Source organism: Anguilla anguilla, chromosome 13, assembly GCF_013347855.1.
Source record: "Anguilla anguilla isolate fAngAng1 chromosome 13, fAngAng1.pri, whole genome shotgun sequence".
In the NCBI taxonomy this organism is placed as follows: domain Eukaryota; kingdom Metazoa; phylum Chordata; class Actinopteri; order Anguilliformes; family Anguillidae; genus Anguilla; species Anguilla anguilla.
In genome coordinates, this window is record NC_049213.1 from 26,603,057 (window position 1) to 26,891,414 (window position 288,358).

A 288,358-nucleotide genomic window follows, 5' to 3' on the forward strand; every position below is an offset into this window, starting at 1 on the left:
GTATATATACCGTTATCTTAAAAGATTGCGTAAACCTATGTACCTAGTACATACTATTCTAATTTTTGTCTGTGAATATTTTTAAGTTTCATAACGTGGTTTGTAAGAGAATAAATTCACAATTGTTTTGGTTACTTTAGTTTACTGTTCAAGTATTTTTTATTTTATTTTTATACATTTTTTTTTTCGATTTTTCATCCCGCATGATTTTGAGGTGACAGTAGGCCTACTGCCTGGACTTGGCTCTAGTCCTATTAAGTGAAGGTACAATACTTTTAGCTATTTTTTCAAAGTTCAAAGCTAATGTTTCGTTCAGTTTTTGCTTTTAACTGAACTGTTTCGGCATCATTATTTTGAATATTCGAATATTAAGTTGTGGAACTTCCTTCAAGTAAAGGAACGGTGTAAAAAATAATAATATTTGTATCGAAACTAATCGAATACCAATCTTTACCAAAGATAAAATATGAATATAACTGACCTTTATTTTTTTTTTAGTTAGCAGCTTTATCTAAAATGGCACTAACCTCGTGATGGTATTTTTAAAATAAATTGTACCTGTAATGAATTTTCATCCCATTTTCATTTTTTTTTATTAAGGGTTAAAGATTATTTCTCAAATGTTTTCATAAATGTCAACACCTCATGCTCTTAAACATTCATTTGTTTACATATAACTTACGCTTTCACGTAGCCTATAAAACGTCTACGATTCACGTATTACAATAGTTGCTGTGAACAAGTTCTACATTACAAAACATAAAAATGCGTCCATGGAAAACATTTAAATAACATTTTATTAATCATATTATTTACAATGTAGTCCTTAAACTGTCATCAACACTTATTTTGATCGAAAGAAAAATAGATGATCTTAATTCCATAGGAGTGTAGGAGTGTTGTAGCCTAATTATTATCTGTATATAATAAATGTTCGTTAGTTATATACAGCAACACTAGGCATATTTGCGATTGTCCAAATCCAACGGAAAAAGAAATATTGCTCAGCTCTGGAGTCCTCTGGAAGAGTCGTTCGAAGCAGACAAGCAGGAATTGCTGTCGTGCAGTTTCCTTATGTGTTTCTTCAAGTCAAAGTTCCGGCAGAATCCTTTCCCGCAAGTTCCACAAGTGAACGGCTTTTTGTCATTGTGCGTGTGCATGTGGAAGGTCAGGTTGTAAATCTGGTGGAAGGCTTTGTTGCAGATTGAGCATTTGTACTGCTTTTCGCCACTGTGCGTAAGCTTGTGGTTCTTGTAGTTTCCTGAAATTACATAAGCAAATATAAACATGAGCACACAATTAATAATCTGCAACGTGCAAGGAAACAGTCACTTTCTCTTTTTTTCTTAAGGTCAGCGGTTCACAATTAAGTTACTTCAGACAAAGGAGTTCCATCCTCCAGCCTTCATTAATCAGCGCTTTGGATGTCGAAGTCAAGAAGTTGTCAAACTTTGTAAAAATCAAGAACGGCAACAACCCAAAACTGTCGGATTATGCATGAGTGAAAGGTCTGTTTCCTGACCCAGAGAGAATTTAAGAATCTTGTAAGGAGAGTTAGTTAAGGTAAAGTGACACATCATATTTAGAAAGATCTTTAAAACGCTGTCAGTGTATATTGCCAAAAACATATGTAGAAAAATTACATTTAATATATTTCAATAACAGTTTCTGTCACAACAATGCCAACTTTGACAACACTGACTATGACCGATATATAGGCTAGTATGCATTGTACTGCTGAATTATGACATTACAGTCTTTCTCGTTGCATATTTCTGTGTGTGTGTGTTATATATAACTTCAAGATAGTTTTTTTATGATAAAACTGTGACACTTTACCTTTTTGGTGGAAACCTTTTCCACAAAATTCGCAGACGAACGGTTTGTATCCAGCATGAATCCGTATGTGAGTGTTTAGTGTCGAACTCCTGTTGAAGGCCTTTCCACACTGATTACATTTATGAGGCTTTTCCTAATAAGAAAATACATTTCCGTTTGTTTCCAGCTTTTGGAGTGAAATATGAAATATATAACAATATAATAATATATAATAAATTATTTGATGTACACGAAGATGAAAATATGACTTACCTGTGTATGAATGATTTTGTGTCGGCATAACGTGCTGGCTTGACGGAAACCTTTCCCACACACTTTGCACACGAACGGTCTGGCGCCTGTGTGCACCGGCATGTGACGAGTTAAGTTATAATGCGCGTTGAACACCTGCAACAGAGAAACATTTATGCTATTTCCCCTATGTGCCTCTAATGGAGTTTAAAATTAATGGAAGCAAAGCGACCATTTTTGTTGAGTATTTTTGCTTCAAATTAAAATGTTTCGATTGTAAATATATATTTATAAATGATGTAATTGCCTTTAATTGAACCATGACAATATTTAAATAATATACCGCACGAAGATGAACATTAAAATAACTTAACAAACGAATAAATAATAATTTAATTATTTTCTTATTTTACCTTTCCACACACTTCACACGTGAAGTTCTTCGGTTTTCCATCTGTTGCGGTGTTGCTTAATTTATTGTGCGCTTTCACGCCATTTTTCTCCGAAGTTAGGCTGTGATTTTCCTTTACGATCTGGTCCAGTTGTCCGGGAAGATGTTCCTTGTGTGGATATTGCGGTGTAGGAAACTTTTCGGCTGTGGAACTGGCAAGTTTAGCATTTTCGAGCAAAAGTAATCTCTGATGTGCATTGAGGGACGCGTGCGCTTGAGAATTCGCAATGCTCGAAGAAAATAAATGTCCACTGAGTAAATCAGGATGATATGCAGAGTCCAAATAGTTGAAATAATATAGCGAGCCGTTTGTCGGCACCGCCACTGTTTGATGAATTACTTGGGGCTTTATCACTCTCGTTCCTGGCAATAGCGAATGCTTAAACCCGGAGTCCGTTTTCGTGCACACCCCACAATTGGCTTTGCACATCGCCGCAGAAGTACATATTGTCCCCCTAAAATTAGCTTTCCAAAATTCGGAGTAGTTCATCAAGGCTTTCGCTTGAAGGTCGTAGCTGAAAGGTTGAATCGGGATCATGCAAGGAATAGGTGAGCATAAGCTAAGCATCTTCTTGCTGTCTGAAATTTCCACTCCACGGCGGTCCTCAAATGCGTTTTTTGGTTCCGAAGTCTTGGACATGATTCTGTCAATGGAGAAGGCCAGCGCTTTCGGGGCGGCGGGGGTTCCATTCCTGGTCTCGTGTCTTGGGCAGGACATCACTGCTTCCAAAGGAAGAGAACTCGCCATTTTTACCGAACTTGGTGTGAGCAGCAGTTGTCTAGCCGCCCTGTCTTCTCCTGTATTCCAGAAAATGCAGGACACACATCAGTTTAATAAGCACCTTGGTTTTACAATGTCAGGCATTTACATTCAAATTGACATCTCCTTAACAATAGCATCCAGGGGTACCAGATTATTGCTCATTAACTACTACACACAAATTAACAGGACATTACAGAGCTTGTTAGAAAAAGAAAAACCCTCTAAGTTCATTCCTATTCAGCGCGTCTGAATTAAAAATCTGATAGCAAACTTGCAGCCCAAGCTGTTATGGTTTACCTTTTCTAAAGCGAAGACGGATGTATTCAAGGGTAGCTGCGTGACTACACTGTCACATTTTGGTAGCAGGCAACCTAATCAGCGCGAGATCACTGTCTCTTGTATTTAGCTGACATCACATGTACTCACTTGTATCAGGGTGACAAGGAAACGCCATCACCAGTCCAGTCCCTTCTCCCACCGCCCATTTATACGCAGCCACGGGGGTGGTATACATGACAGTTATTACAGATTATTGTTTATGTTTCTCTCCTCGAGTCCGCTTCCTCTCACCAAAGGCCAGGATTTGATCGAATATGTGTGATTTAATCCTTCAAAACATGTTTTGAACAGTATGATATGTATGCGGTATTCAGGTTCCCAAGTCATTAAAAGAAAATGTATAAGCTATAAATATGATACCCGAAAAAAGAAAATATGAAAACATGAACACATATTCAAAAATGTGATTATGATTATTGTTATTATTGTTAATAATACTAATAATAATAATAATAACAATAATAACAATAATAATAATAACTACATAGTTAATAGCTTAATATATTAATTTCGTTGCGCATAGAAGTAACCAGTTTCACTGGAAAAGTTTCAACTCGTTGTGCAGTTTAGTCTACGAAAAGGGAAAACATTGTTTTTCCTTTTGACTGTCGTTGTTATTTCGTTCTTAGGTTTAACACTGATTTAATTTTTTTCCTCCGAAATAATACAACGTTGGGTCCTTCGAAGTGTGTTTGACATTCTTAACGATGCGGATTTGGATCCTCCGGTTTGACTAGTTCCAATTTCCATTGTTAATCCTTAGGGGTGAAAATAGCTTTTCCATCCTGGTTTATACTTACTATTTGTATTATTGAGAAGGTCCAATTTCCACCTGTTTAAGGAGCAGATTGCAAGAGCAGAACCTCCCTCGTATCCTATTAAACGTTTTTCCTCCTTCACCTATTCAGAAGAACCAATTTTCCAGAGCGATTCAGAGAGCTGAGCTCCGAAAAAAAGCAGCTCTTTCACTTTTAGCCACTAAAGCACGGCGTGGAACCTGTTTTTGTGTTTTTCTGAAATAAAGGGCCGGATTAAAAAGGAAAGAAAAGACTTAGCCTGGCCAGAGGTATACCAAGCAATGAAAAGAGCCCTTTTTAAAAGAAGCATAAAAGTTTGTTGGAATCCAGAGTTTTGTGTTCTTGCTACAATGACTAGTCGCCCTCTCGGCTTTCTTCGTTTGGGGCAGCTTGAATTCATTTGTTTGCAGACAATTTCACCTGAGACGCGCAACAATTTATTTCAAAAACATTCTAAAAGATTTTTTTTCTGTCATATATAGCGCACTTCTTCATAATTCGTGTTTCCCAATTGGTTCGTAACGCTTTATGGAAGTCGGTATTCGACTTGCATGTCAATACGAACTTTCATCCCATTTTCCCAGTGGAATTTATTAAATTGAGTGCCTATTCACTTTCGACAAATACCCTACTCAGCTGAATTGAGTGTTATGTTATTAATGTAATCGTGTTGTTAATAAGATAAATCTAAAATGTACAGTGATGTGAACGACTACCCTATTCAGCTTCTTGAGAATGTACTTTTGCTACTTTGTGAGATCTGTTTTATGTAGTCCACTCAAACGAATGTGACTTAAATCAAATTGTGAGAAAAATACTAGCCTACTTGTAAAATGTATTTTTTACTCTTATTGAACTGGCGAGACACATTTTTACATGACTACTTGAATAGGTTTCTCTTTAAATTGTATTTAAAACCTGAATGTGCAATTATATTTAAAATCCCGATACACACCTGCAGTCCTAGCGACGAAGGGTTTAAAAGCCTCTCACTAATTCCACTCATATGTAAATGATCTAACTCTAATTTGAGTTTATTCAAGAATAATTACCGACTCGCCCAGACAATAAACATTGATCCTATTGCTATAACCTCACTATGGTCAGCATTTACACGTACAGCAATTAACTCAAGAAGCGATTTAAGAGTCGAGTCTGTAGTTTCCAAAGACAGGATGCAGACATAACCTGGGGATTTTCTTTTTAGATTTGCATGAAAAATGTGTTTTGTTTACAATGGTGTTTTATTCCGTTATTTTGGCTAGGTTATATACCGCCAGACGGCAATTCGATTTAGGAGTGAGATTAAACCACACTATTAACTTTGTATTTACCTTTCTTTATTTATTTGTGTGTGTGTGTGTGTGAGGGCGTGTGTGGCAACATGTAACCGGTGTATAATAGATTTTTTCTCAGTAGCCTAATATAATAGGCGAAAAACGTATATTTTAAAGCTAAATATGCTAAATGAGGGCAGACTAGTGGTGCACTATTTTCAGTTTATCAATAAATAGTTCCACCAATTTTCAGCCTAGTAGGCTACTTAACCTAAAATTTATACATCGCATTTTCTAGGCTTTCTTAAAATGTAGCCTATCAGGTAATTGAAACGACTAAATGGCCCCCTGATTTCACAGAAAAACGAAACGATACACATGTATTTAAATCATTTGATTATAACTGAAGGTTCCATTCTATCAAGTAGCTTTCTATTAGCATGTGCCTGCGCGACGTTTGTTTTTGTAATTGTTTAATCGTTACAGATGTATAACGGGTATTTGTATACTGTGATTCGGTTAAGTTAATATCAGAATCGATTTCTTAACCCCGTTCACTTAATTAGTCTGGATATGCATACTCTTCTCGTTTTTATCTCTTGCGAAATATGTTTGGGTGTGCAGGCCTGAGGTGTTTACGGTCTTTCAGTTCGTCATCATTAACAAAAACCGAGTACACCGCTAAGATTAACATTCCGTAATTTTACTTTATTAACAATTGTTAATTGATAATAATTGTCTATTAATACCCTATAATTAAACGAGCTTAGAACACACCACAGAAGTCAGAGCAGATCCGTTATAAATCCTGCCAAAATACGAAAATAAAAAAGGGAGAACCACAAACATTCCCTTGGTTTTTGGAGGTCTTTTCGTGAAGTGTGGGTGTGAGAAGCCTGCCTTACAGCTGACTCTACAGGAAGCAGGAAGTAAAGTTAACTGCGTGACCGAAGGATGGCCCTGGTGCCACAAGTGATCGCTGAGCTGTAGATGTCGGCACACCAGCCGGGTCAGACAGGCTACGAACACAGAGATAAACACACACTACAGTAGGCTCCAGATCCTGACAAGTACACCGTGCTGAAGGAAGTGGCGGGACTGCGGCAGCCAGCTGGAAAACAGACAAGAACGTCAAGATGCCATCAAGTCTGTAATCCCCTTAGCTGGTTGTTTCCATCCCTGTTCTCTCATGTATTCATTTTCAGGCAAATGATAATTTGTATTTGTGAGTTTATGAGTTTGCTTAAGGCTGGAGCACAGTGGACGCAGATGCTTTTGCTCTCTAAAGCCCAAGGAAGACATCACCCCAAATGTTCCCTTCAGCTTTGTCAAAGCCTTGAATTATGCCAATGAATGAATCGGTTTTCTTATGAAGTACCAATAAAGTACCTACTGGGGTGGACTTCAGTAAACCTTAGAATTATGAGTAAAGTTAAAGTTTGGGTAATTTGGAGGGAATGTGTCTGGACTCCCTTTAATCCTGCAATAATGGCAAGGTCTCATATCTGGGTATAATGCCACCACAGACTGAGGGAATATGCAATGTAAGTATTATTTGTGGGTTCCTTGCTTCTTTCACTGTGGTATAACAGTAATTGTCCTCTGCATTGCACCGAGTGACAATATTTCTGAATCCAAAGGAATGGCAATAAATTGATACAATTGCGTAAAACGGGAAAGTGTAAGGTACAAAATGTCTTAATGAGGTTATCAAGACAGAGAATGTGGGAAGACACATTCTATGTATCTAACACCTATACTGTAAGAAACAACTGCACACCTTTTGGCACACTTTCTTCCACACTTTGGGGCTGCTTTTCTCCCTGGAGCGTATTTAGGCATAGGTTCAATAAAGACATCAGCCCATCTGCTATCAGGTGACAAAACCAAGGTTATTGGCAGGTACTCATAGAGCAGAGGTTGATTTCTCCTGCAGTGCGTATTGAATTTGCTTACAGTCTCATTCTTATTCTGAATTTGCTAAAATCCCCCATAATTCCCCTCTTCTCCACAGATTTCAAGTTGGAACACATGGGAAAGGATGAAAACAGACTATTGCTGTGCTCTGTTTTTTATGTCTGTGGTATAATTGAAGCAGCTTTCAGGTTATTTAAAGGCAAGACCTCAATTTGGAATGTAATAGTTGAAGTCTGGAGATGAAAAATAGTTTTCCCACACTTTATTCATAATTTCGCTTGAATTTGCTGTGTTTATGTACTTCAGTGTGTGATGTGTCTGCATGGGGGGACGATACTGTGTTTTGTGTAAACAGAACCTTTCGTATTGTTAAAGGACCAGATAATTATCATTTCCGAGGAGGTGGCAACAGCCTCTGTCATAATACAGGGTGAGCCTGGTGGGTTTGTGCGCCGTTCGCTGGTGGAGGCTGAGAGCACGCCAGGCCAGCTTGCTGCAGTTGGCAGTAGCTCTGACAACTTGATATGGACTAATTGTCTTTGTCAATAGGCGTGATGCTGGCCAGCATCTCACGCTGCAGCGATACCAGTCCCCATGCTTTGCATTAGCGGTAAAGCGGCTAGTGGTGGGCTCTCACCGGCATCTGCACACGTGCAGAGGCGAGTGGGGAAGAGAGACCACGAGGGAAGTGTCGCAATTCCACGGTTGCCACTAAAAGCATTCGTCTTATTCTTTGGGGATGTGGCACTTGCTACAGTGAACCAGAGAGGAGCACTGACGGCTGAGGGCTTCTGTGCCACGCTGCCACCTCCTCGCCCCATGTCGCCAGTTGAACCAGTGTTTTGTAGTTGTCCATGACCATGAAATGCACTTTTGTACGTCACTTTGGATAAAAGCGTCTGCTAAATGAATGTAATGTAATGCCAGTTTCTGATGGAGCCAGACTGGGGTTTCTACTGAACAAAAATATGTAAATAACATTTTTGAAATGTTGAGGATGAAACTTTTCTCCTCACTGAACATTGTTTATGCACACACACACACACACACACACACACACACACACACACACACACTCCAAGAAATACATTTAAGCTTTGATTTAATTTTTCATCAGGTTTGCATCATCTGAGGAAAAGAAAAAAGTAGGTTAGAAAAGTTTAGTGGAGTAAATGGCAGTGAGGAGGAAAATCCTCCATGCCAAAGTGATGCAGCATTGCGCTGCTGTGGACAGCAGAGTTGGCTGTTTTAATGTATTCCTGAGTGGACCTTTTTGTCAGCCAGCATTTTCATCCCCAAGCTTTGTCTGAAAAAAACCTTGCTGAATTCCCTTAAACTGTCAGATCCCCTGCCTCTCACCTGTCTCTCATCACCACCTCTGCCATGCAGCCTGTCCCATTATTTCTCTTCACTTTACCTCCCTACAAGCACAGGACTCTTAGACATTTTCCACATTTCCGCATGTGTATATGTGCATTTGAAGATGTTTGTGTGCATCAGTATGTGTGTGTGTGTGTGCATGTGTTTGTGTACATATTCATTTGTGTGTCTGTTTTACGAGTGCATGTTAGAGCACCATTAATTAGTTCTGCCTGGTATGCCATGTCCAGACATGCTATTATCAGGTATTTTCCAACCCTCTTTTTCCATTTTCCCTGCTTTTCTTTGATGTCCTACTGGTGCCATTTTTAGTCCAAGCCTTTTAAACCCCCGTCTATTTTTCTGACCTTCCAAGTGCTGGAGGTTCTCCATACAGTTATTTCTGAATGGATGTGCCTTTTCAAAGAGAGGCCAGACTGTGTCTTTGATGGTGAGAACAGGAGAGTGAATGGCAGAGCGACAATAGTAAGAGGGTTGTGTGAAAGGCATAGTTATGGCGACCTCAAGACTTTTTTCCCATGTTTCCTGCCTTTAGTGCAAACAGCCCACATTTTCACCAAAGCAATGTGATCTACCAAACGGCAAGCGACTCTTCCCTAACCCCCGGTTCAGTCATGAGTCAAGTAGACTTGGGTGCTCAGACACATACATAAGGACTGCCGTTCTGTTTGAATGTGACTGCAGTACAGGTGTATCAAACTGGAACTTTGAACACGTAGACCCAATTATCGCTATGGTTCTGTTAATTCCCATTTGCCATCGTCTATTTTAAACAACCAGCTGTTGCTGTTTATGTGAGTTCTGTGCACACAATTTAAATGGGTTGTAAACTGTAGCTTTTTATAGACTATCTGCTGCTTAATAGTGTCTACTGAATAACTTGCAATAATGATTGAGGCTTTCACTAACCATCCATCCACTGCTTGTAATGTCTAAATGTAACATTTTTGATGAGAGTTAAAACATTATACCACTCAAATCAACACAGGCATCTGTAGGTGTCACTTTATACATCATATTCTATTCCTTGAATGTCCATTGGCTAAAATATATTATTTTTAAATGGCTCACCTTCAACAGTATTTGAGTGAAATCACGTTGAGTGGCCTAATAAAAAAAGATTAGATAGTAGATAGTTTTAGTATGGATACTGCAACATCGTATGGGTGTGATGCAGTGATTCTGATTTCCGAGGCTTTTCAAATAAGAGGTGAAGCTTCTGTGATTTCTCTGTAATGCCAAATAGAGATGTTACAGTCAAATATTTGTGTGAGATTGCTTACAATCGTAAGCTATTCTTTTCATGGAAATGATCTGAAATTAATCAGTCTGGTTGCATTTTGTTCTTAAGGCTAAGATAAGAAGGATGTGGAAAAGCAGAAAAAAAAACATAAGAGGCTTTTGGCTGGCTTTATTAAAAAGGTTTGACATACCTGCTTTGTTAAATAAGAGGTAATTCTGACACTTTTGTCACGCAAAGCAACAAGCTGAAATCTGGAAACCTGAGCTTCTTGTGTTCACTTACGTTTGCTGCATGCACTTAAAAATATGCTTATGTGTTCACCCCATGTTGTGAATGTCATTTTGGAGTTGAAAAGGAGCGATAAACTAGAAGTTTATGATAAATGAATGCACCGACCAGCCGGCCATTGGTATTCTTTATTTGTCCAGTTTTCTGTCTCCTCCTTTGTACACCCGTCTTTAAAGTAGCATGCTGCTTTTGATATGGGAATATAACACTTCCTCACTTTAACCCCTGATTGCATAAATATGAGTGTTAGGCTGAGGCCAGCTCTGGCTGTGTCAGTCAATTGAAGAATCTTCTATTTGGATACTGTTATCATTCCTATTTCCCAGCCTGATTGAGGCTTAAAACCCAAAGCAGCTCAGATCGTGCTAGAATAAATCTCTTCTTCCATTAATCTGTTGCTGTACCCTCTCTCTTGCAAAATTGTTGCATCGTGGCTGGGTTTATAAGGAAATTAAATATATGATATCTGAGCCACACATGTCGGATTGGATGTTGAGATATCCTTATTTTTGATTGTCTATAAATCAGTGAGAAATGCCACCATGGCAGAAAGTACATGCTGACAATTAGGGCCCGATCGTCTTCCTGAGTAACACATTTTCAACTGTGGAGCGCTCTCGTTTGTCTGAACACGGAAGGAAGAAATGGTATCGGGCTTGATTTGAAAATATCTGTAGAAGAAAGTATATCCTTTGCCCTTTATTGTATCTGTCCAGGTCTCAAATACACTTGATGTCTGTAAAAAATAAATAAATAAATCTGTAAATTGTGTGGTGCGACAAGAACCAACTTTCCTTTAATTAATTGCATAAAGGCCTCCTGAAGCCATATTTAATTCATTTATAATTCTTATATCTGAATGTAGCTTCAACTCATAATATAATGCAAATTTCATACCGGAGGGAAATTGATTTGTTCCGACCTACTTCATTGACATTGAATAGCAGAAGGAAAACAGCTTTAGACGTCAGTTAACAATACAATATAACCCTGAATAAGTCCTGGGCGCTGTGACAACGCTATTGTAAGGGGAGCTCCAAACAATACTTGATTGAATTTGATGAATTCAATGGAAAGGATTGATTCTGTGCTGTGAATAAAAATGTTAGATTAGTGTTACAAAGAACTCATCGATACAAGCATAATGCCCGGTAACGTGCTATCTGCATCTGTCCTGCGTTACCCTACCATAAACCCCAACGTGAGTAAGGCATAGGCACCATTACAATAACAACATTTCAGCTCGCCAGAAGCCTTATTCTCATGGAGTCGTCAGCTCATCACAACGCTAACTTTAGTGACCACCCCTTCTCTGAAATTGGATTTAACACTAGAATACCAAATCATCGTTCTTTTCCCACATTTGTGTAAAACAACATTTTTTTTTTTAATTTTCCCCTCTTGAACCAATGTAAAACAACATTTTTTTTTTTAAATTTTCCCCTCTTGAACCAATGAAAATATCCCCTCTTCATATAATTTGTGACTTTATTATATGTAATCCCCTGACATTGCTGGTATCTTTGTCTTAGGCTGATTTGTTTTTGAGATCTTTGAATAATTTTAATCTGCTTGGGGCGTCTCTGGATATCATCTCTAACCATTCTTCCAATCTCCTTCTGTCCTGTAATATAACCTCAAAAGATAAGCTATGTTTTAATCCAGTGCTGTAATCCTTGCTTTTTCTTGAAGAAATGTTTTCTTTTTTTGTTTTCTTTTGGGGTGGGGGGGGTGTGGGGGGTTCACAGTGGGAAAGACATTGTAAAGCAGGAATGATTATTTCTCCTTACACACACACACACACACACACGTATGTATGTATATATATATACATATATATAAGTACAAACATTTTTCACAATTCCTACCTACAATAACACAAAGAGATGAGTTTTACTTAAAAATAATTTTAGACACAACTTTCCTCAAAATAGCCTCCTTTGGCTTTAATTACAATTAAATGATTTCCAAGTCTATCCAATCATTTTGCAAAGTGGAGGGAGATGGAGGGGTATTTAAATTGAATGAAATCTTTTTTTTTTTTAAATTGCAAAGAAGCGTAAGATTTCCAAGTGCAGTGTTTCATACACACTCAAAAGCATCCAGCTGATGGGCAGTAAAGATCAAGAGGCAGAAGACAAATAGCTTGTGTTGTCTAGCAAAAGAAGCCGTCATAAAACTGCACCACAACTATCGTAAGAAATCAGTGCAACTAAAGAGAAGCAGTTTCCCCTAATGACAGTGAAATGGCTATTACGATCTGTTGGTTAAAAGTATGTGTATCTGCCCCTGAAAATCTTAAGCTTCTTTGCAATTTCTTGCTGGGAATAACCTTGCCACAAATATGTTAACTTGGCTTCACATCTAGACTCCTCCTCCTTTGCCATATTTCTATAGTGCATATTTTACACTACAGGCCAATGGTATTTGGCTGTGGTTTAAAAAAACTTAAGCTAGATAACATTTCAGTTAATTTAACTACCCATCCACCTTCCTCCAACCCCTCTACCTCCTGCTTTGCAAAATGATTGGATAGACTTAACAATAATTAGTTTCATTGTAATTAAAGCCAAACAAAGTTTGAGAAAAGTAACGTGTAAGATTATTTTAAAGTAAAACTCGTGTTTGTGTTACTGAAATTGAAAAAAAAAAAAGTTTAAAAAACCATATGGCCTAATAATTTTGGCATGTACAATACCGTGAGCTCCATAATGTTTGGGACAAAAACGTTTTTTCTTCATTTGTCTCTGTACTCCACAATTTTTATTATTTTAATGAAACAGTTCACAGGTAGTTAAAGTGCTCATTCTCAGCTTTTATTTAAGGGTGTTTGGTTTCACAATGTAGAATTTACAGTGCTTTTTATGCATAGCCCCCCCCCCCTCTCCCACATTTCAGGGCATCATATTGTCTGGGTCATATTAATATTATGTAAATTAAACAAGTCATGTTTAATGTTTAGTACTTTATCACATGCAAATGTCCTTTGACTGCTTGAAGTCTATGACCCATAGATATCACCAGGTGTATCTCTGGTGATGCTCTGCCAGGCCTGTATGCAGCAATCTTTAGCTATTGCTTGTTTTGGGGGCTTGTTGCTTTAAGCATATAGGCAGCAGTGTAGCACAGTGGGTAAGGAACTTGGCTTGTGACCGAAAGGTTCGATTTCTGGGTAGGTCACTGCCGTTGTACCCTTGAGCAAGGTAGTTAACCTGAATTGCTTCAGTATACAGTATATCCAGATGTATAAATGGATACAATTTTTAAAAAAATGCTATGTAAATGTTGTGTAAGTCACTCTGGATAAGAGCATCTGCTAAATGCCTGTAATGTAATGTAATGCATATGAAATATCTGTTCATTTGGATTCAGATCGGGTGAATGACTTAGCCAGTTTAGAATTTTCTAGTTTTTAGCTCTGAAAAACTTTATTGCTTTAGCAGTATGTTAGGGGTCGTTGTCTTGCTGTAGGATGAAGTGCCATCCAATGTATTTGGTTGAACTTGAGCAGATAAGAAGCTTCTGTACACTTAAAAAATTAATTCTGCTACTGCCATCAGCATTTACATCATCAATTAAGGCAAGTGAGCCAGTATCTGTGGCAGCCATACGTGCCCAAACCATTATGCCCCCCCACCACCATGTTTTGCAAATGGGGGGGGGGTGTCATTTGGCTCTTAGCCAGTTCCTTTTGGTCTCCACACTTTGCTCTGAAATCACTCTGATACAAGTGAGTCTTCATTTCATCTGTCCAGAAGACCTTTTTCCAGAACTCTGCAGGCTCTTTTAGGTACTTCTTAGCAAATGGTAAGCTGGCCATCCTGTTTTTGTGGCTAACTAGTGGTTTTTCAGTGGCTTTCAGTGTAGCCTCTGCAGTTCTGTTTGTGAAGTCTTCTGTGGACATTAGGCACTGACACATCCTGGCCTGCCTCCTGAAGAGTGTTTCTGATCTGTTGGGCAGGTGTTTGGGGTTTTTCTTCATTATGGTGGGAATTCTTCAGTAGAGGTCATCCTTGGCCCACCAGGTCCTTTGTGATTACTGAACTCACCAGTGTTCTTTCTTTTCAGTGATGTTCCAAACAGTTGATTTTGGCACGCCTGTGTTCCTGACTGTTCATTTTTCTTATTTCTCAGCCTAATGATGGCTCCCCTGACTTTCATTAGCACAGCTCTGGTCCTCATGTTGGAAAATGCCAATAACAGACTCCAAAGGCAATTAAAAGGCTAAAATCAAAACTGAAAGCTCTTATACCTTACCCCAAGGAAGCTACTGAACACACCTGACTAATGAGAAACGACTGTGATGTCATTTGTCCCAAACATTATGATGTCCTGAAATGGGGGGACAATGTATAAAAACTGCTGAAATTTCTACATGCCAAAAGCATGTTGAAATTGTATTTAAAAAAATATGTATGTATAAAAATATTCTTAAATAAAAGTTGAGTATGTGCACTTTACCCATGTGTGAATTGTCTCATTACAAATCTAAAATTGGGAAGTACAGAGCCAAATCAAGAAAAAAAAATGTATTTGTATATAGTAGATTGTGGTTTGTGCAATGATAATGTGCTTTTACCATTTCTATGCTTATTTCCTTTTTCCTTTAGAAATGAAAACTGGCATATTAATTAACTTCCACAGTTATAGTATACAAATTATGTTTCCTTCTTTTATTTGCATCTGATGATCATTTTTCCATTTCCAAAAGCAGTGCTCAATGAAACAATTTGTTTTAGAATTACAGTGAATTTCAGTCTCAAAACAGGAAATGGCACAATCCCATCATGTATCCATAAACAATGCAAACCATCAGAATGTTTTGCGTATGTTAAAATTCAAAAAGTGGTATAATTCTGTTAAATAAATAAATAAATAATCGTCCTTAAACAAAGAACATGCATGCAATGCATTGCTGCTTGTATTGTTTCCTAAAGACCTGATTATGCATTCACTTAGTTAAAGCCAGATTTTATGGATTCTGGGGGTAAAATAATACATATTTGCTCAAATTTAGAGAAACAAGTACAAGGTGATTTTTGGCTATTTTGGCTATGCTTATGGCTAGAGTAGCTATTGAATCCATTATGGCATAATTACTGATTAATTGAATTGAACTTCTGGTAATAATAACCATTTGGCATGCCAGTAGAATCAATCTTGTGGATGAGACTCTTCATAGCAAACAAGACACAAATGGAAAGGTTGATATTTGTACAGTTATTTTTATTCAGAGGCCACAGTTCTTGCATATTACAACTGTAGGCTTTCATAAGGCAGAAGCAAGATGAATCCACCAGCTACTTTAACAGAAAGGAAAGCTTTTAGAGAGGGTGGGGTGTCTGTGACATGCAGATACTTCTCAGAAGGCAATGTACAGCATTGTATGTACAAAACAATAGTGGGACAGACCGGAGTTCCAGACATCGCATACTACCCATATACAAAATAATAATAATTAAAAAAATCAGAAACATACAATAATTTCCAGGAATGGCTAAAACGAGACATAAATAAGATACAGGAACATGTATATATATTTTTTTTGTTTACCTTTGTATAGGTTATGTAAAAGTGCTACTTAACTAAAAAAAAATGTAATAATTTAGAAATTGAAAAAAGTTCTAAACCATAAAAAATGTCACGGATGATGTCCAACGAGATATCACAATGGAGCCATGAATATATTGCATTTCTAAAAATACCAACTCATTTCAATAAAAAAATTGTCTTGACAACGTGTTTGAGAACAGTGATTCCAGAGAATGTCGACTTGAGTAATGACATAAACTGTGAAAGGTACAAGAACGCTCGAAGTGTGCAGGTGATGAACACAGTCATTTTACCATTTCATAAACTTAAGTACAGTGGGTGTTTTGTATTTTCAGCAGGAGGCATCCACTTAAAAACAAATGATACAAACAAAAATGTATACACTTATCTCCACAACAATGTACCATCAACGTATGTACAGTACATTAAAGAAGCGCCATATAGGTTTGCATTTAACAGGGACACACCTAGCAGAATTCCTAAGTATCTCACTCAACATTGTCAAACAAATGGTACTCCATATTGCTTAGGAACATATAGAAACAAATTTCGAAATCACTTATTCAAAGATTGGCGCTAACCTTATAACACCTAAAATGTTGATCTTTTTTGCCATTATTATTATTATTATTATTGTTGTTGTTGTTGTTGTTGTTGCCATTTATTAATTTATTTTTTTACTATTCTTTTATTGTTTATTGTTCCTTCATGGGCATTTAGACCTGACCGAAAAAATAAATAAATGAAAATTCTAGAGTGGCTAACTGAACAACGGAGTTGGTATACATGCATTGGTTACGAGGCTAAGTCGAAGGTGGGCACCGGTAGTGATGCGCTAGTCATCGTCCTCGTCCTCCTCATCGCTGTCCCTCATGGATATCCCTTGCATGCCACCTTCTCTGACCGAGGCGGTGGCCTCCTCAAGCGTCAGGCGGTTTCGCACCGTATCGTACATCTTACTGTTCAGAGTGGAGTCCAGCACACCTTGCAGCCGGAAGTCCCGGTACTTTTTCTGAATGTAAAATTCACATAAAATACAAAGTGTAAAAATGAGCACACTGACATGGAACATAAACCGTATGACACTGTTCATTTAAATGTTCTAATGGGAGATTAGCCGCAGCGTCATTCCCCGTTACCTGTAAAACCAATGGGAACAGTACAGCTGGCTAAAGCTGCATGACCATTCCATGACTGGTTCCGTTTTCATTTACAGCTTTTAGTTTTTTTTTATCAGGAAAACTACTGCGGACTTCGAACCCACGCTTTGCTCCATCCGTTCTGGACTCGGTAGCACCCAGTAATATTTTAATAGCTTTTTAAAGCTACAGGAACCAGTGCAGCGATGTGGATCCAACTCCTCAATCAAATGAACAAAAAATAAACAGATGACGCAATACTTCCCGGGCCTGCTCCAGCTCGCACAACAACAAGATCACACTGAAATATTTATCATGTCGCAGGGTATGAAAACGAGGGTTTTCGGGGCATGTGAAGCCACCTCCCTGACCCTGCTTAGCAAGTGTACGCGGTACTCCTTCCAGGAATAATTTGGATCTGCATCCGGTAAATGATTTTGGAGCATCATGGCACCTTGACAGCTGGGAGGAGACATGTTCATTTTGCAGAGAGAGGCTCCACAGGATCTACGGGGGTATATTCACACCTGGGGGGTGGATGAGCAGTTACAGCAGGGTCTACTCAGTTTCAGCCCAGACTCGCTCTTTACCCGACTGACAAGTCGGCTATTTGAACAGTGTAACGCGGCTATTGTGCTATGCTAGTACCAGACATTATAGTCTGCTTAGTTGTACATGCTTTTTTATTTGTAGTAAATTCACCAGGTGCCTTGACTTATTATAATTATATGGAACAGTCTTACGTTCCCAGATGACTTCATCTACCTCCATTGATCCAGTAAGGCTCACTTTCTTATATGAACCTGGATCCAAATACCAGAGTGCATCTACTGCATCTAAAGGAAATGTATATCTTCTGGGGTCATATCCTTCTAAAGCCCATTTACATAGCAGAGCTGCTAGAATTTAATGAAAGAAACTGAGATTTAAGGCTCATTTGTTCAAGTATGCTAGAGCAGTCCCCACTGAAGATGGGAACATCTCAGGCTCCAGGTTCAGGGTATCAGACCCTGAGACCATTACTCCATTCAGTGGCCCTCATAGGAGGGGCCATCTCTGTGTTACCTTTACAATCCTGATGAGAATTTTCAGCTGGTAGACATGGAGCTGTAGGTCCATGCGGTCAGTGAGCCAGGTGCCCAGTAGATTCATGGTGCTGGTGTACCATTGCTGAAACACAGATAAACAGGGTTCTCCAGAAAAACAAACAGGCACACACAAATGCAGACCGCTTCCGGCAAAGCAGCACATCTGTGGAAAAAGGCAGTAGACCGTGAGGTTTTCTTTGAACAAATTTTTCATGAGGACATAAAAAAACAGACAAACAAACAAAAACATTTAACAACAGAACTGTACCAAGCTGTTTACGGTTTAACATTCTGCAGCAATACAACAGATGGAGAAATTGAGCAAATTATTTTTAAATGTGGTTGTCTGCTTCATAGGCACTGGAGACAAACAGCCATCCAATTTCCACAGAAAATCTGTGTTGTGATTAAACTGATCTTGTGGTGGGGGGGGGGGGGGGGATTATTTTGAGTTTTTGAATTTGCGCTAGACAATATTTGGAAGGGCCGTCATGAGGCAATAGTGATGGGACTTCAAAGGAGAACGCTGTTATGCATTTTATTAACTTTTATTTCCACCAGTGACATTGGTGCACAAGGGAATTGGTTGTGTCCTGTCAGGACTGGTGTGGGAGTTTGGCACAGGAAATGGAGGATAAGGGTCCTCTCCCTCAGCATTGTGCACCTCTCAGGCAGCTTCCTGTCACCAAAACAATCATCTCAACAGTTACCAGGCATCACGGTCCTCCATGGCCCGGTTAATTGTCAGAACTGAATCCGATCAAACACTCTCATGGCTACGAGATGCTGTCCTGTAGAGCTGTTCGCTAGCAGCCTGCAGTACTCCAGGATCAGTCTCCGCAAACATCCCCCAAAGACAGCATGTCTGAGCAGTGGCCCCGCTAAGTTTGGTTGTGTAACTTCACGCTACAGGAAGCGCATTAAATCTGCCCTGCTGATGGCCATGTTGCCTTTGCTGCAGCCTTCATGAGCTTGCAAATGACAGGCGCTTCAGACACTGGCATTTTTAGGTCTGCCTGCTGCACCGTGACACACTCCCAACACAGAATCCTTCAGCTGAAGATATCTGAAGATATGAGGGAGCATCAAAGTCCATATTTAAATCACACGTACAGCCTCCTGTTTTTCATATATTATCCTATTAGAGATGAAGAGGTTTCATGGTACTACTATATATGATGATTTTAATGTAGGGGCCATGGGCCAGCCTGTTTAACCGTTTTATGTAATACTATGATTAATACTGTTATCTACTGATTATTTACGTCATTTATACATGAAAAAGTCATGTCCCTTTGTATATATAGGCTGCGATTGTGTGTAATGAGGCTCCCATACTGTATGTACACAGTATTGCTGGAGACGGGGACGACTGGTGGATATGCCGCTGCCGTAGCGACGGGCTGCAATGCGAGGGCTCTCTGGCGGTACCGACGGGGTGACTCATGATCTGATTTGGAGCGGGCGGGCGGGCGGGGAGGCGAGCGGGTGAGCTCGGCGCTTTCCTCGCCCCCTGTGCCTGTGAAAGTGCCTACAGCAGTGCTGCGAGACCCCCATGGCGAGGCCAGACCTGGAGCGGCTGCACTCTCTCACACATTCTCCCAGATCTCAGGAGAGCACAGCGCAGCGCTAACCTCTAATGGCCTAGTAGCACAAGCCTCTCCAGAGAGGAGGGAAATGACACAGCGGCCTGCTTTGGCCCAAGCACCAACTGACGCCAGTCTGCTTTTTTTCAACACAGTGGTTCAAGCACACACATTTTCGTTTTACTTAATAGTATTTCATACTGGCATATTCTTTTGCAATATTCCAGAATCACAGGTCAACAGTTATTTACAGTAGTAAAATAAAAAAATGCACTGTATCCAAAATAATAATGGTATAAAAATGGTGGCTGTTGTGAATAACCTTTCATTCTCATTAAAATTTTGAATATTCATTACAACATATTTTTCCTTGAATAAAAGTAGGTATTTTATGAATCAAAGAAAAAGATACTATCTGTCTTCAAGTAAAAATGCTATCATTGACAAATCTTTACTTGCTTATACAGTAGTGCTTGTCTTTGTTCAGGTTCTTCTGCAGAAAAGACATCAACATAAGTGTTTAAAAGCAATTTTGCCACATTTGGTTTGCTTAAAAACTTTAAGTTTTAATATTAATTTATATCCTTAATATCCAATTCCTTTCAGTTTTGAGAATTACAATCCTGATTTTGCTTGATTAGTAAGACAGGCCTGTAAATAAACTGAGCACTGAAATTTCTGAGATGTTGAGGTTGATTTCAGGTCTTTGCCTTGGTATTTTGTTTTTGATACTTTGGCGCAATTACATTAGCAAAATTAAAAATGTTCTAGCACACATTAAAGCTTAATTGCACAGCTTTTATCCAGTATTAAAAAAACAAACACTCATTGTCTTCATTGAACTTCTGCAACGCAGGCGGGAGAACTTTTTTTCCATAAAATATTGATAATTTTCCACAACAATTCCCCATTGCCTGTTGTGTATTATCATTCAGCCTATTATTCAGCTTATTATCATTGTCCTATTTCTTGATTTCCTGTGAAAAGTGTGATACAAATTGAATGTAATATTCCCATAAATCTTTATTTTTATTATACATTTCTGAATTCTTAATTTCAATACTTTTATATTTTTATGAACTTTGCCATAATTTAGAAATTACTAGCTAAAATTTGCATTTCAACATTTTGCACATGATATTTGTATCAAAATGCACAGTGTATTTTGCTCAGAAAAATAATGTGTACACATTTTAAACCCTTGTCTAGTGAACACATGCACTTTCCCATGTTAACTTAAGAAATACAAATGTCCACGAGTGTAATACATGCAGTAACACATGTAGCAGCATGTAGTCTGCAAAGCCTATTGGGCCTTGCTGTGTTGCTCTTAATCCACCCCATACATTTCCTTGTACACACAGGAAACAATCCACCAGATGCCACTTCCTCTGTATCAGGAATATTTGACAACTGTGTAAATATGTGGATTTTGGTTAGTTGTATATTAAAAAAGTAGAATACAATCACCAGCATTGAAAACTGCATTAGAAATTGTGAGGGGAAAAAAGATATTGAACAGTCAGAGTATTGTCAACATTTAGCAAAATAAAAAATGTGCATCATAGTCAGAACACCAAATCAAAAAAATTCTTTGTCAGCCAGGAATCGAGAAATAGATTATATTTGGCTTGCTAGCTGGCACTACTAACATTATTGACAGCTAACATTTCAGGACCTCTCCTGAGACTACATTTTTTCTTCTTATCACACGTTGTGGATTTGAGTCTCTCGTTTCAGTGCAACACTCTCCGCTATCACAGCAGCTCCTGAGAGGCATCAAACGGAGCTGGGATCACATCCCTCTGAGGAAAGGTTTACGTGGACGGCAACGTGCGGCTTGTCAAATGAACAGTGGTGGAACCTGAGCTTTGTGTTTTGGAGCAAATTACAAAGTAGGATTACTTGCCAATTGAGTTATTTTTTCTTTTCTTTTTTTTTTTTTGTAATATAGACTAGCAAGAGTCGTGCTGTAGCTGTCAGCCAAACAGGCGTAATATAGCTCTGAATATATAATGCAATAAACCCATGTGAATAATTCTGTGATAATTTAACGAGTTGTGTCTGATATTAGTTGTAAAATGGTTGGGTTCCTGTGTGTGTAGGTGGAGGGAGGCTGCAGTGTCATGACACGCACACACATGAACATCTGCAGCCCACCCCCCTTTGTAGCGAGAGCTGAGAGGCTCTGCGACCTCCTGCCCCCCCGCCTTGAACCCGGTGTTCGCACTCATATCTGACATGTTACAGGAAGCCACAGCGCCTGGCAGGGGGGCAACAAACAGAATTCAGCGCAACTCTGCACCCCCCTCAACACACACACACGCACACACGTACATGCATGCATACATGCGCACGCACAAATACCCACGTTTACACGGACACATGCATGCGCACACACACACAACCACACATGCACGCACACGCGCGCGCACACACACTACTATTCCTTGGCTTTGGAACACCTGAAGGTGTTGCGCTCCTCTTTCAGGAGCTGGGCGGTGAGGGGTCAGCCGTGGGCTTTTGTGTGGGCAAAAAAAAAAACAAAAAAAAAAAACAAAAGCAGGAATGCCGGAGAAGGGGCGGAGCCGTTGGTGGGGGAGACGGGGATTACAAGCAACCTGTGACTCTGCCTCTTTCTGCCCTCGCTGGTAGTTTTTTGTGTGCAAGTCAGCGCTACACAACAGATTGGGACTGGTTGGTAAGGCCTGAGACTGTGCAAGAGTGTCCTGCTGAGACCCAGCTGTGCTTGCAATTAGCAGGAGGCACGGAATGATGATTGTTGTAGAGGCTGATGGAAATGAGAAGTGACAAGCTCTATAAGGGAGGCCACTGTGGCAGGGATCCAGTGCTGCAATACTTTTCCTTTCTTTTTCCTCCTCCCTCTTCTTATTTATTTATTTATCTTTTTAACATCCAGTACTCAGTAACCATTACAGAGTTGGGCCATTTTTTGGCCGGTGACTGAAGGCACTTTTGGTACCTTTCTTGGAAAACCGCAAAGGAGCGGTTTGTGTGTATTTTGTCTTTCTTTGAAAGGCTTTCCCTTTTCTCCCGTCTCCTCGGTTTTTTTTGTTTTTTTTTTTTAGGTGAGAAGGCTCGCCCCGCTATTTAGCAGCAAAACGGGCCCTGCGTGTCCTGCTGGCTGCCGGGCCGCGGTGCAGAGGGGCAGATTAGGCCCCAGCGGGAGTCCCCGCGGAGGACCCAGGGGTTGAGAAGTCTTTAAATCTGAGTACAAGACATTTTACACATCTGACAAAGGGACGGAGTAATCCTACCTGCCAGCTTTTCACTGCTGCTGTTTGTCTATTATTACGTGCTTTATTGCTCATGAGAGGAAGCCCATTGATGACGGAACTCAATTACCATAGTAACTCACACCGGTGACCCTAGTCCTGCGTCCATCTCCGTTCTGCAAGGGACCATCCACGCAGAGGAAATCTTTTAACGGCGAATCAATCCTACACTTGTACCCACACTGCATACCCTCCTGTTTTCTCCCTCTGAACCAGTACTGTTTAGAACAGGGCTTCTGAATAGAGGTACTGAATTAAAGTTTCAGGCCCAGCAAGACTATGGGGCTTCAAACTGCTTTGATTGCACTACTGGGACAAAGGAGGCTTTCACACGGTTCAGTAGGAAAAATCCTCATTTAACTGCCAAATCAACAGCCTTAAAGCGAATGATAAAATCTTAAAATTATTTATCTTGCATTTATGACTATAAAACAAAATAAGCCTATAACACAAACCAAAAAAGACAAATATTCCTTATTTTTGGACAAACTATAAAGATGGTTACATTAAGAATATTGTTTGTGGATATTATTGTGTGCACGTGCATTTGTTGAACTGATCACAGCGTCCCAACTAACACCATACAAAAACACAGACAAAAGACAAAACAAAGACAAAAAAAAAAGAAAAAGGAAAAAAAAAAACTGGTTGTGAGAAACTACACCACAGAAATAGTGGTCAGCACCGTGTCATTGAGGGAACACACAATGACAAAAAAAAGCTTACTAAAAATGAATTAGCGCTCAGCGAAGTGAGCTATTCTCTTCACAATAAAACGCTTGCAGCCGGATTCAGACGCGCAGAATAAGAAATAAAACACTTGTGGGTTAAGGCTATAGAGTGGAGCAAAATGAAATAAGCCAGCGAGCACTTGAGATTCACACTGAGTGCGTGAATGGGGCGACCTCAAAAGGTGAATGGCTTGCCTTTTGGGACCAATTTGTCTCTTTTCACTCTTTCTTCCTGCTTCTCCGCTGACAGATGTACAAAGGCGGAGCCGCGCTGAGTCGCTCATCTACATGCGCCGGCGGCAGCTGTCACTTTTGTCAGACAAGTTAATCAAACAAATGCCACCATACCTCCCTTTCCATAGGGAGAGAAGCACATTACTGGGCGGCCCACAGAGCAGCTAAACTTCACCTCGCCGGGCCCACAGACCTCACCTCTTCCACCGCCAACAGGGGAGGTGCTTAAAATTTGAGTGAGGACTTCATTTAACACAACCACCCCCCCCCCCCCCAAATCCCAAAATTTAGTCATCTGTCTTTTTAGTAATATGTATATATTTTTCCTACAGCACTTATTTCTTTGCCTTGATGTTTGTGTTTTTATATAAATGTCTCAGGTCACTGAGAGGCACGATATAGATTTTTATGTGTTTCTTTTTCCTCAGTAATTATTGAAAACTTAAGCAGCTTAAAATGCCCAGGAGCTTTATTAGAAGAAAACAAAAGCTTTAATATGTACTGAAAGAACGCAGTTGATGTACCTGTTTTTATCTTTAGTCTTTTTTTCTGACCTACTACCAAGCAGATTATTTGTCCAAAGCCTCTTTTGACTATTGGTTTATTTCCACCTAAAGAGATTATTAAATGGCAAGAAAGAAAATAAGAGGGCATCAATGTACACTATTTCAGAAATAATGTGACATATAATGGTTTTATATAGGCTCCTATTTTTGCTTTAGAAAAAAAAATTGATTTTAAAGATTACAATGCCATGCACCAGATGTTATTTTTTTCACTGAGCTAAAAAGTGTTTTACACAAATATTCCCAAAGGTGTTGTCCTTTCAGATTATAATTCCTTCAGACTGGTTTAAAAAATAATTCTTGAAAAGAGATTGTCTTTGAAAACAGGCATATCTATAATGCTTTTGTTATTTACTGCACTTGTAGAATAATGCAAATCAATAAATATATAAAATGAAAATAATTACTTTTTAATACTAATGTTAATGTCCATTCAACAACAAGGTGTGGAGTGAGAGAGAGTAAATAGACATCTTTTTGATGTCCATCTTGTTAGACAAGTGAATCAATAGGAAATGAATGATAATAAAAATGTTTTTGAATTTTAGGATAATTTTATGAAATTAAACTTAATTGCAGGTGGTGAAATGTGGTTTCGTTTTGGTACCAAGAACTTTTTATTCGTTTGATGTCTCTACGGCTCTCCTGACCCAGCACATCCAAACCCAGAGCTGCAGCTCGGATGAGTATATATAGCACCCAGCACAGTACCCTTCTGCTTTAGAGACATATAAATGGGGAATCAAAATCAATTTACTTGTCTAAGCAAGCCAGAGAAACTCGGTCTACAAATCATTCCAACTGAGCAGGGGGACTCTCAAGCCGGGGTTTAAGTTTTAAATGAACAGTCAACCACAGGGAGAAAAGAAGTGAATCGATACTCTTATTCAGTGACTAAAAGGTACGTTCTTGAGCACACTTAGTGAGGATTGAAAATCCGAGGCACAGGGAAAAGCGGTGCATTGATATACAGCCGCGCCTCTGTTCGTGGCAGAGTCTTGGAGAGAGAAGTCTGGGCACGGCGCGATTCAGAGACAAAGGCGTACCTTCAAGTGCTGGTCACTTTAAAACCTCACAGCGGGCGTCCAAAAGCGACCGCGGCGGAAAGAGCAGATATGTATTTACAGCTCCTGCTCGGAGGAGCCTGTGTGGGAGAGCCGGCATTAAAAGCTGAGCGGCTTGCGAGCGAAGCTAACTCCGCGGACGGGCGTTTCAGGCTGACCCGCGGCCGCCGGCCTGCGAGCGTCAACTTTGCATGTGGGCTGAAGTTGATTAAACTGTTCACTTGGGTTTGGCGGCTGCGCGGCTAAGTGTCTGAGACAGTGAAGTGGTATTGCAGGTCTGGGGCTGTGCAGACCCCCTCACACCCCCCCTTCCCCCCCCCCAGATCACGGGAGGGAACCAGCTCGCCGGCGCCCGGCCCGCACCGCCACCCGATTAAACGCTCCCTCCGTCACGAGCGCAATCCCGCCAACCTGATCACCGCCAAGGTCAACGGAAATGCTTCAAATCAATCAATGAGCGCTTAATCCCCGGGAGGCAGATTAAGTGTATAATTGACCCGCGTAATCCCTGCGTCCGCGGCCCGGCGGCTCGCCTTGGCGCACTGCCTCGACAGAAAGCCCTGCGTATCGCCGCCGCGCCGGGTCTGACCGCGGCCACAGAGACGGCTTTTTTAATCACTGATCTCCGGGCTGCCTGCTCTAAGGAGATGAGCCTGTGTTAAGCACAGCTGTTTTAATCCTCATCTCCTCGGCTGTTCTTTCAAGAACTACAAGGGAGGGGAAAAAATAAATTAATTTTGTTCCCCGCCCCCCCCCCCCTTGCCTGCCCTGAACTTAACAAACTTAGTCCCATCTCCGACAGTACAGTTTTGTGTTCTTAAGGCTAGCCAGCGCAGTTCAAATTGGTTGTCCGTAAAACCTACATAACAAAAGCCATCTGCACTTTGGGAGCAGTCTTGTGGCGCTAATAATCGCAGTAACGCGACCCCTCCTCCCCCCGCCCCCTGCCCCGAAAGTGTTATGAGCTTAAAAAAATTAAAAATAGAAAAAGTTAAGTTGAAGGTGTGCTGTGGGGCCCACAGGCAGAACAACTAGAGCAGACTTATTGTATCACCAATGAGTTTCCACTGTGCTGTGAAATAAATACCTATAAAATATCACACATCAAGAGTAAAAATTCCGTTAATTCAAGAGTGAGGAATAAGATCCTTACTGTCACTTAAAGTAGTGGTATAATCTTTTTTTCCCCCTTTGTCACTGCAGTAAACCAAAATAATGTGCACGGTATTATTTCCTTAGTCTGGCTACTTATCTATTCGTACTAGGCCATTTATGTTTATTTATTCAAATGCACTGAAAATAAGTTTAATCCTTAAATGGATGCAGTTTGCAAAACACCCACTTTAGTTTATGACATAGAAAGGGATTATTATTATTTAATATGTCTCATTAAAATTAATCAGCATGTATAATGCCAAGTTTTTCATACCGAGGTCCATATTGGCAGTCTAATTTATTTTAGCACAGTTACACATATAGTGCTCAGACATATTTAAAATTAGTGAACCGTAGAAATGTAATCTTCTTACTGCGGCTGATATGCTGTCTATGATCTTGAGATGAGAAATCTTTCATTTGACCTCTATAAGAGAGGAGTCATTTAAATACTATTATTTTAATACCAATGTTTTTTTAACATCACATCGGTCCCTCCAATTACCTCAGCCTTCGCATTGCCCGTATGGTTTGTTATGATATTACAACATGTCGTAAATTGATATGCATTTGTGCCAAATTGCTGAATTTCATCATGGCAGAGGATTAAAAGACTAGAAATATGATAAAAGGCGATAATCTTCCCGGAGCAATAACATCTATTGTGAGGATAGATATTAAAGCAAAGATGAGGGCTTGTTCTTTGGTCCTGCAGTACCACCTATTTTGTCCCCTCTACATCAGTACACTAAACTCCGCGCAAAAGCAGGAAGAGAAGATATTGAGACATATTAAAATCCACAGGATCATATCCCTCCCTCAACAAAGGCACATTTTGAAGGTGTATCGAAATGGTTATAAGTTTAAATTTTTTTTTCTTTTTTTTCAAATTTAGGAACAAATCAGTGACTCAAATTTGAAATGAGGAAGTGATTCAATGGATTAAGCAAGCGAGGAATAGATGTGCTGTTATCTTAAACCTTTTCATTAACCAAATGTGAATTTTCATTATGTAGTGTAAAAGGAAAATGTATATTTTCAGAATCCCAGAGCTCTGATTGGCTCGATATGTATTTTTTGGTTGCCAGGAGACTCCAGTTTTAAAGATAACAGCACGCATTATGATTAGTGAGGAGAATGTTGCCATCGGTCAAATTATATTAAGGAAGAAACCAACGTGAAATCAAAAGAATGTGCATATCAGATCTGTTCATGTGGAGTGATTAGGCAAGACTGGAAGTGGGTTTTCTAGACCGGACCGGGATTATGGGGGAAGCATTGTTCCACCTCCGGCAGAATCGCGTTTTTGGTTTTTTGGCAGGGTGATCGGGTGCCTGTCCACTTCACACGTCTGAGGTTGGGGGGGGGCGCAGTGCATGCGGTATGAGGGGTGGGGGATGCTGGAGAGCTGTATGCATGTATGAGGCAAATCTCTGAGGAGCTGGGCCATGCTAGTAGATGTACACAGGAAGATTATTTGACTCTAAATCATGCCACTTGACATAATGTGAAAAAACAGCTGGACATGAGAGATAAGTTCCATTTTAATCTGCTCAGGTGGAAGGAGGTGAGAGCAGTGGGGAATTGAAAGTAAGAAAAAAGAAAAAACAGGTGGGTTGGAATGAGAGAGTGAAAGAAAGTGTGAGAGAAAAGAGGAAAGGGGGAACACACACAAGCAAAACCAAGGATAGCTTTTTTTTGCAGTCATTTGTGCGAATGGGAGCAAATGTGCAAAGGACCAGAGAAGAAGCCACACACCTTGGTTTGGAAGGAGAAAATAAAAAGATTGAATGAAAAGAAAAACAAAGGGAGACGAGTAATAATCCCATAGCAAGACTCTTTAACAAGAGACACCACTGTGAGAGGGAGGACAAATGTGAGTGCAGAGTAGTCAAACACCATTAACAAGAGAAACAGTTCCTATTGCTATATAGAAATGCCCTCTGAACAGCGAGAAACACATCGCAAACAGCACTGGGTCAAAAGCAGTACGAGAACAAAACGTGAAATATAGGCTTAAACTGAGGAGAAAGGGACCAGCCAAAGTTGGCCCCAAAGACGCAAGCAAACAGACAAAGCTGTACCCAACAGAATGGAGGACAAATTAGTTGACACGCATCACAAAGGATTATAATCCAGCTGATGTTCCTGGCTGTTACTTAAGACAGTGCTCTCTCTCTCTCTTTATCTGTCTTAAACCCTCATCACTGTAAGCCCCCAGGGCTCAATGTGCTCCACTCTATTTACATTTCCTTAGCAGATTTACTTTAAGAAACCTGCCATCAGTTTCAAAATGGGACAGTTTCCCATGACAATGAAACTAATATATAAATATATAGTCAATATATCAAGTCAATAAATACAATGATATGTTCTTTGTAGAGGCTTGAATTGTCCATGTGAATATAATCAGTTAAAACAAGCCCCATCTACAGACACAACACTGAAATGTTCTAAAAAATTAAATTAAATTAAAAAAATTATATATATATATATATAATTGACATTTGACAGCCTCTTTATAATATTCTTACTTTTCACTTTTCTACATGTTGTTCTAAAAGTGTCCATTTGGTTTACAAGCACTTTACTGGAGAAAACTTAATTAAATTTGTCAAAAATAAAAGTATTTTCTGAGCATTGTTCAAATACAAATTACAAATAAGTTTTAATACACTTTTGATTCTGGTAATGAGATCTCTTTCGGCTGGTAAGGTAAGCTTGTAAAATCATGATGAGTAATTTCTTTGTCACTTTAAATTGTGGATTTTAGCTACTGTGGTTTATGTACATTGATTAAGTCATGTTTACTGACCTGGTGAGAGAACACTGCTTAAGATAATCCTTATTACGAATCCTGAACATGTTGCTTATGAACAAAAACATTGAAACAAAGTTCTGAAATACTGTGGTACACACAGACCAGAGCTGAGTACAGTATACTGCAGCAAGGAGTTCAGAGAGAAGCAAAAGGAGAGATAGAGAGAGAGAAAGGGAGAGTGAGAGAGATAAACTTCTGCAGCAGAAGCAGTAAAAGTGAAGTGGCTGGTCTCAAAATGTGACTTATCCCTCTCTGCTCATTTGTTTTGTCACATTTTGGAAGGCCTCCTCCCTACTCAGGAGGAGAAGACATTTTACTTACATCAAATAACCTTTCTATATACATCTCCTCATTGACCTTATCCCGCAGAATGTCCTGAGAGTGCCGCACAAAGGTCACGTATCCGTCGGCCACGTCCATCCCCGGCTTCTGCAAGATACAAACCGCACACACAGAGGGTTAAAATACCGAGGGTGCGGAGGGCAGTGTGACCGCTGAGCACATAGAGATTAGCCGCGGCGTTGCAGTGCTGCTGAACACGGATACCCCATCGCACTGCGTTCCGATAAATCAAGACTAACGAAACTATAAAGCTGTTCTGACACCTCTGTCTCTTTCACTTTATTGTAGAGGGCAAAAACCCCTAAAACTTTACTGTTTGAAGTATGATCAGATTTCGACAAATATGAGCTTCAAAGATTAAAAAAAATTTAAAAAAACCTGTCCACATAACAGCTATGGAAAAAAAGTGTTTTGTTTTAATGAATTAATTTTTTTATGAAAACAAATTGCTGGTTTTCCTCTATGAAAATAATATTGAGTGAAATTTAATCCTGTACATTTTTATTTTGCAATTTAAACCTTGAAAGGTGTTTAATTTTCAGCATTTCCAGACCTTCATTGCTTTTCTCATGTATGTTGACATGGGAAAAAAAAAATCTATCTGTTTTGACATTTTTCATTTATACCACTCTGTTATGGAGAGAGCGAACAACACTGTCAGAAACTCATTAGCGAACCAGAGAGCAGGTTGTTAAATGTGCTGCCATTTAAACGTCTGAAATATTCACTAAAGACAATGCGTTTGCAAATAAGCCATTTGATTTCCTATTCTCTCAGTAAATTAAACGCATCCTAGACCAACAGATCAGGTCAGGATTCGTAATTGTCAGTCACTGCAAATTGAACTTAGTTAACACATCTGAACAGTTTCAAGGGGTGCAAATGAGCAGGTTTTTGCAAATGGTATTTTATTTTGTGCATTAAGCAAACAATTATTGCAGAAAGGCAGGGTATTTGACCTTCAGGACATAAGATGCACATCACAGATTCATTGACAAGGCATTAATTTAAAACCAATGCATTCAGCAGAGATGTGTTAGCAGTTAAGTGATACCCTTTGAAGTCATTTTGAAGGCAAAATAAATAAATAAATAAATAATGAGGAGCCAGCCTTACCATACGTGGCTTTAAAACTACCGCAGAGAATTTCCCCGCGCGAGCTGGGGGACAGCCACACGTTTGGGCGTTTTTAACATAACCATATGAATGGACATTTGTGAAAAAAGGGCCATCTGTAATTTTCGCATGCAAATTCTGGCCAATTATTTGTGGACTGATGAAAACAAATAGACAAGTGCCACCTGTTATTCATCAGAGCACACGTCTCTGGAATGCTCTGTGGATGTTCGGCTCGATCGATTAAAAAAAAATAACGAGGGAGACCGCGCTCGTCTGCAAATTCTGAGGCGGCGAGTGTAGCCGCCGTCAGATCCAAACAGACATGCCTCTGAATTCTATGGTGCACAGTAGACTGTGAGAGAGATACCACACACACAGACACACGGGAAACACAAAACACAATGATATTAACTGTATTCTCACTTACAGGAACATCCACATACTTTGAGGCTGCTTTCACCTTTGATGAAAGAAATTAGGAGAAAAGGGTAAGACTTAAGCTTGGTTACTGCAGTAACACCCTCTAAACAGTGCCACCCATTAAAGCAATGGCTGCATTATGAAAAAAACAATATAGCACCCTGTTGATATGCTTCATGCAAGTGTTTCATGCTAAGCACAGCAAAAAAACGCAATAAATTAATAAACTGGATCATATTTTACCTGGGCATATATTTAGGATTTGCGAATCCTAAACACAATGGAGTGCGTATAACTATTCACCTGTAGGCACCCCGGGGTCATTGAGCAGTATTGTGACCTAAGGTGTACTGGTTCTAACTGACGGAATGTCATGGCAGCTGTGCTGATTTATGTAGAGTTGCAGAGGTTTGAGGAGCGTGGTTCACCCTTACTGTGAAAGAGAGGAAGGAGGAAAAGAGAGTTCCCTCGTCGTATCGGGACAGCTTGGCTAGGACACTCTCTAGAATGACCACAAACTGTAGGGGTGAGTAAAACAAGCAGCTCGGTTAGCGGACATCCTGCAGACAACCTAATTCGTAATGAAATTTTAATTTCCACCACCAAATACAATCAACCTCTCTGGGCTAGTTTGGTCACAGCTGTCTTTGCTAGGACTGTGGAGACCATGGATTCAACCTTTGACCTTGGAACAAACATGGACATTTACCTTTGCCACCAGGAGAGTGATCATCTCTTTGACGGTTTCTTCAATGAGGCTATCAATTTGGGAATGGTACTGTCTCTACAATGAAAAAAAGCACACATTTATCAGCCAAACAGAGGAAATATATTTTCAAGACTGTGCGGTGCACTGTGACTTCACTTTGTGAAATGATTAGATTATTTTTTTCTCTCTTACCTTGTAGAGGAATTCAGAGCAATTAATTCTTTTTTATATCTACCTCTTGTCTCTAGACACCACAGATATGACATCTCTCACGCTCACCTGGTATATATTCAGTATCTTCTATTATATATGTTAATGAAATCAAAACAAGGGAAGTGTTGGAAGAACAGGGAAAACTGCTACAGATGCTAATTATACATTTGGGATATGGGGGTGAGATTTCAATTGAATTGTTAGCAACACTTACCCATTTTTTAACAAACTTTCACAAGATTGAAAAAAGAAAAGATAGAGGAGACATGGTAATGGTGAAAATTCTTAAGCTCGGCAAAAATGTGACAAACAAAGCATTTTCCAAGCAAAATTAAATGCAAGCAACGTAGCACTTGTGAAAAAAGCAACATCTGACAAACGACTGCATTTGCACACTATTAATGTACACGTGCAAATATAACCCACATGTACATATACAAACAGAAAAAAAAACATCACACTATTAATGAAACATGAATCCGTAAATAATGATTCCTATTAAAAAAAAAAGAAAACAATGCTGGCAAAAATGACGAAAATAGCCGAGAAGTCGCCCAGGATTTTACCAATTCAGAATTGGTACGAGAGCAATCCTGGATGAAGCTGACCTTTCACATGTACCATGTTGTATGAGAAAACAATTATTCACACGTTTTTCCAGTGGCAGTGGAGACAGGCAGCACTGGAGAGAAGCTACGCGATGAGGCGTGGAGCTGAGAAAAGGCGGCTGACTGCGCTACCTCTTGGCCGAGCTCCATGGCACACAGCTTGGCAGTCTGGGCCTTGGCGTCCACCATCACGTTGAACATGGTGCATATTGACTGCGGGACGCGGAAATCTGTTGTCCGACTGCTTTTCTGAAGCTTCGACTCGAAAGCAACCCTGGTTCTGTAAACAAGGGAGGCAGAGAGAGGGGGAAGGAGAGGTGAAAATGGCTCCGTGTGGCACGCCTGTCTGTTCATCAGCGTTTCTGCTGGACGGATATCGTCTGTGGTGCCTGGGCTAACGATAATAAATAAAGTTTATTCCAGCCTTTTCGCGAAGTGTAAATAGCACGTGTAAAAAATAAAATAAATATATTTATAATGTGATTACTACTTATTTTATTTGTGGTGCATATTATGCACTAAGACAACAAGAACAGTAACAACAACAAATACAACAATAAATAAATAAATAATAAGTAACAGGCAATGTATTCAAATAAATACGCAGTAGACTTCACAAATCAATTCACAGCCCAGCTACCGTGAAATATTTGCTGTATTCTTTCCCAGCCAGTGGCTGTGATGGACGTACGGTGCGTGCCCCCTGCCTGAACGGCATCGATACTCCTGCTTTCTCACCGTTTGACACAAGACTCGATCATGTCACTGGACATGAGTTTCAGACGACTCTCCAGGTGCTTGGCGAACTCCTCTTCGGGCCAATGCAGATCCCGGATGAAGGTCTGCAGGGCGTCCAACTTCCAGAAGAGGTCCTCTGAGGTCCCAGAGCCATTACTGGACAGCAGAAGACATGTAGAGGTCAGGGTACAGCGCCCCCCAGTGGCTACTACACCTATATGCCCACATGGAGAGACTATGGGCTTGTTTGTTTTTTTCACTTGGACCAATGCTGTGCAGACACTGCAGATTCACTCATATTTATAGCATGTGAACTGGCTGATAAGCAGGCTGAGACATTCTATGACCCAGAGCTCATAAATATCAGTTCATCTGCACTGCGTCTGCAAAGCGCTTATCCAAAAAAAGTCCTACTGTACGTGAGGTAGGAGAGGGGGTCAGCACGGAGGTGAATGCTGTACCTCTTTCAAATTCAGACCTTAGGGTTTATTTGTTTTTCTTTATTTTTACCATTTACTGATTGCTTATTTTCATGTTTCCCCCCATAAGTATGACTGACCTATACAAGCTCACCACAACCAAAGTGGTGTGATTGGTTATTATAATCAATGTCAACAGATGTCAATCAATCAATGGTAAAAATAACTGGACGCAAGATTGTCCTTAACAAATCAATAACTATGCATAGAGCTGCATAGTTATTGGAACTGGGAAGGAGGGTTGAGGGTCATGCACACTGCAGTTCAGTTGTATATCACAGCACTCGCTGGGAAACAGTCTATAGGTGGGGCTGAGTATGAAGCGGTGAGTGAGACCATTTCTGATTGTGGAACGTCTCCCGACGCCTGCTCTTCCTGCACAGGCTCAATGTCATAGACAGGCCAGAGCAGGGCAGCCATCTTTAGACACTACAAGCCTTCGTCGGCCAAAGAGACGTCTCCTTCATCGTTTCTTAGACAAGGAGGAGAGCTGAACATTTGAAGGACAGAGAGACGTATCCTGTTCGCCGGGGCGGATTTGCGCCCGACACTGTTGGAATATAAAGAAAAAAAAGGCCTAAAAAAATAAAAAAATAAAATGAACAAAAAATAAAAAAGGCTCTCACACCACTCATTCCAGCTGAGTAATCAAGTACTGCAGACGTTAACACACCATGCACCGTCAGAGGGGTACTGCCATCCTCAGAAGTAACAGCGGACACTTCTGCTACTTTGGATGCCAGCTGCACTGAAGGACTGGCCGCTTCAGAGCACAAGGTAATAATGCACAGGTAGCTAATACCAGGAGGGGCCCCGGCCATTGGCATGCTGGTGCCGAACCCAGGCGAGGACTGTCCTACCCTCACCACCGCTCAGAGAGACGGCTACAGTACAGGGAGCACTCAAGGCTTACGTCTGCTCTATGCAGGGACACCGGAGGACGCCAGAAGATGTTGGAAAGATACAAAGTCACCTCCCGTCTATTCAACATTGTTCATGTTTTCCGATTGTTTCGTAAACCTTTCATAAATATTTCAAAAATGAAATTTGCCTGCTTTTCCTTATTTTATTTATTTATTTGTGGTGCTTGATGAAGGCCCACACAGGCAGTGGACTTGACAGGAAATGTATTCAAAATAATAATATGTGTACAAACGCTATATAGGGCAAAGCAGAAGACACACAGTACTTGCATTGTAAGTAAGGATGGAATGGATGATGGAGTTGTAAACCATATTGAACTTTTCTTTTTTTAATATGTTTTTGAAAGAAGTTCTGGATTTGTATCTTTCCACCCTATGGGTCAACAACATGCAAGGAGGAGAAAATGAAAAGCCATAAGGTTCTCCATTTTAAAACACTGTCTAATCCAGCTAATCTTCCAGTGCTGTGAACTTGGCATGAGAATGACTTCAAGGTGAGGAACATTGCATTTGTGGCCCAGCCTCATAATGTTTCTGCCAGCTCTCGACTCAAGATTTCAGCTCTTGGCTGGATACATATTTAATTATTAGGAATTCCATGCTGCTAGGTTTATTTTTTTAGTTTTACAGTAAGCTGTTTTGTTTTGAAAGAAGGGGTTAGCTGTGAGTCCTTTGGCTGCCAGATTTTCTAAAATGCATTTTGAAAATGCATTTCAGTGCCCTTCTAAAATGGCATGTGATCTTGGCATGTGTAATCACCAACGTAAAACTACAGAATCTCACCCAGCATGAGCCTCCACTTCTTAATTTATTTATTTGTTTATTTTTGGTCTATTGTGCTGAAGTTATTTCATTTTCCTTTTGAAAGAGAAATAAAGAAGTGTGGTGGGAAAACTTAATTACATGCTGGAACTCAGTCTAAAAATAATTGCACTTACCTTCCAAAAATGTCTGATATGTCTGATACATGTATTCATATCGGGGAACTGGATGGTGATATTTAAAAAACAGAACTGTATCAAATAGCAGAAATGTTTTAAAATAAAAAGCACTGGCATCATTTGAGAGACAAAAATATACTGTGTTAATGTAGAAACAACAGCCATATGAACAACTCTGTTGCGAATCCAGGATGAGAATGGTGATGTTCGGTCAACATGGCTGTCATTGCCAGATCTTATATCATTACGAGGGGCCAATAGCATTCTGTACCTGGATTAGGAAATTGGTCTCTTTACAAATTGCTGGTCCTTCCTTATTATTATTATTTTATTATATATATTATTATTATGTTTTTTTTTCTTTTTCGATTGAGTCTTGATTAAACCAAGGACAATATTTTTGAGACTTAAAAGACAACAGAAGACATTTTCATGCCAAGGTCACTCATTAACAAGTTAGATCTAATGCGAACTCAATACACACTCAGAGTCATAAATAGCGGCCATCCATGATGGAGTGGAAAAGCTAGGCATTTGTGGGAGGTTAACTGGTACTGGTAGATTTGGTACTTTTGGAATTTGTAGGTTGACATTTGGAAGATTCACATTTGGCAGATTACTTGTTAAACTCCTGTAGAAAAGAAACAGACAGAAAGAAAACACTATAACAGTGATAATGCAGAAATGACAGAAGCAAAATGTAACACTCAGCTAATTAAGGTAAAAATAAGTGAAAGAAAACTTCCAAACTGCAAAAAAGTTGACTGCAGAGAAAGCACATCAATCAGCAGCAGCAGTTAAAAAGGAGCATGTGTCCTTTTCTTAAGAAAGGTGGAGCATGAGAGAGATTAAAAGTTTGACTTATTTAAAAGTCGCACATAAAAACGGGTAAAGACAGAAGTTTGTCACATTCTGAATTGCCAAAATAAAGCAAACGAAAACACGTAGCATGCACTGAGCACTTACAGTATCTGGAGACAATGAAAGCACGATATGAGGGTTAGCCCATAAAACAAAAGGATGGGTCTTACAGTTACGCACTGGCTCATAATGAATGACTGTGCTTGCAAGAAAAACATGTTCACACAGGAGACACAGACCATACTACTGGGCCACACTGTAGCACATATCCCATGGCTATGAATAAGAGACTGTATGAACACTGAAAAATACTTGGGGAACACAATGGGGGAATTGCCCTTTTTTTTTTTTTTTGTTTTTTAGTTGAGACAAATAATGAAACAACAGAATAAAGCTGGACGGACAAAACATAACCCTCTGAGTTACTCACAGTGTTTTTCCTGACAAGACTATCGATAAAAGATATGCATCTTCTTGTCTGCATTTAGTGTAAACACGTGGAGCACACACAAACACATTAATGATGAATAACTGATTGAACAATGGCTTTAGGTATTCAAAATGGCTACATTGAATGAAACAGTTTTTAAAAAAAAATAAATATAACTGCATATTCTGTGTAAACCGAACAGTGTAGCTGTCCTTTTAAAGATGAAAGAGAAACTGGCAATCTAAAAAAGTTCAATATTTCATATTGATCCATTATTATTATAAACCTCAAAAGCATAGATTTGATTTTGCAGTCTGAAAACCAAGCCATCTTTCTTCAGCCATCCAAGGGCAAAGTGAATCAAAAGAAGTCCCCTTACTTTACGGGCTCCCATGACTCCCGTTCAAAGCCCCTATGTATTGACTGCGCGATGGATGACTCCATCAGGTCCACATATCTAACCACGAGTGGAGCATAGAGGTCCTGCAGGTGTTTGTGGAATTTCCCATTACACAGGTTATCTGAAACAGCGAGAGAGAATAGAAAAGAAACGAACATTTATAACTTTTACTCTGTGGGCTGTCGTTCTCCAGTTCTGCCTTTTTCAAGCGGTAGTCCCACGCTTTCTTTATTTTAGTGATTTCACCACCTGCAGACCAGTCACATTCGGCAGCCCAATTCCCACAAAACGCAGTACTCCAATTTTAAAACTCTCCTCACGATTAAAAATGAGTGGGAGGATAACGTTAAGACATGACGGAAGGGATGCTAATGATCTGTCAGCTTGCAAAAGCAGAGAGGGTGTCGTGTTTGCGTGTTTATTAAGTGACTGTACACCACCGTCACGCTCAAGGTCGCTGTGTGCAGTAGGTGAGATGTGTTTTTTTTTGTCCTGTGATTGCTTTGCTCCAATTAGCCACTTCAGCGGCTGTTGTACATTTTGATTTATTTGTCCAGGAGGGTGGACAGGGGGCTTCTTCGACTCGCAGGCATCTCTGCTTTAGACCTCATTAACTGCTTGAATGGTGTCAGAAATTGGTGCCTGTCTAGTGCTAAGGCTATTTCCTGCCAGATACGCTGAGTGCCGCTGAAAGGCAAAGCTAATGACCTTTAGTTTGAAAATGCCCTGTGCTGGCTGGTGTGTGCATGTGGTCTGCCCTACTTCTCCGTGCTTACTCATGCTTTCTTCAACCTGTACATCTGCAGCTGGAATTCTCTGGTTCAGTGTTACCCTTTTTGTCATTTATCTGATACTTATAGCATTGGTTACTTTTACTATCAGGTCACCATTAAGGCAAGCCTATCACTGTGTGACTAGTGAATGAATAACGTTATAATTGCTGAAGCAGCTTACGGCATCTCTGCTAAGTGTTTCTACCCCTTTAATTTAAAAACTCTGATTAGCACTGAAAGGTAACTGCTACTCAGCAAGATCATTAGCCTGAATGGCTCATAACCACTCAGGAAGTATATATGGCATCGGCTATTCTGGTTTTAGAAAACATGGCAGTGGCTGGTCTACAGGAACTCACAGTCGGTCCGGAGGAAGTCATTGAGCAGCTGGAAGAGAGGGAAGCTATCCCAGCTGTCCGGGGGCTGGACCTCAAGTGCGGCATCCATGTCTACGGCGTACAGGGACAGGAAGGTCTCTGCGTGCTCCACCATGAGGTCTGACCACCAGGCAAAGGCCTGGCCATTCATGGAGAAGGAAGGAGAGTGGGTGGAAGAGAGACAGAGGTAGGGGCAGAGGAAGAGGAGAAGAACAGAGGACGGATTGGGAGAGGAAAATTGAATTGAAGTAGAGAGAAAGGAGTGAGATAAGAGGGAGGACGGTAGGCAAAAGGGAGAGAGAAGGGAGAGGAGAAGGGAGGGAGGGAGGATGGAGGAAAGAACGACAGAGGAAGAGGGACAAGGATGAGACAGAAGAGAACGATGTGACAGTCTGATGCTGAATAGGCGGGAAGTGAACTGATAATGTTCATTATAATGGCTGAGTCTTTAAATACTTTAACCCTTTAGGCTGCAGTAAAATTGATGCAGATCAATGCCAGCTTTAAAAGTATTTGCTATTTTGAGCAAAATTTAGAACAATATTTCACATGATTGTATGTTTTGGTTGGTAACAGGTTTTATTGAAAACTCTCAGAAACCTGCAGATATTACGACCATCTAAATAGTTAAAGTATTTCAAATATATTTTAACTCAGGCCTGGTCTAGACTTTTCCAAGTTCAAAAAATGGTCTTTACCCTAAGCAGCAATGGTTCAAAGCAATTGCATTTTGTAAAGAAACATTACAGCACAGTAGACTCTTCCTGAAAGCCTACCATGAAAGAAAAGTATTTATTTTCTTTCATCGACAGATTATGAAGTCTTTTTAAACATTAAAAGTTATAACTGACAATGATACATTCATATTAAATAATACATCCCACGAATCGAGAGAAACAACTGGAATTCTGTATGCATAATATGGCACGTCCACCAACTGCTGCAGGCCAGCAGCGTGTGCCATAAGGCTGGCATACAGAAGGACAGTAGCTATGCATGAGGGGGGGCATGGGCATAGCCAGGGCATTCCGTCTGAAATGTGCCAGGTCGATGGGGGTGGGGGGGGGGGGGGGGGCAGTGTGCGCGCATGCGGTGTCCCGCCACACTCAGCCATTCACATCCCGGACGTCTCCGATGTGAATGATTCATGTGTTCATGCACCCCGGCACCCTTTCATTCCCCATGGACGGGACCGTGGGCATGCGGCAGCAACGCGGGTCTGGCGAACACAGAGCCGCCGGGGGCCTCCTCTCCCCTCGTTAGGGTTCGTTAGGACTCTCCGCGTGCCGCTGTGATGCTCGGCAAAGAAGGAAGCGAGTCACGACTGTTGCTGCTAAATCCCGAAATGCTCGCAGTCCCAGTCACTCAATATTATGACTTTTTAAATTTTATTTTAAAAAAAACATTTTGTCCATGGAGAATTAACAGGAAAAAATATTGGTAAAATGCACGCGTATCAACAAAAGAATGCTGGATCTCCTCAATAAGAAGCATGCCGTTCATACCGAGAGCTCCAAAAAAAAACCTGCATGGACATCCCGGTTCTGCCAGTCCTTACCGGTTCTGCCAGTTCTTACCTCGTCTCACTTACCTGGGCCGGAATAGACAGTACAGGCGCTACATTCGTTATATTTACAGAAAACATACAGCGTACCCTGAAGTTCCCAAATGCAACAACTTTGCAGAGTCGGACAGGTAAGTACAAACAGAGCGGTGAGATTGTAGGGAAGATAAGGGAGTTCAGGGAGGTGGGGGAGGTTAAAAATAAGGGGTAAAAAAAACGAGAGGGTCACTACCCAAGTGCTTGTGCAGTTTGTTTCTCCACTGCTAAAGCACAGTCACATGACCCCAGAGGAGCATGTGGGAGGGTCACAGTGTCTGCAGGTGACATGCACAAACTATGACAGAAGGTGACTCGTCTCATTTAGAGACACGTACCTCTTTCCCCTGCCCGGATCGTCCCGTATTGAGTGAACAGTGAGAAAACAGGAAGATTTCAAGGGGGTGAATCAGGCATTCTTTTGGAAACTGCTGTTCCAAAAACTACATTTTACTATCTTTCCCAGCACAAGAGAGATGGCAATGATGCCAAAATGGATAAAATCAAATGGCAATAACAGAGTTAGCTCTGTATAAAGTAAGCACAATTCAGATGGGCAAATTCTGAATTAATTTTTTTTCTGCTGCAAAAAGAGATGCAGGTTTATTTATATGGCTTTTCTGGTGTTTAATGCCAACACCTTTTTTTAGTGAAAAGAACAAATACAACTACCATGGATTTTTAACAATCTGGTATAGGCTTGTCCAGCCTCAGCACAGGAAGACACTTCCTGTAGAAATCACTACCAGCTGACACACTGGAGAGGTAAAGGCCCAGGTTCCAGAAGAGACTGAGGAGTCAAATCCACATCTTAATCATGCCTGCTTTTTAGGGCAATTTTTACACAGACATTGCAGTGTGGAGTCTCACTTACTGCAGCCATCTAATGTCTACAGATGGCATCTAACATGTGGATATACCACACCAGACACATGCCCACTGTCTCAGTTTTCCATCATGTCAGATAATGGGCCCTGAAACAGTGGTATGAAGATCAGAATGATGTTGCTTGGCTCTGGCAAGGATTGTGCTATTTTTATTTTTTTGTGATGAAACCACAAATAAAAATGTGCACTGCTCAAAGAATGGCATAGAGGTACGAATGTCTGGGGTTCTGGCTCGCCTTGGTCCTTGCAGTCTATTTCAAGGATGAGACCCCTGTACCATAACCTTTGACCTTTCTCCATGACCGCTGCCCACCCCCCACCCCCCACCCCCCACCCCGCCCACCGAAGGAAAGCCCGAACCGCAGCATCGCGCTCGCATGCATTGGAAAAGAGTGTGTGACATGACTAAAGAAAGAGACAGAAACGTATATACTGTACCGCTTGATCTCCTGTACTTGTGACTGCAGCCTGTTGGGCATATTCAAAAACATGATGTAAATCCCCTTTATCGAAGATCGGTTTCGCATCTATAATCTCGATCTGCATGTCTACAAACCCGCGTATGCATTTTGATAGCGCAGTAAGATAGGACTGTATTGGATCAGCATCAAGCTCTTCATGTCTCATGCCATACATTCATTCATGGGCTAAACAGTTAAAATATTTTAAGATGTGCACAATATTTACTGAATATTTTTAAAATAATAATTTTTTAATATTTACATGTAGGATTGACAGGATTCGTTTGGTTCACGTTTTTGCCATATATGCCATATATTGGCATATATTCTCAATATTTTAGAATGGTCATGCAAAATACTGCCATCTGCACAGCTTATTTAGTTAGCTCTGTTAAAATTAATTGGCAAGAGAAAGAAGAGTCACTGTTACTTTGAACCTTTCATCATGCTACCCAGTTAAGCTGGTTGACAATTCAGTATTTAGCTAGCTACATCACTGTTCAGCAATGATCATATTTTTCAGTGCAGTGCTTAGTTTCTCTTTCTATGTTAAATTCATTCTAATCACCTTCCTTTTATATATCTACATGTTAGCTGTCATTTGTTTCTTCTCCTAAATAGGAAATCATAATTGTATTTGTAGGCCCATCCCATCTTTGCAACGTCCTTATTAGTTTCCAGCCACAGATTAACTGAGAACAGCAGTGCCTGCTCCTGCTTGCAAACAGACTGCCAGAAGAGTGTCTCTTGCACAGTGAAGTGGGAGCTACCAGCCGCAGTCTCAGTACAGAAACCATATGATGTGTTTCAGCGCTGAGAAGCAGTAAAATGTCCTCTCTTTGCAAGCTATCGCTTGCTTGTGTCCTGTAGTCCTCAGGACCCTTGTCTGTTACTCAGGGACATTAAATCCAATGATTTTATTTTGATAGAAAAACTTTTAAAAAACTTGATGCAACCAAATTGATTCCAAATTGATTTTATGTTACATGACTAATGTTTAATTGTGATATTCACAGGAACTAAATCACACCAGTTTGTGTGGGCTGTCCTAGTAAAATGTCTGCAGTTTGACCTGTGGTTTACCACACCTCAAGAAAAACAACATAATTTCAGGCATCATATCGCAGTTGCCATTCAAGCTATACTTTATTTTTCTGTCTAGTGAAAATTAAGTTCTGTGAAATACAAGATCATTGTTTAAGGATAAATACAGTATCCTGGCAGGCATATGCATATGTGTGATGTGAAAATAAATAGATCATTCTCACTACAGAGATACTGCTACATGGTGTGTCCACTGAATCAACACCATTACCCACCATTACTATGTTTTTAAAATGTATTTATTTATAGGCATTTATTCATTTGTGTATTGTCCTGTCATAAAGACACTTTCAGGGTAATTTCCTTGAACCGTAAGAGCTTATTCATTGTCCTTTCCCCAAAGTTTATATAAAATAATTATTGCTCTCCATTCTATCTGTAGTTTCAATATATATATTTTTAAAAACTACTAATATCTTTAATTATTATCAAATACTGGACTGCTCAACCTTGTTCCTGGAGAGCTATGTTTTCATTTCAACTCTAATTTGGCACACCTAATTCAATTAATTAGCCGCTCAATGAGCTCTCTAGCTATGGAATGAGGTGTGCTTTGTTAGGGTTGGAGTAAAAACCTACAGGACAGTAGATCTCCAGGAACAGGGTTGGGCGACCCTAATCTATCACATGCCATTCTCGGGTTTTATAAACTATAAATATTTCCATATTACAAAACTGAGGAATCCATATTTTTTATGAATCTCTTGCCTGCTGATGTGGCATGCCATTTACCCATAATATGTAATTGTGTTTCATTTCTTTGAGAACATGCCATTTTTAGGTTTTAAAGAAATGTTGTGATTATCTGAGATCAGTTCCCCCCTACAGTGATTCTTTAGAATCAGTTCCCCTCTACAATGATTCTCTGGGATCAGTTCCCCTCTATACTGATTCTCTGGGATCAGTTCCCCTCTACAGTGATTCCCTGGGATCAGTTCCCCTCTACAATCATTCTCTGGGATCAGTTCCCCTCCACAGTGATTCCCGGGGATCAGTTCCCCTCTACAGTGATTCCCTGGGATCAGTTCCCCTCTTCAGTGATTCCCTGGGATCAGTTCCCCTCTACACTGATTCCCTGGGGTCAGTTCCCCTCTACAGTGATTCTCCAAGCTAGACATATTTAGTGTCCCTCCTGTAGCTTACATAAAAGAGCACAAGACTTTCAGACTGCAGTATTATATGTACATTCCTTGGCAAAAAAGGGGTTTGTGCTAAAATGAATTCCATAATATATACATTGCATATATATTCAAAAGTATTGTAAAATAATATATATAAATACGGTATATATACAAATACAGGCAATTTCCTCATAGTAAAAACAACAGCGCTTTGGTAAGTTTTGATACAGCCAGTGCGTGGAGAGGACAGTGGCAGGAGGGAGCAGTGTGACTCGGGGGGAGAGCTCCCTGCACTCACCTCCGCATGGTGCTCCTCGTTCTGCTGCAGCACCTCGATGACCAGCTCGGCCAGGCGAATCGTGTCCTCCAGCTTTTTGGCAGGGGTGATTAAGCGCCCTACGTTCTCTGAAGCGGAAGGGAAGCGTTAATGAAGCAGAAAGGAGGCCTGCCTGTTCTGTGAACGTCTCAGCAGGTGCTAGTGCTCAGGATGGGGGTCTTGCCATTTTGCATGCACAGAAAACTTATCAAATATATATATGCTTTTAAATGAAAAGGTTAAAGGTGAGTGCTCCAGCTAAAATACAGATCTTTCTTTCCGGAAACAAGCAAGGTGCACATGTATCTTTGCTTGTCAAAGGTATCAAGCAACATTTGGAAGAGCAAAGATAGAGCTCATCCACTAAATGCAATATACAGAGAATATGGCAGGCATTACTATTATGTCTTTATCTGCATAAACTTTTAAAATCTACCCCACAATTAATTTGGCATGGGAAAGTTTTATCAGCATAACTTGCAGCATGCACAGTTTCATTAATCTAAGAGCTGGAGCACAGATTTCAGAAAGGGAATGCCATCTCCAAATCGAAGCGGTCAGTAACAAAGTATAAAGTTAAAGTATGTACAATGGGTCAAATTAAAAAGAAAACAACAAATGTTACAGTTATCATGCGACATGTGTTCAATGTGCAGCATTCATATCATTTTCTGCTGAAATCCGGACTCAGATGTTGCATACAGCATGTGAGACAGTATTAAACATGGTGGTCGCAAAAAAGGCTCTTAAATCTAACACATTTGCAGAAATGCCTCCTAAGTCTAACATATTTCTACCACTATGTGCTATAATTCTGAAAAAAATGATTTTTTTTTTAAAAGACAAGAGTTGTAAAAAGAGGTGGTAAGGATTTTAAACAAAATTAACTGAAATCAATGAGGAAATAAAATACTTTGCAAAAACATACTCTCAAACATCCTTTTCTTTTCTATCTGACTAAACACATGCCATTGGACAAAAGACAGGAACGGGAAACAATCATGTGATCATGTGACCAATGAGGTGCGGATGAGAGTGCAAAGGAAACACACACACCAATGAAATTGGGAAGAGGAACCAGGGGGACATCTTGTCCCCCATACTAAAATATTGACTGAGAAGGTATTTTATTCTCAAAAAAGTTGACAAAAGATGGGAATATAATATTCGCAATCAAACTATTTTCGTTCTTATAAAATATCCTGTCTGATTTATTTACAGGAAAAATTACATTAATTTACACTATATTGAACATTTTGTAAAGAGATTAATTTTGTGAACATACTATGGCTGTAAATCTACAATTTCCTTTCAGATGTATGGATTCAAAACCAATTTATTTGTACAGCACTGAACCACCTGCCTGCAAGATTATAGTGTATTCTACTGAGTTCAGTGCATCTTGCTCTGTGCATTTTGAGGTCAGATTTATCTATCTGTCTGTCTATCTATCTATCTATTTTGTGAACAGTTCCTAGTAATCTGGTGTAGCATCCTTGAGATTTTTACCTCAACCGATTGATTGTTAGGGGTGGGGGCACAAGTGCTGCATTGGGAGAGGATTATAGAAAAGTCCACTTGACACATCATATCAACACACCTTCTCAGCCAATAACACTGTACCACATTCACAGTGAACACCTGCTTTTTAAAAAATTCACATTAACCCTTTATCTTTTTTTAACATACAGATGTGCCCTAATCATCATACCCCAGTAATAAAGTCAAGTCTATGTAGATATTTTATTCAAAATATATAAATATATTTGTGTATTCAAAAAGTTAAAGGGTTAAAAACATGCAGGGCTTATTGCTTGTCTGCAGTATATCTCTAATGGAAAAACAGGTCTCTAATTATGCTTTTTAAAGATTGACAGGAGAAATGTGTGGTTGAGCTAAATCAGGTATTTCCTTAACTCATGACAGATGAGTCCAAAGAGAAGGCACATATTTTCCTGTGCTGCTGTAATTTGCCACATGTGCTGTTGGTATGACAGGCATCAGTGCATGTTTGAAATACCTGATTTAAGGCACATTTCATACACATCTAAGGCATATACATATATAGATTTATATATAATATATATGTGTGTGTGTGTGTGCGTGTATGTATGTATGTGTATATATACAGTGTGTGTGTGTATATATATATATATATATGAATTAATCTAAATATATTTGTGTATATGCACACACACTGTATTTATGTATACATATGTATGTGTGTGTGAGTGAAATTGCATGATAAGCTTTTGCTTGTGGGGGTCTGGGATGTGTGACTGGCTAGCAGCTCCTTAGGGTGGCGCGTAATTGGCGACTGCGTTGCCCTGGGTACGGGAGGGTTCATTCGGTTAGCGGTCAAGGGTTCATTGCTATTGACCGAATGTGAAAGCCGGTTATGAGATGTCTTCCTTTGACTCTACTCTACGCAAGCTCAGCTGTGGGCAGCGGTGCAGAAAGAATCAGGCTGGTGACACGTGTTTCGACTTCACTCTCCGCCATCGCAAGTGGAGATCGTGCGTGAACGCGGCTACAAGTAGTCCATTGGATATTCCATATTAGGGCGGGAACTGGACACGGACATGTTCAGCCCCGCAAATGTATATTTAAAAAAATAAATAAATGACTAAAACTGTTGCTTAAAGCTCATTTTTCTGACTGCAGGTGACTCTGCAGGTGACCCGATAGCGTCTTGGCGGGGTTTTTCAGTGGGGCAGGGGAAGGAGGTGCTCGTTGGCCCTCATTGGCTGTGCCTAGATTAGCATGCTCCTCAATATACTCTATCTGTATACATTTTACTTCCTAATTTTTTTTTTAAAACTTGTGCGCTGCTAACTGCAGCAGGAGTCTAATGGGCTGGGGAAGCGAAGGCCACACAGTAATGCATACCGTCCAATTAAAGCACAGCGTGTCTCTGCAGTACCACACGTATGTGCCGATAGCTTCACTCATTAAAAGGGAAAGTCGCGTTCTGGTAACTGCTCTCTAGAGCCTGCTCCGTTTCGGAGGCTGCCTGACTAGCAGGTCAGCTTTTCCTCCAAAGAGGTGATTTTCCCTAAATCCTTGCTTTATTTTACATTGGTTACAGATATGTGCATCGGATGTGTCCGTAAACTCAGCTGAAGGTATCTACACCAGGAAAACAATGGGGATAGTCAATCGCACTATTTAGTTCAGTTAGATGCCATGGCATTTTATATTGAGCATGGATTGAAGGATATAAAAGTAAATGCCCTGACACTGTCAGTTTATTTTCTATTTGATGGCAGACCAAGCTTGTGAAACAAGTTGTGGCAATGATGATAATAATACCTTATTATCATCGGTGAAGCAATCACACTTCACCTCTTTCCAGTGCATTAAAATGAACAAAATGATATTGCAATACAAATGGGATAATGCCATTGCACAGAATAATTGACTGGTAATAGTGTATTTGGTTCATCAAATAATCCAACAATTCAGTGAAAATTTTACTTATTCTTGTATTGCAATACATATTTGCATTTTAATACATTGGAGTTGTTGTAGGTGTATTCATTGAGAGAGTATCACTTTATTGGCAAACTCAATATATAATCGAGAATGTTTAGTTGCCTGAATATCATAAAACGGATTCTTTAATATGGTATACAAGATTTCATCAGAAACTGAATCCGGTTTGCAATAAAGACATACTACCTCAGCAAATTTATATGATGGGAATATTACAATACTTAAATAATTGATATAATTAAACTGCTGAACACGCCTACACACAGCGTCTGACAGCACAAGCTAACTCACGGCAGGTGCACCTCCATCTCTGGAGTGCAGTGCACGGGGGCAACATAACTTATTCGCAATGTTTATGCAGCGTTGCAGCAGCGGCATACTATACATCACTGCAGCAACATTGTGAACTGGTTATGGGTTAGCTGTGTCAGAGAAAAACACCAGGATGACGGTGCGTTCTAATGAGTTCAGGCTACAAGTCAGGTAGAGGGTATCACCTGGATCCTTCTGATCCTTCTGAGATTTCTCAACTTCAGAGAGAGAGAGAGAAAGAGAGAGGGAGGAGGAGAAAAGAGAGAGAGAGAAACAAGAGATATTCAGTATCCATGAGTGGGGAGAGTGTATGCGCTCTTAATGTGGGTGATGGGCCATCAACAGCCCCCTCCACACCCAGCCCTCCACCCTGCAACGGAATCTCCGCGGGACCCGCACAGAGGCAAAAAAAAGTGTCATTGTAAAGCCAGGCAATGGACATACATCGACAGGTCCGTACAGTCGAACAGATGTTGAGACGGTAGCTTGAACTGGAAAAACACAACGAAAAACAACAAACAAACAGAAAAACGAGCAAAACAAGATATACAGTACAAATAAAGGTTGAAAGGTAACAATCAAGACATATAAATGCTGTAAAGACAATAAGACTTATTCATGACTCGAATTGAAACGAGGACAAGAACTGGAAACACATAAAGACACAATATTCTCCTCCTCACGTCTCGCAGCTCCTGTAGCCTAAAGTCTCACTCCCAGAAAAATAGCACTGTCATATCTGCCGCGTTTTGTGGAGCAGTGACATGTGGTCAAACAACTGAGGGATACACAGAAGCAAAGTAAAAATGCATTCAAGTCACAGACATGAACAGTAACTTAAAAGCTTACAGATATTTCATGTTCGTCACAAACACATGGCCCACTCGTAAATCCTGAGTGTAGTCAACAAGAACTGGCTGAATCTCTCACACTGGGTTTCACAGACAAAAGCAACAGATAAAAGGGGGAAAACATTTTGAAGCAAGAAAGCAATATTTGTTGAGAGCTGTTTGGGGCATGTTTTCTGAAGGATGGGAACAGAAAAAAGTGAGGGAGTGAGAGACGGAGAGGATGAGGTAGGTACTCACGAATGGTTAAATCCATCACTTGAGACGCCAAGCAGAAGACAGGATGTTCATACATTTCTCTCTTTTTCCCTATAAAAGAGGATTTTGGCATGCAAGAGGCTCAGGTCAGAGATTAAAGGTCAGAGGAAAACTGCATGTCAGGTAAGCAGGAGATCTGCAGTGGCAGTATTAGTGTTTGGTGAGGAGCAGGTGAGGAGAGGAGAGCAGTAGGGGAAGTGTTAGTGACTGGTGAGGAGCAGGTAAGGAGAGGAGAGCAGCCGTTGGGGTGTTAGTGAGTGGAGAGGAGCAGGTAAGGAGAGGAGAGCAGCAGTGGGAGTGTTAGTGACAGGAGTGGAGCAGGTAAGGAGAGGAGAGCAGCAGTGGGGGTGTTAGTGACTGGTGAGGAGCAGGTACGCTGAGGAGAACAGCAGTGGGGGTGTTAGTGTTTGGTGAGGAGCAGGTAAGGAGAGGAGAGCAGCAGTGGGGGTGTTAGTGACAGGAGAAGAGCAGGTAAGGAGAAAAGAGCAGCAGTGGGGGTGTTAGTGTTTAGTGAGGAGCAGGTGAGGAGAGGAGAGCAGCAGTGGGGGTGTTAGGGCCTGAGAGGAGCAGGTAAGGAGAGGAGAGCAGTAAGGGAAGTGTTAGTGAGTGGAGAGGAGCAGGTAAGGAGAGGAGCAGGCTAGAGGTGGGGAGGGGTAGGGGTGAGCTGGAGCTGGATAGTTTGCTGGATGTTTGAGTGAAGGTGTCAGGGAGCTTTTGGTCGATTTGATTTAACCATTCAACATGTCCAAGGATCACTTTATGAGCGCTCGCTACAATGACAAACAAACAAAGAAACAAACAAATAAATAAATAAATAAATCCAAGTAAAAATGGTTTATTAGATTTGGCTCCAAGATACAAAAGGAGGAAGCCCTCAGTATTGACGCCCCCTGGTGTTTCTTTATACATACTGAAAGCAACAGGGAGCAGTCTGAGGAAGTACTGAGCATCTGTACCAATGCATGGCCGTGTATACTTATAGGTAAATGTTTATGTAAATATAGACACCCATAAGCCATGTACATGTGGGTGAAGCACAAATATAGATGGCAAACTCTGTCTGCCAGAAATGTCAGATAGTTTGAAACACAATTTGACAGGGCGATGAGAGTCACACTAAGTCTATGCCTATCAAAGCAAAGAGTGCACATGCAGTTGACAGATGCTGGCTAGCTTGAGCAGGCAGGCCCAGCATGTGTGGTGGTGTATTGGCTTGCTGGACACTTTTTGCACAAGGCTATAAATAAGTGAGGAAGCCAGTAAAAAAAAGTAGAGGAGAAAAGAGGAGAGACCAGGAGGAGAGTGTCAGGGATGTGAGAGGATGGAGTAGAAATCTGAACAGGAAAGGACTGGAAACAAAGAAACATAAAAAGAAAGCATTCGTCTCAAAAGTATTCCCACACCTGGAATTCACCAACGTGAAAGACGTCAGATCGGCAGGTGCCCACAGGGACAGAGGCACAGCAGAAACCCACATACAGTGTGAGATTCTTCAGGTTTCGGAATTGAATGCATTTTTACTTACACGTCGTCTACAGAGTGCGAGTCTGTCTGTGCCACGCGACCTACAGTACACTGCATTTAAAACACACCTGGAATAAAAGGCACAGTTTATGTCCAAACCTGACGCAGCGTTGCCTTTGCTTCGCACAGTCAGAGACACAGAGATCCGTTTCCCCACGTACAGTCAGGAGCCTGGCGCTATCTCGACGCAAACTTGAAATTGGCGTCTGCGACACTGGTGCCAATCACGCTGTTGATGGTCGTTAACCGCAGACAGTCGCACTGATTTCAGATTCGAGAGTCTGATGTCAGTACATACAATGTAACATAATTGTTTGTGGACGTTCATTGGTTTGATGACAATGTCTGGATTACTTAGACCTTTTATCACAAAGACTGATTAATTTTGATAGATTTTAGTAATTGAAAGATATCTTTCTGTGTATTTAAATATGCATTTAAATATAATTATATTTAAATGCAGTTATTCACTTTTGGTGCAATGACGGCTTTCTGAACTCTCCCCTACCACCTGGGAGGTGTGCAGTGATTGACCTGCAGGGGGCGCTGCGGTAAAGCACTGATTTTCAGAAGGCAGATTCAAAAGCAGAGTTCACAGGCATCTCCTTGCTGATTTCAAATGTAGTCTAATACTCATCAAGGAAAGCAGGGAAATATGCAGTGAGGAATTCTGGTCTCAAAGAGTTGTCAGACACTGTCACCAGCAACACAAGAATACAAAACACTAATAAACACTGATAAAGACTGGAGATGATTCTGTATCCCTGTAAAAAAAAATGCATTTAGTTATTAAATCAAAAAAGGGTTAATGCATGATAGCCAAAGCAATTTGCGCGTGGGTACATTCTATTTTCCTATGATGAAATGGCACCGAACGGTCCGAGCAATGCACGTGGTTTGTGGGGAAAGAAGTAACAGCTTTTACCTTCCACTTTGGCATACTCAGAGAGCCGCTGGTAGTTGACCAGTGCTGCTTGCTCCAGACATTTGCGGATCACAGCTTTGACGTCCTCTTGCGGAACAGGGGTTACTATATCTTTCATTAGGACCTGCGCACAGATTCACAAAATATGCACACACTTTCCAAGTTACTGTACCTGTTTGACCTGAAGTCCAATGCACTGGAATTCAGTTAGCTGTTTATATGTACAATGTACAACATATTTTATTTTGTCTCAAAAAAGAATAATCCTACGATTATGCAAAGTACAATTTACTGATGTGACCCAAAGAGAATTTAAAGAAATGCATGTGTGCAAAGCTTGTAGCCTTTGGAAAAATTCAGAGTGGGCATCTATGCTTCAGTGGTTTAAATAAAATGTCATCGCATTATATGGCTTTGGGCACATAAAAAAATGACATGAATATTTTATCTATAAATAACTAGAGGTAAGGGACATGAATTAATTCTTTTGAAATCTGAGTTACATGTCACCTACAATGCTCTTTTTTAAATTTGTGGACAAGCTTGTTGCGTACATTGTGGACAAGAACCCAGATATAAAGCAGATACTAAAATATATGGATCTATGCAAAACTGATAACAGCATATTATAGTACGAGTAAAAGTTACTTACCCTTTCTAGTAAAGATAAAGTGGCTTTTAATGCTCCTTCTGGACGACCAAATGGAAAACAGTACCTGGAAATTTAAGCCAAACCAAAACGCCGGGTTTTTATTACTCTTAATATAATGTGACAATATGTAAATTAATTATTATACCACGCGCAGTATTTTAAATAGTATTAACTTCAGAAAAAATTAAATAAATCAAAACCACCTTGCAATTTTTTTAGTTGAAATGTGTAGAAAGGGAAACTAAGCTACACAACTGTGTGACTAAATAACAATATATATAGTATATAAAATATATCCTACTGCGTGGAATAACGTGGCAGGCATAAAACATACGATAATGCAAGCGTTGAGCTGTTATTGTTCGAAGCGGTTATGCGGTGCGGGGGCCAGGACGCACCTGAAGTGCGTGATCTGATTCTCCAGAAGCACACGCAACCGCTCCTTGATCTCTTCGAAGCGCTCTTTCTCCTCCACGGTAACCGTGCCTATTCCGTCCGGCCTGAAAAGGACACGCACGCAACGTCAGCGGCACAGCCCCCCGGAGCACTGAGCAGGTCTGGGAGTAACAGAGGCAACGCAGCCGAGCCCCACGCTTTCAAGGTCAAAATCTGACACAGAGGAGTACATTACCAGTTACTCTTCACCCCAATAAAAATAGCAGACATTAAAGAGGTTTTGGTGGGTTAATGAACACAAATAATATATCTAGTAAATATATAATCAGCGTTTTGTGTCTGTTATATTCTATGTATATGGACACACAAAACTGATGGACAGCAGAACTCTGAAGTACACAGGACTGTAACAGTATTAACCTCCAAATCGATTTAAATGCAGAAATTCAGAAAGGAACATTCCAGGTTGCCTTTATTCTGAAGTACCGTGCCCCTTACAGTTTTATATCTACGATACAATGAAGGCCCATATGGACCAATTAGGCTTCCGGCAATTTCCATTTGTGTGACAGTAAAACCCGAGGGTTTTTTTGTAAAATGGAGGGTTAGAAGGTGAATAAGAATGATTGTCCATACAGCAGCAGAAACATATTGGAAGCCCTGATATATTCACACCTGCCCTCCAGAGGACCACAGACCAGGGAAACTGCAGGGTGGCCAGTGAGACAGGGAGGGGGTCCGGCCATTGAGTTCCTGTCCTTACGGTGTCTCTCTGTGCCATAAGCCCCTCTTTCAGCTGAGCAAACCCTGCCCTTACAACTGGAGCCCCTTCAGAAGGTAACTGCAGCCCCCCCTTTGCACCCTTCATAAAAGCCTGGGTCACAGGAGCACAAAAGCTCAAGCAAAGGGGGTTAATGGGCTGGCTCTACACACCACCCCCACGGTAAGCCAATCTCTACCTGAGGGCAGTCGGGGAGAGGGGGGGGCTGAATAATCAGAAATTACCACTGTGGTGCGTCTGCCACCTTTGTGCAGGAAGAGACGTCTTAAAATGCCAGGGACTGATCCCACTTAAGGAAAACTTGACAAAAAGATGACAACAGATGTATTGCTCTCATTTAATTAGAGAATGTCAGTCACGTACAAGCACCAGCATGTGCTCCACCTCAATGCACAATAGCTATATATGGCTACTTTAATAATGAATAAAAACACACAGTCAAAACATTAAAACTGCGGAGCCAATAAATAATGCTGCCGTCAATAAATAGCACTATGTAGTCAAAAAATAATACTACAGCCAAATGCTCGGCTTGGTAGCTTGGCTTCTATCAGACATCACATACAGCTAATATGAAAAATGAAAAACATTATAACTAATTGGTAAGACATGACATAAATACCCATGAAAAAGGCAGTCGTGGGTTGTGCCTTCATACTGTCAAAACCTCCAATGTTTTCCTTCAACATAATGTTCATAAATATTGTTTTTTTGCAGTTCCTCACAGGAGGTGTATGTGCATGGCACTGTGTGTGTGTGTGTGTGTGTGTGTGCTGAGAGATATCACTATGGCCTGAACAGTCTCTCTCTCTCTCTCTGCCTCTCACTCTCTCACCCAGCTGCAGAATGTGTCTCATCTGACACAACGCGTATCCTTCCCCTCTACCTTTCACGTCCTCACCCTGGCGCCTTCTCACTGTCCTTCACGGAGATGACATGTTCCGCAGCGCGACGAGAAACATGTCAGCTTTTTGTCACCGCGGTTAGCGTCGCTTATGTCAAACGTGCTCTGCTCACATCCGTCCACATTCAGCCATGTCACAAATGATAAAGCTGGATTGGGTTTTTGGTCATGTTCCATATATATGGAGGCGCTGGAGGTTTCAGTGTTTGAAAATTTCCCTTTGTGTGTGTGTGTGTGCGTGTGTGTGTGTGGCTGTGGAGTGTGTCTCGTGGTGGGGGTTAGGGGCCTGCAGAACAGAAATGGAATTTCTTCATTTCTGCTTCTGACACAGTGGTTATAAAAATGAATTTGAACATTTCACACTAATTAAAAACAACCTTTTTTTTCATTGAACACAATCTGTTCCAACTGAGCTTTGTTATTCCCAAACCCATACAACCCATCATGCATATTCATTTAAATTAGGTTTCATTTAATGCGCTGTGCTATGATAAAACATGTATATTTTTAATTTTTTTTTTAGTTTACCCGTGCAATTGAAGTAAGCGTGATTTTAAGGCCTGTAAAATATATATATATTTCTCATAACGTGCACCTTGTACCCGTTTGGTCGTTGGGTTATGGGATGCATCCGAGGTTAAAATTTGGCTAAAGAAGCGTTTTGCACTCGGCAGGGTTGCATTGGGAGCCCGGGCTGGGCTGGTAGCAGCAGGGCCTTGGACAGGGGCGGGAGAGTCCCGTTCCCCGTCCCCGTGACGGACTGTCATCCTGTCATGCCTGGACCTCCGGGCGCGCCCGCGCACCCGGTCCCCGCGTGTCCCCTCGCTGACTCGGAGCTACGCGCCTTCCTGTCTGACCTGATCATAACACGACGCGAGCGGACAGCCCACCTCAGCTCCGTCGCGGGCTGTCAGGGCGACGGGCGGCGGACCGTGACCTTCCTCCGTTCTGACACAGACAGATGGCTTGTTTGTTTCGCGAGGGAGGGGAGACGGCCATGTTTGGCGGAGCCACCAGCGGGAGTGACGTGGGGGGTGGGTGTTGTAACCAGTGCACTGAGGGGCCACATGCTGGGGGGAATCACACAGGTCACAGCGCTGTCTGTGTCTCATTTCCCTTTGTTGCTTCGTAGTGGGAGGGTGGAGGGGGGGGGGGGGGGCAGCTTACACTCTACATCTCAACTACTGTACCTTTTATTTACCATTCAAAACAAATGTGATCCAATTTTCAACAAACCTTTTGTTTGTCTCTGGCCTGACGAACAGAATGTGTCACTAAGCCACACGGCCATCGTTACGTTACAGTACTGTTTTCCCTTCCTTGGGTGTGAGCTGCAGCTATTTGACCGATAGCTCTGTCCTTTGTGTCACGGTGTCCCTTCCAATTACTACACAGCTGCAGTCTCTGGGGTCAGACCCTGGAAGTAAAGCAACAGAGCGGGATGCACCAGGAGCGGGCAGAGGCTCGGGAAGCTCTTACCTTTTGGACTCGGAGGAAGGCTGCGATTTGGAATCCTTTTTTTTTTTGGACTCCTTTTTTAGTTCCTTTTTGGAGAGGGATTGAGGCTCAGGGACTGAGGGGCTGGGGGTTCTGCCCCCCTCAGCCTCTGCCTGCTGCCCCCCAAGTAACTCTGGCAGTTTCTGACTTTTGGTTATGCATGCGGTGAGTGGAATTGACATTATGAGATTAAGCAAAAGAAGAAAAAAAAAAAGAAAAAAGAAAGAAGGAAAAAAGAAACAGAAGAAAAGTAAGGAACAGAACAAAAAAATCACACCTGACAGAAAAACAATGAGAAACAATAACAGATCTTTTTGTTCAACGGATGAGGAACAGAAAAGGTCATAAATTCAACACAATACAAAGCAAGGTTTTAAAGGAAACGATAAAGCGATGGGCGAAGATGAGACAAGCAGATTTCCCTTCTGATCGTACCCGTGCCGCGGCGACGGCTGAGTGGCCCGTTTCGACCGCATGGGGTCCCGTGTGCCGGGGTCTGCCGCGAGCAAGCGGGGGGCGGGGCTTACCTGTTTCCGTGGACGTGAGACGCGCAGAAGGCGAAGCTGTAGTGGAGCAGGGTGGGGTCTATCATGGCTCCGTTCTCCGCTCGCTCCAGCAGGTCGCTGAGGTAGCACAGGTGCCTGTGACAACCCCTCACCCCATTTCGGGCGCAGTACTCGTCCAGGACGAACACCTGGCCGGGACTGAACCAGCCCTGTTCGTACGAAAGGGGAAGGAGAATTAGCATGTGGTGCTTTGCTCTAATACAGGGGACTCTAATCACAATGTGTGCGGTACCGATCGGTTAAAGGGGACAGTTTAGTATAGGTTCACAATTGGCCCAGACATTTTTTGTGCAACCAAGAACATAATGTACGTAAAACTACCTAAGATATTCTTCATCACGCAGAAACTAACTGAGTAAATCCAGAACATACACTAAAAGTGAAATCCTCAGGTACAAAGGATTATAAAGCTAATGTAGAGTAGTGGTAAATTAAGTGGAATTTGGGAGCGGGGCGGGGGGTAGTCAGGCTCGGTCAAATCGCTAACGCGCTCTCCTCACCAAGCACGAGTACGAATCGTTGAGCCTGTGGTCCAGGGTGAGGCGCTGCACCATCTCGAAGAGCGAGGCGTGGTCAAAGCTGCACGGGTTCGCCGAGATGAACTCATCCATCCCATGCTTCTGCGCTCTGTCTGCATCTGTGCGGTCCGTGTGGCACATGGAAAAGGACACGGTGTGGAGAGGACACAGCGTCAGCGCGGGAAAGGGAGGGCTCGTCACAGGCATCTCTAAAAACCCAGCATGGTGGCTCTCAATGGAGAACGGCTGCTCTAACTCTGGCAGATAACGCAGAGTCACGGTTTCATTGTCAACTTGCATCTCAACAGAGACAACGGCGGTGGAACTTGAGTGAGGAACGATTTTGGGGATCCTTGAGTGCAGCACAATCAGCATGGACATGTCATTCCTGCATTCATGCATGAGGCATTGGGGGCATCGCATGTGGCTATTCCTGTCTTTCCTGCCAAAACCGGGCATCGTGTGTAGGTATAAGATATGCCCTGAGACAGAGGCGAGGGGGGTGGGGGGGGGCGGGTGGACAACGTAGTGGAACTCAATGGATTCTCTGTCACACTTGTACAATAGATTCTGCCATTCGCTGTTTGTGAATTTCATTCGTTTCCTGACAAATGATGAATTGCGTGCTGAAAGAAAAGAAAAAAGTTTAATTTTTTATTTTATTTTTTTTTTCCCTCCGACAGAAGGAGAGCAAATTTAGCCAAAAAGAGATGTCCCAGGATTAGGGAAAAAAAAGGATATTAGTTTGACGTTGCGCCTGCCCTGCTAATCATCTCAAAAGAGAAACAGAATTGACACAGTGAGGGTTACATTCTGCCGTTTCTGATGAATTAATAGCCCGAGTGCGTTCTCACTTCCCCATTCAGCGCAGCGCCTGCGGGCAGCGCCTCCTGGGGCCGCACTAATTAAGCCCACCCCGTGTGACTAAAACACGGCTCCCAAGCACTCAATGCGGTCTGGGAGTGGTCAAGAGGAGCCCCCTACCGCCGCACCTTTGTTCATTAAGGGCTAAATAAATTAAACAACAAATTTTCACTTTTCATTACAGTTAGTGGGCTCAGCCTTACATTGAGTCCTGCGCCCATAAGTCTGCACTTAATCCTCGCTGCGGCTACCGCCGGTTCTATTCTCACCCTAATGCCTCTTTCACTCTCCCGGTTTTAAAGCCCATATTGGATACCGGCCTCCATTTGTCTGAGCCATTTTAAGCTGAGGCTAAACAAATACGCATGTATTATGATAAGTGGAATAATCCCAATGAAATCAAGTTAACGAAGCTAAAGCAAACAAGTATTAAAATGTATTTTCTTAAAAGACTAATTGGCATGCTGGTGCTGAAATTCTCTCTCTCTCTCGTTCCCAATGTTGGAATGTTGTAATAAGCGGTCCATACAATAAAAGCTTAAAAATAATCTAAAGCAATTTGCAATGATGTGGCGTGTATGAGATGGAAGCACAAATAAAAAGGTGACCGTGTCCCTTGCACTCAGTTAAACGTGAGCTTGTCATGTCTGTTTGATGTTAGCAGAATGAAAGAGGGGGTTTGGACAGTAACAGACAATGACACTAGTCAGCCCTGTCTACTGAAAGGACGAAAAGAAATGACAATGATTGATGGCTGCTATTCATTTATAGATCTCTTGCTAGGAGAGTCTGGAGTGGAACATTTGGTGCTGTCTCTCTAGCACATGATTTTTTGAAGGACTAGTTTGCCCTCTGTCACAGGGGCGGATGGAGAGAGTGGGAGTCCTGGGCCTTGCTCTGGGCACCACATGCTACAAGCAGGACCTGACACGGCAGGTCTCCTTTCACACAGAGAAAGAGAGGGAGGATGAAACGGGAGGGCAAAAAGAGCGGGAGAGAGGAAATAAATGGAGAGAGACAGGGAGTCCGAGAGTGAAAGAGGGAGAGGAAGGGATAGAGGGAGAAAAAAGAGAGACAGATACAGAAAGGGGGCGGGCAACCCGAGCACCTAAAGCAGTGGAGTTTCCTGTACATGAACCTCAGCTCCACAGTGCACTAAACCTTCCCATTTTGTAATCTGTCGAACCCCCCACCCCTTGTTTCTCAAAAAAGCAATCTGTTCTCTTTTGAGCTCATTAAATACCCCTGCTTTATGGACAAATGATCTGAAGCCATTCTCTGACATTAGATATAGTGCCCAGACCGGATGCACTTGCTTTTGTTTTGCAAATGAGTTTGATTCCACGTGATTTGCTCGTTCACAGCAATGATTTCAATGATGTAGACCTGTCCCCACTCCCATAACATGGCTAAATGATTGATGGAGCCATAAATTCACATGCTTCTCAGAGTAGAGGCTAGAGTGGGGTCACACTGTGCTTTCAAGATGTCATGCAAAACTGAGAGTATTTCCAAAGAATCATCATGTATGGCATTTCTGCATTCCCTTTCAGCATTTGCAAGTTGACAATACTTCAGTATGCTGCAGAGAATTTAGGATTTGCAGGGACACTTGATGCATCCTTCTACTCTATCACAACGTAAATGCATACTGGTGCAAATGAACAGGCTCAGGATGAGCCTAGCCGTATCTTTTCATTGTAATGAATTTGTAAAATAAGTACAATTCTTTTTTCCCCCCACCAACAAATGTAAAACATCACACTAGCAATAGCCTAGTCAGGCAATCAAAAAAGAAAACAAATAAGAAAGCTAAAGAATAAAAACTGAAGAAGATTAAAAAATAAAAATTAAAAAATTAAAAACTCCCTGGTAATACAGGTCTATCTTGTATCCAAAATGTCCATCTCTAGAAGAAAACTGGAGTATCACATGGTAAGGAGGGAAGGCATCACCTACTCCTTGTCATTGGCATTCAGAATACTCCAAGTACATATTTGCCAACTCTCATAAAGAAAGATTAAAAATGAAATAAAATAACAGAGATTGTGCCCTCCAAGTAAAGCATGGATAATAAAGTATTATGAGTACCCGTCACATTCTTAATACTGTTATTTTAGTACATCCCAATCAAATCCCATGAGTATTAGGCTATGTATGGTTCTATACTAGGATTCTATACTGGAATCTGCAGTTACATAACATCTATTTGTTCATCTATTTAATTCTTTCTAACATCTATTTGTTCTTTCAACAAAATTATCTTACCACATAATTGTCCCATCACATGATATTCCTGTTGTAAAACATTTGTTTCTGTTTTAATTTGCATGGTGCATGTTATGCTCAAAAATATGCTACGAATACTTGCTATGTACAATAGAAAAAAACCCTGAAACATACTATTCCCACAATGCGTGCAGGAAAAGTGTGCAGGAACTTGGCATGTAAATAATTTTGTTGCCTGTAACTCAGTGGTAAATTATGGTTGTATCCAGGATCAACCATGCAGCCACCACACTGTTTTATTAATGACATTGCACTTTTAATGTGGTAATTACGAGCTGCTACAAGTAATTACTTCCCGATGATTCATAGTTATTACTTGAAAACAAAATTCAGCTACTATAAAATCATCAATACATCATTAATAAACCAGTACCTTAAGTTATATCATGCTATCCTTACTCTCTAAAACATCAATAACATTTTACATAACGCCTACAACAATTTAGCTTGACTGTGACCTACATAAAAACACTGTATGTTTTCTATTTGCTTTTCTTTTGTCAATACAATCTCGTATTCTATTATTGATGTGCCAGCTTGTACACAGAGGGCCCTGAATGCTGTGGTATGCTAATGTCGCATGGCACACTGCCAGTAAGCTGCTTTACCTAGAGGAGCCTTAAACCCTAATGCAATTGTGGAGAGAGAAGGCAATTATGCAAAAAACATAACTATTCAAAACCCAAAGTAACAAAAATTATAGTCACATGCAGCCTAAACTGGCAAGAATGGAGGCTTGAGTTTTAAACCTAAAACTAAGAAATAAAAGTTTACTACTAAAGGCTAAGATATGAAGAGAGGTTCGAGAAGGAGAAAAAGCACATTGCATTTGTCAGATAATCTTAGGGGATTATCTGAGCTGTGCCAACTATAGGGAAGCACTTACCCTTGAGTCCAGCTAGAAGATAGCAGGGTAAGAAGGAACAAACCAGAATAACATAAAGACTAGCAACAAGGCTGAGGAAAGCAGACAGGAGCCTTAACCTATCAGCTGGAGTAGTAAAGGGTACAAGCAACGCATGGAAAAGAAAAGACAAAAAACACAACCTGGACCAAAGACAGAAAGACACAGAGAGACAGAGTGAGAGAGAAAGAGAGACAGAGAGAGAGAGAGAGTAAGACAGAGAGAAAGAGAGAGGTACACTTTCTTTTCCTCAGCACTGTGCTGCAGATGATTTGCTTAGGGTTCTGGGATTGATTTAATCCTACATGCCAGTGTACAGAAGCTCTGTTGTGCAATGTAAAGCAGTGCCTTTCTCCTTCCTTGACAATGAATAAATGGGAAGCAAGAGAAAATACTGATACTGGTGCACACACTTACCTCAGGAGCCCAATATCATCACTTAATGTAGCTCTAAGCCTGTGCATGCTACACTAAATGTTGCAAGTGTGGCCATGGTTAACTATTTATAACATCTTTACATCAATTCTCAAGCATTCTTTTTTAATGAGTAATAAAGGTTTGCACTTTTTTTAATTAGTGAAGGTGTTACTTCAGCTGAATAATCGTAAAATAGCAAATCCCTTTACAACTGTTTTCTGAGGTAAAATTATGTGTTAGCATTAGCATTGTTTTTTCCCCTCCCCTTCCTGGGATGCAGATTGCCCTGGAAACCCTGTGCTGATGACTGGTGGACAGTACTTTGTTCTTAAGATGTTCTTAAGGAGGGTGCCATTATACCTGTACGTTGATCAACCTGTGCTTAGTTAGTTAGTTAGTTAGGTGGACATGTACTTAGTTCGTTAGGATGACCTGTACTTAGTTCGTCAGTTAGGTGGACCTGTGCCTAGTTAGTTAGTTAGGTGGACCTGTACTTAATTAGTCAGTTAGGTAGACCTGTAATTAGTTAGTTCGGTGGAACCTGACAAATCTTCTGCAGCAGAGGTCTGAGGCAGGTTCCTTCCTCCCTACCCCATATCCTTTAAGACCGCCAGTAACTGGAACCAGACGTGTGTTTTACAAGGGGAGAACAGGGGTGCTGTGTTAGTAAGCTGTGAATGGCATCAGTCAGATTTGGAAATCCATTGATTACCAAAAGTCTGACTTTCAAACACTGTGCACAGAGAAATTAGTGAAAAAAAAAAACATAATACGTTTATAGATTATGTTTATAGATTTGGCACAGCAGTGTATGCTTTGTCCTTTGCGAAGAAACAAATGCAATTAAAGTATTTAATCGAAATGCACCATACATTAGCATGCTGACTTATTTTAAAAGTATATAACCAGTATATAACGTTCTAGTATCCTATGCATGAACTGGGATGAGAATAATGTTGCAAAGGATTGTAGTTGCTGTAGTTGTAGTTGTAGAATTGTAGTCTCTCTTTTTGCCATCTATATTTTGGTGTTCCGGAGAAAAGGGCAATGCAGATATCACTGTGAACATATATTTTCTCTACAACCCATTTATTTTGAACGAAAAGTTTACACAGTAAGTAAGTAGCAAATGAAAACTGCAGTTAATGTGTATAAAATCCAGCACTGGAGGAATGCCCACCAAAAGACATTGATTTGATCATGAATAGCAGGATCTATTATGGCAGTCATGTAATTGTATGCACAGTGATTTCATATGGAAAAGCCTTCCCTAAAGACTCATAAGATGCCATATGGTATTCACTGGAACAGAAATAAAATTCACACTGTTGTCTTTTGTCAAATGTCAAGTAGCAAAACACAACAGAGGGGGTGGTTAGAGAGAGGTTTTTTTTAAAAAAAGACCATTACAAGTGAATGAGCCAGGGGTGTTTGCATTGCTTTAAACAGGCTTACCTTCGCTTGAAAATCAGTTCGGTAGGCTGCTTAAAGGTGCAATGGTAAAACCGGCAGAGGTGATCAGAATAATTTGGACTCTGAAGGGAGGTGGTGGTATGATGTGCTTGCCCATTAGGACATGGGGGAGGGGCTGCAGAGGCGAGGGGGGGGGGGTGGGGGGGTAGTCTGTCTTGTTGTTCGAAGAGTACCAGGCTGTTCTATAGGGGGGGATAGTCTGTCTTGTCGTTCGAAGAGTACCAGGCTGTTCTCTACGTAGCATCAGTGAGGTGAGCATGTTTTAAACTGCTGTTTGAGGGGTGGAGGTTGGGGGTAAGAGCCACACTGCTAACCGGACACAGGTAAACAACGCTGAGGTGACAGCGTGTGACAGCGTGTAACAGCGACCCCCCTGTCGGGAGGCTGGGTGGGTGCAGAGGCGTGGGCCGTGCAGCGGGGGCTACTTACAGAACTGGGAGATGGGCGCGTCCAGCTGGGGTGCGGTCCCTCCCTTGGCGTTGAGCTTCTGGACCTGGGTGGGGGGCACGGGCTTGTGAGACTGACCGGTGGCCCGGTACATGGCCTGCACCCACAGGATGCGGTCCTGCTCGTCATCGCTGGCGAAGATCACAGTGTCCCCCTCCTTCACAGCGTTGAAGAAAGCCCTGCCTCCATCCAGACCTGTGAGGCGTGGGCCACCAAAAATCAACCTCACACAACCACCTCACACTCCATTATGGCCACGTCATTTACGGTGTCTTATATCTCATCCTCACTGTTCATATGCACCAGTGACATATTTACACCAAGGTTTAATTTTAAAAACCAGTTTTGCATGCAGCCTAATTGTGTTCCCCTTGGCAGAAGTTGATCGTTAATTTTCTTGTAATATTGCAGTATGTAAAACAGATAACCAACGAAGCAATAATTGTGACATAGTGACATTGTGACAGATTACCAACTAAGAAATAATTAACATGAAAGGATTTTTCAATTGCCTGTGTTTGTTTTGTGACAATTAGATTTGTCGATTTATTATTTTCGAGGGATTTTGCCTTAGTCAAACACCACCTTGTGGCTATTTGCCTGTCAGCTGGCAGCCAGCATATTTGTCTTTTACAGGCAGTATGTCTATCCTGGACTCATTAAATTGAATCAAGTGTTACTATCGTTCTTCGAAAATATAGTTTGTGAGACCAGCAACCGCCAACAACTGATTATCCAACACTTGCATTTATTTGCAAGTGAAAACAAATGGGATTGCTGGACAAGTGTCGATTGAATCCAGGCCTCAGTCATTATCCCTGCATTACTATTGCCAATTCTAAAAGTTTCAAATAAAACATAATGATCAGATTCATCATTTTTAAAACATATATTCATATATTGAACATTGCTCTTGAAGCCCTGATCACTCATCAGTGTGCTATGGACAGTGGGTGTTGTAGTTCTGCTTGGACTGTACCTGGCTGGGGGTCGGTGTAGTCCACAGTGTACCCGTCCAGCTGTAGCAGCTCCTGTGGCTCCGCCTTCTTCTCCCTGTAACTGCACATGGCAAAGGTGTACTGACTGACCTGTAACAGAGCAGAAGGATGGCCACGTCACTCACTCATCACTGCCCTCACCTGTACCACAGGGCTCAACTTCACAAATCAGCTTGTGCTGGATTCTGCGCACTACGACTTTGATGCTTCTTTATTGGAGTATATTATATTGTATATTTATTACACTAGAATAAAGATAAAAATAAAATAAAAACACAATTGAAACGACTGTCAATACACACAGTATCAAACCAAAAACATCAAAAAAGGAAAAAACAATAAATTAACCCATGTCACAAATAGTCAACACAATTCTTTTGAGAGAGCGAGAGGGAGAGAGAGAGAAAGATAGACAGATAGAGAGCACAACAGAGAAAGGGTGACTAATTATATTTGGCAGAGTGAGAGAGTGGCTTTGTTAAGCTGTGTTTAAGAGACAGTGGCTGTGTTCAGCTGGGAGAGGGGGAAGACTGTTTGACTGTGTTTGAGAGTGGGAGAGGAGGAGACTGTGTTTGACTGTGTTTGAGAGCGGGAGAGGGGAAACTGTGTTTGGCTGGGTTGGGAGTAAGTGAAAGATGTAGACTGTGTTTGGCTGGATTGGGAGTAAGTGAAAGATGTAGACTGTGTTTGACTGGATTGGGAGTAAGTGAAAGATGTAGACTGTGTTTGGCTGGATTGGGAGTAAGTGAAAGATGTAGACTGTGTTTGGCTGGATTGGGAGTAAGTGAAAGATGTAGACTGTGTTTGGCTGGATTGGGAGTAAGTGGAAGATGTAGACTGTGTTTGACTGGGTTGGACAGCAGGAGAGGAGGTCACTGTGCTTGGCTGCTACAGGGAGAAGGGGGGCTTTGGGGCTGTTGCCGGGGCGGCTGCCAGAGTTGGTGCGGTGGACGCGGGACGGGCTCTGTCACTCAGAGCAGACGTGTACGGGAGTGACACTCTGTCACAAACAATGTGAGCCGGATTGCTAGGTGCCAGTCATATCAAGGCAATCCCGAGATCCCAGCGAGCAATGCAATTGTCACCTCTGCTGCAAGTGGCAGCTTTCAGTCGCCGCGCCCCGCCCCTGGATGACACGATAAATTCAATGTCATGCTTCTGATGAGCGTGGGGCCAGCTGCGGGGCGAGAACCCGCCCGCCACCGCCGCCGCGCCGCCGGGATGCCATCGGGGCACGTCACAAGCCCCCCGACAGGACCCGGCGTTAAAGTTCGGGATCGCCGAGGACTAAAAAGCTGTTGTGGTAAATCAGAGGGTTCCATGTCCCACGGGCTGGTGACCCGCTGTCAAACTGACTGTTAAAGGATTTTAAATGACTTTGCTCCTGATTACCCTACATGCTTTGCTCTTTTAAATAACCTTGTTATTGTCGCCAGTCCATAAACTGCGTCGGGGGAGCGGCGGTTTGCGGCGGCGCCAATCGATGCAGCACTCGGCTGCTTTTTTTCCGCGCCCAGTTGTGACTGCTTGCCCCCCACCCCCCCCCCTCCCCAACAAACCCCCCAAACCATGCAGGACATTACCATATTCAGCTGCTTAAGACTTCACCGCAGAGCCAACGAACGAAAGGGAGGGAAAGAGAATCGTGTCTGTGGGCTGCTTTTGAGGCTATCCCCCGGACCCCTGAATAATTACACTTCACTTTGCATCATAAATATTTGGTTTATGGTTCCAAGTTTCTCGGTCCAACGGTGACATGTAGTGGCATCATGCTAGAACTACAGGCTACAGTGCAGTGTTGTGAGCTCGGCGCATGCTGTGGTTTGGGAGGGGGGGGGGGGGGGGGTTAAAATATGAGTCATCAGCACCATTGATTGGAGCACTGTTTCACAGTTTATCAAATTGTCTACTTAACATCTATATGCAATTTGACATTTCAACTTGCCAGGTGTTGCCATTTCTATTTATTATGAAACAGGAGCCTGGGTAACGAGAACTGCGTAAGGATACGTTTACAGCACGGCAGTCATCTGCCCAGGCTTCACGGCTGCTTCTAATAGGCTCATAAGATGAAGCTTAAATTGATGAGTACGTTTATTTATGTATAATGGATAAGTAATTTCAATGTATAAATACCCCCGCAATAATGGAGGATATTTATGTTTAAGAGGTGTCAGCTAAACAAATCAGATGCTCATTACCTATCATAACAGATTTGTCATTTGGTGATATCCCATAGCAGATATTTTATCTTGAATGTCACACATATTCATGCATCAGCAATTTAGAGAAGATTGTGGAGCAGCACAGAAATAGTACGTCATACCAAAAGAGCATATTCTGTGCATATCAAAGAAACTATAACACTATGCAAGTGTTTATTAACCAATTGTGTACGTGGTCAGAAAATCTGTAGACAATTATTTACTTCTATAAAAATTCATATATTACCAATAATATTACTGTTACAGATAAAACAGAGAGACAGCTTCTCTATGGGCATCATAACCAAGTGTAAATACTGCCCATATGAACTGTAATTCTGATACAAAGCAATATATTTCATAAGGGTTTTCAGTCACTCCAAGCAAATAATGTAGACAATGCATGCTGTTATGTTATTTTTTTGTGAATGGCATTCATTCTGAAAGCACATGTAATAGCACCAGCAGTGTCAATAAATTTCAATTGCACAGATCACACACACACACACACACACACACACACAGATATATATATATATATGCAATCTGAAGATCCTTAAATGTACACCATGAGGAAAAAACGTGTGAATATAAGTATTTTAAATACACTGAGTAGGGCAATGCGAGAGCGATTTACAGTGGAATATTTTTAGTCACCTTTCCCACAATTTATCAACACAGACACTAAAATATTTTCCTACTGTTTAGAATGAATAAATACATTTGAAAATACATATTTCTTTTGTGGCTGTTCATCCAGCAGGATAAACAGTACTGGGGAACCTAACACACAGTGAATAAAAGACTTAGCTCACATTTTACATTATTAAAACAGAAGAAAAAGGAAATAGAGCATGAGAAACTAAAATAAACACACATTCACCCACACGAATATACATGCTCGCGCACACACAGTAATCAAAATGGACAGACCACACTGTATTATTAAAACAGAACAGGCAGAAATAGGAAACAAATAGAGCATGTGAAGCAACACACACACACACACACACACACACACACACAGTGGCAGACTATTGACCAGTATTTGTCACTTGCTGTATGTGTAGCTGGAAGCGAGAGTGAATCTGTGGGATCATTTAGCTGGGAGTGCTGAACCACAGTACACTTCGGTTTGTCAGTGCCCTGTCAACTCTTAGCTCTCGGACATATTTTACCCACGACTGAGGATACAGTGTGCAGAGAATTAACTGCAGAGTAAAATGGCTTCTGCAAAGATCCTACGTGGCATTTTAGTACCACATCCTTTTGTTCCTACATCTTTCTTGAGAAGAGAATTATGTAAACACTGCCTCAAGATTGGGAACATGACTTGCTTTGTTTTATGCAGTGATCGATGTGCTAATGACAGCACGACAAGTTAAGTGACATGTTCATCTGCAATGACAGGGACACAGTATAGCATCCAGACATACCTGCACCAAGACAAAGAATCTCTTCTTCCACCTCTTCCATACGTTTTTTCCAATCGCCCACAGATACCTACACAATAAAACAAGCCTTTATTGGATTCTGGACTGATTTACACATCTGAGCTGTTCATGAACAAACATGTCAGTATGTTATTCATCTGCAGATAACGTCATGATTAACTTAGCTGATCTGACTGCTAATTGAGCAGCACTAGGGGTTTGTAATGTTGGCCTCTCAGAGGGGAAAACATATCAGATTTTCTCTGTAGGATTCATTAGTCTTTTACTGTAAAATTGAATTTATTTTAAATGTGTTCAATCCTGTGTGGTTTTGTTTTTGAAAATTAAAACTATTTCAGTAGCTGTAAGACAAAAGACAACGTGAAATGAACACCATGCTTTGTGCAGAAAGTCTTTTCTGCCCCCTAGTGGTCAATATAGAACATTACTCTGAGAGAAGAGGCAATTTTCACGAAGCATTAACAGATGTGTTTATTGAGCCTTTTGGAGATTTTCTCCCACTATTGTACAGGAGAAAATGAATGGACACAAGAGTGCCCCGTTAGTCAAGTTAAAACCTGGACAAGGCTTATATATTTGGCTAATAGGTTGTCAAGCTGAACTTCAAAGGTTAATTGGCCATTAGTCTGAAGGAAAAAGAGTTGGAATTTCTAAGCCATGGAAATGTTGCGTGACAGAGACACAGATTTGAAGTTGCTAAGGAAAATTAAACCAATCTCTCAGATACACGGCCTGCAGCACATTCTGTGTGATAATGAGCTGCCGAGCCCTGTTCAGCAGTGCCGTCCACGCTGGCGGCAAAGCTGTGCGGAGAAAAGCGGTCGAGCAGCAGGCACGGGGGCGACCATTTTACCCAGCGCACGCTAGCCTGACAGAGGAGCCCTAACAGAGCAGCCTGCCAGCGCAGTAAGGTCTGAAGGCAGGGGGCATCTCAAAAGAACAGCGAGGCTCAGGAGCCAGTCTTACAGCTCCGCCTCGTGGTACGGTTTGGGGCGGCGGCCTTGTCGCTCTGAATAAAGCAGAGCCGGGGGAACCCCAGGCCCGGGGAACGCTGGGAGACTGACCCGGCCCTTGTGCCACCCTGGTACAGAGATGTTCCCCCAGCACCAGGGCACCCAGAGCCCGTACACAAAGCATATGTGGGAGTGACAGAGGTCCTTCCCGTCTCCTGGGCAGAAAGGCACTGTGCTCCTGGCACTGCTGCGCTGGGGTTACTGGACCATGGGCAATGACATTAGCAAGTCATTACGCACTTCAGCCCTCACTACTGCACTGCTCATTTATTTCATCTCTTTTACCATACGACGATGATGACAGTGACGATTATTATTATTATTATTATTATTAGAATGCAGTATCTCATCCATCCTTAATCCTGTTTTACCATGAGCCACCTTTGAATTTGTGACGATTCTTGTATATTTCCGTGGCTATAATACGTTCTTGATATCAGCGGAGGTATTTGACAACTGAACTAAACCTGAATTGGCTGGGAAAAGATTTGTAAACCGTCATATACAAGATACCCACAAGATGGAGCTAAATGATTTCCCTGTACATGCCGGGAATGCCTATCGAGCTCGAGACATCTGAATCCAGAGCAATGCGGCTTTCGTAATGTGCCTTTTCAGAAAGTGCAATCGTGTGAAATGTCAGAGTGCACAGAGTGGCAGACTGTGCTTGCCAGGTGGTTCAAATGGAAGTGTATAGCGGTCTGACAAACGACATATTCAACACAGTCACTACTGAATGACCAAATAACAATACGGTGCTCCAAAAACTTTAATATATCTACAAACTTCACTATTCCTGGTGAAATGTCTGGTTTTGTATTGAATATGTAAAAGTTTATCCTCAGATTCGCCTGCTGAAAATTGACATCATAGTAAGGCAGAAGATTTGTTTGTTTGAAAGTGTTCAAACTCGACTGCTGGACATAGTAGTAAAAAATTGCCAGTTGGGAGGCTACTGTGTGGTTCATCTTGTTCATCTACAGGTTGCGATGAGCGTAGCAGTGTGAGCATGACTGGGCTTTCCAAACTGGGGAGACAAGCGGGCAAAAGCATTAAAACAAATTGCCCATCTGTTTCCTTTCTCCACCTCAGTGACAATGCTGTGTATGGTTACTCTCGCTGTGAATTCCATCTGCCGTCGCCCTGTGTGCCTAACAGTAATGCGCAGACTGCAGGGTAACTGAGCTCCGTCCATCAGCATGTAGAGCCACCTGGACAAAGTACGGCGGCTGGAGCTTACCCACAGTGCTTCATGTTTTGCGGCTTGTCCATTCGGATGGCCAGCTTGATCTTCAGGTCGTGGTCAGGGCAGGCTTTGGATACCTGCATCTTGTGCATTTCGGATTGCTTGGGGCTGTTGGGGGTGGGGTGCAGGACAACCTGAGAATGCAACGAAACAGGACAATAGCAGTGAACACACCCAACATTCATTCACAAAAGAGATGGATAAGAAGCAGACAAGCTGTCTCACGCAAGTCCCCTGGTCTATCTGCAGGAATGTTAGTTTCACCACAGGTGTAACTGTCCTGTTTTCAAAGACAGGCTCACACGCTTATTTTACCCTGGGGCAACGACATCACCTCACAGTGTCCTTCATGAGTTGCCTAACAGCTTAGGTTATTCATATCTTTAAATAGACATTTATCTTATTTGCAAGGATTCATTTGTGAGGATTAATACAAACTAATCAGCCATTCATTCATTTACATTTTTTCAGTGTCAATGTAAAGACCTATTCTAGATAGGAGGCGGTTCTTAGTATTGCCCTTCTACAGAAGCTGCAATGAAAGGCAGACAGAAGCCGAAGAGCTTATAGAAACTTGCTCCTATTGAAAGGGATTTATATCCAAGGTCAACACAGCAAGGGGAATTTTGCATATTCAACTGCTTTTCCATTGTGGGCCAGAGGTTGAAGCTTTGGTAAATTTTTTGCTGTATGTGTGCGTGCGTGCTTGTGTGCTTGTGTGCATTTGCATGTGTGTGTGTGTGTGTGTGTGTGTGCGCGCGTGCGTGTGTGCGTTTACGTGTGCGTGTTTGCATGTGCGCCTGTGTGTGTGCATGTGTGTATTTGTGTGTGTGTGTGTGTGTGCGCGTGCGTGTGTGCGTTTGCATGTGCGTGTTTGCATGTGCGTGTGTGTGTGTGTGCATGTGTGCGTTTGCGTGTGTGTGTGTGCATGTGCGCGTGTGTGTGCGTGTGTGTGTGTGTGCATGTGTGCGTGTGTGCGTTTGCGTGTGTGTGTGAGCATGTGCGCGTGTGTGTGCGTTTGCGTGTGTGTGTGTGCATGTGCGTGTGTGTGTGTGCGCGTTTGCGTGTGTGTGTGTGCATGTGCGTGTGTGTGCATGTGTGCATGTGTGCGTGTGTGCGTTTGCATGTGTGCGTGTTTGCATGTGCGCCTGTGTGTGTGTGCATGTGCGTGTGTGTGTGTGCATGTGCGTGTGTGCATTTGCGTGTGTGTGTGCGTTTGCGTGTGTGTGTGTGCATGTGCGTGTGTGTGCGTGTGTGCGTTTGCGTGTGCGTGCACGTGCGTGTGTGCGTGTACTACTTTGAGAGACTCCGAATGTGTGTGCCAGGTCCTACCCTGCCCAGCTCCTTGTCCTCCAGCGCCAGGACGCCTGTGCTCTCAGTGAACAGCTTCACTTTGACAGCAGGAAGGGGGTGAGTCGTGGTGAAATCCCCCTGAGTTCCCCAACTGTAGGACAGACAGCACAGCAGAGTCAGGAACAGCAATGCCTAAAGCCTGCCATTAACCAGCCCACAGTGTGTACCTTCAGCAACTCCCATGTCCTACAATAAAGCCCATACAGTATGTACCATACCCCACTATAAACCAGTCCATACAGTACATACCATACCCCACTATAAACCAGTCCATACAGTACATACCATACCCCACTATAAATCAGTCTATACAGTATGTACCATACCCCATTATAAACCAGTCCATACAGTATGTACCATACCCCACTATAAACCAGTCCATACAGTATGTAAAATGCCCCACTATAAATCAGTCTATACAGTATGTACCATACCCCATTATAAACCAGTCCATACAGTATGTACCATACCCCACTGTAAACCAGTCCATACAGTACATACCATACCCCACTATAAACCAGACCATACAGTATGTACCATACCCCACTATAAACCAGTCCATACAGTATGTACCATACCCCACTATAAACCAGCCCATATAGTATGTACCATACCCCACTATAAACCAGCCCATATAGTATGTACCATACCCCACTATAAACCAGTGCATACAGTGTGCACTATACCCCACTGTAAACCAGTGCAGACAGTGTGCACCATACCCCAGAGTAAACTAGTCCATACAGTATGTACCATACCCCAGAGTAAACTAGTCCATACAGTATGAACCATACCCCAGAGTAAACTAGTCCATACAGTATGAACCATACCCCAGAGTAAACTAGTCCATACAGTATGTACCATACCCCAGAGTAAACTAGTCCATACAGTATGAACCATACCCCAGAGTAAACTAGTCCATACAGTATGTACCATACCCCAGAGTAAACTAGTCCATACAGTATGAACCATACCCCAGAGTAAACTAGTCCATACAGTATGAACCATACCCCAGAGTAAACTAGTCCATACAGTATGAACCATACCCCAGAGTAAACTAGTCCATACAGTATGTACCATACCCCACTATAAACCAGACCATACAGTATGTACCATACCCCACTATAAACCAGTCCATACAGTATGTACCATACCCCACTGTAAACCAGTGCAGACAGTGTGCACCATACCCCAGAGTAAACTAGTCCATACAGTATGAACCATACCCCAGAGTAAACTAGTCCATACAGTATGAACCATACCCCACTGTAAACCAGTCCATACAGTACGCACCATGCAGCTGAGTTCTGGAATGAAACTATTTCACAGTGATTGGACCAGGCAAATCAGGACCATCATGTGCACCTGTCAACTGGCCTTAGTATCAGCAGTTACACAGAATGAAAATTAGAATATCAGTGATACCTCTCGGACTTATCATAGCATTGACCTTTAAAATTGTGACAAATCCTGAAGTAAAAGGTCTCGGAAGAAGCTAAATCAGCACAAAGAAAGCAGCAGCATGAGTCTGACAATCCGCCTGCCCTTTGCAGCCATATTTACTACCCGGTATCAAAATTGCGACTGACATTTCATTTATCGCAGAAGCGGGGAGCGGGCCTCGTGTGGGACTGATATTAAATGTTTGGACCTGTGCCGGATTATGCGGCGCTAACATCTGAAGTTATTATAAAAAACGGAATTGAGTGGAATTTAGAGGGATTGCAGCTCCACAGTCTCAGCCCGGGGGGAGGGGGAGGCTCTAGCTCGAGAGAGAGAGAGAGAGAGAGAGGAACGCTGTAGCCGCTCACTCGTACCATTATCAAACCTCCACAGTCTCTCACTGGTGACAGCTTCAGCCCCGAGCTCTCAGCGTCTACTCACACAAACAATGGCTGGGGAAGCAGAACACGGGCCGCCATTTAAACAGGGAGCGTTCCTGCTCGCCGCAGCCGGAGAATAAAGAGCTATGAATGACACGGCGGGCACCTCCAGTGTTACCGGAGGACAGGGTTTTAGCAGGCAGCGGTTTCGGGGAGGGGTGGAATGGTGCGTGATGTCATCGGCTGCCATGACAACAGCCAGTGCATATCGGTACTAACAGTCAGAGAGGTGATTAATATTCATGTGTGCTGCACGTGGACTAAATACGTGGAGTGAATTTCAGAGGAGTAGGGTGGATAAATTTAGCCACAGGGACCAGCGAGGGACATTAGTCTGCGAGGAGGGGGTGGAGATAATGCAGCCGGAATAAAGAAGCAGATGATTAGAGCTGAAATTCACTGAAGTCCCAGCAGGGGCCGCTCTACCCTCCCAGAAATTATCCAGCCTTTGTGACCAACAGCATCACTGTGGTCTGGGACAACAGAATAGGAAGGTCTGTGAATGGAACATAGATGGTAAACTGCGTGACTGTAACTGGTCGCCCTTCACGAGACCATGTCCTATATTTATGTCCCATGAAATTGGATTTGGATGGTGGCTGAACTGGATGGTGGCTGCAATGAAATTTGTCATGCATTGTTTTCCTAATTTTGTCATTCAGAGTTCGTTGCTCAAAGACACTGTCGTTATGTTGAGCGCAGTTTGGAGGCTCAGACGTACAGTGCGATTGCAATCTGTCAGAGAGCGTAAGAAAAATGGCGTCTGAAGATTCATCTGAGGTACTGCATCTGGTGAGATCTCCCCTGATTGCCGTGGCATCAATCACGGTGACACGCACATCACTTCAGGAATCGCATCAATACAGAAGTGAGTACGCTAGCGAGTGCTCGCTGGCGTTAGCAACGCCGCGCGGTCAATCTGGCCTGACGGTCCTGCTGACAGTGACGAACTGCTAATGTCCACGTCCATACCTTCCCGCGTGCCTGTCTACGTGATGTACAACGCCTCTCGTTTGAAAAAAAGCACAACGGCCTCTTTCTTTCACGGTGTGCGTCTTCCTGCCGTTTTCGCCCTGAGATATCTGTGTTCCTCTGCCGTGGCAGTGGCGAGAGAGCTCGACAGCCTTATCCAGGCCGGCGGTTTGATATTATAAAACCCAGACAGAAACCAACAGAGCGTTAGAAAGAATGACTAACCGCAGTACGTGAGGGGCGAAGGCTGTGTGCTGGATAAACTTTGGGCACCCTTTTGTCTGCCCCTGTGGTCTGGACTGATTACATTTTCTCATTCTCCGTTTTGTTCATGCTCATTTGTACCTTTTCTAAGATGAGGCCTGCTTGGTTTGACGTGTCTGGCCGCAGTGAGGAAGACTCTTATTTAAAGTGAAGCAGAAAAAGAGCAACACTAAAACGCGGTGACCTGGTTTCAGCTGCAGCAGTGGATTTATAGTAATGCAATCAATGCAAAATTTGATGTATTTCTTATGTCACCTTCAGAAGATCCATTGCTTGTATGCATGTGTGCACATGTGACTGCCTGTGTAATTCCATGGAGATGTCTGTACATATCTAGCAGCACGTGCACTCGTCTGAAGATAAATGTATTTAGTTATGTACTGCCCATACACATTCAGAGGATGGCAGAGAACAAGAATTCTCATGTCTTCTTTGCTGCTTGACAAAAAATTCTTATTCTTTTAGTCTTAAATAGCTAATTTTACATTATGTTCACGGGGCTGGAAATGTGCTTTAGCAATTAAAGTTTTATGACCTGCTAAGGGCACAAAAGCAGCTCCTGAATTAGCATGCCCAACGCCAAATCAAGATAGCTGCTACTGGTAAGTCGAGCACTTGGTGTTGTGTAAACCTTGTGTCATTTAGGCAAAGCTGCGAGAGGAATTCGATTAGATGCAGGAATCATAAACCTGAGTGCTCCTGGGCGTGTAAATCAGATTCATACTTTGTCACACCTCTAGATGGCAGTGCAGGAATTTCCTTCCATTTAAACATGTCACTGGCACGAGCCAGACACGTTTACATTATGGAATACGTGAAATCCTTTGAAAGGGTGTGAGCTGAGGAATACGATGGGGCGTGTGACACCTTTTTGGTCACAGTCTCTGGGGTGAGCTGTGTATTTTGGTTGGCACTGAGCCCTGGTGATGTGAGTCCTGTAGGTAGAGTACAGGTAGGTGAAGAAGCTGAAGACAGGAATGTACAGTACCAATAGGGCCCGGTCAATTCAGCCCAATAGTTGCAGGTCTACCCTATCACCTATTTATTCATATATTTATTCAATACTTATCTAATTACATTAGATCTAGCCTCATTCTGAAAAACAAGTTTTTTAAGCCACAAGTAAGTACCATGCCATAGCTTATGTACAGATAAAGCAGACAGATTAAAGAGAATCAGGCTTTAGCTAAGAGATACAGGTATTTATAAAAGCTGATTGTTTATTGCAATATTTTTATTCATTACGAAAGCCTATTTGTCTGAGTGTTTCAATTTTACTTCACATTCAAACCATGGTGAAACCATTTCCTTTCTGGATAATGTTTATACAGCAAGTATCTTTTCTGCCAGCAGGGTTTCTGTAGGAGGAAAATTCAGTGAGGGACAGGAAGAAACAGCGTGGTTGAGTACAACACAGGAAATAAAAATACTGTACGAGTGGGCAGGAGCCATTAGAAACCCAATTGAAGGCTTTGTACTGGGCTCTTTTAGGTCTGCTGGTAACAGAGCTAATGCACTGGATTTCTGTTGCCTATGCAAAGGCCACCATACTGCAGAGAGGTGCTGTCGCAGGCACACCTGGGATGTGCCAAATAACTGTGTAGTTTAACGTCCACAAACCTTCAAACAAAATAAAATGAGCCCTCGTCTGTAGCAAAAGCAAACCAATTGCGCAGCAAGGCTATACAACAGGACCCACTGTGGAATAAAACAGTTAACAAGCTGTGTTATTAAACAACAGGCAGCATTAATTTATGTTTTAATGCAGAGCTTTATCACTGTAGCACTGGTGTTGAATTTGTAATTATTACTGATCACACCTGTATTTTATCAGAAAAATTAGGTTCAGCTGGCAGTGTGGTAATGATGCCATCTATGTGACTGACTGGCAGCTGTATGCAGATCTCTAAAGGACTTGTTTAAAGGATTCAAAAATGTTTTTATTTGGATCGAAACTGGCCTTGGCATTAAAACAGGTCTATTATAATAGATAGGTAGCACTGTATGTGCCTGTGCACTACAAATGTGTATATTCTTAGCACATTTGTGTATGAGAAATTCGAAAAGTTTGCCAAGGAAAGGTAATTACCCTCAATGTACCAAAACAAAATGAGTTTTAACAAGGGAGAGCAGTTGCTGTAAAGACTATCATTTTAAAAATATCCAAAGTGCCTCATCATTCCGAGATGACCTCATCACATGTAGGTCACAAAAAAAAAAGGAAAGGACAAGCAGACAGCCCAGGGGAGCCTGCTCGTACCCGCGGTGGCCATTTGGCATGCACTTAAATTAAAGCAGCAGAGCAGGACTGCCGCTGCGCGCAGTCAGGCGTCTGATCTCACGGAACACGGGGAGCTGCGGCGTTCCGCCCTCCGCCACCCTGCTGCGGATTTACTCTGCACATCACATGCAGCGCGACCCCTGCCGTCTGCAAGGCTGCAGGATTACAACACTGCCGCAGAGGAGCGCACCCCTGTGTGCGCGTGCGTGTGTGTGTGAGTGTGAGTGTGTGTGTGTGAGTGTGTGTGCGTGTGTGTGTGTGTGTGTGTGAGTGTGTGCGTGTGTGAGTGTGTGTGCGTGTGTGCGTGTGTGTGTGTGTGTGTGAGTGTGTGTGCATAAGAGAGAGAGAGAGGGAGAGAGACTGCATATGATTTGTTGCTAAGGGTCCTGGGATTGATTAAATTGCACAATTTTGTGTGAGGAAATGGTTTCTGAAAAACAAGATTAGTGGCTGCACTTTAAGCTGGTGCACTGACTGACTCCATTACCTGTGCAACACATTCCTTTCAAATCATGTTTTGTGCATCATTTCAAAGTGGTGGAAAGAGCCTCTGTTTATCATGTAACAGCATAATATCCTGCTCAGCTAACTGAGAGAGTGGAAAGGCTATGGCCAGGAGTTGACAGTGGCAGGATTAGAATATGTTCTGGTATTCATACAGACGATGGACACTTACGTGGGTTTGGAAGCCTCTGCCTGGTCAGTCTGGAGCTTCTGTCCACCCTCCACCTCCATCGTACAGTAAACTATGCGGTTGGGAGCCAAAGACTTTAATCCTTGCACCTCCATAATCACAACCTGGGACAGAACAAAAAGAACCAAATACCCACCCCAGCTGTCAATCACAGTGTACCATGCCCCAAACACAGCCCTGTTTCTCAGGTCCATTACCAAAGGCCATAACGTAATAGCAATCTCTGCACATCACTTTGTATTCTAGCCAAGCCAGGCTCAAATAGATATATTGGACAGCTTGGGGAGTAAATATCCCTTAAATTCACATAAGGGAAACTGTAAGAAATCCTTTTTGAATCTGTATTCACCAAAGCTATCCATCCTGGGATGGGGTTACACTCTCTTAATGGAATTTGTCAGAAATGATCTATGCATGATTTCAGTAGTACAGGTTCTTTGCAATTTGCAGCTATATAGTCATGTGATACACTTGACTCCAGTGTGAGGTCATTTCTTTTCATCAGCTTTGCAGTTTCGTATGTCAAATCACAGACATATGGAAGTGCGCTGATAATATTAGTTACAGACCAGCTTAGTCCACTAGTGTCATGCTCTAAACAGATAATAAAGAAGCTCTGAATATATAACTAATATATTTATTATTTACTAATTTATTCTTCAGAAAGTCCACCGTAATCATTTAATGTGCAACTTTCATTATACATCAGGTTGATCGGCGCCCCTGCATCTGTGTCTATTGATTGGGTCAAACGTTTAACAAAATTAACATAAAATCTATATTCATTGAATTGCAAATCAGCAGTTGTGGTATGTTAAAACATAAAATGGTTAACAAAATGGCACCAGATAGCACAATAAATTGTGTCCTAAACTGAAGCACATAAACTACACCTCCAGGGACTCTTTTTTACTTTGCGGCTAAAAATATATCCAGACTGCTACGAGCAGAGGAGCGGGGGATAAGACCAGGGAAAGATAATTTAGCAAAGCTTTGGCTGTTTGCACTTCACCTGACAGGGAAAACCATAAGATGAAGTGCTCACTGTTTAAATAAATTCAGTCCAATCCCCGAAATTCAGAGGACACACTATCATCATTGTTATTTATGTCCCTAGCAGATGTCCAGACAAAATAACACTGCTTACATTGAACACATCCTCCATTTATACAGCTTGATATATGGCAAAGAAACATATTAGTAACATTCTATTATCAAGGGTACAAAAATAATGCTCCACCTGGGATTTAAACCTGCAACATTCTGGTGACAAGAAGGACTGCCTAATCACTTTCCATGCTGTCAGCCATGATGAGCAATGAGGTTACCGTACCTCCAGAGTGAAGGAGAGCACGACATCAGACTTTGAGAGCTGGTTCTCGTCCTCCTGTCCCATGTCGATGATGGAGGTGTTGTGGCCTCTCTTCTGCAGCTTCTGCAGTTTGAAGTCTCCACCCTTGGACACTGGCATGCTCTCCAAGTTGGCCATCAGCAGGTTGACTGAGGACTTGAGCTCCTCGATATACATGGCTTCCATTTCTTTGGACACAAATTTAGGAAACTTGCCCCCCTTTGCAAAAAGAAGAAATAAAGGCACATTTGGTACTCAACATAGACAAGACGGTTTATTATACCACAAGTTGCATAACAACTCCAGGAAATCAGGAGGATAATTTAAAATGAATGTGTTTATTTCTTTAGTAAATGTCCTCAGGGCAACTTACAAAGCATATTTTATTATATTTTTTATTTATGCAAATATATTTACTCAAGGAATTCGGGCTTGCCTGGGGGTATAACAGCAGGGTCTAACATAGGAGGCAGACTTTTGACAGCTGAAGGGATCCACAAAAAGACTGTGATGCTTTTGTGTCAGTGAAACCATTGCAAGAAGGTACGAGTAAAAAAAATGTAATGATGTAATGATGTGTTTGATTCATAAAAATGATAGCAAATTACCACTACAAAACGCATGTTTTTTTTTTGGACAACCTGCAATCCGGTCATAATGCAGAACTTCTGAACAAGGGTTGACACATAACACAAGTTATTTGCCATTACACGCAAGACATATTTACTTCATTACATTGATTACTTTATTACAAGAGGACACTGAACTTGTCCCTGTAAGTTTGTACTGCTATAATGTAGTAAGCAGGCTATATAATTATAAGGACACAAACTTGTAAACTGCACTCGCTGTTTGGGTGTGGTTGTGCTGTTACTTAATTTGCATCATTCCTTCAATGAATCAGTGCAATCGTCTGCAGCTGTCCGGATATCAACAGCACAAACCGCATTCAGTTTAAAGTGGATCTTCCTTTTTATTCTTTACCAACAATAGTAGAGCCAAGCTTTGAAAACCTTGCATCTGTGTAATTAAGTAATTAATATGAATACAGTAGGCCTACAGCGGACAATGAAGCAAAAACAAAAGCAAAAAATGTAAATTCATTTAAATATAGAAAAAAACCATCCATGTGGGTTTTAAATAAAAGCCTCTGAAGCCTTTTCACACATTTTAATTCCCCAGTCTATATAATATGCAGTAGCTGCGTTGTTTTTCTAAATTTTTCTATTTAAAAATGGACTAAGAAAAGTGCAGCAGAGACGTCGCCATCAGGCATTGTTTGTGGTGGATGATGAAAATGTGTGGTGGATGATGAAAAACGTACTCTAGCAATCTGTTCGGCCATCTGAAGTCGTCCATCCAGCTCTCTTCTGATCTGGGCTGCCTGTTCGTCTGGGTTATCCAGCTGAAAGTCAACAGGACAGGCATGGCTACACGAGTGTTGCATTTTCCCTGTAAGACGTCGATAATTTTGGCTGATTGACAATCGATAATAATTTGTTGTTTGGGTAGCATCTGTGCATTCCAATATTGCAACCACGTTGATCTAAATCACTGCACGAAATTGCAGTGCACACTAAACACAAATTTGCGAATGTGGTCTCAGATTTATTTTCACCTATTCCGCCAGATCAGGTCAAAGTACCTTTTTATAAAATAAAAAAGCCTCATGGAAGAATTGTGCAATTATACTCCGCAAAACAACAATTTATGAAAAAATGTATATTTGTTGGATTACCTGTACAATAGTTACATATGCGTAGTCTCACTAGGCATCAGATGCATAGCACAAATAACTTTAATTGGGAATCGAGTGGCATTCCGTAATTTGTCAAGATGCTTACAATCAGACAGATGGAGAAAATAGATCTGTTTCCAGGACTGTGGTTGTATAGGAGATTGGAACAATGAAAGCAAATTACAACAGGTATGGATTCAATCATAACTTGCAATATTCAAGCACCACACATACAAGGTCATGCTTTAAGAGTGGCGCTCCATCAAATGTAAAGCCTTTAAGAGGTAAATACTATTGGCTCAAACTGCTAACACTGGTATTTAGAAAGCCAGCTCAATCAGAATTAAACATACGAAACAAGCAGACATTTCACGTAAGTTAATCTTCTTCTTCACTGTTGGAACACATAACTCTAAATTACATCTGTTGAAGCAGGAGTATGTAGGAACCACTCTCTGGCTGTTTAAGGTACCTTATCAAGTAGCTGAAGAAGATTTATGGCAGTCTGTGACATTAAGAGTGGAGGGACTGAGGCTATGAGGCCTGGCTTGAGCTACGTACTTAAACACACATTAAATCACAAGACAATCGCTTTGATTTCTTTCTTAGCTCAAAAGCTGCAAGGCACTGTAAAACCAGGGAAAGCCACAGAAAATGCAATAAATAAGATGAAACGCATCAGTTTAAAGCAATATTATGGAATGATCTGATGAGGTACGAGCACATCTTTTACCCTGTTCCTGTAAATGGGTGGATGAATTCTGTAAGTCACACCCTGTATGCTGACTGTATGCTGCTGCTAAGGGAGCACTAAGATAGCAGGGCTATGGCTTGTTTGATCGCCAGTGAGCATCACGGTTGGTTAGCTCACCATCTGCACTCATGGAAGGCAGTAGTGTCGCAGTGTCCCCTTTCCTGTCACCAGCTGTCCCTGTTAGATCTGACCTAACTATGAACACTTTCTATACCCCCACACACACACACGCACACACACACATGAACAAACACAAGAAAGTCACACTTGTCCTTCAAAATCACAACCAGTGAGCCAAATTGAACCTCCTTTCCCACTCTTAAAAGTCAATTCAGTCCATCAACCAAATATGGCTGACAATCTCATGTTAGCAGGTCTACTCCCCCTGGGACTTTCACTCTGAGTGATGGTTTAATACTGGATTCCTACAGTGGCAGGGATAAGCACACAGAGAAGCAGATTACAGAAGAGAGGTAGAAAAGATGCGAGGAAGAGCCATGTCGAAAACCCTGTTTCTCTTAGTCTTCCTCTCTGTTCACATACAGTTTCCAGTGGTCTTTACACTTTGTTTCCAATAAATTCAGCCTGTACTCTAAAACTAAAACACATATGCTCTCATTTCCACATTTTCACTGTCTATGAACAGGATTATAGAAGGATATCTCTCTGTCTCAAAAACACACACACACACACACACACACACAGTCCCAACGGTATTGCAATCACTTACTCCCATCATACTGTATCTATTCTAGCCAGGAATTCTGGCTAACAGAACTGCAGGTCTCCCCAGCAAATCCTCCAGCTCTAAATCTCATCGAAAGACATTGAGCTGCGGTACATTCCTTGACCATTTTCCACTATAATGACACTCACTGAGAAGCCAGCGAAATTACATCATGAGTGGCCATTATGATTGGCTGTGCTCAAGAGGAGTATTGATAAAACAAGTGAGGCATGCTCATCCTCATCTTGGTTAATCTGCTGAGTGCACGCAGAGACATGTGAGGTGTTGAGCAACTGGGGAAACCTTCTCATTGTTATTTAACACAGTAATGAGAGGGCAACACTATGTCACTGCCACTGCGACAGATACAGTGTAATCAGATTTCGTGTAAGCAAGGCTCAAACTAATTAGATTCATTAAATCTGGCTAATCTCTCCTGGCGAAGGCAGAGCTGTCGGCCTGACGCAGCCCCTGTGAAACCCATCAGTTGCTCAGGGACCCCATCCCCGTGAGTCACATGAGCACCGTGTCACTGTTCATGGCCAGAGCTGTCTGGCCAGCCATTAACACTGTTCAACGAGTCTCCTAATGCGGTAACAGTGGTGCGGTCGCTGTTGCAATGGGCCACAAACCAGCGTTAAGTACCCTTCACTTAGTGAACTTCTGGGCCTGGTTGTGTTTATTGGGACTTAACCACAAGAGGTGGAGAAAGTGGATGCATGCAGAAATCTATTTGCACAATATTTACTCTGTTCAATGAGGTGTCAGAGAGAGCAGAGACACTGCAGAGAATGTAATTGGAGTGGGTGTAGGTGCTGTTTGATACAGGCACAGGAAGTGCCATGCAGTCAAACTAAAAAAAAGATATCCTCGCCTCTCTCTCCCCTCTCTATCATCCACATTGTTAGCTGTAGATTAAAGAAAATGAGTCATTACTGATTTTAATAAATCCTGTTCCAAACCGTCATGCGTATTCGGTCCATTCACAAAAGATGTCCTATGTTTGGCATTAAATGGAACATTCTAGATGTGGGTCATGCTGATTTCCCAGCATGCTATTGTGCAAGCTTTCATCTTCTAGTGATGGTTCCTAATGGTTCCTCCTGAGCATTGCACATCATTGCCACTATGTACTTTCCTCTTTCAGGGAAACAAAGACACTGAGCTTTACCAGTGTGATACAGTTCACTTGTCAACTAATTTGGCAACTTCTGGTCACCCTGCCATTCCTGTCAGCCTGAGCCATGTGATCAAACTCGTCTCCTTCAATGGGAGAATAAGCTCAAAATCCGCCAGTTCAGTCTGCACAAGGTTGGATATGATCTAATGACAGTACCATGACAGAGGCTGGCATACACGTGCCAGTCTGTTGCCAGCTGCCAAACCTCTTTGTGGGCTTTCTCTTTCAGGCAGTATATGACCCATGCAGGGTTTTACCAGGTCAGTAGGACACAGCCTCAGTACACTGAAACCCATTTCATGCCTGCAATAACTACTCGTTCTTTGGGGAGTTCAGCAATCACCAAAATTTGCTTCTCAAACAGTGTTTCTGAAGAAGAAAAGTAGAAATTATTTGCAAGTCAACGGATAAATGTTGATCAAATCTGCATGTCAGTTATAGTCAGGTGGTGCTGTATCACAAAAGACCACAGTTCTCACCCTCACCTGACAGGCGTGTACAATCTGAAACAGAACCCAAAGCTAATACTGAACTCCAGTACAGAATACAGTCAATAACAGACAAGAAGAGATGCAATTAGTCCAGCCTTGTTCCCAGCGTGCATCTAATTGCCTTTTGGCTCTGGAACAAATCAATATCTGAAGAATAAGTAAGATGAAATTAGTCATAATCTGCACTGAAACATTGCCTGGCGACACTGGAGAGAAAAAAAGAAAAGAAAAGAAAAAGGTGCTCTACAGCTCCCAACATCTGTTAGCCTACTTTCTGCCTGGGAGTAACAAAATGCAGAAACTTTTGCGAGTATTCTCACATAAATAATGCATGCAGAGACTAGTGCATGTCAGTAATTTACAGTTGCTGAAATAGCAGAGAGGACAGCAGACAGAAAAATCCCTCTGCACTCATTTATCTTATCGTGGCATTAGAATGTTTCCCGACCCCCCAGACAATAGTACCCCAGAGCAGTGTTGCGTTTAAATTAGGCTCCATCACTGCCACCGTAAGTCCCATAAGGCATGAGGGATGAGGCAAAACAAGAGGACAGTCTTGGAAAGAACTGATGTTGGGTTATGCTGTGGGCCACTCCCTGCATTCAAGAAAGATATGAAGATTTTCCATGCAAAAGCCTGCAGTACAGCATTGCTTATTAAAAAAAAAAAGATAATCTTGTGAAAGCAAAAGCACTGTCAAGTTGAAAAAAGTAAGCTCTCCCAAAGCATGTCTGGCAAATACCAACTGCTGAAAAAAAGCTATAATAGTGTACCTTAGCTGTAAGGCCTGGTCTAGCAGAAAGAAAAGCAGGTTGATTTTGATTGGACAGAGTATTAGAGGTCTGCTATATTGATCTTCCCTGTAGTAGCATAAGGCATCTCCAGTATGGGACTAAGAGAGGCTTCCTGCACTATTTAAAAGAAGGGCAGCAGTTCTGGCAGGCTGAGGGCTGTATCCTAAATAATTAAAAACCCATTTATAGTTCACATAGAGAGGTTGCAGCCACCTGAGATTATCATAAAAAAACAACAACATCAAGAGTAGGGGGTGAATGAATAAATAAAGTGTGTCCAGTGGATGGGCTTCCGGGCTTGAAGTCCAAGGTCAGGGCAGAATGAAAATGACGGGCTTGTGCTGTATAAAACTATATTTTTTATATCTATCTATATATATATAAACTGTTAAAAAAGTTAATAGTATAAAAAGTTAACTTTTTTAACAGTTTTAAAGTTAAAAGTTGAAAGGGACAGTGCACTCTGCACACAGATGTCTTTGTTTCTGACCATAAAGTTTCCTGACAACCCAAGAACAGAGAACCCTGCGTTTCTGACAAGAGAGTTCTGAATCAACCAAAGAATAGAGAACCCAGCATTTCTGACTGTCAAGTTCCATTAGAACCCAAGAATATGGATCTGTACCATGACATCATTGTAGCTGCAGACTGGACAGTGTCCAGGGCTTTGGATTTACTTAAAGGAAAATGAATGAAGGACTGATGACAAAATTGAGCTCACTGAAAGTGCAAGAAAATTACAGTAGAATGAGTTTGTAGTAGTGTGCGAAAACCCTGGCTTTCAAAAGAGTAGTGCAATGTACAGCATGTTCATACAGCACTTTCAAGCAGACACTCAAGGAAGGAATCAGTTACTGCAGTGACAAAATTTATTTGACTTTATATAAATATTCTGAGGCCTCATTTTTATGCTTGCATACTCTCGTCACTTTTCAAGGATTTTTGAAGGCATCCGGGGGAAAATTAAAAATAAAGTTAGGCCGACATTAAAGATGGTCCACCTTTGAGCTAGAGGCAAAGTTTAATTTTATCCCTCCTATCTCCACAAATCAAGAAGAAGCATTAGTGGGTAGCAGTCCTTGAATTATTTAGTTTTAATGTTCGATGATGACTAACTGAGAAATTGTCTGAACCAGAAAAAGGGCTGTCATCTTACTAAATTTACCCATTGAAATGACACCGCGGTGCAATAAAAACAATTGAAGTTTGAAGCTGTGAAGGCATAGCTTTCACTACAGACAGACGGGGCTTTGCATGCAATGAAATATGTGTGTGGGTATGTTTTTTCTGGATATATTCATTTAATTTATAAAATGTTTATATAACAATCAAGACTGGTCTTGAGAATGATGGTGTGCACATTCGCCAACTGGGAAATAGACTGAGAGTTCCTCACATGAGGACTCACAAGCCCGATTCTTAACGTCTTGTCTCAAACTTCCCAAGATCTTGTGGAAACATGACAGTTCAAAAAGGATTGTGGTTTTATAATAATTTTTTATAATATTTTTTATTAATATTTATAATAAAATATCTGAATGTATTGGTAACATATAGAGCAAATAAACAATCTTATGTTTTCTTTCTTAATTGTTGCTTTAAAAAAAAAAGTTAAACTTTAAAAATTGACTATCCAAATCAGAATCGACTATTTTGGCTTCAAAAAAACCATAAGAATTAATGACCGGTGAACCCCTAATAAGTATATAAATACAGTATATACTCTATAATGTTTGGGAGCAGGACAAACCACAACAGTTGATGACTGTGATGAAATAATTCTTACCATGAAGAAAAGCCCCCAAACACATGTCCTATTGGATCTTTGTCAGTTCCACTTAGCCTCCACACTTTGCTCTCTTCTTTGCCATCACTTTGCCATACAAGTGAATCTTGGTCTCATTTGTCCACAATACCTTTTTCCAGAACTCTGCAGGCTCTTTTAGGTACTTCTTAGCAAACTAACTTGGCCATCCTGTTTTTACAGAGAGCTAGTTGTTTGCATCTTGCAGTGCACCCTTTGTAGTCCTGTTCATTAAGCCTACCGCAGACAGTAGTAACTGACACATCCATGCCTGCTTACAGAAGAGTGTTTCTGATCTGTCAGTCAGGTGTTTCTTTATTATGGTGAGAATTTTTCAGTAATAGAGTTCTTCCTTAGCCTACCAGGCCCTTTACGATTACTGAGGTCACCAGTGCTCTTTTTCTTCTTAATGATGTTCCAAATGGTTGATTTTGGTAAGCCACTTCGCCTATGCCTTTGACTGCATATTTCTCAGCCTCATAATGGCCTCCTTGACTTTCATTGGTACAACTCAGGTCCTTATGCTGACAAACACCAATACCAGACTCGAAAGACAATCAAAAGCCTAGAATCAAGATTAGATACTGAGAGCTCTCTTATACTTGCACTAAAGAAGCACTTTGATACACCTGACTATTCAGAAACACCTGCGAAGCCATTTGTCCCAAACATTATGGTGTCCTGAAATGAGGGGGGGGGGGGGGGGGGCTATGTATAAAAAATGTTGTAATTTCTATATGGTGAAACCAAAATGTTTTAAAATACCCTTTAATAAAAATTGAGAATCTGTGGTTTAAGCACACTTTGCTTTGTTAGATTTTTTTTTGTAAATTTAAATTGTGAAGTACAGAGCCAAATCAAGTAAATTGGTCATTTTTAATCCTTTTGGTTTTGGTTTCGTGAGGTTTTAATAAACAGAGAGCAGCCATCTGGTTTCCCCAAAAAAATAAAACGCTGCAAAAGAGATTCTAGGTTCTGCAGGAAACATCAAGCTGAGAACATTTACACTTCAGTGGCCGGTGCCTGCAGCAAGAGAAAGGCATCACAATGGCATCATTGTGAAATCGTTTTGTGTGAGCCGGGGACAGAATGCCCCCCAGCGAGGACAGGGTTGTCGGCTGAGACTGTTTTATAGGGACAGTAACGTGCCGAGTGTCCCGTGCGTCACGTGACCGCTCTCCTGGGTCTGCAACACACGTCCTCGGGCCTCACCACAAGCTGCAACAGACTGTCAGACACAGTTTCATTCATCACACAGTTTCTCCCCTTTCGGTACTGCAGAGCTGCTCAACATACAGATGCAGAAGAAACTTGGTGACGGAAATGTAACTGGCCATTGATGGTAGGATGGTAAGTCATCTAGGTAGCTAGCATGTACTATTAACATAGCAGTAATGCACCAAGTTATGGTATTAAGGAGACAAGTACTGATTTTATGACTTCCCATCCAGCTCATCTGCAGTGTAGGCCTAGTAGTAGGGCACAAGAATGAAATAGCCACTATATTCTTACAACATCCATACTTTTCAGGAGTCAGTACTATACATTAGTATATAAATGAAAAATAGGAAAGCAGCGAGTAAGTACATTTTAAAGAATAGCACGGCTATTGATTGTGCCCAGCATGTCTGATTCAATGCCTCAAACGTGTTTCTGACCATTCTGTTTTAACCCTGTTGGGAAAATTTGCATTCAGAGATCAATTTCAATGCTGCCAGAGACAGGAAATGGTCCATCTCCCTGTGTCTGATGTTGCATTGCTGCAAGAGCCTGTTTTATGTTTCGTAAACATAACAAAATTTTCTCTTTTGTTTTTTTCAATATGCGTAATGGAAAACTCTACATTTTCAGAGAGCAGTTACAGTATAGTCATGCAAGTACTCATAGTGCAGTGTTACTTATACTCTCAGCAGAAGGACCCGTAGTAGCCTAACCCCAGACAAACTGTGTGGAACTTTACTCTTTCACAGTATAAATCATAATCATTAATACTAAATGAGCATTATAACTAATCTAGGACTTTGTACTGTCAATGTAGAAATAAAATGCTGTTTTACTTGAATGTCTTCTGTCAAATAAATGGAATAGAAATGCCACCAAGGGTAAGAACAACAGCAATAATAATAAATTAATCCGGCCTTCCGCCTCGTGAACATGCCGAAGACAGGGAGCCACCTGAACTGAAGAGCTCGGAGCCAAGGAGCAATCTGGTGTTGGGCTATTAATAGTGCGGCCATGTGATGAGTACACCAGGGCACACAGCTGTCTCCCGTAACCTGGCAGGCTTTGCCCGCAGCACAGACTACACACTGGCAGGTCACCCCCCCCCCCCCCCCCCCCCCCCCCGCACCCCCCACCGCCTGGAGGTGCGGCAGAAGTTTCATTAGCCATTCAATCAAATGGCTCTGTATGTGCCAGGAGGGTGGAGTCACATGATGTCACTGCACATTTCACACCTCCTGCTCAGTCAATCAGTCAGATAGTTAGGCATCTACCTCCCCCAGGTCTTTCTCTAGTGTATTCCAAATCTAACCAAGTTCATACACTCACACACTCAATGGTACTCACCAGTATGCTTGGCAGTGTGTACTACTGTAAGTACACGTGGATACAGAATGCTGGGAGTATTCTGAAACAGTCTTCTGCTATCTGAACTCTGCGGCACACAGCAGAATTGTGCTCAGAATGTAAATATTTCAGAGGCCAGTCTGGGCTCACTGAATTTTTAATCCTGTTTTCCCGAATGGAAAGACGCTAATGCCACATCCTTGAGTGCTTTTCTGAGTTATCACGCAAAAAACTGTGACTGATAAAATAAAGACCCTCTGGAAGATTTCCTCCATCCATTATGCTTTTTGAATCCAGGCCATGTGAGTATATATGGAAAAGCAACTAGCGTCTAAGTAGTGTATACAGTACACTGAATAGCTATATTTAACCATTTACATCAACTCTGGGGCTCCAGTTCGCTCCCATGAAAATAATTCTGCTTGCAATCTCCTTTATGAGGTTTCAGCAGAGAAATCTGGATGCAAATTTAAAATAATGCTCGAGTTCAGAAGTATAAATGGTGATTTATCCGTGCTCTTTTAAGAGCTATGCACGTCTGCAATGCAGCAGCTTTGCTTTAATAGCTTCGCTGGTTCAATCCCTATGTTCGTCATGCCTAGTACTTAAAATGGACCCGAGATGGGCTGGGGAAACGGCCGATGACATCATGAGCTGTTCGGTGGGGGGTGGGGGGGGGGGGGGGAGGGGGCGAGCCATAAGCTGCTGATTGCAGGGACCTGCAGAAATGTCCTCAACAATCACTGTCAGAAGTGTTCCTGTCAGCACAGCTTAAAGTGAGAAGGGGGCTCTATCGGTGTGCTTGCTAGTGAGGGGCGAGCACGGCTCCACGAACCCCATAATGGATTAAGCTTGCAAATATCTGCTGTCAACCACTGACTCATAACATCAATGGCTCTTCTGAACCAATCAGAACACCTTCCTGTTCATATTAAGACACTATCATTTGTTTTCAATGAGTCACTGGTAACATATGACGCTCCAGTCATATTATAAAACAGAGTGAGACCAAGAAGGATCATCTGAGGGTGTTAAAATAAAAAGCTAAATATTTATGCTTATGGGATATGATACATACTTTACTTATCTGTATCCATCTGTATTGTTTTTGTATTTGTACGCAGGGGTTATTTGCACCTTTTGATAGGGTGTGACAGTGCTTCAGCCTATGATGGGACCTAATATAGGCATTTTACTAAAACACCTCCAGCAACAGCACCATGTGTTGATTTCAGAAAAAAACAGCGACAGCATATCTAAATTGAATTTACTTCCCGCGATTGATTAGGAGACAAACTGATTTAATTATGTGAATACCAATTACACTGTCTGTCCATAATGTATTCGTAGTGAACTAGCTGATGCAGGAGCAAGCTGGGTTTCTGCAAACTGTTTACAGTTGCCATGGCAGCACAGAACTGATACAGTCAACCAGTGGGGAACATTTGTGACCAACAAGAGGCAGATTTTCTCCATGTTCACTACAAACCCTGTCCATCTTACAGTGTCCAAAGCAAGAAACCATGCAGTTCAATCAGCAAGGTGGCAGCTGCCCTGACGATGAAACTCAGAGTTTAAGAGTGGCTACGAGGCTTTGTGACATTATATGGACATGTATGACAAATTCATGTATGACAGTAAGGCACTTTATGTGACCATTGTCATACTGACTTTAGGAGCATATTCAATAATTATAAAAACATTCTAAAAGTTCTTTTTTTAGGATCAGGTACAAAATGTATATACATATATATATATATATATATATACAGTATATTTCTTCACAAGGATGCATTTTTCATGCATGCCCATGCTAACAGTTAAATTCTTAATTCAGATAGAATAATTTATGGTGGGGAGAGCATGTGGTACAGTTCATAGGACGACCGAATCTAAACCCATATAAAAATCCTGCTGTGCGGCCTGGGGCTTGATCCTTTATCACAGCGCGTTCTGTACTGCGATCCCATCTCTATCTGTGACCCTCTCAGCTCCGCCTGCTCTGAATAAAGTCATAAAAATACAATAAGAAGGACAGACTATCTGGTCTCCTATTTATTTTATTATTTTTTTAAAAAGGAAAGTAATTTATGGTAACACTGTAATCACAACTTTCAATTATGTCATAGACAAGAACTCTTCAACGGCCAATGAATTCAAGCCAAGAAAGAAACTGTGAGCAGTGAGAAGTGCTCAATAGGCATTTACTGGAATTATTATTTTAACAAAAAATACCATTCACAAGAGGCAGGTGCACGCTCAACCATGTTGTGGTTGCTGATGCCAGTTCATCATAAGGAATAAAGGGCTGAGGGAGTAGAAGACAAGTACAATGAGCAGCCAATAAAATCGCAAACAGCTTGGGGAGAAAAATGATTCAAATACCAGGAAAAAGCCTTGACAGCATACCAGAGCACTCAGCAGTTATCCCTGCTGTCTGTTCAAAAATTCCCACAATGCAATGAAAAACACATCGATTTAGATTAAAGAATGTCTGAATGCACAATCATGGAATGGAACACAAGAATGAAACACAGTTTCCTTGTGTTTACAAACTAAGAGTAAAAAAAAATTGAAAGTATACCCCACATTTTAGCCAGTGAATAAATATGGTTTCAATCTTTTTTGGTGTGATTGTAACTTAGCAGTTACACCAGCTGGCTGTGTAATTTGTTAAATTGCTCGGTGTGTATATATGCGTGTGAATATGCATGTGTGCCTGCATTCGGGTGTGTGTGTGTGTGTGTGTGTGTGTGTTGGGAGAATAACAGCCATACACACGGCATGCCTCTACAGCAGGGTAGTCCAGCCCAGTTCCTGATGATCTACTGTCCTCTAGGTTTTCATTACAACCATAATTTGGCACACCTGATTCTACTAATTAGAGGCTAAACAAGATCTCTAGCTGTTGAATGAGGTGTGCTTTAAGGTTGGAGTGAAAACCTACAGGACGGTAGATCTCCAGGAACAGGGTTGGGCAGTCCTGCTCTACAGTGTCCTCCAGGCCTCTCTGTCCATTGCACCAATAACGAGACACAACAAACTACAGTTTACACAGCCCGGATGATGTGCAATATAATATTCTCTCAATCATGCAAGCAAATTTGCATAAAATGTTAAAGTAAAAACATAGTTAAAATATGACCATGATGACACGTTATTAAACATTGAGAGAATGATCCCGGTCAGAATATCAGCCATTTGAAATATAGTGATGAGTCATTAGCTCCTGCTAAATTACACGGTGCGAGGCCTTTGTGTGCTGCAGACCCAAACACAGAGATATTGGCCATGCGGGTGCCCAAGGTCAGGAAGGCATGCTCATTCAAAGTCAGGAACAGCAGGAGCCGGGTTCACACTGTTTCTTTTCAGCACCAGATGCCTCCCAGATAAAGCTGTGAAAGGCAAGGCTAGGCCAAATCCTGACTCTGCTTGGAATCATTTGTCATGGGGAGCTTTGTTTCATTCAATTAATTGCATTTGGGGAGTTTATGGAATTAGAAAAATGGTTTTGACAGTGCATTTTGCATTGCATTATTTTTATGGTGAGCAGCTCTTATCCTGGGTGACCTCACCAGCTGACTTGTTATGTTACAAGTATTCGTTCACAAAGACAGATTTTGACTGAAGCGCTTCCGGTTGAGTACATGGTCCAGGGTACCACAGCGGTACCCATCTGCCAATCGGTTCTGTGACCTTTGGGCTCAGGTCCTGAGCAACTACACCACACTTACACTTAGGGCTACATCTGTTCTGGTTAATCATGAATTACTGCAATTCATTCTGGTTACCAAAGGCATAAACACTGAATTTACATGCTAGTACCAAGCTCGTTAATGCATTAACTGACGAGCAAATGCAATGTCTCTCAGCTCCAGCCTGCGCCATGCCCAGAATTTTAATAAAGCACAAAGTCCTCGAGGAATACATTCCGACAGCTCTCTGTTTGAGCAGCGTAACGTGAAGTCCTCTCATCTCCTTGTGTTAAACACAGGCAAAGTTCTCACTAATTACTACAGACTATCCCACAGTGTGAAAGTCCGCTTAGTTATTTTTCATAACCTAAAATTACGGACTTCTCCAAAAAGGTATCATTTTGTGAAGAAGCAGAACCAGTATTTGTATTGTCTTAAAGTTTATTTTAAAGTTAAAAGCTGAGTTTAAAAGGCTGCTGGGTGGCTAATCTCTTCACACATGCACAGATATAGGTTCATATTGAAACGGCCACAGATTATTTAAGACGCATGATATGCAACCAGTATTAACTTCCTTGACCACAAACAGTTCTGTCCCTGGCAGACTCAAAATGAGTGTGAGATGGGGAGTTCCTGCGCAGTGGTGGTAACCACCCCAGGGGGCCTCACCTGACAGGCATTGTAGAGAAGCTGGTGCTCAAACTTCTTGATGCCCAGGATCTGTTGGAACATCTCGTACAGCTGGTCCTTGCTGAGGATGAGCTCGGAAGCAGCGCTGGCCGTCATCCTCTGCTGGTGCTTGCGCGGGTCCTCCTCGCCCCGGTAGATGGTGTCAAACTTGGCCATCCAGGAGCTGAGGACTGTCTCCTTGCTCAGGCCGTCGATCTCCGGCAGGCTGCGCACTCGCTTCTCAATGTGCTTCTTGAAGACCTCGCGGGAGTCGCTGGCAGAGCAACCCCCACTCTGAACCATCCTAGACACACGGTCGCTCTTCAGGAACACCTGCGCTCACAGAGACCGAAAATGCCTCTTATTCAGTCATACTGTTAAACAGGTTTGTCTAAGAGGGCCACTTGCTCCTCATACATTGCAGAAACACCTGGGGTCACAGAAAGAACTGTGCTTTTTAACACAGAGACCAGTTACACTTCATGTAGAGAAAGCAATTTCACAGATGACATCACTGATACTCCCTGCTCTTGCAGGAAATAAAAATGTTTATGCCTTAAACATGCAGTCATTAGTCCTTAAGCTTATATTTATTATTGTCTTCATTGTCACCAATGGTAGAAAAAGTAAAACAATTACTACTGGGGTGATAACCATGTGATCTTGTGTGATGTCAAGCCAGAGCTATTGTTTCAGAATGATAATGCACAAACACTGGGTCTTCCTGGGCTGGTGCTGAAGTTTCTCTTCCTGGTCCTGTGGCTCCAAGTAAATAAGCAACTTCTGAGTACTAACTTTAATTTATTGAACCTTTAACAACAACACATGCACTTTAGAATGTCATGGAGGAGCTGCTTGTAGGTTACACTGATGACTGGGATGACCATCCATTATGCTGCTTTATTGAAAACTCAAGCCTCATCTTCAATCCAAATAAACCTTACCAATGATCACAACTTGCCAAGGTACATCTACTGAAAGACGCAACTGCTGCGTATGCCAACATGGCAAAGACAGATAGTTTCCCCCCTCCAGCTGAAAGACTGAAATTTGTTCAATCAAAAATTTTAGAATCAGCAGTTGCCGTGCCACCTGCAGATGAAGCAGGTGAGGCACTGAGGCGCTCACATGCAAGCTTGTGACTGTTGAAAAACTGCACGATCCACACAGTGCTACAGGAGAATTCATTCTGAGCCGAGGGGAAATAAATGCTATCGCAGCAACATGAGCAGAACATGAGTGAGTGCAGCAGGGGAACCACACGTTATACATCCCAATTTAAAGCCTGTTAACCTACAGTACATTTAACAAGGGAAAGACAGAAATATCCATAGCGGTACCAGGCACTTCAGTTTATTTCCCATTCTCATTCTCCCTTTAAATTGTTCACGCTCCACCAGGAAGAAATGCGCTCGAAGGTAGCACATTTTACGGGGAGCTTGGCAGAGAACAGGATGGCTATTGGGCAAACGTCAAAACGAAGCAGGAGGCCTCTGAAACACTGACGTTTCCTTCCCCGCATTCCTTTACCGCCGCACTTTTTCACAGAGTTGGGAAAAGTCATTTATGTCGTTTCTGTTCCATCGGAAGTTTTGGCACATTCTATTCAAAGACCTCTCCCCAGCCCAACACTTCCTGTGTCTCTGAGAGACAGGTATTCTCAATACTGCGGTTTGGAACAAATCACAGAAAGTTTCACAGAGGCCTCCTTTATTTTAATGTGACATCCAGCACTGGCACAAACAATCTGTTCCAGGCCAATGACTTCCTCTCAATAAGCCTTATGGCTGGAAGGGAATGCTCTATATGCTTTATATGTTCTTGCTTCAGTAGAAAGAGTGTCATTAAATACTCTGGACTCCTTGCATGGTGCCATTTTATGGATCTATGGATTTTTTTAAATACTTTGTCCATATATATATCCATAACTTTACTGTGGTTCTTACATCGAGTAGAAGGGATGTGTGGTAAATTGGTAACCGTCCAACCCAGAGAAAAGTGTGTTAGGGTTTAATTGAATTGAAAGTCTGGCTTTAGGAGGTATAAATAATGCAACATTTAAATCACCACATTGATTTAGTGCACTGTGCAAAGTTCTCTTTTCATTATTCCTCTTCTCTCTATTTGTATTAATGAGAGTTGAGATTGAGCCATCAGGAACAGTTTTTCTCTCTATCCTTCCCAACTCAGAGTCAGATGAGGAATGAACAGGAAGGGGTTTTACAAAGGGATTGGTCTGCTAATATCAGAGAATATCAAGCATGCCATCCGAATCAGCACATAGAAGGAAAACATGGCAAAATGCAATGGTGTGATTCCTCCAGAATAATGAAGGAAAGTTTAGGAAAATGTTTTGTTTTTTTTGATGGAACATTGCTCATTGAACTCATGATGGTCTGCAAAAAAAAAAACTAGTTTGACAAAGCACACTACACCTTCATTGATTAAGGGCATCAGCTGCAATTCTGCACTTTACTGTGATACAAAATGGGGGAAGGTGCAATACAGAACAAGGCCTCTGTGTGGCGTCTTACTGGATGGATATGGCTTTAATGTCAGTTCTGTGACAGCCATTCTGTATAAACAGAAGGGAGACAATCGTCAGCATGAGCAATCTGGTCTTAATCATCATTCAATTGCCAAACTGTAGCTGGTCTGAAACAAAAGCATAGAGCTCAGGAGATTCCTTCATTATCTGAATCCCATTTTCATTGAATAAAATCTACCCATGACAAATAATAAGAAAAGATGAGGAATCAATCTAAACATAGCATCAGACCAGGTTAGTTCTGTTCTCAACCTATTTTTCTGCCAGTTTATTGTCATCTTTTCACCAATGTCTGATTCCTCATTGAGGCTCTTAAACTCCCTGGAAAGACTGGAAAATTAAAAGGAAAATCATTTGTCTGATGCAACTGTCAGACATTTCACCATTGCTGCCAGATTTAGTATATTTTTCACCTTTATTTTCTATGAGCCAATGTGAACCCTTTGAATTATCAGGCCCTAAATAACCATTCTGAAAAATGAAAGATCAATTAAAAGTCTTATTGCTTTTGTTCATCAGTGTAGTAATGTAGGTGTATAATTAATTGTATGTTAACTGCATATATAATGGCCAGATACATGAATTAACTACAGAATCTATAGATGGATTTAAACTTCTATCATATACCGTAGGTTACTTCATATTGCAGTGTTACGTGTGTTTGTTGTGTGTAGATTTGTCCCGTTGCTTTTTTTGCCATGCTTACTTGCCTGCAATACATATTACCTTTGAAGGAAAATGATTAATACATTTAAAATTATTTTCTTTAATTAATACGAGAATATTACCAAATTGCTGTTCAACAGTCTTCCATAAAGAATTATATTTCAAAGATATTTAAGAAATTCCAAAGACCTGTCAATCAATAACCTGATTTTACTGTACTTTTGTTAGTAACGAAAACATTTTCAGCCACAATGAGAAGACAAAAGTTACCTCGTAGTAGCTCTGGACAGCATTGATGAAGGCCTCATCAGCCACAATCTGGGTTTCTCCATTGAGGAAAGCCTGGAAGCGTTCCTTCACTGTCTGCAGCTGCTGCTTGCTTATCTGCGGAAAAGAGAAAGAAGAACATTTCAGTGATACTGACTGGCATTAGTTTATAGTTTCAATAAAACAATGATTAGAGTGACAATAATGAGGCATGGAATTGGGAGAATGGGTTTGTCTTTTTTTCTACAATGTCATGTGATGTTTTTAAGTCTGAGGTAGGTGGGGGAGGGCAAGCAACCTGAAGCTGGAAGGGGTCACCCACATAAATGTTCAAATGTTAAATGTATCAATACAGTTGACCTCCCAGGTGGGGCTTGGCGGGGAGGGGGGTGGTAGGTTGGTTACTGTTTGATAAAGAGAAAAACAAAGTGGCTAGGTTGCTTTCAAGTGCATCTTTGAAAGAACAGCCGCATAGGAGTATCATGGCTAGTGTGACGGGCCCTGTGGAGCACGCGATTAACTGATGCTCCGTAGAGAGTTGAGAGTATCCACACGATTATTCGCTGCATGCAAAACCCTAAAGTCAGAGCAGAGCAGCCCAGTAGCTTAAAATCCTCTAACTTAAACATACTCTGTCACTTTAACTCAGTAGTTTCCCTTTATGTCCCTGTTGCCAACTAAAACAACAAACTAAAACAAACACCGGACCAGCTCCTCCCACTTGGCAAGGCCTGTTTACATTCTCAGTCATGTTCAAAGAAACAAAACTGACATTAAATGAAACTAAACAAAACCGGTCTCGGCCCTGAGCTGTGGAGAGCAACACACCCTTAAGCACCTGGGCTGATTAGCTAACGCAACCCAGGTGCCATGCTCTCTCCACCAGCTGGTGCAGCCGAGACCAATCTTTGGAAAACCGAAACCGGATGCATATGAACACACCTATTTCACCCTAACAACTCCCACTGGACATTTTGTAACACACTTTTTAGGGGGCCGCTTCCACTTTAGTGGGCACAATTTCCAACACACTAGATAAACAAAATATAGTGTTAAGTTATTTTATTCCATCACATTTCTCCAAACTAATCTGGAGCATAAATATAATATGGAACAGAATAAATGCAGCATGTGGTGCAAGGATCCTTGATAAGGAATTGGGAGTGCAGAACTGTGGAACAGCAATGCCTGCAGTCACAGTGTTGGGTAATGAGTGGATCCAAATGCAGTCAACAAAGCCCTGGCTGAACTGGCCAACAGCCATTTTAATTCCCTTTTTCTAAGGTAAGCAAACAATGTAGAAAAAAGTACTCAGGGAAGGCAACAAATAAGAGCTATTCTAAAACTCATTAAATACTTTTTTCTCTCTCTTCTTGAAGGCTGAAGGCTGGGCCTTTGTGAAGGGCTTGACACTGTAACTAGAAACACCTGAGGCCGAACACCTCATGCACTACCTGGATTACTATTATTATCCCAATACCTGGATTTTCTCTCTGAGCAAACTGCCACAGTATACATGTGTTCTGTTTAGAATGTGAGTTAATGGAAGGCTTTCATTCTTTTTGAATTAATCTTTTTTGGTGTGCCCCATGTATTGATTCCATGTAATTTATGGAGAGAGCTACTTGGAGTAGTTACATTCTACTCTGCCAATACTCAGCCTAAACACAAACAGCTAGCCCGCTATTCTGGCTGTTTTGGTCATTGTCCTTTAAACATGATAAACAATGGCATGAAATAAACTTAATTTGTTGCCATTGAAACACCACACACACCAAACACCCGCAGTATGTATAATCAGACGCAGACAATACTTCTGACTAGTAATAATTCCCCAGTATGCAGATATTTTTGTGCATAACTCTCATAGCTCTACTAAACTCTATACAGTAAGTATACTTATAAGAAAATATACTGATCAGATTAGAAGCAGAAGGAAACAAAAAAAATAAAAAATTAGAAAGAAAAAAGTATTCAATCTGAGAGCTAATGCTTTGGGGATGAGCACACACTGACATCAGTCAGATAGGAAGAGTAGCAGCATTCTCTGCTATTCTCTCAACCCTCTTAGTCTCAAAAGAGTTTTGATGTGTTCTGGCTGAGTTACATGAATTCTGTCAATCATTTAATTTAGAGGCTTGTATTTCAAGGCAAAACTCTTGATAATGGTTCAGCAGATTTGGGGGTGAGGATGTCTGCCATGAAGCTGTAAAGTGGAGAGATTAATCATTATTATAGACCCAGCGTTTGGCACCTTCCCTCTACAGTGATCGATTGGCGGAATGCTCCTAGGATGGATGTGTCCTACCCGCAGTCGCATGTGCTGTGTGTGTCATGCTATAGGCTAAGCAGTGAAAACACAAACATGGCTCTTTTCTCTCAAAATCTGTGAGCATTTCTCACAATAAATAGTCCCAAAAGAAAATTGACACTTTAAAAGTAAAGACGTGTTTCATACAGTATATACACATGTGTGTGCGTGCGCACATGTGCATACCTGTATGTATATGTGTGCATGAATGTGTGTCTGTCCTTGTGGGGGGGGGGGGGGGGGGGGGGGGGGGTTCCTAAATCGGTTAGAACAAAATAAAAAAAATTTGTCCCTTTTCTACCACCTCCAAAACATTAAAGCCAGCCTAGTCTGTCTTAAAACCTATTATGTTTTTGACCATGTTTCATAAAATAATAATAAACAAGGTAAGTGAAGAGTTATGGCTTTTGACTGTTATATTAATCACGAGTGCCTACATGAAGTCCCGCACCCCATCACCACCTGCCCCAGTTAAGAAAAAGAAACGCATCCTATGGATAATGAAAAACATAGAGGGCAGACGATATCAGAAGTGCTTTGATATGATGGGGGAACTCCCATCGGAAGAGATGCAACTCTCAAATCTTACAGCAGCACAAGCAAATAATCAGATCAACTCCAGGCATTTAAAATGCGTAGGGTAGCAGCAGCTACAGAGGTCACTGAAATACAGGCTTTATAAACTGCATAATTCCCATTCAACAATTGACTTGAATATAAATGGATGGTAACTTCAATCCCTGCTGAGAGATACGAATCAACATCATTCAAACAAATCCATTTAGATAACTTTAACAGTATCCTAACGTTAAAAATGGCCTGAACTTATTGCAATAACATGCACTAACTGGCCTATTCATAAAAGTAAACCACATGCATAGTCAAAACATGTGCATAACAATATATTAGTCCATGCAAAATACCACCACCATGATATAAATAAAATGTGTCTCAGCTATCACGATAGGCTATCCTCAAATTCCAGCTTCCTGACAAGGTCTGACTCAGCTATCAATAAACTAATGCGCACCCAGACATTGCTGTCTCATTGTGGGGTGTGTAGAGGCCTACTAGTTGGCAAGCTACTCGCAGAAGTGGTGTAGTGTTAGCAGGTAGCAGCAGTAAATAAAAAAATAACTGATGCAAGGTCTTCTAACCATCTGCAGAAGTGCTGCTGAGCCAAACTTCTCTGTTTCTTAAATTTACACTCTGCAGATCCACTTGGATGAAAACAATCCATTGTGTCCAGCAAGCCAGAAAGTTACTCTCGCCAAATCAAACTGCCTAGCAATCTAGAAATTAAACATTTCTGCCGCCGGCACAATTTTACGCCGCCATGTAGGGAGACATGATGTAAGCATTTGTGAAATTGCATGGAACAAAACAACCTGAATTACCAAAATGTTTAACTTTTTTTAACAGTAATGTTGATTTTGTTTCGGCTTTTGTTTGTTTTGTTTGTTCCTGCAAAAATGCCTTTCGTTTCTGGTTTTCATTTTTGTTTCCATTTTCGGTTTCAAGCCCTGCGTGTAACCGATTGCCTCAGAGAGTCTCGGGCCATCTGGATATTCTTCCATGCGCCCCTGGTCTCCTTCCTCACACAACACATTACTGCGCCTCAGTGTGAGAGAACTCAGCCACCTCATTACCCTCCTTAAGCCTGGGGTCAGAAAGGCACTGTGCAGGAGAGGGGCATGACCTCTCCATCACCTACCACTGATTCACTGCCCACAGCTCGAATGCCCCGTTACAACAGAGCACATTCACAGCAGCGATGGGGCTGAAAGTTACAGTGCCAGCGCAACATATTATGTGACTGGGTGGAATTCATTTTCATAAAACAAATGTTCATTTGAAATGTGCTTCACAGAGACTGCATTGCATTTGGAACATCACTGATGAATCTGCTATTGGGCTTGCAGTTATTTTATCTTTGTTTTAAACTCCGGTAATGGTATCATCACTGGATTTAATTGGTTATCTGTCAGGATTAAATTGAATAATCCACTAATCACAGACCAAATCGACAGCAAACATTGCATAGATGTCTACAATGAACACTGATGAGGAAGAAGCCATACAGGATTTCCTTGATTGCCAAGATGCTGCTGAAGGGCTAAAGGGTCAAAAGGTATGGAGATGTTCATTTTGCTTTAATTAAGGTTCAAATAGCTTTTTTTGCCTGTATCACAATTAAACTTCATTGAAACAGGAGCAAAATCTACCTTTCAAAAAGGCATGTGAAAAGTATGAAAGATGCATACATTTATTTTCTGATGTGGAAAATATACAAAGCTGAATGGTGTTTTTAAAAAAAACAATTAAAATTAGCATTGTGAACCGTTGACATTTAACCTGTGCTATCCATGCCTGGAGGCCTGTAAATCTTAGCCGCGGTAGGAGAACAGCTGGCTTAGCTGGGCAATAAGCTTAATAGTTTAATGGAGACTTAAAGTCAGTCCTGGCCGCGGATGCCGCCATTACGTAATGAGACGCTGAAGCCGCCCTGGCTGCAGCTTCGGAGTGACCTCGCCACTTGAAAGCTGCTGAAGAGCTGCTGAGCATTCCTCATTTCACCACTTCCATCCTGGATCTTTCCTTCAATTTGTCTCTCCTGCCCTGGCCGTACCCACCCTCCTCCCCCCCAAATCCCCATCCATCACTGCATTAACAGGCACACGGGTCCTTCTGCCACACGCGCATGGCGTTCCAGCACAGTTTTATAGCCCATGGGATTAGACTGCATTGCCCAGCACGGTGGGCTACAAATAAATACAAGGTAACGGTTAACAAGGGACTCACTTCACTTCGGCGTCCACGCTAGGCTAAATATTTTTTATTTCACTTTCATTTTTCCTTTTAAATGTAAACTCAGAATTATCTTCATGGGAGAGATTTCAGAATAAAAAAACAACATGCAGGTTTGTAGAAGAGGAATGTTTCCCGGCAGTGCAACAAAACCAGAAACACACATCAGAATAACAACAGATAAGCAATGTGCATTTTTCAAAGTTGACATTTCTTGCTCTCAATGATATAGCGAACAGAAAGGGGTAGTATCTCTGAGACCGGACATAACAATATAATCATATAACTGAAGTGGTGCCCTAAAAAAACTTTTAAAAAACTTTAAGAAATGGCCAGATCCTCAGCTTTGTGTTAAATTATGGTGTCCATACTGATTCTGCTCTGAATGGCTTCCATGCACAGTATATTGTAGCACTATCACGATTCATGAATTCTGCAAAGAAATTCAGACACTTTTTCATGTTCCACACCATCCATTCACTGAGTACACTGCATTCTGCAAGCTCCCAGCCCCCCTAAAGATCCAGCAGACAGTTTATGTAATGCGATAATTTAATAGATTAAACCTAATAATCCCCTGTGCAGGGGGTTGACTATTCCTTCAAATGAGTGTTTTTTTTCACAGCCAGCAGGTTACACACAGCAGTGGGAAGTAAATGTCTGTGTTCTGCTGGTAAAAACAGGCAGATCATAGCTTTGCGTTTTTGATAAAACCTCTCCCTTCTTGGGCTACACAAAGACCATCGCTCAGTGGGCAGTCAGGAGTTGATAGCTGACCAATGGGTGCATCACTGCACTGTGAACTAGTGTTTAGCTGAATGTGCCACTCAGGAGCTTTTTATCCATGTTTAAGGAGTAGAATTATATCGCAGCATTTCTTTTTTGACCATATCCCACAGTCTGACAAGGTGTTAAGTCTCATATTTGCAGCCAATGCTGGGGTTACAGGTGACCAGACTGCAAAGATAGGGCTCTGAATAAACCTGAACAGAAATCCACCATGGATTTATAACATCAGCAAGTCTCTGTGATCCTGATCAAACCCAGTCTCATTTTCTGCACAAATTGATATTTATTCACTGGGCAAAATACCACACTTACTAGGTAATTTGCATTCAGAAGAAGACAAAGGAACCATTGATCTTTTCATTTGGCAAGGATATCACATACACACAAGAACAGAAGTGCACAATCACACACACTCACACACACAATTACATGCCCCCCTTCCCACACACTCACACACACACACGCACACACACACACGTACATTTGTGTGTGTGTGTATGTGGCTCTGGGGAAAAGGGATGTAATTGTGTGCGTGTGTGTGTGTACGCGCATATGTGTGTGTGTGTGTGTGTTTGTTTGTGCTTGAGTGTGTACATGTGTGTGCCTCTTCTGTCCTCACTTACTCACAGCAGTAAGTGGTAAGTGAGGAGACAACAGACCCTGTGTGACTGTTTTGTAACAACACAGAAAGAGAGAGAGAGAGAGAGAGAGAGAGGAGACTATGTGCTGGCTCCCATCTGGTGTCACAGGGTGTGGACTGAGCAGCTGCCATCTGCAAGCTGTCCAGCAAGTGCCAGTGATGATCAAGCCTCATATGCATGTTGCAACTGACCCAGGCAGTTTTGCACAAATGTACATAGAAACAGAGACGGTGTGTGTGTGTGTGCACTCGTGTACATATGTGTGTATGCGTCTGTGTGTGTGTGTGTGTGTGTGTGTGTGTGCATATAAAATTGTCTAATTGTACATTGCACTGATCTACACTGCATTAATCTAAGTATTGTAGAAAAAAACGTATTTAAATCCTTTGTAATTCTGCTTTGCCTCTGCAGCCCCCCATTTTTAATTTTTAAAAAACCAATACTACTGTAAATAGTGCTTATCATGTTGATCTCCAATTTCCAAGGGATAAATTTAACATTATAAATTCAGTTCTTACATAGTAGAACACAGCAAATAAGATCCATCTAAACAGAATTTACAATCACAAATCAGGTATGCTTTCAAACCAAAACATCCAAAAAGTAAATGGAAGCAATATTTTACACTATCTAGCCACAGCTTTACATGGTGAAAAATAAAGGCCTAATGCTTATCTGACAGGATTAATGATCCAGTCTGATGATGCATATGGTTTAGACACACCCACCCCTGGGTGAGTGATGACACAAGCATTCAGAGGGCCAGTGACGTGTGTGCGCTGCCACAGTCCACTGTCCACGCCCAGTCAGGCAGGCAGTCCAGTTTGACTGCGCGGCATGTAATTGCATTTGAGAAGCGGTGGGTACACTCAGAATGGTGAATTTCAGCGGAGGCTGCATGTTTCTTAATCTGCCTAATCGCCTCACAGATGATTTCACTGGGGGAGAGGAAAAAAGCAATTACCAATTCATTTACAAAAGGGTGCCTTTCCCAGGTCTCCAATCATGAAGAATATGGGCCCTGAAATAGAGTTAGGACGCTGCACACAGTCTGTGCCCTTCTTTCTGCCTTCCTCCCTCTCCCTCACTCAAACTGGCACAGGGACTGGCTCTCGCGGGTTGGTTACATAACTGATGAGAAAAAGCAAATGGATGCGTAATCCCAGATTAAAGATGGTTGACAAAGAGAAGAGATAGTGTTCAGCTGCTAGCTGGCATTGTCCACTGCAAACACACAAACACACACACACACACATCTCTCTCTCTCTCTCTCTCTCTCTCTCTCTCTTATCACCAAACAGTCACACAGACTCTCTTCCCTCTTCATTTACTGCTTTGAGCTGTCTGTTAGCACTGATGGGTGTGGGTGTCTGTTTTTCAAAAGAATTGCAGAGAATAAGAGCAGGACCAAGAATGCAATGCAAAATTTCAGCATCACAGCATTATCTGTATTCACAACACACTGTCGCTGCTCGCACATGCAGAAAATACTATTAGTATATAATGTATATGCGAGCAGCGACAGTGTGTTCAGTGCCTGAATTCCTCCTCAGCATACAGCATGCTCAATGCTCTGTGAAGCACTCTCCCCTCAGCTCTTACATAACCACAAGGGAGGAAGACATCACTATCTATTAGCGTGGATGCTTTAATGTGAAAGATAACCTTGACCAAAAGATATACTGTATAGAAAAGTAGGTTGGGTCTCCATTTGTCTGGCTATTTGAAATGCAGGACACCCTGACGCGATCCTTTTATAGATGGTTCCTTGTGTTGATGTGACAGGGCTGTGAAGATGATTCTGATGTCTTGTTCTCAGGATCACAGGGTTTTATATGCAATGGGATTTTTTTAGCAAATGTTGACAGATCCAGATAACAAATATCTGGACTGATCCAGCAGTTTAACCAAAAATTCCAATCAAAACATCACAGATATAGTGCAATAAACACAATCAGCAGGTGTACTGAAACACTGAAACAGCAGGCTGTATTTCTACAGCGAGCTGCAGGTTAAAGCTGTGTACTTTCCAAATAAGAACAAAGCAGCAGAGCCAGGAAGTGCTTTTCAGTTTCAGTCACCATGCAATGTAAATACCGCGAGGTCTATGGTCCCCACACAAAGCACAGTCCGTCGCTCACCGTGACAACGACAGTGGCGCTGCAAGGCAGGTCTGGGTAAACACAGCAACAATGGAGGGCAGCTGCATCTCCTCTCTCTCTGTCATCTAATCCAGCGTCAGTTCACAGACCCTGGGGCACAACCCACCCCCCCAGAGATGAACCAACAGTGACACTGTACCAGGTACCTCCCGTAAAGGGTAACACCGCATCTGTTCTCCACCAAAAGGCACACAATGGCCACAAAGCAGTTGTTCATCACGGCTGTTTTGTTTCAAAGCTCTCTCTCTGCCGGTTTTCAGCATCTGCTCCACTCGCTGGGCAGTACAATGGCCTAGCGCTGGCTCTGTCTGTGTTTATCATACGCTGTGAAATGCCAGAAAGCTGATGAAATCCCAAATGAAGAACCAAGTATTGTAACTTAGTCTCACAAATGGCCAATGCCTTTGAAATAAATAAAAGAAATACAAATAAGAAGTGTGGGGGTAGATTAGAAATATATGAACTGGTTGGGTGGGATTTAGTTCTTGGATGTAGTTGCCGTGCATCACATGTTCATTGTTCCAGAAGTGGGTCTACTGTCCTTTGAGACAAACGCATACTGTTGGAAAACAAAGACTGGCCCATTTATGGGGCTAAATGCAGATAGATTATCTTTCAAAAATATACCCAGTCGTACAGTAAAATAGTGCTATGCTTACCTTTCCCTTTTGGTGGCTAAATATAAATCATGCTCTATATTTCCATTTAGGAAACTTCATACCTTGCCAAATGTGAGACTTTGGTAAATAAAGGCCAGCAAAATGCCTGCTGTTACAGTAGATGTTCAGCTGATAATACGTTGCAATCTAAGCACAGGACCACATTAAAGAGACTGTATCCATGAAGAAGCCAAAATATGCAAGGCTTCATTTGTATGTTTAACAAAAATCGAATGAAAATGGGAGGTTACGTGATAATCTGTGTGTACAAAAGCATTTCTGTGGGATTGTCATAACTGTGTGCAGAAAACAGGGGCAGGTAATCGGCTGCTTTAAAATGGCTCCCTGAGCGAAAACACTGCCCTGAATAATTAATAGCATACGCTCTGGCACGTGGCGTATGTTTTAAATGGAACCTTATTGGCAGTGAACTTTCCATGCACAAAAAAGGGAGATTCATAATATGTTGTCACATACAGCGTCATTTCAGGCATTAGAAAAACAACTCACTCTTGCATCTTGTTACCTGTATATACTAATGCATGTTCCCTTGCTTTGAGAAATAGGGAAATCAATGCATCCACAAATCATTGAACAAAGTGAACAAAAGACACTGCGTTGAAAGTGCTCCACTAATTATGGAGATTTTACTATGCAGTTATGCAATCACAAAGAGATATATTCTAAAGAAAGATCCTGTACCTACTGAGATACAGAGACCATATGGCCAAATAAAAAGGTTGAGATAGCAAAACTCGTGATACTATCTGTTTACTACAGCAAACTGAAAGGTCAAAGGTCAGAGGATGGGAGAGGCTGGTGTCGGTAAAGAGTAAATATAGAGAAGGGATCCTGTTAACACAAACAGTAAGGTGTCAAGGTAACTGCAGACTGATACTGAGGTGAAGGAGGTCCCAGTCATCCCAGGGGTAGTCCAGTTAAGAGTTGTTAATTCCCATGATGCAGTGCTGTTCTTCCAGAGCTGTCAGAGAACAATAATAGTCCCTCTATGGGATTTGTGCTCATACTACAGTGATGTCTCGATGGCTAGTGTTTACTCATGAAAACACATAAGAGCAATTGTTTATCGAGAGTCAATTTTTCAAGCCAGCTTTTATAGCTAAACTAGCCAATATCCACATATGCTTTTATTCTGTCAACCAATCATTTCTCTTTCCACTCTTACAGTCTGACAATAGGAAGTAAATTGCATGTAATCTACCTTATATCTTTATATTAGTTGACCAACTGTCGATGTTACCATAATGAGCTTGCATCGTATGCAAAATCTGTATCGCAGTAGATCTGTAAATGACATTCTAATAAGTTTATCCTCCATATCTTTCATTATCAGCTTTGTCAAATGCATGTGCCTAAGGTCTTTTGTAAGTAGATGGTCAGGTGGACTGCATTTGCATTTAATTAATTAATGAAGTATTTTCCTCTGTATGTGTGTAGTTCCCATTGCTTCTCTAATTGGTCGGGCTTTGTGTTGTGTAGCTGTACTGCATGTGCGCTCAGTGTGATCAAATCACCTGATTGGGATTTTATTTCTGTATGAGTACGCACGCGTGTCTGAAATGACTCATTCCCATGACTGAGCTCTCATTTTCTGTAGGTACCCATTCACAGCTTCGCTGGAGTCCACTGAGAAGCCATAAAAATTCAACCCAAGTCTCCCTCATCGTTTAGCGCGTACACCTTGTTTTCATGAATTATGCAGGCCGGGCTTGGCCCTTTTGTAGCATAAACAGCAGCTGCAGGGACTCCAATGGTGATAGCAGCAACGCGCTCTGGAGCAGAATCCTAATGGATTTGCATATCACAGCATCTCTCTATCGCGTAGGTGCTCACACACTCAGGTTTTCAAAGGCACCTTGGACAGGCTTCCCAGCCACTAGGGTGACCTGACGCTTTGCCTTGGTCCTGATCGTTATCAGTTTATACACTTTATATTTAGAGAGAACAGACCGAAACACCTTTGACAAATGTGTCCCAGGTTGCGTTGCCCGGACAGAGTTTTATTGGTTTGAGGTCACACAGATACAGAACCTATTACTACTGATTTACGACACCATTTCTCATGCCTCTTCCACATTTCCATTGACACAAATAAAAGAGGGGCTTAATGCAGCTCAGCCTGTGTTGGCAGTAAAGTCATTAATAATAAAGCCTTGTGAAGTGGTCCGTTTTGTCTGCCATGAGGAGCTCATGAGAGTTGGGAGATGATGCAGTTCAACATGTGGACACATAATTGAAGATTAGGGTCCAGAACAAGAGTACAGCATGTATTTCACCATCATGTACAGTCATTCACCACTTATAACCATCATTATAATTCAACACCATTTCCTGCTATTCAGCACTGTCCATCATTATTCACATATATGCATTCACCATAATTCACCACCATTTGCCATCATTCAAATTCAGTAGCTAGCATTTGCCATAATTAGTCATTATCCGCCTATTGACAATTCACATCATCATTTACAACTAATCACCATTATTTTCAGTCATGTACACCATTAACCTTCACCCAGCATCATGCGCCACCATTTGAGACCATGCATGACGATGCATAATCCTTCACCATTCACTGTTCTCAACAAGATTAGCCATCATTCACCATCAGTCACCATCTTATCCAGAAAGACGCAGCCCATAAGTGGCATAAAGACTATTGAAATACTGACCCCATCTCCATTGAAAGAATGTTTCTCTTAACGTGGATCAAATGAAGTCAGTGTCCAGCTCACCCTTATGGTTTGATTCCTGGAAGTGGTTGTCCAGACAAAGGAGGGCCACAGAGACGCCTTGGCTAATTTCATCAGGTCAATTGTGAAAGGAACTAGCAAACAGATGGTGTGATTGTTTTACCTCATCACCTCTGCTCAGACATAGAGCAGATCTGGTTTTATACAATAAATATTATAAATTATTAAAGAAAGGCACAAGGCTCTTTCAATTTTTTTTTTTTCGAATTGGAGCACTGCTGCTACTATGAGGTAGGTATACCGTAATACAAAACAATACTCTGAAATATTCTGAGAGGACAATAGCTCTAATCTGCATATATTATGAAAAAAACGCAAAAAGGTTCACTGACAACAAGAGTCTTTCAAAATCAGCTTAGAAAAAAAAAGATTAATTGTGCATCAGGATCAGGATGATTCACATTCATTAATGGATGGGCAATATCACTCAAGAACCCAAAATTTAAATGAGAATTAATTTTGGTCCGGCAGACTAATTGAAACGGTTAAAAGGGACTGCAGACACATGCAGGGAAGCAGCCAGTGCATAAATGACAATTATAAAAAAATAAATAAAAGAATGCCAAACACATTTGCATCCACCCCATTATCAGGCCATTGATTAAGATTTACAGAAAACCAATTTCCCATGCACCACCATGGAATATGAAGCGAGCATTAGCCATTGATCCTAACGGTCACTTTCACTGGAGCCGAACAGGCAAACAACCTTTGATTCTGCTTCATGAGCACAGCTGCAGGGACCCAATGAATATTTTAACATAAAAAAATATGGTGGATGTGACAATGGCAGACAGTCACATGAGCTTGTGGGTTTCGGTGTTTTCAGGGATGCTTGATTAATCATAAGCCAAAGGGATTCACTCTCAAATGCTGGTATTTGTGTCTTTTAATAAATTTGTCTTTAAAAGTTTTTCAGGTCAAACAATGACCCATCATTAAACAGCCATCAAGGCTGAACTCAGTTCTAGTTATCCTGCATGCAGTATTCCCACACTCTGCACCCGTTCTCCACTGACCACAGGCAGCTGCTCTAGTGGCTATGCCCAGCCACAGCCAGCTGTGACACCCTGGACACAGCTGGCCGGAGGCAGACACGTCTGACACTCACACAAACAGCCGCCTGTACATGCTCTCTCTGTCTCTATTCCCTCCCCCCCCCTCTCTCTGTCCCTCTCTTTCTCTAGTGACTGTGAGAATCAAGCTCTCCACTTCTTGTGTTGAGATACAATATTTAAAAGAAAACATCTGCTTACTGATGCATTGAAAGAATTTAGATCAATTTGCAGAGTTGATGTATGACGCTGGCCATTTCTTGTTTAAGTGAAAGAATAGCCACTTTTTGTGCTTTGAGACAGCCATACTTTGTTACAGGGGCAGCACTTAGAGCTTCAAGGAGAAACAGCTAAATTATGTTAAACCTCATTTTACACTATATTATTAGCAAACAACCTGATGCGTATCATGTTTATAGTAAAATATATGAGGACTATTTACCTCAGTAGACAGTACTGAAATTATAACCTGTAACTTTGTTTATAAGTTGAATACACTGATCTTTGCAGCATGCCCACTAAAACATTACACATATATTGTAACGAAAATACAATATAAATGTCTTATATTGCGTGTCATCTATTATTCTTCAATGTTTAATGCAAAGCTTGTGCTTAGTCTCAATGTTGTGCCTGGTCTAGATACAAAACTATTTACTGATGCTGAGTCTTCAGTACTCGATGATGACTCCTTGTCTATTTCATGCGACCTGACAGAGCAGTTAGAAAAGTGACATAGGGCCGATGTAGGTGCTCTGTTGCTTTCCCTCTGTGGGAGGTAGTCTCATAGCGTGAAGGCAGTATGCCGATTGGGAAGGTATCGCGGCTGTGTTGCTTACCATTGCTCTGCTATAGAATCGGATTTCTGTCAGCAGTATCAAACAAAACATTGTATCAGGTACCAAACAAAACAGATAGTTTGCACAGGCATAGAAAAAATTTCTCGCTATATTTTACCTTTTTTTCCGAACTCAAAAGTTTCACTTTTTTTTCATTTTTCTTTGCAATATTTATTTCTTTGCTCTCAATCAGAAATATTTTGCTTGATAATCATAAATCTGATTTCGCAGATGGTAACATAGCTGCGACATTTTCCCAATGGGTAAGCTACGCTGCGGCTACCTCCCATGGACGGAGCATGACAAAGTGCCTACATCAGTCTTACGTCACTGCGCTGTCAGCTTCTCCACCCTAGCTCCCTATCCTTCTACAAACCACTCAGTCACTGCCAATTCTCCGCTGTGGTCTGATGACACATCTGGTCAGACTGTACCTTGACTAACTCTAGCACTACTCGTCCTATCCAGTAGACCCAGTCTCTCTCATGTGACACTTGTATCTAGGTCTTCTAGCACTTTCATGATGCCCCTGGTTCTTCATCTATCACTTTCATGTTACACTACCTTCATCTTGATGTTGTATCTCTTTATCATATCTCTTGTAATCATACCTCACTTCTAGTTTATGACTTACCATAACTTTACTGACTCAGCCAATGCTTACTGTGTGAACTAGCCTTGACTAGAACATGGCAATAGATAACTCATACTTTATGAGAACTGTACCCTATTCCGCCTGTGTTCCGTAGTTGTTCCAACCACCTTCGGTATGCACTTCGGTATGCACTTATTGTAAGTCATTTTGGATAAAATCTGCCAAATAAAATGTAATGTAATCTGGTCACTTATTTGAGCCTAATTAACTAGACATAAACATTTCCTACTATTGACTATTTTTGGTCAATGTACAACTATGGAAGCATGGGGTCATCAGCCTTTTTTCACATCCGTAGACAATCATTGAATATTTTAAACTATATTCAGTACTATGCTCATATAATTAATTGAACAAAAAGGTATATGGTGGTACATATACTGTACATAACATGAAGAGATTCATAGGACTATTTAACACTTGCACCAGCAAAAATGACTTCTGACTTCGCATGGATCAGCTTTATATTACCTTGTGAGTTTTCGTTACAAAGCTCTGACTATGCCATGGTGATATGTGTCTGGAGAAAACCAAGAAATTTATAATAATTATAATTTTATAGACTAAAGACAAAAATAAGTGCCACATATCAATATGTTTCAGTCAGTTCAGCAGTTGTGCAGTCTGTATAAATGGGATGCTTGTCCCCACAATTGAGTGCTACACAGTTCAGGTTAACTCTATGTTTTCTATTGCTTTATTGCAGCAGCAGACAGGATACGTTCAATTTAGATACAGTTTTAGCGATAGAGATGTTTACATTTTAAACATAAACTGGGCTATTGGCTATGTTGCCACTATTCACATTCTAGCTCATATTTTTTTCACGCCCCTTGTTCCAGCCAGTACTGCCCCAGATTGACCCTCCCCCATTTGGTCACGCTGAACAGACTGCAGAGGAGTCAAGGGGCCATTGTTTCTGGCACCCTCAGGGATGTATCTGTGCAAGATTCATCCTTGTACTCCTATTGACCCATCTGGCCATTGCTGGGTCTTCACCCTTCAAGCAGATACTCTTTACATACAATAATGTCATCTCCACTGAATGCATGAACACACAAAATTAATTAAATGTCATTGTTCATGCATGACCTCAACTGTGTATTCATGCTGTGAATATTTGGAGACTTTTTACTTCAACAGGTGAGAACATGGAAATGAAGTGCTCTTTGTTTTACATTTTTTTTACGAAGCTTTCTGCAGGTAAATGTGAAGATTGTGTGACTGCCAGACATAATTCATTGGAGTGTTCCCAGGCATTGCTGTTCCTAAGACAACTTGATGGATGGTGTCCGTAAATTTGCTTATTTTGTTTAATGCACAAGCCATCTGAATGAGATTTGTATTGTATTGACTGGATAGTAACCACCTCTTTGGCTGCGTGTTAAAACACATTTTACAAAACAGTTGTACATTATAACGGACTTACAGATATATATTACACAACTCATAGTACCAAACAACTATCGGCACCCTTTTCTTGGGTCAATCTGAGGGCCTCGAAAAATGCAGTTTCAGATGTATGGAGAAGTGTGGTGAACATGTTGGTAGGCTAAAAATAAAAGTGACCTTGGCAGTTTCCTAAAGCAACATACAGTATACAGCAAGTGGGGACAATGCTTTTATCAGTCCTGCATTTCACCAAATCAAAAGCTGCCACTTCCTCAAATCACTGCTTAAATCCTCCATCCATGACTTTGCATTATGGTGACATATTGATACACAGCTAATGTAAAATGAGTGCATTTGCAAATGTCACACAGCAAGTGCCCTTGTGAATTACATCTGGACATTTGATGACCATTTACCTCCACTGCAGTTGACTATGCATTTCACAGTCACAAACCACATTTCCCATCTACGTTGTTTTGTCAAAATCAGGCTCTGCCTGAAGGAAAGTAAGCATTGTTCAAATTGAAAGCATAGACCAGTCTAAAGTAGTGGTATCATCACATAATAATAAAGCTATAACAACTATTCTATTTATAATGATTATACTAATCACAACAACAAGAATAACGATTAGAAATGTTTCTGCCAGACACACAACTCTCGTCAGGGTGTAAGATGTTCAACTGCCTAATGGAATACTTCAGCAAGCGCCAACAAATGGGTACCACTGCACAGGCTACTAATGAGATGCATGAACATGAAAAAAGATAGGTCTTATACACTTTATTGCAACATAGCATCAGAAATATGAATATACAAAGGGTTTTGTCATATACTGTTCAATGTGCTTCCCCACAATCTGACCTGTAATGAACAAAAATTCACGCGCATTTCACAGCTGCTGTGCTCATTTAGTGAATTATGAAACATACTGCATTATGCCTGGCAGTGAAAGGGTAGAACGGCCTGGTTCTGTCTATTTCACTTGTCAAATTACACTTTAGTATATTAACATTAAAGTCAAGATGCTAAATTCAAATAATCTTGTCATATACATTGCAAAAAGGAATGGGAAATACGGTATTTTGTAACCTGATGCGGTCTGTGTGTGTGCATTTATGCGGTAACAGCACACATTAGATTTCAATCTATAAACCACATGACTTTGGTGAAGTCTACAGTTAACGACGCTCCTTTCTTTTCGTCATTTTTATTCATCGCCCTCCCTGGAACCACCTGCAAATTATCTATAAAAATGCGCGGCGAAAACCACGGGATGTGACAACTGTATATATTTTTCGACTATGTACTTCTGTTTTATGGACATCTGAGCACTGATGTATTACGGTCATCAGCTAGCACAGCTTGGGTCTTTCCAGCAAAAGCTTCTCTTTGCAACTCCTCAAATATGCATGAATCTCTTCTGAACGGAATTACTGCGACCTGATTTCTCCAGTTTTTACTATCCATATAGATTTTTGATACAAGGGAAATAAAACGAAGAGTTGTGTATCCAACATGTAATATTGGCTTTATATATATATATATATATATATATATATATATATATATATATATATATATATATATATATATATATATATAGCTTAAACACAAATATCACAAGTCTGAAATTACAATTCATTTTGCTTTTTTTTGGAGGGAGGGAGGGGGTGGAGGGAGTCTTTCACCTTTTTACAGTGGTCTTACCTTCTGCTGTCGTCTCGCCATATCAGTCGGCTGCTTTGCATTGAACGGATAGGCAATGCATCTCATGACGAATACATAGAGCTGAAGCTTCCTCTTTCGTTCCTCTTCCTCTCGGTGCATTTTTTCCACCTCTTCTTTTTCCTTCTCACTAACTACCGAAGGACTTGGGCTGGACGGACGGGCACTACTGCTCCGGCTACTGGGCTGTAGCCCACCGGAGCTGTCGCTAGTGCGACTCGGAGACAGCCTAGCCCCGGCCTGTGGTGCCATCGCTTCTCTGCTCTCCTCTTCCACAATCTCATCCCCTTCCTCTTCGCTGGACGATGGATCCAACATTTTGTACTAGAAGCTATTCAGGCTGCAATAAAATTATGTCGATGGTTTGCAAATTATAGCCGAAAACACCAGTCTGAATCAAAATAACCAACACGTCCTGCAATGGTGTTATGGTGACGCCCGTAAAATGAGAACAAAAATTCCCGGTACAAATGCAATCCGTGCCTATCCGTTAAGGTGCAGAAATAAGAGGAAGCGATACTGATGCTGGGAGAGCCTGGTAGAGCTGTTCACACAGACACAGCTACCCCCCCTACCGAAAGAGATTGTTGCTGCTGACGTATTTTCTGTGTTTTAACTCTCCAGTCACCGTCAGGGATCTGTTAGGGGAAGATAGTATAGAAAGGGGAGGGTGTAGGAGGAGTGAACGATTTCCAGGACTCTGGCTTGTCCATTGACTTGCTCTCCTTCCTGGCACGATCTGGAAATTGCGAGCGATCGATGGCCGCTTCCTGTTCGCTGGCCTTTTAAATGAAAGGGGCGTCAGGAGCTGGCCATAGTACTGAACCTCCACCCTGCGTTATATCCACGAGATTGAGTTTACGTCGCATGAACAAGTTCTTACTCCACTTGCAGTCATTATAATTCTCAAGTATATTCTGTACATCCCCCACCCCAAATAAATAAACCAATAAATTCAACTCTTAACGGCACCACTGGTCTTTACGGAAAATAAGCAAATTTCAGAACAAGCTTCGTCCTATGGTTTCATTAAGAAGCGCTACGCTGAATGTATTGTTAACCTCTTTTTAGTACAATTCGTGGGTTTCATTATTTCATCTGAAATATATGCGAATAAACCAATCATACCTACGTATAACATAATGCATACTATACATAGGTACATACATACAGCATACATACATAGCCTACCGACAGGCATGCCGCATGCATACATACATACATAAATACAGTGAGCTCCCTGACATATCAGACCCTTTGTGATTACTGAGCTCACCAGTGCTCTTTTGCCTCTTCTTATTAATAATAATAATAATAATAATAATAATAATGATAATAATAATAATGACTTTATCTGTATAGCACCTTTCATACAGATTGCAGCTCAACGTGCTTAACAGGAAAAATAAAAACAAAGTGTTTAAAACATAAAAGAATAAAAACATTGTATATTGAAATGGAAACATGAATAAAATAAAATATTTAATATGAAAGAGTCAATGAGTAATTAGTAAAATAAATTAGTAAAAATGATGTAAATGATGAAGAAATAATGATGTTCCAAACTGTTGTTTTTGGTAAGCCTAAGGTTTGGCTTATGTCTCTGACATTTTTTTCTTATTTGTCAGCCTCACAATGTTATCCTTGACTTTCAAAAGCAACAACTCAGGTCCTGAAGTTGACATACGCCAGTAACAGACTCCAAAGGCATCAAAAGCCTTGAATCAAGATTAAATACTGAAAGCTCTCTTATACCTGTGCTAAGGAAGCAACTGAACACACCTTACTATAATCAGAAACACCTGTGAAGCCATTTGTCCCAAAGATTATGGTGCCCTGAAATGGGGCAACTATGGATAAAAAGTGTCGTTGTTTTTACATGGTGAAACTAAATTAAAATGACCCTTTAATAAAAGCTAAGAATCTGCACTTTAATCACATGTGAATCATTTGATTATAAATCTAAAATCATGCAGCACTGTGCCAAATCAAGAAAAAATATGTATTTGTCCCAAATATTATGGAACTCACTCTACTGTACATACGTACAAACATACATAAATACATACATACATATATACATACCAAATTGTTGAATTGAAAGATAAGGCTAAATTCAGTCTAACAGCAATGTTATTTATACATAGTTTTGAATGAAAACATGAAATAAATAAATAAATAAATATGTCTGTGTTAATTTAAAAAATGAATGAATGAAACACTGCATTATGTAACACTTCAAAGTGCTTTACAGTGATGAGGGGGATCTCACCTCACCCACCACCAATATGTAGCACCCACCTGGATGATGCACAGCAGCCATTTTGCACCAGAACGCTCACCACACATTAACTAAGGTGGAGAGGGAGAGAACAATTTTAGCGTATTAAATCACGGGGTGATTAGGTGGCAGGTTGAGAGAGCTAGGTTGGGAATTTAGCCAGGACACCAGGGAACCCCCTACTCTTTGCGACAAGTTTCGTGGGGTCTTTAATGACCACAGTGAGTCTGGACCTTGGTTTAACGTCTCATCCAAAAGACTGCATCTCCTACAGCACAGCATCCCCATTCCTGCACTGGGGCATTGGGGTTTATTTGACCAGTGGGAAGATTGCCCCCTGCTGGCCCACCAACACCACTTTCAGCAGCAACTTTGCTTTTTCCAGGAGGTCTCCCATCTAAGTGCCCACCAAGCCCACACTTTCTTAACTTCAGCCATATGGCAGGAGCAGGGTGTATGATGGTATGGCTGCTGGCAAAATGAATGGTTGCTTGCAAATCAATATGAAACAAAATTTGAAAATACAGTAAATACTTTCTCAAAAAATAACTTGTGAAACATGAGAGCTATGTTACATTCAAAAAAGACTATCTCAATATTCCACGATTGTACAGACTATATACATTTATAACAGTAAACCAATAGTGTTCTTTCTTAAATATTAAGGTGGAGGATCAGTTGAAGATACTAATATGTAACAAAAATAAATGTGTATCTGATTGTCTGAGAACACATCCTATGTGATGTGTCACTTTTTTTTTAAATATCATAATTTCAGCATTTCTTTTTAAACCAATGTCTTAAAATAAATGAGTAACTGTAAAACAAGTCATTCTTTTTTTTAAATAATGAGATGTAGCTACAGTATATTTGAAGTGTGAATACACAGTGTAGGGTCAACATTGAGCTATAAATCAAGCTTGTTCAAACAAAATATGAAAACAGATTATGCAACCACTATCTTTTCAAAATGATTGACCAAAATGAACCAGAAACTTTTTTTCTTTCGAATTTCTGTGACAATAGACTTATATGAGTTACTGTCATACAGCCAGCAGATGTCACTGTAGCTGCTAGAGCATTGTTTGCAAAAGTACTCAGCATGAATCACAGGGAGGACATGATTTAATCCAGGATTAATTCATTTGATGACTAATTGATAACCTGATTAATGTATTACAGCTGTGATAATTATTATCTACAGGTCAGTAATAAAGGCTTGAGTCCTTGAACCTATGGTCCTGTTTTACATTTTTCATATAAACACCATAAGCCTCATCCTATTAATTTCTTACATGCGCTAGAAACCAATTTGGTTAAAAACAACATGTGTGTGATCATGTTATTAATATAATCAAGCAACAAATGGAATAAAACAAAACCAAAACATGGATAGGCTACATTGCCAGTCCAACAGCTAAAATGCATACAGGGCCATGCTCAGACTATTTGGAGGGCATACACTCAAAATATAATTAGTAATTTTGACAGTTCATGAGATAACTGGCAGTTTACTTATGTTATGAGTATTGTGTAGCCTCCAAAAACTACATGAGATGAAGTAACTTACTCAAATCCATTTTTTAATGAAAGGGTTTGAGTGCAGTTTGGAATGTACATTGTGGGCCTATAGGTCTATAATGGAATCAGGAAAAAACACAGACATTCATCTTCTTAAAAAACATAGTGTTAAACAAAGTATATCACTTGCTGTTAGTTTTCAAAAATAATGTGCCATACCCTTTACTCTGATGCTGTTCTCCAGCTCTGGGTTCCAGTCCTTAAAATATTATATTTTAGCAATAATAACAAAAATGATCCAATGAAAGTCAATTTCATGTCCAATGTATACTTTAATATGGTATCCCATAAGTTACTCGTGACATAAGCTAGAGAGTGCTATGGGAAGGGGAACCTATTGTGCCCACTAACATGATTGGAATGTGATTACACCCATTCATAAGAAAAAGAAAGAAAAACATCATCTTAGTCAATGTAGTAGAATTCTTGCCTAACTTGGATTACAGGCTGTTCTGGTGTCACAATTCAGTAATCATGATTTTTACACCCAGAATTGAATACGTCGGAAATTCATTTATAAATACCTAAAATATTTTTGAAAACCTTTGAACTTATTTTGTAAGCATTATTGGTTCACACACACACACACACACAGACACACACACACTAAGAACGCCAAATGCCACTTGTTTTCCATTAAAAGAGAATGAGTAGCCTAACAAATATGAATCCACTAATGTTGTCACAGTTTGCGAGTGAACAGACTACAATGACAAAAGTGCTTCGTATTCGTCACAACAATTTTACGTTTTCTGGGGCATTGGTTGGTTTTTTCTGCCTCTAAAAATTGTAATCATGCAGAAAATGTTGTCACCATGCGCAAAATATGTATATAATAAACGATAAGGCTTAGACAGGCTTTTACAACGAAGCATAAACTAATTACGTGTCTGGCAATTAATATTATTCAAAGTCATGAGCGTTTTAAAATCCAGGAAAACCCTGCAACAAGACAGGAATCGAAACTTACATGGCAAATCTCCACCCCTAAATGTATTTTACTACGGCATCAACGGCGAACCCCTCCCCCACTCCACCCCTACTCCGTGAACTGAACTAAACCCAACCAGTCGAATATAACAGGGTGGTGGATTACAAGAACTAGATACCGCCCACACTGTGGAATTGACTGTGAATGTATTCAAGGTTGACATTCCCATTCTCCGCCCCTCAAATCACGTTTTCGTTTTGAAAACTATAAATACCAGAGCGGTAAACTGCATTTAGCGTTTGACAAGTTAACAGACAGACATGGCAGCACAGGATTTTAATTTTTTGCTTGCGACAGATTCATACAAGGTAAGCTATCGTACCTAGCCTATCTATTGTTAGCGTGTTGACGCATACGAATGCGAACAGAACCGGTGACTTTGTTGGCTTCGTGTGCTTCATTAGCCTCAAAGTGCAGTTAGATGTCTAGATAGCTACCCAACGTCAATGCAATCTGACAATGTCCGATGTCTTCCAGGGCAGCTAACTAGCTAAGTTAGATAATGTTTGATACCTAAAGTGTCGAGTGCTTTTTGACATTGAGTGATGATGGCTGTTGAATAGATAGGAGCAATCTAGCGAACTTTATTTAGGTTAACTTGTCATTGAAAAAGAAGGATTGTGGGTGGAGCTTCGTTGGGTAATGACAATTCTGAGAAACCGAAATTGAAATTAAGACTACAGCTAACATTAGCTTGTTAGCTAGCTATTTCATTGTAGTGTGCGTTATCATTAAATTGGATAACGTTGGACAGTTGGAGAGTTGCTCAGGTTCTAGTTAGCCAACAAACTCCAGTTAGCCAACAAACTTAGACTATGATTAAACTATGATTGCTAACGTTTGATCTTCATAATAAACAACCGTAGCGTTTCATGTAACTGTTTGGCGTTACCCGGTTGGCTAACATCAGTTAATAGTGACTTCAACAAAGAAATGAGAACAGACGTGACGTTGCTTGGGTGCAAAGTAACTTTGCTAGCTAGTTAGCTGGCTAAATTGGGTAGCTGACTTTAGCTAGCTAGGTCCAACTAGCTAGTTTAGCCACTCGCTGAGATGTAATTCATACGGTCTCAACAGATATTATGAGACAACAAAAATGGAATGCTGCCGTCAGCTAAGATTCGCATGTTTAGGGCAGCTGGACGTTAGAGCACGATGCTATAGCTAGCATGCGTTAACTAGCTAGTTGGTTATGGATGTAATAATGAAATGAATGAGCCAGATGGCTAACGTCCAATTGCATGTTCTCAGACTACACGTATCACTGAGAATGATACACTAACAGTCAGTATCGATTGCTCCATTTGAAACATGGCTAGCTAACTCTCATCATAGTTGTCATAAAGGTTACATGACTGTATGACAGATACAAAGACTGTTCCCCTTTCAACTGTAACGTCACTGTATTACAAAACAACACAGGTGGTGTGTATGGCGCATTGCACGTAGTTAACGTTATTGGCACCAACCATATCTACAGCATCATCTACTTAAGTGTCAAATTGACCTCGTATCATATTTTTTTCCGCGGGATAGCAGCGAATGTTTTTTTTTTTTTTTTTTGCAGAAAATTATCATATGATCTTGTTTCTGACATTTTTTACGTTCACCACATTAGCAAAAACAGTGTTGGACTTAGTAACTTATTTGAGGTGAAATATTGAAGACAGAACTGTGATAAAATGTGTCACTTACCTCCTCGGGACTATTTGTACACACACACACGGGCAGCACGTGCATACATTATATAATTTCTGCATCCAGGATTAGGCTAAGTTTTGTCTGATCTGGATAAGATGACTTAATGCAATGCTGAGCGTACAGGAAAGTTCAGGGAATTCCAGTCTTTGTTCTCTTAATTCCTTTGCCAATCAGCTGTTACTTAAAACCACTAATTGCCACGGCTCTTATGAGAAGATAATGTAATGACGTAGGCTGTTGGAACTGTTTATTTCAGTAATTGATCTATGATCTTGGTTCTTGGCAAATATTGCCTAGTTTCACTTCACATGTTTTGGGAGAGAGTAAAATGGTTGTTAATTAAACCGATGGACGTTTGGATAGTTTAAATATATATATTTTTTATTATTGTAATTATTGTTTATTAGGTGGCAAGGTGCCACTAGTGTGTAGGCAACAGGTGCGATTGTGTTAACCTTTTTTCTTTTTCGCTTCAGTGCTATAGAAAGAAAACCCATACACCTTTTCTGTATTCAGTGGGAGTATTCTGGCAACCTACAATAGTGTGCCACTGATTTGGCTGAATCACTATAATGAGCCCTGTGTACACCGCAGATGTCTTAATCTTAATATTTCCTGGTATCTCCTCATGTTGAGCATTTTGGACATTTGGACTTGCATTTTTTATTTCTATAAAACTTCTACACGTCAAGACTGTTCATTGTACTGACATGAAGTTTTTACGCGAAAAATATTGCCACCACCGGGCACCGGCTTGCCTGTTGAACTTTTAAAAAAGCAAAACTCTGGGGCAACAACAGGGCTGTGACAAGCCATTCCGTCATTCTTCATTATACCTTCAACTGCAAAAAGAAATAAAAATAAATTCCTGTTTTCAGTCGATGGAGCCGGGTTACCTTTTTTACAGTATGTTCCTGGATGGCTTTACAGTGTTCAACTTTTCACTAGGCAGAATGATGTGTGTATGTCATATTTGTTCCTTTAACTTGTATTTATCCTCATTATTTACATTTTGGAGCACCTACATTGTGTTTGTAGGTCCATCCCCAATATCCTCCATCGATGCAGATGAGCCCAGAGTATCGCCAATCAGCCAGTACAAATACAGTCCAGATTAGGTTTTGGACCATGGGTACACATGCTGTCAATTATGAAAAATAGTTTGTATTTAGAGATTTTTCCCTGACTATTGGAAAATTTAAAAAATAATAATTTAACATCCAGTTCTGATCATTGTAAATGTGCATGTTATGTCATTGTACTGATTTAAATGTCAGAGGATTTCCATTGTAACAGATGGCTGAAGCCTACATTTGAGTCTTTACTTTGGATATCATCTCATTTGTCCGCTCTCTTTTGGAGCTGGATGCTATTCCTTCCAGGAAATTGTGCAATTTGAGGAAGAGGGCTTTTGAGTGTCCTTAACATGTTGGTATTGGTCATCAGCTATGAATAAATGGCCAAGGATGGCTGTGTAAAATGAAATATTCCTACATTTCCTAATTTGAGAATAAGAAAGGAGGTTTTGGAACAGATGGTGTTTACCCAGGTGCATGCATGCATTTTCACGTATTCCCAGTAAAATGTGCAGAAGAGATAGTCCAGGCATTGCTTGTATGTTCTTTGCAGGATAGTTGTGAAGAATCAGTTGCCACAATCCTAAAATTGAATGGTACAGCCTGCAGTAACCATAAACATTTAAATACTGTAACATATGGAGCAATGCTCTGGTATTGACATTTCCCACTCCTGATTATAATTTTTTTTTTTTAAGATATGGAGTGGGCTTGCAAATCTGTACTCTACAAAATCCATTATTGGAAAGGGTCATAACTGGGCTAACCTTGGGTGGTGATTCTAATTTGTTATGTGCACAGATATTTCAGTTATTGTCCAAGTCTACATACAGAAACATTCTTGCTTGGACTAGCCTATACCAACTGCAATTAAAAATAACTAAATTAGGCCTAATTAATTTTTTTATGTAGGCTGACTGCTGTTCATGCTTAACTGTATCTTGTCATTGATCTTGGTTAAGTCATAGAAATAGCCTTTGGGCTCTGCACTGTCTAAGCTGCTGATGGATGCGTCTAAGGATTCTACTTCAGTAACAGTTTGTGAGATACTGTGACGTGGAGCAGTATTTATTGCCTTAGTTAACCATAGTATTTTCTGAAAGCTTTTAAAAAAGTTTTGCTTTCCCCATAATTTGGAAGACACATGCTGCTCTGTCCAGTGAGCGATGTGCTTCTCTTCCAGTCAGCCCTAGCCTGTTGTCCTGTGTGGCCTGCTTCTCAGAAAATGTTTACTGGCTCGGGGCCAGTGTAGCGGTTCTATGAATGTGTTTCAGTTGCAGTGGCACCTGCAGGGAATGCAGGGGGCACACGAGTTACCCCAGATGCACCGGTCTGCCAATTCCAGGTCATAATGCATTTACAAAATTTCTCTTAAATGTAGCCTATAGATCCATACCCACATTTGAGCTTGAAGAGCTGCCAGTATCCTCTCAAATTCCATCTCTCTCCTATAACTTGGCCAAGCCTAATACAGTGCCCTGCATGGATAATTGTCTCGGGGACGCTACCAGCAATTTGTACACTTTTACCGCTAACCACAAAGCATTATTATATTTCTGTCTGTAATGCTAATCTTAGGCTATATCCAAGGTAACTCATATTTTGGTGGTTCAAATGGGGTTTATTTTGTAGGCTTATGCCTGAGTTTTGAACTGCGTGTTGTGTGTTGGACAGCAGCGTGTTAGGAACAGCCAGTTTATTTAGCCTTCTTAAATGCTGTAATTTGATACGCTTACATATTGCCCTTGTGTTGTAACAGACAGGGCCTGACCTGGGGGGCCCACAGACAGGGTTTTCACTTTTAATAACCACAAGGCCTCCAGCTTATTTCTTGCAGAGAGACTTGTTCACTCGCATGAAAAAAGTCTGGCCGGTCATCTGTCCAGCCTTGTGGCATTGCTGTTTTTTAATGGCATGGCCGTTGTCAATGTTGATGCTTTTTCGAGTGCTACCTTTTCATAGACCATGGCATTATTTAAACATTCTTTGTGTGTGTATTGAGAGCTCTGTAACATCCGAATGCTTTGGCATTAAGGACAGAGGAGGCCCATGCATTATGTCCACACCGCATATGGCAGGGGAGAAGAGTCATGCTAACGTGCTAGTCTGACAGAATCTTGTTTTCAGAGCTAGCTCTAATTTGCCTGGTTGCTATGGATCCCTTTGCCACCCGTTGTTGATTTGATAAAGGCAAAGTCTAGGATTCCTGATGTTTGCTGCAGGCGCTGTGTGTCACTCATTATCCAGTAGATAGCGACACAATGTCCCCGCACTTTGTGCTGTGCCCTTGAATGTTTGTAAAACATGTGAAATGTTGCTCCACAGAACAGAATTCTTATGACTTCAAGCACAGCTGAAGGGTCCGAGGGGCCAAAGGCAGTTAGAGTAGATGTCTGTTTCAAAAAATGTTTGGGCAGGAGCGCTTCCTGGACTCAATTTGAGTTTGTTTGAGGTGCTCTTTTGATGGGATAAGTATAGACATCAAAATCAAAGAAAACTCCAAGGCACTCTTTTTTTTAACAATTAAAATGCCATTTTGTTGTGGTATGGTCATATTAAACCTTTAAAAACAAGTTCCGATGCGTTTTAGCATCAAGCTTTCGTCAGGGAGTCAAAACATAGGCTAGGCCTACTCCCTGACGAAAGCTTGATGCTGAAACACGTCAGAGTTTGTTTTTAAAGGTTTAATATGACCATGCCACAACAATAAAGGCATTTTAATTGTTAAAGAGTGCCTTGGAGTTTTCTTTGATTTAGATGTCTGTTTCACTTTAATGCAAAGCAGATTGTTGTACATTACCAAATGCAAGGTAGTTGCTCTTTAATTTTTAATTTTTTTTTTCCTGGAAAAGAAAGGAAGGTCTGTACTTATTATGTGACTGATGTGTGTTACCCCCTTCGCCCCCCCCCCCCCCCCCCCCCCCCCCCCCCCCCCCCCCACCCCCAAAAAAATAAAAACATCATGTGGGTCTGTAATCCCTGTACACGTTAACCAGTAAGCTGTTTATGCACTGGTCTGTTAAGATTTATCCTCTAACACAGTGCACCATACGCATTAATGGCACCTCCATGTGGTCAACATTAGAATCAAAGCAATAAAAAAGTACTTTAAGTACTTGATGAAATGTCTTTTGCTGTCTGAACAAGCCTCTGGCAAGCTTTTTATTTGTTTATTTTTATCACAGCAATCCTGGGCACAGGGGCAGGGTGGCGGGGCAGTGTGCTAGTGTCCAGTGGCTAGACTCATCTGTACCAACTGGCTTTCAGTTAAAGTTCCTGCCTGGCCTCTGTATATGTATGTATACATACATTTGTGTGTGTGTATGTGTATATATATTCACCCAAACCTCTCTCTTCAGATCACACACTACAAGCAGTACCCGCCGAACGTGAACAAGGTGTACTCCTACTTCGAATGTCGCCGCAGGAAGGAGGGCCAGTTCAACGAAGTGGTGTTTTTTGGCCTGCAATACCTCCTGAAGAAATACCTGTCAGGTACACTATCCCATCATGCACTTGCTTTGAATGGATCAGAATCAATTGATAATGGTCACAGCATCAGAGCCTGTGATTTATTTAATGTGTGATTTTCTCCATATTATCTGCATCATTGTGCACTGAAATGTGATCTGCATCTTTGTACTGTACGTTTGTAATTACTTTTTTCGAAATGTCTTAAAATGTCTTGAATGTCTTAAAAAAAATCTTTAACATCATCAAAAGTAATGCCACAGTTGTGTAACGTATTTTGTTGTTGGTTTGCTTTCTGCTAAATGGTTAAATAAGGGGTACAGTCATTCATTGTTTAGATTACTTATTTGTGAACCTCTTGCATGAAAATTAGTTTTAAATGATGAATGCTCTGAACATAAATTTATCTATAATGTTCACTACTATGGTGTGTTTTTACTGTTAAGGCACTGTTGTAGTGCATGGTTGGGCCCCGTGGTCTGGTGTCAGATCCAGATCACGCCAGTGCCGTCACGTTCGTAGGAGAGCGCGCGCTAGCCTGCGCTGTCCTGAATCGCTGCAGCGAGCACTGCGACATGAGCGTGATTGGGCTTTACAAACTGCGGAGAAAAAGGAGGAAAGGCATTAACACTTATCTGGGCTGTAAGAGCGCTAGCCAGAATATTCCCTTTCCTTCCTCTTGCAGTGACCTGCTGATCACATGACTCCTGCAAAAAAAAAAAAAAAAAAAACTTAATCGAGTCTCCCACAGGCCTTTGTACACATTGCAAGTGTTTGCAATGTGGAATATTCAAGGTTGTGCAAGAGAATTTTTCTTAAATGTTTATTTAATTATTTATTTTTGCTATTTATTTAGATTGTATAATACTGTCTTTTCTATAGTAATTTAATTTCCATATGGTGTAATGGTGGGTTTAAAATGTATATTTTACAAAGATCTGTTAAGGTCATTGATTTAGAAATGAAGTCCTTGAAAATTACCTTTGCAGGTCCTTGGCAAGTGAATGAATTTAGCTAGACGCTAACTATAATACTCTTATATGGCCCATATAAAGACCTCCCTTCACACAAAATAATGGCCGGGCCCTGCCCTTGTGTTTCCTCTTTGGGGAAAACTGCATGTGGGCCGTGTGTGTGTTTGTAGCACTGACTCCAGACGCGTGTGGAATGTGGGCACGCTAACCTCATCCACACCAGTGTCTGCCTCTGATCTGCTCTGTGACACAGCTGGTTCAGTGGGGGTTTGAGCGTTTCGGTCCGCCACCCTTTGATTGGCTGATTACCCCCAGGCCTGCAGGGATGACCTTTTACGGGCCTGGCCAGCAGCAGCGCTGCTGTTTGTTACTTTGGTGTGCGGCCAGTGTTTCATGGGTTGGGCTGTACACAAGCGCCTGGCCTTCCTGTGGGCACAGGCTGTGTCAACAGCTCAGGTGTTGGGCTGGAGTTAGCTGGCAGGAGGCTGTGGAGGATGTTTGACTGCCCCAGCACTCCCAACAGCTACCGTTCAGCTAAGGTGCATGCTTGTGTGATAATATTGGGATTGGATCAGTATCTGCTGACAATTGCTTGCATTGATCTTATCTGTATCGACCCAGTGATGGCCCAGAATGATGATTCATACACCCGCAATGGCAATGCATTGGATGCGATACTGATTCTTTAAATTAAGTGAAATTGTCGTACTCTAGAATTATCCTGATTCTAGTCATCTGAACCTCTCATTTATTTTTAATACATCATTTTTCGTAACCAACTTCACAAGCAAAGCCATACAGAGACTCCATAGTCTGGCTTTCAATAACCGGGTTGAAATATTTCGTTATACAAATAAAATCTGTTGCATTTTTCCTTCTCTGGTTGATGTCTTTCCTCATCTCCTTCTCTCATTAATGTGTCAACTTGGCTGCTTTGTGCATTTGAGCTCCAATATAGGAGTGTGCTATTTGTATTGACCAGTACAACCAATTAAATATTGGTTTTTGATCCCATATTGTGCTTCCCTAGTTTCTCATGCATTAGCCTACTAAATGTGTCTCTTGCTCTCTCCCTATGTCAATCCCAGGACGAGTCATCACAGAGGAGAAGATTCAAGAGGCAAAATTCTTCTACCAGCTACACTTCAGACAGTCAGTCTTTGATGAGGAGGGATGGAGAAAAGTATTGGAGGTAAACATCTGGAATTCCTCAAAATTAAAGCTGTCCTGTTATATTCTTCTGAAATATGTAGTGCTGTGTACTCTGTGCAAACCTGGTTCATGGTGGATTTCCTGGTTGTCTTTAGAAGTATGATGGTCGACTTCCCATCCGGATCAAAGCAGTTCCAGAAGGGAAGATTATTCCCAGGGGAAACGTTCTCTTCACAGTGGAAAACACGGACCCGGATTTCTTCTGGCTCACAAACTACATTGAGGTAAAAATTTATTTTTAAGGCCTGCTTGTCAAAGATATATTATTTATTTCAAACTGTCTTGCTTTTTATGTATTATGGGGAGAATACAGGCTGTTTTAGTTATGTAAACGGTGTTGTCTGGGGTAATACAGCTGACCTGCTTGGGGACTCTGTAGAATACTCATGCCTGGATGTGTATATGGGGAGAGTGTAGAACACTGATTTATGGAGGGTGTACAACACTGAGGCAGAGAGGGTGTACAACACTGCTTTATGGAGGGTGTGCAACACTGAGGCAGAGAGGGTGTAGAAGACATGAGTATGACCCACGTGTGATTTATTTCTTCCCGCAGACCATGCTGGTCCAGATGTGGTATCCCATCACCGTGGCGACCATCTCTCGGGAGTTCAAAAAGATTCTGGCCAAGCACCTGAAGGCAACGTCAGGGAGCCTAGAGGGGCTGGAATTCAAGCTGCACGACTTTGGCTACAGAGGTGTTTCGTCACAAGAGGTAGGATCCAGCTGTGCCCCTTTCTCCTGGTCTCTGTACTCCCATCCTCTTGGGGGGCCAGCTTTGTATATTATCTGGATGTGACAGTGTGCCACTCCCTCACACTGAGTTAAATCCATTGTGTATAAAATCAAATGGTCATTCCTCGCAAGATTAATTTAATTCTGCGTGACCACTGTCAATACTTTACCATGGAACGTAATTTCAATAATGTGTAATTAATCAATTTGTGTTTTTTTATTTCTTACCTATTCATAATGTAGTACTACATCTAAATCAATATATTTGATTTTTGAATCAATTTGACCAAGAGGGAGGATTTTAACTTTGGTCCAGGTATCACAGATCAAAATGTATTCAAATATAATTGCATTGGTGCTGATATTGCTATCTATGCGAACCTAATCCTCACGCAAGTCAAACAAATATAGTATTTTATCTCATTAATATACCTTGGGTAAATTCTTATATACACTAAGAATTCAGTGGTCTTGCACTATTTTACAAATGAATGGTCTTATCGACCAAAATACCTATTTATTTCACATTAATGCTACTGCATCGCCAAAAAGTACTGGAGTCGAAGGCAGCTGGGGAAAAGCTATAGTATTATTTCCTGGCTTGGGGAGCAGCCAGCTGGCAGAAGCTGATTTCATATGAGGAGTATCAGACGTGTTTGCTCTGATGAGTCTTAAACAGGTGTGAGAAACTGCTGAAAGGACTCCACAAATAAGAGGAGCACGTACTGTAGGTACCGTGGTCCGTTAATCCCCAGGGTGGCAGGGCGGTAGGGCGGTGCTTTTTCTCCCTGCTGGCGATCTGGAAGGGAATCTTATAGCTTCAGTGGTGTTTTTTGAATGGAAAAGGTCAGAACCGCCCCCTGTGACTGCTGCAGGGTGGACGGGCGTGGCTGACCTTAAAGCACCGTAGCACACGAAAGCGGTGAGTTTTGCAAGGTGCAACCCGGCTGGCCCACTCGCAGTGCTGTTCTGCAGCATGTGCAGGAAACCATGCAATGTGGGAGTGACGGTTTTCCCTGGAAGTAGATATGTCAGTTATAGATTTGATTTGTTCTGGGTGACTTCACTGGATTAGTGAAGTGGGCGGGAGACTGTTGCCTTCAGCACATTGTTTCCTGCTCTGGCTTGCAAAGGGTGTGCTGTTATCACAAGGCTTTTCATTGGGGAGAAAGCCCGTAAGTCCTAGTTGACCAACACTTTGATCTTCTAAGGCCACAGCCCTGATCTGTAGAGATTTGGTACCCTGTAATCTGTTTGCAAGCTTTAACTTGGCACACGTGTGCGTGTGTGCATGCGCATGTTGGTTTGTACACACGCATTGTCTGTGTCTGTACAAGCTTTAGTGTTGGTTTATTACCTGGAATGGAGGTAGAGATTATTAGATGTTTATAAAACCTAGCCAATTTTCAATGCTGAGGCCTACTGACCAGAAACATTTATGACAGCGCTGGCCTCATCTCTTGCAACTAAAGTCACAAGAACAGTTCTTAGGCTGTGCCAAGTACATTCAGTACTTTCAGTACTTATCTTAGGGTTTAATGCAATCTGTGCTTAATCCATCAGCAGAGATTTTACATGCAAATTATAAAATCTGTGGGAAAAGCAGATTAGGGTTAAATATTGAAATGGAGACTTGCCGTTTTGATTAACATTCTCCTAATTCACTTTGAAACTGGGTGGCAGTACTGGAGTATGGTAATAAGAGCCTTGTATAAAGGGCAAGCCTGTCCTCGGGCTGTACTAATTTTGGGGTACATCGAGTTCATGCTGGACACGTGGAAGCAGTCATGCACCGGGCAGCAGTAAAATTGCGAAATGTCTTTGAATCCCATTTATGTCTTTATAAACATTTTGCTTGTGATTAAAAATAAAGGAAAGGGAATACCAGTTTTTGGCATACCTCCTATTACACACAGCGTTCATTTCCTGTTGTAACTGGTATTATATTATACACTTACAATAAAAGTGTATAAATGTGCATAAAAGTAGTTTGTGTGTTTACAAAAAAAAAATGAATATGAGGCTTGCATTGAGCTAAGAGTATACATGTAAATGTAGGTTTTAGTTTGTGACAGTGTTCTGCTTTGGGGTCGGAACAAGTTGTAACATAACATCAGTGGACGTGACGGGCAGAGGGACAGCGTTCGCCAGATGGAGCCCTCTGGCTGGCAGAACAGAACAGGTGCCAGAACATCACAACATTGTAGCCTGAGGTACTGCAGTGCATTACGGTAGTGTAGCCTGAGGTACTGCAGCGCATTACGGTAGTGTAGCCTGAGGTACTGCAGCGCATTACGGTAGTGTAGCCTGAGGTACTGCAGCGCATTACGGTAGTGTAGCCTGAGGTACTCCAGTGCATTACGGTAGTGTAGCCTGAGGTACTGCAGCACATTACGGTAGTGTAGCCTGAGGTACTGCAGCGCATTACGGTAGTGTAGCCTGAGGTACTGCAGCGCATTATGGTAGTGTAGCCTGAGGTACTGCAGCGCATTACGGTAGTGTAGCCTGAGATACTCCAGCGCATTACGGTAGTGTAGCCTGAGGTACTGCAGCGCATTACGGTAGTGTAGCCTGAGGTACTGCAGCGCATTACGGTAGTGTAGCCTGAGGTACTCGAGTGCATTACGGTAGTGTAGCCTGAGATACTCCAGCGCATTACGGTAGTGTAGCCTGAGGTACTGCAGCGCATTACGGTAGTGTAGCCTGAGGTACTCCAGTGCATTACGGTAGTGTAGCCTGAGGTACTGCAGCGCATTACGGTAGTGTAGCCTGAGGTACTGCAGCGCATTACGGTAGTGTAGCCTGAGGTACTGCAGCGCATTACGGTAGTGTAGCCTGAGGTACTGCAGCGCATTACGGTAGTGTAGCCTGAGATACTCCAGCGCATTACGGTAGTGTAGCCTGAGGTACTGCAGCGCATTACGGTAGTGTAGCCTGAGGTACTGCAGCGCATTACGGTAGTGTAGCCTGAGATACTCCAGCGCATTATGGTAGTGTAGCCTGAGGTACTGCAGCGCATTACGGTAGTGTAGCCTGAGGTACTGCAGCGCATTACGGTAGTGTAGCCTGAGGTACTCCAGTGCATTACAGTAGTGTAGCCTGAGGTACTGCAGCGCATTACGGTAGTGTAGCCTGAGGTACTGCAGCGCATTACGGTAGTGTAGCCTGAGGTACTGCAGCGCATTACGGTAGTGTAGCCTGAGGTACTGCAGCGCATTACGGTAGTGTAGCCTGAGGTACTCCAGTGCATTACGGTAGTGTAGCCTGAGATACTCCAGCGCATTACGGTAGTGTAGCCTGAGGTACTGCAGCGCATTACGGTAGTGTAGCCTGAGGTACTGCAGCGCATTACGGTAGTGTAGCCTGAGGTACTCCAGTGCATTACGGTAGTGTAGCCTGAGGTACTCCAGCGCATTACGGTAGTGTAGCCTGAGGTACTGCAGCGCATTACGGTAGTGTAGCCTGAGGTACTGCAGCGCATTACGGTAGTGTAGCCTGAGGTACTGCAGCGCATTACGGTAGTGTAGCCTGAGGTACTCCAGTGCATTACGGTAGTGTAGCCTGAGGTACTGCAGCGCATTACGGTAGTGTAGCCTGAGGTACTGCAGCACATTACGGTAGTGTAGCCTGAGGTACTCCAGTGCATTACGGTAGTGTAGCCTGAGGTACTGCAGCGCATTACGGTAGTGTAGCCTGAGATACTCCAGCGCATTACGGTAGTGTAGCCTGAGGTACTGCAGCGCATTACGGTAGTGTAGCCTGAGGTACTGCAGCGCATTACGGTAGTGTAGCCTGAGGTACTGCAGCATGTCATATCAGGGGATGGGGAGTGATGGAAAGGGGGAGGCTTTGTGAGGGAGGGAGTGAGTGAAAGTGAGTGAGAGAGGGTGCATCTGAGTTTTGAGGTGAATAATAGATGAAAATTCTCTCTCCTCTCCCTCTGTCTGTTGAGTGATTCATGCATTTCGATCGCCTGCTGTGATGAATTACTTTGCACTGTGGCTGGGAAGCTTATTCCTGTGCACTGCAAGAGGGGGAGCGGTGGGGATGGGATTTCAGAGACCAAAGGCACAAAGACAACGGGTCTGTCTTTTTTTCTGCGTCTTTTGTAGGGCCATTTTAATGGCTGGGATCCTGCATGTAGACAGAGTGAGCGCTAATCCTTGAGTCTAAAGGGGGAAGCCACACTTGTCTGCAGTAGCTGCTGCCTGGCTAATGACCACGCCCGCTCGCGCTGCGCTGGCTGGAACGCCGTGCTCCGAACGGTGACGACGTTGCTAAAGGTGGGGCGGCGTTTGGTCTTGGCTGCGGTGTGGAGGGGACTCCGGGTTATCAGGTGTTCTTGGGGGGGGGGGGGGGGGCTGCAGCAGATTGAGAAAATAGGTCACCGTGTAGCTGCTAGTGCCAGCTGCAGTGGCTGGGACTCACAGACGCACAGTACACATGGCTTGCGCTGCCAAAGGGCAAGGGGCACTTTGGTGACTGGAAGGCTATTTGTGTGCATTCTAAAGGCGGTAGCCCTTGAAGCTTCATAATGACCTTTATAAATCATTCACAGGGAACGCAGCTCACGATCTCATTCCCTCTCACAAAGTTCTACATTTTGTAATTTATTTTTTTATTTTTTTATATCCATTACCTGATTTGTGTAGGTCCCAAATATCAGTCTCTTCTGAGGTGAAAACTATTTGGTTTTCCCCTTGGTGATGAATGACTAATTTTAGATGTGCGACTTCATATTTATTCCCAAGTGAAACGGGAAATGGTGAAAGGCAACAATACTGTTTCTGGAGACAAATAATGAAAAAATTGAAAGAGATAAATAAGAATTTCATCTCAGTGATCACTTTGTTTTTAAGTAATGCTGTTACTCAAAAAAATGTTTCATGAGAGTAATTTTTATTAGAGTGAGAGTATGTAGTTTCCTCAAATATTTGAGCAGAAAAATTAAAGCATTTTGTGTATTGTTTTGTTATGCAATGAGTTTTTCTCATTTTAAAAAAAGATGCTAATTCTGGAGTTGAGTAGCCTATATACACAACACTGTCAATGAAGTGCACATGACCGACCTGACCAACCACACAAACTGGAAATTGTTCTGTGCAACCTTGCTAACCTCCAAAGCGAAAGTTCTGAGGAAGTGTGATGAACACACTTTGCATGTAATTAGGGGGCTCTGCCCTAACCTGCAGGATACATCTCTTTGAAGTCGAACTTAGCAAAAAGACATCCTAATAAAAGGCATTTGTCTAGGCCTGATAAGTGTAAGTGTGGTGTGAATCCTCCCCAAGTGTGAAGGGCCTCGGGGTTGTGACTGGTAACACACAAATGGCAAAGTGTGCTTAACCCCATAACCGAGTTCTCACAACAGCACGAATGTACCGACCTCGCACTGACAGCAAATTGTCATCAGGCACTAGCTGGACCCTGTGTACAGATTTTTAAATTCATTAAAACGGTGAGCTAAATCATTACAGGGTGGAAAAAATATTTTCGGACGTGCCAGAACTGAACCGTACCGTTCATGTGTACTTTCATAATTGTACACAAATATGCGTTTAACACAAATGGTCTTAACCACAAAAAAAAGAAACAACTTGGAGTGAGTGACATGGCACAGTAGTGACATGGCACAGTTTCAGATTCAGAGTTCCGCTGAGTGAAATTCTACAATAGATTTTTTATTCATTACACAAATTAGTACCTAAATGTTCCAGTCTTTCCAATATTGGCTCAAATGTAGCTTTTTTATTTTTTATTTTTTAAACTCCTTTTGGAAAATTTCCACTGAGAACCAGTGTGACAAGATGATTGTATATGGGAAATGCATAGACTGACTGAATGGCACAGGTACAGGTGAGTTTTTGCTCCAGCAGCACTGTGTCCATGGCGATGTGATGGAGGGGTGCTGTCTGACCCGTGAATGAAGCTCTTGTGTCCTGCTGTTTGCAGTCTGCGGCGCTGGGCGGGGCCGCTCACCTGGTCAACTTCTGCAGCACAGACACTGTGGCGGGCCTTCTGATGGCCCAGCGCTACTACAGCTGCCCCATGGCCGGCTTCTCTATCCCTGCAGCGGAGCACAGGTGAGCTGACCCACCTGAACACTCTGCTTCCTGAACTGAGAGTTCCAACTCAAACACTGCCCTCTCTGTATCAGTAATGCACTGAACTGTGATTTACAACTCAAACACTGCCCTTTCTGTATCAGTAACGTGCTGAGCTGAGACTTCCAACTCAAACACTGCCCTTTCTGTATCAGTAACGCACTGAACTGTGATTTCCAACTCAAACACTGCCCTTTCTGTATCAGTAACGCACTGAACTGTGATTTCCAACTCAAACACTGCCCTTTCTGTATCAGTAACGCACTGAACTGTGATTTCCAACTCAAACACTGCCCTTTCTGTATCAGTAACACACTGAACTGTGATTTCCAACTCAAACACTGCCCTCTCTGTATCAGTAATGCACTGAACTGAGAGTTCCAACTCAAACACTGCCCTTTCTGTATCAGTAACACACTGAACTGTGATTTCCAACTCAAACACTGCCCTCTCTGTATCAGTAATGCACTGAACTGTGATTTCCAACTCAAACACTGCCCTCTCTGTATCAGTAACGCACTGAACTGTGATTTCCAACTCCTCTCTCTCGTGCTTTGGTGTGCAGCACTATCATCTCCTGGGGGCGGAGCCGGGAGAAGGACGCCTTTGAGAGCCTGCTGGACCAGTTCCCCTCAGGGCCCTTGTCCGTGGTGAGTGACAGCTACGACATCTTCAAGGCGTGCAGGCACATCTGGGGGGACAAGCTGAAGGAGCGCGTGATGGAGCGCAGCGAGGACTCCACCCTGGTGATCCGGCCCGACTCCGGAGATCCCGCCGAGACCATCATTGAGGTGAGTCTCTGGGCCTGAATCTGTCCCTTTCCCTGCTCTGCTTCCCCTCTCCCTCATATTTAGGAATTGGTCACTTTCCTCTTCATTTGATGCAATGGAGAAAGTAGTCATCTTCAAAAATGAATTGAATAAATGATTGTTTTTAATGCAAAATAAGAAAATGATTTGTCAATCACAATACGCGTTTGTATTTTCTTGCGTTCCCACTGCACTGCACTTAAGTCACCAGCCCAAGTTTACACTGAGCATGTGCAGTTACTGCTCTAATCATTTTTTATGGGCCTGGCTCATTTCAGGTGATAAAGATTTTGGAGGACTGTTTCGGGAGCTCGGTGAACTCCGCTGGCTACAAACTGCTCCCGTCCTACCTGCGCATCATCCAGGGGGACGGGATCGACCTGCAGTCTGTGGAGGAGGTGAGGAGCTCCCTCCCACTCGCAGCATGGGACAGGCGTGAAGTCACGTGATGTTTCTGCTGGTTACTCTTCCATCTTTGCCTGCGGACATTGCCGTGGAGATGGTTGATGGTCTTCCTCTTTCCTGTTCAGATTCTGATGAAGCTGAGCGATGAAGGGTGGAGCGCGGAGAACGTGTTCTTTGGCTGCGGCAGCGCCCTCCTGCAGAAGCTGAACAGAGACACCCTGAACTGCGCCTTCAAATGCAGCTACGTGGAGACCAACGGCAAGGGGGTAGGTGCATCCATCCCATTCTCTACTCTTTAAAACCTTATCTGCTCTTAGACCCCTATAGCTCCTAAACCAAAACAGGCTGCAAGAAGTGTGCTTGATTGTTAATTATGACATATTGCATCTGTGAGCTTTTAATTGTCTCTAGTCTTTGTTGCAGTTGATTGGGACCTTTTACAAACCCTGAGGTAAAAAAAAAATGCTGAGGCTGCAATTAATCGCTACAAGAATCTCATTTGAATATTCATTGTCTGACCCTCTAAAGAGAATTTTAGGTTCTTAATTTTCATATATGCCTGAAATAAGTATTATACATTTTCCTGAGCTATTTCTCATTTAATTAAGGACCTACTTGAGCTTTATTTAAGTTATGTTTACTATTATTATTTTTATAGAACTACAAAAATCTTATTTTATTGTGCGATTGTTTCATACATTGTTTTTTAATGATGTGATTCATTTTATGCGATCCAATTTAAATTTACGAATACACCTCTCCATACTATAGTTTTACAATTTGTCTTAAGGGGAAATATTTAAATTGAAACCATGAAAGACATACAAGATGTGCTGTTTTAATCTCATACAAATGAGTCAATGTACACTCTTTATTTTAAATTATTATCACAAGGTTATTTTCCTTTTCTGTGGTCTTGCGCTATATACACTGTAGGGGAAGCTATATAAATGGTGCTTTCAAATAGACTTCCCCTTTTAGAATGCTTAGCGTGGGTCCTAGAGTGATAAAGAACATGCTTGGCTGGCCTTGTGGATTTACGTCAAATCATGTGTCCGTATATGGATGTGTGGATATATTATAGATACGAGCTGTAGAAGGGTTTCTGGTCTGCTGATCGCCTGTGTAATGGTTCCTCTGTGACTACAAAGAAAATAAGCGCAGCAGGGTGTGCTCTTCGAGCTCTTGATGTGATTCAGACTGGCCGTCCTGGCTCAGCTCTGATAAACCCGTAATGCCGGCCTTCAACCATTCTGTGTTTCCCCGTTTCTGTAGATGGATGTGTACAAACAGCCCGTTACGGACCCGTCCAAGGGTTCAAAGCGAGGTCGCCTGTCTCTGAGGAGGAACTCCGATGGATTCATTGAGACAGTGGAGCGAGGTGTGGGCAAGCCTGAGGAGGTGAGCTTTCGGGAATGCTTTAACGGTCTGAAGGAGGGGGGGGTTTAGGGGCGGTCCTCCTCCACAAGACGGACAGAATGGGCTTAGTGTCAGCAGGGATCTCGTGCGGTGCTGGCCTGCCCATTAGCCACTGGCAAGTCACCCGTCCATTTCATCCAGCTGATTGGATTTTCACCATGAGTGATGTTCAGTTTTTATTTGTGGGGGCGGGTGGTAGGTGTGTGCGTTGTCTATTTATTTGTTTGTGCCAATTGGATTTTAATCTGTGCGTCATAACTGAAATGACTGTGCACATGATCATCACTGACCAAATACTCGCTCTTTGCTCATTGCTCCCCCTGGAGCACGGAAGAATACTGAAAACTCCAAAGGCTGGGGGCTGATCCTGCAGTCATTCGGTCTGAGCAGGATGTGTTGGTTTCTCCTTACAGGACATGCTGGTGACCGTGTTTGAAAACGGATCCATCCTGCTGGAGTACACTCTGGAGGAGATTCGGAAGAATGCCAGACTGCGCGAGGACGACCTGAGCCCCTCCCAGCACAACCGGGACAGCCCCAATGCAGAGGTGCTTCACCAAAAACACATCATGAACGGAGTGCACTGACCAGCTAGGATTCACATCAACACTAACCGTGGGGGACCAATCAGCAGCCTTTACTTCAGCCTCGCAGAGCTCCAGTCCCCGACACTAATTTATTAAAGCCTTAAAACTGCCTCTTCATCGTAATTATAATGTTGGGAATGTGTAAGGTGAAAGTGAGAATTAAGAGTGGCCGTTGGATGATATTGATGATGGTGCTGCTGATGATGATGATGACGATGACGATGATGCTGGTGGTCCTGGTGATCTTGTTCTTTGGTGTCTGGGATAGGGTGTCTTTTCTTTGTTTCCAGTGTGCAGAGCTGAAGTTCATTTAGTTGTGGTTCTGAACTCTGAACCGAACTAAATCTGCAGCAAGGCATAGCTGTTCACATTTTCACAGGGGCTTATTCAGTCCAAAATGACCTGCCTTAAAAAAGGGTGGGAAATGTTGCCCCACATGCTCCCTGTCCCACCAGCACATGGTCTTCAACATTGCCCATCTATCCAAAAATAAGTCTAGTTTAGTGAAGTCCCTGGCCCATCATAATACCTAGACTGGTATCACCACATATGAGGCAGTTTGATTTTAAGCGGTCAAAAGTGGAAATACAGCAGCTGAAGGTTTCCCAGCATAAACTGGTCAAGTATGGTTGCATTTTTGCATATGCATCACTGCACTGAAAACTGACTGAATTATAAGCTGATTATTATAAGTTTACTGGTGCCTTTCGATCTGACCACCGCCTCAGACCAGAATATTAACACTGGTTGACACACTTTTTTGCTTATTAAAATGCATCCCTAAGGTATTTTGGTTTTAGATTGGCTTTTTATTATGTTTAACCATTCTGTATGTACTGATTTAATTCTATTTTAATCACTCTGCAAGTTTTCTGGTGTTACGTTTGACACTTTGACAAAGTCGCAGACTGCTGCAAATGTACTTCTCATACCCTGGATAGATAGAAATGGTAGTTTTGCAGTATGCAGTATGATGAAATCTTCCTTGATACAAACGACTAATCTTCAATATTTAAATGAAACTTTGGACAAGAAGCAATTAATTCTACCTCTTTTTCTATTATACCTAATACTGTATGTTAATACAATACTAATAATACACAGGCAAAAGTGTTGTATATTATGCTGTTGTGTAAATATTGAAAATATAATCATTTTTAGCATGCCAGTGGCAGAAAATTTGTCTTTGTTTTGTTTTTAAAAAAGAGTGATATTTTGTATGACAACAAAATAAATTGATCTTCAACCGAAACTTCCATATGAACAGTCGCTGAAACTTCCTTCATTCATTTTTACCTTAGTCTTATTCTGTCATAATGGACCCAAGGCTCTATGATTTATCTCTATTTCTACTGCAATTATAGTTGACTTGAGAATCACCGTAATAATTTATTTTTATTTTTTTTAACCTTGCGCTGTTTTTAATTATGCAATGTTAAAAAAAAAAAATTATTTTTAAAATCTGATGAGATCATTGTGGAATGAACAGGCTAATGGCTGAAAATAGCCTGGGGTGCACATTTAGCATGATCAGTCCTCACTACCCTGAACACTTAATTGTGTATAAATAGAAAGTGCCCTTTTGGTTAACCCATCAACACCCCATAGCTGTCATAGCTGAGGGAGCATGGAGAAACAACTGCAGTTCAAATGTCAGACTGGACACTGCTTGAGCCAAGAGACTGCTGCATGGATTTATTTTTCATTTATAAATGTATCGCTGTATAGTGACTCCAGTTAGTTGTGTTCCCTGCTGGATTGCTAATCATTCCATCAGGACACTATCTTGTTATTTTGCTTTGTTATTTTTTTCTTTGTTATGTTTGAAGGCTCCCTAATACTATGTCATTGGTTGGCATAAAACCTAATTGTGCTACATGCAGAGCATATATTAGAAATTGATGAAAACTGGAGACATGCTGTGCTTCTGACATGTTGCCATGCAGGTGGGAATCTGCAGCCGGGCAGAGCAGTAGACCACATGTGTGCAGATTTTCTCCTCTGCTACTGCTCTATCTGTTCTCAGCATCTAATGTTTAAATTGACATGCTACTACATGTCCAAGCATTATATAAAACAACCTGTCAAACCCAAAATATGGCGCATTGAGTACTGCAAGAGTAAAATGCAAGCTCACACCTCGCCTGGTTCTTAGCATTTCCAGCTTAGTAATTCCTAGAGGGCTTGACGCTTTCATATATTTTTTTTGTGTCCAACCAAAATATAGTGTCTTTGTGTGCATGTTGAGAGTTATGAGATGGCTCATTTCTCATATTGGGAAAAGGCTATCTGTAATGGAGTTAATGCTCTGGATCTTGTTAAATAAATTTATATGATAGAAAACTGGCTCGGTCAACATGTGCTCCACATGTTCCAACATTTTAATTTAGGCTAAACAAGGTGTTGTATCTCCCAGAACTCAAGTGTTGTTTCGGAGAGGGTACATACTTCCAGTGTTGTTTAGACACTTGGAGTTGACGTCATGTTCTCTGGGTACATTGCCATAGGAGATCCATCTGTACACACACGTAGGCACACATGCAGTAGGCATACCCACACACACACGCACAAACACATAAACACATGAACAAAGTCATACACACACGGTATATGCTTTCATACAGTACAGCTTTAATGTTCAATAATGTAGCTCATGGTGCTGGCAAATTCCCAGATTTGATTTAATTTTGGACCTGATGATGGAAGTACTTTCAAAAGTCTTCATTTGCTGGAAATGTACATCAGTGTTTTGTTTTGATTCTAGTTTTTTTCTTTTTTAAATAACATCTTGAGGCCAATGACCGCAATAAAAAAAACAATTGTAAATAAATTTGCTGAATTAATACTTTGTCTGACCGTTTTATTGGCAAGGAGTCATGTTTCTGTATTAATTCCATTAGAATTGAGATACTTTATCAGATCTTTCATTTGCCACTGCACCTAGGGACATTTCTAGTGCGCTGTCATTACTATAAATAAGAATTGTATCATACCCAAGGCCCTGCCTCGTCCACTTCACAGATATTAAGGGGAAAGGGACTTGATGCGCACGTCTATCCTTCTTTCTTCGTGATGAGTTCTAGATTTTATTGACTTTTATTGAGCAGATTTCAGGAAAGAGGCTGTGCCTTGATAGTCGGAGCGATACTAAGAGGCAGCACATCAATCATACTAGCTGAGCCAGCTTTTTCACACAAGCACTGTAAAATGCCGTCCCAGGCAGACAGTAAAGTGTGTCCTCTGGGCAGCGTCACTGAAAATCCATATATATTTCTCAGAAAGAATGCCAATTGCGTTCAGTTGCAATGCTGTGGGTGCCTGCTCATTTTGCAGCTGCAGCCACATTGAGGTGAACTAGGAGTGGAAATTGTGCAAGATGGTCAATAGAAAGGTAATACCTCCAGCCTGGTGCTGTGAAGCTGCTTCCATCTTTCAGAAGTCTTCAGTGTTGTCGAATACAGGAAACACCGGGCCTGCTCCCCCTCTCTCACGCTGCTCCACGGAGTTGCAGCAGGTACATGTTGAGTAATGAGATGGAGCCCCCTGCTGGTCTGTTTTCTGACATATCATTGATGGGCTACTTTTTGAGACCAGACCAGATTTGTTCTTGCCCTTGGTGAGCCGGGGTGGTTCCCCACATCCCAAAGTCTAAACTTGGGGGGGTTGGTTAGGCTGTGGGGTGTGGGTGGGCCACAAATTATTTGCAGTGTGCTTCATGCTCACTCAGGGGCCAGTGCATTATTATTTTAGGACACCCAGAATTCCTGGCTACTCCCATGCCTTGAGCCCTGAACACTTCGTTGAAGCACTCACTCACTGATGATTATATGTTTCTGGGTTATTGTCTCCGAATGCACTAGAGCTTCAGTGTGCATCTCTTCAACATTATACTGTAATGGGACAGACTATATGACATCATATAGCAGCTCAACACGCTTTTAAAAACGCGGCAGTGCCGACATCATTGAAATCAAGAAATTTCTCCGTTGTGAGGGGTTATGAGTTATGCTGCACTGTTCTATTTAATGTCCTAGGAAACATTAAACAAAGACATGTTGGGCTAATTGGAGACACTAAATTGCCCTAAATAGGTATGGACATGTGAGTGTCCTGTCCAGGGTGTATTCCTGCCTCTCGCCCAATGTATACTGGGATAGGCTCCGGCCACCAAATACCTTTGATTAATGGTATTCCCCTCAATGATTAAGGTCACTATGTTGCCATTTGATTTAAAACACCATCTGCTATGATATTTTTTTTCAATTAAACATTAGTTAAGCAATCAGTTCTCCCCCTAATTTCACAACTGAGGCTAGTTTTTCTGTTGTCACATAATTATTGTCCTATTAAGTGCATTAGCATATCTGATCTGTGAGAGTGCACCGAAATGAGTACCGTTTTATTACCTAGGTGCTTAATCTGTGGGCCCTGGCCCAGGGGAATTTTTTAAGGTTTGGAACACTAAACGCTTCTGATTCAAGTCTCTGTCTTGTTACGACCATGGGCAGTTCTCGACAGAGAAGAACAGCTTCTGTTAGTCATGCTGTGTGATGTGAGAACCCAGTGACGGCAGGGACAGATAGTTATTGCAGGGAGTAAACAGCAGAGGGCGCTGTATGCTATTTCTCAGCTAAACAAAAGGAGTGCTCTTTTGCCCCCAACGAGCACTGTGTCTTTGGCCATGATTGACCATGATTATATGGTTTTAGTTTATTTGAACACCAACAACATTTTAGACATTTGGACTTGTGGGCACCTCAAAGCCGTTTTCAGGGCATTGCTACAGTAGGCTATATCCTCCAGAAAGAAGTCACAGTCACAGTGGTTTCATGCCTGTACCATGGTGAATGACAGCTTATGGTTATTTTGATTTCAGCAGAGAGACCAATGACTGATGTGTGATCTGAGGTAAATGGTAAATGGTAAATGGACTGCATTTATATAGCGCTTTTATCCAAAGCGCTTTACAATTGATGCCTCTCATTCGCCAGAGCAGTTAGGGATTAGGTGTCTTGCTTAGGTGTCTTGAGGCCACTAACACATGGGGAAGCTGATGTGCTTCAGGTAGAGGTAGAATGTTTTGACTGAGTCCTAAATAGAGATAACTCAAGTAATTACCTAATGAAATCAGTCACAGGGAATTATGGGGTGTTTTTCTTTTAGCTCAAATACTCATTTAAAGAGTACTCAGTCCTTGAACTATGTAAATCATATTTTATATACCCAACGCCCAAGAAAAGCCACTCCACTGTTCCTAATGACTTCAGCACTAACACCTGCTGCTATGAAATCCTTTGAACAGCTAGTACGTTCACATATTCAAAGTTCAGGGCATAGTCGACTTTTTGCAGTTTGCTCAAAAGAAACAGCAAGGTGTTGATGGTGCTGTTGTTTGCCTGTTGAACCAGGTACAATCTAACCAATGTCAGAATGGTGTTTGTGGACTTAACATGTAATGGGTAGGAAATTGTTACGTATGAATGTGTATCCCAATCACATTTTGTGGATCATTTCTTTTTAATCGATAGATTTAAATTGGGCAGATGTAAAGGTCAGTGTAGCACCCTGGCAACTGTTTAAACAGGGGCACACCAAGATTTAATTCTCTGTTTTGTTTACGCTTTATACAGATGACTGCTGGAGTTGATTTCCTGAAATGGTTTCTATTACACATACTCAGATAACACTGTCATTCTGGACACATGCTAGATTCCAGAAGCGCATAGAACACCCTACAGGACATAATATTTGGCAAAGAAATAATGCTGCGGTGGAGCATTAGACATATCTGGGGACTGTAGTTGATTGGCAGCTTAGATTTGGGGCTAACTCTGAAGGTGTTCTCTACAAATGGCAATCATTGCTGTTGATGTGCTGCAGGCCTTGTTACCTGCCCACGGACAGCTGATGAAAGTTTACTCGATTTATAATTCTGGGACAGTCTACTGTCCATGTCAAAGAAATAAATAAATAGCATTCATCATTTATTGTCTTCCATTTCAGTGTTGCGTGCCTGCTTTGAAACTTTGTCCATCTTCCTTAAATGTTTATGGCCATAGTGAATTTGACTGCCCCATAAATGGCTTCCAGCCATTAAATGTACACATAAGTACTGCTATACAATGTCTAGCCCACAGGCTTTTCACCGAAGCTCTTTTTCTCATTATGTCTAAGTGATAGCAATGTCAGAACATATTGGCAGAACAATTGCTTATTTTTCAATGATAAATGGGTCTACATAACCTCATGATGATCTTGGCATAGACCACAGTGACGTATTACACGGAGTACATGCATTGCGCAATTCAGCAGTCTCTGCTGCGCATGAATTATACATATACTGTATGGCCGTAGGATATATGTGTAAACAAGAATGCCCAAAGAGCGTAGAAGATTAAGGATCATAAATTATACAATCAGTTACACAAAGAAAGAAAAAAAAAACATCTTGTCAATATGATAGATATATAAATGTATTATGTTGTGTAAATATTCTGGGTGTTTATAGGATTGTACTGTCATCTCATAGACAGACACACTATGGGGTATCCAGTATTTCAATCTGGGGACATGAGATAATCATCTATTTTTGAGTGACAAATCATTTCAATGAGTCATCATTTGAGGATGGTGAAATACATGGATAGAGATTCATATCATGTGTGGACATGCAGCAATGCCATGGTCTTAAAGGTGTACCTACACAATAACAGTACCACCCTATATGACTGCATTCATTGTGCTCTGTTTGACTGGCTGCATTCGATTCTAATGTTGCCTGATGTAGTTGACAGGTGAAGATACCCACATATCATTCAGAGCTTTGCATCTTCTTCACCACCTTTTGAGATATAATTTCTTTGAGGCACTGGCACAATTATTTGTTGGTCTAATGGGCTGCCAGAAACAGCTGGAATTGATCGAACATGGTCAGGATTCAAACTGTGGGGTGCATTGCGACAAGAAGAACCACCCCTGAGCCCGGAAGTTAATCTTTTGTATTTTTGAGTAATTTCAGCAACAAATAGAAGTAATGTGTAATGAGTATTTTTAAAAATCTTAACCTCAGCTTTCAGTTCAGAGCGTCACGTCTTATTACTTACTTTACTATGAACAGTAAATATGACAACAATAATTTAATTCTCTCAGTTTATCCCTCAATGCTAATGGCGAGTATAAAAATGTTCAAAGCATATTAGTCCTTTTATGTACCAGCATTTTAATAGTCCTCATTAAATGGCAGCAAATGGTTTCCCAAAAACAAATGTCTTTTAAAATATAAGAGGCTGATAATGGCCCACATTGTCACAACACCCTGTCCAATTCTTTGTGGACTGGATTAGTTGCTTAGCAACCCATTGGATAAGCCTGTTGTCATGGTGTTGATTTTCCTGATGCCTATAGAAATGATGTGGATGTAGAAATGTTGCAATAAATGTTAGGGTCCGAAGAATGATTGCTTTGTGTCAGTCAATTTTGAAAATTTTGAGGGTAAATTTATGTATAATCTTCAGCCAAAATACAGGTTTTACTGAATTTCTTCTATTCAGAAGGGCCCTACTGTTGGGGTTTGAACATCTGGATTAATGCGAAGGAGAAAATAAATCCCACAATCCTTTACCATTGGCAGTTACTATGCAAACCTTCACATTTCAATGAGTCAACCAGTCAAAAAAAAATGAAATAAAATAAAAATAAAAAATTTGGACACCTAAATCCATTGAAAAGAAATATGGGTCAGGGATTATGTCTGAAAGAGAGGCCATTTTTGTACATTATTTTTGCACCATGTTTTCATTAGGCTTGCGTGAAAGCTTAGGAGCGCAAGAAACACCATGATTTCTGACTGCGTTTGTTCAGTTTAACAGGCTTGTTTTTAACCATGCTAATTTAATCCTGATTATTTCCGCTGCATTACCGCAGCAGAGGCCCTTAATATTCAGCAAACACATTTCCAAAGGCTTGCCTTTTGTTTCAGTATATAATCATTTTTACTTCTTTGTGTTTGAAAGACATGTGATTATTGATTTTGCAACCAACCATGGAGCGAAAATGTGATATCCCATTTAAACAGAATTCCCTTTACAAATGCTTTTCTTAGAAAGTTGTAGCATTTTGCTTCACAAATTCAGTTGTTCATATGATTGCCCATCATATAAGAAGAACATGTAAAAGAGAAACTCATTGTTGATCGATAAATTCACGCTGTAGTTAGCTTTTTAGGGGTTTTTCAAACAGCATAATGTGGTTTGTTTACACCACTTGTTTTTACTGTTACAACTACACACAGTGTAAATAAGTCTGGGAAAGGGCATCCAGCATTTACTGTACAGTAATGGTTGGGTTGAAGCTGTCCTGTGTTAATACTGTTTAGTGATGAAACAAGCAGTTTCGTTTAGTTCAGAAGACCTTATTTTTACTTTACAGTGGGTGAAGCAATAAGCAATCACACCATAACAAGACGCTTCTGGAATAAAAGTACTTTGGGAATTGTGTTTTACCAATAAATCTGTCCAACAGGGCAATAATGGCTCAACCTGGTGACAAACTGTTGTCCACATCACAAGATAAGCCTTAGGGTCAGGTGAGGATGCAGGTTACAAACAGCACATCAGCCTTTCCTGTTCCCAAGCCCCAGAGAGAATTTGGGGTTATTTCTGCATAAGAGAGAATCTTTGGCTTGAAGTGTGGTATTCACATTTTAATGAGCACCTGCAAAGATTTTGCTCATTTGATCTGACACATATGAGGACAGTGGGCCGAGAAATTAGACGTCTGGGCACAGATGGAGAAACATTTAAAAATAAATGCATTTAAAAATGAAAGAAAATCTACACAATGCAGCAGTCATCAGATATTTCGTAATCCTAGTTATGCGCACAGTTCTCAGGGAGAGAAAAGACTCAACCCTTGAAAATGTGGAAATTGAGCTCCCACTAAGAAAATACTCACATATTAGCATACATTTGACTTGTTTTTAAAATAAGTACCAACTATGCTGTATAAGACTTAGCTGTACCCTAATACTACAGTACGGGCATTCCAAGTGAAAGCTGTGCTTTGGGAAAATTGTCAGAGGCACAATCATTGCTTTGAGTGCTCAGCTGACTGCTTTGAGGTAGATAAGTGACCAGCAAGCCCACTCAGGGGCTGTGATACCTCCACATGAGAGCAGCTGAACAGGAGCAGGCTATCATTAACTTTTCCCCCGTTGGTTTTTTCTTGATTTCATCCCATGAGAACTCCTTGTACTCACAGCTACATGGGGATACTGGAACATCATCTTTCATCACATCACTCACACTGTGTCTACAGATTTAAACTGGAGTTTATACTAAATATTGCCTCAATTTGTAAGTAAACATCATGGAGACTTACAAGCGATTTTAAATCCCTTGTGGACAGCATCTTACTACCTCTGTACATTTTGTGTAATTGTAATTTACAACACTCAGATTGTGCAATTAGCCGTGCACAAAGCAAAATGCTCAAAAAAGCATCATATTCATGGCAAAACAGTGTCTTGTCTGAATTCTCAGCTACATGTGAGATATTTTATTATATATTTTATGCATTTATTATTATTATTATTATTATTATTATTATTATTTATTTATTTATTTATTTATTTTATTTTTTATTTTTTTACTAGAGCGAGCACAAAGTGCAAATCATCTGTAAGATATATCCTGGAAACAAATCAGGTATTGTGTATTGCTTACAAAGGGAGGACAAGATCTATACAAGGATACATGTTGGTGAAGCATTCTACAAGAATTTGGTAAGGTTAGCAGCGTTCAGTGCAACATTAAACTGCCACCTAGTGGCTATAAATGCAAACTGGTCAAATGCCCTCTCATGCAATTAACAGTAAAAATGTATGTGAATTTGCCACGCACACACGCACTACAGGCGATATTAAAGCATACTGGTAAATATTAAATATTTTATTCCCTGATTTTATCTGCATCTACTGTAGATTAATGAAGCCTGATCAGGAAAAAACACAAGCATGTGGGAAACAGAAATGTTTGTTACAGACCTGTAGCTATAGTATGATAATATGAACTCAAAAAATGCTTCTTTTTTTTTTTTTTTAATTAACCATGTCAGAAATGTTAGGAATACAGTCACCCCATTTAAACCATCATGCAGATGAAATTATGGTATTTTTAGATAAGATGGATGGTTAGAAGATTGATAGAGACTGAAAATCAGAATTTAAGCCAAACGATGAGACATCAAACGATGTCTCAAGATGGTAGAGGCCAGGAAAGAGACACTTTTTAAAATATATATTTGATGTCATAATATTTTATTCTCTACTCTTGAACATTTTTATTAATATTTTTTTTTTTTTGGAAAGGGGGAGGAGATAGAGCTGTGAGACACAAGTGCAGGCCTCAGGCTGTGATCTGTATCTGACTGACTAGGCAACACATAGGACAAGTGATTCCAGCAATTTCACCCACAGCACCACCTGACGAGACTCAAACAGACTGCATTTGGTCACACAACGCAGCATCATGTGAGAGTACACCCTATTGAACTTCCTGTCAGTTGTTTACCGTGACAATCCACTCAGTTGTAAGTAAAAGTCCAGACCCTTCTTTCAAAAGGACAGCCACATGCATGCCCCATGTTCATGTTTGTTCAGGAAGATCAGGATAATTGAATCTCGAACTGCAGTAACTATAGCAACAGAAGTCTAATTACTGGGGTAATAAAATCATCCAAAGAACATGGCCATTGCCAAAGATCTGAAATGGTCAATTAGTTATGATTTTATTACATAATAACTTTCAACAATATTAATTACACCCAGCATGCCATGTGCTTGATGTCAGTGTATGTCATGCCTATATGACATTTGATTGTTTATAGAAAGACATTTTTAGATGCTTGTATGTTTTAATGCTTATGGCTGTATACATCAATGACTTTGACTAAAGCACAGCTACTGCTAGGCTGACCTTCGGTGACCTTGTATGAGAGAAAATTATATTATAAATATGACGGCTGAAAATTAACAAATCACACGACTGCAAAGCTCCAGCGTGCAGTTTATCTGAGTGGAAGGTTCTGAAATTGCCCAGAGATGTGTGTGGTGGTGGAATCTGCCCCCGGGTTCTTCAAATAACATGTGCATGTGCCATTTCATAATGTACACCACAGCGAATCGGCTGCCTTCAAATTACATTACATTCTGATGCTAATGTTTGTTTTTTATTTTTTAATTTTTTGTTAGTCCTTGATAATTTTACTGCTGGGGGTGAAAACATTACAGCAGAGGAAATGCAAACACATTTAAGCAGAATGTTACAAAAATATCCAATTTGTTGAGAAAATGTGCAGATGGGCTTTATTACCCTGCATGAGTGCTATTTCAAATTCAAGCCAGTTTACGCAGCACGCACACACATTTCCCACTCCTTAAAAAAATATTTCACCTCTTCAAGTGTTTGACCCCTTTATCAGCATTTGCATAACTTAAGATATAAACTATTAAATATATTTTTAAATTGTGTGGAAAGATCATGCAGTCAATCAGTCTAGCTGATGAATTCTGTTGAGACAGAATGTCTGACATACAATACATAAATATCCAGTAGGGAAAATGCAACAACATACAGTACAATATATATTTATTTTTATATATACAATCCTTTGGGTTCAAATGTATTTATTCAACCAAGGGATGTTGATGGTTGATTTTGGACGTCTTGTTCTTTTACAAAGATTGTCATAGTTCTACATTGCATTTATTTTCTTTAAAGTTGAAATATTTCCGCACTCGTTTTGGGAAACCATAAAAAGGTTTGTTGCTGTTGAAGTGAATGTTGCTTTATCCGCATGCAGTAATGGCTGTGACTGCTCTAATCAGAGCTGGAGCCAGATGCTGCTGATAATCATCTACAGTAGACTTGTTTCCCTGATCACCGTTCAGTGTCTTTGTTATGAAACTGAAGTCTTTCTGCTCAGTGTGACTGATGGAACTGCACCCAGGTGCAGTTTTGGGCTTGACATTGCCAGCATGCGTCCTTGCCTCTGTGATCTGATTGGATGGCTGCCAGCGTGCTCGGCATATGCGACGAACATGGTGTACGCCCGAGGAGCTGATTTTGTGAGAGGGAGCCTCATCCAGACCTCTGTGTCTGGTCCTGGTGCACTGAGTGCATACATACATGCACACACATGCTCACACATTCATATAGTACTGTAAATACACCTAATGCAAAATTCTAACTTTTGTGTGCTTTGTGAATTTTAACATTTCCCTTTTGCAGTTTGTGCTCTTGATCTGTGAAGAGGAAAACATGCCCTGAGTGATGATTGGCTACAGCTGAGACCCCTGCAGGTGCGTGTCTAGTTGAAGACTTTCTGTCAGACACAAGGGTGAAGGGGGCAGAGGTGACCTTGTCGGCATATACAGCCCTCGTCAAAATGAACAGTATTTCCAAGGGGTAACAAAGAACCATTTCCCCTTGAGTAGTCCAGAAGATATCTGAAGGGCTGTCATTGGACAATGTAAATGATTGACAGGTGTTTGAGTAAAAAGACTGATCTAAAACAGCATGCTACTTTCTGAACAGTATGAAAATTATATTTATCATTAGACTAGCTATTACTATTACATTTATAATATTCAGTATATGACATTGTTCAAGGTCATCAGAGCCTTCTTATAAAAGCATTCATGTACATCATAACAACAAGATGAAGGGTGTTTTTAACATCTGTCTACAGAGATAACACCACCTGGAGGTGACATGTACATTATACGACATGACCTTTGCCCCTTGTGTGTCAGTGTCTCTGAGTGGTTGAGTGTGCCAAGTGGCCTATGGGCATGTATGTGATCTCCCTGTCTGTTCAAGATCACAGTGCGCTCACATGGTGGGTCTGTAATCTCCAGCAGCGTGTGAACTTGAGGTTGCAAATGTGGATGAATGCAGTCATTCGCAACAGTGACTTTTTATGGAAGAAGACAATTGTTTTGTGTGAGGACCAGTAATATACAACATAGAGTCCTCTCCTTTATTTTTAATTGACTATTAATTCGCATTGCTGGAACCCCCATTCAGTGGTTTTTAGTATAATTATCATCACTTTTTACCATTTCATAACTTACAATTTTTTATGTTGCCAATTTATACAGATAAATATTTTATATTTCACCCTGACAAAATGGTCATTCAGTTTGAATAGCCGTATTATTAAAACTGAAGAAAAGAGACTGAGTGCATGCTGTTTAATGTGTCGTGTGTCATAAAGACAAATGGAGACAAACAAAACAATGTGCTAAACGACAGGGGACTTAGGGGATTGTGTGGAGATCATGAGAGAGCCGATCCTATTATGCGGATAAATTATGCATGAGCCGCTCCTCTTTAGGTTGTCAGTCTTTTTGATTTCATGTGATGAGATGATTTGCTGATCAGATTGTGCTGTTTCCTAATCGCTGCCTTGATTGGGACGGAGAATTCGAGGCAGGAGGGGGATGGGAGAGTAAGAAGAGATGTAAAATTAGCCCTGCTGTCAGCCTAGTTTTCACTTATTTGTATTCAAATTGTCATCACTTTAGCAGACTCAGGACGCTTTCTTTACTCGCAATTACTACGCCTGAAGAGAATTTACAGTTCAGCTCGCATTGCAGCGCTTCCGCTGGCTAATTAGATGACAGATTCCTTAACCTCCACAGGACTGGCTATGAATAGCAAAAGCTCCACAAAAAAGGATAGTTATTTTTGCTATTTTATTAATATTATCAAAATCATATTAAATTATACAAGAAATACTTTTAAATAATGGAATGGCAAAGGAAAAATGTTAGAAACAGAAAGGGGGAAAAAATCTGTTCCAGTCTAGTAGTGGAGCTCAGCTCAGTGTTTCACACAGTTCCCTCTTCACATTAACATTATGGTTTCAGTGATTCACATTTGCCATAATCTTTTCTTGGAGTCCAGGCTGACATCAGACCTAAAGTGTTTTTTTGTTTGTTTTTGTTTGGTGTACTGTGTTGAGTATCCATGTGTCTATATGCACATATACATCGAAGTACTATATACACATGCATATGTTAAGGTGGAAAAAAGTAGCATACTTTTATTGGTAGGTCAAAGGTTATCTCAGCATTATCTACAGACTAGTGACAGTGCCTCCAATACCCTCAGAAAGATCCAGCAGTTGGGTGGCTCATGGGCAGTGATTGCACACCCGTTGGAGAACACAGAAGCCTTCAACCCTCATTCACAATACGCTTCAACTGTATTGCGCGTTTCTTATGCTGCAAAGATTATGAACATCTGAAATAACCTCTTCTTGTGGAACTGACCTTGCATATCATATGATTATGATTTACATTTATGTATGGCGTATTTAATTGGTGGGTGTCATTAAAAATGGTATGAAAATACATTTCAGTAATACAAAAAAACAGTTTAAAACGAACATACAGCAGAAACATAACAGCCAATTAGCCTCTGTCCAAACGCAAAGGAGTCCCTGTTATGTAACGCTTTGGACATGCGCGAGGTTTTACGATGCTTCATTCACACGTGAGTGCGCTTAATAGCCTTTAGGTGTTGTAGCGTTTAGCCAGCCTGAATTGTACATCACAAATATATTATCAGTAACAGTGATGTGTATCTATATTCAAAGTAAACCTATTTTTCTCTCTCGTGTACAAAAAGTAGCTATTTCTCTACATGCACCCAGCATACCTGGCCAGTGGGCTTTGTTTGTTCAAAATATTGAGAAAACTTGTAAATACAGGAACAAAGTAAAATGGATCTTTGGTCGATGGTCTGCAAAGTACTGTTCGATTGTAGCCTACCTGATATGCAACTAATTTTATTTACCAAATCATTACTTTGTTTTCAACTATGCAAATTCAAAAGTAAATGCCAGAGAATGCAAATTTAAAGCGTCGCTGAAGTTGGTGCGAAAGGGACATGCAGCGATTCCTCTTTTCAGGCTATCCGATTACAGCTCTGGTAGCCTATATTTCTCTGATGAACGTCCTGTACCGATTTCAAGAACAAATATTTGAGTTTACAGACGGCAATAAACTGAAAAATTGCTATCAATGTTATCCAATAGCAAAATGCCGAAACTATCGTTCATTTTCGGAAAGCCAATCCCAGTCTGTCTCCGTGCTGCTTTTTATTTTTCACCAAGCCGCGGGTGTTCGGCTTTTTCCGTATGTAGTAGTAATTAGAGCCGAGAGTCCTCGTTCCAGCGCGACACACTGGCACATCAATTTGATAGGTCAGCGTTGTAGTAGTGTTTACTCTATATATCGCGCAACCCGCAGTTAACCAATTGTTTAAAAATGGATACCGCTAACCAGGTAGGCAGAGAAAAACAAAGTGTTGTTGTACATTGTGAAAATGGGCTACTTCGAATGTCTACAAAGTGTAACGAAAATATTCAAATGAAGTAAACAGTGCCATCAAATACAATGCATTCTTCATTTTACCCGTAGATCGTGTCTGTTGGATCATTTGGAGTGCTAAAATTACCCCTTGGATTTATACGCGTCTTGGAATGGGTGAGTTAAGTGTTTTGAAGAAACACGTTTTCTTGTTTGTTTTGCATCATCAAAGGCGAACTTCAGGAACTGATCTTGCCAGATGACAGCCAGTATATAATAAAATATTGATTGTTTCTGCATTTAGGAAATATCGTCTCATTTTATCAATAGACAGGCTGCAACGTCTTCAAGTGGAATTCTGAACTAAGTGATGCTCTTGATTTTAAGGTTTTGACAATATAGAGCTTAATTCCCAGTCCTTATCTACACAGTTGCATCAGTACATGATGGTTGTATTTGTTCAAAGATACATGCCATTTTGATATTCTGTCTTTATTAATACATACATTTGTTTATTTATTTATTTATTTTGTTCCAGCGTCCTTGTTCAGAACTCGTCCCAGTACGTGTTCAATCATTGCATGAACAATCCGTGGCCAAATGTTTCAAGTTTATAGAATGAAATTCTTCGATCATAAATAGGACTATTAATTCCCAATACGAACATTACCGACACCATACATTGCCGTTTCCATATATATAGTACACATTATAAGCATGTGCAAATATTGTACATCTTGAATCTTTTGTAAGGCTATGGTTTTTGACTTCATAATTAAAATGAAATCTTAAATTAGACAGAAAAAGATGCACTGAATGGAACACAGGAATTAAGTTTTCAACTGCATTAAGATTGTTATGATTAATGTTGTATATAGTACCTCAAATTATGATGCAGTGCCCAATTTAATTATGACATCAAGGTCCTGCCCCTCTGAGCTTGTGTGCTTAATGTTTTTTCTGAGATGGATATAGCTCTAGGGGGGAAATATTAGCAGTTGTAAATAAAACACTGCCCTCTTAACATGGACATAGGTGACTGGACATGTGTTTGGTAAATCTGAGAGACTGCACAAAGGCTATGGGTCACACTCAGTGCAAACTGATTCTAGAATAGGAAGCTGTGCATAAAGGGTCAGTATGTTTTGTGTTAGGAACTGTGTTGCTGAATAGCATGGCAAGTGTATTATATGTTCGGAGATCATACAGCTTTGGTGAAAGGGAACTGATGTGTTTGTGTTTAGGTGCTGTGTATTGGGGTAAATATGCTAGTGCTATTGTTCGTTGAAACACTGGTGTACTGTGTTGGTGTGTTGTGTGGCACAGCAGAATGGTTGCTTGTGTTGCTTGATTAGTGGGCTATTTTTGTGGATTTCACTGTTGTGTCAAGCAGTCAGTGTTTCTATAAATGGTGTGCTGTTCTGAACAGTATTACTGAACAAATGGCTTGGTGTATTGTGTGCATTTATGAATCGTATTGATGGATAGAGAGTTCAGGCTTGTGTAGCACTGTTAAGGAGCTGGTATTTTGTTTGTTTGAAATCTTTTGGCTCATGGAGTACATGCAGTCTGCCCAGAACTACCCTTTTCTGATGTGGAACAGTGGATAATCAGGTTTCAGGGGCACCACTGTGGTTATTTTCTTGTGATAGGTATTCACATTGATATTTATGGGTCAGGGGACAAATGGCAAGTGCTGATCTGAGTTCCAGTCTGTATGTTAAAAGATAACCCTGAGACCATGGCATGCAAGTAAAATGACTAATTTGGACCAAGCACCACCATTGTCGTTAATTTTACAGATACCAGTAAATGCTAGCTCAGGTGTTGAGGTCATTCATTTTCTTTGCATTGTTTTTTCCTTGTATTTCAATGAATGCTTTTGTAAAATTATAGTGATTAATTCATGGTGTTGTCTGGGTAAGGGCTTTTAAGACGTGCACATGCAGTTTAAAAATCACTGACAATGTTATTATTAATTTAAAAAATAAAGGCATTTGATAATCAAAATTTGTAATTGAGGCAGTTGCTTCACAGTTGTAGGAAATTTTATTCTAGAACTTCATCTGACATTTAGGATGATATTTGTAATTTCTGTGTCCTTTATGTGTTTTAGTGGAATCTCTCCTTGTTCACTCTGTAAAACCTTTAAAGGTCACCAAGTCGTCTTCTCTAAAAAATTTTTAAAACCATAGGAAGTGTTTGGTTGGACCTAAAAATGTCTTCAGAAACCCTGTAAAGGCCATTTTTAGCCTCATATTTATTGAAAAATGTTGAGTGCTGACCTTCAACTGTACTGTACAGTAAGTAATGTTACTATATGAGAAATATGTTCACACACCAAAGAGAAACTACAACACTTAGCTGCTAGTGTGTAACTTTTCAATGCTGTTGCGAATCTATTAAGATTAAAGGTTCTGACTGAATGTTAAGTCTTATGGTTACAGTACAATTCACTGTCTGGTGCTTTATGCTTTTTATCCGATCTTTAGGCATCCATCCATCCTCACCACCTCCTCATTATCTGCTCTGCATCTTGAATTTTAGGATTTAATTCAGAGGTAAGACCAGCATGGTCTTCAGTTTAGTCAGCTGAGAAATTCATCGAGATGGTGCCTAGAAATTGTATGCGATGTCGAACAGCCCAGATATCTGCTGAATAATTACAGGACCTCCTGTTTTATTCTCGTACATATAGAATGTAGGCCTTGCCTTTTAGGGATTCTGTCAGCAATGATGTATAATTTGTGAGAATATCTGAGAACTACATAATCATTATGTCCCTCTTTTTCAACTGCTTGTCATATCTCACTCTTCAGCCATGCTAACAATGAAAGCAATTAGTGGGTTCAGGGAGCACATTGCTTATTTTGGGCATTTAATGCTTGGGGGAGGGCTGGGAGGGAGCGACACATTTGTCCTGCCTCCATTTATACCGGAGACTGAAAAATCAATGTCTCTCATGTGCTGGAAATTTCCATAATTTTTTTTATGCTGTACCATAGAAATGTATTTACTTGTTCACATTTTCAGGCTGTTAGAGAAATTGAAATCCCTTACATTTTCTACTTTCAAGGGAGGTAAAAATTCAGCTCCAGTCTATAGATGCCTAATGACTGGGGATGTCAGACGCACGTCTCCTTGACAACTATTATGAGATCAGTTTATTGAAATGCCTTTTTATTTTGTTGTTCAATCAGTATAAAGAGGGAACATCTGTACGAACAGTGCATGCCACTAATTAAAGTGACAAGATGGGTTTGCGTAACTCTGTGGGGCTTGACGTTTTTAAAGACTGTCATCATGTCTGTTCAGAGGAATCATTTTTACTGAGGTACTGCTTCCAGAACACTTTAATGTTTGTAGTTTGGTTTTTATGTGAGCCTGAAGATGATTTTTTTTTTTGTTCCATGAATTTATATTTGCTCTCAAATTATGAGAGACCACTGAGCAAATCATTTTTTTTTCCTCAGAATTGAAAAAATGACATAATATATGATGCACACTGTGTTTAACAAGCCTGGTTTAAAGCAGTGAGTTTGGTACGTGACCCGCTTATGTAATCTCCGTGTGGGTCAACTGCAACTCATTTCACATAGCCAATTCCATCTCTGGCACATTGTCAGTGTCTAGCAGTGAATTCTCCAAACAGCTGTGAGCTCCCATTCTGAAGTCACGCAGAAGCCGTCCCCAGAGACGGGCGCCACTGAGCGCGTGCAGATCGGAGACCGCTCACTCCACATTAGTCCTGCTTTGCTGAGGAGTGACTTTTGGTCATTCACAAGCATCAGCCGGAATAGAGGGGGCGTGCTCTTGCTGGGTCTCAAAACAAAATCCTTGATCATGAAAGAGTAGCTGTACGACTAACTAATGGACCACACTGTCCCACGTCTGTGCTACAAGTAAATTGAAAAATACTTTGCGGACAAAAGGAAGGGTCGGGAGTAATAAAGCTTTATTTTGAAACTGGAGGTGGGGTGGGGGGTTCTTCTTGGGGCTTTCTGGTTAGAGTATCTGTGATTTTGGTTGTCGGTGTGAGAACTATCCCTGTGATACCAAAGACTACAAAAATTTGCCCAACACTTGCTGTGTGACATTCAGTTTTATGTATATACATGGATCTCTTTCCATCTCTGTGTTGAGTGCTTGTGTGCGCGTGCGTGAGCACGCATGTGGATGCTTCATGTTGATGTTGATAAGCCCTGATGCTCAGAGCTATGAGCACTTGAACCTGGTCCCATTTTCAACATAGTGGGATTCATTTTCTGATGATCATGAATCATAATGCTCATTCTCTAAGAGCCAAGAGTGATGATGCTTATTCTGTGATAGTCCAAATCTTGTCTCAGTGATGTCACCTTGGTTTAAATAGAGAGGGTGCATTGCCAGGGGACATGCCTTGCCTCCACTGGTTTGTCTGTCAGCCTATTGCCATGTGCACTTATTTTTGGCCCTGGGGATTTAATAAGTGAACAAACAAAATGACTCAATACTGTAACAGTGATATAAATAAAAGTAGTGTAAAACATCCCATTGCTGATTATGTGTTAAAACAGCCCCAGAGTAAAGAAGTGGGTGTTTGGCTATTTCAGACAACACAAGGCACATTTCAGTATTACGTACTACAGGTAGACTTCTGTTGAATATATAAAATAAGGCTGTGCAAAAAAAAAAAAAAGAAAAAAGAAATTCCATACTTGTACTTGTCAGAAACAGAGAAGTAGTCTTGACATTCCCATTTGAAAGGAGGATAATCTTTCTGTGCCCCTGAAGACGAATTTGTCAGATGATGTTTTGCAAATGTTTTATATTTTACAGGGCAGAATAGTGCATACCGCAAGAAATGGACCATCAAACAGATTCCCCTGGAGTGTAGCCTGGCTTTGGTGACAGATTACCATTAGAGTAGACTTCAGAAAAGAAAAACGAAGGGGACGAATACATTCCTTTACAGCAAGTTATTTTGCTTCATGGCTATCTCAAGTACACCATGTTGCATATTTGTGGTCTTGTTTGCGAGCATGGCATGTTGAAATATTTCAGTAATTCAGATCTTATGGTATGTTTTTTTAATGCAGAGATATTAGGTGGAAGAGGTTTAATTTATAATCTCAGTTTCAATAATTGTAGGTCTCTTACCTAGAGTCCGCCTGTACATTTTACAGTTCTTTGATTTAGAAAGCCTCCTTTTTCTGGAACATGTAACTGAAGTAAAATCCATTGTTTTGTTTCTTAGTCATATTGCATTATTCTTAATGATCTAAAAAGCTATAGTGCAATAAACAATGGGGTATATGAATGAAGCAAGAATTAAATCAACTGTAATCTTCGTAGTGAGATGTACTCTGAAACCTCCTTCTGTGTGCTTGTTTATGAAAAGTGGAAATGTCATTGCAGATAATTATTGCTTTTGAAAGCCAGGGAATTGGTGAAAAGAGATGCAACTTCTCCTGGGAAAATTAATCTTTCCGCTTTCTATTTCAAGTGTCCTGTGGAAAAAGAGGGGCTTATCGCCCGGGAAACATATGGTCTAATCACATTCGGTTCGTCCGTTCTTTTGCTCACTTTAGGGACTCGTGGTCCTGTGTAAACACTGTCTTTTTCAACACTCTATACACACCACAAATGTATGTACACACAGGCTTCATGCAGTCCCGGTGAGAGAAAAACATTTCCCACTTAAAGGGGTATGTGAAAGAGGAAGCAAGAAAGAGGGATGGAAAAGAAATACAAAAGAGTGAGAAGGGTGAGCTCAGGGAGACAAACCCTGCTTTCTGGAGAGCCATTCTGCAAACAGAACAGTCTAGAACAGTCTAGTCTCACTATGTACAATCTGTTCTTGAAAAAAGATAAGCAATAACTACCTTATTTTTCCCTCGATTTTCATTCCTCCCTCTCTCTCTTTCATTCCTATTGGCGCCTCTTAAATAATCTGAAACATGGCAGCGAACCATTTACCCCACTGAGCTGCTAGTTGATGAACAACCGGAACTTTGATGGGAGATTGTGCACCCCTACTGAGCAGAGGGGTCTCTAGTGAACAATGAGGCTGGAGTTATTCTGGCGACTGTAGCTCACCCTCCCTCTCCTGAAAAATATCTGCTGCAATTGACACTGGTATGATCTGAATTAGCTCTGGGCAGTGGGACACTTCAGTGCATTATGCATGAGTGCCCTAACGGGATGAGCCACTTGGGAACCCATAAATACCTAATTCGTCCATAAACATGCTTTACTTCAATGCACTGCCTATTGAACCTTTATTTCACATTTCTGTGATGGGGTCACTAAGGGAATTAGGTCAGTAAGTTCATGATTGAGCCTAATATAGTGTAGCATGCAATTTCATTCACATTGAAATTGCCTTTTGATTTCCAAAAATCAAGAGATGCTAACCTAATGGCATAATTAAAATAACACAATATTACATTTTGAACCAAACATTAGTGAAGCAATACACCTCTTTGTTTTCATGTCTTCTTGCCAAGGATGTAAGTGTGTTTTAATACCAAAAAAAGGAAAACAATGTCTTGTCTTCAGTTGTCCTATGTATAGTTTGTATTTTATTCACAGATTACACAAGTCCTACACTGTATTGAACAGATATACCTGTAGATGACCCATAACAGTTTTGTGGCTTCTGCTGTTTTTGTGTTGCAGTCTGTGACTTAGTAAAGGTTGAATGTCAGTTCCTGTTCCTCGGTCCTAGAGCAGATTCTGTGGGTGAACCCAAGTATGTGCTCACTGTCACTGTCTTCCAAGTCACCTTGATAAGCTACAGAATAAAGGTAGCAGGGTCAAATCAGATCACATCCCATTTGGTAGGCTTTTTGGATGGACTGTTCCAAAGTTCATGTTGTTTTCAAACACAGCAGTGCTTTAAATTCAAACTGACATTTCTGAAAAGCAGTGGCATGTGGGTACATTTATTAGAAGCTGTTTCATGGAAAGGTTTAAGACCTTTCTATTGTATTGCCCTTTGTATTGTGGAATCATTGTTTTATTAAAAGAAAAATGTTTTCAAGAGTGAGCAAGGTGCTGAAGCTCAAATGGGGGAAATAATCAGATTGTGGAATTTATTGAGAAGCAGGAGGGTGTGTGGTCCTAATGCTACAATTCTCACAGCACATCTTCATGTGTTGGCAAGCTTAGTTTTCAGGGCATGTTGTCATGGAACATATCACTGAATTTTTTGAAGTTCAGTCAGATGTACGGCTCAGTATTGTTAATTTACCACAGGAGTGGGGGCACTACCACCCACCCCCCGACACACGCACACACACACACACACACACACACACACTTAATCTGCTTCTGAGATGCAGTCAGATCATGTCCCCTTTGGGTGGCCAAGCTGACTAACCACTGTGACAGCCACTGGAGGGCAGGGGATGGGCTCTGACTAGGTCACCTGACCAAGTAACCATGGAAACCCCAGCGGGGGGAAAACACTGTTATAAAAATAAATTGAGATTTTATGCTTGCGCATGGTTGCTGAAGCTTACAGAGAGGCTAGGCTTGCCTTGTCTGAGGCAGAGCAGAAAGCAGCCGGCATAGAGGGAGATGAACAGCCCTTCAGAATGTGCTTCTGTGTGCCACAGCGATTGAACGCTTCACCTATCATTGATTTCCACTTTTAATCAGATGGTTTCGTCTACTTCCCCATGTAAGCATCACTAGAAAAAGAGGAACTCACTGAAGGTGCCTTTCCATCCCTATGAAGAGTATCCCCATTCGATTTGAGGATACCTACAGTACCATCCAACCCCATTGAGGAGAGCATCTTAGTCCACTCAAGATCATGCCAGCAAGAACTGTACTGAAGGGCTCATCCTGAGAGTAATTTTAACGACTTACTGTATGTTCTTAGTCATGGCACACGTTTAAAATACGCCCCATGCTTTTCTTTCTTAACACTTTTTAAAGTGCTGATATTTACTTAAGACTGCTTTCCCAATATTTGCTTAATATAGCCTAGCACAAACACACGGACATGAACAGATTATGGATTATAAAATATATAAAATATCTGAGAAATGCATTCTAAAAAGACAACCCATTTAACACGCAGTAATGCTTAGTAAGCTTAGCAGATCATCCTGGGAGTGAGGAAATTTGGAGTTCACCTTTTGCTTAAATTTGGATGGGCGACATGGTGGTGCCGTGGGTAGCACTGTTGCCTCACCTCCTTGGCTGAAGTCCCAGCTGGGGCTATTCTGTGTAGAGTTTGCATGTTGTTCCTGCGTCCGCATAGGTTTCCTCTGGGTGCTCCAGATTCCTCCCACAGTTGAAAGACAATCAGGTTAGGTTAACTGGAGAGTCTGCATCGCCCATAAGTATACGGACCCTTTGATGGACTGCCGACCTGTCCAGGGTGTATTCCTGCCTCCTGCCCAATGCATGCTGGGATAGGCTCCAGCAACCCCCCGCACTCCTGAACAGGATAAGCGGGTTAGATAATGGATGGATGGGTGGATGGATGGATAAAATTTGGACATTAATAGGCATTATGTATTATATGTGTACTTTCGTTTCTCTGGTTAAGTAATAAATTAATTATGATGATTATAATGGCAATAATAATTGCTGTTGTTATCGTCATCGAGTTTTTCCTCAGAATCACTTTCAACCATCTACAAAACAAGATATGATTTAGAACATTTCAGCTAGATCCTTAGAGTCGGGTCAGGTTACAGTAGTGTGATGCCAAGCTGGCAAACAGCATTAATACTAAATACCCAATGAGTTCAGAGCAAACAGTCTCTGTCACTATGTGTTATATTATCTGTTCATGGGCATCAGTGTTTCTGCACCATGCTTTTGTTTCAGCCTCGACTCTTTTCTTCCTGCCTAAAAAAAAAGCACTGGGCTGTTGTGTTTTCCACATGCTTAGCGAGCGTAAAATCACAAATCAAAGTATTATGCCTCTGACGGTCCGGAAGTGGAAATTGTGGATTGTGGATAAAGCTTCTGCATCGGTGAAGAATAGGATATTTTTACACAGGACACTGAATATCACTGGAGAAACACCCTTCTTTGCAGGCTAGATCTGGTTTGTGATTTCCGGTAAAAACATTTATTATAGCTCTAGCTGCCAATAATTAGGAGGCGTCGAATGCACATGTCTGCTTTAAAAATATGTAGTCAAGCAAATGGACAAATGCCCTGTCAATGTGCTTTTTAATAAAGTTTCCGTTTAATGTTGCAGAAATTTTGTCCAAGTTCATAGCATGGGAGACTTAATTGGGTTTCTGGGATTTTTAATGAATACAAATGCTCTGGATGCGTTCTTTTTATAGATAAATCTATGTCTTGCTTATCAAAACAATTATCTGCCTATTTTGTCCTGAGAGAAATAGGACCTGGAATATAGGCCTTATTATTCTGATGTAATTTACTCTTTGGTTACTCTATATGGCAGGTAACCAGGAAATTCATGGGAACTCTTATTATCCTAGTAGGGCTGAGTGCATTAGACTGGGGGTTCTATCCGAGAGATTATGTGGTAGTTCCCATTGAGCCCTTGAAAGAAACCTAAAACCCTTTTTTACCTAATGAGTAATAGGCTTCGGTGAATTCAGTGAACAGCAATGGCTTTGCAGAGAAAACACCAAAACAAGATCCTGTTATACAAATTCACAGAATATGGTTCACTCAAACGTAATAAATAGATGTATAAGTATGTAAGTAAGTAAACATGGAAATGTGTGTGTGTGTGTGTGTACTGTATGTTTCTGCATGTTCAGTTTTGACTGGCCTAGTATGTGTTGAAATACTGCATATCAGGCAGTCACATTACATTATGTGGGTATGGTTGGTGAAGGAATTCATTGGCTCTCTCAGTTTTTGTTACTCTTTTTGCCTGGCTTTCTCTTTGTTTCCTTCCGCTGTCTCACTTATTTGTCTTTCTCTCTCTTTCTCTCTCTGTTGATATCGTGATATCTCTTACTTGCTCTAATTTCTCTAATTCTAGCTCTTCTCTCTCTCTCTCCCTCCCTCTCTCTGTCTCTCTCTATCTCTCCCCCCCCACTCCCTCTCTCTCTATGCTAATTGTGCTGGCTGTTGGGCCCCCCAGCCATGGGGTTGTATAATCCCTGCTCTTGCAGCCCAGGCCAAGGAGCCTTCATCTCAGCCCCACAGAACACAGCTGGGCGAGGCAGATAAACAAACAGGGCACAGGGCTTACAGGCTGGGCAAATACATCTATTTATAATGCACTATTGGTTTGTGCAGAGATTTTCACAACAAAGCACGAGTGAGAGAGAGAGAGAAAGAGAGAGAGAGAGGTAATCTAAAGGAATCGCAGTTGTAGGTAGGGACTGAAGTGGACAGTCTTGGGAGTATCCTTTTGACAGGGATTAGCATAGCATGTGTATCTGTGTATGCAGTTGTGTGTGTAAATGTGTGTGCACATGCATGTGTGTAATGACGTGCGTGTCATGACTGTTGATATGATGCACTCTGTGTGGATGGTGTCCCTGTGTTCTGTGGAGACTGGATAGAAAATGCTCAGTGTGGCAGTGAAGAGATCCCCATGGTGGGCACGGAGCAGAGAGGGGGGGATCCTGTGATCCCGTGGCTCATTGCAGCTGAGCACTGGCACTGCACAAGGCTGCTGTGTTCTGTACGCCTGTACTCTACTGAGCAACCCGTGCCTCCTGCAGCAGCTCCAGGCATATGGAGCCATTGCCAAAAAAGGCGGGGGCCATGATGGTGGAGGTGGGGGGGAGGGCAGAGGATAGGAGGAACACCCCCAGCACAGAGATGCCGGTGGTGGCTCTCCAAAGGTTTCAGTTGAACCCTAGATGCAATGGCCACAGGGCTGAGTGGTACTCAGGCCACTGTGTGTCTCACTTTTCCTCTCTGCCATAATGAGGTCTGGCTGGATAATTACAGAAGCGTAATTGCTATGCTCACAGCCTGATGGGATTGAACCTTTCCGTGGTATTTTAAGGCTGTTTTACACTGGAAGCGAGATCCATTCTGAACTGTGTGCTTTGGTTTGAATGGGGAATGGGGGGAGCGGGGCTTTATTTGCAAGCCTTTACACGACTTCCTGTTTCGGTTGAAGGTTGAATAGAGTGCAAGACCGGGAGAGAGAGAGAGAGAAAAGAAAGAGAGAGAGAGAGATTTGCACACATGCACAGCAGTACAAATGTCCCAGCTTAATTAAAGAAGAGAGAATTTAATAAACCACTTCTATCTCTCACTGTGGTAAAGAAGACTGAAAACAGTGAGGGACCACTAAAATGTTGAAATTTGTAAATCACGCATTAATTAATTAAAAACATACAATAAAGAAAGGCAATTGTGGCTTTGTGATGAAAATCATTTAAAACACAAGTCTACAGCTGTAGTTAAGCTTAAAGAAGTGTAAAAAGATATAGTCACTGAAATCACTATCTTCCTTTATGAAAATAATGACACTTGTCATTCTTTGAAAGCAAGTTTTTGGATACTGAATAGAATTGGAATTCATTGGATTAAAAAAAGAAACCGAGAATAGTGCATTTTACTGTGTTAGTGGCCAAGACTGAATCTCATTAGCATGACCACCTAACTTACCATAAACCAAATCTCATGTCACATCTTAAGCACAGCCCTCTGAATGCTTGGGACTCCAGTGTTAATGCTCTCACCCGGTTCTGCTCTGGCCTCAGTCCAGGGGAGACCATCCCTTCAGAACTCCAGAATGGACATTAGCTGGCCTCTGAGATATACCTCATTCATTTGGTCAAATAGCTACAGCCCCATAAAAACACTGCTATCAATTTGAGATCATTTTCAGAGATTAAAAACCCTTTACCAATCATCCCTTTCACATTGGTGAAAATCAGTCATCACGTACTCAGATTCCCCAAAATGTACATTGAAAGAAAGTTCTGTCTCATTGTGTACATTTGACATTGGGTAATACTTACGTACATTGCCATTTGTACTTTGTACTTGAACTTATTTAGTTATATAATATCCTAATGAAGACCGTTTAAAGTTATTGCCAGTGATATTAGGCAGAGCGTTAAAAATGTTACTGTTAAAATGCCATTTAAGCCAGTAGAAATGTGCCCCTACAGATGGTCCTGTATGCTCTGTCAGTTCCCATGGTACTCTGTTGAATGAGTTGGCCAGAGTGGGACTGCACCCCAGCAGGAGTAAGTGTTAGGATTTTCTTAGCAGTTAAGCATGTATGAGAATTCTCAATCTGAAGAGTGTAGCGTTTCTAAGAAATGAAACGCTGAGGTGAAATATGCTGTGCTGTGAATGTACATGGCTCCTTACAGAAAGCACTGGGAATAGTGTTGTACAGTGAGATGCAGGGTTGCACACATTGTTAGTTGTGCAGTGATTGGAGGAATGACCCCCTCACCCGCCTCCTCGTTGAAATGAGAGCAGTGAGCAGGATGAAAATTAGCAGGCCATTTAATCATTGGAGAAGATGAGATAAGCAGACCTCAGCCAAAGGCCTCACCAGAAACAAATTAAAATGTTATCATCACACAGTCAACCTCTTTTGCCTGTACCCCGCTGGTGCCTCTGCTTCTTACACTCTAACACATCCAATCCCCCTCCCCCTGAACCAACTTCTCTCCCAGCAGTCAGAGATGGCACAGCCATTACTGTCAGGGCTATTAAGGCATATGAGGTGCATTGTCTATCAGCCACGGCAGTTTGAATAAGACATATTATATGAAGCATTTGGGTTTTCATTATTAAATCTCGGCAAGGGTTCAGGCAGTGTTTTGTCAGACACTGCGTTACATGGGCAGCATTTGCTTTACCATGTTCCTACAATCCCTCCATTGCAGGCACTGTGCCTGGAAGCTGCCAGCTCTGTGTGGCTGTCTCTGTGCCACAGCCATCATTTCCTGGTTGTCATGTGTACTTTTTTCCATTGGCAAAGTGGCTGGACATTGCGAGCACAGCAGCATGCACTGGTTTGCTTGTTTCTGTACACAGGCAGACTCATGTCTCTGGATGCATTCAATGTTTTGTTTACTGTGGTCATCCCCTTCAGTGGTAGCTCTTGTCCCTATGTTTGTACGCTTTGAACATGTAATGGAAAGTCTATGCTTGGAATAACTGTATCAAGCATACTGCATTCTTTAAGGTCTGTAGTCACAGGTGTGGGACCTTGGGGGTGCATATACACTTTTCCTTGGTTTGATTTTCATATATTTTCCCTAACATCTTAAAAGACACTTAATGCCCATGCATGCACATTTTGAATGAAATATGTGAATCCGATGGTATTTTTTCAGAACAGTCATGCATTTTCACATGAATGGCTGTTCTCAAATTTAAAAAAAACTATGGTCAGTAGTCAGAACACATGCATCGCTGCCCAGAGAACATTCAACATGACAGCAGGGACAGTTTTGGCCTTTAAAAAATGCTTCCTGGCTTGCTGTCCATAACGAACCCAAATCTTACAGACAGAGTCACAATTCAGCACAATTATACCAGCTTTCGAAACCACAAATCCTTTAAAAAGCACCTGCATAGGCATACACTTGACAGCATAAACAAGCTGTCAAACCAACCTCACACTTAGTGGGTTCAACCAAAAACCAAAACAAGATGAATATCCTTCATGAATATCACTTTTAGGTCAACATCCCCACTTGTCTTTCAAGGTTTTGTTAAATTTCCTGTAGATTGTAGTTTCTTGTGAACTTCATTTAATAAGTGCAGTACATCTTTATGTTTTTTCTGTTTTTGCTTTTATGTCATTAACCATGATTACCAGTGTATTTCTTCTACTTATTCTGTAGTTTAATTTAAGTTTGATGTCTGAACTCATAATTAATGTCATAAGTCATGCACCTGGAGATTTAGTAAGTTGCTTAAATTTCATGGTCTAAATTAATGGAGCGAGTTCAGCTATTACACCTTAGTGGCGCCTGCATTCAGTTAGTAAATGGTGCCGTTGGTGCATAACTTTACTCCAGGTGTTTCTGAATATCGCCAGCAGATGGTGATGATTAGTTGGGTTCCATGGTCATTTAGTGGTGCATTATGTACTAATACTGTTGCTGTAGCTGATGTATGGATTTATAGGTATTTTCACAACACTTGTCTCATCTGCCTATTACTCCATTATTTTCAAAGCTTTTTGATCTTTTCTGTTTTCCCCAAAACAAACTTATGTTTGGAGCTTAATACCACTGTACATGCAGTATTATCCCTTTGTTTTTTTAACTTTAAATTTCATGTGACAGACATATCGACATGTTAAATACAACTGTAAAGGCTTCCTCTTGTAAAAGAATAAGCCTTAAGTAATCAGACCTTACATGATTTTATCAGTGTTTTGAACAAATGTTTTTGCAGATCTGATGACAACTGTTTGAAAATAGGCTGATAAGAGTTGAGGGAATGTTTTTTTTTTTCATTTCCTTGTTCAGCAAGGTTGGGAACAGTACCTGTTGTAGCCAGAGGGGGTCAGTAATGTAATTTGAGTAAGAGCACATGCTCACACATGATGACTCAGATTGTAATAACTGGTGAATCATGGGGGAATTTAGGAAAAACATTTTCTCACAGATGTTATGCATCATCACCTGTTAAGACACTGAAATTCTTCACTCAGCCTGTGTCTCCTATGCATGTCTGTTTCCTTTGAAAAGGCATGTTCTTACAGTATGATGGGCTGAAATTTTGTGTCACTATCCTTACTTCAGGCAAGGCCATTTATTTTAAATTCTGAAGGATTGAACAGTGGTTTAGACATTTACTGCGTTTAATCCATTAATGCTCCCAGAATAGTTGAGGGGAGCTAAATTGTTCGATCAAGGCTATCATTTGGCAGCTCAGTGACTTGGCTGGAATGAAGATTTCAGTCGCCTTGGCCCTCCAGGGTTGAGCAGTGCTTCTTTAAGCAATAGCATAGTTACATTCCTTAGTTACGTTCCTGAATTCCACACTGAAGGAATTGATAGGACCACTGAAGAAACTTCAGCGCAGGTGGGGCATCATTTTGTGTGGTAATTTTAATGAGAGAAAATTCAGAAGACTTTAATTCTTGAACCCACTGAGCACAAGCAGCCCCTCAGCTCAAATTAATATTCCTCTGAATTTTCCTCAAATGCAGCTTTATTTCATTTTATACTGTGAGCTGTGGATTACAGACCAAGAGGGAAATTGAATGGTGCAGAGCTCTACTTCTGGAGACTGAACAGGTGTTCCATAAAGAGCCCTTTTTCCAAATATTTGTTTTGAGTTCACTCCCTTGTTTCTCAGTGAGGAGTTGGGAGACTCATAATTGAGGATAAATGCTGCAGAGCATGATGCATCAAACCCCACATTGAGGTGGTTGTATAATAACTCAATTTTCTGTGTTTTTAATTTACAAATATACAGTATAACCCTTATAATACCCTTTGGTCCTCATGTAAAGCACTCAGAAGTCAGTCAGATGGTTAAATTAGAAAGTTGTAAAAATCTTGTTGTACTCCTGTGTGACAGAGTTGGCCACTGGGTGGCATGTGTGGGGCTGACCATATCTGACAGGATGCAGGCGTTACCGTCTGCAGAAGAGTATCTGCCTCTCCATGAGATGCGTGACCCAGTTCCTACTTTCACTTTGAAGCTAGTACCTGTACCTGCCAATATGGGGAAGGGAGTATTAGTTGAGGACTTGCTTGGAGATGAAAAGACAGCCCAGGAAAAAAACACCTCATGGTACGAGGAGAGCCGAGGGGAGCTTAGCTGATGCTCTGGTCACAAAGCAGACAGAAACTGAATCACAGCTTCCCTAGGACTGGAAACATAAGCAGCTCAGTTTTTATCTAAAATATGCAGATTTGAATAGATTATAGTGACAGATGGTAATAGCCTGGCAAACTGGCATGCTCATGTGTTGAAGCCAAACTTGTTCACTTACAATATGATAAAACCTAAAGCCCTGGTTCATTTCTGTGATTTAATATCATTGTACAAACTCTTTACTTTAGACAAATGATATCAGCCAAGGCGGCACTCTGTTTAGTTCAATACTGTAATACTTAAACCAAGCCAGACCTGACTACAAGCACACTGTTTAGGCCTCAAAAGTAAGTTGTATATTACGTCAGCACCATTAAATGTATTGTTGTTGTTATTGTCGTTCTTGTTCTGAATCTTCACCTCTGCATTCGTCTTCCAAGTCATCCCCTTTTTCTCTCCTTGCTCCCTCTCTGCCTCACAAAGGAATGCTCCTGTCATTGATGTTGGAGTCTGGAACTGAGTGTGCTTCATCAGTATAAAGCATGTGCAGCTAAACGTAAATGAGAAAATGAAAGGATGATCTTGTGCTCTCCAGAGTCTTTCTGAAGGATACAATTTGAGTGTGAAATTGGAGCCCTACCCAGGGACAGAATTTCAGTGTGTCATCTTGAAACTCTTCTCATAGAAGCAGATAGCCTATGTGCGGATGTCTTCTGTCTTGAAACTGAACAAAGCTTCACATATGATTCTGTCGATACATGATGATCTCTCCATGGGTTTAGTGCCATATTAAATATTCTTTCCTAATCAGGGCTGCTTCTCTGATAATGTGAATATGAACTTTCTGGATATGCGCTACACATTGATTTTAGTGAAGGAGTTCATTTTCTGTCTGTGTCAGAATTATGTTACCATGGTAATGTCATAGAGGACACAACAGTGATTTGGCTGGAGTATGTGTTGTACCTTTTTGGTCCAACATAAATGCATTAAAATACATTATAAACCAGCCCCAGTAATTTTATGTGAACTCTTTTTGTTGAAATTAAAGAATATCTCACCTCTCAAGGAATAGTGTGCTGATAAGGGCAACAAGGTTACTATAGAGTCATTATAACATCATAAACAGTTTTATTATTCATTATTTTTATATGATTTAGCTTTAGAATTCAGTGTTTATTTGATTGTGTATGCTTTCCTGTCTTGGATGGTGCTTCATCCTACAGCAAGACAATAATCCCAAAAATACTGCAAAAGTAACAAAGGAGTTGTTGAAGGGTGTGGACTCAAAACTGGAAAATTCTTTACTGGCCAAATAATTCACACAATCTTTATGGTGCCCTGAAATGGGGGGGGGGGGGGGGGGTATGTATAAAAAGTGCTCCAAGTTCTACATAGTGAAACCAAAGTGTATTAAAATGCTCTTGAATAAAAGCTGAGTATAAAAACTTTAACTACATGTGAGTTGTTTGACTGACAAATCTAAAATTGTGGAGTCCAAAGCAAAATCAAAAAAGAAATATATCTTTGTCCGAAACATGAGGGAACTCACTTTGCATGCATGTGTGTGATCTAGGTGAATGGTCCATCAGTGATGGGACACGTTGAATGAAGTGATCTCCTAAGAGTTCAGCCAGTAAAGAAAAACTAAAAGAAATGTTTCGCCTTCGGCAAGCTGGCCATCCAGCTGCAGTAAATGGCGGAAGGAAGTTGAATGCTAAGTAGATGTCAGCACTAATTATGGTGATCATGTCTTAGACCCACCAGTGGGGGAAGTGCTTTATATGGAAATGTGTTCTAAGAAGGGTTTACTGAAACAGGTTGATTGGACCACAGCATGTCCTCGGGGTGGGGAACATATAGGCTTTTATTTATTTATTTTTAATTCAGAAGGAAATCCAATGCAGCCAACCAGCCTCATTCATTTGCATATCTGTTCTGCTTGAATTGCTATGAACCAGGAGTTATCCTGGTAATAAGATGGCCCGTTTTTTTTTTTTTTTTTTGTGTGTATGCGTGTGTCTCCACCACGTTCATTAAGACTCTAAAAGCAAAAACGGGAACAATTGAAATGCCAGGGTGTATTAATTATGGATGTAGACTGAGTGCTCCCGTTTTAATATGCGTGTGCCCTTTGTAACTTTTTACATCTTTTATGTCTCTCCACAGTGTGCATTGATAATCCTGGGACCAGTAATTATGTGAGGTACAGGTGTGTAGATTATGAGGGTTCATAAAGAAAGGAAAGAGAACCTCAGATCTCTGCCTCTGTGGAGCCTTCTGATTGACACTGCAAAGGGAATTGTGGGAGCAGTCACTTGTGGCCCAGCGTGGGAGGTGTGCAAACAACAACTTTTGACTCAATTGTGCTTCTTTATTGAATGCCTGCAGTCAACCACCTATTTAAGATGTTCCTGTAAAAATGGTATGCTGTTGTTATCTGTTTAGTCACATTGGTTGAGTGTTCTTCGACCCGTTTGAAAACGTCATCGGTACATGCAGAGTGGATGCCTCTGTCATTCAGGCTGCAAGATGCACTTTTAAATCTTTATGCAGTCAAGTTGCTTCCTTATCATGTATTTCATTAATAAGGCAGAACATTCAGCGGTAAAAAGACAGCCTTTTTTCACAGTATGTGTGGACAAAATTTTGTGACTACGGTCTATGCCTGCTTGAACTGTGGAACTATTTGCATGGAACAGCCCATTTTAAATACACTGATGCTGTTATTTCACATGTGAGAAATGGCATATGAACTTATACTTAGCTCTTGCACAAGTCTTGCTATTATAGAACTTCATGCATTGCATAAGCCTGGCAAGATTTGCCAATGTTCTCCTCCTGTACCCCTCATACCTATACAGAGCATTCCCTCTGTCTCTAAAGACTAAATATGTGTATATTTCTAAGCTTGATATTATCTGCTGTCCTCTAGGGTTCTCTCTCTCTCTCTCTGTCTCACAAACACACGCACGCACACACACACACACGCACACACACACACACACACACACACACACACACACACTTTTTCCCCTCTCCCCATTGTCCAGTCATTAGTTCTGCAGGAGTAGTGCTCCTCTGTGGTTGTGTATATGAAACAGTTTCACAGCATTACATCATAATGACTGGACCTGTAGCTCATTGCCAAATGTCTGTCACACAAAGTAGGTTGTTATCACTGTGTGGGTATTGAACAGTACTTAGTGTCTATGGGAAGTCTAATCACATGGTCCTGTCTGTTTTTAACCTTTTATGTTATGAACAGCTTTATACAGGGAGATATGTACACAGCACAGTGTATTTGATGCAGTATTGTGCAATATTATCTCTTGAGAGTGCTCGATTCTGTGCAGTATGCAAGGAGTTTGCGTAATTATATTCATTAAACCCTTCGTTTTATGTTTGGGATTGATTTTACTTATATTTTTTCTTATTTTTATTCTAATTCGACTTATTAGTAGAGCTGTGTTCTCATCAGTTCAAACATAGATGCTTGCTCTTTCCAGCTTTTGGGCTATATTCTGAGCCAAAATCAGTTTTAAAAGCTTTAGCTGTAATATTCAGTGCTTTGGGGCACACAGGCCAAAAATGATGAATTTGCAATGAAACTGAGCCATGTAATTTCTTCTTTTGCCACACCGCTGCATCTGCTATGACAGCCAAAAATGACAGTTTTACTTTTGAAGATACGGCAAATGAATATTTACATGGTTTTCTATTTCAGAAATGCAGACTTGATTAATAGTGAAATAATAGTCTTGGTGGTAGGGAAAGCTTTCTGAGCTGCAATTAATCATTTAATTAATTAAGTGTTGACACACTCATAGTAACAAGACAGTGTAGCGTGTTGGCTATGCAAATGAGAAATGTGTCAAGTAAAATGTTTGTCCTTCATGTGCGTGCTGCATGAAGCTATTGTCTTTATACCGGATCATCTCCTCATACATAAATTGGATATCCACTGTTTTTACTTGATTATCACAAATTCTTTACTTTTCTCATTTATACTGTAATCACTAGTGGCTAAATTGTCAAATGTACTGGTGGCAGTGATTCGGTGTGCTGCTCTCTCTGGTGACAGTGCCTTACCTGTGCATGTTGTGAGGGGTAACATAAGCTTTTAATGTGATGAGGGTTTTCAGAGAGCGCAGAAGGGAAAGAGGCCTTGCGGTTGCGGGCGGTTTCTGTTGCGCTTAGCGATACGAGCGCTCTGACTGCTGCTCCGTGTACGAGGAGCGCTCGGGGTGGAGGCTGATAGGTGCGTCTCTTCACTTTCTCTCTGCATCGATTCCTACTCTTCCTTATTTACTCCGGGAAAGAGGGGAGCAGAGACACTCGCTCCTGCTCCATTCTTTGGCGGGTGAGATCTTCTTTTTTTCCACTTTCATCAATAGCATGAGAGCGCTGCTGGGATTCTTCTGTGCCCCAGGGCTGGATCCTATCTCCTGCTTTTAAATGTGTATGGTGATATTTGCGCCGGTAAGCTTCTGACTCTTAATTATCCTCTGCAGATTGTTGTGCGTTATGAGGTGGTGAGCCTGTTCTTCTTGACTGTTGGCTGAGATCTGTTTGCATTTATATTATGTATAGTAAACATACATAATATGCATGACATAATGTGTAAGAAAATCTTGCTGTTGTTGTTGAGCTCAGCTCCCAGCTGCTTGTGAGATGTAATGTAAGGACCAATCGTATTCATTTTTGCAGCACATTCAGGTACTGTACAGTACTTCTAATTTACTTTCACCATTTTAATTTGAGTTCATTTTCCCACTGAGCACCAGTCCCCAGTCTTCTACCGTGTCCCTTTGTTTAAATCATTGCATTTTTGCTGATCTTTCTCAACAGATAAACTGTTAAAAATCTTCTATCACTTCTTTAGTGTAAAAAAGCCATATTGCCTTTATTCTGATGGGTGCAGGGGGAGCGTATTTGTATCTTTGAAGGACATAACAGTTGGTTATACAGGGCCTATTCAGTCTTAAATGGTCTTGTTTCTCTCCAAGCATTTAATGTAATAATGTGGGACAGAGGGGAACATATCCAATTTCTCCTGGATTTATCATTTCAGGATCCCCCCCCCCCCCCCCGCCCTATTAGCACAGAGCAATGGGGGCACTCTAGTTTCCTTGGTCCCTCTATCCTGGCCCAAGGTTTGAGTCAAGTTCCTTGCGGTGTTTTCCCTGGGTTGGGGGGCCAGTTTGCAGGTTTACTGACCTGAAACCACACGAAAAGGCATTTGCTCCTCAGCGTGTTGGATGTTTTTTCGTAACTCCCACTGGTCTATCCCCTCCTTTCCCACTGCCGACATGTGAACTGCATCGCACGCCCACTGCCCTGCAGTGCCATTGAAATGCTTCAATTGTAACCTCTACAGACGCAGTACAGTGGTCTGGCTTTACAGTACGTTAAGTAAGCTGTGTAGCTGTATATTCCTTCTTACTTCGTTTGCTGCAACCATTCTGCATTAATAATAATGGTGTTATTGTAATGTTGTAATATTTTAATCTGTGGCATGTTATTTGAAATATTGTACATAACATGATGTTTAGGGTAGCTTCAGGGAAACTGAGACATATGGAAAGTTTTTTTTTTTTTTTTTTTTTTAAACCATGCCAAACTACTGAAATTGCATGTTGTTTCACAATATCTGTAAGCTGGAGTTTTCATTGCATTGGGATACCAAGAAGCCATTTACAGTACATAGAATGCATGCCATTTTCCAGGCAAAGAAAATGTGGTGAACCACTCCTACAGCTGTCTCTGTCTGTGTGTTTTCTTTCGATTATCTCTGTCTCTCTCTCTCTCTCAAACTCAAATTCAAATTCAAAGTGCTTTTATTAGCATGACAAAATTAGCTTTTTTATTGCATGGCAAGGACCATGTGAAACAACAGTCTTCCTGAGATCTTGCCTTTTTTTGCAAGATCATTATTACAGATTTTAGGGTTTAGACTGTCAGGGCCCAGTTCTGGCTGTGCTGCTTTAGCAGATGCTGTAGCCACTGTTCATTGGGTGACCGCAGCACCGGGTCATTGGCAAAGAGGAGGAATTTAACTTCTGTCTTGTTTAGTGTTAGGCCAGGGGCTGTAGGTTGATACAATAACTTCTTTATGTAGATTAAATAGAATATGGGACAAGTTACATCCTGCTTAACACTTCACCTTTGACTGAAGTGATCATCCATCCATCCATTATCTATCCACACTTATTCCTGGTCCGGGTCGCAGGAGGTGCTGGATCATATCCCAGCATGCATTGGGCGAGAGGCAGGAATACATCTTAGACAGTTGACCAGTCCATCTAGAAAGCCAGTTTGTCCTTTAGTCAAGACATTGTGTTCAGTATGGAAGGCCATTGTTTCGGGCATTAACAATACTACAGAAAACCTTCCACAGATTACTGTTTACACAAATGCCTCAATAGTTATCAGGGTCTAATTTATTTCCACTCTTGCGTATTTGGAAATAAGCCCCCAGCTCCAGTTCTCAGGGAAGAGCTCTATCTCTCTCTCTCTCTCTCTCTCTCTCTCCCTCCCCCTCCCTCCCTCCCTCCCTCCCTCCTAGTTCTTTGTTTTTAAGGAGGAACCTTAAGTGGGTTAGTCTAAAAGTGAAGGCCCTTTTGGGTGTGGAAGCGATCAATCAGAAAGAGTCCTGAGGAGATGCTTAGTATTGCTCCAAATTGTTTTCCAGCAAGCGCTCTCCTCCTCCAGTGTATAATAGAATCTGGCTTGGCAGGAGGGACACACAGGATCTGACTCTGATATATGTATATGTATATATATATATATATATATATATATATATATATATATATATATATATATATATATATATATGACTAAAGGTATTTGGACACCCCTTGGGGCTGTTTTCCATGATTTGGGCTAGGTCCCTTAGTTCCAGTGAAGGCAGTTCTTAATGCTACAGCATGCAATCACATTCTAGACGATTCTGTGCTTCCCCAAGAGTTTGGGGAAGGCCCTTTCCTAATCCTATAGCTTATATTTTTTTGTCAAATAAATTCTGTAACTTCATGAAGTCACATCCGAAAGTAAGGACATTTGGTGTGATATGAGTCATTACTGAAATGGAGATATGGGAGGGATGACCTGTTTGAGTGGGAGCTGTCTTTATTGAAACGGACCACCACCTCCTGCATATGTGGCCGCCTTCACTGAAAATAAACTTCAACAGATTAGGGGAATTATCCATCCTTGTTTGTCTGGTTTTTACAGTCCATGGATCCATTTTAATTGAGAATTGAATTGACAAACAATGGATTCCTGCTAATGTCCTGTAAAGAGCCAATCCTTTGTGTGATTACAGTGGTGCACTATAGGATTACTAAATTAATTTGTGTTTTTTTCTTCTTATTTAAATGCATTTTCATGTATAGTTACACATAAAAAATGCTCATCGTTAATTGGAGTTCAACAGAGTCCAGGATTTGTGTCAGAGGTGATTTATGATTGAACATTTTATGTAGCTATATATTGTGCAGGCTACTTTCATTAGGCCAGAGCATGTATACAATTTTCAGTGTCTGTATGCTCTGCAGTAGTATCTTCCCTCTTCTCTTCAGGTCTGGTGGACTGTATCTATTGCATAAAAGATTGAATAAAACTGTATTCAAGGGGGCAGCATCATATTAGTGTGTTTATCAGCAGGCAACATGTCTCGTTGGATCTGTCAGTTTAGCTTACTTTCCATGTCCTCCAGTGAACTTTGGGCATTTTTTTTTTCTTAATTACTACTGAACTGGGCTCAGCTGTAAAACTAGTCTTCAGAGTTCAGTTATCTTGTCTCTGACAAAAAAATAAAATAAAATCAGATAGAACTGAACTGATTTATTTATCAAGTCTTAACGGAATGTAGATGACAAACTAACATTATAAGACCTGTTCATAATCAGTGAATTGTTGGATTATCTGATGGGAGAATGGAGAAACTTCACAGGCCTTTTATTGATTTACGTGAAATATTAATTCTGAATATTGAATGGTTTAGAATTGCATTTATCTTTGCTGTTCTTCTTGGGATAATTCTCTGTTCTTTGGTGTTACCCAGAAGTTGCAGTCATTGAAAATTTCTGTATTTTAAGTGTTTCAGAAAAAATAGTCTCTTGGAATAGAACTTGATGTTTTCCAACTATGTCTGGTTCAATGTAAAATGGACCCTGAAGTATCAATTTAAACGAAAATGGTTAGGAACGCTCAGGTTGTCATCTGCTTTATACTATATGAGTGTCTTACACTCAGAGGCTTTAGAAAGGGATTTTATAATGAGTTTTCAAGCACAGTTGGCACCCAGTGAGATGCACTCTTTCGTTACATAAATTGAAAAGGAAAAATCTGTCTGATTGGGGTTCCAAGGTATCTAAGAAAAATGCCGTACTGTATATGAAGGGTCCTACATAAAGCACTGCATAGAATCCTCAGCCCTACATAAACATTCATAACCACTTATATCAGCAGACATAGAATGTCTTGAAGTGACTGTCATTGCATCACATTCCCAAACTTAATCAGAATGTCAAGGTAATGTCATTTACAGTATATGAATGAGGGCATCACATATTTGTGCATCTTTGTTGGTAGAATATTTCAAACATGAATGTTTAGGCATATATATTTCTTATGATAAATGTACTATGTATTATGAATACTTTATATACTGTAGTTCTCATGTAGGTTTCATCCACTAATACCTAAGGTGTCTCTCAAGGCCTGCATGGTAATAAATCATGTCCATAGAGAAAGAGGATACTGTGATGTAATTAAAACTACAATCTACAAATGTATTGTAGCACGGCAAAAATGTATTTTTAATTATCCACAGATATGAGTAAAATTATATATTTAATGCTAAATAATTTGGCAGAATCTACGTTGCACTTTTGATATGCTCCAATTTCCGCTCTCAGTTAATGTTTTATGTTTTAGAACCATCATGGAAATCTGCTGATGGCTGGTTTATAATTCAATTCAGGCTGATGGAATAAGAAATAGGTATTATTTGTGTCTGTCTCACGGCTGGTTTCCCTATGCTCCATCATTAGAGTTTTCACAGTATTACCCTTATTATTTGATGTCAGTGTTACTCATGAGAGAATAGGCAATGTTTGTCTTTAAAATGTTTATTACTGTGAAAAGAAAAGCCAATGCTAAAATGTACATGAGTCGTAAGGGTAGAGGTTGACTGAATATTTCAGGACTGATCAAGGGTGTCAACATCAGGAACTGACCTTCCTGATTTAAGAACAAGTACTAAAAATAAATAAGTGAGGCTCTAAGTGTGCATCAGAGCCTGAGTCATCTTCTCGGGGGGATAGGTTGAGTGGGTTTGATTTTTTGTTGATAGGTAATGGATAAACTCTAGAAAGAGCTACTTGCAAGGACTGAGAACTGTTATATGACATCACTATGAAGAAAAAACTGAAGCAATTATATTTAATTGGTATTTAAAATGAAGAATAATTGTTGATCACATCTAGGCCTTAAAACTGCCTATATTTGTTTGTTTTAGGCTGTAGTTCATTAAAGAAATTGTAGCATTTTGTGCAATAGTCTACAAACAAGGATCTCAAAATTCTCTGAGCCTTGAGAGGGCAAGTGTGTGTACTGATCTTTATGGTTCCCTTTCAATCAGTAGCTAATTGTGTGTGAACACAAAAAGCAGCAAACATTGTGAATCTCCAGACTAGACTGGACAACTAAATTGAAGAAAATGGACCTACAATGAAAATGCAGTGCAATGTCAGTGCTCAGGTCTTTATTGGAAACCACTATGGTTTATTCTGACCGAGGCTGTCCTGTTCCACCCATGGTTCTTCACCACCTCCTTCTGGATACTGTTTCAAGAGTGGTCATGTCCAGAAGCTTGAATTTGATGATGTGTAAATTTGACATGTGAATGTAACATTTTCACATGCAAATTAAAATAATCACGTAAAAAGAAAGTGTCATATATATACTGGACATTTGGATTCAAATTTCCACATGTGAAAAGAAAATAGGTCACATTGAGTCATTTGCGTCTTCGCATTTTCACATTACTGACTTTTTACAATGTGAACTACACAATCACGTGAAAATAAAACGTGACTTGAAATAGCATACAGTAGGTTATCTGCTCTCATCTTATAAGTGGGATTATTTTTATAGTTTACATGTGTACTCTTCACAAGTTGGGTGTTCACATGTGGTTTTTGAAAGCGAGTGGTTTTTCAACACGTGATTTGCTGTGTAAGGGAGGTTTCGAGTAAACACGCTGTCAGTTGACTGTATAGTCAAACCAAAGTTACACAGGCATTGTTTATGGTCCTTTCTGCATTAATCTATGTAATAAATAACTCATATTAGTTATCAAATATAGATGCTTAAATATATCAATTTCTGAAGTGTTTTGATGCTCTGTTTCCGGCCACAGGGTAGTGAATGTGACTGCATTTTTTATTTTCTGGGGTTATGCATTAGATGTCGTTGTTGGATAGAAGTCAGTGCAAATTTATTGACAGGAATCTTTTCGACCTCACCACCTGTCCATTTTGAGGTGCATGTGGATAAAATTTAGAAGGTGATAATCTTTCAAGTGGGAATAGACATGCTGTGAGTGGGAAGTCAAACATGTGGTCTGTAATACTTGTGCAGACAAGCATGTGAGCGTGCCAGGGAAGAACTGGTCACTCATCGCTCATTAAAAAGATTCATCACTCGACACACATTGCCCTGTGCAAGACTCATTATTGAAAGCCTGCCTGTGAGTATGGTCAGAATCTGGAGAATCCTTGTCTGGAGGCCCATTCAGAATAACAGGCGATGCAGCTCTTCCTTATCAGGGAATAAAATGAAGAACTCAAGATCATATTGCTGCAGCTGCAGTAAAGCACTGCTCTGGTGTTCTATCAAAGATGAAACCAAGCATACATCTGTCATGGCCACAGATCTTAAAATGTGCCCTGGTATTTTCCACCCATATTAATGTGACCCAGAAGTTATACTTAACCCCTGTTTAACCTGGGATAAAGATGAAATAAATTGACGCTTAATGTTTGTGTCTTCCCAGCTTTTTGCCATTTTTGCCTTTGCAACATGTGGAGGATACTCTGGTCAGCTGCGGGTTAGTGTGGACTGCGTCAACAAGACTGACAGCAACCTTAGCATTGGCATCAACTTTGCCTATCCATTCAGGTAAGGGCAAAGGCTCTTAAGTATAAATAATGTATAATCACAAAGGCCAAATGTGCTTGCCGAACAACGCTCATTTACTATATATGCTTTGCTATTAATGCTGTAGCATAAAATATTTAAAATGTTGTACCGTATTTATTGGAAAGATGGCAGTGAATGACCTTCTTTAAAATAGAGCACATTTACTCTTCATTGTTTTCCATTGTTTTTTTATAGGAAATCCCGCTTTGCTCATTAGCCATTAGTATTGGGACACATGTCCTGTACCTTAATGTAATGACTAAGGGAGATGAAAAGAGGAAGTGCATTTTCTGTGTCTAATTTCTTGCTGCAGGCTCTCAGATGTGGTCCTGTATGGCTGTGTTCTCCACAGTTTTAGAAAAAACCCATTCTAACTGTACTACCATATTTGCATGATTCAAATAATATTGGGAAACTTGAAAGAAAATCTGTTACCCAAAACAAAGTATTTCCAGATTTTTCTTGAATTTTAAACTTAAGTTGAAAGATTCTTTAAGAACAAACTGAAAAACGAATGTAACCTTTTTCCATTGCCATTTTTAGCATTCTTCCATTTCCCCATTGGAAAAAAATTTAACATGCTAAATAATTAATATCGTTTGATGAAGCATAAATAAAGCATCAGTGAAACAATTCATAAATAATACCCATGTTTGATTGGCCCTCTCTAGGGACCTGTCCCCTCCCAAACCTTCCATGAACTCAGTCTTCTTCATTGCACAGAGTATGTGGGGTAGTTTCAATGTACTGTCCACATCATTGCACATCACAAACACAAAGGAAATCGGCATGTTAAACTGAAATCCATAGTGCCTGGACAGGTTTCAAAATAAAGTAATCTCCAAGCAAATATGTTTGTACTGTATATGCTATGTAATTACAAATTATATTGGAGGATTAGGAACTCTCACAGGTGATTATGGATATACAGGTACTCCTAATAACAGAGCATATTCTCATAATTACATATCGGTCATCTTCACCCTGGAAAATTTGGACAAACATTTGCTGAGCACAATTAATTTTCCTTCTTCTAAAACTGGTCCTGCCTGTTTCAAAGAACCAGCCAGGTGTAAATGATGCATCATCACCCCACACATATGAATGCCTAATATCTTGCTGCTTCAACATCCTTAGAAATGTTGAATCACAATCTGAAGAGGACGCATTCTTTTCACAGACAGATATTTCTTAAAATCAGAAGAGATCCAGACAGACTTTGCTTTATTAACATATTGAATGAACAGTAACTGTTACTATTTTTAAGTGAAGCAATGCAATTCTATGAAAGTATTGATGTGATATCGTTGAGATCTCTTGAGGAACTGGCCGGGTGTGCATTTTACTTGTTATGCTGACAGTAACTACTCTCTGCTCTATTCAGTCCTCAGAAAAGTGATACAGAAGACAGCCTTGAGAAGAAAATGGCATTGGCATTGTCACAAAAGGAAACTTTTCAGTTCTTATTGTTCATGTGATTTAAAAGGGAATAGAGGATTTTCTCTCTTTGTGATCTGTGAAAATCTTGGTTGAATTTCGAGACCCATACAATTACCAGGGAAATCTACCAGAGAAAGTCTACTCTTTAATGAAGATGAGGATTATTCATAAGAGCAGAACATAATCAACATTATTCTAGCATTTCGTATTAATCAAATTATAAGTCTTTTGTTCCATCTTGTGACTGTTGAATGTGTTGTCTGTGGTAATCAACCCAACATAATTGTGTGACAGCTGTCACTGAAGTCCTGTATTGTCTTTAAAAATGGACATTTTCTCTGTGAAGGAATTGTGTTTATGATGTTATGCTGAGGATAGAGTTGTCTCTCTTGGATATCTCCTTTTTTCCTGCTGTTTGCCAGGTTGCACCAGGTGTACTTCGATGCCCCATCGTGTCAGGGGAAGAGGCATGAGCGGCTCTTCCTGATAGGCGACTACTCTTCTTCGGCCGAATTCTTTGTCACCATCGCAGTCTTCGCCTTTCTATATTCCCTTCTGGCCACTGTGGTCTACATCTTCTTCCAGAATAAGTACCGTGAGAACAACAGAGGGCCCCTCATCGTGAGTCTGCCTGCACCTCTGTCCGCCTGCACCTCTGAAGTTCTTATTCTGTCTCATTGTATGAGTTCTAACAATTGGATACCTCATGCCAGCAGACTGTGTATACCAACACTGAGTCAAACAGCCTTTTCAGATATTCTCTTTGTTAATCTTCGTTTTCAGTCATTTTTCAGAGATGTTGCTCACAACTTTTTCATCATCTTCAAACATTTGTTTTGTCATTTTCCTTTGTGCTGTAACTCATCCTCGTCCAGAATTTGACATCCAGTGCATATTTGTTGAATTTGTACATGTGGCAGAAGAAAGACCTTCTGCTAATTTTATATTATATATTCACACAGTGGCCCACAGTACCTGTCACTCACACCCATCAGCACTTACGCCCTGAGTACTCAGGCAAACATTTACAGTCTAACATTATTCTTTCCTCTGATTGCTAAAAGCGAAGTGCAGACAGGGCAGTTTGAGAGACCTTACCACAGCGCAGGCTTCAGTTCTCACCTTTTAGGACCCATACTGTGAGAATTACAGTAACTGGGTCACAGGTTTGGTTGCTCAGCCCCTGTCTACTGCTAGTGGTGATGAAAGCAGTGAGTAACGTCATCTCTCCGCTTCCCCCTCCCCAGGACTTCATTGTGACTGTGGTCTTCTCCTTCCTGTGGCTGGTCAGTTCATCAGCCTGGGCCAAGGGGCTGTCAGATGTCAAGGTGGCGACGGACCCAGATGAGGTTCAGCTACTGATGTCTGCCTGCAAGGTCCAGTCCAATAAATGCAGCTCTGTGTATGGGCCCATCTGGTCTGGCCTCAATACCTCTGTGGTGAGTCACTGTGTGACCCTTACAACAACCAACAGTATCGACGAGATCTAACTCTGGCGATTCCTATGGGTAGCACATGACACTGCTGTTATAAATGGGTTCTGTTTACTGACCTGGCACTTTGTCTACTGGATCTAATGGTGATTATAATGCATTATAAAATGATTATAGTGTATTACAACTATGAGAATTATAATACATATCCATGATCCTTGCCAAATAAATGTCAGTGAGTGACCATAATTACAAAGTATTATGATACTTGACCTTATAAGTCATTTTAAAATTCTTTATGTGTTATGATTACTGATATATAAAGCATTGTGAGTATTTATCAGTGTTTATAATCATAATTATACTGTATAAAAAAAATTATAATGCATCATAGTCATAGGCATCATAGAAAGTGGAACCAAACTATTATAGTTACCTCGTACTTTTAGAAATATCAGGAATATTTGATAAATAGTATTACCATTTCAGTAATGCTGTCAGGAAATGGTAATATTCTTTTTTGGATTTGCAGGGGTGGAGGCAGTAGGGATGTGGACAAGGTTACTAAAGAACTCGCAATTGTAAAGCTCTTGAATGTGTAAACTCTGATCTTTTAATCCTACTATGAAATGTATTTAATTGAGGTGGTTTTAATGCTGCACTTAACCCCAGGCTAGACTGAAAGTGCTTGCTTAATAAATATGTTAATCACCTAAAACAGGAATCAAGGTTCAACATGTTAAGCCACTAGATCTACTACAATTCCACTTCAGAACAGAGCAGGGAAACATCAGGGGGAAATTGTGTTAATGCTATAGTGGATTTGGTTTACATGCCAAAGAAAAAGCTCTTCACATCCAGTAATGAAAAGGAAATTGGAACACAGTTTTTAATGATACTCAGCAGTCAATGCTCAACATAATCATTATTGCTCTGGACCAAAAAAATGTATCTTCACTGTGCTGTTACAGAAGGTTTTTGCCTGTGAAGGTAGAAATGGGCAAGAGTCATGGCAGAACTAAAAACAAGCTTGGTAATTGCACAGAAGGTGAGAGGTCTGTAGCAAAGACAACGGAAGTAGTGATATAGAAAACATCATCGACTATACTGGAATCCACAAATTATATATGTTACATTTTCATAACTTATTTTGAAAAAATAACGTGTGTTCCAGCAGTGTAATAGGGCAGAGTAGAGTTAACGCACTATGCTAATGCTTTTGTCCTCATCATCCTTCCAGGTTTTTGGCTTCTTAAACTTTGTCCTGTGGGCTGGGAATATCTGGTTCGTCTTCAAAGAGACAGGATGGCACAAGTCAGGGCAAAGGTGCCCCTCCGGAACCTCTGAAAAACAGGCGGGCGGATTCAACCAGCAGCCCTACAACCAGGGCAGCTTCGACCAATCAGGGGGCCTGAGCGCTCAGGGTGATCTGGGTCAGCAGTCCAGCTATGGACAGGTGGGCGGGTACGCCCCCAGCGGACCGACCTCCTTCACTAATCAGATGTAGCCTTCACATCCCGGCCAGTGCCACATTCTAAAGGTCATGCTTAATGAGGGCACAGGGGCAGTAAGGGGCGGGCATCTTGATCCGGCTTCTCTGTGATTGGTGGGTGGCATTCCTAGCAGTCTTGTGACAAAAAGATAATTGTTCTAGATTGTCCCAGATCCTAGTATGTAGATTATAGGTAGAGAGACAGATTTATACAGGCACAGCAGGTGTCAGTATTTTACGTATCTTTTACTTTTTAACTTTAGGTTTGCTTTTCAGTTACCTGAATGTTGTATTGCCTGTGGTTTCAGCTATCTGTTAGCGGATTCCTCTTCTGTGATACCATAGGTTCTGTGCCACAGACTGTCTAACTGTAAGTATTTCTCAAAATGGTTTGCACTCTTGTGAAAGAAAATGTGGTCATTTGTACACTTATTGAAGATGATTATAATGTGTTGGTTAAGTGCATGGAATTGTGCTGTTTGAGTTGTTAATATGCCCATTAGTGTACATTTACATATTTTTTCTATAAAAATGATATGAAACTGGCAGGATTTGATTCACTCAAAGATTTTATTAATCTTATTTCCTTAAATTTATATTTAGATTTTTTTTTCAGATTACCCTTATATATTTTCCTAACACATAGATTGACTGTGAATAGCATGTTCTGTTATAATGCACTCCAACATGAATTATGCCTGTATATGGGATTCAAATATACTGTTTTATTGATCTTGTTATAGTACCTTTCTGCACAAAGGAGAATTCTGTCACTGTTTTGTGAAGATTTTGATGTGAGTGTCTATATATTTGTAAAAGGAGCAAATAACTGTCCTCATTGTTTACAAATGCTCTTATAAAAGATTTTAATAAGAACAATTGTTTTTATGTTGCACTTAAACTGGTATGAAATGACAAATACTTCCATAAAACCCATAGTATAGTTATAATCTAGGGTACCATGTATATGAACACTGGCAAATATTTGAATCTCAAGAAACAGACGTCTGTATATAACCTACCATTGAATAATCACACCCATTTGCATTTACACTTTACAAATAACAATCATGTTTATATGAGCTAAAGAAAAAAAAACAGAAAAAATACAAAAAAGTTTGTAACTGAATGTTTTCTTAATCGTGCAATCCTGTTTCTTGATCCCCAAAGCATGTGATTCAGGTTATCAAGGTAACTGTATTTGTTTAAGTGAAATTAATTCCATTCTTGTATTTGCTGTGGCCTCAGTGTTGCATTATAATGTGGAAAAAGTCAGAGTCTGTTTACTTGTTGTAATCTGTACATGATTACTGGATGTGAATGAAATTGTATAAGCCTCTTGAGTAACACTAATAAAGATGTTTCACACTCTTACATGTGGTAGTAGTTCCTGCGGAGGAGAGAGTGGGGACAGTGTCTGCAATGGAAGTCAATCCTTACACTAGTGTTTATTTTTTGTGTTGCAAAAAAAATACATAAAATGAAAATCGGTAGATATGTTAATAATAATAACGGCTGCCATAACAACCTTATTTTGCTATTGTTGACTCGATTGCTGCACATTCAGCAGGCAGAGAATTTTCAATACCAGAAAAAGTAAAATTCAATTTTTTGCATGACACTGACAGATTTGCACAGCAGTATTCACTCTTGCCCTGGCGTGCCATTTTTGTTTTCATCTGAAAATCAACATCCAATTCAGACCCAGGAAGTGAGTTACTGCTTCAATTCATCAGGGCAGGGCTACATGCATTTTAGGTCAATATTCTGTCATGCTTTTTTATTAAAATATCTGTTTCATAGTTGACGAAAAAAATATTTTATTAACTTGAAATTTTAGGATAGTTTTCATTGACACCTTGGTCAAGAATCTCTCCATGTTTATTGACCTATTACATTATTTAAATGCTATGCAGGGGAAAATATATTGCAGTGCAGAATTTTATTTTCATTATATGAAATTGAGTACTACTTACAGATATTTTACTTGCCTTTAACTCAAGCAAGCATAGCTCTCTAACCACTTCTGATTTTACTACGATAACAGAGATTTATCTGCATCACTATGACACAAACCATCTTTGTTGGGGAGGACCAGTTTTCCCCACTCCTAATCTTCATACATCCTAATGCTATCCACTTGCTATCAGCAGTTCAGAGGTAACATTGTGCCTCATAGAGGCTTAATGTACATTCAAATTGTAATTTAGGTGCAATTTAGGAAATAACAATCAGTGTTATCCATCCACACTAGGGGTTTCGTTCATTCGTGTAGCAAGCTGCCTAAGTAGCAATTATACACAAGACAGTGGGAGGAAAGCCCCTAAATTTCTGACAAATTTATGTCAGTCTTGGAGACAGTCAAAAAAGTTTGAAGGAATTGTAGTCAAAAAAGTTCAGAACAATCTTCAACTTTGAAAATCCACAGGGGTATACAGCTAATTTCATTCACAGCTGGGAGGAAGCTCAATAAAGAGTAGAAATACATATTAGATATTTGACAATGTGGAAATATATATTCAATATATCTCGTTTTTATTGCTATCTTGAGACCTGTTCTCCTGGCACACAGGATTTAAGGGCAGAATGACATTTTCACTCTGAAGAAAGCAACTGAGGCCCTTGACAGGGGGAGAGTGGAAAGGATGTATGAAATATGGCTTCATAAATTCTGCTCTTGGACTCAATGCCTGGTGGAGATATAGGAACATAGTATCCAATGTAGGATTTTAAACAGGGTGCGTGATCTACACGAATCTGAACAGCAGAATTAATGCAAACAATCGGACTCGGCCTGATGACAGAAGACTTGACATTTAATATACGAATCCTTGCTTCACTTCATCTCTGATGAGCTACCAACCATTAAGTTCTCCTCTCCTCTATTTAACAGGAAATCAAATAACAAATTAAAAACAAAAAGGCTGCTAATGATACAGAACTCTCAATCATTTCATAAGCCCGTTATTCTCATTACATTAATGCCTCACCATTTCAGTTCATGATGGCAGATTAAAATTTTGTCAGCTTTATCCCCACTCTCTGGTGCGAAATCAGTGACTGCGAGGATTTCTGTATCGCTGTCTTCTGAAATTGATTGCTGTGGACTGAGCAAACACTGAGATCCAGCTCCTGGATCACGCCATGCTCACAGCCAGCAGTCCAATAGAACGCCTGTTGCCAAGCGATTTGAGTCAACTGAAACTCAGTTCAAAATGGGGGGATCAGCCTTCAGCTCCGGGAAAAGAGACCAACCCAGGCCCAAAACGGACCCTAATTTGACCTCAAAGAAAATTCCAAAGAGGTACGGTGTGTGTGTTCTCTAGGCCAAAAATTTAATTTTTATTGACGTACATTGCAGCTCAGCAGAAGTAGCATAAACATTCTGAGGGGCTCCAGTTCTCTTAGCTTGAGAGAGGATGGCAAATACTCGCATCTTCTGCAGATTTATTTTTTTAGAAATATATTTTGAAGATTTTTAATCACAGGAATTTTCACCAAAAAGTTACGAAGGGAAGGAAATATAGCATAGTTGCAAGCTTTGTATTTGCTTGTGTCTGATTAATGACCCCCTTGTTGTTTAAACAGTGTGCCGATATCCAAACAGCTTTCCTCCATTAAAGGTAAGTCTATCAGCTCCAGAGAATGTGTCTAATTCACATGGTGCTCTCTACACATCAAATGTCTGGCTCCCACAGGCTAGCTTGGCTTAGATAGGATACAGATTTTACCTCACCTTACAAATTTTCACCATAATTTAATTACATACCCATTCTGTGCAGGCCCTGAACAGTCATGTGTCTTTCTTCCAGATTTTTCAAAGGAATGTCCCCACATGCAAATCCACTGTGGAAGCACTCTAGGGGAACAGATTTATTTTGCAGGCTGATGCAGCCCAAGTACTCCCACATGTCTGTTACATTCTCATTAGCATATTCTCCCCTGTTTTCTCTTCTCCTCTTGTCTCCCTTCCTTCCCTTCTCTCATCAGCACTGGCCAGAGGCACTGACCTGGAGAAGGCCATGGCGACAGCACTGCTGGTCTTTTATAACTCAGCGGGACCAGATGGCAGAGTCAGTAAAGGGGATGTGAGAGAACTCTTAGTGACACAGTTTCAGACTTTCATGCAGGTAAGACCTCTTTACAGGGACTGTTCCAGGACATGTCAGAAATCTTCACTCACAAGACAATGTGTTTCTGGGAAAGGGACGCCAGAGTGTGTGTGTGTGTGTGTCTCTCCTCTGCCCTGGTGCGCTCATTAAAAGTGACACGGGGGCCTGTCAAAGGGGTGCAGAAAAACAACGGCAGGAGGGATGTTGTGGTGTGACCCGTTCTGCAGCAGAGGAATGTCTGACTCAGGTTCTGTCATGTCCTCAATATCACACAACTCCTCCAACAAGGAACACTGCAGAGGGGGCACATTCATTTCAGCCGTACTGAACCTGGAATTTATTTAACGCTTACTCTGATCATAGGCATAGTACCTGAACTATACCAACATGCACCAGAGTTGAAAAATGTAGTGCTTTCTTAAATTTGTTATTGAACAGAAGACAAGCCATATAGATTAGATTGAACTCCCTCTGTAATGTGGGCAGACTATGAGATTTGAATGTGAGGATGATTTAACCAAAATTTACATGACCAACCAGCAAATGAGAGAAGAACAGCCTAATTTCCAAAAAAGGAATTTATTTTATTTAATAAAAATGCATTTGAGAGCTAATCACATGTGGCAGCTATGGCTTTCTGGTAGACTGTGTCTAGTGAATTCTGCCATAGAATCACACACATGCCGGCATGTCTTCCAGGGACAAGAGTCAAAGCCCAAATACAAAGAGACCATGGCAGACCTGAGGAAAGACGAGGACAAAAGAATAGCAGTGGAAGACTTCATGCTTTTCCTTCTCGGCCTGACAGTCTCTTCAGACCTCCTGACAGAAATTCAGGGAGCAGGAATGCAGTAAGGGGACCTCAGTACTCATTGGTGCATCTGATGGCTAAGCTAGGATGGGAGACAACATTATCTTCCGTATTTCACAAAGGATAAACCCAGCTCCCATTGAAGGCCCCCTTTACCACTCCAGTACAAAGGTTGGTTCATAGAGACTCTGGCAGATCATTATAATTAAGCCATGGACACATTTAGAAAAGACTGTGGTAGAAATAAATAAATATTGAAAGAAAACTCAACTTGTTTTATTTATTCAGTTCATGAGAGAGGTTCAGTCATGAAAATATTTACTTTTATCTTATTCAATCCACAGGAAAATAACTCATAGTCAAATAACTCTAGCTTTGCAGATGCATTACACCCACACTGTGTCACTGTACACAATTCACACCATTTTAATTAATGTGTTTTCCCATAAAAATGGCAACACAATAACTGTTTAATTACTTAATTATTATTTTATTTTTTTATGTGGTGTACCTCAATGTTACTGCACCCAGGGGAAAATTAAAACAAATAATTAACCTACCTTTCATTTAGTGAAATCTGAAGACCACAGAAGTAGAATTTATGAAGGATTCATTTGATAAGAAGTACCAAGCACCTGCTAGCAAAATCAATATTGTGTCTATAATTGGGTTTAAGAGTTGGAGGTAAGTGCAGTCTTAATTACCTGCCAGGGGTCTATTTCATTCACTCCATCACTTATGTGGGAGCTTCTTGTTAAAACATTGGCTGCAAATATAATATCCAATTTGGACTATTTACTTCACAAGTTACATTACAATCTAGGTCAAAAAACTGAAAGGTTTTATAAAATAATGTGGGCCAGACAAAGACTCAATCAATGGTACACGCCTCAGCTGTACTTCCTATAGGCTACTTTCATCTGGATCATTTTTAACTATAAACAGTCAAGGCTTGAGGATAGCCTACATTTTTGTATCCCATTTACATATTACCCTACTGAGGAGAACATGAACTGTGTAAGACATCTGCACATTCTATCTGGTATGCGTCATTAACTTCTCAATGTTCTTCTTCTTGTGAGACAATGGAAAGAAAGACAGAGAACGTGTCTACTGTGTATTAGAGTGTGACTGTACAGTTCTCAAAGTGAATAAGCGCAGACACAGAATTGCTGTTTTTTGCTTGGAAAGACCTTCTTTGTCTGGGGTTTGAACCTTGCCAAGCCTTCTCTGTTAATTTTCTCACAATTTAATGAGCTATTATTCTGTATGAGAAACAACAATATGTAGGCTGGTAATAATAATAGTAATAATAATAATAATAATAATTATAATAATAATAATAATAATAATAATAATAATAATACTGTAATCATGTATTTCGGGAAAAACTCAAATTCAGTCTCTAGCTATGTTTATGTTTTCCGTGGATCAGCCAAGCCTTATGAATTATTTCTTATTTCTCTAATAGTATTAAACAGGTTTTCACCCAGCTGCAGAGAATAGCCCCAAGACACACGCTACTCCTGAAACACAACATAAGACTTCCATGATCAATCACAGCACCAGCTTCAAAATCGATAAACCTGTTATGTCATTTTCATTGAGAAATCTCTGTACTAAGACTGGGATGGGACACTGCTTCATGTCTCAACACAGTTACAGCTTTTTTTCAAAAAATTTTTTTTTTTTCTTCCATTTTCTCCCCAATTTAGTCATTATACCAATTCCCTGTGTGTATCACAGTTCTGGTCGATGCGCTATCCTCTTTCGGTCTGGGGAGGGTGTAGACTACCACATGCCTGCTCTGATACAGTTGTAAGCAAATGTGACAAAACTAAAAATGTATCTTGACCACAATATCAAGCAGATACAGTACGGAGATCAGTGTTATATTTTCAAAGACATTGCAAGTATAGATGCGCAGGGATATCAAATTTTAGACTTGAAAATCACACTTTAGTCCCTTTACAAGGACGGCTGGAGAGGACTTGATAAAAGTAACAGTAATAAAAGGTATTAGTAATGTAAATGTTTGGCAGTTATTGGCAGTTAAGCTGTGAATGGAGCTAGAGTATATCAACGGCATATAAATAACTAAATCAGACCTACTCATTGTCTCATATTACTGATGCCTAGCTCTAGGCTGCCTGTCAATCATGAAGACATGAATAACACTACTGCCATCTGCTGGGGACACATTAGAAGGTGCCACATACAGCCATTTATGATCTTCAATCAACCTAAGTATATATTGCAGCTGCCAGCAGGAGATCAACACGTTAAGATGAACACTATATTATTATAACCGATACACTTTCAGTATCAAAGTGTAAGTGTCTGGGATGGCAGGTAAGCCATCCACCAAGTTGCCCCATATCTATTCAGCACCACGTTTGACACTTTCTAGGGTTTCCTACTGAGGTAACCACAATGACCACAGACTTATGTACCTTTTGACCTCATTTAAATTTGCACATAATTGAGATACAACTTCACACGTCCACACAATAAATTCTTGGGTTATTTCAAATTTTTCTCCTTTTTTATCCTGACGATTTCATCATTACAAATGTTGCAGTCCCACAGTCGATAATTCTCCCCATTTAGCCACACCTGCCTTAAAGTAGTCTAATGAAAGTAGCCAATTGCAGGATACTTGGATACACAGGCAAAATGGACAAATAAGAAAGTGCACATGTGTTGCTATTTCAGTCAATAGAACATGTTTTCAAAAACTTAATGTTTGCCATCTTTGTTTTTTTGTGGAAGCTGGCTTGTTTGCTATTGAAAACTATTGTTTTCACAGCTGTATAATCTTTGTGGAAAACAGCACAATTTTCAAAACAACAACAACAACAACAATAATAATAATAATAATAATAATAGTAATAATATTGCATTTTATTCGTGATGAGATGAATTGCAGATTATTTCCACTATAAATGATTGCCATTTGATACTTTCATGTGACACAATTTTAATGACAACATTCTGTTCAGATGGTAAGAAGAAAAACACAGGGTCAGTTATAAGTTATATGAAATAATTTAGGAAACATTGGTTAGCTTTGCTTTGGAATAGAGCTTGTTTAATTTGTGATAGCCAATACTATTATTTGTAACTAGATTTTGCAAGTTTTCATTAATGACTTATAGACAGTGCTTTATGTGCGTGAGTAACTTGGCATTTTTGTACGCTGAAAATGTGTTTTTGAGATTTATTTTTCAATAAAGAGCCGCATGGTTACACTCAGTGTTTTCCTCTCTGTGAAAATTCAGATTAGTATTTGATTCACCAGTGATTGCTGGCAGCATTAGGTATTTGTCACAAGAAGAGTTCTCATAACCATCTATGTGCAATTTTAGAGCAGTCACTTGAAGAGGCAGTTCAAGCCAGCAATCAAATTAAAGCAGAAGTTTGCCAGTTGGACAGAGCTCCAAAGCAAACATGATAGGCTATGAGTAGCTTTCTGAGGAAAGGGTATTTACAGAGCAGGGACAGAGTGTGTATAGAAGAGTGTGTCCATTTCACAATGCAGAAGGATCCAGTCCTCTCCCTGGGTACTGAGTGGGAAACATCGAGCTGGGAGACACAATCCAAGCGGCATAGCCCAACCTGAAGGGACAAAGATGGAAAGGTAATACACGCGCCAAATATTTCCACACTCAACAGAAACTATGTCAGTTAACACACGTGCTGTACATCATACGATAGATTCAACTAGCTATAGATCAGATATTGAAATACTGTATCTATTATGGCTGTGTTGTAGAAGTAAGGTAAGTATAGAATCCTTCTGTAAGTGTGATGTAACACAAACACAAATAAAAAATAAAAAAGTTAATTCTAATTCCATGACTCAGGATGTGTGTAAACAATAATCTTCATGCAGGTTGCAATACTCATGGTTGTATGTATTAAACGTGCAAAGCAAATTTGGGCTGACTTTTCGTACAACTGTTCTGTCCAAGGGCACAACAAATAATGAATTCTGTTTAGTAACATTCGTGACTGGCATTTCCCCCTGGAATAACTGGATTCATCCTATTTAGATTGACCTTTTTTTCCAGAACAGTACTGGATGGAAGCGTAAGGCGACGCTGATGCAGGACTGAAGTAACTACGACAACAGATGCAATCTGTGGATTACGAAGGACGCAGTGACAGAAGGGATAAGGGGACCACTCTAAACCCCCCAGCCAATGTGATGAGCGGAGCTCTGTGCCGAACTGAAGCACCACAGCAGTCTTGTTACAGCCGAACCGAAGCCGGTGTGGCTGTGGCTTCCCCACAGAGGGAGCAGAGGCACTCTAACTGTTTGCTGGCCAGGCACAATGAGGCGGCTGAGGAAATGGCTGGGGAGACTGCTCTCCACGCTGCACCCCAGCGACCGGCACCCACAGTGGGGTGTGTCTGACACTCGTAAAAGCGCTGCAGGTGGAACATGGTCCCAGAACACAACTTCTGCTGGCAGAAAGCTTTTGTGGCCAAAGCTGGACCGAGGGTCGAGCCGTTTGGGAGGGTCTTGCAAAAGGAGACTCATCCAAAAGGGGACATTGGACAAGACAAAAGAAGACACATTTGACCCACCAGGCTTTAACGGTGGGTTTTTAGGGAACAAGGTTCCCAGCAGGAAATATGGACTTATATGTTCAATGGTGGAATCTCTGTCATGCTTCTTTCTGAAATATCAGTAGTTGTGCAGACGATTAAACTAAAATGACTGCTTGTGTAAAGCACAGGCAAAAAATTAATGCTAATATGTCCATTGGTTTATAAAGCAAGTCTAAATACTGCAGTCTTCATGGAAATGGTTTGTAAATATTACCTTAAGGATTATATCCAAGGGAAAAATCAGTATTCAGGCATAGTTTATGGGTTAGCGTAAGAGTAGACAGCGCCATCTATTGGTTGGTATATATAAATACTATTTATTGTGCTTAAGATTCAAAAATCTAATAATAAGCCCTTCACAACATCTGATGTGAATTTCAAGCATAAGGGTGTGCACATAATCAGCATTTTTGTGTTGAGCGCACAGCTATCATCCAAGTGGACATGGAGGAGGCAAAAATGCAGACGACCCCCAAACCCAACGTTGTCCCGAGGGCTCAAAGGCGCAGTTCCCGAAGGGTATCGGTCGCGGCCACACCCACACGGCATAAGAAGGTAACATTCAAAAATTAAAGATCATAATCAATGGGTTTCAGCTATATGCTTGTTATTTTACCAGACCCATTCTCAAAAACATAATGTCTGCACCTGTTTTGTCTAGGTTTCCCATAGAAAGAAATGCAAGACTTTCAGTTTCCGGAAGAGAAAAAAACCAGTGGAACACAGGAGAAAACAGTCAGTTCTGACCATAGTGAAACTACAGAGCCAAGTGAGAATTGTGCCCTCTGATCTCCACTTTGCTCTAGAAGCCATATTTACATTTTTAAAAATCTCTGAAACAATGCACAGCCTGTTGTAAAATGATTTTCTCTGAATGAATGAGCTCATTGGGCCATGTAGTAGAATTAGATGGTCTCATCATGCATTTATGCAAATATTTTGGGTGGGCAGAGGCTATATTGGTATGTCATTACCTGGTGTACAACTATCCACTGATCAAAGCTAAATAAAAATACTCTCATCAAATTCTATAAATCTGTCCAGCATTAAAGTTGCCAGGGACAACACTTAACTTTACAATTACAATATAGTGCATGTAGCACAGACACATAATACAATTAAGCTTGAAATACAGACTGCAGACCTTAAGAAAAACATCCTTTCTCCCCTCAGATAGATGGTCTGGTGGAGACCATGGCAGACAGCTCCATGCAGCTACTGGCCAAAAGACAGGCGGAGCTGGAACACTGCGAGCGCATGGGAGAACGGATTCTGGATGCCAGCAAACAATTCCAGAGGGTAACTAGCAAGGGATCGCGAAGACACAGGTGGAGGAACGCCTGCGTCCTCTGCACATGCTGTTGCTAGAGGCATTATACTGCATGATAGAGCATGCAGTACTGTGCAAAAGTCAGGACCACTCTTTCAGTTATTCAGTCTCCATTGAAATTCAGAGCAATATTCTTTTTTTCCCAGTGTCAGACAATGCAGGAGACATATTTAACAGAAAACTGCAGAAAAGGCTGCACCATTACATGTATCAGATCTAGCAGTATTTGTCCACTCTTTCTTTTGTGCACTGTGACAACTTTTCTTCCATCCTTTTAAGTTACACCTGCACCCTCCCAACAACAGTTGTGACCAAACGGTCAATGACATCGTTAGAAAAACGCAAACACATCTCTGCTGCCTTGCATATTTCTTTGTCATGTGCATCTAAAATGACTACAGGACATATTCCTGATGAGATTATAATTAAGATAATTCAAAGGCATAAGCAAGGTGAAAATCAAAGGAAAATAAGCGAAACCATTTTAACATTTTATTTGTGCACAAATGTATTTTAAGCTAATAAAAAAACAAGTTCATATTTTCAGTATAAAAATGTTTTAAGAACACAAGAAAAAAAATTAACACCAACTGAAATTATTCTAGCATATGGTTGTACAGAAGGAACAGAGATTGTAGAAGAGTTCCCGCTCAGTTATCCATTGGACTTCCCTGGGACTCCTCATTTTCAGACTTCTCGTCATCTAACAAAAAAGGAAGACATTTTTATGGCAAAAGAAAAGACCACGAATAATAACATTGGTGTAAAATGATATATACGTATGTGTGTGTGTGTGTGCGTGTTTTCATCTGATGGCATTCATTTTAACATTTAAAACTCACATAATACATAAAACTAACAGAATACACAGGCTGTTTAACCCAATGAGATTCAGCGTGGCGGTGTAAACTGACGTACAGCTCAAACAGCTGGTGCAGTGGGACGTAGGAGCCGTACTTACTCTCCAGCGTCTGCTGAAGCTCCTGAATGGTACTCAGTAGCACGTGAAACTGCTTTTTCCTCAGTTCAAGCTGTGAAGGAACAGGATTTGCAGTCATTCACAAATCCCAAAAATCCAGGAGACAAAATGGGGGGAAAAAAGCCAGAAAACACAAGATACTCCCTTACTTTGTCCTCCACATTCTCCTTTATGTGAGAGAGTTGCTGCAGTTCTTTGTCAAGAGCCTCCAGTTGCCTGGGATTATAATACAAACGTCACTATTAGAGAAAGACCTGTACAATAACATCAGAGTGAACTGTTCACAATCTCATGCAAGCATTAGAATGTACATTAGAATTCCACCCCATGTAATGGTAAATGGTAAATGGACTGCATTTATATAGCGCTTTTATCCAAAGCGCTTTACAATTGATGCCTCTCATTCGCCAGAGCAGTTAGGGGTCAGGGGTTAGGTGTCTTGCTCAAGGACACTTCGACACGCCCAGGGCGGGGTTTGAACCGGCAACCCTCCGACTGCCAGACAATCAGTCTTACCTCCTGAGCTATGTCGCCCCATGTAAATCACAGAGCTGCTGATATTTAAAATCAATACATTACTTCCCATTTGGTTTGCATGGAAAGTATTCACAATGAAGATATTTATAAAAAATGCACTTAATTCCTTGCACAAATATTTCTCTGGGGATTGTCTCTGGTCAATAATTTTATGGACTCTTGTTCAGTCTACCTTAAAAATATTACATAATAGGCCTCCCTGGTGCAAACACTGCTAATCCTACAGTTATAGCAAGACAATTATGCTGCATTTTTCCAAATCATCTTCCTAATTTTTTGAATGCAAAGAAAACCTAGAACAAGAATACTTACTTCAGTGTTTCATGTCTGTCTGGATGTTGTTGGATTACCTTTGCAAGAGCATCATATTCTATTAAGAAAAATTAACATTCAGGCTTCAGAAAACTTACGTACAACACAGAAATACATTGTATTACTTCATTATACGTTGTCAAACAAATAATTTCCAAATCTAAATATCAGACACTCATTCAGTGATTCATCTTTAACAGGTTAAGTTTTACAGATTCTTATCTCACCTTGTCGATTCTTCCGTATTCTCTTGGCTCTCATTATTTCTTTTTTGCATTCAGATATTTTGTCATGTGCAGACATGATACTTTGCTCTGAAATGCAAATGAAGTATTACAACACAGCACAGTTAAAACCAAAATGAAGACTTTCTGTGATTAACACTTTTGTCATAACAATAGTGGAAATTTAGTGCTTTTTAGTGCTTTTCATATTTGCCACTTTGTCAATGTCAATGTACAGATTACAAATGTGTTTTTTGTTCTGGTAGCTTGAAACATCACATTTGGCAATAAATTTGTTAATAGGAAACATTTTTCTGAGTGCAGATTCTTCTCTTATTTTATCTAGCAAGTTGCATCCAACACCTGCTTTTCTCCACTATGTTGTGTGCACTTTCTATTTAGTATATTTCAGATTACAAATTCCTCACCAATATCATTGTATATTTTTTCATAGTTTTCCATTTCTCTTAGGTTCATGTCATACACCAGCAAAGTCTTTCCCATTGAGAATTCACACTGCGCCAGGGTGCCCAACATTCTCTGGTACTGTGTGAACCTGGTGGGATTGAGGAAAAAGGGTCAATTCAGAACATTTCTAAAACAATACATCCATGAATTCAGGGATAGGTTTAAACACGCTGTATATCAACACCTATACTGGCGGGAGCTTTCAGTTTCCATGCAAACGTGAAGACTCTTAGGGGTTCAGGATTTAAGAATTACGTTATTGTATATAAAGGGAAATTTGTGTTCAACACACTGGTACTGCATAGATATGTTAAAACATCCAGTTGAATGAAAGCCCAAAGAGATACTCAGTATACAGCGTGTTTTAACATGTGCTAGTTAAAGAACTAAAATTAAGAGATTTATTATCCTGAAAAATCTATGAAAATATTCATAACCAGTTTGTGTGCAACGTGAAAAACGTTTGCGTCTGAATAAAGTATATTTAGTAACTAATGAGGATCTTTCAGAGATGCTGCAAAAATCAGTGGATCAGGATGCTGCTGATGCTTTGAGGTAACAGTGTTAGTTATCACGTTGTCTGCACGCTAAGATAGCTCGTGACGTTCCCCAATAAGCCACGGTCAGTTTGTGGCTTCCTAAATTGGATTCTGCGAATCGTAAAATAGATGTTTCTACAGTAATTTACCCGTCCTCTGCTGATCCAGAATAACACCATTTTGTGAAGCTTTTCAGAAGCACATTGATGCGTCGGTCGTCACCGGCGCCGTCGCCATCAATCAGCAGGCGCTTCCGAATAACTTCATCTAGAGAAAATAACATATATAAAACACGACATGTGTGGTCTGCTGAGGACGAAATCACCTGGTTAGCTAGCTATAAAACGAACAAACACTAGTAGCCTCGAAAAGTTCTAATAAGTGCACTTTCAATGACTGAAGTTATAGAATTAGCCATCAAATCCTGGTTAGGCCTATAGTTTTTTTAACGGCCGTTTGGTAGTATGGATGTTTACGTACTCATCCTGGTATCCTTGTTAGCGCTATGTCTTGTTAGCCAAGTAAGGCCTGAAATTATAGCTAGTTAGCTAGGCTACAGGAAACAGTGTTATGGAAACTTTGAAAACGATTATTCACGGAAAGTAGCAAGCAGGCTAACAATTTGTCATTAAGGTTCGGTGCTAATTTAACAATTAGGTTAAACGCAGAAACTAATCAAACCAATTTACCATCGGTGACAGCCCCCATTCGGTCAAATTCTGTTCCTCTATCTTCAAATAAAACTTTATTGGTTGCACAGAAAATACAGCTTCAAGCTCAAAGGTCATTAGTTAATAAGTGCCCCGCCTCCAAAATAAGACGGCGCTGATTGGTCAAGGTAAAATTAATAGTCAGACAACAGTGAGAATCGACGCAACTGTGTACGGGTTGATCACCATCAAGGCTCTAATTCTAACTCACGCCATTTATATAAGCGTACTTTGATGATCCAAAATGGCGACAATTTCCTCATAAAGTTTAGTTAGGAAACCTCGTTCTATGACAGGCTAGCTGGAGGAACAGAAATGCGCATGCGTGCGCGAAAAGTGACGTCTATGTCCCAGAATGCCGTCTGGTAAACAGACATGGAAGCACCTGGTAAAGACCTCCACAGTCAGTGAACATTGCATTCGCTCTTAATTGACGATCTACATCTTTATATTTCACCTACATTCAACAGATTATAATCTCGTATGACCTAAATTTGGTTTTACAACGTTGTGGGATCAGGTAAGAGAAGAAAGGCGTTTTTCGATGGTAGCTGTTAATTACAGTTTTTGGCAGCCTCTCTATACTGGCTTGCTAGCTTGCTAGCCAGCCTGCCAGCCAGCCAATGTTTTCCCATCTATATTAGCTAGCTAGGTGGCTAGTTAATGACAATGAAATACTTTGGCTTGCTTGCAGGCTAACTGGTTTGCTGATATTTAAAATTAGTTGAACGTTACTACCCATCACTACCCAGCGGTTTTATAGGAAAATGTGTTCATGTTTCTCAGACTGTATTTGTTGAGCAAGAGAAAGAATCCAACAGCGATCCAAGTAATACTTCTGAACAATCTAGCAAATGCAGTTAGCAAGCACCGTCGATCAACTACTGTAAAAGAAATATTAAAATGTTATCTGATTTTCTAGTTAGTTAATTATCCAGGTTGTGCCTTTTCGGTGAGCTCAAGACTTTCTGAATTGCTGAAATGTACTGGAAAAGAATATGTCAAAATATTCCCAAGCAGTGATTTTATGCCATGTAGGTAACTTGTCGCTTTCTAGCTTTGAATGTAACTATATTTCCACATAGGTATAGCCAGCGTTAGCTAATCGTCATTTGTGCCTTTCCATCAGTAGTTGGCTTAATCCAAATCCATCAAAGTCAAACTTTTAATTTCATGGTCATAGATGGCTCGATTCAATTTAGTGTCACTGTTGGTCTGTTGACATTGAAAATGTATTTATTTAATTGTGCATTTATTTATTTGTTTATTTGTCTATTTATTTATTTTACTTATGTTTAACAACAAATTTTCATTTCTTAATGTACATGACTCATGTTTGAAAGGATTATAAATTGGCGATTAAAACATTTAGGAAGTATTTGATCCATGAAACATAAAAAGCGTATATTAACTTTGCATCTATTGTGTGCTTATTGGTGCTGTTTTAAAATGTCTTCTTAGCTTTTCAGTGACACGGTTTTCTTTTCAGTGAAGAGGGGGAAAATGCCCCTAAATATTCCAGTAGAATTTTGAGCCAGATTGCAGTTTTAATTTTGTTGGGTGATCTATGCAATACGCCCTATACACTGATTCGGTGTAATAAAAATAATTCAGAAGAAAACCATAAATGAAGCAGTAGTGGACATGTTGCGGATGACTTGACTTCATTGCTGCCAGTAGTTAATTGAGATTACATTACATTACTGTCATTTAGAAGATGCTGTTACCCAGTTGACTTCAACTTTGAGCATTTTTAAAAAACATAGTATGCATTCATATATTATATTTATACTGAAACAATTCAGGTTAAGTACCTTGTTCAAGGATAAAATGGTAGTAACCTACCTGGGAACAAACCAGCAACCTACGTATCAAGTTGAGCTCCCTAACCATTGTACTATGCTGCTGCCCAATAAGATGCATTGTTCCAACAGTAATGACAAAACCTTTGGTACAAGCATACCTAATAAAGACCGCTTTCTTCATTCTATGCAAAATCACTATAATCATACAGAGGAACTGTTTTCAGATCATGTTTCCGTTTATTTAGTAGCCTGGCTCTTATTTTATTTGTATTGTCCAAATGCAGTTAACTCTGTCATGCTTCCATTTCCCCCCGATCCAGGAAATGTATTGTGAATCAGTATTAGGTCAATTTTCTTTTGTGATTTAACACATCCATCGATCCATGTTCTCTATCTGAGATTAATGCAAGATTCAAGAGAGAGAATTTGTTCAGTCCTGTACTGTTATGTTGTGGCACATTCATTAGCAGGAGATTCTGAATGTCTTTAGAAGTCCAGTGGTTTATTGGATAGTGAATCGGCATAGCTGGTTTAATCACCACAAGATTTAAATGGATAATCCAAGAAAGATGTTGAGATGGGTTGGTGTTTTCAGTAATTTATCTGTCAAAGGGATTATTGAATTGTGACCTGTGAGACAATCAGGTGGTCAGCCAGGGATAGTACTTATTGGATTACTTGGCAGTGGCAGAGTTGTTCCATAAGTAGCTTCTGCACCAGCATGAAAGCTCCTGTTGAGAAATACAGAGAAGACTGTGGACACAAGCACTGCTGTCTTCCGTACAGTTAAACAGAATGACCGTTTCCTTCAATTGTACTGGCCCACGTTATTTTCTAGAAAGACAAATGGGCAATTCCCTGTATGATGTTCTTTTTCAGTTAGTGTTTCTGTGAGGGGGTGCTCTTTTCAGGTAAATTTGGGCAGAGTCCAATACATCTGATATGAATTCCTTTCAGATTCTCTGTCTTCGACTGGTGTGGTGGATGGTGATCACGCAAACTGATGAAGCTCGGTTGATCTAACTAATTGGATTCCTTTTTCACATCTGACAAGGTATGAGCTCAATAAATGCACACTGTTGCTCCCTGTAGCTATAGATTCTTCATTGATTCCCCTCCCCTCAAAGCATAGGTGGCCAGATACACCACACAGTTACACTGCTTCAAACCTGGGAAACTGTAGTGACCTGTTGTGACCTCTGATTTCCTGTTGAACTTGAGAAGTCTTTGTTCCACTCATGTTTAGTCCAAAGGGCAGACCAGTACAGACACTTATCCATAGCTATGATGTGATGTTTCAAACAATAATAATTTTTGTTATTAGTTTGTAAATGTTATTCACAGTCTTATGATTTTTTTAACATGACAGTATATCTCAGTTTGTCTGGGATGTAGGAGGAAACCTCAAGGTCTGTTATCCAGAGAGGGATCAAGTCATAATCTTGCGAATGAATCAATAATATTCATAATACTTGTCCAGTATAGTATATTTTTAAACGCAGTTAGGATTTGAATGATATTACACACTGAAATGCAGCACTGTCCACATTTATGTCAACATTCTTTTGTTATTTTAAATATAACTCACCTCTCAAAATGAGGTCGGTAAGACCCTATGCTGAATTAATGCTAAACTAATCTCCCTAAAAGAGTTTGGCATTGAGATGCAGGAAGCATCTGGTTATTGACTGGTACCATGCAGCATAAAAATATTCAAATGAGTGGAGCTCAGAATTATCAAGGGTGATGTGGGTGTTGGACAGTGTGACAGATTCACGATACTGCAGGCCCCATTGTAAGACTACGAGTGAGATGTGTTCCTTTTGGAGATTAGGTGGAAAGTCAGGTCTTCTTTTTTGGTTAAATATTATTGAAATTATTTTTCTTATTCTTACAATGATAAAGAGGTATATTAAATTCCACGCTGATGTAAGCTTGATAGATAGAGGGGAATATCTCTTGTTTGAAATTATTTGGAAGTAGACTTTTGTTTGGAATTCATTTGGAAGTAGGCTAAAGCCTCTGAAAATTGTCTTCTAAAACTGAAGTGGTTGCCCAGCCTGTATATTTAATGTTATTGTAAAGTATTTAAAAATGGCAAATCTCTTCATTACTTGTAAATAATACTGGGGACTGAAAAGGAATGCTAACAGTAAGAATTACTTGTGAAAGTCAAAGTGAACTGTATTATTTCTTTATGCACTGTTTTCTTGCGTCTGGAGTGTACTGTAACACAAGTGGAATGATTCCTTTGAAAGTGAATAAAAAAACTTTTATAACGTTTTATATTTTGGATATATAGACAGGCAGATGACAAATGTGACTAATGCATATGCAAATAAAATGATTGTCGTTACACATGGGATTATTGCATTTATGAGTTAATGATTTGTTTTTTTTAATAGTTTAAAAAAAAAGAGGGGGCCATGCGATGATGACTTAAAATGGGTCAATTTCATATGAGTGTAGTTATCTGGATCCTGGATCCAAGTTGAATATCTGTTACCTATTCTGTGATGTTTAAGATTCTTTTATAAATGACATTTTATTGTAACAGAGAGGTAAACATTAACATGATGCCATTTAAAACCTGTTTAGGAAAAATGATTGTTTCTATTCAAAAAGTAAAATAAGGGGGTTAGTTATGTTTGTTAGCAGGGATGCAACAAGGTTTGGTTTTTAATTATGTATATGAACCACATAATATGTAGATTATAATCATCTTAATCTTTCCACATTTGTTTTTTGAGTAAAGTCGCAATCATTTTATGTAGAATAGGCTTACAGACTCTGACTGTATTTTAATTTATTACCAGACGATGCACTACTTGGTGGTCTTGAAAGGTAAAAACATTTTAACTTACTCTGGGTATGCAAAGTGTTCCGAATTATTTGATTGATCTGCGTTCATTTAATCCTGTTCTGAGTTGTCTTCGCATAAAGCCACATTTTGTGGATAAACAAGAATCGACCTACTGGGCGGAAGTATAGTGCATAATTGAAAATCTCACCCAACAAGAGAGGCTTAATATTATTATTATTATTATTAAGGTACCTTTCTTTGAATTGTTTTGTTCTAATTAAGCCTGACCATTTCCTATTCACGAACTTTACCGTAAATGCGTTAATCACACTTCTACCAAAAGTCTGGATATCTTTCATTTATTAAATATATTTTTGATATTGACTACATCTGTAATGTACTATACAGACCAGGGTTTACATATTTGACCGCATATACTTATTTATTAACGCCTTTAAGTCCTGGAGGGAGTTTAGTTTGTTTTGCAATTATTGAATCGGAAGTGGTATGAGTCACGCCGATATTTATACTATTAGAATTAGCCTAGCTATCTAGTTAGCAAGCTATACGTCGATGTGTAACGTTTGAAAAAGGGCACTCGTGAAAATTAGTGTTATATCGGTAAATGACCCGGATTCCCCGTGTTAACTGTACACGTCGGTGAAGTTCCTCCTTAAAGTTTCATTTCAGAAATCTGCGATTACACCTCTCAAAATGTAGCTGTACCTTTTTATCGAAGGACGCTGTCGTTTATGTTTTATATTCCATTTATCAAAATAAGGGAGAGTCCGTCGATATTACAGTTCCATAAACAAAGCACCAGTAGGCGAGACATCGTAATCAATGGGAACGTGCAGTTTTACGGCGTAAATCAGTTAAGATTTCTGGTTTACCACCTTAAACGCTGACTCCTGTTTTGTTACATTTGTAGCGGAAAGAATGTCGGAAAGGGCCGATGATGACGTCAGGGGGGAACAGCGCAAAGCGGCCAGGCAGCCAAAGCAGCAACAGCAGCAGTTCCAGCAGGGAGAAGGCTGTACAGCAATGGCGACTGTAGGGGAGCGTAGATCTCTGCCCAGTCCAGAAATCATGTTGGGACAGCCGTGGAGCAACTGGGTCGATGCTGCTAAACTCCACGGGAACGACGGTGAGTGGCTGTATCAAAAAAGCCGACAGTCCGTTGAGATTTTAGAAAGCGGAATATCGCGAGCTTTTTGATTGCGTGCAGTTTTGGGGGAAACGAGAAACGCGACTGGTAAGCAACAGCAAGCAAGTGCAACTATTTATCTTCCTGTATGTGATCGCTTCTTTAGGTGCAGAATCAGAAGAAAGTTTGAAAGAGTGCGGAAAAAACCGAGAAGCTATGAGGCTCTGTAGAGATGGTATGTATTGTATTCTCCTTAAAATGTGTCTTTTTTTTTTGTTTGTGTGCTTAGCATAGAGTTAATGCACCAACAGAAACCTGATTTGTCTGTCAGGTGAGCTTATTTGTTAGTCTGGTAGTTAGAGGGCCTGAAAAAATCATGCAAATCAAATGTTGATACAAGGTAGAAAAGTTGCATTATTGAGGAATGGAGTTGTTTCTGTGCAACTCTTCCCGAGGGTGATGAACTTGAACAGGTAATGACTGTTGTGGCTGTTTATTGGCTGGGAGGGGCATATACTGTTGTGGTTGCAGTTTCAAAGTTTAAATGTGAGCGCTAAGGTTGTCATTAAGGCCGACTATTTGTTTCATCTGAAACATGGCACATGTATTGCATTGCAAGTTTGTTATTGCAGTTAGCAATTCGAGCTGAAACCTTGATTCGCCCTGTGACAGCAGAAGAATCACTGTGCACATTGTGACAACATACCTTCACATTAATACATATTTAAAAACTGTGATGATACATCACAATGTAGTAATTGGTCTTCATTTTCAAGAGAGGTGGCTTTTGGTGCATCTGTGCTTAAAAGGCCATTCGGGAATTTTGGCTCAGAAAACCTCCGGCAGGTCTTTATATGAAATCTACTAAATGCAGATACCAGCATCAGGGCACAGTTCATTCTACTGATGACTGTGCAATATAAATGACAAAGAATGAGGAGTGTGGAGAAAATTGCTGAATACCACTCTAAAGAGTCTCACTTCTCCTGAATGGACCCCTACTAAACACTGTCAACATACAGTAGTGTTTCTCAAGTGATATGGAGCTGTCTCTTTAGAGAGAATGTGAAGCATGTCTGTCTGCATGTTTGATTTAATATTAACATTTCCATTGATAAGCAAATTAGGCTTAGCTTGGGTCTAGTGAGTGCTAGGCTCATCTCAGTAAATGCGCAATTTGTCAGTGCACACCTTTCATTCTCACGTTTTCCCTCTATTTGCTCTTGAAAATGAAATGTCTGTCATCAATATTTAAACTTTGGCACTGAAGATACATGAAGAACATCTGTTTCCAACATTGGCACCTTCCCGTTTGGTTCGCAGTTTTGTTATTTTTCAGCATGCATTCAAAAGTGCAAGAGTAGAGACTTTTAGTTTGCATTAAATGCTACTGATACAGGTGATTTGCCACAGATTTACTTTCTTTATGAATTTGGAATGTATACAGTCATGGTCACTTTCAGACTGCTAGGTAGACCCAGTGCTCTTCTGTAGTGATCTGCCCACATGCAGAGAATGTACGTTGGTTGACAGAGGCGGCATCCTGCCAATTTCAATTGATTAGGGACAATAAATATATTTTATTGAGTCTACAGGTTGTAGAATGCAGTTGCTTTCTGCATTTAAGCCACAAGCTCAGTGAGACAGTTTTTGTGATGTCATCAGACTTTGTCATTAGGTGATTGCTGAAACGTAAGGGGTTACATATTGTAGTCATCAGAGCACTTATCGAATGGGTGCATATGCATTGGCAGACAATAAGGCCTGTGTGTGTGTGCTGTAACCACATTGCACAATTTAGAGCATATCCTAGGTTACGCCACATTGTTAGGAAACCTTTCTGCCACACTAAGGTTCAAAACATTTGAAAAAATAATGGGACCAATTTATAATTCTTTTTTTCTTTGTGTAAACAGAGACGGCTGAAAGTAAATCTGTTACATCACCTGCCAGTTGGTATAAATGGAATGCATTTACCCAATTTACCTGTAATTAGTGAAAGCATGACTATGAAGCTTAATTGTCTTGTGAGACTTTCACTGTTTTAGTGCTCGAGGAGATTTCAGAGCTCAATGTGATCTTGGGAGACTGAATAACTGCCGCCAACTTGGCAGCTATTTACTTTTGCGAGAGAAAGTCTCAGATGAGTCCGACAGCCCATTGTATAGTGCAGGGCTTTAACATACTGAAACGGAGGTGCACGTTGACTGAACCCCCGCTGCCTTTGCCAGTCAGCACTCAGCAGTGTTGGGGGGGGGGGGGTAGTTTTCTCATCGGGGTTTTGACGTTGTATCCAGAGCGGTCATGTGCCTTGCCTGGCACTCCCACTCCCAAATACCAGTAAACTGGGTCACGTCCAAACGCAGTGGAAGGTGAGAATAAGAACTTGTGTTTAAATGAAGCTGGGAGACAAATGTACATTCCCACACCCCCTTCCCAGGCATCACAGATCCAGAGTCATCGTGCGCCGCCCACACAGACATCATTTCCTGGCGCTCTCTCGTGATGATGGGGTACTTTGCTCCCCACTTGAGGAACGGTCCGTTCCTCCGGTTCAGTCGGCGATCGTTGCCGTGGGAAAGGTGCGCGGGGGAGGGGCGCTGCGTTGTCATTCGTCGACCCTCTGTGGGTGACTACGTGGCGGCTCTGACTCACCCCGCTGTGTGAAAGGAGTCGTCTCCCAAGCTTCCTCCGCACGGTGGGCACCTCCGCGCGGCCCCAGCGCGGAACGCGGCCCAGGCGGCCGGCCGTCTCCTCGGTCGCCTCGGCGACTCCGCGCCCAGCCGTCGGCGGTCTGTCAGCCGGGAGGAGAAGGGGAGCGTCGGCTCCTTTAGGAGTGCCGTGCTCCGAGCGCTGGCACACCTTGATTGCTTATTACCGACGACGGCGAGAAGAGCAGAATTAATAGAGCCTTGTCTCTAGTCCTTGTGACGGGAGTATGGAAGGAATATGACAGAGTCTGAGTATCAAAGCACCGTCTGACCTTTTTCTATCCCTCTGATGCCACTCCGTGAAGATGTGGTTTTTTTGCATAATTAGGCCTGCATGTCAGAATGCCCTCTAAAAACGGTGTTAACACCAGCCCACCAGTTCACATGAACGATGTTAACATTCTCATTGCTATGCAGAAAGAAAACTGGTGTAATGAGCACTAAAAATAATGCGATTTAAGGCGAGTGAATTTTCCGCGAGGTTAGAAAGTTATACAAGCGTTACGCACTGGAAAAAGGGGGTCCAATGTCTTACTCATTTCACACTGAAGCCTTCAAGTGGGCTGTTGTGGCAGTCATTTTGTAAAGTTTCTCAGGTATGGATGACAAATCTTTCGATGGCAGATTTTATCTTAAAAAGCACATGAAATGGCTGTACTGTGGGTGGGCCGTTTTCACGACAGGCGAGTGGGTTTTGTTTGTCGCAAAACTGGTTGTAAATTAGTTTGTTTTGAAGCCCTGGAGTGATGTTGGAAGTACAGAGTGCCGCTTGTTCTAAAGGGTGCTCTGTAAAGTTTTTTCTATTGTTATTATCATTGTTAATGTCTTGTTTGGATATGCAGATAGGCAGATTACAGCTACCTGAAACTACTGGCACTGAAAGAAATATGAAGTGGAAGTTGAACGACACAGTTTAGCATGTGTAATGGGACTCATGCACACTTTGGTTAGCGTATGTGTAAATTACAGTCACTCTTTAACAGTTGTGCGTTGATAGTAATAGTTTTAGTGCCATGTGTGCATGCATGTAACCTCCTGCATCAGTTCTGATCTCTGGTCTTAATTACTTAAAACACCAAGATCATTGGGAAAGGCATCCAACTTTCTATGGCCAAAAGATGTCATATTTTGAAGGTGAGTTGTCTGGTTTTAAAATAATGGCTTCAACTGCGGGCAGAATGAAGTGAATAAAGGTCAAAGTAACTTAATTGGTCAAGCTTCCTCACTCTCTCTGTTGGGCTATGAAGGAGTTCAGGTTAATATTGCACAGCACTTTGGGTGATCTCTTAATTAAAGGGATTAATTATCTCGTCCTGTGTGGTCATTTCCATCAGTACATTCTGATAACTTTCCAGTTCACATTATGACCTGATTTGATCATGATGTACAATTTGATAAATGTCTGTTAACTGGGAAGTTAGTAATGTGTACACCTTTTGAAGATCGGGACTCTGGATGTGAAATACTGCATAAATGTTTTTCACCTTTCACTTCTAGGCTTGAACTAGGCTATACGTTGCTAAAATGACATGTATTTTTAAAACGGCAAAGATTTGATTAGCGAACAGGTATTTGCTCCAAGATTTCTGCATGACTATATATGATTATATACATTCATATTCTTGGTTGGTCCAGATTTTTTGCTGTGACTTTGAATTCCCACCACCTTGTTCTTCAACAGTTTTTCCACTCATCCTTTGGAATTCTGGTGCCTTTTCCGTGTTTTCTTTTTTTTTTTCACACGCTCGTTTCCCCACTTCTGGAAGAGACCACCTAGGCATGCTCAGTGTGTGTTCTCCTCTTGTGGAGGTCAGACCTCTCCCTGAAAACATCCAAACCAAGGCATGCCCTCCACTCCGGACAGAAAAAGCCTGAAAGAACAACTACAGATGATTAGTGGAAACCCGTCTGTGTAGTTCTTCAAATTCCCTTTTGAAATGGATATTTTGGGCAATCAGTGCTTGTAGTTGCTTTTAAGAACTTGGGGGGGAAATGGCGATAAGAGTATAAAAATGAACCTTGGAGAAAGTAGATACAGATAAGCATACGAGGTGAATGGCCCTCAGTAGGCACATTCATGAGTGCTGTGGAAGTCCCACAGAACACAATTCCTGTCGTTCCTTTACTCCTAACCACTCTAATGGAAGCGCTGTGTGTCTGGTCCTCTTAGGCCTTTAGGATCATTACCCCATTTTGTCCTCTTAATGTAGAAAGCTAAGCAGAGGAATAGGGGGCAATTGCAAAAGTCTGCAGTCTGACTGAGTTTGAGATTGATCCCAAAAGCTTCCCTTCTTGGCCCAAGATGCCTAAAATTGACACCTAGTGATGATTTGCAAAAGACATGTTTGTAGTTTACCTCTGTATTACACCCTCACAGGAACATCTAGAACATAACAAGCCCTGAGCCATATCAGGATTTTGTGACTATTTGTGCTCATATTAGCTGAATCATATCTTGATCTGACGTTTGATTAAGCACCAGGTACGGCTGTAGACTTCAAGTGTATACTAAGGAATTGACTGTGCTGAAGTACAGGCGTGAACCAGTGTAGTTTATAGAGCTGTCAGAAAACTGAAACTAAAGTAATTGGTTGGAACAAAAACCAGCATGCAGACCAGCCCTCCAGGCCCAGAGTTCTGCACCCTTGATCTAGACCAATCAGTGCTAGTGTTTCTAGAAATTTAGGTCATGCTTGAATTTAAGAGTTCAGGCCCATACTCTGTGGATGGAATACAGAGGCATTCAAAATTCTCCCTGTGGAAACTGACTGCGCACACTTTCTCCACCTTTGTCATGAAAGCGGTAAGTGCACTGCATACGTCTCTGTTTGAGGCAGGCAAGGCCACAGTTGGCTGTGCACTGAACCGGTTTGCTGTGGGAGTGATTCGGGGGTCAGTCCATCAGCGGCCTGCATTTTGCAATCAACTATTAACACTGGAAGGACAGAGACACTGAATGAGCCGACATGATGAATTTATAGCAACTTAAAGCAGTAGGTGGTGTCGCTGTTGTGGAATTTCTGCATTTTGGATTCAGATAGTTTTGTATCCCGAACGTTAAAGGGCCTCAAGTGCTGCGATGAGGGCAACAAGGCTTCATGAATCTCGTGAGTGTTTCATGAGTGTTTGGAGCGAACATCTGCTGCAGCGTCTCTGACTGATTTGAACCTAATGTTATATTATTATATGCTCTTATATTTGGTAGCAAGGGACACAAGGGTTTAATATCAGTTGGTGATTCACTGCATAAGCTGAAATCACTGCTGGGTTCATGACGTTGCTTCTGTCATGTCTGGGGGGGGGGGGGGGAGGGGGTTTCTGGGAGCATATGGTGTTTTCTAGAAACTTGTGATCGTGATTGATTTCTTTACTCTGGTTTTCCACCCCCCCCATGCAGATATGCCCATATTTGGCCAGTGCCCCGCACAGGATGATTTCTACCTGGTGATGTGCAGCCACTGCAGCCAAGTAGTCAAGCCACAGGCCTTTCAAGCACACTATGGTAAGTCACTCTGCCTATAAATTAGTTTGGGTTTCTGTGCAGGGGATCATTGTGGACCAGTGCCACTCATTTTACCCAGAGTTCTTCAGTGTACACCTGTCCCTAGGAGGCAGTGTTGTGCTGAGCTGAGAGTGTGTTAGCTGTATACTGCGGTTAGATTAGCTGTCTTCCAGGGCGTGCCTGTGGTGATATGGTCATAGCAGTGCAGAAGCTGGGCTTACGGACGTGCCGTTTGGAAAGGCATTAGAGCAGATATTGACTTCAGCATGATTCTTCAAAAGCAGATTTTTAGCGGGTCTTGTTCACATTTTGAAGGATGGAAAGTGTCCTCTTTGTGAGCATTAAATCTTCTGAGGTAGGTAACTGAGGGGTGAGTCCCAGCTGGCTGTACTCGCCTTATAGAAGCAGGGCAGTGTTTCCATAAGGTTGTGTTGTTGAATCACAAGGCTGGCATGATGAGCGGTGTGCTAGTGTGATGAGAAAAGGTTTGGTTCTCACGTACACTCTGGTCCTGTCTGTACTCCTAGAGCATGCATGTGAGCAAAAATCTTTGATTTTCACAGCCCATGAGTTTCTGTTCTCATTTTACCAGTTAATATTTGACGCCTTTTGCGTTTAACATACCTCCCTGTATTTATTTTTTTTCTTATCAAGCAAGTAAATCATCCGTGAAACATCCAGACAGTCGTTTTATACGAATAGGATAGGATAAAAGAAGCAGGAAATTGATGGTGGTTTAAAATTAGAGGCGCAGGATACACCTTGACCCAGATGTTGAAGAGGCTTTCTGCGGCTGTGTATTAAGGACTGAGGGAACGTAGAGCACAGTATGTGAGAAAAGCGCCCTCTGTGTGTGACCAATTAAATGAGCCGATATTCTCACCTCCTGGAAAGCAGAGCCTCCAGACCTGCGAGAAACTGAAAATGGGCGGAGCCATCATGTACTCACCGGTGGGAACCAATCATTATTCTTTTCATTATTTCAAGGAAATGCACGATTGACAGCTTGTTGTATCATTCTGGGGCTTACAGACGTTGAACAGAGGTACCTATTAAGTGGATCTGAGTGCAGCAAAACGCGTCTTGCTGTTAAATGGGCGCACTCGTGGATTATGGGTGTTGTATTCTTATGGGAGTTGACGTGCCTCCTTGTCCACTGAGTGACAGTGGTTCTTTTACTTTTGGAGAGTTTGTAACCCAGTGTGAGATGCTGTGACATGCTCTCTCAGGCTTGGCAGTGAATACACGTACGTGATAATCATATGATTTGAGATGAAACGTTCGGTGCTCCAGGATGGTGGACAGTTCTAAAGTATTCAGTTTTCCTGAGCATCTCTGAAAGGCTGTCTCAACCAGAACCTTTTAACATTTTTTTAACCTTACCCTTTTTTTGTTAAAAAACAAGCTTTTTATGTTAATGTGTGCCCTTAATTAACATAATTTCTGTTTAGTCATTCATATTTTAATAGGCTACATATAAATTGTTATTAAATAATTATACTTGCTTACTGTGCAGTAAATTGGCACAGCTGGAAGTCTCTAGTTTTCCCCACTCTCTTTACCTTTAGAAGGAAGCTGAAATCCCATAGGGGGAGCTGGTATTCATTCCCTCCTACATTAAAGGACTTTTCCCCTTTTATGCTCTTAAGCTCTGAATTGTTTAACTGAACATGAATGTGCCCGGTTGAAAGATGTACACACCGTCTCATATGTGGACTGGGATTGCTGTATGTCACTTATACCAACAGGTGCCCGGTCCATTCCGTGTGGGTGAGGGTCGGTCAGTTGGCATGGACACTTGGACAGAGCAGGTGTCTGTTACATGCCCCTCAGCTCAGTGAAATGGGGCATACAAATCAATCTGGAGATTTTTGCTCTTATTAGTTGATAGAGTTATATTCAGATTTGTTTTCAAATAGGAGCGATCTGTGAGCCACATTTCCAGAACTGTGTATGATCTTGTACCAGGCCTGTCCAACAGGTGGAGATGGAGGGCTATTTTAGTCCTTTGGTGACATCTATTGCTGTTCTGGAGAACTGCATTAGAAATATCAAGGGTATGAAAGATGCTTGTTGTTGAGGCCTAGTTTTTCTGAATGCATTTCGGAATGAACAGTTCCTAAAATTGGGTCTGTGACCTACAGAGCTGTTTTTATGAATGTTATCCCATAGGGAATTTTGAACCTTCTAAGGGCTTCTTCATATTATTTAATATCCTCTCTTACTTTACATAGGGGAATTAAATTTATGTGATGTGTCCTGGAGATGTTTTAGTAAATATAAATATTATATCTAAAGAATGTAATGTAATGTGAAGAGATCCAGAGTAGGCTTTCACCCTTTCAGTATTTAGTCATTGATGAAATCATTGCTATGCTAATTTGCACAGCCAGCGTCAGATGAGGGATATAAATGGCATTCAGTATCTGACTGTATCACCTTTTGCAGCAGATCTTTCACAACTTGGTTGTATTTATCTATCTTTCCACCGGATCCTTTAATAGTCATAACTGTTGGATTCATTGCTAGAACCTTTGACTAGGTGCTTTTAGCTTTTATGCAGCTTACGTCTTTCCATCCATTTTTAGTACATACTGAAGTGAATCAGGCCCTTGTTTGATGGTGCAATGGCAGTGCCCCACCTGGGATGTGAACCCGTGACCTCAAATGTTACGAGCCCAGTTTCGCAGCCTCTTTTTTGCCACCCTCAAGAAATTTATGCGCCACTTGTCTCGTACCTTAGCACAGCTGCAGCTGATTCTGAGAGTTATTTATTTTGCACAGTTGGTTATGCTTTAGTAATGTGGTTTTGACAAAACGCATGTGAAAGCCAGGGTTAATTTACTCTACGAAGTGCTGCTTTGAAGGTGCTTGCGTTTCTGTTCAGACGCAAAAGGCCCTCGGAGTGCTGTAACACAAATAATCTGGCCCAGACACAACCCTGCCTCGCCTCTGGGTGTTTACCGCAACCGTTTAACGCATCAGACAGTCTGCTGTCTGTCGGCTTCAGAAAATCTCTCTTTCTCTGTCGCATTAGTGAGTAATACCAAAATTATAATGCATGCTGCCACGCCAGATCATTGGACATCATGCCGCATTCTGTCAAAATGGTTAACTAGCTACTTGTTTTACCAGCACCTTGCACATGCTGTAAATAAGTGGTTTTATTACGCAGTCAGTACCTAACGCTGCCTGGAAATGTAGCTTGCTAAATGATCTTTTAGCCAGGTACTGACATCATAAGCGTACATGTTGGAAATGGCAAGAACCGACTCAACTGTTTCTAATTGTATAACAGTTCATTTTAAAAACATGGATAAATCTGTGTTAAAATCACAGACGGCCCTTCACGCTCTCGCCCGTCCATTAATGTGCAAGCTCCACAGCAAAAGCATTAGCCCAGTACATGTGTGATGGATGTGGAATCTCTGCTTGTGTAAGCCCTGAACCCTTGGGATTGTTTTACAGTACTATACAGTTCTGCTTAATTTTGACTCATTGGTAAATCTTTGCTTTGAGTGAAGCTAACCTCCAGTGAAGCGGTAGCAGACAGTAATAAATAGTGAGAGTCTGAAAGGCAGTCTGGGTCCGTCTGCCCGGCGTGGGCTACGGGTTCTGGTTCTGTGGCCCGCCCTGCGTGGAGCGCTCCGCTGCTGCTCAGAGAGGGGTGGCCATTTCTTGCCCACCCACAAGGAGGATCCTCTCACGTTTTGCAGATTTGATTTATGAATAATGTAAACAAATAAGCTAATCTCCTGAAGTTTAGGGTTCACACTCATGTCTAACCAAGCATTTGCATATCGAAAAAGTTTCAGAAAAGCCTCAAACCAGTAGACATACCCACAAGATTAAGCAGTGCTGTTTCATTACTATTGACTATTTAGCTGACTCTTTACAAATGAGTGTTGACTAAAAATACTTGTTGTGCACAGTGTATGTGGATATTTCAAAGCTGGTATTAGCCTATATCAGAATAGATCTGTTGTGTTCTACAGAAAGCTTCAGGTAGGGTGACAAGCTCAAAAAATAAGTGCCTCACACTTCCCCCACACATTCTATATGAAATAGCTGGGGAAAAGGCGGAACTTCCAGGAGAAACATTGCTTCATAACTTCACAGCTCAGCAGTATTATTTTAAGATCCAGTGCGCACGGTGGGATGTTTTCTTTAGCGAGTCAGATTTGTTTGTGTTCATCAACCTCGACTAAAATTGCATGTGCTACAGCCCTCTGGCGCAGCTATTCATAATAGCACTTTGTGAAGTGCATGGCAGGAAGAGGGACGCTGCGGAGTGTTGAGGAATAATTGGGCTGTTGTCGACTCCCGGTTCCCGCGGCGTTAACCGCTCTGAGTTTGGCCTCCTGACGCCGTGCCAGACGCTCCTCTCCACAACCAGAGGGGCTCGTTTGCATAAACGGGGACTTCTCGTACGACAGGCACGAAACGAAAGGAGACTCCTCCCCCCCCGTTTGGCTGTGTGCGCGCCAGGACCTCTGTGACTGCTGCGCTCCGCGGCGCTAGCAGGAAAGGAAGGAGCGGCGCCCGTACGGGCCGTCTCGCGCTGGGGTGGGAGCGAGCGTGTCACGCTGAGGGGAGGGGCGGCGGGTGGAGGAAGAGGAGCAGGAGGAGGAGGAGTAGGAGGAAGGGGGCGCTTCTCAGAGAGGCCTGGCTGGTGCGTGGCGAGCGCAGGCTGAGAAGCTCGCCGCCCTCCCTCTGAGACTTGGCTTTGGCCCGGAGCCCAGATCTGCATGGAGTTCGCAGAAGGTTAGTGCAGTTGTGCATTAACTCTGAGCTGACTGAGTGGGACACGCAGCAACGCTTCTGTCTTTGCTTACTTTCCCTCTCCTTCTCTCTCTGTATCTCTGTGTATCTCTTCCTGTGTATCTCTCTTTAGCGCTCTCTCTCTGTATCTCTGTGTAGTTATCTCTGTCTCTGTGTCACCGTGTCTCTCTCTGTAGCTCTCTCTCTCTGTCTCTCTGTGTCTCTCTCTCTGCTAGCTTGTTTCCGCTGCGTCGCTGAATAGCGCTGTGTAGCCATGTGTTCGGGCTGCTGGCTGTGCGGAGCAGAAGTTGTTGTTTGCTGGCTCGGCTGGATAATCTGATAAGATTAGCTGCGGCTGTCGGCCTGCACTGGCCGTTCTGAAATGTCAGCGGAGTCATCTGGGCGAACCTCAGAGCCAAACAGGCTTTCCTCACGAGCTGCTGCACAGCCGCGCGCGCACGCAAACTTATTTTTTGCCTCGTCAAAAGCGATGCGAAGACGACGACTGGTTTTCACGCCGTAAACGTGTTTTTTCTTTCTGCCTGTGAGAAGGCGGGGCCGGCTTTGCCTCTGTGTCGTAAACGGGCAGGAAGGGCCGCCCCGGACAGGCCCCCTCTCTCCAGCCCGACGGCCGCCGTGAGCGGAGGTCAGAGCAGGAGGGTTTAGGAAGGCGCTTAAAAAGGTGTTTACGGCGGGGGGATCCTCTCCCCTGTGCTCCAGGCTTGTTTAAGCGCTTGGCGGGAGCACGGAGGGAGCCTTTTCGCTCCCTGCGAACGCCGCTCCCTCCTCGTACGGATTTGCATGCTCTGCGCGCTGTACGGATGCTAAGCGCAGGAAATTACCTCCTTGACCCGTAATACTGTTTTAAGAACTGCCGTGGATGGGCCTAATGGCTCTGCTCGAATAGCAAGGCCCCAGAGTGTTTTCCTGTTACACGCTGAGGTTTGTGCTGAAGAGGCAGATCGCGGAAGTCTCCTAATTGAGACTGTTTTCATGTTGGCATATCGTCCTGTACTTGATGCTTAGCTTGAATGGTACAGACAGCGCACAGTTGTATTCATAGATGGCCTAATAGACTGTGCAGTTGTGTAAAATGGTGCCCACAGAGCATATAAATATGAAAAAAGCAGGATTTATACCTCTTTATTTCTCTGGATGGAAAAATATGTGACTACCTTTTCACTTTAGAGCAGTGTCTGTTTCAGTTACAAATGCTGAAATGGTTGTGAAAGCTGACTAGACTCCAGTGAATGAGTTTGGTCAGGGCCTCACTGGAGAGCCATTTTGTTAGGTTCACTTCCAAGGTAACAGACCACAATCGTTTGCTTGTGATGGCCGTGTTTTTCCTGCTGTCATTTCTTTGCCCTTTGAAAGGCGCTTGGCTTGTCTTATTGTGCAAATGCTGGAGGGGCATTCATACTCTGTGGCTATTTACAGACTTTCTGCTGTACCCCAGCAAAGCCATTCCACAGTACAGTCCAAATATCCAGTCTTATTTTAGGTCTCCAGTCTTAAAGGAATAAGTGGAATTTTCTGGGTGGTTGTTCATCTGCCGCAGGCCAGCAGTTCTTTAATTCCCACGTAAAATTGCCTACATTCATGGCTGGCCATTGTTTTCACAAGTGTGGAGTAATGATACTTAATGGATTTAGGCTCTGTTGTAGGAGAGATCAATGTCTATAGTATTTAAAATACTAAAATTATGTCACCTTGTCATGAAGACGAAAAAAAACAGAAGGTCGCGTTTTTTATCAGGAATGTCCAGTCTGATGCTCCAGTAACTCTGATTTTGCATTATTGGAACTGTACGTGGCTTAATGGAAGAACTTAGATGAGCAAATACAATGCATGTCATACGTGTCCCACTTATGCCGATGTACGTGCCGTTCTGGTGGTCCTTCTTGTATTACTTTCTTTTTACACCAAAATACATTTTGACTGGTAAAAAAAAATAATTTCCCTGTGGATAATGAAGTTTATTGATCAGCACTCTGTGCACGTATGATGCTGAAACCGCTAAGGAGCATTTTGCATTGCTCCCTGGTCAGTTTGGGAGCCTGTCAAATAATGTACCTATCTAGATGTTTGGCGTGGCACGTGTAGACTACATGACAGTGAATGGGAGGAAGAGATACAATAGACAATGTTAAGGAAGTTTTGCAGTATGTCCTGGGGCGGGTCACTGATGACAGTGATATAAAAGGGGTTTCTGGGAATGGCAGAGTTGAGCAGGTTTGACCGATGTTCACCGCACCCCCACAGAGAGGAGACACGGCCCAATCAGCAAGCCCGCCCTGGCTGGCACGTCGTCCTCCGCCTACCCCCTGCCCACGCTGTCGTCCCGGGGCAAGGGCAGCGGGGGCGGGAGCTCTGGGCTCGGGGGCGGGGCCGGGGGCGGGGGAGTGGGTCGCTCCGCCGCTGGGAATGGCGCGTCCTCCAACTCCAGAATCCTAAAACCCAAAGAGAAGCTGCCTGTCCACGGAAGGCCCCAGTTCCCTATCAAGGTGCCTCACAACAAAATGTAAGTGAACGCATTCTCTAGCACAGGTTCACCCGTGTGATTCCAGTACCTGTTGCTTGACTCCAGCTATGCTGTCTGTACAGCCTCTCTAATGGCACCCTGTGTCTTCGTCTCTACCCGCCTTCGAGAGCTCTTGTTTTCACACATTTCCTGTTGTTTGAAAGTTTTTGTGATATGACTGTTCCCTTGTCTGCGGTAGATTTGATGATTAATTTGCAGTCGGGTGAAAAGTCCCATGAACACACAATTCTGTCCCTAATTTTGTATGATTAGTCATGCAGAAGCACGTGTCTTTTCCTTTCGCTAATCGAGGAGAAACATGTATCTTTGCTCTCTCTTGTAACAGTGGGACATGTATTTGTCGTCTCAACATGGACAGGTGTGTCTTTGCAATCTTGTTATGGAGAAACATGTCTTTGCTCTCCCACAATAGAGAGATGTGTTACTGTTCTTCAGTAATGCGATGTGTCTTTGCTCTTCCGTAAGGGCGAGACATGGCTTTGCTCTGTCATCATGGAGAGAAGTGTCTTTGGCCGATGTGTGCTTTCTCTTCTCATAGAGACACGTGTGGTCTCTCATCACAGTGACGCCTGTGTTTACTGTATCACAGAGAGGGTGTGCCTTTTCTGTCCGTACGGACGCGTGTTCTCACAGTCCCCTGTCCCCCTCCCTGCAGCTTGACTCCTGCGGTCACCATGGAGAAGATGCCCCTGAGGGTGGACGCGTCTGCCAAGCTGGTCCACGTCCCCACGTCCAGCACCACTGTGAGCTCGCCCATGAAGCCCGGCCTTAACTGTCCCTCCATACCAAAGGCGCCCCTGCTGGCCCCGGGACAGATCCCCAACGGGAAAAGCCTCCCGTCCCTGGACAAGAAGCAGGATGACAACGCCAGCACCAAGAGACAACTGCACAAGAGACCCTCTGGTGAGCGAGCCCAGTCCAGTCGGACTGCCTCAGCCCAGCAGCCGGTCCGCAGACTCAGAAGCCTGTCTGCTAATGAAAGCTAAAGAGAGGCTTCAAAGTTCTGTCCAAGCATGTGTGTCTGAATCCAGACTCTCTGCCCTCTTGTCTCATTTCGTTTTGCTGCGTCCAGCTCTAGTCGTTTGAAAGGAACACAGTGGACAGCACACTAGTTATAGTAGGGGGCTCCAACTCCAGTCCTGAAGAGCTGCAGTTTGTGCCAGTTTGTGTGACTTCTTTTCAGTCAGCAGCCAATCTAGGCCTTGGAAACAAGGTGTGCAGACTCTTTAGTCAAACAATGACTTAAATTGAGCAGGAACATAAAAAAAAACTAGCAGACACGGCAGCCTTCTAGGATTTGGGTTATAGACTACTATAAATGCGGTTACTTGAATAAAATTTCTTTCTAAAGCTAGATTTGCATTTAATGCTAAGCTTTGGCCTCTTTATGCATCAGAGTGGATGCTGAGTAGAAGTATAAGGCTTTTGCATAGCATTTTGCATTGCTTTAATGTTACTTCCATTGAGGATGAATGATCTTCTCGTGCTGTGACTGAAGGGAACAGGTTGTGAGACTCGCGGGGTTTTGCTGCTTCATTACTCACAGAGCGGGAGTTCAATCCTGATATCCACTGCGGGGTGGTGGACCTGGCGGCTCGGAAGCCATGCACGCGCTCTCTCACGTGTAAGGTAGGCGCGCTGCCCCCCCCCCCCTCCAGCTGCGCTTTCCCCAGCGTGTCACTGTTCCCGTCCGGTAAGGGGGTTTTGCGTATACGCTGAAGGACATTCATCGCTGAACTTGTTTCACTCCCATATTTCCCTGGGAAATTCTTCTGACTATCTAGCCTATGTTGTTACTACTACACATATGACAGATTTTCTTTTTTTTTTACTGAGCAGTTTTTAGGAAATGATGTGGAGTTGATTTTTGCCAGTTATTTTTAATGTATACTCAGGCTGCCAAAACCAGTAATTGCTGCCTTATAAGCATGTGTCAGGATTCCTTTTGACCGTAATGATGTGTTAAAGCTGAACAGTTACTAATACACATTAAGTGAGCCAGTTAAGGGTGATGCTTGGTCAGAGGAGAAAATGTTTAATGTTATGAGTAGCTGTGCCTTTATGATCAATGCTGGGATGATCTTCTCCTTGTACACCAGCAGAGGGTGATGCTGTGTCAGCAGAGGGAATATGGAATGTCATGAGTAACTCAGTGAGTAACGCCTGGTTCTGTCTTCCTCAGACACATTCCTTAAGCCAGCGGAGGGCGGTGTTGGGTCGGAGGAAGCGCTTCGACACTCTGTTGGCGGAGCATAAGAGTAAAGCCAGGGAGAAGGAACTGCTGCGTAGCTCGGAGTACCCCCAGCAGAACCCCGCTCTCAGGGACCCTCACCCGTCCCCCTCCCGCGTAATGCAGGACCCCCACCAGGTCCCCCACGGCAACAGCACCGCTGCCGACGGCAAGCCTTCAGCACCCAGCAAACCCAAACCTCACAATCTTGGTCTTCCACGGTGAGCGACCTCACCTTTTCTGTCCAGGTCATCTGCGGCGTGTTGGAACTGCCCGTGGCAGCACTGACGCTGCTATTGGAGATGTTCCGCATTGAATTTTGTTGCGAAATATTCACCCTTCGAGAGCTGTCACATACATTTAATTCCACTTCATCTTGCATTGCTTTGTTCAGGAAGCAGTTAAGACTTGCCAGTAATCAGAGCTGTTTTATACTGAAGACATGTTTAATTTGGCAGCCGTCTTCAGAAATGTTCCGCTGAATAAATTGAGTCGCCCTGTAAACAAAATAAATCTCTGGGTCAGCGCTGCTCAAACCTGTTCCTGGAGATCTATCGTCCTGCGGATTTTCATTTCAACGCTAGTACAGCACACCTGATTCTTAAAGTTAGCAGCTCAACATGATCTCTAGCTGTTGACTGCTTTGTTAGGGTTGGAGTGAAAACCTCCAGGATGGTAGATCTCCAGGCACAGGGTTGGGCAGCCCTGCTCTGGGTGATATCAAACCTGCTGGGACTGCTTACATGGCTCTTCACTTTTGACCAGGATCGTGCACGCTACTTCTTGGCAGCGCTGTGTGTAGAGCAATATGAAAAGAGCTATATGAAGCAAGGTGGTAGGGTCACATGATGAAGATGTTACTGGCTTGGGTTCCCCACTGCCTTGCTTCTTGTGCTGCTATTTTTCTCAATGAAATGAGGGAGAGCTAATGTATATACTGGCATTGCTCTGCAGGTGAAATGACCATGCTTCAGTATTCTCTAAAAACTGGAGCAGGCTGGTGTGAGGGTGTTGAAAATAATGCGAGCGTGTGTGTGTGTGAACGTGCAGAATGAACAGCAGTTCCTCGCATCCCAGTGGGAACCACCAGGGAGACCCCTCCCTGTTCCACGAGCTGCCCCACCACGCCGCGCCCACTGCGGACGGGGCGTCCCGCTTGTCCAGCGACGAGGGGGAGAATGAGGAGAAGGAGGAGGTCCCAGACAAACTGGACTGCCACTATTCAGCCCATCACCCCCGACCCGCAGCCGTGAGTCCAGCTTCACCCGTCTCCACCCAAAATCCTACTCACACCCATCAGAGAGGGAGCTTCCCTCCTCCAGAGCTCCGCTCCACTTAATGTTTTATTCTGTATTATTCCACACCTAGTCAAGGGGTCCAATCAGGAAAGTTTTTTTTTTTCTTCTTGTAGAAACGTTGAAACGTTGAAATCTAGTCTCTCTTTTTCTCTCTGGGCATTTTGAAACTTTGTTAATGTTATGTACCGTCAAGTGCATTGTAAATCAATTTGGCCTTCTGTGAAATGATTCGGTTAACTGTTGCACAGAAAAGCCAGTTGTTCTGTTTTTAAATGATTGAACCTGTTTCCCTGGCAGTCTGATTATTACCTGCAGTGAGTAATTCTGACTGATGGCCAAGCTGCCGAAAATGTCGGCGGTTCCAAAATCGCTGCTCTCGGCTGGGATGCTGCCGTTTTCCGTCGGAACATTTTGAACCTGTTGAAGCTCAGGAGTGTATTTTTTATTTTTAATGAGAACATACTGCAAACAGTAGAGATTGTAGCAGTGAAAACTCTTTTTATCGTCAGACGTGTACATTTTAATGTGATGGCATGGTAAGGTGTTGGCTGGAACAGTAGTCAAGCTGCAGAAGATAGGTCTCCAAAGATGGCATTAGAGATCGCAGTACTGTTGGGTAAGTCTAGTGTAGGCACTTCCCTGGAGTGCAGGCTAGGCCCTTTTGGCCCGACACTGCAGCCTTGAGCCAGGGCTGTCAGCAACCGGCTACAGCTGGGAATCTACGCAAGCGTAACACATCTGGCTTTCCTGCCAGGGTCACGGTGGGTTTCATTCAGCCAGGGTTGCTCCGGTTACCACTGCATGAGCTCCACCCAAACGCACAAGACACGGAGCCACTGGTTTGTGGATGTGTGCGTTGCACACACTTCAGCTGCAGGGCTTGTGCGCAGGTGCAAGTGACACAACAGGCACGACTGTGGCGAGGCCAAGTTGGGTTTAAAATTCAAGGAACTGGCAAGATGTGTGGCGCAGTCCGTAGGGCAGCCGGCGCTCGGCCATATGCGACCCCCCCCGCGCGCCGGCCGGGGGCCAGTCTCTGGCATGGCACTCATCTGTGGTGCCTTCTGCCTGAATGGAGCAAAGAAAAGGAGGGTGGACGGTCCAGTGTCCTATAAAATGCAATGAAAGAATGAACTGGGTAGCCCTGATTAAGATTAAACTCACTATACACAGGAGGGATATTTAGAGTCTTTTTATAGTTTGCTCCTGCAGAATAGTGCGTCACTAGTCTTTCCCTCAGACTGTGGAGTGAGCTCCTGGCTCTCCAGGCTATGGTTTTTAAAGCAGTGATGCATCTGAAAAATGACCCAGCTGAGCGCTTACCTGCAGGCGATTCTACACTCCTCCCACACCAGGAAGTGGAGATCCACACATTAATACAGGCCACGTTTTCCCACGCAGATTTGTTCGTTTGGGAGTCGACTGTTTGGGAGAAGCTGCTATGCGTTTGACCGACGTTGGGATCGAGTTCGGTGCGTGCTCAACGCCATGGTGGACAAGCACGTCAATTCTCAGATGTGGAAGTAAGTGGCTTTTGTTTCGAGGTTTGTTTTGTTTTGTTTTTTTGCTTGAACTTCATGTATTCTCCTTACAGATGTTTTCAAGTCTGTGTTTGTAGACTAATACAAACACAGGTCTGTGTGTTGTATACAGTGTGTATAGTGGCCTTAATGCTTAGAATCAGGGATTAGGAGCGTAGATCACTATCTGGAATGAAATACAATGCTATTAACTGGTTTATACATACTCTTAAAATATTGTTTTCCCTCCAGTACACTTAAGTGATTTTCTTTTTAATTTTTGTTCCATGAAAAATTTTGTTTTCGTTTATCGCTTTCGTTCACTAAACCGTTTCTAATCCCTGGCTTAGGTGCCTTACGCAAGTGTTCAGCAGGAAGTCCAGCACAAATAGGACCTCTGCTTATTTACATGCTTATTTCACCACAACTGTTTTTTATAACGGAGGTTCAACTGAGTCACTGAGGGGCTGTAACAGTTAAAAATGGTGGGAGGACATAATCAGTCCGGCTTTGCTTTTCTGCTTTCCCAGGAAAATTCCCCCAGCCTCAGAGATCTCCTCCTCCAATGCGCATCACAAGACAAGCACAAACTCCCTGCCCGCGTCCCACGCCAACGCCAACGCCACGGGGTTCCTCAGCCCGACCTCCGCCGTGTCCTCGCCCTCCTACACGCAGTCCCTGTCGTACGGGACCACGCTGAACGCCCGCGCCTCCCCGCTCAGCCCCGCCGAGCACCCAGCCTACAACTCACTGTCCAGACAAGTGTCTTCGTCGCCCCAGATGCCTTCGGGCCACTCGGCCGTCCCCTCCCCCCTTTCCAGCAGGGGCCCCAAGGCCCGGCCCAGCAGCAAGCCCTTCAGGTCCCGCGAGACCCCCGTCCCCATCGCCAACTCCAACAGCAGCGGCAGCATCAGCATGGGCAAGAAGAGGAAGAACAGCTCCCCGCTGCCCTCCCACGCCCCCTACTCCACCGAGTCGTCCTCCTCCTCCTCCTCATCCTTGTCCTTGAAGAGAAACTGCGTGATGAACTCGGGCGGCTCAGGGAGCGTGTTTCACCCGTCGCTCGCGTCCTCTTCCTCGTCCTCCTCCTCATCTCACAGCGGCGTCCACAGCGTGGGGCTCAACTGCGCCCCCGGCAGGACGAACTCTCTCAGCCTCAAGCAGGACCAATCAGGGAGGGGCCCCCCGTGCGGGACCCCGGCCGAGTCCATCAAGCGCATGAGCGTGGTGATGAACAGCAGCGACTCCACGCTGTCCCTGGGGCCCTTCGTGCACCAGGCCGCCGAGCAGCCCGGCTTCTCGCACGGGCACGGCCACGCTCCGCTGGACGGCCGGCTGGAGGGGAAGAGGCGCAAGGGCTCCCCCGGGTCCAGCGGCATCAACAGCGGCGGCGCCGGAGGAGGAGGGGGCGGCCCGGGACCCGGCCGGCCCAAAATGGCCAGGCCGCCCGTCGTCAACAACATCCACGGCAAGCACGGCCGGGCCATCCCAGGGACGCAAGGACTCCCCAACAACTCACTCATACAACAGGTGGGCTGCGCCGGTCCTCACAGCCTCACGGCTAAGCTGTGAGAGAGCCCACTCTGATCCTCAGGGGCATCTCACTGTGTCTTCTTCACTACGTCCCTTAACTTGTAATGACCACCATTCTGGCCCATGTTTGTGTGTGGCTTCAAAAGCCCCACCCCAAGACTGCAGGGCAATGCAGGTAATCCAGATTAGAAATTACCCACGTTCTGTTTTGGCCATATGTCAAAGTGTTTTAAACCAGTTTGACTAATTTTATGCTGTGATGTTTAGTAAGGTGTATAAAGGCAGTACATGCATTGCAGTGATTGAACATGGAACAGAGGTCATGCTGTGACAGTTTGTAACTATTCCACTTCATCAAGACTGTTAATTGGCAGAGCCATTTGTGGATGTCGGATGAAGAACTTGCAAGGGCCAACAGTAAGACAAGGTCACTTATAAAGTGCTGTTTGAGATCTTTATTAAACAAAGCATGTTCTTGTTTTCTGTCTCCTCCAGCCAAAGGCACGTCCCTGACAGTTGTATGGGCCTCTCTGCACAGAACCGGACAATGTAAGCAGAACAGTACCAGCTGTGTTACTCTGAACTGCACGAGGCCTTTTGTGTTAATCTCAGCTTCCCAAGATCCTCAGGGGTGGAGATCCCACCGGACAGTCGGTGACATCACGGAAATTCCCCGAAGCCGTGCTGGCACAGGGGACACCGTGTACACGGGAAGGGGCGGGGGTTGGGGGGGGGGGGGGTTTGATGGGTGGGGGTTGATGCTCCTATCAGTGTTACAGTGGACCGCTGGTCTGTGAGGTCTTCCTTTGGAGGACTCTGCTCAGTGACCTCACACAACGTTCTATGGTACAGATAAGGGCTGGTTCATGCAGCGCTGCACCCGCATCCAGATGTCGCGCTGGGGAAAATTACTTCAGTTGTTACCTTCGGTAAAACACGTGGGTTTCTACCAGTCTCTTCTTCGTAGTATGGATGCAAGTGCACATTGCATGTGTTCGTCAGGTCAGATTCTGCTAAACTACTGGGGGGAAAAAACCTAAGGTAGTGGTAAGAAACTTGTCAGGAGTTCCCACATTTCATACACAATCACTGACTTTTTTATTTTTTAACTTTTTATCATAACATGGGCACAGATGCTGTTTGTCCAAGATCGCCAAGCTGTTTAGACTCGGTTAATTGGGAGGTGTTTAAACCGTTGTGAAAGATTGCGCTTGGTTTAGTCGTGTCTGATGGGTGCCTGAGTAAGCGGAAAGTTGCCTGGGATCCATGCGGTTGGCAGCGTAGGGAGTAGTCCTTCAAATCTCAAGATTCATCCAACATGGTCCCTGGTGATTCCTCAAACGTGGGCTTATGCAAGGAGGGAAATTGGAAGCTATCACTGGCACTCACATTTCCTCTCTCTATGAATGCAATTAGACCTGTTTCATGGTTTGGTGACTAGTGTGTTAATTCCTTTGAAGACCAAATCTTAACTGCTGTTATCACAGAACAATGTTAGGGGGAGAATGACTCCTTTCCTCCAGAGGTTTAAAGGACAAGTCTGGTTAAAATCTGTATTCTTTTATTTTGTTAAATACGTAATGTGTGGACATATCTCGTGCACAAACTAGCAAAAAATTGGTGAATCTAGAAGCAACCGGTCCGATTAAATGACCATTAACCAGGGTGTAGATAGACTTCTGAGTATTTATATGAAGGAATTGACTGTGGGAACAATTTTCTATTGGAAATGAGTATCTTTTACAATCGTCATCACTGTAGACACTGGGAAGCAGTGTTGCATCATGGGAGGAGGGTAGGTTCTGGAGTTTGTGTGGCTTTGGCACCACACTTAATTAAGTCTTTGATACATGTTATAAAATATATAATAAGGTAGATTTTAACTGGACTTGTCCTTTAAGTCATTAGTTTTGGCAAAAATACTTTAACTTGGATAAAGAAGCAAATGCATTGCACTTTGATAATTAGCACAAACACTAATCATGTGACAAGAGTATAGAATAACTGGAATAAATTAACTCGATTTCCTTGAATGATATGTTCATATGTTCAGCCGCTTCTGTGTATTTAGGTCATGAAATACTGGATGGATTTTTTCTTCCTTTCCTTTTTTTATTAATGCAAAATGAGCACCCACATCACAAACTACAAGAGACTCCCAACTGTGAATGGTACTGACCAAACCGAAAGCCACTATTTATAAGTAGATAAAGATTATTTTTGTTCATTTTGCCCTCTTCAACTGGCCAGAAGTGGTAGGCATTTTAGAGGCAATGCCCCTTGCCCTGAGCCCAACACCACTACAGTTACCCTACACATCTGGGTATACTTGGCTTTACTATACTTCCACTTTCCAGTGACATTTCTTCACGATGAATTCTGTGATCTGAACTGAAAGCCAGTGGGATGGAAATTTTGGTCTTTTTATGGGTTCCTCATTACCCATGTTTTTGCTTGACTGGATTTTTTTCCAATAGTTTTTCGAACAAAATTTGAGTGAAACTTTTTGTTGGTAAACTGTTTTAAGAAGTCACTTGGGTGAGGTATTTTCACACTATGGCTACTATCTACTATTGTACCATTGTAACTCCTGTAGATTTCTTAACCCTATTGATGTCACACAGCAAAACGTAGCTGTAGAGCGGAGTCAATTTTGTATCTATTATTTTAGCTTTCTCGTATGTATTATACAGGTATTGAAGTATCCCGATTTCAGAATACATATTTTGTTAAAACAAATTGTACATATTTAAATATGTATTTTTGCACAGGCATTTTTTTCTTATACAATTTTGGTACAATTGAGATCATCATTATTTATTTATTTAGTAAATGAATAACAAGACTTTATTGTTTTGAAGTGGTTCACTGCCAAGCCAATAACGCAATATGCCTATAACAAACACATAGGACATCTCTTAAAACACGCACTTGGATCCTTGAAAGGTGAAGTGTTGTCACTGAAGTGCAGCTTATGGGATAGCAAATGCATTTTAATTGTGGAAGGTCTTTTTATCATGTTTGCATGTTGCTTCTGATACACTGAAATATTCGATCCAATGTGACCAACTCAGCCTCTGGAATGTCCTACTCGCAAGATATGTTGTACAAAATTTGGTTTCTAATAATTAGGAGAAATTGTATGGGTGGTGTCTTGAAATTTATTTTTTTGGCAACACTTTCCCTTTAAGGTCTTGGGAATAGGGCAATTACAAGATGGAGGAAAAAAATAACACTTTAAAATACCTTGCAGCTGCTTGAATCGTTGTTGCCAAAATTTTAATTTGAAACACTGCTTTTAACTGTATTTAATTTGCAGGTTTTAGGAAATTATGAAAAAAGTGCCTGAATTAGTTACACACTATGACTGTTTAAGGACCGCTCTTGGTTTGTTTTATGTGACTTGAATGTTTAAAATGGATTAGGAGCTTGCTTTTTACACTTGCAGTTGGGTCCTAGATTGTGGTAAAAATCTTGATGTCGGCTAGCTTAAATTACAGGCGCTTGTTGTACAGACCTGACTAGTCTAGTTCTGAGAAACCTGGGTAATATTCTTATTTCTTCTGTTAAATCTGGTATTGATATTGACTACTGTTGAACTGTAATCCAGGTTTCTTCCCAAATTGCTATACGTTACCCGAGTGTTTAAAGGTTCTCTGGTCTGTTGATTAGAACAAAATATTTGTAGGGAACAATGTGAAGACATTTGGTTTCCCCTTTACGGTCAAACTCCTGCGGCAATTCCGCGTACATTTCCACAAACTATACAAAGATACTGTTTAATTAAGCACTACAGGTGTGTAATGTGAATCAGAGACAGAAAGCAGCTTGCCTATGGGGAATGGTTATACATGCAAACTCCTTTGTAAAAGCGTGTAGTTTTTTTTTTTTGTATACATAATCAAATGCATTTGATCAGCTGGACTTTTTGTTGGCTGCTATGTAATTCATGAACAAATGTAGTAGGACATTAGGAAATTTACTTAATATTTAAAGAAAAAGATTGTATAGTCTATTTGTTTTGTAACAGGTTTCTGTAAATAAAAATAATTTATACAGTTATTTATACGGAAAACCTGCCTGGGCTTCTTCTCTGTACTGCGGTTTTTCTGTTCAAACTTGGTCCTCTCAGTTTCCGGGGCTAACACTGGCATGTCACCTTTTTTTAAATGACACCATAAAAGAAAGTAAACGCTTCGATCAGTCACGTTCAAGAACACTAATGTTTCCCAGCATTTAAAATGCCAGACCTCAGCCTACCACAGTATACTTATAACTATACTGAGGAAAAATTTCTGTTACGTCACGAATACATGATGATACATCCGTACAATCAGGGGTTCCTCTTGGCAATCTGATCTTTGTTTGCAGCAACAAAGTTATTGGCATTAAATACTCAAAATAATTGTGAAATGAATGCAGCGTATATGTTCTTTGCTTTTAAAGTCCACAGCTAAACTTCCCCCAAAAGGGCACTGTTCAGTTAATGTTAAAAATAACAATACAATTGATTTTATCTATGAAAAAGGTGGACACTTTGTGAAATGAACATTTATTATATACATATAAATGCTTAATTGGGAGAGTACATGTTCAGACAAACTAACATAACATTTCACTCGTTTGCATCTCAAAGGACGAAGAGGTTTTGATCACATGTTGATAACCCTGGACAGTTTCTGGACCCTGTTCAGGAGCAGATCTCCTTTCTTTATAGTTTCCTGGTACTGCCAATTCTTACTGTCAGGCCTGGTGATGAAAAAGGAAGGTGGGGAGAAAAAAAAAAAAAGATTTTAGTGAACAAACCTGAGCTTGACATGGCCATCTACTCTCATCCAGCACGTTTCAACAAAAAATGTTTGGTGACCATTGTACCTTTACTATTGTGGACATTTTGATTCAAGCTTGAGTAAATAAAATTATAAAACATCTAGACTAAACCTTCAACTGGACCTACATCAGCATAACTTCTGGAAAAAAAAATAGCGGAGTTACTTATTTCTTGTTTTTCACGCAGAGCAGGCTTAAAGGATAATTCTGTTTTTTTCAACCTGGGTCGTATTTTCCATCATTACTTACTATTGGTTCTAATATTATTTTACACATTTGCTTAATTGTTGAGTTTCTTTGTATTTTCAAAAAACCATGAAAATAAGACCCAGGTTGAAAAAAAAAAAACAAAAAAAAAAAAATTATCCTTTAACACTCGTACCATGTGCTGTACTACGAAGTTAGAAATTTTGGCTAACGTCACATTTCTGCATGCAAAATTCTTCCTATAAATGCATGAGCCTTTAGCCAGGTATCCCTTATAGTTACAGGAAGCAAAAAGGACATCCTATGGAACACTTGAGCATTTAATTATACTGAACCTGTTTGTTTCCACGATCTCGTTCACTTTATCAATCTTGCAGTGCAGTCGCCCGGCTGCAATGAAGCGCGAGAGTTCCCTTAAAAAAAGAAGAAAAAAGTTCATTAAAACTTTGATCCTTGATTGTCACTCCCAAAAAAATATATATTATAATAATTATATATATATATAAATCCTCCACTGAACACTACTTCACACTCCAGGTCACTTTGAGGGAGGGTGTTTTAGTGGATATTTGAATTTGCCAACAGAAGATTCTAGAACTTCTTGTTATACTGTTAAAGGATCCAAGTGTGTTAAGTCTCCTTTTCTTTATTAGTTGTGCTCTTATTAACTTACTCAATGTACTTTGTTTTCCAGGTTTCTGGATAAGAGCATCAGTTATAAAAGGGGTGTCAGTCTCTGCAGTGTCTGCTGGTTTTTTGTGCTTTTTAATCCTTATGCAATTCATCCAGTCACAATTCAGCTAAAGGTTTGCACATTTTTCCCCGAAGCCTAAACAGGCTGCAGATTGAAAGGAAACAAAAATAAAAACAAAAAAGCCTGCAGACACTGGTCCTCTTAAGACTGCGGTTTAGCACCCCTGTGCTACATGGACGTAGCATAATACGTTAATGTGGACAAGGGCACTCACTGGTCAATGAACTCTGTGCTGACGCCGAAGGCTTCTGCCATGTAGCCCAGGGTCAGGGAGCGGTAGGACTCCAGCAGCTGGCTGTAGGCCAGGATGCGCATCTCTCGCACGTAGTAGCGGTAGTGAGGAGCGAAAAGCCAGTCCTTCTTCATCTCCTGTTCTACAGCGGCTGCAAGAGAGAGGAGCTCTTAAGTGGGTGGAACACACACAGTTATCCAAATCATTCTAAAGTAAATGGTAAATGGACTGCATTTATATAGCGCTTTTATCCAAAGCGCTTTACAATTGATGCCTCTCATTCGCCAGAGCGGTTAGGGGTTAGGTGTCTTGCTCAAGGACACTTCGACATGCCCAGGGCGGGGTTTGAACCGGCAACCCTCCGACTGCCAGACAATCGGTCTTACCTCCTGAAGGACCTGGATAACTTCCCTGGGACTACCCCGAAATAAGGAAAGATGGAGCACACAGAGCTCAGAGCTGCAGACACTGCTTAATGTCATTAATATTCATTAAACAGTGTCTTTCACTCTGAGCTCTGTGTGCCCCAGCTTCCCTTGTTTCAGCCAAGTTCCAGTGTGTAGTCGTGTGGGTTAGGAGTCCTCTACTACAGTTTGTCTGGCTATTGAGCACTTATTTAGCCTAATCCTCTTTTTATATTGCTGGCTTGAAGCACTTTGTGCATCTTTGTCTTTCTGTCTAAGTGATTGTTTTACAGTGAAAACATGCAGCCGTGAGGGAGGGGCGACTCACCCAGGGACTGGAAGAACACAGAGTAGCGGCACTCGTACAGTGAGAACAGGTACTGGCGCACGGCCGGCAGGCTGTGCAACACCTCCAGGATCTCCGCCCCTTTGATCACCTGGGAAACCAGAGACAGACGGGAAGTCTCGGGCGTTACTGACAAAACCCAGCCACTAGAAATACACATACCAAATACAAACTTGTTAGACACCGTAGGTAAACGTGAGATACACAGGTGGTCCAATTAAAATCTAACCAATATCAGATACGACAGCTGGGTGGTACGAGCGCCCCTGCTCACCTTTTCCCTGAGGTCAGGCCGCTTCAGGGCGATCATGCTGACGTACACGGTGTACGTGACAAACGTTTTGTAGTCCATGAGCTCGTAGGAGGTGAAGGTGGACACTGTATCCAAGAAGAGCTCAGCTGCCTGTCTGAAGTCTCTGATGGCCACACAGTACAGACCCTGGTACACCTTCAGACGATTCCTTCGATCCCAGTCACCACCTTCTTCAATGAGGCTGCAGTGAGACAGATTATTAGCATGTGGTCAACAGCCACTTCCGATACAAATGTAAAATAAGTCATCCACAGTACGGCAGAGCCAAAAAAAAAAATGTAATTAAATCAGAAAATTCAGTAGCAGACCTAAAAGAATACTTAGTGTATAACTTATTGCATAATGGGTCATTTCAATGCAGTAAAACACTGGGATTTAAGCCAAGCAAACAGTGACTTAAAACTCCTTGCAGGAAAATCTCACATTACACTGTAATTACATTATAATGCACAAGCAAAACTATTTTTCAGTGCTGAAGGTGAATCATATAGGATTTCATGAAGAAGCTGTGGTGTTAAGTGCTATTGTTTAATTTACCTTTTTGCCTTTTCAGTGTTCCGGGTTATAAGGTCACTATCCATATAAAATAACCCGATCCTAAGCAGATAGAACACTATATCTAGTCGATGTCCCAGGGCAACAGTCTTGTCATAGGTTTTTCTGAAAGCAGTTAGGGCTCCTTCCTACGACACCACAGAAATGCATAGAAGGGGGGTTAATACAATGAATATCACATCGACGTAAAAGTAATATGCCTTTTGGCACGTCACCCATTTCATATTCGAAAAGGTTGAAATATTGATATTAACAGTACATTTATGCTACTACCATACAGCTTGTTGGGTAATATTCCATAAACGACGAAGAATGCATTTACTGAGCAGAAGTACCGATAGTTACCTTATCGCCGATACGGATGAGATATTCGGCTTTGGCCATCATAGCATCTCGAATTTCACTCTCCCCGAGGTTCTTTTCAGCGTCCTCCAAAACATCATCCAAGCGTTTCTGCACCTCCTCGTTCGCCTTCTTCATTTTGCTCAGCAGATCCGTGTCCACCTGCCATTTCAGCTCTTTGCAGAGGGCCTCGTAGTACGGTGCCATATCTACAAAACATACACGGATCAGCCACAATCATACTATGCCATCCAGTGACTGGTTAGCTTGCTATTGTTGTCTAGCTGCATTCAAATCGCTAGCAAAATGGTGCTGGCTAACTTGTAGCTAGCTAATTATAACCATTCAGACTTCATACCAACCATCAATCTGAGGAGCTGTGGTTGATCTTATAGTAATAGTTAAATAACACTATTTAAACGTTGAATGACAAAACTGTAAACTTAAGTGACCAGCGCATCTGTAGCGATAAACCTCCAAAGCATGTAGCCTTCGGCAGGATTCAAACTTAGCTGATTCATTCTCGTATGAACTGTCAACGGCGTCTGAGCGAACTAGCTAGCTAGTTTAATATCAGTCAACTACAATATATAAATCAAGCACGCTTCAAAAACTGAGCTGGGTTTTTCACTTAAGTGATATTTTCATCCTAATGCTCCGTTATCTTACTGAACTGAAGCCTCAATCCTATACCTAGGCCACGGCTGTGCGAGTTAATCGAGCCTCAGGATCAGTTTCGGGCCTGGTGACGATGCACATCTAGCTGTCGCTAACTAGCTGATAGCTAGCGCAAAATGAATGATTTTGTCAGTTATCTCTTCTACTCACTGTTCTCTTTGATTGCTTCCATGAGTTCCGTTTTAACTTTGGCATCTTGTCGGTGTTCATCTAAAGTGAGCAAAAACTTCAGTTGTGCTATCCTCAGGTCTGGGTTTTTGGGCAAACCCTCTTCTTCCAGATTTTCCAGCGGCATTTTCACGATCCTTCTTGTTTTGCAGCTAATGCTGTATGACCTGCGGAAACACAAGGGCCCCTGACGTATTCACACCAACGACCGCAAGAACAAGAAGACACTCTTGATGCAATACACATCTACTGCCATCCACCGGTTGAAAGAAAAAACATCCGCTATAATGCCTTGAAAATATCAACTTCGAACAGTGCACGTGGTCGCCCATTCCATGATATCTGCTCATAGTTAATAATGTGAATGTAGCATGAGCTAATCTCATTAATATATTCGAAGAAGTGCTGCGCATTCTGCGTAGATTGACAGAATCAGTTACCCAGTGTTGCTTTAATAATTCATCTTATTCCTTATAATGCCTAACAGAGCATTTTGCTTTGTCATCATACGTGAACTGTCTGACAGATGTGTGTGGAAGCACAAACAAAAATGGAAACTTCACTGAAGCAACTGGTAGGAAAATAAATTACTTTAATTATGTCAGATAGAGATTTACAGTATTTTGGGCCTTAATGGTAATACTTTTTCTAAAAATATAAAACTTTATGTATCTTTTACTGCAGTACGTAAATGCAAATGATAAAATATTAAACAGCATGATCATAGCATATTTGAACCTAATTACAAATTACCGTTCATTGCTGAGACATTGACAAAATAATAAATAATATAAAACAATTTTTTAGACTAAAAATAAACACTTTAATAAGCAGCCGCATTTATTTTCATTTTTAAATTTTGTAACATTTTTCTAGAATCCGTTCATAATAAAGAAAGGCTTGTATAATGTCATTTTATATTTAAAATTGTCTTGTTTATCATAACTTCCACTGGTGCTTTAGTGATGTTGCATCTTTACTCGCTAGTCTGAGGTTATGCTTCTCATGTTAAATCTCTCTGGTTAAGAGCATATGCAAAATGATTGTAATGAAATGCTGTGGTTTACAGGATCGTTAACCCTCAACCCGAAAACCGTAGCCCAATTCCATACATTTTGAACCAGTTGTTTCATTTTCAGGTCCGTGGGAGAGCATTAGCCTTCATAATAATTTTAGGAATTGGAGGATCCTTTCAAAATGGATTTCATGTTACAGTTACCAGTTCCCCTTCGCCGGTATGATAATCTTTGCTTTAAAAAAATGAAATAAAAATGGTTGACCTACGTCTTAAATATTGATCTGACCTAGCCTATACGTTTGGACCTATACGTTTAATCAAGTTATTTCCCTGCGGTTCTTATTTTGTGTGTTTATTGTTTACAGTACATTAAGAATTTCATCAATGAAAGTTGGTTTATTCGGCATGGAGAGACCATGGCGCCAGAGACCGTAACCTTCATTTGGTCAGCTATAGTGTCGCTTTATGCCGTGGGGGGCCTTTTGGGCTCAATCAGCGTTAGGCACGTTACTGGCAAATTTGGAAGGTGAGAGGCACGTGCATGTTTCTTCCGTGTTATTTATGTTTTTATCAATAATATTAGGCTACTATCCTAAAATATTGAATAATTTACTTTGGATTACATGTAAAATGCTGTGTGTACATAACATTTTTCATCAATAAAATACATTTTAATTTATTTATCAGAATAATCAACAGAGTTTCTAATAATAATAATAATAATAATAATAATGAACAAAAATCTTACAAATAAATTGACAAATATATAGCTTTGTCATTGAGTTATTTCACAGCGGTATGAGGTTGCATAATCATACAATGGACATCAATGCCAAAATTATTTAACACACTTAATTAAAAAGAGTACAGATTTTCTTTTTCTTGATTATAGAAAGAAAGCCATGATCTGGAATAACATGGTCAGTATTGTAGCTGCAGTAACCATGTTTACAAGCAAGAGTGCAAACTCTTTTGAAATGGTACTGGTTGCACGGTTCTTATTTGGATTTTCTTCAGGTTTGTATATTATTTACATTTAGTTTTATATTTGAATACACACTGCGGGATAATGTTGCATGCTGTTTCAAATATGTTACACATTTAGCTCATGCTGAACATAATGGTTTCACAAATGAACTTTTGACACCAGTGTTCACTGTTGCAAATCTAATTGTGACTTTTTAACTTCCTTTTCCCTTCGTATGTGCGCGTGTGCATGTGCGTGTGTGTTTGGTTGCGTGTGTGTGTGTGTGTGTTGGGGGCGGGGGCGGGGGGAGGCAGGGGTGGAGTGTGGCTTAATTCAATGAATGGGCAATGCTTATTATAAATTCTAACATAAAAACATACAAACTGTGAAAATTAAGACTCTGCTTTAAAACCGACGATGAACTTTACAGTATGTCCCATAATAGCTTTGATTGGATTGCACTTCTTGTCAGATAATTCACTAAATTGCACAAAAGATGAAACAGTTTCAAAAATGATTTCTAATCGTTTAATTTGTGTTCTGAATTACTGTTATTATTATTTGTAATCATGAGTGAATGAGCTCTTATTCTTTACCCTTGCCCCCCAGGTTTGGGTGCAAATATCCACAACATATACCTTGGTGAGAGTTCTCCTAAAAAACTGAGAGGAATGGTGACATTGACAGCAGCTACCTTTATCTCCATTGGTAAACTCACTGGTCAACTTGCTGGTCTGAGGTACTGTATAGTTTCAGATGTAATTTGTAATATTTTTTTTTTTACAAAAGAGAGTTAGAGTAGTGTTCACAATCAAATCGTAATTGAGGTGGATACCTTAGCTTCGTGAATTCGGAAGTAAGCTGTGCTGCTAATGGGAAGACTCCAAGATGGACTTACTATTTTAATTTGTGTCCCAGGGAAATTCTCGGGCATGAGGAGCTGTGGAATATCCTGCTTTGTGCCCCAGCATGTTTCTCTGTGGTTCAGCTGCTTGTGCTGCCGTCCTTTCCTGAGGCCCCAAGATATTTATTAATAGACAAACACAACGAGGCAATGTGCAGGGACGGTAAGGGCTGGTTTTATATTTACAGAGAAGCCTCTAACACAGAATAGATCACTACACATTCTCAAAGCGGTCAAGGAACACCAGTTATGTAGAATTTCTTATTTGCTTGGTTCTCAATATTGTGCTACACCAGATTGATGGCAAAGTGGTGGATTAGTTTCCTGTCACGTGGCACATGTGTATACATGTATGACCTATATCTGTACTACTAGTTACTAGCCTTGTACAAAAGTAAATGTGGTTTCTCATACAGCACGTAACACATTTTTATTTCTTGTTGTGTTTGGCTTGCAGCCCTTCAGACCCTGTGGGGTCAGGGGGACTTTAAGACGGAGATTGAGGAGATGTTGACGGAACAGGCCACTATAAAGAGGCAGCGCTCCCTGAGTCTCCTGGAGCTCCTGAGGGACAGATCTGTGCGCTGGCAGCTCATCACCATGGTGGCCATCAATATGGGCATCCAGTTCAGCGGCATCTCTGCTGTAATGCCCATGCTTCTGTTATTCTGACTGTGGAGAGGAGGGTGCACATACACACACACACGCACGCGCGCACGCACACACAAACACACACTATCACATACAGTATGTGTTCATGACAGTCACTTAGCAGATGCTGATATCCAGAGCGATATACAGAATTGGTGAACATCGGGGTTAGTCTCAGGAATACGAAAGTTTGATATCACCAAGAAGGCACTGATAAGTATGAAGTTAAATGAGCAAACCAACTATTATTATTGTAAACAAATGTACATGCCACTGCACTACTAACATATATTTACACAGCTATACCTATAAGAGGATGGGTATAGACAGGCAGGAGAGGTGGGTCTTCAGTCTGCATCAGAACACCATGGTAGGAAGCTCCTTCCACCAGTGAGGTGGGAGAGGGTTGCAGAAGAGACAGGCGACATGACCTGGCTTGAAGTGCAGGTACACAAGGGGGGAGGGGCCAGATTCCCAAAGTTAGCAGACTGTAGGGTCTGATGATTTTTTGAAGATGTACTGGAGTGTGCCTTCATTTTATCTTGTACTATTTTCTATTGGGCATATCCCGAACCAAGGTTCTGAATTTGATACAAGCTGATATAGGTAACCAGTGGTGAGAGATATACTAATCAGAGGGGTACCAATACTTGTGATATGTATTTTTTGAAATAACTGTATATGAAAAATGTGTTATTTTGTTTATTCCATTGAAGTGAAGTGAAGCATATTTACATTAAAAACATACAGAATCCAACGTACACATGCACACATCAGTCATACACATATACACGTGTGTAAACACAAACCTTTTTTGAACTCCTTACAGGAGCAGATTGGCTGAGTGAGTTCCTGCTTGTGTTTCTCCAGATAAGTGCCTTCTCCTTCAACATCTTCCAGGAAATGAACATTCCACTAGACAAAATCCGTTATGTGACACTGGGTGTGGGGGCTTCTGAGGTCCTCACCTCCATCACATGTGTGAGTCCTTTTATGTGTGTGTGTGTGTGTGTGTGTGTGTGTATGTGTGTGTATGTATGGTTTTGTATTTACAGGAGTGTTGTAAGTGATCTACAGTCTTTTTCTGAGAGGCTCTGTCCTCAGTAACACCAGCAATCTGTGTCTCCATAGGGACTCTTCATTGAGAATGTGGGGAGGAGAACCTTGCTGTGGGGAGGGTTTGGGGCCATGTCTGTAATAATGGCATTAATCACACTCTCACTGATCCTGAAGGTACAAGTCCTTGGCTTTTTCCCAATTAGAGTGCTGTGCTCTGTGCTTGAATCCACCATCAGAGGGAGAATTATCTGTCCATGCAGCACAGACTTTTGTTTGAAAAGGCTGTTCTTTTTAGGACAGACCTGGTCAGAGTTCTATTTCAGAACTATAATTAAATTCACACAGTTTGCCTCTGAGCTAGTATTTGTTCCTAGTAATTTGCATGCCCTGTAAAGATCATGTGACTTCCTTTGCCTATATACAGAAGATTGTGATAATACAAAACATTAGCAGGGCTGGTGGCTTGCATGATATTGGTAACTGATCTTATTGCATATATAAAGTACCTCATTCAGTTTTTTATTTTGATAATTCATGTGTATCAATACATTTTATATTTTTTAGGAAAGCAGCTATTGGATTCCATATAGCACACTTGGCCTGATATTTCTTTTTGTAATATTCTATGGTGGTGGACCAGGTTTGTATTGCAAGCTACTATATATGTGTATATGTAACTATTTATTCCCTTTTATCAGTAGATCAGTTTATCAGTAGATCATTTACTGCTTTCTTCTATTTCCCCACATTGTTCTTGCCAAAAAAAGAACAACTAAATAAAGTTTTACTTTCAGGTTCCATTGTTATTTGTGTAATTTTGACTTACTTAAGAGAGCTATACATAAGGTGAGTGGTCAGCTATGTTCTTGGCCCGTCATGGCGATGCATACTCTAATTGTTTTTTCCTCTGTCTCACAGCGGGTGTTCTGCCATCTATAACCCATGAGATATTTATCCAGTCCTCAAGACCTGCTGCTTTCGTATTTGCCGGCATACTGCGCTGGCTGGGGTTCTCTGTGATGGGAATGGCCTTCCCGTTTCTAATTGTGAGTTTTGCGTGCTCATGAAAAAACAGCTGTTGTTTTTTTTTTTTTTAGTTCTGGCAACTGCATAGGAGATATGAAGTTTCAAATGCATTGTTACATTTAAAACCGAGTCTATTGAAAAGACCCAAGCATTTTTAGAATGCACTGTTATGTAGCCAGTCTCTCATTATGTATTTTTGGATGACGGGTTAATATCCTCCTGTGAATGCCATATTGAGAAACTGTAATTAAAACTCCATTCTTTGTCAGCCCACTACGCTATTCAGTTTTACTCATTTGCATGAAACTCCTGTCATCCACCCTGTGAAACACCACAGAGCTCTAATTAACACAGCGCATTTCTCTAAGAATTAAAACAACACATTTCTCAAAATCTACAAAGTTTTTACCCCCCGGTAGAACAAAGGATAATCACACGCTTTCATAAACCTTTTATGTTGTTCGTCTGGTCGCTGTTCACCCTACTATTGTATTGAATACAAAAAACCTCATATTCTGTTCTGTCTTTTCATTCTCTTGCAGACATTATGGAAGTCCTACACTTTCGTGTTGTTTTCTGGGGTTCCTCTGGTGGCTGGACTGTTTGTCTTTTTCTTAGTACCTGAAACAAAGGGTAAAACGCTCTTGGAAATATCCGAGGAATTCAACAAAATCCAAATATGCAAGCCTTCATTAAGAAAAGACATTGTAGAAACAAGGCTATAAACCATAGTTTAATTAGTTCAGTACTTTTGTGACAGAGGAACAAGCCATCTGTTTGATCGTGTTACCCTGCATGAAGAAGTGGTTGATTTAAAGGGCCTTCTGGCATTAAAGACGTCAGTTAAAAGTCAAGTGTGTTGTAAGTTATGCAGGTTTTCTCAGGACTATTTTTCTTAGCTTATATGCCTGAACTCTCTGTTCATTCTCTTCAGAAATTGGAACACATCTAGTTTCCACTTTGAAATGGCTTCTGGCTAACCTTATGGACATGTCTTCTAACAATATCATATTAAATGACCCATAAACTATCACATTAAACGAACCTCTTGGTTACTGCTGTGTAGTTGTTGTTCATTAAATATTACTCTCGTGTGAAATTTATTTTGTCAGATAATAATGACTCGTTTACCTGCTTGATTTAAAATATTATCTTGCAATAATATTTCCTTAATAAAAATGCATGACTACCAGTATTTATAATGTAAAATAAATGAAAGATTAAATAAATCTCACTGAGATTAAATTAAAAAAACCATTATCAATTCTTCATTCCTTCATCACCTATGATTTTACTATTCATTCAGTGTAGACTGGATTCTTTGTTTCTTTGATTCTTTCTCCAGAATCACATTATGCTGTTTCAATTTTCTTTTTTCAGGGTGCGTGCTGGTGCTTGTGTGAGAGCGCAAACATGAGTGAGCCCCATTAACTTAGGGAATGTAACTGTACAGTGGGAAGCTCCCAGATGGCTAGAGTTGGGTCTTTGAGAGCTTCCTTATCAGTCCTCACCAGGCACAAGGCAGAAGTGCTTCATCCGCAGTTAACTGTGTCCCACGTGCAGTCTATATGCAGGGTAGAAGCAGAATGATTGACGTTATCTTGACTGAATGAGGTGCAGCATCACTCCCACGGCTCTTCATTATCTGATACTTTAAATTAACCATTAGAGACGAACAATAAATTCATTAGAAGTACTTTGGAAACATGCACAATCTCTTTGGATCAAGCCACTCAAACTGAACCTGCTCAATGAGCAATTATTGGTTTGCTGTTGAAGAGGGTGATGGTGGAATAAACAAATGGACATATGAGTAGATGTTGCATGACTGAGGGTCGATTTGTGAATACGTGTGTGTGGGTTCTGACTGATAGCTCTTCTCTGAGGGATAAGGGCTGGGTGATCTGTTGATGCCTTTGGAAAGAAGAGAAGTTCTCTGCATACACTTGTTTCATCAGAATCCCAGCTCTCAGTCCAGTCGCACTCATCATCCCCTGTCTGGACTCCTGCAACTCCCTCCTTGCTGGCCACCCTACCTCTGCAGCTCATCCAGAATTCTGCTGCTCGTCTGATCAGTAGACTCATCGGCTCACATCAAAGTAAAAACCTTGATGCTAGCCTATCAGACAGCGAGAGCCTACACACCTAACACACTGTATTATGTCACATCTGGGTGTGTGAAACCTGTCTGGTCTGGCCCCCTAGAATGAGCTTCCCACTGCAGTCAAAGCAGCAGAAACGCTGTCCATCTACAGACAAAGTGAAATATAATTCTGCACGTTATGGTTAATGATGTACAATTGAATACTATGTTGCAAATTGTAATATGTATGTAATATTGTAATATACCCTTTTAAGTTTTATAAAGAAGAAGTGTTTCTTCCAAAGACATGGTTTCATGTTTTTTGTTACACAGGTTACCACCCTGTGTCCCACTCTTACAGGCTATCCAGTCAAATATGATGAAAAACACTAGCTATTCAGTGATAGCATTCATTGGCTGATAGGGATGGTGTGCTTGAATAGTGTATGTGTGTGAACGCTTCTATCTTACTTTGTCTTCCTTACTCCCCAAATTGGGTCTTTTTAATGGCAATGCAATAACAGCAGATTATCACCAGATGGCAGTGCTAATCTATATCAGAATATACGTAGGCCTGTTACAAATGGACCAAGCATAAAATAAACTCAGAAAACCCTTACTTCTTGTAAAATGTCAGTAGATAAGATATCAAATATATGTATAATGTAAAACACTTAATATTTCCTTAGATGTCTTGCTTGCCACAAAGGCTACACCACAGTGACAGAAAGAGTAATTCGGTAATACCTTCACAAATAATATGTCTAATTCAGAGAAGCTTTCCAGAAGACGATGCATGCCTTTTCTATAAAACAGAAGTTAGAATAAAAATATGGCACACATATTTTCCATTCCATTCAGGCCATTCTGTCCTGAAACTGTTCCAGTACAGGTTGAAAGATATTTTGCATATAGGTGAGCAGCATTTTGACACTGCATTACAGATCTAGCGGATGTACCTTCTTGTGTACATACTGCAGAGATGGTGGATGACTCAGAGGTCTTTTGTGACAGAAAGATTTGGCTTGGAGCCAACCGCATGTAAGAAGCAGAAGCTCTGTCCATATATAGAAACACTGTAGTCAAATGTTGTGAGGCAGATTTGTAAATTGCAACCAATGTATTTTTTTTCATGTTTGTAGATTCTGTGAGCATTTATTTATTAATTTCCAGAATAGATATCAATAAAAAAAATAAACACCATGATTTACACTTGGAAATAAAATTGACTTGATTTTTTCCATAAAATGTAATGATCATGATTATTGTGTAGTCCACATTACACGTTATAGCTATCTGTGTTATCCAGCAACAACACATAATCCTCTTTCTAATCACTTATCATGTAAAACTCAATTCAATATGAGCATATGCAATCCACATACTGTTACCCATGAGCCAGTGAGTAGTTTTCCACACTACAAGCCAAAAAAATGTACTACAGGAGAAATAGTGCTGATTGCAGGAGAGGTACAAGTCTGACTGATGACAGCTTTTATCTGCCTGGCACTTGGTGAACAACCAGGGGTCACATTTGCAGCTGTAACCAGAAGAATTCTGGCTGACTTAACCCCAGCAGAATAAAGCCAATGAGTCTGCTAATGAGATAGTCTAGACTCGAACCTGAGCTTAAGGGTTCAGTCTGTGCTCAGAGACAGAACTTTTACAGTCTGAGCCACTCTGGAGGTCAAGCATAATTGCTTAAGCAAATGTGCCCCCAAATGGACTGTAGGGAAAAATACATACCTATAAAAATCTATTTGTGTTTGAAACCTGCTGTTGTTTGTGTTTCCACATATATCACATACCATACCACTGATAGACAAGTGAAATGTACATTGCCACTGCCAATGGGGGATGGGGTCGGAACACAGTCTTAATGACTATTTATTATCACCCTTGTTGTCCTCTGTCAGGTATTATATGACTAGGATTAAATGATATCTTTGATCCTGATTATAAGTTCCCAAACTGGAGTCATTAATGGTGTTTCCACTTGCCAGCAGACTGACTCTACTCCAGGCACAACCTGCCACAGCATTTACTTTGATTACTTTGATTGGATTGAAGGGATCTGGCCTCGACTGATCTTTACTTCCCAGACCCCACAGGTATTCTTAAGTCCTACTTATAAGAGTATTCTGAAAGTGTCACAGTATCCGGTGCTATTATGGGGTCATACGTACCAGGTCTAGTTGCACTGTAAACCATTTACCAGGGAAACATGGCATTCTTTTTTTTAAAAGTCAAACCTTTTAAATAAAAAACAATAATTGACTATTAACAAATTGCGTTTTTTAATAATAATTTTATGTTACTGAAAAATGTAATAAAGAATGCTTTTTTTTATTGCAAACCTTTAAGTAAGAATCATTCTTGATTACAATGTTCAGTAACAAAAAAAAACTATTATCAAATAACTACATGCTTCTGAAAAATATTTTATTTTTTATTTTTATGTAAGTCTGCACTATTATGATTTTTCTGGAGACAGAAATCACTGAGATGAACACTTCTCTACACAGCAGTGAAAATGTGCCTTAGGAACCTTTTCCTAATGGGTTTTTGGGGTGAAATGTGGGCCACGCTGCTCTTCTTGGTTGTTTTTCTTTCCTGTGTGTATGTGTGTATGTGTGTATGTGTGTGTGTGTATGTGTATGTATGCAGGCCATATATTAGTGGTTGATTTTGTTAAAATGATAAAATAAAGAAAACAGTGTTGAGGAAATCTGTGTTTTTCTTGTGTTGTGGGAAGGTGAAGACAGGAAGTACTTTGATTAAGTAGGGGTAAGAATGGGACAGATGGAAAGAGCATTACAGGGGAGATAATTAAAAGCTATGATAATTAGGGGGGTGTTGGATAGGCAACTCAAGCACTAAGCTGAATACAAGGTCATTTCCAGCATTTACTGGTGCTGATAATGTTTGCCTTTTAAGGCTTACAGTTACAATACAGTAGATACTGGGCCTCCATAGTGCCTCAGTCAGTAAAGAGGCTTTCTATGACAACAGGTTGAGCCATATAACTGATACAGCATGACCTGAGCCTGTGGCTATGACTGGGAACAAATTTAGCTTTGTCCCTTCATGGACCAATGGTGTTTAAGGCTGCGATGGTTCAGGCTACTGCTGCATTAGTTTCTTCTTCAACGCCCCTACGGGCTAACAGTATCCATCAGACACGGCTCCCCAGCCGGCACTAGCTCTCCTGCAGTACCTGTATTGTGAGTAAGGAGAAAGGTGCAAAAATACAGTGGTACTTCATTCTTAAAAATATTATATTTCTGCGTGCAGTATCATTTTTAATGCAGCACCTCAGCTCAATTTCCTGTACATAAATATTCCCATGTAACCTGTCATGAGTGTACTGAAGCTGTGCATATGCTTCAGTTCAATAATAATAATAATAATAATAATAATACACAAATCTTACAGTCTTCATTTCTACTTCTGCAGCTACACAAGTTAAAAGGATTGTGCCAGCCAGCAGAATAGTTTTTTGATATTTGTTAGCTAGGCAGGAAGGCGAATGTCATCCAGTAGCATTCAACAATGCATTTTTTCTGTGAAAACACTTTTTTGTGCCTCCTTGGGACTTTCTCTCTGTAATATGTTTTTTTTAAAATAGACTGAATTCACTTAATTGCAGAAAGGGGGTATCATTCACAAAAAGGAGCTTCCCCTTGCTGTGCAGACTCCTCTGAGGTTCAAAAGAGATTGAAGAGGGTAGGACGTGTAGCTCTTTCTGACACAAACCTTTCTGGGTGAGCTTAGACAGTGTGGATTTTAAAGGGTTCTTCTAAAAGAGAGACAAAATAATGGGCCTTTAAGAGCTTTCACCAAACCAAAAACAAGAGAGGTGAATATCTATTTGGGAAATGACCTCTGTATCATCCTAGAGGATATTGCCTGACCAATATATAATGAAATAACACACATACATATATTTAAATAAATGCTATACCAAGAACACTTGCAGTATTAAAAAAGGAATCTCCCATTTTCTACCCTGAAGGAAATAGGTCATGCTCACGCAAATCAAATTTACATAAATGTGCCATACGAATCATATAGTTGCCTAATCTTATTCAGTTTAAAAGCTCCATAGCCAATGCATGCACCAACCTGGGTTTTCATTTATATGTATATAAGATGTATATTAAAGGCCATTTTAGTCTGTGAAGATATTTTGGGCATATTTCATTTTATCATGAGCATGGGAGACAGCATATTTAACCACACTGGGAACAATGCAGCGTGGACAAGAACAAACAACAGCCTGATTCATTGGAATCATAATGAGAGTCAGGCAGACTGAAAATAAGAAAAACATGTTCAGGAATGAGCGCATCAAAGAAGTCCTCTAGCACATTTAGCGCTGAGAGCTAAAGTGGTCTATCCATCATGAGCTCCTCAGGAGCAGGGAAAGAATGAAGGAGTTTCAGTGCCCTTGTGGCCCATAGCAGTGGGTTTCAAACTGCCATCCCCTATTGAATAATAAACTGAATAATTATCAATAGTCTATAGTGCGATTTCCAGTGGTGTCACTAATATGGACAAAATCGCAGGTTACTCCTATAAGTACTGCTCGGTTGTTCTACATATACAAAGCACAGCATTTCATAAACTGAGTGTTATGGCTAGAAGCTGTCTGCTACAATTGCCATTCTATTTGAGGTGATTTGAATTACAAAAAGGATTGAAACCTTTTCTGTCCAAGATGTGTTTAACATATGTAGCGTGAGAGCGAGGCTACCAGTCAAGTATTTATGATTCAAAAGGTTGTGTTTGGCAGAAAAGACTCACAATGCTTACAAAATATTTACAAGAGGGAGAGGGATAAACAGTCAATATTTCCTCTCGGCTCATAAATCCTAAATCTGTATGGCTCGTAAAGGAGCGGATGAAATAATGAAATAATTCAGGCAAGGAGAATTCCTTCATACCGTCGCTGTTCTCTTTTTTTTGTACCTTTAATCTCCATGGTTACCGTGGGTGACGGGGCGCCGCGAGCGAGAGGTCTGGGGGCAGGTAGCCTCGCGACGCGGTGCAGGTGGCGCACAGATGGGACCCCCTGGAGACCCGGGCTCGATAATGTCATTAGTTACTGCAGGGCGGCTGGGTACATGACATCCATGAGAACCAGATGGGCCTCTTGGCAAGGGAGTTTCAAAAATACCCAGCGTGACAGTACTTAATGCCTCAGAGCTTTTTTGATCTATGGATTATGAACTGTAAATAGGTCCAATTAAAATATGAATGCTCCAGATAATATGCATGTATGAATTAAATGGTGGTAATTTCTTCACAATTACACAAAAATAATGACACCTGGAAAATGGTACTCTATGCACAGAGGATGTTTTATCCTGTTGGACACAGTTGTTTCAGGCTGAGTTCTGGCAGCCTAGCAAGAAGAATAGGTGGAAAATTAACGGATGTTAAATTTCACACTGACACTGAGTATTGTTTTAACACAGACTTCTTAATGATGAGAATAGCCTACCAGGACTCTGGAAGCAGAGAACATTGAGGTGTTTGGGACCAGGCCTTACACTGTGTGGGATGAACTCTAAACTGCGGGCAAAATAAAAAAGCCTGGAACAAAGAATTATTGTGTCTGTGTTTAGACTCCAGGTATTTTTATTTATTTATTTATTTTTGACAAAACCTATTGCATTTGTTTACAATCAATCTGGCGTTTACAATTTAACTAAATGTTACACTTTGCATGGAAAAATCTTAAGACAGATTTTTCTCTGTGCAATCTCGTTGAAAAATGTATGTTAAATGTTTAAAAGTATATTAATATATTTTAGCCAATCCTCTCCAGACACCCCCCCCCCCACGCTCACTCAATACCCCTACCCTCTTTCTGCCATTTCTCCTCTTACAGATGCTGATCTTTCTCAACTCCTACTATCCTACCATCCTACTACCTGCTCCCAGACACTTCTACATTCTATCTTTTTTGACATCCTCCAATTCATCTCTTCTCTAATTAGCTCATCCCTGTCCACTCCCCTACTCAAGAAACCCACCCTTGACCCCACTGTCATCCAGAACTACAGTCCTGTTTCTCTTCTTTTGTTTCTCTCCAAAACACTTGAATGCACTGTGTCTAACCAATTCTCTCCTTTTCTCTCTCAGAACAACCTTCTCACCAGACTGACTTCAGGGCTGATCACTCACAGAGACTGCCCTTCTTGCAATCAGTGAGCTCCATGCTGCAAGGCAGCTTCTCTCTCCTCTGTTCTAATCTTAGTTGATCCCTCTGCAGCTTTTAACATGGCTGACCACAAACTCCTGCAGTCTTCCATGACTACCTTAAGAATTTGTGGCACATCTCTCAATGAGATTGCTTCCAACACTGACTGTCACTCCTTCCAGATTTCATGGGAGGAACCCAGTTTGAAGATTCAGTTGTCTGCCATGGGTCAGTCTTTGGCCTTCTCCTCTTCTCTCTCAATGCCAAGTCTCTTGGGTCTTTCATCTCCTCTTATTGTCTGCCTTAATTACTCCTACACGGATGACACACAATTATTTCCCTCCCTCCAATACACTGGTCTCAGCATGCATCTCAGTTTGCTTACAAGACATCTCAAGCTAGATGGAAGGAACACTGGAGCACATGTTGCTCAGGGCAAAAAAAACTGTTTAAATGAACAGGGTAGAACTGATGCTTCGACGTCTCCGTCTTCCTTATATGTGAAGAAGACAGAGCAAGAGCAGAAGGTAGAGCTGGGCTTTGGTAGAAAGTATAGGTGGGAGGTATCTTTGCAGATTGAGATAAACCCAAAGAGGGGCTTACAGTCACACATAATTAACATGATAACTTCAGAGAAGTGGCACACGCAGACCTTTTCCATTAGTGAAGAAATTAGGAATTAGGAAATCCCCATCCCTTACCATCCGTATGTCTGAGGATTATGTACGGTTTAAGACAAAGACATCAGATGTTCCTGGCCTATGGATCACAAACTGCTCAAAGAAAGTTCTTGGTAGCTCTTGCTCAATATCAATAGCAAGGTGAAAGCATTGAATTTAGAAAAGAAAAATGTGGAGCAAGTCAGTAAATCAAATCTCAACCTGTCAGTGTTTTTCTTTCTTCTTTTTGTTATTACATCCATAAATCCTTCTCCCTGTAAATGCTAAAGGTCAGATATGAGTTAATAAATGGTTTTTGTCCAGTGTGGGCAGGGGGCTGGTCCGGTGCTAATCCTCTCGGCAGTAATTGAACACACATGACACCGGGCAGACTGCGAGTCAGCATGTCCTGTGCTCACGCGTTTCTCATTCACATACCTCGAGCCCTCAGCCGATAACATACCAGCATTCCTCATTTGTAAATAATTGAATCAGGCTATTTTAGTCCATCTGCACTGAGCTGTAATTTGGTGCAGTGCTCTGAAGGACTGGTAATTATGGCTTTCAGGCATCTTCCAGAATTTCTGTAAAGGCTCCACTTTCGCCCTCGTACAGAACAACTTAGAACGACTTGGTGCTATCAATATAAAACTGTACATTTTCAAATAGACATCCTTTCTCACAAAACTTATATTTTGCATATTTTAAATTGCAGTTATAGGACTTTTAATGGTTAAGAGTTGAGTCAGCAAACAATTTTGTTCTATGTTCAACTAGAAAGGAAGGCAAACACAGCTGTTACTCTGAACTCTGAATGTTTCTTATACATCTGAGCCTACTACTGCTTGTGAAATAAATATATATCAAGGTAGCACCAAGACTGAGCCAGAAAAACCATGACTAATATGCATTTGTTGAATAGCTCTACTTACATAAACACTATTTCTTTTGTCTGTTGTCATGACAATCCTCATTAACTATTCTATAATGTAAAATACACCACGACAACGGATGGCAACGATGAACATAACTTGGCACACCAATCCAACCTGAACAGCAGTTACAGGACATTGAACTAAAACCACTTTTATCATGTATTTCTATGAGCTAAATGATTTACTGGCACTGTAAGTATTACGGAGTAATTAAAAATTTAAATAATCAAATAAGAAAATAAAAACAGGAACATCGAACATTTTTTTGGAAATCATAACACACCTCCACACAACACCACTGGCAAATAATATTCAAGGTGAAGGAATTTTCAACTATCATCAAGAGGAGATTATTCTATGTACAGCATAACAATTATGTATCCTGACTTAATTTTACCTGTACTTAGCTTCTTAACATTATATTCATTTGCAGGCTATCATAATGATTCACAGAGCATAAGACATTCAGAACATTAACAACAGACAAGGAGAGAATATATAAAATAAACTGTTCTGTTTTAAACCCTGTGCACAAGATGAGGCTGTTACTGTAGGATTACATTATAGTGATGTGGTCAGGACCTGGATTTTAAAAAGTACATTCATGTTACTGTTCAACAGCCTCGTGTGGATTAATATTGGTTGATCATTGAATCACTTGAAAGGTGCAAGCTTTTTTAAAATTTATCTCAACTGCACTGGTGTAGAGGCAAGCCCATGCCTTTGGAACTTTTAGCAAGAATGTTCATCGCCAAGGACCTGTTGCTGGATCAACCAATTCGGTCTTTCTTGAGGAAAAACCTGAGGAATATAAGCGTGCATTGTGTGGAAACCATGGAGAAGTTTATCGAGGAGCGTAACTCCAGGCATAGTCCTTCTTCATGCAGGTTATCCATGCATTCCATCTTATTGTCTTGTATTTTACACAACACATTCACTTGAAAAAAGCATGAGTTTGCGTTATAGAATACTATGCTGTGAAATAGATTTTTTATGGTTTTGCAGTATTTTTCAATGGAAGTCAGCTGTTAACTCAGATAATAGCATTGCATTGCCTAATTTAATACCGTTTTAATTCAATGTATTATACTTATGACTTGCTGTAATGTTTTATACATACACAGTTTCATGGTTTTGCCTCATCTGATAAAATAGCTCTCACCACAGCTGCTGTCAGCAAGACATAAGGTTTTCAATTGATTTGTATTAGCTGTCCTGTAGTGCTGCATAGCCTGCAGACTGCAAAATTGTTACTGGCTTGCAGTTGAGTTTGCAGGCTTCAAGTGGTCCTTGCATGGGGTGTGGGAGGCACATCTGTTCTGGAAAAGCACAACTGATCATTCTAAATTAGGGACAAAAATGTACCTTTAAAAACATATATGTTACAGACTTGGCTGCACTTCATTTAAAAAATACAATCTCCAGTTTCTTTTCTGTACCAAACAGGTCCTGTGAATTAGAGCCTATTTGAATAAGCAATTTAATCACACACATTAGTGTCTGAAGGAAAAAACATAACGAAAATCCAACAAAATAAAAACTTGACTTGGGGCTACAAAATGCCTTGGAAACAGATGAGTTTCAAATGAATTTCATCTGCTAACACCCCCAAGAGAAGAACTGTGTGCTAGATCAATACCAGAGCTACTAAATCAAGACTGAAAGTTTTTTCTGTCTTCATTTCTTTGGAGACAGTGATGCAGTGACAAAGCTCCTCCTCAACAGCATTACGTTCTCAGAGGCACTGTCCTCCAGAATTTTACAAAGAGGGATTCCCCGAACCCCACAACCATCAGACGTGCACCCCAATAAAGATAACATTTGTGTGCCATAACAGCAAAATAAATATGAAATTAACAGTTTAATTTCATAGTCGTTCCTAATTTATTAGGTCACAGGAAAGTATCCCTGCGCATTGGAATGTGTACATTCCAAACTCGCCAATTATCTCAACATGTTAATTATTTACACCATAGACATCGTTTGATAGATTTCACTTATGTAGCACAAGTGATTTCTAATGCTTAAAATAAAAAGAGCCCCGACCGCTCAGCTGTTACTGAGAGCAAAGTGGCATTTCCCAAATGGCTCCATTTGAGTATTCATGGCGCAATCAAGCATCCCCTGGGGGAAATAACCCACGCTGCGATCAGCGGGTCGCGCATACGCCAAGCAGCCAATCACCTGCCCTCTGCTGGTCAACAGTCTGGCATCTTGCAAATGAACTGTACAGCTGCAAATGGCCAGCTATTATCTCTGTAATTGCTATTAAAATGGTGTGTCATAGCTCAGGTGTTACCCTCTAAGCTCCAATTATTTTTGTGATTTCATGAACTGAGCAACTGAGAATGTGAACCTGGAAAAAAAAAATAACAGAAAAATCCCAATATCTAGCAAGGCAATCCCACAAATGAAGCAATCATGTTGAAATGTTCATTGAAATACTCTTTAATTACAACGCAAGACAAGATCAGCAAATAAACGGGCATGCGTTCCTATTTCTACATTTTATAATACATGAATGGTTCTATCGATACAAAATATAAAAATATGTGGGACCTCATTTACATAATATTTACACCATTACATCCTTAACTTAGTGAACTTATTTATATACATTTTAAAGAACCGAATTAAATGGTTAAGTACTAAAACCCACATCGCGAAAAGAGCAGAACCATACTGAACTTTACTGAGCTTGAGAGGGTAACAAATATTGTGATTGTACAACGGCACTGATTAGGATGTTGGCAGTTAGGTGGAGTGCAAGACATGAGCTAATGGACATATACTCAGGTTAAAACTAAAACAGTTAATGGGGAAAAAAACATGCAACATTTTGCGCTGTCAATGGGTTACCTTATTGTATATTGCTCACGGGTAAAACCTTACGTTACTAAAAGCAATTCCAAGTTGTGGCTTTAATTGCAGAGTACAAACTAAGGATGGCCAACACTAGCCCTGGAGTGCCAGGGTCTGCTGGTTTTTATTTTTACCTGAAAATCAGCAACTAATTCTGACCCAAGAAAGCAGATGAGGTGTGCTATGTAATTTATCAACTGCTTTGACTGATCCATTAAGTGCTGAGTAACAATGAAAGAAAAACGGCATACCCTGCAGCTCCCCAAGTCCAGGGGTGGCCTCTCCTGGTGGAAATGTTCACAGGCTCTCCTAATAAGGGAGTGGGCACATTCTCCATGGCCGTTTGCTAAGAGATGATGCAGTTCTTGCTTTTCCTGCGCTTGCGGGTGTGCAGCTGGCCCCCGAGCCCCGCGGAGCTGTACTTGTGCAGGAGCTCCTCGCTGGTCAGGTAGCGCAGCTGCACGGGCCGGGGGATGGGCTCCCCCAGGAAGTAGCCCTCGTCGTCCGACTCGGAGGAGGAGGAGCAGGTGGAGCAGCGCTCGTCCTCGTAGTCGTCCCAGGCGTACGGGCCCGGGCGGTGGCTCATGGGGTTTTGGAGGGTGAGGTCGGAGGTGGTCCGCGGGCACGGGCGGTAGGGGTCCTGCCTGAACCTGCCGCCCCCGAACGGGTCCCTGGCGCCCCGGGGCGGGGGGAACTGGTCGTAGTCCTCGCGGGCGTGCAGGTGGGGGCGGTCCTGCGCGTGGGGGCGGCGCTCGGCGGCCAGGTGCAGCGCGTTCTCCGAGCGGGAGCGGCGGGACCGGCGGGAGCGGTGGTGGTGGTGCCTCCGGCGGGGCTCCTCCAGGCCCCCGGCCCGTCGGCGAGTCCTCTCGCTCATGGGGGCCAGCCGGGCGTTACCGCCGCCGCCCGCCAGGCTCAGGCGGTCCTCCTCCTGGTAGGCGAAGCCCTGCTGCCGGTGCGCCATGGCGGGGGACTCGCGGTACTGCAGCGGGTACTTGAGAGGCACCGCCCGCTCCAGGTCCCCGTACGGCTGCACCGAGTTCAGGCTCCGCAGGGACTCTGTGCTGCGGAACTGGACCGAGGAGTTCAGGGTCCCCATGTTGCTCTTCTCCGAAACGTTCATTCCGGAGTCCTTGCTCAAATCCGGCATGGAAAACCGGGACAAGTGCTCCTGCCGTTTCGTGCCACCGTCCGCCGACGTTCCTACAACACAGAGATCATTAGCTTTACTGGCAACCAATATCAGCAGAAATCAGCACTGCCATCTGTGAAAACTGCCATAAAATTACCTTTTAAATTGCCATCTTACCGTGTGTTCAACTATAGATGCTGCTGTATATATAGCAACTTGGTAAACTAAATTAAAAATCAACCATGTCAGAGCAGTTAGCAGAACTGAGATACATATTCATTAAGAACATTCTGTCTTCACAGCTATGACTGTCAAGATAAAATTTTGCTGCACTGCAGGCAGAATCTCAAATCAAATTTTCTGGTAAAAAATGTTCCTTTGTCCAAAGCACATGGTATCTCTGATAAAACAAGCTTTTTCCTTTGTGACAATCTGACACGGAATAAGGAAAAACAGATCACACTTGACTTTGTGTCACTGCTCCCAACATAACACAATATTTTTTCTAATCATTTTGTTTATCCACAATAAAATTCTGTATTACAGTGGATAACTGAATGGATGCCACCAAAAAGGAACTCACAAGATCTGCTTCATGCAAAAAGTAAAAAGCAGGCATTTACAAGCATGCGGGTCATGGGGCGGGGGATGGTGAACGCACCTGTTGCGTTGGACAGGGCCAGAGACTCCATGGAGCCGCGGGGCGTCTGCTCCAGGGGGGTGAGCTGCTCGGTGAAGCTAAGTGCGCTGATGGGGTTCCTGGAGCGGCCCCGCTGGGGGGCCACGTCCCGGCTGTCCCTCTGGAACACGTGCAGGCTGACCGAGCGCTTGTCGGCGAAGCCGTTGTGGGCCACCTCGTTGAAGCTCCCCTGCGTCTGCAGCTTGGGGGGGAAGTAGTCGTCCTGGCCCTGGTGGAACCAGTTCTCGTTTAAGGAGTGTCCCTTCAGGGCGGCCATGGGAGGCCTCTTCCCGCCGCCGGGCTCTTTGGCCCTGGGGTCCGGTGGGTTGGCGGGGCCCTGCGTGGGGCTGTAGGCCGTCCTCACGTTGCACTGGCTGAGGAGCTGCAGGGGGCTGGGCGCGGCCTCGGCCCGGCCCTCGTACCCGTACAGCTCGCCCTGGCTCTTCCAGGCCTGGGGCTCGCGGGTCAGGCTCGGGGCCTGGCTGGACAGGCTCAGCAGGTCCATCTGGAGGGACAGCGGGTCGACGTCGGCCGAGAAGCGGCCCGGCGCGGCCAGCAGCGGCGCCGACTGGCACGCCTCGGCCTTGCCGCCGTTCTTGCCGATCTTGGCGCTGCGGCGGGACTCGCGGGAGCGGGCGCTCTGGAAGGCCGAGTCGGAGGAGTCGGAGCCGTTGGGGTCCTCGCCCACGCTGCAGGAGCGCGAGCAGAAGATCTGACCCTGCTTGGGCAGGAAGGGACGTCCCAGCAGAGACTTCTTGCAGCGAGCGCAGCAGAAGCAGGACTCTGTAGCATGCCAGTGCTGCCCGTCATAGGTCATCTGACCCTGGTCTATACCTGCAACAGCGCCAAACAAGAAGGCAAGTGAGCAAAACGGATCATTACAACAAACACAGTGCAGAACCAAACCGCACACCTAACTGAATACTGAACATGGCATATGTTGATATGATTCTGATATGATTTGAAATTAAAAGCAAAGAAGAACGTGAGAGGATTTGATTTCCTTTAAGAATATTAATTAAAATACTGATTAAATTTTGCAGCTTCCTCATTTTATTCTTAATGGGATTTTTAGATTTTTGAACAAAAATTACAGGAGAAAAAACACGGGACATTATCTCTGATTATACCTAGTTCCTGTGAGTTTAAGGTATACTTACTGATCTGGGAATACATTGCATTCTAACTGTTCTGCAGTCTCAGGGAAAATAGCCCTCCTTAATGGCTCCCATCTGGATCCAACATGTTTTCTTACAGTTTCAATTTATAATGACCTTACTGAAATACTTTGTGTCCCGTGTAACAAATAATTACGGCCTAAATTTTTCTTTGCTGATCTGCCAAAACACAGCCGTATAACTCTCACTGGAGGCCATTCCACTATGCCTACAAAAGACTGTTAGTTGCGTGGCAGCTAGAATTTTTTCCCCCAAAAAAATGTGTTAAATTAGCAAGCCGTATAGGTACATTTCCCCTTCAGGACCAAAACTCTGTAAGCATCTGTAGCATAATTTGATACCCATGCTTAACGCCTTAGTCAGCTTTAAGCCCTGCGAGCTTCTCTCATCGCAGTAATTGCTGTTGAAAACCCACTGCGTAACACAGGTTTGTCCTACTTTGGAAGCGTGCTCTGGCGCACAGCGTCGAGGGCGTTAAGGGGCGGTGTTGATGAATGGGGCCGTACCGATGTGCTCCCCGCACGAGTCGCAGTACTCGGCGTACAGGGACTCGAAGCAGCCGCAGCAGTAGGGCCGGCCCTCCTTCATGATGTAGCGCTGGCCCCCCAGCACCGTCTCGCACTCGAAGCAGCAGAAGTGCTTCATGTGCCAGTGCCGCCCCTCCGCCTCCGTGCACTCGTCGGCGAAGATGATCTACGGGAAACAGAGGACCCGTCGTTAATCACCGGGCGGGCCTCTGAGGCCGAGCGCGGACGGAGCGTTCGCCGCGTGACGACGGGGACGACGGGGCCGTGCTTCAGGGTCCGACGGCGGCGGCGTCCCAGCTCCCCCAGCGCTGCAGCACGTATCTGGAGTTAGACGTCACGATAAAACCTGGGGAATTTATGCATGCCTGAGGTAAATCACCGCAGTCTGTGTACTGTTCATTGTGCGCTATGAAGACTGTTCTGCCTCTTTATCTGTCTTCACCCATTCATTTTTACCCCTGAGCTTATCTAAGCCATTAATATGGAACACAAATCACGGAAAAACAGCACAGCGGAGATCTGTCAGAGGCGGAATTTCAGCGAGTTCCTGTGGAAAACAATCAAACAAAGAGGCGGGGATGAAGTGTGCACCGCACACAGACTGTGTGACTGGGCTCGGCGTTCCAGAGCCCTCCCCGGCCCGCAGCTCCGCTCGCCGATGCTAGGCTCTGAGCGATGCATAGCTAGCGCTGTTGCCATGGGGAACGGCGAGTAGGGAGGTGGACTGGGCTATGCCGTGGGTCACGGGGCGAAGCGCGACCCTGTTAGCACTGGCGGTGGAAGCTGTGCGGACGATGATTGGCCGTCCCCGCGCCCCGCTGTGTCCCACTACGCCTCCCTGCGCCCCCCCCCCCCACACCCCGCTGCGCCTCCCCGTGCCCCCCCGCGCCTCCCCACTCACCTCATCGCAGGCGGAGCAGCGAGGTTTGAGGCGCTCGGCGTGGTGGCGGCCGCAGTAGATCTTCCCGTCCTGGTAGAAGTAGATGAGGTCCACCAGCAGCTCGTCACACATGCTGCACACGAAGCAGTGGGGGTGCCAGCAGACCCCGTGACCCGCCCGCGACGCAAACACGGCGATGTCTCCCCCGTTTATCTGACCACCACACTGGAAGAGATACACAAACAGCTCCATCAAATTTCCCACAATTGCATCACAGTTGCATTATTTTCTATTTATTTAAGAAGGAGGTGGGCTGGTCTTGTATTTTCTTTTTGTAATGTCATTAGTCTTATTGGTACTGGATATCTTTTGTCATCCTAACAATAGACAGATACACAGATAGATAGACAAAGCGAGAGAAAGAGACACAAGAGTTCAAATATATGGAACACGCTGCTTTTGCCAACATGATAAATCAATGTTTGCTGTCTGAGGGGTCAGTCTATGCTATCTGCTTCTTCTCACTGCTGGTATTCTCTGGGTAAGGACGCCTGCCATCCAAATAAGACATAAACTACCAAGGACAGATACTGCAAGGCTGAATTCTCTGTTGAGTCTGTCAGTATGCATCAATGTGTCTGACATTACCCACCAAGGAACATTTCACAGCATTCAGCTGTTCCCAGCGCCTTCTCTCTATTCAAGGATGTCAGCATTATTTGATGAAGCTGTTGTTGCTGCCATGGTTACAAAATATTTATAACATGCAACGTCTTCGCTCAAAAGATGCTTAGAAACCCCTAAGGCAATGCAGCCACCTCAGAATAGACTGAAGTACATTATATGGTACATATCCCCAGAGAAGCAAGCGCACTGGATTCACAAGTTCATCTTAAGGACTACAATGAATACTGAATAAGAATTTTAAAAAGAAACCAAGATGGAAAAATGCAAATACAGTGACATCTGTTCTGGCATAATAACAGAAGGGACTGACCCCATGCCAGAGAAAACTAATCCAGCTAATCAGCTTTGTCATTCGCTCGTCTTTTGGATACATGACCTTATCACCTGGGCGCCAATCAGGTGTATGTACTGACATGCCGGAAGAAAAATGGAAAACCTTAGAGGAAACTAAGAGAAAGATGAATAGATCTGGAAGAACCAGCCATTTGTCATTTTCTTGCGGAACCTGACTGCAGAACCTGGGGACTCAGAACGGATCTCTAGATAAATGAGAGCGCCTCCGATTTCCAGGCTGCACTTTAAAGCACAAAGCAGGAGCACGTGACCCGTTTGTGCTGAGGCTCTGTGGCTTTTCGGCAGGGACAGGGACAGGCCCTCCCAGCGCGGTGTGCCTGCCTCCGCTACCCCGCGCGCGTCCCCGGGGGCTCACCTGCTCACAGATCGCTCCGGTCATTGTCACAGGAAACGGTCTCACGTTCCCCCGACCCAGATTCTCTCTCTTTCGCTGGTTGCTGAAAAGCTTCAGCTCCCTCTTCTCTTCGTCATCGAGAGAGTTGCAGTACCGGACCTGTGGACAGGGGGACATGCAGAAAACTATGGGCCACTCTGTCATCGGCATTAGCATCTTCATCGGTATCATGTTACAGAACAGCACTGGTAACACGAAAAAATGATCGATTCACATGCCTCATCATTTAGTCATGAGGCGCCACTCACAAAACAAACACAGCGTTTCTCAATTCTTGTTATAAAGGCAGATTCATAATAGCCAAATATACTACCTTATCAAACTTTGATAAGGAGTAAATAAACATTGATGGATTTCTGGAACCTAAATGCTATCCAACTGACAGAGTGAAATTGAGTGAGTGATATTTCACAAAATAGTAATGCGAGTTCCAAATATGCAGCCTAATTTACAAAACACCTGGCACCAGAATGGGTTCAGGCACAAAGACACCCGCGAGCCCATGTACCCACAAGCCATGTCCTGCCCCCATACGATGCTACTAGCGGCATGACCCATCCCTTGCTTCCTCAGAGCGAGGGTCGTGCGCTTCAGGTGTTCCAGGGTTCAAGCAGAGCCGGTCTGGCAGTCTCGGGAGCAGGCGAACACTCACCTCGTTGTCGTGCGGGGGCAACTGATGAAGCAGCTGCTTAATCCGGTGCTTTTCTCCAGGGCTGTTCACATACGGCACTTTGTCCTCCGGGAGAGAGCTATAGTACTGGTGAACCTGAGGAAGAGGGGAGGGGGGGGGGATAGGGAACAGAGCTGGTTTTAGCAACAAAAAACCACGGACTGCAGCTACGGGTCTCCACTTTCTGGCCATTAGGCCAACACTTAGGCCAGACAAATAAACCCAGGAGCAGAGCTTTTCACAGGCGCCCGTGTGTGTGGACAGAATGCAATGAGTGTGATCATTGTTCTGCCCCTCTCCCCCCTCCACACAGATACCACCATTACACCACTTTGATTTATGGATTGCCAATGTGGAGTTAATTGAATCTGGTCTCGGTCTCACTCTGTGCATGCTGACAAAGAGAATGCTTTGTATGCCACAATCCTGCTCGTGCAAGGAATTTTTACAATACGCTTCAAATTAAATGGAAAAACAATGCACTGGGTGTCTAAGATATGGCCTTTAATTGCCTATCGTGCAGTACAGTGTGATCACCCAGTTTTTGGCATCACTGGACATAGAGCGCAGTTGTGTGATCTCTTGTCGCACCAATGATCTCATAGCCATTATTTGATTAATTATCAAAAATATGCCATGTAATTAGGACAAAGCCCATGCAATCCCTCCGATTTCTGACCACATTAGTCACGGCTGAAGTGCTGTGCCAGCACTTGACCTGTGTGGACCAGACCAGTTGGGATTTTTTAGCTGCTTCTCACAACATGCAGAATAAAAGACAACAGAAAAAATCAATAATTAACTGACATCTGTATGTTTCTTGTCAGACACATAACAATGGCAGTATCTATGCTGACAATAACAACATAGAGAAAAATGGCAAGAACATCAAACAGAACCTCCTCATAGGCCATCATCTAGTATGGCATAAATGAATATAAAGAACTGTCTGTGGATATTTTCACAAGTAGCCTCAAGACGCTAACACAGAAAAGGATATATGACATACTGCACCAGCAAAAAAAAATCAAGCTTCACTTTTATATTTTTACATGAAGAATTAAATCCAACCGAAACAATGAAGTGACAGACAGGCTGTACTGATGCTATCCTAAAGTAACACACAAAAAAGCCCAAGATAATACCAGCCAGCCTCCAGTATTCACATCATCTGCCTTAGTCCTGTATCCACATCACAGCTCTAACAGCCAGACATGCAGAAGAAAAACATTCCAGAAGATTAAAGACTAGCCTCTGAGTCTCATGGATGAAGTTTATATTACCCACACAGAGAGCATATCTGCTTAAAAATAATAAAAAACATTTTCTCATATAAAAAATATATACATGCTGTCCCTGATTCAGTAATATAAAGACAGAAGAAAAAGAAAAAAAACTTTCATATCCATTGAATAGTGACCTTATAAAAGCCTCTACCCCTTTTGAATTCTGCCCCCAGAATATACCCCATGAGAGTGGAATTCTGCCCGCACAATGTCCGAGCTTATATGTGGCCATTGTCACTACCTGAGCTGGTTAAGGGTCCACAGCTGTGACATGGCAGAGTCCACTATCAGCCCATGAACATTTAACAAAACCACTTGTAGTGAGCACAACCCCTTTTACACTGGAAAGACCCAAGTACAGGTCCCACATCCCCCTCCCACTATCCCAACTGGATATACAATCACAACAGATAGGACCCAGTCTCCATTAGGAGAGCTATCAAATCTGCAGAAAGAAATAGACATTTAGAAGGCAAAAAATTAGATGCTTACATTTACATTTAGTAGACACTCTTACACAGAGCGACCTACGCCGCTTTTATTTTTACATACCACCCATTTATATAGCTTAAAATGTTTACTGAATCAATTTAGGTGAGGTACCAAGCTCAAAAATACAACAGCAGCACCCTACCTGAGAATCAAACCTGCAACTGCTAATTTACAGGCCCAGTTCCCTAACCATTATACTGCATTGCGGCCCTTCCTTAAATAAACATAGCTACTGTAACTAAGGCAGCCACTTTTTGCGTGAGTGTGCTGGTGAAGCAAACAGAAATCAGAAAGGCCAAGCTTTCCACCCCATAAAGCTTGAACACAACCAGATGAGGGGCTCTGGTGGGGAGAAAGTCATTCCTAGATGGGATGATGATGATGGGAGTTTGGCCAGTGCTCAGTAAAGCCTTTTCCGCTGTCTGTTCCATCCAGGGAGGACATCAGTCTAAGTTTGTCTAAACCAGGAAGAGCCTGCACAGGCTTTGCTGCCAATATATCAGCCCTGTCTACAGTGGCCTGGGCGGGACAGGAAGAAATAAAGAAAAGGAGAGAGGGAGAAAGAGAAGGAAGAAATAATAAAACTGAAATATATGCAGACCAAATGTGACAGAGAGAAATAGAAAGAATTAAGAAATAGAAAGAAACAAGAAAAATAGACAGCATGGGGAGAGAGGGAGAGACAGAGAAAGACAGAGAGAGAGACGAGTCACAAACACAAACTGTATGTAACACACTGCTTTTAGGAGACATGGGGAAATGTGTTAGTCATTCTTGTTTTTAGGCACTGTAACAGGGGAACACATGTACCTTCAATAGTGTGAGGTAACAGGATGAGGTTAAACTAATGGTTAAGTCTGAATTATGGAAAATAATGCTTTAGGATTTAATGACTAGTGAGACAGGCAATCATTATCTTTGCCTGCACTGTGTGGCCCTGTGGTAATTAAGGACGATAGATCCAAGTGAAGGCTTGGCCTCCCCACTGAAAAGACGGTTAATGGAGGGTTAGGTGTGTGCATGCAGTGAACTCTCCACATCCCAGCAACTTCCAGCTGTTTATCAAGGCTCATAAGGAAGGGTGTGTGTAAAGTCTGACACTGAAGCTGCTGACATAGAGGTCATAGTTTTAGGAGGCTATATCTGAGATCAAAGCTCTTAACTTAGTTTTAAAGAAAGGATCTCTCCCTCTACAGAGTATATCTCCTAGGAGGGTTTGGGTTGTGGAAAAGATGTTCAGTTTCACATGTTCATGCTGCATTCCATCTGACCTGGGAGTCATATACTTCTATGGGCACATTTCTAATCCTTTCTCCAAAACTCAGAATGCTCCTGGTTTAACAGTGTGTTTTTGAATGTAAAAAGTACCTAATTAAGCACAATAATCCATCCACAAGAAACACCTAAAACTTTTTCATCCTTTATATTGACTCACATCATGTCTCTCTGAGGCAACAGTGCAAGTAAGCTACATTTATTCCACTGACATGTCACACAGCCAGTATTCCAATCTGCACAGTTGTTATCGCAGAGGGCTTTGAGCCCAGTCCCCGGACTGGAGTAATTGACTTTAGATCACATGTGACCTCTGGGAAGAGGCCACATTCAGCACGCCCTACAGAAGCTGCCCCATAAGATAATGATTTATTGACCAACTCATTCGCTTGGTAATAAAGCCCCCTCTCAGTTAATGAAGAAAATGAAAATAACATCTATAAATAATTTCATTGTCCAATAAAGCACGGGCTACACCGTTTCAGTCGAGGGGCTAGTAAAGCTGGTTGGGGCCACTCTGAATGGCCACGAACCGGGATTGACCCCATTTCAGGAGTGGCTGAGGACCCAGAGCAGAGTTACTTTTATATGAGGAAAATTAACACACCAACTGTAACAATGTTGCCACCTCACTACCTGTAACAAACTGCCAAGAGGACAACAGAAGTGGGAAACATGCACCATAAAATTTATTTTAAAAAGCATTTCAAAAAAGATATTTCTCGCTTGGAGACGGTGCAGCAACACAGAATGTCTGGGCGCTGAAAGCAGAGACACCCAAAGGCAGAGGTGAGGTACCTGTTCTGGTTTGAGCCCAGGCGGGACCCATGCGTACTCCTCCAGAGCGCACCCCGAGTCGTCGTCGGAGGTGGAGTTCCTCTGGAAGTCGTACATCAGCTTAGTGACCGTCTTCTCCATCTCCAGAGGCATCACGGCCACCACATGCTCCTCGCGTGGACACTTACAGTGCAGACAGATCTTCCTGTGAGGGGAATACGGAGATAAGGTTTACATATTTTATAACCTTCAACACTTTCATTGTTTGGTTTTTGAAAGAGGGGAACATGATATCATTCTTTTCATATATTTTACTTTTTACTTAATTAAGAATGAGGGGTTTTATATTTCATTTTTCTAAAATGCCCAGGCAACACTAAAGTTGTTTGAATCCTTTAAATTATACATGAGAAAAAAGCGAGGAAATAAGAAAGAAGGAAAAAGTTGGGTTCATTTAGGATCTGACAAAACTCAGAGGCAGAGGCCAATAAAAACATTTTTTGGCTGGGGACCAAAACATCCCTTATAATTTTTTTCTTTTCTTCTTTTTGAACTCTGTCTCTGTGTGTTTACAGACTGTAAGCCCTGTATGTTACGTCAGTTTTTACAGGAGGTATCAGGGGTCATGCAGGACTTTTCAGACTCAGGTATTCATCACCAGGGGGCTGCGTGTCCATGGCCCACTTTAGACTTCAAGGCAATGAAAGTGTTGACATAATGACAAATAAAGTCAGGGATGGTTTATCAAAATTGCATTGGGGAATTGAATATTGTGAACCCACAACAGAATATGACTACTGCCTTGAAATACAAAGAATGTTGAACTGGGTGGTCTTCAACTACAAAGAGAGAAAGGGGGATTTTTACGTCAGCTTTCACGTCAGCTCCATACAGCTTTGCGTAAAATAAAAATTTGTTTTTCAAATTACAATGAAGCTCATCAAAGAGTAAAAAAAAAAACCATCCAGTGCCTCTGTTTAAATGATGCTGCTGTCTGTCTGTGTTGTGCCCGGTGTCTACTTTTCCCCTCCTCTGTGAAAGCCTAACTCAGTTAAGGCGTGGAGCATTGCCAGAATCCCCCTGCTTCCTGCTATTCGTCAGATCAAAAAAAAAAACACACACACACGCAACTAAACAGGCGAGCTGCATCTGGTTTGTATCCAGGCAGCCGAGAGGTCTCGCAAACCCTGTGGCCTCCTCTTTCAGAACCAACACCGAGCCCTCGACCGGGAAACAGGGAGGGGGCTGATCCAAGCTCTTCCAACCTCATCTGCCCCCTGCTGCAAAAACAAACTGCCAACTTAGGACAAACCTCATTACTGTTTCAGGCCCTCAAAACAGGCTGGGGACTCTGAATGCCCTTTCTGTTAAAGGGATCCAACTTCGCATAAATGTTTAGGCTTTTGTCCCCTCAACATCACAGCAAGGTCACAACACTCCATGTTTAAATGTGTTTATCATTTAAATTTTGCTCGGAAGGCAGGCAAATGAATTTAAATGATTTAAAGTTCATTAGTTGCAAAATCCAATTTTGCGTTGTGCCTATGGCAGCTTCCCCCTGCCAGTTGCATGTGATTACCAGAGAACCACGGACAATTAAAACTGAGCCTTTTTTGTGCTCTGTGCAATGTCGAATCATACAAAATTATGTTTGCAGCAATTTCACATCCCACTAGAATCCCAGTGGTACTAACAATTTTCAGATTGTAACAAGAGAAAGAGCCTGCTTCAAAGTCATGATCTTCTCCCAGCCCCCACAGAGGAAAACAGTAGCACATGGCCTGAATGTAGATATACAAAATGGTTGTATAATGCACTTTGGGAAATATGATCAGTGCCAACCTTATGCAATGCCATCCTATTGCTGGAGCTGCTGATTTAGCCTACCAAAAATGTACCATGTAAATCTGATACTGTGGCTGCATCATACTGAGGTCTGGATAGAATCCTTGAAAAATGGTGAGGTCAGATGTTGTTTGGGTGCTTGTGGTGGGTCAGCTGTGGGCGGGTGGGTGTGCTGGACAGCAGGGCAGGGGAAAGCGCCTCCAGCCCTCCTGCGTTCTTGTTCTCGGTCATCGCAGCACCCTTGAACAAGGGCGAATCACTTGCATTGCTCGGATGGCAACAGGAAAACGTGAATATTAAATAAACGCGTATGAATAGCAAATTCAGGGATAACTCATCCATGAATGCAGATCAGTGTAGTCAGTAACTTAACCAGCCAGGCCCTGCAGACAAAGTCATCAGCCTGACAGCTCCTCAGGATTGCAGGGTCAAAAATGCAAGCCCCATCTCTGTGGTAATAACCTCACAGCCTCAGGCAAGAGAGCCTTCTCATTAGAGCGCACCGGCTCCGCGCTATTCCTAATGTATGCATGATTAACAAGACATGACATACCCTCTCCATTACAAGCGAGCCCACCGCTTTACGGCAGCAGCGATGATTCAGTGGGTCAGATGGTACACACAGCCAAAAAGCAGGTTCTATCCTCCTTTACGCTCGTCTGATACATTCTGCCTCCGACGAAAAATACGCTTGGCGACAGCGTTTAAAAATAGCCTGTTTTTTATTTATTTATTTTTGTAATGTAGGCCTGTAGACTACCTCTCACACCGTGATCAAGGTTTGTAACGCAGAGGCTGAAGCAGCCTATGTTATTTGCCTGCTGAAATGAAAGCAGGAAGGCTGTGCTGGGCAGTTGTTTTTTTCTTTTTTCTTTACTTGGTCCAGATGTAAGACAAGGTCACAGAGAAGTCAAATGGTCATTTTCTTCAGAAAGGCCTGATCCCATATGACAGGGAAACACAGATCCGGAAACAGTGCCAACAGCCACTCACAGACTTAAGGTGCACCCAACAAAGCAGGGATTTAAAGAAACCATTTTAGGATTGTAATCTACATGATTTCAATTAAGAGGGATTCAGCGCTCCGGTAATATGAATCAACCCATTACAAATACCTAGTTAAAAAGAAAATGAAGGCGAGTTGATGACTTGTAACTATAATCTCTCAATATGACTCAACCCTCCTGAGAGAGATGAAAGAAACACTCCAGTGCGCCTGAGGAGAAGGCTCTCATAACTGAAAGGTGTCTGGACCAGCAGTAATCCCCAGGATCCGTGCTGTAAAAACACAGCCATTTACCATGGAGTGTTAATCATCAACTGCCACTTTCAAATTACCCGGACAATGGGAGATTTCAAGTTTGGCTCTGCAGAATGCCACAGACCATTTGTGAGGCACTCTCATTTTTATGTTTTCTCTTCTTCTCTGAAAAGAAAAACTCTCCCTCCTGCTCAAGCAGCCCTTCTCCCCCACTGGCAAAGATCTCACCCGGGGCCTAAATGCCATCCCTGGCCAAGCAGCATATGGCATCAACAACCCAAAAAATGCAGGCAAGTTACCCTAGTGGGTTTGAAGTGGTTTCCATAAACCAGAACAGCTTCAAAAAGTCACTGTAGCTTTTCCATGGCATCATTCTGGATGGATTAAACAACATATTTAAATGGCAGTTATAAGATGGAGAGTTCCTAACAGCTGGGTGCAAGCAGCAGCCAACTTTTTTTTGGCTCATTTCTGGGGGGTGGGGGGGAACAGAGCCGGTAAGATACCTCTCTCTCTACAGTCTTTCACTCATTATGTGGGAGCTGAAGAAAGGCCTCCATTCAGCATTTCAGTGAGCACTTACGGAGAGTGCTTAAGATTTAGTGGAAGGTGTCAAAGGAGGTAAAATAAATTCACAATAAAAAAAAAAAAATCTTTTTCTTGGAAAGGTCTGGACAAGATACATTAAACTTCAATGCCTGCTTGCACTGACTGTACTATCAGGATAGATAGAAATCATTTGAACAAAGGATGTATATTGCCACCAATTATGGCACAGCGATGCAATATGTTTCATGGCGTGGAGATTAAGGGCGGCATCCAACTGCCGTAATAAATCATTCATATTCTTTGCTCTCCAGCGCACAGACACCTGTGCATATGGTGGAGATTTTAAGACGCATCACAAAACATACCTCCGACGAACATACTGCGTCTGCATTCAGTGAGTACCGTGTCTGACGAGTAATTTAAAACCCAAAAGAAAATAAAATGCTCCGAGTCGTGCTTTTACGTCTCCCATCCTTGTATGAATTACACAGGTTGTGTGTGGGCGTTAAAGAACCAAGATCACATTTATGTAACATCTGACAACAGAAGACAACCTCAGCTGAAGTCCTTTGAGCAGGCTAAGTTCGTTTAATTTATTCGTAAGTGTTTACATGCATCACAACATGCAGCAGAAGCTGAGATGCCTGACAATCAGATGTAGGCACTCGGGTGGCTTGTGAAATTATAATCTTTGTTGTGTGAAGCAGTAGCACAGCACAAACTGACCCATTTAGCCTCCTGACATAATTACTGGAACCGAATGATGACTTCATAGCTCTCTCTCTCCTATAATATATGGGCTCCATCAGTGAGCTAGCAAGCACAGCATACACAAAATACCATCGGAAACAATACAATATTGTCACACATTAAACACGATAAACTATGCATGGTAAGAATTGAAATCCCATGGCCGATAACAAGTACAAGCGATTGATTATACCCCCTCTCCTATAAAAACCCGCAGCAATAAACGCAGGCCGGGCAGCTCCAGCAAGACGAAAGGTGACGTCTATTTCAGATAGCACAGAAAGAGAGATCTCAATCGCTGAGTGAGGCTCCAGCTGCTGAAGTCACATTATTTGTCAGTTAGTTTGTTCACATGCTAATCCAGAGCGACCCACTCCGACTCAATCAATTCTGGGGATGACCAGACCATCGTGGCAACATAACAAAGACTAATCTCACTGAAAGAGCCAGGTCAGATAGCGGTACAAAAATGCCTCCATTACATTCAAAAGCGAAATGAATGACAGGAAACTATAGCCTTAGAGTTACATTTTGACTGCCTGTCACACACACTGAGCGTTGCTCTCTGTAGCTAAAATCGGGTTAAACCACAGCTTTAGCCCATCTGTTATTAAACAGGCCAAGTTTGTTTTCTTACAGTTTCAAGTTTGGAAAACTGTTACAGTTTTGCGCTTGCAAAGCAAAACAAATCCAGAATACGATTGTAACAGGATACCCATTTGACTTCTCATGCTGCTATACAGGGTATCCAGCTAGTTAACGTAACACTGGAACACTGCGTGCTCAGATCTCGATTTCTTTAGGCGCAATGTTAGGCTACATGAAGACACGCAACAAAATACAGCATTGACACATTTAGCGCAAACTTAAATTAACATGTTGCGACCTTATTATATTTCCTAAGCCAAGGAACAATTCACTTACCAATCAAAGAAGTCTCCGGTCAAGTATGGGAAAATCACAAGGAATTCGTAATCAGGATAAACAAAGCTGGACAAATAAACAACTAAGTAAACAAATTAATACGTGGCTGCTGCCGTCCTGCTCACCTTTCACAAGCTACGATAAAAGGAGTATTTGTCCCCGCTCTCTGCAATGTATTTTTTTAAAATGCGATCCTCATTACCAGCCTTTTCACACCGCTTCAGCGCCACTGCTGTGCCACGAATCATCCCACTCGCACTCCAGTCTCTGTGACACCGTAAAGCTGTTCCTCTGCCTTCTGAGCCGCGAGCCTTTGTGAAACCTCTTTGCAAGACAAACACCAAGCTCCCAGATTCTTGGAAATAACTCAAAGCCGAACAGCGACCCCAACTTTTCTCTCGACGTCAAATGACGATATTGCACTGAGTGTTCAGATATAAATGTTCCCTTTTATCAATTTAGGCTTTGTTCCATTTTCCTACTATCACAGAACAAGGTTTACCATCTTATTCGCTCACAAGTAGTCCAGATGAATAGCCGATTTAAAGGAGGTTTAAAGGAGGATTTATCAAATGAACCATGTAGGAAGAGAAGCCGGCGTATATTTAACTTCGTCTCCAAGGTCCCAGTAGCTCAAGGCAATTGAAAAGAAGTACGAAGCTTTCTCCTCGGAGAAATGAGTAGGGTATTGAGTTGCGGCGATCGCCCTTCCAGTCAGCAGACTCCGCACAACCCCCTGAATGCTAATGAGCGTCAGTGATGTCAGCAAGTCACCGTCCTAACATCGGTATAATTAGCAGCTTCAATGACTGCTGTTTTGGATTAATTTGCATGTAAATCGGACAATTCCATGAATCAACTGCCTAGAGTGCTGGTCGCACTTCAATGCGAGCAGTCATGAACCGCTCGGCTACAAGGGTCGCTCCGCAAACAAATCATTTCTGCTGTAGCCCTTTTAACACACGAAACCATCACGAACGATAGTAGGGGCAGAGCAAGCGAAGTTCAGAGCTCTCACGGCGGAGGGGGCTTTAAATGTGGCTAAATCGCGTTTATTTAGCCTAGACCATTGTCGATTTATGATGTAGCCAAGAAGTACAGCCCGAACATAATATAGGGTGACTTTTTCAATAGGCTAGACCTATATAGGCCCACTAATACAAAATAGGTTTTAGTGTTTTATTAGCTCAAGAATTACCACCACCAAGCACCAACACAGCATTTAATCCTTCTTGGAATTGAAGTTTCCATACTGTATTCGATTTACTGTGCTGCCAGGAAGTCCTGCATTTTGTCAGAGCAAATGGTAGCCTAGTATACGCATGGAATGTCTAGTTGACCTGGCCAGCACTAGTAAATTCATTTTAAGAATGCAGTAGTCTAATTCTGTTATTCGTTGTATTTATTCATTCAGCTGGTTATTCAGTTCAAAACCTGCCAATAACAGCAACATCTCTAAATATTCACAGTAGTTCTGCCTGTCTGCGTTTTATTCGATTGTAAACGATAAGGAAATGATAAGTACTGGAATGATAACAACTGGAAATATAAGAATGTATCAACACGGGACACTACCGTTTCACAAATAAATACAATTTAAAAAAAAATCAAATGTATAATAATTATACATTAATTTAGGTTCTAAAAAAGTCCAACTGAACATTATAGTGCATTCTAAAATGCATAGACTGTGGAAATAAAACGAACAATTTTGCCCTTTTAAAAGATGACCTCGTGTAAACTGAACATGTGCTGGCAGAATCAGTAACTGTTTCTGTTGAAAAGGAAATCTAAAAAACAGCTCCAGTTTTAACACAATAGTGAGATCATTCTACACTAGGCCTAATCTTTAGTAAATTATTCTTGACAATGCTCACCTCCCCCTTACGCCTCCACCATTTGGCCTGGCCCACGCCTACCCACCCAAATTATTATGATTTGATTAACCTTGTAGATTCTGATATAAACCTACCTGTATTAGAATGGCAAAATGTATACATTGACTGCTCCCCAGCAACAGCCAACAGATTGTTTCCATCTTTGCTATTTTTGTACATTGTAATCTTGCAAACACTTGCATGGCGTTAAGCTTCTAATGCCCTCTGAGCTTCTTTCCAGAATTAGTGTCAAGTGTTTAACTGCTGTTAATTTCCTTATTTGTTTGCATTGATGATAATGGCGAAATAACTATAGATAAAATCCTGAGATATCAAAATTGTCTTTTAATATGCTGCCAAACGATTTAAGGTCGATTTCAAATGAAAAAAATAGAAATACAAAAAAATAAAAACGGAGGTTTTTTTAGGACGGAGTGTGGCGCAGTGGGTAAGGAACTGCGCTTGTAACCGAAAGGTCGCAGGTTCGAATCCCGGGTAAGGACACTGCCGTTGTACCCTTGAGCAAGGTACTTAACCTGCATTGCTTCAGTATATATCCAGCTGTATAAATGGATACAATGTAAAGTGCTAAGTAAAAAGTTGTGTAAGTCGCTCTGGATAAGAGCGTCTGCTAAATGCCTATAATGTAATGTAATGTAATGTAAAAATCATGAAGGAAAAATTAAATTACATTTGGAATTTAATCACATAGTTTATAATTGCAAAGAATAAAAAAGTGTAAAATAGCCCAAATCCTGTTGATGTGAGGTATTCCTTTTTTTTTGTTTATGGTTTCCTTTAAAGTAATTCTGTGTGGTGATAGCCAGCCACTTGCAGTAAGGGCAAAGTAAAACATCTTTGCAATTGTGATACTATCACTAATCTCAGCATACAGAAAAAAAAGCTTGCAAGCTCAAGGTACAGAATGACCCTTTGGATTTAGAACAATTCTGTACCCCTCTATGTTAGTTTATCCTTCTGGTGCGACAGTGAAGTCCTGGGCTCAACTGATGGGTTGAGTTTTATCCTGTGTATTCCTGGCTTTGATTCCAAACGCACAGTAGCACATGGGGAGTGGAGTTTTCTGACCAGAGTTTCTGCTTTACATGCTGAAACAATCCGAATAACTTTATGAATACAAGGGTATCAATTACCATTGCTTCTGTACTTAGCCCTTCCGCTAGCTTTTTACAAGGGACCTGTGAGTGACAGCTCCCCAGTTCTCACAGCCACAGAGTAATTCCACAACCACTGAGTAGGCTGGACTTGGTTTTATATGGCATCCTGTTCACTCAGTATAGCATATAAAAACAGAACTGGACAGAGGCTACTGGAACATGGCTTGGAGAGAACTAAATATGCAGTGAATGTTTTGGGGAGATTGATTGTTAGCTTATCTAAAGAGGCATGGTCTTCTGCACGCACACATGTGTTACACGATCCACATTCCATAGAAAACAACTATGCACAGCTTGTGATGTGTGATTCAGTTATTTTGAGACAAACTGACACAACTCAGCGCATGAATTGTGAAATAGCTTTTTTTGGCATTTCTGACAAGATGCTATCTTACAATAATATTATTCAGTGTTTATCTAGGAACAGACAGAAATAAAAAATAAACATGGGGAAAATAAGCCTTCACTCAGAAAAAGGGAAAGTGTGGCACCCTCCCTGTGGAAAGACTATGGGGCTTGATTTAAACATGAAGCAGATTAAACTTTAATGGAAATCTATACATTTTACTGATTGGACCTATGTACCCAGAATTACCCAAAATAGCATTTTCCATTTAAATTTTTTCAGGAGAATGCCATCTTTTCATGTGGAAAATGCAGATGTCTATCTCTTAAAGTCAACAGAGGGCAGTTATATCTCCATCCAGCTGCTGGTAAATGGTCTGAGCCCATGGAGAGATAACTGTATGCTGACTGGGAAGCCCTGACTGATGTCAGGGCTTCCCAGTCAGCATACAGTTATCTCTCCATAACACATAAATAGTATTGGCACCAACTTCCTGTTGCCCGAGGCAAATGCAATCTCTGCCACGGTATTTCCATCCCTTTCCTGTGGATTTTCATCAATGCTATCCCATGTTCACACACACTCAGTTGGAGAAATGAACCATGCTTAGCTCAAGCAGACAGCTATTATAAGAAAACAAGAGCAGGTCAAAACCTAGTATACGGCTGGACCTCTCTGGCCGACCAATGGTGTAACTTCATCACTCACTCAGTCGCTCAGTCAGTCACAGACATTCGCGTTTGTAGGGCTGGCCCCGCTGTTGCGGTCCAGCCAAAAAAAAAAACAGATAAAAAGGGGCCACTGTGCATTTCATGCGTTACATTAACAGGCTTAATTCTTCACGGATGAAAGCTGAAATTATATTTTAAGGAGGGAAAAATAAAGCTTGTCGGTATTTAATTTGCTTCTGCGTTCTTCCATTTCGCTCTTTTCTCTTCGCTCTTCTCTCTCTCGTTCTATCCCTCTTGTGCTGGAGCTGTGTAATTCATTAGGCCACGCTGCGCCTGTTTGGTGCACCATGGGGCCCAGGGCTCCGAGATGACCTTGTGAAGAGTCTCTTCAGGGGCAGGCTATTTCTGCCCCTCCTGGCCCACTTAGACAAGAGTTTCTTTCTCAGAAAGTGTTGCTAGGACACGTCCATCAGAACATTCATTTACAGGGAGACTCTGTCTCCAGGGCTGACGAGTGCGCTCCTCAGAGAACATAATTTTCCTTATGCTTCAGATCCATATGTGGATTCTGATACCAAACACAGCTGCGATATGCCTGTTAACAGTGCAGGAAATGCTGCTTAAGGAGGTTCTAAAAAGATATCAAACTAAACTTGCACTGGAGGCTAACACAGAAATGCAATTAAAAATGACATCTACAGTATATTATTTGAAAAGCCTTATGAAATGCAGCATAGATTTAGATGCACTGTTTAGCATTCTAACCCATGCTTTGGAAGCCAACTGCTGAGTCATCCTTTATCTGATGAAGGAGCCAGGGTCACCATCATCTCTGCTGCCCTCATTACAGTTCATTGGCATGAACAGAGAAATAAAAACAACTAAATATTAAAAGCTGCTTTTTAGAATAGATAGCTTTCTGATAAAGTAAAGATAGCAAGAATGATCTTACAAAAATTACACAGTGAGCATAATGTGATTTAATGTGTGGTGGTGATTGTAGTGTTCAGAAATTAAGCTTAGAATATATTTGAACTATACAGTGAAGCATTTACATTTTATAAACTAAAGATTTGTAAGCTTGTAGGGAAAGATGGCTCAGTTGTGCATTAAAATATCTGCATGTAAGCATGAATATCATAATTTTATCAAATTCTATGAAATTACATACACGCATGCATGCACGCACGCGCACACACACACACACACACACACACACACAGACAGAGGTCTATGAAACAATCTAAGATGACTTATTTAGTGAACCAAGGCTGATGTAAAACTCCAAGAGAGGGCATCCAGTGGCAATCTTCCAGCTGAGCTCCCATATTACCCCACTGAAAAAAAAATCCATCATAGAACAGCAGGAGGTGTCAATATTTCCTATTTCCACACATTCCAAGAGCTGATTATTTTCATTCAGCAAGGCACTGAACTCTCTCTCTCTCTCTAGGGTGCAGGTGGAAAAATTCTATTAAGTTTGCTCTGATCAACATTGTTTTTTGTGAAAAAGCAGAAAAACACAACCAAATTAAATCAGCTGTCTCTGATTACACCATTGTGCCTTTCAGCTGAATGGCAATTCTGTATCTGTAACAAGCAATCCAAACATTTTCAATCATATAAACCCAAGCTAAACTAGGGCCCATTTAAATATTTAGTTTTTTGAGATGGCTCAAATATGAGGGTGTTCTTTGAAACATGGCACAATATGAATGGTCTCTGTAAATCTGTACAGTTGCCCTTCATAGATCATTGTCCGCACGTTCAGTGCATCAGCATATTCAATGGAATAACCACAGGGGTGGTTTTGGCTTTTTGGTTAAAAATGCTTCTCAAAAATGTACTTTTCTTTTCACAGCATGATACTGATACTACTACTACTACTACTACTACTACTACTAATAATAATAATAATTAATCACAGTTATCCACACTTGGCAAATTTAATTGGTTGTTTTTTTTATGTCACACTCTCTTTGTGTTCACTACTTTGCAGCAAAATGTCAATTAGTTTTCCCCAGACCATGGGAGAAAACAAGCTTTTAATGTAACAGATAAATTCAGATAAATTCCATAGTTCCAGCATTGATCAACATTAAACTGCTCCTTCATGACATAGAACAGAAATGAAATGAACGCAACCTTGTTTAAAAAGCAAGGGCAGTGAATTCATTTTATGCCCATCCGATAAGCGTATATGCCTCTCCAGTCTTGGCTCTCCAATCAGTTTAATGTGCTTCAGCCTTAAATTTGAATAATTACTTCTAATCATTAAGCAGAGTTACTGCTTAATTCACTTAAAAGATCATTAAGACTATATAAAAAGTAGTGTGCCCTTTGACATAATTTTAGAATTCTAAAAAAAAGAATGCTTCTACCATGCAGGTCATGCTAGAAGGAGCACAAATTTACTAAAGCATCAAAAAAAAAAAATGCAATGATACTAACAGCTCAGGTCTTTTATTTCCTCTTCTCCTCCGTCCCTTCAGGCAGCATGCATAGGCAAGCCAGCTGAAACCTCTGTGTTTTTCTGTGTTCTGCAGTCTGGTAAAAGCATTACCGCCCAGGAGGGCGTGGACTCCAGCTCTGGATGCGCAGCAAACCCTTCCTACACCAGAGACCGTCACCGTCTGTCTAGGGGAAAAAATCACCTCAGCCTAAAATACAGAAATGGACATGGTCTCATTCATCTTCAGGGAAAAGTATTATCTTTGGCTCCAGTTTTAAATACTTATATGATTTATAACTGCAAACGCCAACTCTGAAAATCATACAGGGGAGATATTACCTTTTAGAAAGAATGAGTTTATTTGGCAAATTTATATCCTGAAGTCCAGAAAAGAGGCACAGGCATCCAGGCAGTGGTTCAATATTTCCCAAGATATTTCAAAGTATGATACAGCTTCAAGACAATTGGGAGAATAGGAAGGGGGGACTCACACTATGAGCCCAGTTCAATAACATAATTTTATTGAACTACTGAACAAAAGCAAATTTTCAGTTTCTGACCAAACAAAATATCAATTTACAGCTCATGTTAAAGGACAAAGGCCTAACACGCATAATCTATGTAGCAGTGAAACTATTTTACTGTAAGGATGAGAGCAGATCAGGATGGTTTATCATTTTAAAATCCTATTCATTTGATCATAAATATAAGAATTGCAATAATATAAGAAATAAATGAAAAGAGCATGATCCTGGTTATCTTCTTTAGCAGGTTCACAATTCGAAGAGAGAAAATGGTGAGAACAAAGAAAAGCAAAAAGGGGATTAAGAGTGAAACTAATTCCAAATGAACTGAACAAAGGTGAGTGAGTTCAGATAAATTGCCAATGTAAATATAAGGACAAATTCTGATACAAATTGGGTCATAGTCCACTACGAATAAAAGACAAATTTTTGCCTCAGTCAATAATAAAGGGATTTTTATCCATCCGATTGCTCCATATCCAAGAGAAAAACATACATTGATCATTACCCAAACAGAAAATCAAAGACCTGTCATTACAGTAGCTGATTCTCAATTTATGAAGGGTTCTGGTGTTTACAGCCAGGTATGCAATGGGAAATTAATATGTCCAGAATCTCAGCCAAAGGTCTCGCTTAAGTCTAAACCACAAAATGCAAATCACGACAAGACCAGCAACAATCCTGGACATGAAAACAGGCCGGGTCAGCTCTTCAATCAATCAATCAATCAATCAATCAAGCTTTTCTCCAGTATCATTTACTTTTTCCTCACTTTCCTTTTTTTGGGTGGGGGGCATTATTCTGCTTTCCTGTTTTTCATTTCAGTTCAATATATGCGCTGCATTTCGGTTTGTTTGTTGTCGGCCATTAGGAAACAATTCAAAAGGATAACATCCTGCAAGCATTTAAGGAGCCGGGTAGAAGGCCTGTTTATAAAATATGTGCCTCTCACTCCTATATGTTTATTTTAAGGGGGAAAAGGGGCGGGGGTTTGTGGGGTTAAGAATACACTGATGAAATCCTGGGCCTACCCCCTTTCACACTTCTACACACTCTTAGCACGCTTTTCACTCCGAGTTTATCTCCTGTGGGTGCCCCACAAGCTTTGGGTCTTCACGCACAGACAATCCTCTGTGCAGCCACAGGCGAGGGCATGCACAGAGAAAGCAAATGAATTATGCTGCGGGGAACACAGGACTCCTTTTTGACCTCGATATGGGAAAGTTTTTTCCCCGTCTTCCACTGGCTGGAGCACTCCTGGCTACGTCACTTCTCATTACGGGATGGGTGATTACAAGTGGAAATTACTGAAAGTGTCTCTGTGATTTGGACGCAGTACCAATTCTGTCTAAAAGCATTTAGATTGGGCCTGCAAATCCTCCCTTTCGAACATAAGCTTCAAAATGAAAGTGCATTGCCTATTAGGAGACCTCTCCCGGCCTGATGTAGGGATCCATATTGAGGAGGAGGACACACAGTTAGGCCATATTCTCCTGAGACCCGGCAGGAAAAAAGTATTTACACCTCTCACATAATACAAGAGTCCTGGAAGATATCAACATGTTGCATTGAATGTCCCTTGTACTGTAGGTTTCAGCATAGTAGAATATATGATTTTTGAGATTAAGACCTACAGGAGACAAAAATTAATTGCTCTTTGGAGGTTATGCTGTTTTTTCCTTCATGCTTCAGAAGCACAATAAAAAACAACATTAATGTACGTCAGAATTCACCTATTAAAGTTTAATGAGATGCAAGGAACTAGTCTGAAGAGAAAAGTCAGAAAAAATCACCACTGGAACACAACTCTTTTGACAAAGATTTCTATTCCATTTAGATTTCTCCCCTTGGCTTGTGACTCATGATGTTAATTCATGTTAAAAATGCTTAAACCATTTGCTTGCGGGTGGAATGTTTAATCACCGCACATTATTATTCACGCTTGGTGAGAGAAGTGACTGTTGCTATGCTCTGCATCTGCCACCAGCTACTTCAAAGAGAACATTAGCAAATGCACTCACAGTGATGAGACTGTGACACAGTCCCACTCTGGGCTCACACCACTCAGTCGTGTATGTTACAGAGTGTGTGTGCGTGTGTGTGTGGGTGTGCGTGCGTGTGCGTGTGGGTGTGTGTGCGTGTGTGTGTATGTGTGTGTGTCTGTGTGCGTGTGTGGCCAATACGCCTTCACTTGGCCAATGTACTTGGTCAGAAAATCAAGCCTTTCACACGAGTGGCTATTCGCTGCCTGGAGAGCAGGATTGGCACTGAAAACTGATGATGTCCAGTAGCATTACCCTCAGATGATACTGCCCGAAGGAGGACACAGAGGTCAGCCTATCAGCCGCAGCTTTCTTCAGATGAACTATTTATCAGACGTGCTGAGGAGGCTTTCTCTCCAGCACTTTAGAGTAACGGTCCTTGGCTTTCACTAAATCACCTCCTCCCAATCAATATGAAGCCCCATGAGGCTCCAGGCCTCTACTGACCTTTGGACATACCTGGCTGAGCCTATTGATCAGATGCATTTGCATTTAGCTGTATCAAACAGTGATTCTCTCTCTTTTCTGAATACCCTCTGCTTCCCACCGCCCCCCCACCCCCCCCCCCCCCACCCCAAAAAAAAAAAAAAAAAAAAACTAACTGAATCAAACCAATGAGCACTGTCAAAGACAGACACACTACTTCATGATTTCCACTGATTGCATGGAAAGGCAAACTATTGCATTTCCAGCAGGGCATAATGCCAAGTTTTTCTGCTTGAACAGGTGGTGTCTGTATCTCACAGAAAGGCTATGTGATTTACAGAGTGCAGTTTCAGCATAAATATGTGGAAAAACTAAATAAACATGAAGAAAAAAACACTCAGAAATTGATGTGAATAAGCAGTTTTATTTTTTTTTTTTTTGCAATGACATGGCATAAATTTGAGCATCACACAAGAGCTTACCCAATATACAAACTTTTGCCATCTGGCACCCATTTGGCTAACATGCGCAAGTTATTGTGGATATTAAAAAAGAAACCGTTTTGTAGTCTTTAATCTGAACGTGTGGTGGAATGAAGAGCTTGCTTTCAGTCAATCTATGAACCTGAAGTGTAGGCGAGAGCAGCTTCTGCCAGGGCTTGACGGAGGTTAAAAGAAAGTGCGGTGACAAGCCCCTTCACACTCTCAGAATTCCTAACCACAAATTACCATTTTCGAGTGCAGGGTTGAAATTCAGCACCTCCCTGGCTAGCAGGCCAGGCAAACTTTGGAGATCATATGTTGACCAATGCAGTGGTTAAACTTGGGGAACCCCATGGCAATCTCTAGCGGTATTCACAGGGCCAGACCAGCTCTGGGTGGGTTTTAAGCAGAGCCAGCTGTTGTGACCTGAATCTGTCCTACAAAAGAGGCTGCAGAAAATTATATTTAAAACCCAAAAATAATTACAAAAATTAATGAACAGCCAAGAATATGACATCTATAATTGTATTTATTTTTGAGAAAAGCCACTTCAGATGGACAAGTGTCAGCAGATGTGAGGAATGATGGTAGAGAGAAGGCCTGTGAAAGCCATAATGGGAAAGTAGTAGAGTTCTGTCAATCACCTCTTATAATGATTAAAATCACAGAGTAATAGCATATGATATCTCCACCCACTAAGTGGCTCACAAGGCTTCAGATACCCTGCACACTGCTGCCTGTCAAATGAGTAGCAGCATGGAACAGGCCAATATATCCACGTAAAGATATATAACTACACCAGAGTGTTATTTACAATACTGCTTTAAGAATGTGGCACAAAGCAGATTCGAATGAAATCTAAATGTGCAGCAGGGAAAACTGTGGTGATTCTTTTAGGATTTAGGCCTTCCATAGTAAAGAACCTGCTGCCTGCCTATTGGATCAACATTATGGAGTTTCTGGAATGTGTAAAAATCTAATCAAATATAAAAACATCAAAGTAAGAGAAAAATCCTTCCCTATCCTTCCCTGACGCATTTCATGTTCCTCTCATTGTCTTGGCCTTCTTACTGAAGGCTGGCTAATTGTTTAGCAATGACATTAAATACAAAGGAGACATGACTCACGCTAATATCCTTACAACATTCGTCAAACGAAAGGCCTTCGGAAACAACCACGCATATAAAATGAATCTGACAGTGACAGAGCAAAATGAGTCACTTCTGTAAACTTTAACTGAGGACTGTACCGATCATTCAAGTGATTACCTTGAAAAAGCTTTGAAAGAAATTAGGTACATGGTAAAATAATGACACATTTCAATTGTTATACATTTTTCTTTTTAGCAGGGACAGTTTCCTTCACAAAATGGTCATACACTAAACTACTGATACCATCAGTAATGACCCAAGTTGTCGCCGTATCGTTGTGCAAAGGAATGTGACAAATCTGGGGCAAGAAACAAACTTTCACAAACAGTATATTGCACCTTTATCACACTCAGCTAGTCCTGAAGGTGTTAGGTGCATTACAAACATTCCAGAGCAGTAAAGGTTCTTGCATATTGCAGAAAGTGAATGGTTAAAATGCCCTGTTTCTGGAATCAGAGCCTGTAGTCTGCCATGCCACCTCCCTCTCCCATCACCAGTAACTGCTTACGATGAGTCAAAGTTTAAAACAGTGTGGTGTGGACAGATGAAATGGTGTTGGGGGGGGGGGGGTCAGTATGTAGTTCTGCACCCTCCAAACAAGCTATTAATTAATGAAATAAATATGTTTCCCATTTTCTCTGCCCTTGCGGTTTCAATGCTCAGGGCTGCTTACGAAGCAGTGCGTGCTGGGAGCCGAGCGGGAATGACATCAGCATTCAGGAAGGAAGCACGACAGCTTTTAATGATCACGATCCCCCTCTCACTGTCTACAGAGAGAGCAAAGGAGCAAAGGAACTCCAAACAAGAGAGGAAAAGAGTCTCCTGCAGGAACCCTGCAAACCAGCACACAAAAGGAGAGGGCTGTAAAGGTACCAGGCTTAGAGCCGAGAAGAGCTTCAAAGCAAATCCCCTGCTTTATATACCATTTTATTACAAGAGGCAGACAGCATGAGGTTTAGGCAGACAACCTACACGCTTATGAGTACCTTTGGTCAGTCTTTTTTTATATAAAACTGACTGCTGGAGTTTACACAGTGCAAACACCATTTTCTTGTCACCCTGGTAACAGCAGCCCTCAGTTCACACACTTCTCTTACTTCATACATTTCAACCAGAGAGTGGGGAGAGAATGACAAATTATAGCTAAACGTATACAAGTAAAATCGAATATTCATCATTTGCAGAAGGATTATGTTTTAAAATCGGGGTAGAGGAGAATTCAGTCCAAATGCTAGGATATTTAAATGGGAATGACAATGTTCTGCAGCTCAGGGAAGTTTCAGTGAAAGCTGACCAGCCCCATTTTCCTATTAAGCAGAGAAGTGTTTCTCAGTAGTTTCTCAGGGCTGTGCGGTGGAATGGTTTGAGAGTGAGACTGTGCGTCACTTGTACAGCTGTGGCTGCGTTAACCCACATTGCTAGTGTCTAAAAAAAACCCCACCGGTTTCACAACGCAGACCCACCAGGGACCTAATGTCTTCCAGTTAAACCAATAGAACTTCAAAGCCTAAAGCAATACCATCAATCTGTGAGGGTGTCATTTCAGAACCATCCAGCAAAATTCCAATTTAAATCTATCCAGTCAATCTGAACCATCTTATGAGCATCAGATGAGACAGCCAAGGGAAAGCAGTGTGGCACAGCCTTGTACTAAATATCCAGAAGAAAACGAGAGGGATCTCTATGGGATCTATCTGTTCCTGGGAGGGGCATTGCTGTTATGCCCTTGAGTGTGTACTTAACCTGAATTGCCTCCGTTCATAACAAGCTAGATAAGTGGGTGTGTAAAAAAAAATGCAAGCACATAAGGCACACAGGATAAAACATCTGCTAAACATGTAACAATGTCCTGTGATCCTCAACAGCATAGTCTGTTAGAAAAATAGTATGTTTGCTTTAAAAAACAACGCATTTAAACATTTGACATTCCAGCACATTATATTTTTGGGATGGATACCACCATTATCAGAGGAATGCATAACTAAACACTCAACATCTGGGACTGAGGATCATTTTATCTATTTTTGCCAAGAAATACATTTATAAATGTGATTATCTTATAAAAGAAGGAAGAGTGTCACTTCAGAAGACTAAGAGTATCTTTGTTCCTGACGTGTGTGGCTTTGGTGAGCACATGTCACATGGCCTACAGATATGGCCTGTCTAAAATAATGCCAGGACTGTCTTTCTGATCAGCTGCAGAGGGATATGATGGGCAGAGTTGCTGGGGGCGTGGGTGGCTTTTTGTGTGTGTTTTTTGGGTGTGCGCGAACTCCTGCGTTCTCTTCCAGCAGGGATCTCGCCTGTTTGACAGACAGCCAAGACTTCCCGCAGGTCCGAGAGGGGGGAAAGTTCATGAGCACAGCAGCAGAAAGAGACACATTATAATTAGCCACAGGCTCGCCAGTTCTCAGCCTGTCATACAGTGACCTTTCTATCGTGCTTATTGGGGTGCTCTCTCCCTCTCTGTTTCTCTCTCACTCCTTTTGCTCTCTCACTCTCCTTTCTATCTCTCTCTCTCTCACACACACACGCGCACGCACACACATGCACACACGCAGGCAAGCACACATAAAATATTTCCCTTCTGAGAAATATATCCATATCCGCTGGCAAAACCCTCCAGAAAGATGACTGGGTTTACTGTAATCTTGTTCATCTTGACAGGAGGAGAGAGGAGATGAAAAGCAGGTGGTAAAACAATCTCTATGGTGAAGGAGAGTTTTGAGACCGACACAAAGGGGCTGCACATACGTGTAATGGTGAGAAGCCTCGCCTCTGCTGGCCTCCTCTCTCACACCAGACCCTCTCAGATTTGGGAAAATAATTAAGGGAAGCCGCAGATTACAGCCTGCTGGAAACGGCATCTTAAACCATCTCCAGTCCCGGGCCAGGAAGCCTGCTAGCTAAGAGAGAGAGAGAGAGAGAGCCGCAAGAAACTGATTTCTTGGGCAGATCTGCTGGCTGGGTGCAACACACAGTCCATGCATACCATCCCCACGGCGTGCGCCAAAGCAGGTTCCTGATAACGGCTGAACTGTGCCCCTGTCATCTCTGTGCAAATAGGGGCTTCGTTCTGGAATGATACCATGCTAGATTCCGCTCACAAATTACCACCCGAGCTGTAACAAGGAATTATGGGATGAATATATTTCTGGAATGGTGAGCTTGTCAGAATAGTAGAGTCATAATGGCTATATCCAGTTACTTACTCTGACGGTAATTTCATTAGAACTGGAGTTGAGCCTGGGCAAGGCACTGGCATCCTGCTGACTAGCTGGCCCATGCAGGGAGTTACCCCTCCATACTGGAATGGCGTATTTCTGGCACAATTATGGGGATGGGTCCAGGCCGAGTGAGAAGGGTAGAGCTTACTTACATAAGTAAGGACTACCAGCTACTCAGCCAGTCCAGATAGTCTTTAGTGAAGGAACGCAAACTAATATTTCATATGTTATGGTTCCCCTGGTGGTTGAACTCTCTACTGACCAGGCCAACACTGTCCTCTCAGCCTGACACACAGAAAGGCTGATGGACACACTGACAGAAATGCTTTTTTATTTCTAGCAAATATTAAACTGCTATGAACCCAGCTTTAAATATGCACAAATCTCAAAGAAACCTTTTTGCAGTATAAGCTGTTGCACACACTGACACATACAATGTATTTGAAAACAGAAAATCCTTCCCTTTTTAACTTTACTTTAAATCTATTGTTAAAAGACTACTGTACCTACTGTAGGACAGACATTTTCTTTTTTACAGGTATGCTACCGGTGTGTAGTCCTTTCTTTCCTGAAGCAGACCCCATGAGGAAAGGAGGATAAGCAAGAAGTAGATCAGATGGAAAAAAAATCCTCTCTTAAACCCCATGGGCGTGTAGAGGCTTTGTGCCAATCAAAGAAGCAAATCCATCCAATGGCAGGCCTTGGTCTCAGAAGAGAGGCTGAGAACCAAGCGTGAGACGTATTGGAGTAGTTGGGTGAGGGGAGGTTTGGGGGGGGAGCTTCGTTCACGTGACGACCTGGTTGAGACACACCACTTCATCATCACACACTTGGTACAGGCAGCGCTCTGAAGGAGCCTGGTTTACACTGAAGTAAGGAATTCACAATGCTGCTCTATTTCTAGAGAAACTGTGCAAATACCCGATGAGACACCTTCACTCTGCAAACAACGAGGACACAGATGTATAATAAAGGTTGGATTTCACTGCCCTCTGCAAGGTTATTTTTCACTTCACCTTCTCTTCCCTGAAGTCCGTTCACTGTCATGTTCAGAAATTCTCTTACCGCCACCCCCATGTTTTTATGAATCGCCACTGTTTTGAGTGCGATGGACCAAGGTTTCCAATAGTGATGACATGAAAACCCCTTACAGGAGACGGCAATATGGAACATTTTCAGCTTCTACCTGATACCATTTTCATTATTCCAAAAACTACTGTGTTTTGGTATTTTGAAGGCATTGTCTAAACAGTGGCTTCATGAAGATTCATATCCTATGCAAGAGCTGTCTTGCCCTTCTGTGTATCACAACACATCATTCAGAGTTCTGGAAGTTTCTCTTCCATGGCATATCACCACACGGCCTCATGCAGGCCTCTGGGCTCCCATGCCAAGGTTGTGGGTTAAGACAAAGACAGCTCGAACCACAAAGAGAAGGAAATTGAAGAAAAAAAACCTTTCATTACACCCTCATTTGTCAGCTTGTGGGATGGCTTGGCAACAGTCCCCAGCAACCCCACCACCACCCAACCATCCCTGCACCCCTCCCTAGTGCTGCCATCCATAAGCAGCCGCGAAGCGCATCCATCCCCAGACAGTTAAATTAGTCTGAAAGGGCACTTCTGCAGCCCAGTGCACATCAGCTGGCAGCACCGGGACCCCGCTTGCCTCGCCTCACCTGCTCTCTCAGAGTGGAATTTGGGGAGCGTCACAGTCCTAGCGGGTGGCGCACTGACATTCACGCCCTTGTGATCCCGCTACCTCCGCCGCGCGGGCGGGCCCCACATGCCTCGGTCTGGAGCAGCTGCGTTCGGTACTCTGCACGGCTCACCGCAGGGAGGTCCCTGCTTCCAGAGGATGCTGTTTTGCATCGGAAAACAACTAACAGCCTCATTCCAGCCCGAACATTCCCTCAGCACACATTTGAGAAAGCAAGTGCCTGTGAGAGGTAACAGGCCAACATCTGCACACAGCTAGAAGTTCTGTTGTTTTTGTTTAAATGAAAGGCGTGGCTAGAAAAGATTAAAAAAAAAAAAAAAGATAATCACACCGCAAGAAATGGAATGCCTTTGTGGGCGATGCATCATTCAGAAGCAAAATAAATACATTTACTATAGGTAATTTCCCTCTTTGCCTTTTGAATGCTTATTACAGTTTTAAGGAGCTTTAACTATTCCACAGCTTTAGCTTTGTTAAATGATAAATGGGCCCCAAGGGGCTCCTAAAAATCCCTGGTTCTAAATAAATCAGCCCGTCACTGTACTGCATCACTATCTGACACACGACCTTGCTCTGGTTCACATAGTATTTACATTCATGGCATTCTGTCCCTCTACCACACAATACTGTCCGCTAACTCCATAACCAAGTCTCCTCTGCACATGTGCAATTGGTTGAGCAGCCTTGAGCAGGAAAGGTTAAGGTCAAAGCACAATACCAAACGTTCCATCAAGATTCACACAGCTTAACACGGCCCATTAACATTTAACACATGACCTTTACCCAATTTTCTCGGTTATCTCTGGTCATAGCATTGACTACTACTACTGATATATATATATATATCCCACAGAATAAACAAACATTGCCTTCTTCAGCCGTTCATAGCCTTGCCGTTAAGATCTCATTAAGCATGCGTGTTCAAACAGTATTACAGCAATGAGCAACCCGAACATTCAAAAGCAAATCAGCTTGAGAGTGTGAAACCATAAGTCTACCATGCTTCTAGTATTCTGTCCCACAGACAAAGGGACCAATTCAAACTTCAAAAGCTGCTAGTAAAGGATACCATTAAACCCAATTTGCACAGCTTCTCTTCATTTAATTTACCGTGAGACAAAGATCTGAGGACCTCATCAGTCCTCAACGAAACAGAAAGACTTCTTTTCACATTCATTTAAAACGAAGATCAGACACAGGCTCTTCAAGCCATTCTCTAACAATGTAAAGGTGGCTGAGAGATAACTAAAAAATGACCTGCATTTTCTGTGTTTAAACTGATTCTGCATTGCAGGATGACAGCATCTGTCTTCTGTGAGTATTGCAGTCTGTTATTTGGCTCACAGAAGAATTGAATTAATATCTCCTGCTGGGAAGAGAGCTGCAGCATGGCCAATTCCATTTCCATTGCTGTCAGCACAAAATCTGAAAAGGGATGGATATATGTCTCAAAACTATTTGTACCAGAAACCCCTATTAGGTCATGGAAATACTTTTCCCTGAAGGTCCATTTCAACAATAGCAACATAAATATCTTTGCTCAGGAACAATCGTAATATTTTTTTACCTCAGCCTTTTATTTTAAACACAGGTTCCATTTCCTCCTGAAGGATAATAAAAAATGGACATCTTTATTTAGCATTGTTCACTATAGAATCCATGTGACACTGTGTAGCAATGTAAAACACTGACACTGATACAGCAATGCTGTTGGGACAGCGACAGTTTCATGTTGCCACAAGTTAAAATGGTCATATTAATAAAAGACTTTGCATAATTTCCACAGCACGAGACACAGAGACGGCAGATTTAATCATATATTTTGTAAAAACATAATAAAGCTAATTGCTCCCTTGTGCATCTTCGCATACATTACCATACATAAATTAGCAAGTTAAAATGCATATGCAGATATCCTGAGAATCACAGGGAAGCTATTGGATTATGAGTCGGATGAGAATGCTACAATCGCTGGCAGCAGAAAGAACAAAAAAACCAGGACAGCAAATTGAACAGCACCGATAACACAGAGGAGCGCAAAACAGAATGCTTTAGCTTTGTGAGAGAGGAGTGTCTGTCTCTCTGTTGTTCCCTCGACTTCACTCTCTCACTTCCTCTCCAGTTGGAGGTGGGCGGAGTATGGCAGGCGACACTTGTGTGTGATGGACAGGTTCTCAGACAGCTATTTCTGTAGCTCCTCTTATCCGAGACCTGGCTCATCAAGTACCGAGTGACAGATCGTTTAGTGTGGGTCCCCACACTCTCTCCTCCTGCCTGCGTGTGTGTCTGTGTGTCTGCGTATGCATCTAGGGGGGAGTTCCAAACTGCAATCTGTTAAAGAGGACAATTTTTACTGAAGAGACTAATTAAATCTGTTGGATTTGTATAAGCCCTCCAATAATAATGGCTCCCTTGAAGTGTGCTTCCTTTGAATTTACTGAGAGGCGCTTCATCAAAATAAAAGCTCTCCACATCTATGCTGTCCAGGAGATGGCTGAATGTACATTCCATTTGCAAGCTATGTTACGCAGGTTTATTTGCACCATTTCTTCTTCACTGATTATGAGGCTTACAATAGCAGGTAGAAGGCAATTCATATTGAATGAAGGACTCTGAAGGGCACCGCAGGATTGTGCACTGCCCAAAAACTCATGGGTTTAGTATCCAGATATTCAACTATTCACATGCACAATGTACTCTGAGTGTAAAGTACTACATTTACTATACCCAAATAGAGCTGTAGAGCTGTAGAACACAAATTAAACATATTAAAGCTCAAATGTGAGGACCAACCCTTTTAAGGCCAGACTCGCCTCAAAATCAATGAGTCGCTAACATCACGAGAGAGATAAAAAGGACCCTCAGTAAGGGGGGGGGGGGTGTATAATGGTGGAGGGGGAGGGGGGGCTCCCATGTGCCTTCAAATCAATGGCTGTGCTCATGGCCAAGAGATACAAACGGCACATCACACATTTTATCATTTTCTCCTCCCTCCTCTCCCCCGCTCCTTCAGGCTATTCTCACACCTCATCCCCCCATCGCAGATCCACCCTCTTTCAGGACTCCAGTTCCAGCTTGGCATGCAGCCCCCACCTAAATTAACGGAGAGCCAGTGCAGGCTTTCAGTAAGTTCTGAATCAGTCATTGCGGTGGCCTTGGGGGGGCGCTGGCGCGCAAATGGGTCACGGCAGCCAGTGGGGTCAGGAAGTGACGAGGATCTGTGGAACAGCCCTGTCTGGTCCCTGTCAATGGCTGATTTTGCAAATGTCACAACACATACAGCCCATTAAAACAGAAGCGTGCTATACTCTTACCACACGGCATGGACTGTCGTCCATCAAAGGAGTCAAGATTTTAAGCAAAACACCAAAGTTAACAGAAATGGATGCTCCCCCCCACCCTCTTGCCAACACCCCTCCGACTGAAGGAAGAGACAATAGGCTGACCCCTTCCTCTAGTGAGCCAATAAAAGCAGCAGTTAAAAATAAAAAGGCATGCTGCACAGCTGTGAGATGCTTGGAAGATTTGTGTCCTGTCAGTCCACTTAAATCACAACAGCTGAAATGACAGGCGCTGCAGCTTTTTTTCCTGTGCTAAACATATAGCAGCTCAGTCCCACTCACCCACATGGGACATCGGAGAGTACACCACAAGCTTAGGGGGACAAGGTTCGAAGTGGGACATGGAAATCACCCACACCGCAGCCCTACTCCGTTTTCTACTGTACCCCCTCAGCAAACACGCAAACACGTGCACACAGTTTTAATACTCTGAAACTGCTAGCATTATGACTGTGAGACACAAAGGACAATTTCCCCCATACATTTC

The 288,358-nt window shown here is 41.5% G+C and overlaps 11 protein-coding genes and 1 long non-coding RNA gene across 42 annotated transcripts in view; 6 read left to right on the plus strand and 6 right to left on the minus strand.

Annotated features, from left to right (window-relative positions):
* Positions 1–580: 580 nt before the first annotated feature.
* On the minus strand, positions 581–4,601 carry fezf2 (FEZ family zinc finger 2). Of its 3 annotated transcripts, XM_035387580.1 has the most exons (6): positions 4,424–4,601; positions 3,711–3,892; positions 2,484–3,319; positions 2,092–2,226; positions 1,840–1,972; positions 581–1,261 (listed from the first exon to the last, which is right to left on the minus strand). In XM_035387580.1, the coding sequence occupies exons 2-6, from the start codon at positions 3,796–3,798 to the stop codon at positions 1,005–1,007; spliced, it is 1,449 nt and encodes a 482-aa protein (XP_035243471.1). In that variant the 5' UTR covers positions 3,799–3,892; positions 4,424–4,601; the 3' UTR covers positions 581–1,004. The 3 variants fall into 3 exon arrangements, with proteins under 3 accessions (XP_035243471.1, XP_035243473.1, XP_035243472.1); XM_035387582.1 differs by lacking the exon at positions 3,711–3,892 and having other exon boundaries at positions 4,424–4,600; XM_035387581.1 differs by lacking the exons at positions 3,711–3,892; positions 4,424–4,601 and adding an exon at positions 3,582–3,710.
* Positions 4,602–15,730: 11,129 nt separating this feature from the next.
* Positions 15,731–115,764, minus strand: cadpsa (Ca2+-dependent activator protein for secretion a). 18 transcript variants are annotated; one of them, XM_035387564.1, is made up of 32 exons: positions 115,063–115,398; positions 97,268–97,381; positions 93,784–94,116; positions 80,688–80,768; positions 79,346–79,582; positions 77,995–78,116; positions 71,898–72,009; positions 70,560–70,699; positions 68,289–68,355; positions 64,630–64,738; positions 63,633–63,845; positions 61,296–61,307; positions 57,239–57,375; positions 56,700–56,887; positions 52,993–53,094; positions 52,595–52,658; positions 51,943–52,066; positions 48,573–48,605; positions 44,563–44,669; positions 42,017–42,046; positions 41,030–41,038; positions 39,074–39,230; positions 37,921–38,062; positions 36,735–36,881; positions 33,908–34,063; positions 33,302–33,449; positions 32,349–32,423; positions 32,074–32,157; positions 31,647–31,679; positions 30,080–30,187; positions 18,283–18,387; positions 15,731–17,090 (listed from the first exon to the last, which is right to left on the minus strand). In XM_035387564.1, the coding sequence occupies exons 1-32, from the start codon at positions 115,396–115,398 to the stop codon at positions 16,914–16,916; spliced, it is 4,002 nt and encodes a 1,333-aa protein (XP_035243455.1). In that variant the 3' UTR covers positions 15,731–16,913. The 18 variants fall into 18 exon arrangements, with proteins under 18 accessions (XP_035243455.1, XP_035243452.1, XP_035243453.1 ...); XM_035387561.1 differs by lacking the exon at positions 48,573–48,605 and adding an exon at positions 49,476–49,544; XM_035387562.1 differs by lacking the exons at positions 48,573–48,605; positions 61,296–61,307 and adding an exon at positions 49,476–49,544.
* Positions 115,765–120,030: 4,266 nt separating this feature from the next.
* Positions 120,031–139,695, plus strand: nampt2 (nicotinamide phosphoribosyltransferase 2). The gene is made up of 11 exons (XM_035388867.1): positions 120,031–120,241; positions 126,070–126,205; positions 128,244–128,347; positions 128,463–128,591; positions 128,924–129,082; positions 135,055–135,185; positions 135,772–135,997; positions 136,294–136,413; positions 136,546–136,686; positions 137,696–137,821; positions 138,253–139,695. Exons 1-11 carry the CDS (start codon positions 120,194–120,196, stop codon positions 138,424–138,426), a joined length of 1,494 nt encoding a protein of 497 aa, XP_035244758.1. The 5' UTR covers positions 120,031–120,193; the 3' UTR covers positions 138,427–139,695.
* Positions 139,696–153,393: 13,698 nt separating this feature from the next.
* On the plus strand, positions 153,394–186,460 carry synpr (synaptoporin). 2 transcript variants are annotated; one of them, XM_035387136.1, is made up of 6 exons: positions 153,394–153,778; positions 153,914–153,979; positions 180,576–180,700; positions 182,584–182,782; positions 183,409–183,600; positions 184,835–186,460. In XM_035387136.1, the coding sequence occupies exons 1-6, from the start codon at positions 153,761–153,763 to the stop codon at positions 185,099–185,101; spliced, it is 867 nt and encodes a 288-aa protein (XP_035243027.1). In that variant the 5' UTR covers positions 153,394–153,760; the 3' UTR covers positions 185,102–186,460. The 2 variants fall into 2 exon arrangements, with proteins under 2 accessions (XP_035243027.1, XP_035243028.1); XM_035387137.1 differs by lacking the exons at positions 153,394–153,778; positions 153,914–153,979 and adding an exon at positions 173,854–173,989.
* A 1,814-nt stretch (positions 186,461–188,274) lies between these two features.
* On the plus strand, positions 188,275–190,234 carry LOC118211962 (sentan-like). The gene is made up of 4 exons (XM_035389575.1): positions 188,275–188,390; positions 188,675–188,709; positions 189,077–189,216; positions 189,898–190,234. Exons 1-4 carry the CDS (start codon positions 188,302–188,304, stop codon positions 190,051–190,053), a joined length of 420 nt encoding a protein of 139 aa, XP_035245466.1. The 5' UTR covers positions 188,275–188,301; the 3' UTR covers positions 190,054–190,234.
* A 3,278-nt stretch (positions 190,235–193,512) lies between these two features.
* LOC118210723 (putative uncharacterized protein C3orf49) lies at positions 193,513–196,654 on the plus strand. 3 transcript variants are annotated; one of them, XM_035387120.1, is made up of 5 exons: positions 193,513–193,649; positions 194,083–194,614; positions 195,054–195,181; positions 195,288–195,395; positions 195,800–196,654. In XM_035387120.1, the coding sequence occupies exons 2-5, from the start codon at positions 194,347–194,349 to the stop codon at positions 195,992–195,994; spliced, it is 699 nt and encodes a 232-aa protein (XP_035243011.1). In that variant the 5' UTR covers positions 193,513–193,649; positions 194,083–194,346; the 3' UTR covers positions 195,995–196,654. The 3 variants fall into 3 exon arrangements, with proteins under 3 accessions (XP_035243011.1, XP_035243013.1, XP_035243012.1); XM_035387122.1 differs by having other exon boundaries at positions 195,804–196,654; XM_035387121.1 differs by having other exon boundaries at positions 194,088–194,614.
* On the minus strand, positions 196,436–199,959 carry thoc7 (THO complex 7). 2 transcript variants are annotated; one of them, XM_035387123.1, is made up of 8 exons: positions 199,705–199,959; positions 199,165–199,282; positions 198,437–198,564; positions 198,012–198,098; positions 197,785–197,842; positions 197,085–197,151; positions 196,918–196,987; positions 196,436–196,659 (listed from the first exon to the last, which is right to left on the minus strand). In XM_035387123.1, exons 1-8 carry the CDS (start codon positions 199,721–199,723, stop codon positions 196,607–196,609), a joined length of 600 nt encoding a protein of 199 aa, XP_035243014.1. In that variant the 5' UTR covers positions 199,724–199,959; the 3' UTR covers positions 196,436–196,606. The 2 variants fall into 2 exon arrangements, with proteins under 2 accessions (XP_035243014.1, XP_035243015.1); XM_035387124.1 differs by lacking the exon at positions 199,705–199,959 and adding an exon at positions 199,496–199,618.
* A 134-nt stretch (positions 199,960–200,093) lies between these two features.
* LOC118211007 (ataxin-7) lies at positions 200,094–226,294 on the plus strand. Of its 3 annotated transcripts, XM_035387641.1 has the most exons (14): positions 200,094–200,245; positions 202,488–202,584; positions 204,347–204,374; positions 205,265–205,480; positions 205,647–205,715; positions 211,589–211,693; positions 218,717–218,975; positions 219,652–219,899; positions 220,543–220,625; positions 221,179–221,447; positions 222,277–222,475; positions 223,926–224,047; positions 224,575–225,574; positions 226,073–226,294. In XM_035387641.1, the coding sequence occupies exons 3-14, from the start codon at positions 204,350–204,352 to the stop codon at positions 226,088–226,090; spliced, it is 2,613 nt and encodes an 870-aa protein (XP_035243532.1). In that variant the 5' UTR covers positions 200,094–200,245; positions 202,488–202,584; positions 204,347–204,349; the 3' UTR covers positions 226,091–226,294. The 3 variants fall into 3 exon arrangements, with proteins under 3 accessions (XP_035243532.1, XP_035243533.1, XP_035243534.1); XM_035387642.1 differs by lacking the exon at positions 204,347–204,374; XM_035387643.1 differs by lacking the exons at positions 200,094–200,245; positions 202,488–202,584; positions 204,347–204,374; ... (1 more) ...; positions 205,647–205,715; positions 211,589–211,693 and adding an exon at positions 216,339–216,457.
* Positions 201,748–205,269, minus strand: LOC118211010. The gene is made up of 2 exons (XR_004761946.1): positions 205,060–205,269; positions 201,748–202,261 (listed from the first exon to the last, which is right to left on the minus strand). It is a non-coding gene; the product is annotated as an uncharacterized LOC118211010 (long non-coding RNA).
* Positions 226,295–230,110: 3,816 nt separating the features above from the next.
* psmd6 (proteasome 26S subunit, non-ATPase 6) lies at positions 230,111–234,601 on the minus strand. Its single transcript, XM_035387646.1, has 8 exons — positions 234,389–234,601; positions 233,564–233,769; positions 233,201–233,346; positions 232,625–232,844; positions 232,333–232,441; positions 231,583–231,751; positions 230,950–231,027; positions 230,111–230,326 (listed from the first exon to the last, which is right to left on the minus strand). Exons 1-8 carry the CDS (start codon positions 234,531–234,533, stop codon positions 230,230–230,232), a joined length of 1,170 nt encoding a protein of 389 aa, XP_035243537.1. The 5' UTR covers positions 234,534–234,601; the 3' UTR covers positions 230,111–230,229.
* A 74-nt stretch (positions 234,602–234,675) lies between these two features.
* slc2a9l1 (solute carrier family 2 member 9, like 1) lies at positions 234,676–241,086 on the plus strand. Of its 2 annotated transcripts, XM_035387644.1 has the most exons (12): positions 234,676–234,980; positions 235,546–235,641; positions 235,790–235,950; positions 236,317–236,441; positions 237,001–237,130; positions 237,310–237,458; positions 237,753–237,940; positions 238,817–238,927; positions 239,078–239,179; positions 239,570–239,645; positions 239,924–240,051; positions 240,574–241,086. In XM_035387644.1, the coding sequence occupies exons 1-12, from the start codon at positions 234,933–234,935 to the stop codon at positions 240,754–240,756; spliced, it is 1,497 nt and encodes a 498-aa protein (XP_035243535.1). In that variant the 5' UTR covers positions 234,676–234,932; the 3' UTR covers positions 240,757–241,086. The 2 variants fall into 2 exon arrangements, with proteins under 2 accessions (XP_035243535.1, XP_035243536.1); XM_035387645.1 differs by lacking the exon at positions 236,317–236,441.
* An 11,254-nt stretch (positions 241,087–252,340) lies between these two features.
* prickle2b (prickle homolog 2b) overlaps positions 252,341–288,358 on the minus strand; it is a 71,395-nt gene continuing 35,377 nt past the window's right edge. For 3 of the 5 annotated variants that reach the window (XM_035389486.1, XM_035389482.1, XM_035389485.1), the window contains 7 exons: positions 263,128–263,311; positions 259,259–259,372; positions 258,568–258,705; positions 257,193–257,396; positions 256,271–256,457; positions 254,569–255,420; positions 252,341–253,978 (listed from right to left, as the gene is read on the minus strand). In XM_035389486.1, the coding sequence (XP_035245377.1) occupies positions 253,125–253,978; positions 254,569–255,420; positions 256,271–256,457; positions 257,193–257,396; positions 258,568–258,705; positions 259,259–259,372; positions 263,128–263,259 (2,481 nt within the window). In that variant the 5' untranslated portion in view covers positions 263,260–263,311 and the 3' untranslated portion in view covers positions 252,341–253,124. Of the gene's footprint in view, positions 253,979–254,568; positions 255,421–256,270; positions 256,458–257,192; positions 257,397–258,567; positions 258,706–259,258; positions 259,373–263,127; positions 263,312–268,435; positions 269,377–288,358 lie in introns of those variants that run through there. The other 2 variants (XM_035389483.1, XM_035389484.1) reach the window with 2 other exon arrangements.

Bases quoted from the DNA above. Each gene is read 5' to 3' on its own strand.
- thoc7 (XM_035387123.1), bottom strand. The intron at 198,565-199,164 runs GTAAATTACTGT...CAATCCCACCAG, and splicing joins TCTGGATCAGCAGAGGACGG to GTTCACACAGTACCAGAGAA. The intron at 196,988-197,084 runs GTAAGGGAGTAT...GTTCCTTCACAG, and splicing joins AGGAGAATGTGGAGGACAAA to CTTGAACTGAGGAAAAAGCA.
- LOC118211962 (XM_035389575.1), top strand. From the start codon at position 188,302: ATGGGGGGATCAGCCTTCAGCTCCGGGAAAAGAGACCAACCCAGGCCC. The intron at 188,391-188,674 runs GTACGGTGTGTG...TTGTTTAAACAG, and splicing joins TCAAAGAAAATTCCAAAGAG to TGTGCCGATATCCAAACAGC. The intron at 189,217-189,897 runs GTAAGACCTCTT...CATGTCTTCCAG, and splicing joins AGTTTCAGACTTTCATGCAG to GGACAAGAGTCAAAGCCCAA.
- synpr (XM_035387136.1), top strand. The intron at 180,701-182,583 runs GTAAGGGCAAAG...GCTGTTTGCCAG, and splicing joins AACTTTGCCTATCCATTCAG to GTTGCACCAGGTGTACTTCG. The intron at 182,783-183,408 runs GTGAGTCTGCCT...CCCCCTCCCCAG, and splicing joins ACAACAGAGGGCCCCTCATC to GACTTCATTGTGACTGTGGT.
- slc2a9l1 (XM_035387644.1), top strand. From the start codon at position 234,933: ATGTGTGTGGAAGCACAAACAAAAATGGAAACTTCACTGAAGCAACTG. The intron at 234,981-235,545 runs GTAGGAAAATAA...TTTCATTTTCAG, and splicing joins AAACTTCACTGAAGCAACTG to GTCCGTGGGAGAGCATTAGC. The intron at 239,180-239,569 runs GTACAAGTCCTT...TATATTTTTTAG, and splicing joins CACTCTCACTGATCCTGAAG to GAAAGCAGCTATTGGATTCC.
- cadpsa (XM_035387561.1), bottom strand. From the start codon at position 115,398: ATGTTGGATCCATCGTCCAGCGAAGAGGAAGGGGATGAGATTGTGGAA. The intron at 36,882-37,920 runs GTAAGGGGACTT...TCTTTTCTACAG, and splicing joins GAGTCATGGGAGCCCGTAAA to GAGTTTAACAAGTAATCTGC. The intron at 31,680-32,073 runs GTAAGGGTGAAC...CTTTCATCAAAG, and splicing joins CCTCCTTCCTCTCTTTCACA to GTGAAAGCAGCCTCAAAGTA.
- LOC118211007 (XM_035387641.1), top strand. From the start codon at position 204,350: ATGCACTACTTGGTGGTCTTGAAAG. The intron at 222,476-223,925 runs GTGAGTCCAGCT...TTTCCCACGCAG, and splicing joins ATCACCCCCGACCCGCAGCC to ATTTGTTCGTTTGGGAGTCG. The intron at 224,048-224,574 runs GTAAGTGGCTTT...CTGCTTTCCCAG, and splicing joins GTCAATTCTCAGATGTGGAA to GAAAATTCCCCCAGCCTCAG.
- LOC118210723 (XM_035387120.1), top strand. From the start codon at position 194,347: ATGAGGCGGCTGAGGAAATGGCTGGGGAGACTGCTCTCCACGCTGCAC. The intron at 194,615-195,053 runs GTGGGTTTTTAG...TTGAGCGCACAG, and splicing joins TGACCCACCAGGCTTTAACG to CTATCATCCAAGTGGACATG. The intron at 195,396-195,799 runs GTGAGAATTGTG...TTCTCCCCTCAG, and splicing joins TAGTGAAACTACAGAGCCAA to ATAGATGGTCTGGTGGAGAC.
- psmd6 (XM_035387646.1), bottom strand. From the start codon at position 234,533: ATGCCGCTGGAAAATCTGGAAGAAGAGGGTTTGCCCAAAAACCCAGAC. The intron at 233,347-233,563 runs GTAACTATCGGT...GTGGTGTCGTAG, and splicing joins TCATCCGTATCGGCGATAAG to GAAGGAGCCCTAACTGCTTT. The intron at 231,028-231,582 runs GTGAGTGCCCTT...TCTTTTTTTAAG, and splicing joins AGCACAGAGTTCATTGACCA to GGAACTCTCGCGCTTCATTG.
- fezf2 (XM_035387580.1), bottom strand. From the start codon at position 3,798: ATGTATACCACCCCCGTGGCTGCGTATAAATGGGCGGTGGGAGAAGGG. The intron at 1,973-2,091 runs GTAAGTCATATT...TTTTCTTATTAG, and splicing joins ACAAAATCATTCATACACAG to GAAAAGCCTCATAAATGTAA. The intron at 1,262-1,839 runs GTAAAGTGTCAC...ATGTAATTTCAG, and splicing joins AAAAGGTTTCCACCAAAAAG to GAAACTACAAGAACCACAAG.
- nampt2 (XM_035388867.1), top strand. From the start codon at position 120,194: ATGGCAGCACAGGATTTTAATTTTTTGCTTGCGACAGATTCATACAAG. The intron at 126,206-128,243 runs GTACACTATCCC...TGTCAATCCCAG, and splicing joins CCTGAAGAAATACCTGTCAG to GACGAGTCATCACAGAGGAG. The intron at 137,822-138,252 runs GTGAGCTTTCGG...TTCTCCTTACAG, and splicing joins GTGTGGGCAAGCCTGAGGAG to GACATGCTGGTGACCGTGTT.